Genomic DNA, 275,252 nt, shown 5'->3' on the forward strand with positions numbered 1-275,252 from the left:
TACTGCATTGTTGCAATTCCACCAGAAATTCTATTCAAGTAAAATCATTTGTAATGTGTGACTGGATTTGCACTTCACACTCAGCCATAATTCTTTATGGCTTTTTGAACGAACTACAATTGATTGGCTTTCCCCAATATGCTAAGCCATAAACCATGGTTTTCACAGTGACTGGGTTTACACCATGCACGAAGCCAAACTCAACAGCATTTGGTACATTCCCCCCCAAGGAAAAATTACGTTAATAAATAGTCTAATTTTATTTATTACATCAATTTATATAGCTGCCCATCCTGCAAACACAACTCTGCAAATATAGGATTAGAAACCAACAGAACAAATATAATAACATTAACAATAACAGAATAATAGCACAATGGCAGCCAAGGGCAATCTAACTCACAACACATAACCATAGTCATGTCAGAAATGACAGGCTTACCCAGCCTACAGGCTTCACGCTCAGAAGAACATCCAGGTCTTCAAGGATTTACAAAATGCCAGCATGGTTGGGGCCAAACAAACTTTGGGGGAATGGTATTCCAAAGGCAGATATTGCTATAGAGATGGCCCACTTCCTGGGTCCTACCAGATGGCACTGCTTGATAGATGGGACACAGAGCATGCCCACCATGCTGGCTCTAGTGGGCGATGCAAAACCAATGGGAGAAAAGTGGACCTTCAAATAACCTTGCCCCATGCCATGAGGGGCTTTGTATGTGGTAACCAGGACCTTGAATTACACCTAGCAGCCTACTGGGAGCCAGTGCAGCTCACGGAGCAGTGGTACAACATAGGAGTTGGTTGTAATCTTTGGAACTCCTTTGCAGCTTTATTCCCATTTGTGCTTCTATATGGAACTAGTCAATTTATAGAAACAATTCGAATAAAGTAGTATCTTCTGAATCCTAAATATAAGGGAATCTTCTAAATCACTACTCATGATTCCTGTGCTGGGTATGGGCTGCTTTCAAGTGAACATATTGGAAAGATGTTGCTAAGTAGAGGATGGATGGATGGATGGATGGAGTGAGCCACTGTTGGGCCACAAAATACAGCATCTGTACTTGGTGGATAGGTATGCCTGATAAGATGTTGCTAGCTATATTGCTTTGAATTTGAGTTTTAGCATCCTGAATAATAAAACAAGTCACAATGAGGGAATAACAAGATTGTTGTTTATTCGTTCAGTCACTTCCAACTCTTCGTGACTTCATGGATCAGCCCATGCCTAACAAGATAGCTTATGAAAAATAAGCTAAGACTACTTCAGAAATCATCCAACAATATAAACATGGTTCTACCGGGGGGATTAGCTTTTTTAGAATATTTCCACTTTCCCATTTGGGGTAAAATCTCAACATATTAGACAAACAATTCCAACAAAGCAGCCCAAGAATGTAAAAATAAAGGGCAATGTGGGGGGATAATAAAGGACATAAAAACCTGTGTTACAAATGGGTGTATAGTGCAAATGAAAGCATGCAGCTTATTTATAGCCAAGTAAAATAGCACAAGTGATCCATCAAGTTATGTTTCAGCTTGATTTATATTTTTTCTTTGACATATTCCTTCCTTTCTAATTTCCCTAATGGGTGTTATAAAAATGTCTTCTCTTTTTGGATTGCATTTGGCTGAGTTTCAGCAACTTGATTGTATCAGTTATGGTCTTCCGAGAAGCTATGCACATTCTGCCTTTCTATGAGTGAATGCAGAAGGATGCTCTGTATGCTGGGATCCAGTTTTTGTAAGGTAGTTAATCTTTACTGCTTGGTAGATTTGGGGAGTACTGTTATATTTCAGACTGAAGGAGTCACTTTTGACTTCTTTTTCCATTTCCTTTAGATTGTTGTGACATTTTGTCTGTATATACTATAGTGATTCCTTGGCATTTGGAACTCCTTTGGGTGTGTTTTAAATGGATTTAAAGCTGCTCTCTCTCTCTCTCATATATTATATTGACCTGAATATAAAGAGACCCTGGCTTCTGAATTCACTTTAAAAGAATGGAATGGAAATCTTTCAAGAATTGATACATTGTTGTTAAAGTGCTATGGGATAGGCAATCTGTTAAAATGTGTTTGAAAATAATGGGGACTTTATGCTATATGCTTTGGCTAAAAGTTTGATGCAGTTTATTTCGGCTGCACAATTGTTTTGATGTCCTGTGTTTGGAAAAAAAAAAGTTACAGTATTGCTGTCCTTTGTAACCTACCTGTTCTACAATGCATATAGTGTTTATTTTGCTTAGGGTGTGCACAAGTCATATAATGATTTCTAGATGTGTACAGTACAGGTAGTCCTCGCTTACCGACCACAATGGGGACCAGAATTTTGGTTGCTAAGCAAAGCAGTCATTAAGTGAATCTGACCCAATTTTATGACCTTTTTTGTGGCAGTCGTTAAGCAAATCACTGTGGCTGTTAAGCAAACCACATGGTTGTTAAGTGAGCCACACAGTTCCCCATTGATTTTGCTTGCCAGAAGCCAGCCAGGAAGGTTGCAAATGGCAATCATGTGACCATGTGATGCTGCAATGGTCATAAATGCAAACCAGTTGCCAAGCACCCAAATCATGATCATGTGACTGTGGGGATGCTGCAACAGTTGTAAGCGTGAAGACATGAATCAGTTTTTTCAGCACCGTTGTAAGTCTGAACCATCACAAAACAAATGGTTGTTAAGTGAGGACTACCTGTATTTGGAACTAGGGTGGATATCCTCAATATACAATGATATTTATAGATGAGGACAACTATTCAATTTATGACTTGGTAAGATTCTTACCATTTCCTAGATTTTCCTGATGCTAAATAAATAGATAAAAGGAGGAAATCGCCACATTTAACATTATAACATTATTTTGCTATTTATATAGTGCAGTATAACTTTGCATTGTCACATATCATTCACCCTCACTGTTTTATCATTGCAGTGCCTCATGTAACATCAATGTTACCAGGTTGTTGGGGGAGGGGGGAATCAGAATTACATGGTATCAGGCATGGCATCACACCTCCCATCTCGTAGATTTTGACACATGTCCCTGCAGACATCCATGTCAAGCATCACCTAGTAGAGGAAGGAAATGGTATCCCTATTGATTATGGTTATGACTGATTATGTGCCATCAAGTTGATATCAACTCTTAGTGACTACATAGATAGACTTTCTCCACGATAATCTCTCCCTAAGGTCTTCCAACAATGCACCCATTGCCACTGTAACTGACTCCATCCATCTTGCGGCTGGTTGTCCTCTTCTTCTCTTTCATTTCACCTTTCCCAGCAGTACAGCCTCCTCCTCCATTTGCATAATGTGACTGAAGTAGGGTCATTTCAGCCAGATCCCCATCATTGCCACTGAATTGACAACATCCTGCTGACTCACACGTCTTTACAGACAACTGGCTCACCAAGGGTCTGCTGTGATGCAGTTAGCACCTTTAAATAGTAAAATTTACATGGGCTCCAACATTCCAAGCTTCAAGATGTCTAATTAAGATGAACTAAGATAGCAAGGCTATCCAAGATCCATAATGACTGTAGCTACCAGAGTTGGACTGCAAAAATCCCAGTGACCATGAGATGGCAGCCAAGAGTTTTCTGTACATCTTTGCTGCCGCCTAGTGGTTGGATTTTTGCAGACCAAACCTGCTACTCCTAACCATGACATAGGTGCATAATTTATGACCAAAGGCCATAGGAGCCTTTCTGGAGCTACTCTTGGTCGACGCCAGTTTGCAGTAAATTAAAATTAAACATCCTTATTTCAAGCATAGCCACTTACCTCAAATGCAGCTCCTGATACATTCCAGAGATGCAGATGCAACCTGTGGCCAAAAAGGTTTGTGTGGTCATGGATCTCGTAATGCTCAACTGATGTTAGGTATTCCATGACACCTCCCAGATCAACTTTGCATATAGAAAACCAGCATGCCAGAGCAAAGGTTTTGGCCACAACCTCCCTGCCCCATCCACCCCACAAGGTTTTTCTAAATGAGCATTGAGGCATGTTACCTGCATTTTATCCCAACTCAATAAAGCACGACACTACACTACGCTGCACTACGGCCACCGAATTCCCAAATGACTCTAGGCAGCATACAACTAAACACCAACTTAATAAAAGAAAACTACAACAGGCCAGAAAAGCAAAGTACAAAAGAAAACAAAGCAAAATGAAACGAAAAGGGGGCTTCACAATCAGCCTATTTCCAAGGCCTGGGAGATAATTTTATTAGGCTGACTGACCATACTTGATAGAAGTAAAAGTTTCTGCCACTGATAATGTTCCAGTGTGAACATGAATGTGTCATGCAGCATGCATGAAGCTGGCAAGAAGATACTTGAGATGCTTAGTGCTAGGTCTGTTACAAGGAAATTTTCTCAATTTTTTTTATAGTTGGCTTTGCTTCGGTTGGCTGTCTCCAGTGAGGTGGGAGCTGACCTGTTGACTCAGAAGAAAGCTGATGGGAAGCAGTTCCCTGAAGCTAAACTGGAGAGTTTTGAAACTGGAGCTTGTTTCTCACAACGAAGCATGTTTTTGGCTTAGGTGGAGATGGTGAAATAGGGAATGTTGTTATCTAAGCCAGTTGGTAGCAATATAGCCTTTCGGAAGGAGGAGAACTGATGAGTCAGAGCCTAAGTAGAAGGAATATCGAAGAAAAGAGTTTGTTCTGGTCATTGATGATAGAAGCCAAGACAAAAATTAAGGGAGAAGGTGAGTGATAGGGAAGGATTGAACATAACTCCCTACCTTTTCCAAAGTGCAGGCCAACCTACCTAAGGGGAAAGTGCTGGGCTTAACTTCCAGTTTGAGCATCTCATAAACACCAAGACAAGCTCTCAGTGATGCAAGAAATGTATATTTATTTAAACTGCATGGACTTTTCAGTAAAGAGACTAAGTGAAGCCCTCTATAAGCAATGGATCAGCAGTGATAAAATTGTTTGTTTTCTTTTGCTCAGGTTTCTTTGAAAGGATTGGAAGGGGGGATTTTATTGATTTTCCATTGTCAAACAGCTGGGCTAAAGTGCAGCGTTGTTACAGTGGAGACAGGATCATCTATTTCCCCCACCCTGACCTTGATTTGACCACCCAGACTCAAGGAATCAACCTCTAGCTTCTTTTTGTACTCCTCCCTCTGTCCTATGATAGGAAGCGCTTGTTATTTTGTAAATGGGCAATGGAAGAACACAAACCAGGGTCCAGCTATGCCATGATTTGAACACTGCCGCAAGCCCAACTCCCTTCCTCTCCCAGAAGCATGAAATATATTGTGCGCAGCAAAGTTTCTGACAATGCAGGGAAGAGAGTAGCATTAAGTAGCAGGAGTGTATGGAACAATTTATCTCCATTGGAAAAAGATGATGATGGACTGGGGTTAGAAGTCTTGGATAGCTCAATAAACATTTTATATTGATGCCTGAAACTCAGAGTAAAACTATGTATAATGTTTTAAAATGTTCTCTCTCACACACGCTCATCTTGTTGTTTACAATGCATGTTAAAAGGGGTGGGGCTTCAATCACATGGTCACAGCCACCATCTTGACTTTTTTGACACCCCCCCTGCTGCTGGTCGAGATTGCCAAGAGCTCTAGCTTCCTGCAGTCCAGAAAAGTCACAGATTTGGAGTGCTAAGGTTGCCATTTTTTTCATGGGTAGAAAAGTTGTCTTTGCTTAAGCAATTTTTAAAAAGCCCCCATATATTTCCTACCTACTGGAGTGAAATGTGATCAGATTATGAATATTTGAGAATTTATTTAAGAGATGTTGAATTTGGTTATTCATTCATCAAGAAAAGATCAAAATCTGACAGGTCTTGATTCATTTTAGATATAGAACTGTACAACGGATATGCTTTTCTTCCACGTTCACATTCATTTTGGAAGGTCAGTTAAATTCCCATTGTTCAAGAATAGAAGCAAAAAGGTTTAAAAATCTTTTGAAGATCTAACCTTGTGTGCAGCTGCAAAGAAACAGCTGGTTTTTGTGTGGTACTGTTTTTTATTCTTAAACGTTTTTAACAATTGTAAACTGCCCAGAGTTGCTGGGAGTTGGGCAGCATATAAATGTTATTATTATTAATATTATTATTATTATATGCACAACAACATGAAATCACAGCTCCCAGTTCTTTAGCCAGTGTTGGCCTTCATTCACATTAAGTTCTTCCCAAGAACCCAGGATGTCATAATGTTTGTTGTTTATTCGTTTAGTCGCTTCCGACTCTTCGTGACCTCATGGACCAGCCCACGCCAGAGCTTCCTGTCAGTCGTCAACACCCCCAGCTCCCCCAGGGACGAGTCCGTCACCTCTAGAATATCATCCATCCACCTTGCCCTTGGTCGACCCCTCTTCCTTTTGCCCTCCACTCTCCCCAGCATCAGCATCTTCTCCAGGGTGTCCTGTCTTCTCATGATGTGGCCAAAGTATTTCAGTTTGGTCTTTAATATCGTTCCCTCAAGTGAGCAGTCTGGCTTTATTTCCTGGAGGATGGACTGGTTTGATCTTCTTGCAGTCCAAGGCAGTCTCAGAATTTTCCTCCAACACCACAGTTCAAAAGCATCGATCTTCCTTCTCTCAGCCTTCCTTATAGTCCAGCTCTCGCAGCCATATGTTCTTACTTCCACTTCCGCGCATTGCTTGTTTAAAAACAATTCCTTATCTCTTCTGGCTAACCTCTGGAATTTTGCATTTAATTGGGCATATCTCCCCCTATCACTGTTGCCTTTTGCTTTCCTTCTTTCTTAAGCTACTTCTAGTGTCTCAGCAGACAGCCATTTTGCCTTCTTGGTTTTCTCTTTCTTTGGGATGAATTTTGTTGCTGCCTCCTGAAAAATGTTGCAAACTTCAGTCCATAGTTCTTCTGGGACCCTATCTACTAAATCCAGTCCCTTAAATCTATTCTTCACCTCCACTGCATATTCCTTAGGAATATTAGTGAGCTCATATCTAGCTGATCTGTGGGTCTTCCCTAATCTCTTTAGTCTGATTCTAAATTGTGCAAGAAGAAGTTCGTGATCTGAACTACAGTCAGCTCCAGGTCTTGTTTTTACCGACTGCAGTCCGCCACCTTTGGCTGCAAAGGATGTAGTCAGTCTGATTTCAGTGTTGTCCATCTGGTGAAGCCCATGTATAAAGCCGTCTCTTTGGTTGTTGGAAGAGAGTGCTTGTTATGCAGAGTGAGTTGTCTTGGCAAAATTCTATCAGCCTATGTCCTGCTTCGTTTTGTTCTCCCAGGCCATGCTTACCTGTAATTCCAGGTGTCATTTGACTGCCCATCTTAGCATTCCAGTCTCCTGTGATGAAAAGAACATCTCTTTTAGGCATGTTGTCCAGTAGGTGCTGCAGATCCTCATAGAACAGCTCTACTTCAGCTTCTTCAGCATCTGTGGTTGGGGCGTCTATTTGGATCACTGTGATGTTAGATGGCTTGCCCTGAATTCGAATTGAGATCATTCTATTGTTTTTCGGATTGTATCCAAGCACTGCTTTAGCCACTTGACTATTAATTATGAAGGCTACTCCATTTCTTCTGTGGTCCTCTTGTCCACAGTAGTAGATCTGGTGGTCATTTGATGTGAAGTGGCCCATTCCAGTCCATTTCAGTTCACTGACGCCCAGAATGTCTATCTTTAATCTTGACATCTCACCAATAACCACATCCAATTTGCCCTGGCTCATAGATCTTACATTCCAGGTCCCAATGGTGTGTTGATCCTTAGAACATCGGATTTGCCGTTCACCACCAGCGCCTTCGGCCGCTAGCCGTCCTTTCGGCTTTGAGCTAGCTGTGTCATCACGTCTGGGGCTAGTTGAACTCATCCTCTGTTCCTCCCCAGTAGCATTTTGACCATCTTCCGACCTGGGGGTCTCATCTTCTGATGGTATACCGACATATCTCTGGTTGTACTGATCCATTTAGTTTTCACGGCAAGAATACTGGGGTGGGTTGCCATTACCTTCCCCAGGGATCGCATTTAGTCTGACCTCTCTGTCATAACCTTCCCGTCTTGGGTGGCCCTTCACGGTTTAGCTCATGGCGTCATTGAGGTGCTCAAGCTCCAGCACCACGACAAGGTAACGATCCTTTGCTGAAGATGTCATAATGTACCAGTGAAATATTTACATGTGGATCCAAGCTGTGTGGCTTTTGTGATTGACAGGTGGAAATTTTGTCAATGTGCAGATTTTCTAGGTGCCATCCAAGGTTTTTTGGTATGGCATCCAATGTGCCAATAACCACTGGGACCACTATGGCCAGTTTATGCCATAATCTTTCAAGTTCAAATATAATTATTATTACTATACGTTGTAATGGTCCCTATCCTTGCAAGAAGACAGATCACATCTTGCAATCCATATGGGAAAAATAATTTTGCTGTGCGCTGCCAAAGGAGTGAGGATCTGCAGTTGATCGAGGACTCTGAGATGAAACAGCTTTTCCATATAATTTTGTCTTTGTCCAATGACAGATAGAATTCCCTCTAGATCCATTTGGGCCTGTACAATTTCGTTCATATGTCCACAAAGAAGCTAAACTGCTATAATGGAAGTTGCATCTTTCATGCCAAGCACAAGACTATTCACGGCCTCCCTTTTGCCTGTTCAAGGAAACAGATTTGGAATCTGTTAAATGCAGAGGCAAGTAATTTTTGGTGGAGTTGATCAGTAGGTGAGGTTCTCTGGATGAGTGCAGATGCAATGCCAGTGAGGCAGGAATTCCCACAAGAATCAGATCAAGATGGACTGGGTCATTTGCAGTAAATGAAGACTAATTGCTTTTGCGTTGGAAGCCAAGGGAAGAAAGATCTTTCCCTCCCCCTCATAATTATACTGTGAAAAGAAAACCTAGGATAGCTACGAATAACTTTTGGGAGTGAAAGAATGCTGACTGATGTGGTAGTCAAATAAATTCCTGGCTGCTGAATTATTTGATTCTATGTGTTTTGTGCCAGGCTCTGCTTTAGTTGATTGCAGGATTCTTCTTATAATAATAATTTTGCAAGCCTCATCCCTGCCCATCTCTGTCTTAGCTTTGTGATGTCAATGACTTTTTCAATTGTTAAAAAAAAGCCCCCACCCCCCAAAAAACACCACCTAAACCACCTCTACACCTTTTGCTCTTTACTTCTATTCTCTGCCTAATAAGGAAGTTGTGTGCTCCCCTGACATCTGGAGATGGATATGGTAACAGCTGGATTTCCTATCATCAGAAAGCGTGGACTTAGAAATGGTGTTTTTCCTCCCAATGATCCAAAAGTTAGTTTTAAAGCCTAAGTAGCACCTTGTAGACTGAAGTTTAATCCTATTCATTAGTCACTCTCCTCCAGCTTCTATGATAGGATGGGCAGAATGGTTGGTCCATATATATTCGTTTTTCAGATCTCAAACTGCCAGCCCTTCAAGGTAGATCAGACTAGGAAACCAATGCCATGTAGGTCAGTAATACTTTTGTTGTAAAGCTGTAGTAACAGAACCTTGCAAATCTGAATGTGCTTCCTCCCTCCCTCCCTCTATCTTCATGTGAACTAGGGAGGGACTTGTCTGAGACATTTACTTGCATTACTTTCTTGGCCTGAGCTCAGGCCCCTTTTAATTGACTGGCTGTCTTTCAAGGCCATTCCCTCTGACCTCTACACAAACCCAAACCGCTGTGCCCGGGGACTATAGGATTTGTAGTCCAAAACATCTGGATGGCACAAGGTTACTTACTGCTTGATATTAAGGCAGTAACTGAAAGCAGACATTAGGGTTAAATTAACTGATTTTCTTTCTTGCTGTCTCTGCTCCCCTCTGCTTGGTTTGGCAGCCCTCCTAATGAAAAGTGCCAGAGAAGTTAAAAACTCTCCCACTGTTTTGTGACATTTCAACCAATCCTAACAAAACAAGGGACAGCAACACAACTTTATTTGCTTTTAACTCAGAGATGTTTGGGAAAAACTGGCCTGAAAGACTTGGCTCGTATTTACTCACATTTACTCAGCCTTACACAATACACAGCCACCAGTTCAGATAGTATTAAGGGGGCTTCAACAGATTCATGGAAAAGAGGGCTGCCAATGGCTACGAATCATCATGGCTGTTTTCTACCACCTGATTTACAGCCTTAACTATTGGGAAACAATTGGGAAAGAAGATCACCTTTCTGTGAGTTTCCTGAGGGCTGCCATTACAGTATGCAACACAAAATGTGGGATTTCAGCCCATATAATATCATTGGCTGTGCTAGCTAGAGATTCTGGATTTCGAAGTCTCACACATCTGGAGAGCACCAGAATGCTGTTACTGAGGCCAGGAACTTACCGTATTTCATATAACTTTTTAAAAAAATTCTCCACTGTCTTGGAGTTCTATAACTGAACTAGCTGGTGCAGGAATATAGCCAAACCAGTGTGTGCCATGTAGGAGAATATTCACAAAGAATAAAAATCTGGGGGGTGGGGTTGGGGTGTCCCTTTGAGTCAGTGTTGACTCCTGGCAACTGCCTGGACAAGTCCCTGCAGTTTTCTTGGCAAGATTTTTGGGAGTGTTTGCCATTGCCTGCTTCTTAGGGCTGAGAGCAAATGGCCCAAGGTCACCCAGCTGACTTTGTGCCCAAGGTGGGACTAGAATTCACGGTCTCCTGGTTTCTAGCTCAGTGCCTTAACCACTGCACCAAACTGGCTCAACCAATAATGGATGAGAAATCAACATAAAGATGTCTTGTGGTTCCAGAACAGGAGTCAACTTCTCAATGCAACATGCGTGCAATCAAAATCTCAGGAAAAAAAAATACTCTCAAAACTTTGGTCAGCATGGCAAATCATTTCAGAGGCGTGATCTGCTTACAATCTACAACAACCCTACAGGGATAGGAGACACCGTGTAATTGTCCCCATTTTTGCAAGTTATGGAGATCTATTGAGAACAAATAGCTTGTTAAAATTTGTTTCTACACAGTGAAACTCAGATTGCTAGTATGCATTCCAGTTTGTAGCACAGACTTTCAGGGCTTGCAGTGGGTCTTCAGAGTTGTCTGTGCCTAAGGAATGCATTTCTAAAGGCACTGGCACAGCAAATCTTTTCGCTATCATAATTTCTGGTCCTCCAGGATGCTGGGATGACTTGGAATTGCAGAACCTTGCTGGGAGGTCTTGGACGTAAGCTGTGATTTATTTATTAAACTCTTGTCTTTAGTGAGAACTCTGAGCACAAACTATCAGAATGGAAAAAAAAAGAAATCACTGTAATTGACTCTGTCTTGCCAAAGAAAAGCAGTAAGGGGGAGTAGACAGGATCTTAACACTATCTCTGACTCAGATAAACAGTGACTAATGAAGACCAATGCCATCGAAAAAAGATCCAGATGGATGAATTCGAGATAGTAACCCTTTGTTCTGTATCTGTTATCTCTCTGTCATAATTTGTTTGTCATTATGTATTGAAAAATACTTTTTTAAATTTAAAAAATGAAAACTTTGATCACTCTTTAAATAAGCTCTTATGAGCTTAGCAGCTCGTAAGGGCTGTAGGCTAGACGAGGAAATCCAAGAACATTCAGAAGAAGGCAGTAATGAACTGTATCTGCCTTGCTCTAAAGAACAGTTGAAATTAACTTTATGGAGAATTTACCTTTACTGTAGCTTGCAAAGCAGAATTAACTTCCCAGGAAAGGACTTTGCTTAGCAAGACTTAGACAGAAATCTTTGCCAGAGACTGCAGAAAGCCAGTGCTGATCCATAGAAGATTAGAGGGTTCATCCATGTTACTTGGAATGAGACAACTCAATTGACATTTGTTCCAATCTAGGTTAGTTCCTGCACAATGAAACAAAAGCTCTCTATGTGGTTTGAATGATTGATATTGCCATAGAGAAAATCTATATGTAGCCTTGCTTTGTGCTTCTCTAATCCAAAGAAAACTATTGGTCTAGCAGAATCCCTCTACGTTTCTAGTACTTTGGAATAATTGGGAGGGCAGATTTTAGCAAAGTGTTCTTTGAGAAAGAAACTTTTGTTATTTAATTTCTTTTTCTGGCAGATCAGGAGTTTGTTTTATGCAAGCATGTGTGTGAAAGAGAGAGAAGTCCGTCATCTGCCATGTCCTCGGATGTTCTTCCTTCCTGACCTGAAAAACCCCCAGAGGATGGTTTAACTGACATACAGGAAGCCAGGGAGGCGGCAAGGCACAAAGACGATAGTACAAAAAGAAAAGATACTAAAAAACATCTCTCAGCTGTCTTCAACGGAAGGTGAATGGCAGCAGCTCTGTCCCCTTACACAGTGAGGGTTTCACCAGAATGTTCTTCTCTGTTGGTAAAACATACAGCCATTTCATTCTCATCAAAGTGAAACGGGCTTTTGTCACCTTGTGCCATATGACTCCCTAGGTGGTGACTGTTTTTACAGTGCTGGTCCATCCACTCATATCTACTGACCTACTTGGGAGTGAAGTCTAAGGCATTCTCTCTTGTTTTCATGCTCGGTACAACACACAAAGTCAGCTTTCACTCTGTGCCCTGAAGCAAAAGGCTTGTGATCAGTTGTACAACCAGAGATAATCTCATTGTTCCTCATTCTTTTATGGAGTGTTCTGACTAAGAAGAAGAAGAGAAGGAGGAGAAGGAATACTTTCTACAATAAAGCCCCCAATTTTGTGTTCTTGAAACAACTCGCGCTATGCCATCTTTAAACCAGGATGACTGGAGATGGTAAGGCTAATAGGCAAGCACACCAGGACAGCTCAATGTTGGAAAAGCCACTCTTGGCTTCTGATGACACAGTCATAAAAAGGAGGTTTGATTTCTAATTCTTAGGTCATGCAACAGGCAAATATGTGGGTTACTTACTTGGAGACCGTCTGTTCTTATTTAAATCTGATCAACTGTGATTTAACAAATCATGCTTAAGCAAGCCAAAGTGGAGCACAATGGGAGAGCCAGGTCAGTTTATCCAAAATGCTGTTCTTTTATTTTTGTAGTTTGGGGAACAAATAAATGAATAAATGTGGTCCTGTTACAAATATGCACACACCTGGATGGACCAGACAAGCTCCACGAATACAACCAGTGACTTCTATTCTCTTAGCTCTTCTATAATTGGCTGGGAGAGGGGTGTGTGTCGCTATCCTTGACCAGCCACCTGAGCACCAATCAATGCTTCCTTTAGAAATCATCTTCAATCATCCATTTGCTTTCTTTAAAAAAGTCCCCTTTATGAGACAACTTTGACACTAGCAATTTACAGCAACTCTTAGCCATCTTTGTGGAATATAAAACCTGTCCTTATTAGTGAACTGTTGCCACAATAATGTGTGGATGATGTTATAAATTGCTAATGGGGAAAGAACCTATGTTAAAAATAACTCACCCCAAGGAAAGCTAGAATTGGCTGAGTTCCCTTATAAGCTAGGTTTTTACTTAGGGAGCATTGTTTTTTTAATCAGTTCAATTGTCCCTGATTCTTGGAGACTGCCTGGACAAGTCCCTGCAGTTTTCTTGGCAAGGTTTTTCAGAAGTGGTTTGCCATTGCCTCTTCCTAGGGCTGAGAGAGAGTGACTGGCCCAAGGTCACCCAGCTGGCTTTGTGCATAATGTGGGACTAGAACTCCTGGTCTCCTGGTTTCTAGCCTCATGCCTTAACCACTACCCCAACCTGGCTATGGAGCATTGGGGCTGCGCTTACTTTTTGAAAGATGAAATATCCAAAAAGGTGGTATGTGGGCCACAATTTTCCAATTCAAGCAACTTCCTTGGTATTCTAACATCATAATGTGTAGAAAGATCAAATGTGAATCAGTGGATTTAAAGAGAAGATAGAGTTTTACAAAGCGTTCATCTGTAGTTCAGGTTTTTTTTCAGAAAATCCCCTTCATCTGTATAGCACATATTTCCCTCATATGTAATATCAGGATGGATTCCTTTGGTTTTCATTGCTTATTTGTGATATTTTTATGAGCTTAAATCAGATGTATTAACAGAGAGACGTGATGACCAATCTCTCCTGGAATTAAGTTTTTTGGGGGAAAAATAACAGTCCCTTATATAGACATTAACCTGAACTGACCAATTGTAATTTAGTTAGTCATTTAACCAACACAACAAGGAAAATAACACACTTCTTGGAAGGGGGTTGGGAGAAGCAAATCTGGCCTGATTTTGCCAATTGTTTTGCAGTAATAAAAGGCTCAAAGGCTCCATTCTCTGCTTCTTGAATGCCAAGATTACAGTTCTGATATTCAATTTGTTTGGTTAACCAGCAGCGAGATTAATGTGGTTTCTTAACTCCACTAAGAAAACAAAAGTGTTTTCCTGGTTTCACAGTGGCATGAAATGTTTAGTGGCCTAAAGAGAGGGGTTGTCAGCGTCAGAGAGATATTTAATTCCTCATCCAGACTGGCCTTGAACTAAGGAAATCAGATTTTTCAGCAGCCAGATGGGCATGTTCAGTGGATTGCTAGTGACAGAGGAGAGCATGAAGCAAAGAGATAATCAACTTATTCCTAGTAAAGGTCTTAGTGAGCTCTGGTTTCTGCAAAATTCCTTGGCCTTTTTTTTTTTTTTTTTACTTTCAAAAAGAAATGCATCTGGGTATGACATACTCCTTAATTTTTCGGGCCATAGGAGAACCATTTCATTGATTGGTTATTTGTTGTGTTGTTTATTCGTTCAGTCGCTTCTGACTCTTCGTGACTTCATGGACCAGCCCACGCCAGAGCTTTCTGTCGGTCGTTGCCACCCCCAGCTCCCCCAGGGACGAGTCCGTCACCTCTAGAATATCATCCATCCATCTTGCCCTTGGTCGGCCCCTCTTCCTTTTGCCTTCCACTCTCCCTAGCATCAGCATCTTCTCCAGGGTGTCCTGTCTTCTCATTATGTGGCCAAAGTATTTCAGTTTTGCCTTTAATATCATTCCCTCAAGTGAGCAGTCTGGCTTTATTTCCTGGAGGATGGACTGGTTTGATCTTCTTGCAGTCCAAGGCACTCTCAGAATTTTCCTCCAACACCACAGTTCCAAAGCATCGATCTTCCTTCTCTCAGCCTTCCTTATGGTCCAGCTCTCGCAGCCATATGTTACTACGGGGAACACCATTGCTTTAACTATGGGGACCTTTGTTGTCAGTGTGATGTCTCTGCTCTTAACTATTTTATCGAGATTTGTCATTGCTCTTCTTCCAAGGATTAAGCGTCTTCTGATTTCCTGACTGCAGTCAGCATCTGCAGTAATCTTCGCACCTAGAAATACAAAGTCTTTCACTGCTTCTACGTCTTCTCCCTCTATTTGCCAGTTATCAATCAAGCTGGTTGACATAATCTTGGTTTTTCTGAGGTTTAGCTGCAAGCCAGCTTTTGCACTTTCTTCTTTCACCTTCATCGTAAGGCTCCTCAGTTCCTCTTCGCTTTCAGCCATCAAAGTGGTATCATCTGCATATCTGAGATTGTTAATGTTTCTTCCAGCGATTTTAACTCCAGCCTTGGATTCCTCAAGCCCAGCACGTCGCATGATGTGTTCTGCATACAAGTTGAATAGGTAGGGTGAGAGTATACAGCCCTGCTGTACTCCTTTCCCAATCTTAAACCAGTCTGTTGTTCCGTGGTCTGTTCTTACTGTTGCTACTTGGTCGTTATACAGATTCTTCAGGAGGCATACAAGTTGACTTGGTATCCCCATACCACTAAGAACTTGCCACAATTTGTTATGGTCCACACAGTCAAAAGCTTTAGAATAGTCAATAAAACAGAAATGGATGTTTTTCTGAAACTCCCTGGCTTTCTCCATCGGATATTAGCCATTTGGTCCCTAGTTCCTCTCCCTTTTCTAAACCCAGCTTGTACATCTGGCAATTCTCGCTCCATGAATTGCTGAAGTCTACCTTGCAGGATCTTGAGCATTACCTTACTGGCATGTGAAATGAGTGCCACTGTTCGATAGTTTGAACATTCTTTAGTGTTTCCCTTTTTTGGTATGTGGATATAAGTTGATTTTTTCCAATCTGATGGCCATTCTTGTGTTTTCCAAATTTGCTGGCATATAGCATGCATTACCTTGATAGCATCATCTTGCAAGATTTTGAACAGTTCAGCTGGGATGCCATCGTCTCCTGCTGCCTTGTTTTTAGCAATGCTTCTTAAGGCCCATTCAACCTCAATCTTCAGGATGTCTGGCTCTAGCTCACTGACCACACCGTCAAAGCTATCCCCAATATTGTTATCCTTCCTATACAGGTCTTCTCTATATTCTTGCCACCTTTTCTTGATCTCTTCTTCTTCTGTTAGATCCTTGCCATCTTTGTTTTTGATCATGCCCATTTTTGCCTGGAATTTACCTCCAATGTTTCTAATTTTCTGGAAGAGGTCTCTTGTCCTTCCTATTCTATTGTCTTCTTCCACTTCCGCGCATTGCTTGTTTAAAAATAATTCCTTATCTCTTCTGGCTAACCTCTGGAATTTTGCATTTAATTGGGCATATCTCCCCCTATCACTGTTGCCTTTTGCTTTCCTTCTTTCTTAAGCTACTTCTAGTGTCTCAGCAGACAGCCATTTTGCCTTCTTGGTTTTCTCTTTCTTTGGGATGTATTTTGTTGCCGCCTCCTGAACAATGTTGCGAACTTCTGTCCATAGTTCTTCTGGGACCCTATCTACTAAGTCCAGTCCCTTAAATCTATTCTTCACCTCCACTGCATATTCCTTAGGAATATTAGTGAGCTCATATTTAGCTGATCTGTGGGTCTTCCCTAATCTCTTTAGTCTGATCCTAAATTGTGCAAGAAGAAGTTCGTGATCTGAACTACAGTCAGCTCCAGGTCTTGTTTTTACCGACTGTATAGATGTCCGCCACCTTTGGCTGCAAAGGATGTAGTCAATCTGATTTTGGTGTTGTCCATCTGGTGAAGTCCATGTATAAAGCCGTCTCTTAGGTTGTTGGAAGAGAGTGTTTGTTATGCAGAGTGAGTTGTCTTGGCAAAATTCTATCAGCCGATGTCCTGCTTCGTTTTGTTCTCCCAGGCCATGCTTACCTGTAATTCCAGGTGTCATTTGACTGCCCATCTTAGCATTCCAGTCTCCTGTGATGAAAAGAACATCTCTTTTAGGCGTGTCATCCAGTAGGTGCTGCAGATCCTCATAGAACTGCTCTACTTCAGCTTCTTCAGCATCTGTGGTTGGGGTGTCTATTTGGATCACTGTGATGTTAGATGGCTTGCCCTGAATTCGAATTGAGATCATTCTATTGTTTTTTGGATTGTATCCAAGCACTACCTTAGCCACTTGACTATTAATTATGAAGCCTACTCCATTTCTTCTGTGGTCCTCTTGTCCACAGTAGTAGATCTGGTGGTCATTTGATGTGAAGTGGCCCATTCCAGTCCATTTCAGTTCACTGACGCCCAAAATGTCTATCTTTAATCTTGACATCTCACCAATAACCACATCCAGTTTGCCCTGGCTCATAGATCTTACATTCCAGGTTCCAGTGGTGTGTTGATCCTTACCACATCGGATTTGCCGTTCAGCACCAGCACCTTCGGCCGCTAGCCGTCCTTTCGGCTTTGAGCTAGCTGCGTCATCACGTCTGGGGCTAGTTGAACTCATCCTCTGTTCCTCCCCAGTAGCATTTTGACCATCTTCTGACCTGGGGATCTCATTTTCCGATGGTATACCGACATATCTCTGGTTGTACTGATCCATTTAGTTTTCATGGCAAGAATACTGGGGTGGGTTGCCATTACCTTCCCCAGGGATTGCATTTAGTCTGACCTCTCTGTCATGACCTTCCCGTCTTGGGTGGCCCTTCACGGTTTAGCTCATGGCGTCATTGAGGTGCTCAAGCTCCAGCACCATGACAAGGTAATGATCCTTTGCTGAAGGATTGGTTATTAATAATGGGTTATTAATAGTGTGCTTTTTAAACTGAAGTAAAGTACATGCTGTCTCTAAAAATGGCACTAAAGGATGCCAAGAGATACTCAAATAGAAAACTAAATGGAGAATGATTTTTAGGAAGAAGTGGAACACCCACCCCCCTCACAGACACAGATACATCTAAGCATGGCTGAAATTAAAGCAAGTAACCAAATTAATCTTAGCTAGACATCTAGTAAAATTAACAATTTTCTTTCTAATTTTACCAAACAATAAGGCTGCTTGATTACTAATACAAAGAAATACATCTTGTGGTAGAAGGTTATTTCTGTCTGTTTAAGAGGCTGCAAATTTGCTAATAATATGGCCTAACATTTTGGTTCTGACTATTCCTTAAAAGGGGAAATAGAGAACATAATGTTTAATACTCTCCCTTGTGGCCCCTGACAAAGACATTGTTCCACAGGGGTTTTGGAGAATCTTCCCTCTAGATGTGCCAAGGGCCAGGTTTGGAAGCATAGAAGTGACCTTTTCCTCAGTGATGGAGTAGCAAGATCAGATAAGTATCAAGAATTTTTTCTAACAGGGACACCAAAGTTTTCTTCCGGTGAGGATAACATAAGGAAAACTTGGAACTATGAATTAAATCAATATCTTGATTTTGAAAGAGCCAAATCATGGAACTTTTCTCGGTCTGAGCTGTATTCACACAAGATCCTGTACCAGGTCAGGTCAGCACTTAATGGTTACATTTGTATAACAGGCAAATTTGTCTAACGTTAACTGTAGAGGGTGCATGTGTGCAACTTAGCTTTGTTCAGCTAAACCTAAGCCATTTGCTTAGTGTACTCTTTAACATATACTCTAAGCCCAAAGTGTCAGCTCAGGAATTAAGCCAAGTGTATTATGTGAATGCATCTATTGCATATCTGTTACAATGGTAAGATTGAATATTTAAAATAAGGAAATCAAACGTAATGCTGGGATTAAGTGATACCTGCTTTAATCAAATAAGGCAAGCCTGTTCTGACCAAGTCCACGGGTCACTTCCTTCAAAAGAATGAAAAACTCTTCCCCGTTTGCATTCTGTTGCCCAGAACACAAACGGAAATTAAGCTGATTAGAACTGATCTGGATGAGGACAGGAAATTTGGATGTCAGAAAGCCAGCACATCCTTAGTTCACTTTGTCCCAGAGGCAGGGTATAATATGCAGCTGTTCTACCAACAATTCAAAAACTCTGCTTCTAAAAAATGCCAGAGGTTCTCCAGTACTTCACAGATGATTCCAGACATCCAAGAAGGCTTCTTCTCATCTGAATTTCCAAACTGACCTTCCCATGCAGAAACCTGGGCTCAGTTCTTACAAATAAGGCTGGGCAAGCTTTTGAAGGATGAGAGCCACATTTAATATTTATAGATGTGATTATCTACTGACTCAGCCGCAGTAGACTTATTTGGGTGGAAAAGTTGAGACCCAAGTCAACATAGCAATAAAGCAAAGGGTGAAGGTCTTCTCGTTTCCCAGGATTGTGGGAAAGGAAGTTTGGATTTCTTTTCCTTACTTAATTGTTTAAAAATTAAGTCTGTTTTTGACTTCAAAATTGTGGTAAACATTATGCTAAGTTTGGGTATTTGGTAGGCTTCAGAAACCCTAAAGCCTACCCCCCCACCCACCCCCAATTTTTTCCAGAGACTACATGGAAGATGTAAGGCTGCAGCTGGCCCACCCAGTTATTCAAGATTAATCTTCATCCTCAACTATGCGTCTCATAATGGTATACCTGTATTTGGAGAAACTCCAAAATTTGTAGGAATAGGTTATTTTTTAGGAATAGGTCTAACTTAATGGATCTTTAAAAAGTTGTTAGAGTCAGAAACTGCCAGAGAACCCCACTACTAGAGTGATTTCCCAGAAGGAGGCACTTCCATATGGTAACATGGGTGTGTCTATGTTGAAGATAACATGGGCATGTCTATGAAGACGTCAGTAATTGAGAGAGCCTTTACTTTTGTAACTGGTTGTGATAGAGAAGGTAGTGTATTGACATCAAGCATCCCTGGTATGCTCCTTCAGAATGTGACCCAACCCTTTAAAAAATCTTGGTGACTATCACCACATCTGAAGGCAGCCAACTAGTTTAAGAATAGTTTCTGTTAAGCCCTGCTCTTCGTCTCCCTGGGTTTACTTTTGATGGATGAGCCCAACTTCTAAAATTTCAAAAACCAGTGGTTTTTGAACTGTCTACTTTCTCTTATTGATCTTTCTAAGACTGGGTCACAGGGTGTGGTTCTGTGGCCTGTATTGCAAACATTTGAATAATCAGCAACATGGACATCATCTTTTTTTCCAAAACCAAAATAGGATCCTATTCTCTTGGCTCTCTTACCTTGTTTTAGTCAAGTGTCTTGGCACCCGTCATTTGACCAGAGTTTGTGCCTGTATTTTCCTGAAACAATGGAATTGCATAACTTCCTTCTGTGGATGTTTGTCAGACATTACTCTTCTTCTGACTGATTCCTCCTAAGCTTCCAAACTACCCAGAAAACAATTTGAATCTCAGCCTGGCTAAGGTGTTGGCATACTGCTATAGAAATCGAATAAACCGTAAGTGGCTATAGAAATTGAATAAATAAATAAATAAATAAATGCTACTGGTTGAAAGCATGCATGGTATTTTTCCAGTGGCTATTTCCTGTGATGGATGACCCAACCATTCATCAGTTGCTCAAAAGAGTTGCCACCTGTTGCAAAGAAAATAATCTACATCTCTTTAGGTCTAACTGATAGCAAAGGAGGAATCATGGGGGAACACTGAGGCTGCATGGAAATAGAGTTAGGAACCAGGGGGATGAATCAGGTGGCCAATCTTTGGCTGGTGCTCTGCTGTTCCTGGTTGGCCATGCAGAAGGGTGGGGGGACAGGACTGGAACAAAGAGGTGATCATTACAGAACTGTCTATGATTTCTCTATGAAACTTTATTCTGTGTTTGTAGCAGGGCAGTTGGTTGGGCATATGCATTGCCTCAGCGAGAGTGAGTACTATCGAAAACCTTGGTCCTTTAACAATTTTTGAGAGATGGCTATGGGGGCAAAATGGTTACCTTAAACCTTACAGAATCAGAGGCAGCTTCAAAATAATGAAAGCATCATTGCACTGATATATATGCATGTGACATTGTGTTGCCCATAGAAAAGGGGTGGAGCATGCTTGCATTGCTTCAGTAGATGCTGCTGTTTTATTCTTTGTCCCATTTCTCTCTCTCTCTCTCTCTCTCTCTCTCTCTCACACACACACACACACACACACACCCTTTGGACACTTCTGTATTAAGACATCTATTTTGCTTCTAAGAGATCCCTGAAATCCATCCAAAAATAAGACTTAGCCCTGTCTATTTTAAGAATGTGGCCCTTCCCCTGCCAAGTCATCCAACTCCGGCTCTGAAGCTGATGGAAGTTGAACATTCTTAGGACAGACTCCCAACAGCAGCACAAATTCTTAATCCAGGGGTGGATGGGTGGGAAGAGAAAGATCTGCATTTTCAACCTTTTATTTTATTGGGAATGATCATTTGTTTGTTTGTTTGTTTGTTTGTTTTTCAAAGGGGAATTTTGGTAATCTTCTCATGAGTGGCATATTCTTGCCTGTAATTTGTGATGAAGTAGCCAAAGTGTGTGCCTGATGGTCTTCCTTCCAGCAGTCTGTGGACTCCCTGCCTTTCCATAATATTTCCATTAAATACCAGAGGAAGATATCCAGAAGGAACTCCTCCCATGAGGCCTTTTCATATCAGGAAAACCTTGGGCTTTTTCAGGCCAGAAGATAGCTGAACAATGGAATCTTATGCAACAGCAAGCAACTTTGGTGCCTTCAACCTCCTTGCAACAATCAAGTAAGTTCAAAGTAGCATCTAAACAAAAGAGTAATGCCTTGGAATCCATCATATGGATACTGCTACAATTGGCAGTAAAATGGCAATTCTGGCTGTGCCTTTTCCTCCCTCCCTCCTCCCTTCCTCCCTCCCTCCCTCCCTCCTTCCTTCCTTCCTTCCTTCCTTCCTTCCTTCCTTCCTTCCTTCCTTCCTTCCTTCCTTCCTTCCTTCCTTCCTTCCTTCCTTCTAATGTTTATCACAAATGCTTTCTTCCAGCTCTATACATGGATATCACTGGATAGACACAACTGAAATCAAATTGGCTATATATGCTGCAAGTGATGTTCTCTGTTTAGTTCACAAAAACAAGACCTGGTCTTATGGCTTAGATCTTGAACTCCTTCTTGCAAAATTAATGAGCTGAAGAAAACAAATAAAAACATAAGACCAATTTTATCAATATTCCATATGGTTCCATATGGTGAAGGTAAAGGATAGATATAATGGATTAGGTCTGATAAAGGGCCTAGAGAATTTGGGCCTGAAATTCATGACTCTTTTAAAAGATGGAGCAAACAGACCAAACTCTCCCAAAATATTAAAAAAAGAAAAGAAAAAGAAGACAAATTTGTTATCTGTTAACACACTGAAAAAAGCTAAAGAGAGATGGAAAGCAAAAAAAATAAAAAACAAAAAATGATAGAGGCAGAGGAAAATTTGCCCAAGTAAATGCTGAGTTCCAAAGAACAGGAAGAGGCAAGGAATAACATCAAAATAAGCAATGCAAAGAAACTGAAGAAAACAATCAAATGGGAAGGACAAGAGATTTATTTATTTAGGAATCATGGAAACTTTTTATGGAAAGATGGGCATTTTAGCAAATGATGGGCATGATCAAAAGCAAAGATCTACCAGAGAAACAAGTGCTAGACAAAATATGGTGTGAATATAGAGGAAGTCTATTTTAAAAATCCTCCAATTGATTATATGCATTTTATGTATTCTTACACAGCTTAAATGTTTTGGATGAATAATGTGTCATTATTCCCTGGAGAAGACCCAGATGCTTGGAAAAAACAAAGGCTTAAAAGGCTAACAGAAGATAAAGTAGGTAGATACTGTCATTGCTGGCACAAGCAAAAGCTTACAAGAACTCAAGGAAGCAGTCACCAGAAGACAATCATGAATGAAATTATCACAAAGAGTTGAAAGCAACAAAATAATCAGCAATGAAAATAGAGAGCAGGATATGTATCGCCTGAATTGATCTGTAAATATCTCTTGATGTGCTCAAACTTACAAGTCAGTTGTGCTTTATACATCACAGGATCTATTCTTCTTGGCTAAAGCATCTTAATCAAGTATTGTTTGAGAAGGAAGTTTCAGTAAGTTTGAGGATTATCTAAATCCAGTTTAAACCCCTTTGCTCCATTGATCTTAATCTATTTCCTCCTATGGAAGAGAGGACAGTTTTTCCTTTGTAGCAGGCAAGAAAAGCTAAAACCATTGTCCTAGCTAAGTGAGTTAAGTATTAAAACACATGGAGGAAAAATATTTAATGCAGATTATGTAACCTTCGATAAATATCAAAGGTTTTGTAATGACATAGCTTTATTTCAATGATCAATTGAAAGCATTGTTCAGGAATTGGAAGGTCAATAGCAAATCTGCAACTGGGTGACCTATAGATATCTTTGACTTCTATACTCCTGTAATCTCAAGCTGGGCATTATGGTAACTGTAGTTCAGGCACGTCTAGAGGACACGAGGCTAGCCTATTTGGTAGGGTGGAATCAGCTGTCATTTTCTTTCTGTGAATTCCCTCTCAGAGTCCATTCCATAATGGTCATTGTGTAATAGGAAACTTTAGGGCACCTAAAGTTAGGGCTGGACTCTTTTCCTTTTCCCTCCCAATACCTTTTGGGTTGTGTCTTTTAACTATGAATCTTGAACCTGAATAGCAAGGCACATGTCATCTTTAAATATTGGTTCACTACCTAGTGAGAAAGGGATGCGGTGGCGCTGTGGGTTGAACCGCTGAGCTGCTGAGCTTGCCAATTGGAAGGTCGGTGGTTCGAATCCGCATGATGGGGTGAGCTCCCGTTGCTAGTCCCAGCTCCTACCAACCTAGCAGTTCGAAAACATGCAAATGTGAGTAGATTAATAGGTACCGCTTCAGCGGGCAGGTAACGGCGTTCCGTGTAGTCATGCCGGCCACATGACCCGGAAGTGTCTACAGACAAACGCCGGCTCTTCAGCTTTGAAACAGAGATGACTACCGCCCCCTAGAGTCAGACATGACTGGACTTAATGTCAAGGGAAACCTTTACCTTTACCTTACCTAGTGAGAACCAGTTTGGTCTAGTGGTTAAGGCATCAGGCTAGAAACTGGGAGACTGTGCATTCTAGTCCTGCCTTAGGCATAAAGCCAGCTGGGTGGCCTTAGGCCAGTCACTCTGTCTCAGCCCTAGGAAGGAGGCAATGGCAAACCACTTCTGAAAAACCTTGCCAAGAAAACTGCAGGGACTAGTCCAGGCAGTCTCCGAGAATTGGACATGACTGAACAGATTAAAAAAACCCCCACACTACCTAGAAAATATTAGATGCTTTCTAAACTGTAAAAATGTAGAACACCCCCACCTCTGAACAGGTAAAGGTCTCTTCAGAGTTCCAAGGCACCCCTGCCCACTTCAAACTAATATAATCTGAATGAGGATAAAAGAGATGGTTTCATTTTCCACTTCCTTACCTTCCCATTATTTGTTCAGTACTCGATATTCCTTGACTATTCAGCATGCTCAGTTTTCATGGATTACTTCGTTGTTGTTGTTGCTGCTGCTGTTGCTTTCTGGAGACATTGACCTTAATTTTTTTTCCTAATTAATCTTTTGGATTTCTACAAACCTAATATTTTTTTTTCCTGAGCATGTTGATCTCTTCCTTTTGATTCTCAAGGGACATGTTTGTTTCCAATCCTGTTGTCAGAGACCACCTAAGTTTCTTTTTAGAGGGATGAATAGCAGCAAGCTAGACAAAACAGAAGAGATCCACCTATAATTTGATCTGCCATTTCTTTAAATGTTGGCAAATGGTAGTGAAAAGATGGGACTTGGGACTGGGGCAGGGAGGAGAGAAATTAACTTACTACCAAATGGCTATAAGGTCTTCTTCCCTTAACTACTTTTAATGCAGCCAAATGCAACTATATCAGCCAGACAAAGGACATATTCAGATCACTACTTCACCTTTCTCGTTATGTTGCAAGGGTTCTTCTTCAGCATCTCAGTCCTTCCTTATGCTCAGCCTAAGGACAAACTGTTACTTTCTAAATGTATTGTTTTAAAGCATGTTTTTATAAGCCCACAAAAGCCTGCCTGTCCAAACATCCTAATGTGAGTCACTGTTGACCTACAAACCAATGTTTGTAAAGCTCAGCAGCTTAATCTCCTGAAAGCAAAACTTACCTCCAGCTGAATGGCTGTTGGTCAGCTTGCTTTGCAAACAGATCAGCCTGGATTTGCTGAAATCATTGAGATTTGCATTTGTTTCAGAGATGATTCTCTACCTTGGACTTGGTTTCGATAAGTTTGGGCCTCTCTGAGCATATAGGCCAGGCTTCCCCAAACTGATACCCTTATCTGATGGATTGGGATTCCAGCTCCCATAATTCTCAACCCTCATAGGCAAACTGGGAAAGTTTCCCTGATATCAGGGTGGGGGTAGTCTTCTGCCTGTTAAGTCCCACCAAGCACTCAGGCAAAGAAGTGGAGTTCAAGGATGATAGAAATGAAGTGCATACTTTTCCTGTAAAGGGCATATACAGGTAGTCCTTGTTTAGTGACTGCCTCATTCAGCGACTACCCACAGATACAGCAGTGAGGAAGAAGTAACTTTATGACCAATCCTCACACTTGCGACTTTCACAGGTCTGTAAAGCAAAGGAAAGCTGAAGTCAGATCATAAGTACAGTTGTGGTTTCACTTAGCAACTGCTTCACTTAATGACCAAGTTGCTGATCCCAATTGTGATCACTAAATGAGGACTACCTGTATAACTGTACAATTCTCCTGCTGTTTTGCTTATCATTCATGGTAAATTTTAAAAATTGAATTAAAAATTTCAGTGGCTTACACGTCTACCTGAGACTTAGGTAGAAAAACAGAATCCTCTTTCAGAGAGGAAGAAAAATTGGGAGATGTAGAAGAATAGATTTTTGGCCCATTGATAATTCTGTCCTCCTATGGATATCCTCTTATTTGTACTGCTAGCAATCAAAGAACATTTTCTTTCTTTCTGGACTTTTTATGATTAGAAATAAGGATGGAAGAAGCCCCCAGGAAAACACAGGAGGGCAACAAAGGATCAAGGGTGATGTCTGAATACTCCATAATATTTTTGTGAATGTTGTAGGGTGATTGCACTGTAAAAGCTAGTCTGGAAGCATCCACAATTGGCATGTCCATTACAAAGGGCCTTCTGCATGGCTTCACACCTTCTAAATATATTCTGGGACTATCCCTTAGATAGGGAATCTCTTCCGGGCCTGGATCCAACCCTTTACATGTGGCATTATTGAAGGGAGAAGACAGACAATTAGAACAGTTTGTGAAAGTGCAGAACAGCTGGGGAAATGCAATAGCTTTATTTTAAGAGAGGTCCTTTAAATGGCTCCTTTGCTGAGTCAATCTGGATTGGATTGGCAAGTTCTGAGTCACTTCGGTTACTTCTTGAGGGAGTAACTTTATGGCATAACCTTTTTTCCTCCAAAGCCGTTCTTTGTTGCTAAAGAGTAATGCAGTCTGTCGTTTTCCTCTGCTTTTCTTTTTTTTAATACTTTGCTAAGAATCTTTGAACACATAGTAAACCTCTTTTCACACACACAAAACCCTTCTTGAAAAATGTCAGTAAGAAAGAAATAGAGGATCCTGTTGCATTACCCCCAAATAAATTGTAATCAGAAGCCTAAAATCTAGCATTTATGGAAAAAAGGAAATGATCTTTCTTAAATGGATTCCAGCTTGGCTGCAATGATATCATTAATTTTCCTAGTTCAGCTAGATAATAAATTTTAATTCAGTCCCTTTCTCATAGATGAAATGTTATGATTTCCAATTCTGAAGCTAGAAAAATGTTGTGCTTTCAATATTATATTCCAGCTGAACCGTAGTTTTTGGAATTGTTAGACAGTGTCTTCTGTATTGTAGCAAAAAAATCACAGCTGCAGTGATGATTCATCTCCAGCAAATATACTTTGTATACCAAATTATATATATTTTTGAAGTTCTAGATATGTACATTTCCCAGCAAATGGCAGCACTTAACTTACCTCAACTGATCTTGGAAAAGCTAAGCAAGGTCAGATGTAGTTATTACTTGGATGGGAGACTACAAGGAAACTACGGGCCCATGGTTAGACTAGGAAGTTGAAACATGCCAGAAGAAGACAATGGCAAGCCACTTCTGTGTTGCTGCCAAGAAAACTACAGGGAGGTGTTCATGAAGTCTCCAGGAATCTGATTTGAGAAAGACTTTACTTGAAATCTAATGACAACAGGTAGAACAACTAGCCTTAGAACTGACAATGAAGATATCAAAGTGATGGAGAGCTTCTGCCTTTTAAGATCAACCATCAACAGTAAAGGAACAAGCAGTCAAGAAATACACCACAGATTAGCACTCGGTAGAGCAGCCATGAAGGCCTTGGAAAAGATATTCAAATGTTGTGACGTGTCTATTCCTACAAAGATCAGAACTGTGCACGCCATGGCATTTTATTATTTATTTTTATTTATTAATCAAATTTATCACCACCCATCTCCCAAAAAGGACTCTGGGCAGTTTACAATAAAAGATAGATAAAAATATAAAACTATAAAACCCTATAATACAGATACAATAAATATAATAAAAACCTCGATGGTTAAAAGTTCTTTATGATTTGCAGGCAGAACTGGGTCCTTCTAAGAAACTAACCATCCCCAGAAATGGCTACTCTCCCTCCCGCCCGCCCCAGGCATAATTACAGAACCAGGTCTTTAGCTGTTTCCTAAAGTCCAGGAGGGAGGGAGCTAATCTCGCTTCCGGGGGAAGGATATTCCAAAGGGCAGGTGCTATTGCAGAGAAGGCCTGCCTCCTGGACCCCGCCAGATGGAATTCTCTTGCAGACGGGGTCCGTAGCATGCCCTCTCTACACGACCGGGTGGGACGGGCTGATGTAATGGGGAGGAGATGGTCCCTTAGGTAACCTGGACCCGTGCCATGCAGGGCTTTAAAGGTGATAACCAACACCTTGAATTGGACCCAGAAGCATAATGGCAACCAATGCAGCTCGCGGAGCAAAGGGGTGACATGTGCCGATCTTGGGAAACCCAGGATCGTCCGTGCAGCTGCATTTTGCACCAGCTGTAGCTTCCAGATACTCTTCAAGGATAGCCCCATGTAGAGCGCATTGCAGTAGTCTATATGGGAGATAACCAGGACATGAGTGACCGTTTGAAGGGACTCTCACTCCAGGAAGGGGCGTATCTGGCGCACAACATGAAGTTGCACAAAGGCCCTCCTAGCCACGGCTGCCACCTGCTCTTCGAGCAGGAGCCGTGAGTCCAGGAGGACCCCCAAGTTACGCACCGGGTCTGTCTGGGGCAGTGCAACCCAATTCAGAACTAAAGATGACAATTTCCCAGAAATCGAGGAGCCATTAATCCACAGCCACTCCGTCTTCCCCTGGGTTCAGCCGCAACCTGTTGTCCACCATCCAAGCCCCCACAGCCCCCAGGCACTCGGAAAGGGTGGCCACAGCATCACTTACTTCACCTGGGATGGAGATGTATAATTGGGTATCATCTGCATGTTGATGACTATGGAAGTGAAAGTTGGACTTCAAAGAAGCAGAATAGGAAGGGTATTGAACTTTGCTGTTGGAGAAGACTTTTGAGAATGCAGTGGACAGCCAAGAAAACAAACTGGTAGATGATCAAACAAATCAATCCAGAGTTCTCACTTGAAGTACAAATGACCAGCATAAATGATCCTACTTGGACACATTATGTGAAGACCCAGCTCTCTGGAAAAGGCTCTAATGCTGGAAAGATGGAAGGAAAGAGAAGAAGATGGACTCAATTACAGTGGTGATGAGTGCACCATTGGGACACTAGAAAGAACAGTTAAGGATACATCTTCATGGAGAAAATCTATCTATGTGGTTGCTAGGAGTTGAAAACGACTGGATGGCACATAATCAATCAGTTAGTTGAAATACATACAAATACTGACACACACTCAGTGTATTAAACCTTGTTGAGCCTAATGTTCAAATGGTATTATATTCCAAATTTCTTAGCAACCAGAACATGCAAAGCCTTAAAATGGAGACTGTATTCCAAATATATTCCTTTGGTACTCCAAACATATAGAAATAGTCCTAATGGAAAAACTCACAACTATAATAGACAGTAATACATAGGTCTAATAGCCATTTCAAATTAATTTGGAAAATTTGCTAAAAAATCAGAATTAAACAACAGCTATCTTCAGTGATTATGTGGATTCTATGGGGTGATGATGAATCAATATTTCAAGAAGGAGGATTTTAAGAGGGAGCATGTCCAGTATTTTGGATATGTTATATTGTATATAAAATATATTATTATTACTATTATTATTATTATTATTATTATAGTAAATCCATTCTAAGCTGTCATTTATTATATTGATAGAAATGTGAATAATAAATAAATAAATATTATCGTAGCATTTACTATTTTAGTTCAATAGCACAGCATTCTGTATTTTAGTTCCTTAGATATTTAGCAGATCAGATAATTAAATATCTTTAACATCTTAGCCCTTCTTTAGTATTTTAATAATTGCATGTATGTGTTATTCCGGCTAGACCTATTCTAACTGGTTAGAATTTAGCAACTAAGAATGCTGCTTTTTTGTAGTTTAGATCCTTTTGAACATCTTGCCATTTGCAATTATATTCAATTCCAGGCAGACCATCTTAATAGCTGTAATATTATTGTCATCTTAATATTTGTAATTGGTTTAGAATTGTTATTCTATCTCTATCTCTATATATCTCTACCTCTATCTCTATCATCTGTCTATCCATCCATCTGTCTCTATTTATCTATACTATCCATCCATCCATCCATCCATCCATCTCTATTTCTATCTCTCTCTATCATCATCTATCTGTGTGTGTGTGTGTGTGTTTTCTACCCTTAACAGTAATTTAAATACTTGGAGATTTACATGTATTACATAAAGCTTACCCAGGGAACGTCACATTCAATTCTCTATATTTTCAGTACGTTTTCATTAGTTGTTTGCTATCAATTTGTTTTTAAAATATTAGCGTAAGGCAATTTAACAAACACTGGAAATCTGTCTTTAGGGGCCAATGTTCTAAGTCAACTGCCCTCAGCCTGATGTGCAGATGTATTGGGATTGCGACTCTATGATTTGGGGGAATTCTGAGTTCATAATCTTGGAAGGTTTAATGTTGGAGAAAGTTGTTCAGAATGGCTTCCATGGCCTACACATTCCAGCCAGCACCACTGGTCCATGAAGTTCGCACATCTGGAAGTTGCCAAGGTTGAGAAATCTGGAATAAGCCATTAATCAAGGAAACCTTATTATGGTTTAATGTGATGTACGAAGGCAGCCTAAGCTTGAAGAGAGAGCAGGGTTGTTTGCAGAAGAAGATTTAAAAAATCAAGACGGTGGCTATGCCTGCATGATGGAAGTCCTACACCTTTTATACCGCCCCCCACCAATGCCCTGAAGAAGAATATAAGCTTGAATATCGGGGACAGGGACATGACGAGTGGAGGAATTTTAGCTTTTCCCACAAGACATAAATATGCTCTGTTTCCAGGACCTTGGTAGAAATAATTTCTTGGAAGCAGTTTGCTGTGATGCTTAACCGAAGATGAAATTCTACATTGGTTTGAAAAACAATATTCTGTTTTCTTTACTGTTTCAACAATTAAGCCAAGCCTTTGTGGCTGAAGAGTGAATTGGAAAAAGTTTAGCTGAGGAGGGTGTGAGAGCGTGCTTAATACATCTGTGTAAACTGGGGAACACCCAATTCCAACTGTTGGCTTAATTTGGCAAATGGAGAAGAGTGGCTCGAACTATTAAACGGGATGGATTTGATTCAGATTTGATTAAAAAAGGAAAACCTGTTTTCAGGCAGAGATGCCCAAATCACGTTGAAGGCAACCCAGCTGAAGGCATCCACCAATGATTTGAAATGACTTTCCCATTCCATTCAGAAAGCTGACTCAATCCAAAAATTTGATTCAAATGCCATTGAATTAAACCTCTGCACTGAATATTCACACTGCCCTGGCCCTTAAGTCATCCCTCAAGCAGTTTTGCTACTCAAAATTCCATTTTCATACTTAAAGCTTTTCCCCATGCAGAAAAAAAGACAGGGGTTCCTTTGTTTGTCCCCTTTCTGCAAAAATAGTTTGCAGAAAAAATGTAATAATACAAAACAACAGATAACAGAGGAAGGATTGAGCACTGCTTTACATTCCTCTCTTCTTCCATCCTGATTCCAGGAACTGTTTTTCTTTTCTTTTTTAAGGACTAAGTTACATGAAGTTCCATGAAATGTGCAGTTTGGAATTCTGACCATACTGTCTAATAGTTGGGCTTTGTTCAAAAAAATAATAAGGAAAGTCATAGAATATTATATAAAAATCAGTGCCAAGTTCAAGTGGATGGCTGAATGCCTATTGATTGGGGAGTTTAAATGGTCCGCCCACAAATAAGACTCCTTGGCTATATTGACACAACACCCTTAACCAAGTGAGGTCAAGATTTAACAACTGCATTCCCACAACATGCTAAGTTTGATTAGTCTTAATTCTAATAATATTTTGTGGCTTAGCCTCTTGTGTGAACCCAATTCAGTTGGCTAGTTTTTGGTTCCATGTATTGTGTGGAGAGAGCTGTTCCATCGCCATGATTGAATGGATAGCATCATCATCGTTGTGTGGATAAACTGAGCTTGTTCAATAACGTTAGTTGTGTGTTGTGTGAATTCCACAACCAAAGAGAATCTAGGGAGTCTACACCTACCAAAGACTTTTGAGATTCCAAGATTTACAGAATATTGACGGGTTAGAGAAGGACTTCTTTCCTGCCCAAGAGACTCAGAAGAGAAAGACTTCTCTTAAGAAGCACTGATTCTCTGCAATAGCTTTTAAGGGGACTTTCAAGAGAGTTTCTGCAGGTGGCAGTACCTGCCCAACCTTTTCTGGGCTTGGAAGTAAGCAGAATCAGGTGTGGTTAGTACAGTAAACCCTCAATGTAATGGGTCATTCAGAGGGAAAGGGTGTCTGTAGAAGCAGAATGTCTGTTATATCCCAAGGTACTTTTTGGACTTGCATGGCTCTCACGCATGATGATGTTCAGGAAGCTACTAAAATCAAGCTTTTCACCCAGGCTTTGAGCTCCTGTTGGGTGGTTATTCTGTTCCGTTCCGTTCCGTTCCATTCCATTCCATTCCATTCCATTCCATTCTATTCTATTCTATTCTATTCTATTCTATTCTATTCATGATTATTCTTGGGCTGCTCATTATTTTTTTCTTTCTCTGTTTTTTTTTTAATTCTTAGTTTTTAAACTGTAAACTGCCCAGAGTTGCTGGGAGTTGGGTGGCTTTCAAACTGTAAAAATAAAATAAAAGAAAAGAAAAGGCCCATTCACGCTTTGGTGAATATATTAAATTCTGTATTAAATTCTGCTGGCCTACACATTCAAATCCTCCCAGCACCCCCTACCAGACTGTATGCTCCCTGGTCCTTCCAGCACCTTCCCACTAGCCTGTGTACCTCCCCTGATCTTCCCCAACTTCCCCTAAAACAACAAATGTTTGATTTAATGAACTTGCCCCTTATTTTGGGGGGGGCTGAAGTCTGGACCAGTACACCTGAATGCTGTTAAATCAAGATCCACTAAGTCAAGGGCTTCCTGTGCTTGAATGGGACTCGGCCATAGAATTCCAGTTTTGTAGACTAGACTAGGAAGATCTTTCCCCAAATCAAGATGCTTCCCACAAGTACTTTGCCTGTTCTTTGCAGTAAAAATGCAGTAATAAATACCTAACAATGTGTTGCTTTCCCTATTGCTCAAATCTGTTTGAGGTGACTGTCTTGCTCCCCTAAAAGTAGGGCCAGCCCTTGGCCAGAGTGGGCCATTCCAGCTTCACACCAGTCTCCCTGTTCTCCTCAGGGTAAGGTTAGAGAGTGGAGAGTGTTCCTCTTTGGGCTATGGATGCAGTTTGTCTGCCTTCCCTCCTTTGCAAGCAGACAAGCTGTTTCTATCCTTTTTTAGCTCACTAAGAATAAGGCAGTGTTAGGCCTCCTCGTGACATCAGCCTTCGTGAGCTAAGTCATGGGTGAGTGTGTATAAATACATAAACGGAAAGGAAGCCAGCTGGCTTTGTGAGACTTAAGCTGCGGTGAGAGTTACAAGAAGGCCGGGCTGCTTGCCTGGAGATGCTCTCCTCTCCAATCTTACTACAGCAGACAATCAAGCCTGCAAATGGCTAATACTGGCTTGCCAATGGAAGCCAAGAAGGTCTGTATCTACCTGGAACACCCTGTTGACCTTCTAATCCAAATGGAGGGCAGTGAAAGGTTAATCCACTCTCTCTCCTGCTTCAACCAAGGTCCTGATCCAAATCAGCAGGGGACGACACCACATCTATTTACTTTTTAAAAGCCATTTATCCAAACAGAATTGAGTCTTTCTGCACTTTGAAATATAGGAGATTGGAAGTTTTCATGGTCATAGTCTGTCCCACAGCAGAGAAATGCCTTAGGGTAATTATTTATAAAAATATGCCTGTAATTACACACTGGCACTGTGCTGGATCACAGCCCCCATGTTCCCAGTCATCACTTTTGGAAGTTATCAGACTGGAGAAGGCTAGCCTTTTTCATAACAGGCTGTATTTCAGCTTTCATGATCCTCTACATATGCCTGTAAAATTTTACCATTCCTTGTCCCACCTTGTTTAATCAGATTGGAGACTCATGTCTGTTACAGTTTATTAACCCTGGCTTCTCTGTTTCACTGACAGCACAGGAGTGGAAACACCACTGGGCTGAGTCATTCGTGTGAAATGTCATGCTAGCTATCTCCTTTAAAGGGCTTGTTGCGAATTCTTTTAGGACCGCAACCAATCAGATTGCCACAGACTCAATATTAACATGAAAGCACTGAAAACTAGGTGGGTTATTTACCCACCTAGTTTAATCATTTTCTTTAGCCACTGTATTGTTTTTAATTCATGTGTTAAACATATACAGTATGTGTATATGAGTGCATGCATGCAAATATTATCGCTGAGATCATGTGTTTTAGCCTGTACAATGAACTTTTAATAATAATGAATTTTTGGAGGTTGCAATTTTTATAGTTGCTTTTGTGTGGCTGGTGTTTGTAATCATTGATTAGTACTTTCTAGGTCTGTGCAATGTTTTGGGTTCCATTCCAAAAAGCTGCTTCAAAGTGTGCAGGGGTGCCAATGTATCCATCAGCTGCAACTGTTGAAAGCAGCTGCATCTTCTTCCAACCGCTCAGGAAGCATCTTTCCTTGTGCTGTCAAGTGTTTTGAAGACCTTTGGTGACTAAAAAAATTGAAAAACTGCACAGTCAATACTTTGTATTCTCTCACAGTCCAGTTTGAATCTGTAGCTAGATTCATACATTTTACTAAGCCATTCTTTGTCTTCTGATTAGTGGCTATGTGACCTAATCATCATGGTTTGCAATCCATGGTTTAATATGTTGTGTAACCCTAGCCATTTTGGTTACTTAAGCAGACTTCATGTGACGTATGAACTCTGTGATATCCACTAACCAATACTGTGATAAACAATCCTGGCTTTGTTTATGGTGTGAACTCATCTGTTGTCTGAGTTTGTACCATCTAAAATATAGCTGAGGACTTTTGTGGCTTAGTATGTTTTATAAACTCAGCCAAATGATTTGTTTAAGATTCAGAGGCTTTGTCTGTGCAACGTACATAATCTAGTTACTGAATTAACCCATTTTCTTGGTTTGTACAGTTCTAAACCATAAACACACTAAGCCCCAACAAAATCTAACCAAGGTTTAAACAAACAAAGCTAATCCATTCTGTGCAAATACATGTGGTAGGCCTTAACTTGATCTGGTGATGCATTTATAGCCAGGGTGATATGAGGCAACTGGGTTAACTCAGAAAACCCTGATTCAATGTAACAAGAAGTAGTTGTACAAACACACCATTATAATTGGGAACCATAGATTGTATCATAGCAAATTCTGCCAACCTAGTTATAAATTATTCAACCCAATTATAGATTGCAGGACTTGATTATCAGCCAAGATTTTTCCCATCTCTCCTCTGACTTTATTTAACATTGATATTGATGAAGAAAATCCAGACAGATATTTTGTACCCTTGACATGGCCTAATAATTAGGCTGACCATATTTCCTTGAGACAAAAATGGGACATTGGGATAGCAAAATGGGGCAGGGCTGGTGATGGGCTGGATCGGCAGGCAGGAACTTCTCCGGTTTTCTCGGGCTGGGAATCTTCGGATTCCTTTGTTTGCGAGAGACAAGGCTGGGCTGGAGAATCTAGCGAACGGTTGTCCCCAACAAGCCGTTCCTCCTCTGGCTGTGCTTTTACGTTCTTTTCTTCCCACCATTTCAAGGCAGGAGCCAATCGGCTTGCCCTTTAATCTCCGCCTATCAGCTGATCCTGCTTTTTCCTTTTTAGGTTTCCCACTGGGTTGAGCTCTGTGGCTTTTTTCCTGCCGTTTCTGCTGAGCTCCCCCTCCTTCCACTCAAAGTCAGACTGCATTCTGACAGGTACATGGGAACTTTCAAATTTTTAAGTAAGGTTTTTAAGAAAACGGAACAAATTGGATATTTACATTAAAACAACAGGACGGTCTGGAAATGTTAAAAGAATGGGACTGTCCCATTCAAAACGGGACGTATGGTCAGCCTACTAATAATGGATTTTGTTTTCTTACTGGCAACCTTTGTTTTAGCACTTGTCAGCTCTGTTTCTGGTTGCCATATGTATTATGGCTGTTGCATTAATATACAGCTGCCTTGAAACAGGATTTGTTCTGAAGTGACATAGGTTTAACCAACTGTTCTCTGTAGTTGAGGACTTCTGTGGCTTAGTATGTTTTATAAACTCAGTATTTAGACATCTCTGACCTTTTGCTTCCAATGGCTGATCTATTCTATTTGGTATTTCTCCTTTACTGAAACAGAATTCCCTGATGTCTTTCCCAGTGGAGAATGGGAATGGCCCATCATCTTCCTCTGTTCCAGGGGTATCCATGGAAGGGGTTAAAAAAGTCAAGGTGACACTGCAACCATGTGAGAGAAGCCCTGTCCCTTTTTTACATCTATTGTGCATGAAACACACATTAAAAAGGGATCGGACATTGATTGCTTGGTCATGGTGGCAATCTTGGCTTTTTTGACCCTCCCTTGCAGACATTCTTACCTGTTCCAAAATGTTTTACTTCTCGAGCTGTTAAAGCCAGAAATGGTTTTGCTTTATTTGTTCTGTTTATAACATTCTGCTGGAAATTACGACACCTCTTTGCTCAAGCAGACCAGGTAGGGCCTGGAGTTCTGCTGGTGAAATTGTGAGATTCTCTCTGTTCTTTGTTTTTGGGTCCTCAGTTCTCCTCTCCTCTGCTGATTTATGCTGGTGATTGGATACCTTAAATTCTACTGAGCAAATGAAGTTTGCAAGAGATTTGAGCTGCTCAGTAGAAGGGATATACAATGAGTCTGGATTGTCCTCTTCCAAGGATGTAACAGCAGCAGCTACCCAAATCTGGTGGGACATGGAGAACTTGAAATGAAAGAGCTTCTTTTCAGCTGTGGCCATGTTCTGGACTTTGCACACTTTTATGAGGAAGGGAAGGACTGACTGCTTAATGTTCAGGCATTGTGCAGCTTGTGCAAATCCTTTCACCACTGCAGACCATTGATAAGCAACTTCCATGACAGTTGATATGTCAATGAAGATTCTCAGTCATCCAGGTGGAATTGTCTGTAGGTTGAGTCATGGCAACTGGATTTCTTTCTTTTTGGTAGAAACGTTTCACTGCTTGTCCAAGCAGCTTCTTCAGTCTGGGCAAAGGTTGGTGAGGGGACCCCATATATGTCTTCCAGGATGGCTGCATTGTCCCTACACCTGAATGGCTGTTGATTGTGCCATGGAGGTGTGGTTTGAGAGAGGGGTTAAGGAATCCATTCATGCCAAAATGGAAAATCCTTCCCTCAATAGAGGTGGAGGCCTCAGACACAACTTGTCCCCCATTTTTCATGCTGCTCTTTCATCAGTCCCCAGGAAGATGAAGACCACCAGGAAGGCCACTCTTAACGATCCACTTGGGCATGAACAAAGGATCTAGGAGTAAGTCATCCCAAGGACAATCCACACCTCCATGGCACAATTAACAGCCATTCAGGGGTGGGGACAATGCAGCCACCCTGGAAGACATATATGGGGTCCCCTCACCAACCTTCACCTGGACTGAAGAAGCTGCTTGGACAAGCAGCAAAATGTTTCTATCAAAAAGGAAAGAAATCCAGTTGCCATGACTCAACCTACAGACATGACAGTTGATGTTACTCCAAACACTGAAGCATTTATATAAGGACCAGAAGCAAAGGATTATTGTGCCTTCCCCAACCTAGTGTCCTCCAGATATATTAGGACTCCCAGAATTCTCAGCCAGCAGGACTAAATTCTGGGAATTTGTAGTCCCAACACATCTTGAGAGTACCAGGTTGGGGAATGCTGACACATACTTCCACACACAGACTTCCTGGAAATTGTCAGGAAATTTTCAGCAGATCTTTAAAACTGCAAATGCAGTTCTGTCTGGAGTAGACCCTGGCTGCCTTCACACTTACCTAACGAAATATATGAATTAACACTCTTTCTGAGTTCTTCCAATATCTTGGACCACAAGCTAATCATATCATGGTGTTTGCAATAACATGCTAAGCCATAGAGAACTCAACATAAGACTACAATTAACCAAACTTGGCTTATTGTGTGGATGAGAATGGTAGGTTGTAACTGATCTCATTAAGTGTGTTGTGTGGACACAGCCACTGTCTCTGAGCCTAGCTTGTCTCACAGGATTGACACTGTGAGCAAAATATTAGAAAAGGCCACCTTAAGCTTCTGGAAGAAAAGGCAGGATATTGAATGAATGAATGAATGACAGAAAGGACTGTTTTTAAATTGAGAGATGAGCAAAATATAAATGGTAGTACAGCCTTCTGGTTAATACATAACAAGAATCTAAACAAAATAACAGTAATTGAGCTATTCCTGGGTTATAGATCCACAGCTCACAGATATTTCTGAAGTTAGTACCCAAATTGTTATTTTTAATGCAACAGAAGGGGGAAATTATTAAACACCAAGCTTGTGGAATTCATTAAGTCCCCTTAATTCCTTAGCTTCAAGCACTGGGACAAGTTCTTTTTTGTGCTGAGGTGTCAAAGCTCAGAGCTAAAATAATAAAGGAGACCAGATATTTCAGACAACTAGCTCGGTTAGAGAAAGTCTTTGATTTGATCTGAAAAGGCAGCCCAGACTTTCCCCCATCAGTAGCCAGGAGGAGTTTAGCATTCAGTCTGAAAAACCTTCCTCCCCAGTTCTAAAGAATTGAGACAAATGTAACCAAATTCTCTGGGAGAAGTCACAACCAAAGGGAAGCCCAAGTGATCTTCCTTGTTTTCCAAAGGCAGCACGTTTCTGCCATGCTTTATGGGCAAAACTTCTGGGAAAGTCAAGGAAAGAAAGGGCTCAGTTTAAAACATTAAAGGAAGAAATTGGCTGGCCCTGCAGAGGAGAAACCATCTGAGTGCTAATGGCAGTGGCTGTGAGGAAATTATTTCTTTACATCCAGAAGTTAGAATTAAGTGGGAAGAATATCAATAGCATGATGTATTACCCACTGCGGTGAGAACAGCCAAACCAGAGAAGATTGATGTTATTTGCATTTTTTCCCTACTAGGAGGGCAACAATTGTGGCAGTGACATATGGGGAAAAGGACTTTATTTGGCCCCCAAGCTCAGTACGAGTTCTTTGCATTTAGACTGTAGATTGCAATTCAACTGGTGCAAGAAATGTGCTCATGTTTAATGAGGGACATATTAAAATTGTTGAAAGTTTCCCTCCCGCACCACCACGGAGGAGATTGCCTGTTAAGTCTCTGTGTGTATGACCACCCTACATTTGTCTCCATTGGGGGCTGATGATTCTGCCCTCTATCTGTTTTAAGTGAGACTGCTAATTCAGTGGCTCCCAATGGAACCCAGTCACTCCTCTTAGAAGATGATGAGTTGTGGCTTTGCATGAGTGCCTGCTCTGGATTTACCATTTCAGATCAGTGACTCACACAGAAGCAGAAGGACAAGCTCCTTTGATGACATGCGAACCTTATTCTAACACAGTGTTTCTCAACCTTGGCCACTTTAAGGTGTGTGGACTTCAACTTCCAGAATTCCCCAGCCAGCATCAACTCTGGGAGTTGAAGTCCACACATCTTCAAGTTGCCAAGGTTGAGAAACACTGCTCTAACAAATAGAACAAGTAGGTAGGTTGAAGGTCCTGGAGATCAGAGTCCCTTTCACCGAGCACAATTCCAGCTGAATCTCTGTGTGATCAGTACCCTAAGTTTTCATTTTTCCATTAGCCTCTGTGTGATGTTTGCATGTGTGTCTATGTACATGAGAAAGAAGTCTGATCTATCTTGGCACAGGAAGCCCTTGGATCCCTGAATCACCCAGAGAATTAGTGCTCCTGCAAGGCTGTCTAAGCAAACCATGGTTTGGCACTGACTTCCTTTCAGTTATCCTCTGCTGGGAGGTAAAGGGGTGGGGTGGGGTGGGCACACATCATTTGAAAATGTGTATGATTGGGTCATCATATTATCCACAAATCACTCATCTTTGAATTGTTGGTTTGTAATTGCATGTCTTGGGTTTTCGTTTTTGTTTCCTTTTTTGTGGAATTCTTGTTCTTCCACTTACCAAGACTCTGGCTGCATATTTATATGGTTATTATTTTATCATAAAGTTTTTTTATTATATTTGAAACAAAGATAAAAACTACAGAAAAACAAAAAACTACAAACAGGAAAAAGGAAAAAGTACTTAGAAGTGTGAAACACAAGAAAAAAGGATTTTGAGAGATTACATACAAAGGTGACTTCCAACTTTCAACAGCAAGAATATAGAACATTTTCCATAATCAAACCCTTTCTCTATATCAAACCAAGATCACATTATTTCTATAAAACCTTTCACTGACACATATACAAATCACTAATACAATTGCTCCTTCCCCTTATATAAAAAGAATTTGTGTGTATGTGTGTATATTTCCAATTCAACTTCCCTGCCACATAAAACACCATCCATTTAATTATTTCCTTCCTACCACTATTCTGTATGTTTCTATCTACAGTAATAAACATCAAATTATAAAAACAAATAAATTGTCTAACTTTATAATTAATAAAACTACAATCCTAACCCTATTAAACCTGAAAAACAATAGAAAATATTATTATATCTTATCGATACCTTTTAAATGTTACAGATAAAAAATCCTGTAAATCTTAGTCCAAATCATTAAAAAAAAATGAAATCATAATATCCTCATTATCAGTCCAATTATATATTCTTAATTTTTTGTTGTTTATTCATTTAGTCGCTTCCGACTCTTCATGACTTCATGGACCAGCCCACACCAGAGCTTCCTGTCGGCCGTCAACACCCCCAGCTCCCCCAGGGACGAGTCCGTCACCTCTAGAATATCATCCATCCACCTTGCCCTTGGTCGGCCCCTCTTCCTTTTGCCTTCCACTCTCCCTAGCATCAGCATCTTCTGCAGGGTGTCCTGTCTTCTCATTATGTGGCCAAAGTATTTCAGTTTTGCCTTGAATATCATTCCCTCAAGTGAGCAGTCTGGCTTGATTTCCTGGAGGATGGACTGGTTTGATCTTCTTGCAGTCCAAGGCACTCTCAGAATTTTCCTCCAACACCACAGTTCAAAAGCATCGATCTTCCTTCTCTCAGCCTTCCTTATGGTCCAGCTCTCGCAGCCATATGTTACTACGGGGAACACCATTGCTTTAACTATGCAGACCTTTGTTGTCAGTGTGATGTCTCTGCTCTTAACTATTTTATTGAGATTTGTCATTGCTCTTCTCCCAAGGATTAAGTGTCTTCTGATTTCCTGACTGCAGTCAGCATCTGCAGTAATCTTTGCACCTAGAAATACAAAGTCTTTCACTGCTTCTACGTCTTCTCCCTCTATTTGCCAGTTATCAATCAAGCTGGTTGACATAATCTTGGTTTTTCTGAGGTTTAGCTGCAAGCCAGCTTTTGCACTTTCTTCTTTCACCTTCATCGTAAGGCTCCTCAGTTCCTCTTCGCTTTCAGCCATCAAAGTGGTATCATCTGCATATCTGAGATTGTTAATGTTTCTTCCAGCGATTTTAACTCCAGCCTTGGATTCCTCAAGCCCAGCACGTCGCATGATGTGTTCTGCATACAAGTTGAATAGGTAGGGTGAGAGTATACAGCCCTGCTGTACTCCTTTCCCAATCTTAAACCATTCTGTTGTTCCGTGGTCTGTTCTTACTGTTGCTACTTGGTCGTTATACAGATTCTTCAGGAGGCATACAAGTTGACTTGGTATCCCCATACCACTAAGAACTTGCCACAATTTGTTATGGTCCACACAGTCAAAGGCTTTAGAATAGTCAATAAAACAGAAATGGATGTTTTTCTGAAACTCCCTGGCTTTCTCCATTATCCATCGGATATTGGCAATTTGGTCCCTAGTTCCTCTCCCTTTTCTAAACCCAGCTTGTGCATCTGGCAATTCTCGCTCCATGAATTGCTGAAGTCTACCTTGCAGGATCTTGAGCATTACCTTACTGGCATGTGAAATGAGTGCCACTGTTCGATAGTTTGAACATTCTTTAGTGTTTCCCTTTTTTGGTATGGGGATATAAGTTGATTTTTTCCAGTCTGATGGCCATTCTTGTGTTTTTGAAATTTGCTGGCATATAGCATGCATTACTTGACAGCATCTTCTTGCAAGATTTTGAACAGTTCAGCTGGGATGCCGTCGTCTCCTGCTGCCTTGTTTTTAGCAATGCTTCTTAAGGCCCATTCAACCTCACTCTTCAGGATGTCTGGCTCTAGCTCACTGACCACACCGTCAAAACTATCCCCAAATTGTTATCCTTCCTATACAGGTCTTCTGTATATTCTTGCCACCTTTTCTTGATCTCTTCTTCTTCCGTTAGGTCCTTGCCATCTTTGTTTTTGATCATACCCATTTTTGCCTGGAATTTACCTCCAATGTTTCTAATTTTCTGGAAGAGGTCTCTTGTCCTTCCTATTCTATTGTCTTCTTCCACTTCCACACATTGTTTGTTTAAAAATAATTCCTTATCTCTTCTGGCTAACCTCTGGAATTTTGCACTTAATTGGGCATATCTCCCCCTATCACTGTTGCCTTTTGCTTTCCTTCTTTCTTAAGCTACTTCTAGTGTCTCAGCAGACAGCCATTTTGCCTTCTTGGTTTTCTCTTTCTTTGGGATGTATTTTGTTGCTGCCTCCTGAACAATGTTGCGAACTTCTGTCCATAGTTCTTCCGGGACCCTATCTACTAAGTCCAGTCCCTTAAATCTATTCTTCACCTCCACTGCATATTCCTTAGGAATATTAGTGAGCTCATATCTAGCTGATCTGTGGGTCTTCCCTAATCTCTTTAGTCTGATCCTAAATTGTGCAAGAAGAAGTTCGTGATCTGAACTACAGTCAGCTCCAGGTCTTGTTTTTACCGACTGTATAGATGTCCGCCACCTTTGGCTGCAAAGGATGTAGTCAATCTGGTTTCGGTGTTGTCCATCTGGGGAAGTCCATGTATAAAGCCATCTCTTAGGTTGTTGGAAGAGAGTGTTTGTTATGCAGAGTGAGTTGTCTTGGCAAAATTCTATCAGCCTATGTCCTGCTTCGTTTTGTTCTCCCAGGCCATGCTTACCTGTAATTCCAGGTGTCATTTGACTGCCCACCTTAGCATTCCAGTCTCCCGTGATGAAAAGAACATCTCTTTTAGGCGTGTTGTCCAGTAGGTGCTGCAGATCCTCATAGAACTGCTCTACTTCAGCTTCTTCAGCATCTGTGATTGGGGCGTCTATTTGGATCACTGTGATGTTAGATGGCTTGCCCTGAATTCGAGTTGAGATCATTCTATTGTTTTTTGGATTGTATCCAAGCACTGCTTTAGCCACTTTACTATTAATTATGAAGGCTACTCCATTTCTTCTGTGGTCCTCTTGTCCACAGTAGTAGATCTGGTGGTCATTTGATGTGAAGTTGCCCATTCCAGTCCATTTCAGTTCACTGATGCCCAAAATGTCTATCTTTAATCTTGACATCTCACCGATAACCACATCCAATTTGTCCTGGCTCATAGATCTTACATTCCAGGTCCCAATGGTGTGTTGATCCTTAGAACATTCATCACCACCAGCACTGTCGGCCGCTAGTCGTCCTTTCGGCTTTGAGCTAGCTGCGTCATCACGTCTGGGGCTAGTTGAACTCATGCTCTGTTCCTCCCCAGGAGCATTTTGACCATCTTCCGACCTGGGGGTCTCATCTTCCGATGGTATACCGACATATCTCTGGTTGTACTGATCCATTTAGTTTTCACGGCAAGAATACTGGGGTGGGTTGCCATTACCTTCCCCAGGGATCGCATTTAGACTGACCTCTCTGTCATGACCTTCCCGTCTTGGGTGGCCCTTCACGGTTTAGCTCATGGCATCATTGAGGTGCTCAAGCTCCAGCACCACGGCAAGGTAACGATCCTTTGCTGAAGAAAAATCCTTAATTTTTTACCCCTTAAAAACTCCTTAATTTTTTACCCCTCCTCAAAATATGCCAGGGCATTTACATACTTCCTCAGTACACATAAGGCATTTTTGTTTATAAAAGTCCAACAGCCCAACTGCCCCAGAAACATATTTATATGTTAATTATGCTTTTAAACAGCATTTGTTTTTATGCCTTGTTAAGCTACTTTCTTAAGCAAAATGCAGGCCCTTTCCCTTTTCCTGAACTGAACTGCATTGCAAAGAGAAAGATGTAGATAAGGCGTGACTTCTGCACATCTTCAATTCCGGTGATTGAACTTATTAAACAACTGGATAAATGATATGTAATTTAACTCATTGGTCATCAGAAGGATGTGAAATTTTATTTCTGACCTGGAGCTATCCTTTATTTGGGGGGAGTATGGACTCTGACAAAGCCCAGATGCAACCCTCACTCTTTGAAAGGATGTGAATCCCTGCTTTATAACGTGTCTTGTTGTCTGGTTAAAAGACCTGAAACTGTAAAAATCTGGGCAAATAGTAGATGTTCTGCAATCATCAGCAACACCTTCTATCTGGAGGAATCTACCTCTCTTTGGGGAGATCTATTGTGTTCCTTTTCAGTTAGAGCAGTGTTTCTCAACCTTGGCAACTCTAAGATGTGTGCACGTCAACTCCCAGAATTCCCCAGCCAGCAAAGGGAAAGGTGCCAAGGTCTTAAAATTGCCAAGGTTGAGAAACTCTGATTTAGAGCATGGATTTCTGCATCTAACTCTAGACTTTTTTGCTTTGCTCCCTGTCCAGCCCATAGGGGGTGCATCTCCAGCTAAGTGAGGGAAAGGCTAATGTCATGTTGTAGGACTGGCTATTAAAACCATAATTAAAATAACCCACTGTTTATTTCAGAAAAGGAAAAAACTTTCAGAGGTGTAAAAGTGGAGGAAAGCAGTACAAGCTGGTGTTTCCCTTAGAATTTAGTAGGGCTGAGTCCCCTGTAGAGTCATGGGAGGGGCCATAGAAGTCAGCTACTCCTGCTCGGGGCAGGATTTGTGAGGGCATCTCTGACAATGGTCCATCCGGCCTCGGTTTGAAGCCCTTGAGCAAAAGAGGATTCACCACATCCTGTGGCAGCCTGTACTCCACCCAAACTGTACCTTAGATATGAAAAGGCTGTCTTCAAAGAGTATCCCCATATGAAAGGGTCAGGTCTAGCCCTCTTTATGTTGTTCTGTGCATTGCAGCTGTTTCCAGTTTCCAGTTGGGATAGGGGGAAATTATGAAATGCACTGGGGCTCCTGTTGCTGCTTCATTGATGGATTGGTCCTGCAGATACACAATTTGGAGACCGTTTAAAGGATTATCTGTTTTCTTTTAAAGTAGCCCTCTTTGAAGCAAACACTTTGCAATTAACAGCAGAAAACATAAAACTTTCTAACCACAGGCTGTCACAGTTATACATTTTATACATTCATTCCTGTTGGAATGGCCACATTGTGGTTTTTGAGATCCTGCCCTTCTTCTTCCAAACCTTTTTTCTCCTTTAATTGCAAAATGCTCTGGAATCAGCATTTTTGATGCAGGGCATTTATTAAAAGGGCTCAGTTTGACAGGTTAAAGTGACATCCACTCACACACTAAGGAAGTGGTAACTCTGGAACCCCAACATTCTGGGTTCCATTCAAACCCAGATACTAGATTTTTTGGCACAAGGAAAACTCTTTAAAGTAAAGCCACGTGTGGAGTTTGGAGCTTGCCCCTTCCATCAAGGATTAGCAGCTGCCCAGAGTCACAGTAGTGAGATGGGCAGCCATATAAATTGTTTAAGCACACATATACACACACGCATACACAAATAAAAAAATATTACACCATGGAGGTTGTTTTTAATTTGGGTCTTGGAGGAACTACACCACTGGAATGGGTTTCTAATATGAAGACATAGCCCAGAAATGTATAAATAAAGAAGAAAGTGCTTTTGAGTATTTACAGAGGGCTCTCTTTGCAACAGAATGACTAATCTTTTCTAACTGGAAAAGCACCCATTTCCTGGTACATTAAAAAGATTTTAGAAGGGACGTCTTTAAAAAAATAATTACCTGGTGCCTATGGGTTTGCTAGGTCCTATGCCCTTGCTGTCCCAATCTCCTAGTTATGCTTTTCAAAATTAAAAAATATTGAAATATTTCAATTCCAGCTGTTTGTTCTTAACTAGGACCAGTTGTAATGGAGGATTAAGCATGGCATTATTTTTTGTCTTTTTTTTTTTAAAGAAAACTTTTAGCTCAGTTCAATTACATGCCTGCTTCAGAAGGTCCTGAAAGTATTGCAGGGTAAACAATCCACCAAAGAACAACCATTGTCTCCAGCAACATGCACCATGGCTGACCTAAGCATGACGTGCTATTCACAGTCCAGACCTAGAACAGATGCCAGCAATTCTTGTTGTGGTCACTGGTTTCTCCCACTAAAAGAGCAGCAAGTAGTGAACGTGAAAGCCTTTGTCACAGACCTCTGGACAGCTCCCAAAGCAGCTGGCTCCCACCTGCCTTCCCTCTGGAAGTGTGGACTTCAACTCCCAGAATTCTCAGCAATGGCCAGGTTGGTTGGGAGTAGAACTTGACATACTTGGCAGTATCCAGGTTAAGAAAGACTGGACTGTAGAACAGAGATGATGGCATTAATAAACATACACAGTCTGCCTGGTTGAAGGCAGGTTTTTATATTTCTGCATGGAAATGTGTTTATTAATGGAAGCTCGCTGACTTCTTTGGATGAAGGGGAAAAGGTGGACGTAAGGGCTATCACCCTTGCATTATAATCCACCTGGAAAATAAGCGTTAGTAGTAACTATCAAGCCACTATACCATGGCAGGAAGCCCTGCTGCAGTATGCAGACCCAGAGGGATTCAAGGAGAGGAAGTTTGAGATCTCCACGTGTTCACCCTACAGGCTTAGCTGTGCCATTCTATTCTCTTTTAGGCCAATTATGAAAGACTGTCTTACTTTAGATCTGTGTTCTACTGTCTACTCAGCTATGCCACTTACTGGTTAGCCTTGAATCAATCTGAGGTTAACTTAAAGGAATGGGCAAAAGAATATTTTCCTGACTGAAAACCATAATGACATCAGTGAATGTATTATTAAACCACCTGCAGACATTTTTTGGCAATCCTGTATGGTCTATTTCCATCAGCTTTGCTGATTTATACAAGTTGCCTTTATAAAGCTTAGGAGCAGATATGGGCAGTCATACTCTATCTGACTTTACCCTTGCTTTTCTCTTTGTCTGGTTTTTTTAAGATTATCCTTGGAAATCAGGGTAAGTTAAGGCAATTTTGCAGATTCGTTTTCAGAGTCAACTGTTGTATACAATAGTGGGGCAGGGGGAGAGAATATGGCTGAAACTATTTCAGGGAAGGTAGGGTAGGGCGGTGGAATGTTTCTGAAGGGGCCTGATTCTACCCACAGAATTAATGGGTTGTTTATTGATGGGTCATGTAGCCAGGTGGAAAGCAACATGAATTGTTTTGCTGGTAGGTATGGTCTAATGCAGGGTTTCTCAACCAGGGTCCGTGGCACCCTAGGGTTCCATGAGAGGTCACTAGGGGTACCCTGGGAGAGCACACTTTATCTAAAAAATTATTTCAAATTCAAGCCACTTCACATTAAAGAAGTAAGTTTCATTCTTTATTTTTAATTTAAGAATACTGTTAATGCACCTATACAGGCCTACACGTGAAATGAATATAATACTTCTGCAACTTCTGGCCTATTTTTGAGCCTGAATGTGTGGGGGTTCCCCGAGGCCTGAACAATATTTCAAGAGTTCCTCCAGGGTCAAAAGGTTGAGAAAGGCTGGCATAGGCTGTGTAAAAGGGTTTTTTTTTTTTAAATCATATGGCATAGCAGTTTGGTGTTCATGCTGCTTTTTTTCTTGCTGGGAAAGCCTTGTGAGGTCCAGCAGCCAGATGTGTAGACTATTTAGCCGTGACAAGTCACGTTGCCCAGGGTGCACCACCAGGAGGCTAGTCTACATTGCATCGAGTTAGGCTGAGAGAAAGTGACTGGCCCAAGGGCACCCAGCTGGCTTTCGTGCCTAAGGCGGGACTAGAACGCTCATATCATGCCTGATTGGCTCTTGGCTGAGAGAGAGGGACTGGCCCAAGGGCACCCAGCTGGCTTTCGTGCCTAAGGCGGGACTAGAACGCTCATATCATGCCTGATTGGCTCTTGGCTGAGAGAGAGGGACTGGCCCACCCAGCTGGCTTTTGTGCCTAAGGCGGGACTAGAACTCTCATACCACACTTGATTGGCTCTTGGGCTGAGAGAGAGGGACTGGCCCAAGGTCACCCAGCCGGCTTTGTGCCTAAGGCGGGACTAGAACTCTCATACCACACTTGATTGGCTCTTGGGCTGAGAGAGAGGGACTGGCCCAAGGTCACCCAGCCGGCTTTCGTGCCTAAGGCGGGACTAGAACTCTCCTACCACGCCTGATTGGCTCTTGGGCTGAGAGAGAGGGACTGGCCCAAGGGCACCCAGCTGGCTTTCGTGCCTAAGGCGGGACTAGATGTGATGGTTGCCTTATTCCAAAAAGAACACAGACTCACTAGCCAGGGCTAAGGATTTCTGGTTTATTAGGAATAGAATGCATACATGAAGAAAGACGGGAATGAGCACATGGCATGCGAGGTAGCCGGTAAATACCCGCGGTGCGGACCTGATGCTTCCCCACTCCCCATTGTCCCAAAGTCCTGATCCGGAGTCTTGATGGGCGATCAGGGGGCGATTCCGGAGTCTCGATGGGCGATCAGGGGGATTAGCGCTGATTACCTCTGTCCTCTTCCTGTGTCTGGAGCAGGTGTGTCCCCCGTGGTAATGCAGAGATGTCAGGGAGATAGCTTCCCGGGTCAGGGCAAAGGTATGGCTCCTTTGTCCTTTATCTGTATTTGTCTTTCAGTGCTTATAGGATTAGCACTGATCCTTTCCTCCTTCCTCCCCTTCCCCGGAAAGGCATGTTCCCCCTTGTATGTATACATCGCAACGGGGGACCTGACACTAGAACTCTCATACCATGCCTGATTGGCTCTTGGCTGAGAGAGAGGGACTGGCCCAAGGGTACCCAGCTGGCTTTCACGCCTAAGGCAGGACTAGAACTCACAGACTCCTGGTTTCTAGCCCAGAACCTTAACCACTGGACCAAACTGGCTCTCATATATGTAAAATCTCACATGTAAAAGGTAACACACATAGACTTGCTCACTAAAGAAGCAAATAAAGAAAAGTGTGTGTGTTTGTGTTTGTGTGTGTTGGGGGGAACTTCCCAAAGCTACAGCGCTGTACTGCCTTTATTACAATGAACACATTCTAATTTTGCTCCAGTTCTCCACAAAAGCATTACTGTGGTGAGAAGCTGACATGTCATTCAAGATCGCAGAGATAAGAGTTTCACATTCAGCCATGTCACTCATGGGCAAAGGTTGAGGAAGGAACCATATTTGAAACACTGTTAATGCATATATACAGACCTCAAACATATCCTCAGTCACCGTTTTTCTAAGCTAAGGAGTCCCAGATGTCTTAGCCATTTCTCATAAGGAAGAGGTTGAGCTCCCTGATCATTTTGGTTGTCTTTTTCTGCAACTTGTCCACCTCTGCTGTATCCTTTTTTGACTGTTGTACCAATGCTCTGCAAAATATTCCAGATATGGATATACCATAGATTTGCACTAAGGTTCTTTCAGTCTTGGCAGTATTACTTTCATCTCTTTCCTAATGAGCCCTAGTGTGTAATTCGTTTCTTTCAGTGATCACCCACTGAATCAACATCTTCATTTTGTTATCCATCAGGACCTTTTCCTGGTTAGTTACAGTCAGCTCAGACTCCAACAGTCTATATGCAAAATTAGGAAGATTGTTCCAATATACTTTAATTTACATTTATTTAAATTGATTACATTTGCTATTTGGTTGACTGCTCGGCCAGTTAATGGAGATTCTTTTGGAAGTCCTCACAATGCTAGATGGACCAACATGAAGACCAGAGAAAATAACTTTCTTATTTTTTAGGGGATTTTTCTATGGCTTTCTTCCCAAATTTGGTACCTTCCAGATGTTTTGGTACTACAACTAGCAGAATTTGAGGCCCATGGGAGTCCCAGTTGCCAGCCAACATATTCTAACACATCCAGAAGGCACCCTGTTGGGGAAAGCTGAGACAAGCTTAATTTACAGTCATGCATTGCAGAGTTTTTATGTGTTTTATTTCATTTTGGCTTAATATACCATGCAAATCCAGCCGTTGTAGTCTGTAAAAAACAATGGACCTCTTGATTTTAATGGGAAGGAGCAAAATGGGAGCCTTAAATATGCAGAGGCATGGTAATTCCCCCCTCTGCCTTTAAACCCCCCAAATGGGAAAAAAAAAAATTAGCTGAGTTTGGTGGCTTTAGGGTTTTAAAAAGGGTCTCTGGGTAGTGTCCATTGTCCCCATCCCCCATCATTCAGGCTTCAAAACTCTAGGGCTCAGATCCAACTTCTTAGCATAACAGTGAATTTGGCCCTGTGTAGAAATCTTCCAAACAGCCTCCCGACCACATTCCAGCCTCCACCCTGGAGCACAAAGGCCTGTTGTTGTCTTGGGTGATGCAAGTTAACCATTTTACAGCTCTCGTAGCCAATCAATATGCCAGGCTCACAAAGGCTCTTCTCTGAAACATCTGCCGGCAGCGGGGGAGATGAGTGGGAGAGGGAGGAAGTGGCTGGGGTGTAAAAAAGATGGGGGGGGGAGTGCCATTCTCAGGAGCGAAGGAATGGGACCCCGGGCAGTTCCTAGCCACCACCCATCGTCGTTTCTCATCATTCATGGGAAGCAGCCGTTGTTGTGGTCCAGCTGCCAGGAAATCTCTGGCTTGAAATGAAAGCCACTTGGGAAGGGCTTTTCAGCTGGCCCAACCTGTGATAAAGGACAAGGAGCAGGAAATGAAAATAGAGAGAGTGAGCTTTGGAGCCTCGGGTTGTGTCCTGTGAAGCAAGGCATGCATGGAGACGCAGGATAATTTTCCATTTGGAGGAGCTGAAGGGGTTGATGCCAAGGGGGTTGTGTGTGAGAGATAATCACCTGTCTGGATCCAGCCATTCGGGTAGCTCTCACAGTCACCTGGTGGTCAGTTCTGCAGGGCCAGGTTGTACAATCTTTCCTGCTTCCTAGCACAGCTGCTATATTGTTACTGGCTGCATGTAAAGCAGGAATTCAACTGACACAGGATTATTTTTTTTAGTGTCAATTGAAATAATTTATACTATACTGAGTTCAGCCCTCCAATTTTTGTCTTCTACTTTCTTTTTCTTGTCTGGCTAAAGAAGGTTCTGTTCTTCTACCTCATTCTGGGTTGTTTTAGAATTTCTTCTGAGAATGTTTACAGGTTTGTTTTTCTTGTAAGGCAGTAGATAGAACTGTTGTTTTTAGTTTCCTTTCTTTTTTTAATAAGCACTTTATTCAATTTCAATATACATAGTTGAAATACAATATAACAAATATATAGAAACAAGAAAAGATAACTAACAAACAAAGAAGAGAGTATAAAAGTGAAGAAATGAAAGATTATTTCCGATTTCTCCAATACAGATATAAATACAATTTGAGATGAAATCTCTTACCCATAATTAAACCATATTAATATTGTTTCTTTCAAAACAAACCATTTAGTCACTAAATGCCATAATTAAAGCTTCATTTTCTTCCATCACACACAAATAGCCTGACGTGGCTCTCTATCACTCTGCATCCTCCCTGATGGCCCACATTTTCTCATCTGATAAGGCTTCATGGAAGATGTTCCCTTATGATTGAATGGGAGTGTGGGAAGCCAGGAAAACTGCAAAATATTGTTGTTGTTTATTCGTTCAGTCACTTCCGACTCTTCGTGACTTCATGGACCAGCCCACGCCAGAGCTTCCTGTCAGTCGTCAACACCCCCAGCTCCCCCAGGGACGAGTCCGTCACCTCTAGAATATCATCCATCCACCCTGCCCTTGGTCGGCCCCTCTTCCTTTTGCCCTCCACTCTCCCTAGCATCAGCATCTTCTCCAGGGTGTCCTGTCTTCTCATAATGTGGCCAAAGTATTTCAGTTTTGCCTTTAATATCATTCCCTCAAGTGAGCAGTCTGGCTTGATTTCCTGGAGCATGGACTGGTTTGATCTTCTTGCAGTCCAAGGCACTCTCAGAATTTTCCTCCAACAAAAAGCAAAATATTAGATGTAATATAATGGCCAAAAGCCCCAAATAGAAGATTAGATGGAAATCTGGGAAGCCAGGGGGACTGCAGAGAAAAGGATTGGATAATGAATGAGAAGATATTTGCACACACCCACTTGGCCACTCAACAAATGCAAGAACCCTCTACAACATCTAGAATAAGTTCACCCAAATTCTTTTTTCCTTTGAAAGAAAGCTTAAAAGCTGTTGCTCTTCCCCCTGATTTTTTAAAAAAAGTTGACAGAGTAGAAACTATGGCAAAAAATACTTGAAAAAGTCAACAAGGTTTGCCTGTTGAATTTAAAGCGCAGCTTTTTTTTTATAGAAGCCCTAGACGATTTGGGAATGATAGGAGTTGCAATATCTGGATGACATCATGCCACAAACACTGTTTTCAGGTCTTAAGTGGAGACTCTGTTCAATGTCCTGCTGGTTATATTCATTAGCTGGTCAGCCATAACCAACAGGACCTTCTCAGTGGTGGCCACATTTTGTCAACCTCTCTTCCTACTGTTGGATTTCAAAGTACACCAAAGACTAACTTGCTCTAGATTGCTTCTTTTCTTAAGGCTTTTATGTACAATTTTGGTAACTGGTTTAGTCAGCTCTGAATTGTTTATTGTCTATTGTTTATTTTTATTTATAGTTTTATTTTTATGCAGTGTTTACATATTAATGTCCAACTGTTCTTTTAAACTTTGTTTATATTTTATTGGAATTGGTTTTCAACCTTCTGGTTTATAATGTTGCTTTTATTAGATGTTTTATGCTAAGATGCCTCGTAAGGTCTATGCCCCCCAAATCCCTTGGATAATCTTTTTCTTTTTAAATAAATGTACTGCCCAGCAATCAGATGTATTGAAAACAATATCTATAAAACCCCTGTGGTAGCCAAGCAAAAGCTGGGCTCCAAGCACAGGCACCACAGTGAAGGTTGTTCAGCCACCCTCTCCTGTTCCCTATGCCCCCTCCCTCTTTTCCCATTTTCCAATACCCTTTTTCTTCCCCTGAACTGGTGAGATACTCCCAAAGAAACCCCTAAACTGTTCTTCCTGTTCTTTTAAGAATGCCTATAGGCTTTTCTGGGGCCATGAGGCATTCTTGAAAATAGAGGTAAGTTTAGCAGTTCTTCACTTTGCAAGCATGCCACCTTCCCATGTACGTATTTTGTTTCAGGTGAAAAGGACTGAACCAAAGTAAATCAAGCAAAGCAGGAAGGTCAACAAGTACTAAGGGAATTGTTGGTGGGCACGTTGGTGGCCATCAGTTGCCTTCTGTAATGGAATGCAAGAATGACCTTGGAACATGGTGGGGGGAGAGATGTTGCCTACGGAACGATTTGATAAAAGAGGGAGGAGTCCACCGCTGAGTAATGGGCAGAGAAATGTAGAAAGGACCCACTCTAACTGGTTAGGTGGTAAATAGGGAGGATGGGAGATTTATACTTTCAGACTTGCAAGGTTCTGTTAATGTAGCCTAACAATAGAATAGAAGTACCTCATCTGGTCGTGTTTCCTGTCTGGTTTACCTGGGATGGCTGACACCTTTCCTGGCATCAGGGGTCTTATCTAGCCTTTCCTCTTGCTCCAAAGAAGGGGACTCAGTTGAATAGAGAGCTCCCGACCTCCAGCAGTAGGCTTGAACTGGTTGCTTTTGCACCCTCTACCTGAGCCCTTGACGATTGCTTCCTCTACAGCCATGGTTCCTGTTGGTGCTGTGGCTTGGAAACGAAGCTATGTTGATTCCCTGCATGATGAATATCCAGAACAAGAGTTCATGTTACAGGAGCAACTTGTCTAATTTAGATAACACCTTGTAGGTATTTCACCAACCTCACCCACTGTTTCTCTAGAAATTTTTTGGGTGGAAGGCTGGGAGTGGATTAAATCCTGCTTTTATAGTGCCTTTGTCTTGCAAACCAGCACTTCAGCTTCATTTTAGCTTCATGTTCTGCTTCATTTCCCACAAAAACCATTAATGCGATTATGTTTTCAGTATCTCTTGCATTATGTTTCATCATCTCAATTTGAAATAGTAAGAAATGATGGTGATGATAATGATGATGATGACGACGACGACGATAACAACAGCAATAACAACAACAACATTAATGGAAAGGCCCATTTAATTCTTACTAATTGTTTTGCCAAGACTGGGAGAGCTAATCTGCAGAAACAGAACAGTTTGGTCTCCTACATGCCAGTGAGACCAGAGAGATAAGACAGAAGAACTTCCGGTTCTTTAAACAGAAAATGCCAAAGTCTGGAAAAACTGTATAATGAAAGATTATAAACATGAATTATACAAAGTGAACGGGCGGACTGAAGTTGTTATTTAGTTAATCAGCTGTTCCCTGTTCCAAGGAGCTTGCATCACTGAGCACTTGTGAAAAGATTGGATATAAATGCTTTTAATTAACTTTGGGTTCTTTAATCATCTGCAGAACAGGAGTGCTTTCATTAACCAAAGGCAACAACAAAAGGGTAAAAAGCAAATAAATCCCCAACAGTGAGGAGGAAGTAGACAGGAACCCTGTGTTACAAAAGAGCAGGAAGAGCAGGAAGCTTCAGTAATGCCAACGGAGTCTTTACAAATCACCTTACAGCCGAATGTGATCTGTGAACCCTTCTCTTGCCTTCATTTTAATAGATTCTCTATATGATCACTCTGCTAAGACAACAATGTCCAAAGTATATATTCCCATGAATGGGAACAGATGTTTAATGTCACATTTTTTGAACGAAAGGTATTAATAACTATCACTCACAAAGGTTGTCTTTTACCTTGATTTGAGCTAAACAGAAATTTAGAGATTGACCTGTTGATTGCTATCAAGTTGGTGTTAACTCTTAGCAACCACAGATAGATTTTCACCAGGACGATCTGTCCCCAACCTGGCCCTTCAGGTCTTCCAGTGATGCACCCAGCAGTACTGTGATCAAGTCCATCCACTTTGCCACTGGTTCTCCCCGCTTCTCCCCCTGGTAGGTAAAGGTAAAGGTTTCCCTTGACGTAAAGTCCAGTCGTGTCCGACTCTAGGGGGCGGTGCTCATCTCCGTTTCTAAGCCTTGGAGCCGGCGTTGTCATAGACACTTCCGGGTCATGTGGCCAGCATGACGACACGGAACGCCGTTACCTTCCCGCCGAAGCGGTACCTATTGATCTACTCACATTTGCATGTTTTCGAACTGCTAGGTGAGCAGGAGCTGGGACGAGCAACGGGAGCTCACCCCGCCGCGCGGTTTTGAACCGCCGACCTTCCGATCAGCTCAGCAGTTTAACCCGCAGCGCCACCGTGTCCCTGGTATCTGAGAGTAAATCTCACTGAATTTAGCAAAACATGCTTCTGAAAAGTCACACTTGAGATGGTGCTGTAAGTGAAACATTTGATGCATGGAAGCAGCTTTCTTTCTGGTGTGCTTGGAATACTGGAAAAGTCAGAAAAGCAGAAGGATAAAGAGAGTGTCACCAAGAGCTTTCTATTGGGACATGCTTTTTGAAATACCAGAGGAGCCAAAAGTAACAGTGCTATCGCATCATAATCTTGAACATAAAATCCTCCCTTCCACCAGGAACACATGATGGTCTATTTTGGCAGCCTTCTACAATCTCCAAAAGATGTCTTTTCCAAACTAGCTACAGCAGGTAGCTGCAGGGATAGCAGAAAAATATATATTTGGGAGTGGGGGAGAGCTTGTACACATTTCAAGTTCTTAAAGAATGTTGGGCTCTCATAAGATGACCGCCCTGGGAAATCTTGAATATTCTGCCTAGTTCTGAGGGTTCACAGGGTGGCAGATGGGTAATGTCAGGGCCAGCCTCGCTTCGCAATAAGACACAGACTCACTTAATGGGTATTAAGGATTTCTGGTTTATTGGAATGATGGCTGACAGAACGAAAAACGGGAACGGGGGTGATGGTGTGGAGGTGCCCCTTTTATACCCTCTTGTATTGCCCCGGGCTCCTCCACCCTGCATTGTCCCGATCCCTCTTGATCCCCAGCCTTGATGGCTGCCTGGGCGTTTTCCCGGTGTCTTCCTTTGTCTCCCAGCGTCGGTTGTGTCCTCCGGGGCACCAGGAGCGGCTTATCTCCGTTCCTCTGACGTCCTTCTTTTCAGCTGCCTATGGGTCCATGGGTGTGGGTGCTTTTGGGTGCTTGTTTGATTATCTCCTTCCTCTATTTCTTAATGATCATGATCCACGTTGTGAGGCTCTTTGTGCCTTGCAACGAGGTCATGACAGGTAAGCTGTCTGAAGCCTGTGTACCTCATTTTGCCAGTTCCCCTGCTAAAACTTCTCAACAGGTCTAAAATGAAGCTTAGTTTCTCTGCCTCCAGCTCTGGATTTAGAGACATGAAAGCATTAGGAATCTGGGTACAGAAGTATTCTTCCAAAAGAGCTAACCCAAACATGATGGATTCACAGTTAATTTAAGGGCAAGATTCCTAGGTTTCAGCTTTTGACTCATTCAACGTTTGACTCATTCAACATGCTAATTTTCCAATCAAGGTTCTGATAGAATTTACAAAAAAAGTTTGGTTATGAAACTTTGTGTGTGTTTGTATGTGCACCTTTGAGTCAGTTTTTGACTCATGGTGACTGCCCGGACAAGTCCCTGCAGTTTTCTTGGCAAGATTTTGGAAGTGGTTTGCCATTGCTTCCTTCCTAGGGCTGAGAAAGAGTGACTGGCCCAAGGTCACTCAGTTGGCTTTGTGCCAAAGGCAGGACTCGAACTCATGCTCTCCTGGTTTCTAGCCTGATACCTGCATTTATTACAGTTTGGGGAAATTGGGTTCATGGAATGAAGTATTTGCTGGGGTAGATGCCTAATCCATTGCTAAATTTTAGCCCTCTTGATATTTGTCAGCAGGTTGGGGAGTGCAAATGTTCAATGTCTGTTGCTCTCTACAGAAGTTGCTAATATTCTTAAAATCAGATTACTGGGGGCAGAGTTTCTATGTTGGTTTGTGCATCCAGAAATACCTGGCACAGTTATCCAACAGGACTATACAACATTTTGGATTTGAAGGCAAAGATGTTCTTCAGAGCTTGCGGTAGCATTCTCGTACCACCTGTCGGCAACATAAAACAGAATTCCAAAATAATACCAATAAAGCTACTTCAATTTAGTCAACTGTTGATGCTGCACAATAGCAACTGCAGTTTGCCCAAAATTGGGCCCCTTTTTTTTGGAAGCAGCTGAATCCCAATCATTTAAAAGAATGCTGTAGTAACAATGCAGAAGACATTGGTCCTGGCAAGGAGACTCAATGGGTGTGCAGCAATTTGCTTTCTATATTAAACCTTTTTATTGAGGCCTAAGATGGTCTTTTAAAAAGTAGCAGCATCTTCTCCACTCTCTCACTGACTGGCATCTGGTGACTTTCCATTTCCCAGCATCACTTTAAACTAGACATGCCCATGTCAGATTTCAAGGTCAGCTACCTGGAAAAGAAGCAGGATGTGAACTGGCCCTGCCTATAGAGAAATGTTTCTGACTGTTGACAAGTAAATGTAAGCAACAGCAATGCCTGATCAGATTCATGGAATGATATACAATGATAAGTCTGGGAACTTTCTCAGAGGCAGAACTTCAGCATAGACTGGATCCTCGCATGTGCTGCACACCGGCTAACCTGGTGAAAAATGGTCTGCTGTCATTCTCTGAGCAGGAGAAGATGGGGTTCTACAGCTGCAGGGGTATACGACTCCACCTTTTGCTCTCTGTTATTTTTAACACTGCCCTTTAAAATATTTATGTTATTTGCCTGGGCTTATTCAACAAATCGCCTTTGTTTTCATCTCAATGGTGTGGTCATTGGCCTTGAATTCCAGGACACAACTTACTGCTCACAATTTATTTCTAAGTACTTCATTTTCACAGGGGCAAATGTGTTTCAGTGGACTGATATCACTATCTCTTCCCTCTAACAAGGATAGAAGCTGAACATGACAATGTCCCAATGTGAAAACACGTCTCTTCTTCATACCTAGGAACTCCTATAGATACTGGGGAGGGGGGTAAAATGTGTTCATAAGCTACCCATCCATAAGTAAATAGGCATCACATTCAGATCCTCCAGAAATTCATTATCTATAAAAAGTTTAAAAACAATTTAGCACCACTCAAACCCATCCTCATTAAAAAAAAAAAAAGAAGGTAAATTGAACAACTCCATTTCTTCCTGCCAGAGATGTCCTTGAAGCAGATTACTGAAGTGTATCTAGTAATGCTGGAGGTGCTACACAACCTACACAAATAAAATAAAGCCAGTAGTTTAATAAGTGAACAGTAATTAAGTAAGAGAAACCTTGTTCCCATCTCAGTTGTGACCAGATCTGGCATCCAAATCTAAGGCAGCATTTGATAGACATTTGAGGAACTGTGAAGATAGCCCTTCAGAATTTTGATGGCACCACTTCTAATGGCCTACAGACTTTGTAGGCATGCAGTGGATCCTGTACGTCATCATGCCGCTTTACTTCAAGTGTTTGAATTGAAGATGATATTTGGTGTTCACTGCTAGTCTGGAAAAAATGAAGGACAGCTTTGCTTTTCTGGATACTTCTCTGCATTAAGAAAGAGAAATGCTTTGTCCTTCTTAAAAAAATCATCATCATCATCATCATGCCTTTTCTTCAGCAGCAAAGACAGCAGATACAGCTCTCTTTTCTCCACTGTCTTCCCATAACCACCACCCAGTAAAATGGAACAGTGTGATAGTGACTGGCCCAAAGGTACCCACTTTTCAGGCTGATGGGGAACTTGAGATTGGATGTTCCTAGTCCTGAATACCACACCTTAAGCAGCATTACTACACAATGGTAACCTGTTAAGAAAGCCTAACCAACATTAAGGCTAGCCAGGTTTAGCATGTTGGAGGAATTTATGTGCTAGGCCTTCACTTAATCAGGTTTAATGTGTTGTGTGTAGCCATATTCTTACTGGTACTTTTGTTTTTAGAGGATGGGTATCTTAAAAAAAGCATTTCCTCTAATGCTTCATGCAGGAGGGAAATCCCTCTTCTGCAAAGGTGCTTATCCCCTGAGATTTTAGGAGATCTACTAAAAACAATGCTATGACACATCTTCCTTCTCCCTGTGAAGTGAAGCCCAGACTTGGAAGAGATACTGTTTGCTTGTAAGCAACTCATTCTGTTAATATTTAGACTCTTCTTTTTTGTTTTAAATCATTCCAGAATGTTAAACCTCCTTGTTACCTTGGCAGAAAGATGGTAAATCAATGCAGGCAAGTGATGGGTGAAGAAATAAAACAAGAAGCCAGTTCATGTATTTTGAACACATCTGGCTGGGATACATATATGAATGATACTTACAGTTAACAATCTGATACATTTTTTTAAACAGCAAGATTTGTGCTACATTAAAATACTTGCATTTTTATTTATTCTATTATCACAAAATTGCATACATCTGCAATACTAGCAGAAGGGAACATCTTCAGGTGGAGGTCAAACTTCTGGTGTCTTTGTATCAGTACCCACTATATAATTCTTGAAACAGTTCGGTCTTGGCTTGAGTGGATGGGGAAACAGTGATGTCTCCATGCAGAAATACTTTACGGCAGTTTGAGAGGTACTGAATTCATATGCTATGCTATGCTATGCCAGTGTGTGTTGAGTAAGTCACTGAAGATGGGTTCACACTTCACTAAAACAAAACCAAGCAGTAATTGTGGCTTAGAAATGTAATCAGTCAAGTTCTGGTGCTACAGTTAAAGGCAAAACGTTTGCACTGTTTCATCTGGCGGTTTTCTTTCAGTTGTTTTGTTTAGGTATCCAGCTGCTGATGGAACTGGAGATGTTTCATTACTCTGTAGATCAGACTCCCCCTAGTGTCTTGATTTAGGGGTGTTTCAAACTTAAGCAATTGTCTCCAAGCTGGTGCCTCAGAGAGGCCTAGGAAATCTGGATTTTGCAATCCCTACACATCTGGATGGCACTAGCTTGGGGAAGACTGGTCTAAGCAGTTCATCTTTCTGCTCCAGAAGTAATCGTTTTTTAAAAAAGATTTTTTAAGATTGGTGCTTTAGCTTATCATGATTCCTAAAATCCAATGTCTTAATTTAGCTCAATACAGGTTCTCATAATAGACTGAATTGTAAGCTAACAAGACAGGCCAGACTTGCAGAACACTGCCTAAGCAACAAAAACCCCATAAAGTTTAAAATTTAAACAAATTAATAAAAAGAAAGGGAAGCTAGAGACAAGGCCTTTTCAGTGGTGGCCCCCACACTGAGGAACGTGCTGTCCCTGGAGACATGCAGGGTCCCCACCCTTCTGATGTCTCCGAAGACTATTCTTTTTAATGGATTGTTGACTAGATGAAAATTCTCAGCAGCCATTTGACTTTCTAATGTAATGTTTTTATTGTTCTTTACTTCCTAGACTCTGTACAATTTAGGCAGTCTATAAATAATGTAAAGAAAGTAAGAATCAGTTAAAAAATGAATCCAACTAGGAAAGGTGTGCAGCTGCAGCAGCCGGGTTAAGTGTGTGGTGGGATATACCTAGCTGTGTATATCTTGGAGATTTATCTTCTGCCTTGTGTAGGGAATGTCACCTTGCCCTGCATTCTGTTTCTCTGGTGTGGAAAACATCTGTTCCAACTGGAGTCCTGACTGCATAATATGTATTCTTCATGACTAACACAGGCTCACTCATCAAGAAAAACACACAGCAGCCTGCCAGTATAACTACTTCTGTTTCTACAGTCCCAGGAGAAAGGAAATTCTGCTTGAAACAAGCCACTGTTAGCCTGCAATGGGTTTGTTGTGTTATTTTAGCTCCTCTACAATTTGCCTTGATTGATTTAATTGTGTACCATCAAGTTGGGGTCAACTCTTAGTGACCACAGAGATGGATTTTCTTCAGGAGGATCTGTCACCAGTCTGGTTCTTCAGGTCTTCCAACAATGCACCCATCACTATAATTGAGTCCATCCACTTCACTGCTGGTCATATTCTCTTTCCCCGCATTATTCACTTTTCTAGAGAGCTAGATCTTCACGTGTCCAAAGTATGATCATTTGAGCCTGGTCATTTGTGCCTCGGGTGAGAACTCTAGATTGATTTACAGTATTCAGTGATCCATTTGTTTGTCTTCTTGGCTATCCATGGTATTCTCAGATTGATTAATTAAAATACATTCTGAGGAAGCCACAAAAAGCATGGATCACACATAGCCATAGACCATAGGTTGCAAACCTCAATTGTTAGGGTCATGTAATGTATTAAGCCAAGAAGCAGAATGCATTTTGGCTGAGTACATCCCGTTGAACCCTGCTGCTTCCTCACACACTTTTCTAAATCCCCAACACTTCTTCATAGAGCCTTGTTCCTTCATAAGCTCAATATGAGTGAAACTAACATGGAGGTCCCAGTATCAGCTTGAATTTTGTCTTTCTTTTACTGGGCAATTGGTACAAAGTGGTGTTTTCCTTAGACGTTACCCCCACTCTGTTCTGCAGCTTACCAGCTTCCATGCAGGACTGTTGTTTTAATTAAAAGAATTTACAAAGATTATAAACACATTGGAGAGAAACCTGGGGAGCAACCCACTGCCTTTTCACCTTGTTTGAGGAACAGCAGTCTACTTCCCCTGAAAACCATAAGCTAGATTGACATTTGGTCCAATGAGGCACATAATTAACAAGTTCTGTTCATTTCAGTCAATCAACTAATGGGTCCATGTTGTTTTATTGGTGACAGCAGAGGTGCTTTACTATTACCGTCTAACAGCATGTTTTGCTAACTTTCCAGTCTAGCCTACAATGTTAGGATGTCTTGGTTCCATCCAATAATCAGATCCAAGCCTGTGTTCCACTTTCAAGGTCACCTGCTGTATTTGGTTACCAACAGAAGGATAATATATGTGTAATGCTAACGTTTAAAACTGACGATTTGTTGAAGTATAGAGAGAACAGTGAAATAATTTCACATGCTACTGACAAAAGTTTCTTCTCATTCTTAGAAACATCCAGAAAGGTTTTTTTAAAAAGATTTGTCATGCTATTTGTTTTATTACTCCAGAATCACACCATCCATTAAAGCTGCTGGAATTTTAGTACCTTATTTATCAATTTTCTTGCTTCAACACGGGCATGTACTTGTTCCCATTTTTAAATAAATGTGCAAATGTCAAAGAAATGGCAAGGCTGCTTTGCTTCCAAGCCAACAGCTTGCTGATAAAGCTCATTTCAGCTTGCTGCGACAAATCTCAAGCTGATGTGGAAGGTGCCATGACACCTTCAGCAGATGCAACCATCACCTGCCAACTAAGTGTCTGAGTTGTGTCCTGTAATTCTTGGGTGAAGTACTCTATTCTGAGAAACATGTTGTTTTGGAATAAGGTCAGCAGCCAGCACCTAAAGTCTAACAATAAGTTCCCAACTAATACACACACCACACAGGACTCCAAATTTTCAGTAAGGTCTCAAAACACTGACACTGCAGTAAACATTTTTTTTTAATTAGGATGGTTTTTTTAAAAAAAATCATCTATCCATGCATTCACAAAAAGGTTCATTTTATATTTGCCCAAACACAGCACTGGTAGCTTTTTATATAAACATATTTCAGAGGGTTACATAAAATATGGCAATATGTATAAAGCCAGCAACTATCTCTATTTGTGGGTTGAAGGGTTAGTGCAAATACATAGTGTGAAAAATGCTCAGGGCTACCTCAAAAAATGGCAGTCCTGCATCATGCTCTCTGCCTCTGTAACATTTTGTTGCCAGGGACAGGTGGTCTTCCAGATGTTTCTGAACTGGGAATGGTAGTTCAATAATCTGGAGGGCCATTGTTTGCCCCAACTCTGGACTACAGGAATGGTAAGAAGGGTGTTCATGATGAGGCCTGTGTAGCTTGCTTCCTACACTTTAGCAAGAGAGACAGTCCATGGTGCTCAGTTTTTAATTAATACTTTTAAGAGACACAGTTTAGGAGAAGGAAAATATTGTCTGATGGAAAATTGATCTGTCTGCCCCATCTTTCTTCCTAAGCTTCTGCAGCCATATAAGGAGTTGGCTGAAGCCAGATGAAGGTATGAATGAAACCAGGCTTATACTAAGGTTGCAACAGAGCAGTGAAATATGAAAATTATTTTTTCCTCCTGATCAAAATAGGAGTTGGAGTTAACTAAGCATGGTGAGTTAGGCACTGTTGAGAGCTTAACAGTAAAACTGCAGTAGCAATTGGAAGAGCTAACGTGTAACAACCCACAATTAGATAAGAATGCATTTTCTAACTTAAAAATAAATCCTTCTGTTGGAAAAATGATCTCAGAAAGCCTCTTTCCAATTGTCAATATGCTCATAAAAATATAAATGTGAGATTTATTTATTTATTTGTCAAATTTTATCACCCCCCCCATCTCCCCCACCTAAGGATATGCTTCTTTTGTGTGCTGATTGGTTCTGGTAATACTGAGATGATGATGATAAAGTAATAACAACACAAAACACTGCTTGGGTTCTCAAGATTACATGCTCTTGAGCTGTAATCTAAAAAAAAGAGCACTATGCTTAAGGACCTCTGAAATCAATGGAACACATTAGTTACAATTAAATCACTGATCCCTAAATGATTTATAATTAGTTTGTATACATTTGGGACCAACCTGAAAACTTTATGGAGACTTCTGTGGAATTGAGAGCTTGCATGTTTTGTAAGTGTATTCTCAAATACATTGGGTTTAACATAGAAGAGTAAGAAACATGAAGCCTCTTTCCACCAGAATAAGACATTCTTCATACAACCTCATTTAACCTAGTATAGTTCTACTCATACTGTAAGCTGGAGAATTTCATACAGAAATCACCTGCAACCATAATCAGACTCCAGAATCAGACTCCAGTCCTCCCTGTCCTCCCCTGCAGTCGATCACTAGAATGGAAACTGAGATGCAATTGTTGGTCATATTCTGTCCTAGAAGACAACACTTCTAAAGTGCTGTGTTAGCAACAGGCTACAAAACAAAACAGCATTACAGTGACCCTGCAGAGATGGAGCTGGTTGGCTTTACACATGCACCTGATGGGAAGAAGGGTGTGGACATTTGTTATCTGGCTGGGAATTCAAATGCGTGAAGAGGAACAAGCCCACCTAGGTTTCCTTTAGCAGCAGAACCAAGGAGCAACCACTCCCTTTTTATAAACATTCTAGTTGGGATATTTTAAAGAAAACAAATGTTGTCAGTTTTCTGGTTGTTGCCTCTGATCTACAGGCACTACCTTCTCTTGCGCAGGCAAATTTCAAGCCTCCCTAGTTCTTCATGTGATTGGTAGAAAAGGTCAAAGTCTTTGGCTCCCCAACTCCTCCAGAAAGCCAAGCACCATTCCATCAACTCATTTCTGAAGCAACATACGACCCTGTCTTTGGCCAGAACAGCAGCATCAACCAGCGTCCTGAAAAATAAAACATTGATTAATTGATTGATTTATAAATGAAAATTTCTTTCTAATAGTAGCTATTGCATAGAGATAGGCCAACCTTAATGTTTAAATGGCATACCTTTGCCTCTCATTATGATTAACTAATATACAGTATATTCTAGGAATAAGCAACCTAATATCCTCTTAAAGGTTTAGATAATTCCCGTAAATTACAGCTCCATAGGAATTGATGGTCTTATGGTCCAAACGTCCCATGTTGCTTACTCCTAAATTATACTCTGCCAATGTAAAAATCCAGAATAAATTATGCAGAATGATAACAGTAAACAACTTGCATTCTGCACCAAGCTCTCAGAAGGACAGATTACTTTCCTTGGGATAGAAATGAATCAACTGTGTCTAGAAATGTAATGTTTTTAGTATGGATATGCAAAATTTCTCAATCTAGGAATGGACCATGGACCATTCCCTGGAATGTTCTGTTTTCTTCTGGACCATGTCAAGCCTCCTCCAAATCTTGCATCATGCTGTATGAGGGGGGTGAGGAGAAGTGGCAGTTTCTGGAAGTAAATCCTTGAAACCAGAAGGACTTGTATTTAGCATGATATATACATTTTCTATAATAATTTGCTATGAAGTTTAGCTTAAGTTTTGTCTTGGGTGCAGAACATGATCCTTGTTGAACAGCCTTTCCCTTTGTCTGCCTAAAATTAAAATTAAAAATTAAATTAAAATAATATATTTTTTAAAAAAAATTACTGTGGACCAGTCACTCCCAAGATCATTTTTCTTTCCAATTCCCCCTTACCCATAGGAGGCCAGCTCAACAGCCTTCAGCACAGCGATGACTCTCCCCCGCTGAGAAATGGATTCTTTCTCCAAGCCAATCACAATGATATCACCACCTTGCCTAGAATGGAGAAACAAGCTGGCTATGGACTTTGGGACACATCAGAAGGAAACTAGGTGGGAAGAGTCAAGGCCAGTGAGTTTGTGAAGATCTTAACTGGGGATTTCCAGATTCACAGCTTAGTTTTTTCTCTTCCCCAATGGTTAACTCAGCCATTAATAATGGAAGGATCAGATCAAGACTCCATTTACTCTACCATCTTGTTCCCCAAAGTTGGCAACTAGATGCTTACACAGAACCCAAAAGTGGGGCATGAAAGCATAGCTTTTTCCCATGGATGTTCTCCAACAATCAGGGTTCAGTTGTCATTGAGAGAAAGAACCATAGATTTATATAATCTTTCCAAAGAATTTGCCTATGTGGACCACTGGCCATAGCCATATTTTATGGCACAAAATCTTGAACATTAGTATTGCTCTGCTCCTTGGTCTATGAGAATGTCAGGATGGGAATCTGAAAAAAATATCACCATATTAAAGTTGTTACATAGTGAGGGAAAGGGATAGGCAGTTTTTCAATTAAATTTCATATACTCCCTGTTGTTCCCAACACAATTTATATGAGATTATGAGGACTTTCAAGTAACGGCTATGGCTCTAAATGCAATTTAGCTGTTGAAACTTTCACGTGATTGGCGTGGTTTCCCAATGCAATTTATCTCGAAGCATAAGAACATCCAAACAACTAGCATAGCTCCCAATTCAAGGGAGCTCTAAAACAATTGTGTGGCTCCCAAAACATTTTACCTGGGAATCCATAGGAGATCTTTCACAGGCAGGATCCGCACAGCTTGGAGACACATTTCAGACTTCTCAGAGGAATGGTCTGACTCCTGAACCTTGTTGGGCTCCTCATAATCAGTCAAGAAAGGAATGCTGGAGGAACTTGTGGGTGAGCTTGGGAGGCTTGAGGAAGATCTCAGCATCCTGTTGGGAGATGATGGTGAGTAAGAGGACATAGAGCAGTAGTCTGTCAGGGAGTCCTGATGGTTTAGTATTTGAGTGCCAAGCTCCTGGCTCTGCAGGATGCTCACATTGGCCAAAGAAGTGCTTTCAGGAGCCACATCCCTGTTTGCAGTTAGTGTTGTAGGAATCAAGGCTGAGGGTTGTTGAATCGTGAACATGTCCCTCAGGGGGCTATGATCTCCACAGAAGTACCGGGCACAGAGCTGGTAGGTAGAGGTGTAGTACATCACTAGGAAGTTGGTGGTATCATCTAAACACCAAGCCACTTCTTCCTCATTGCAATCTGAGCTGCAGACAAGGGACACCACTGTGGATGGTGGACTGTAGGGCTCCAGTCGCCTGGTGATTTCCATGGCTGCACAGTCTATGATGAGGACGCCAGGGCCATTGCTGTACCAGACTTCTGCCCCACTGTTAGCCATTTCCATTGCTTTCACGGGGTAAGGGTTCTGGCGGGCATCCTCATCAATGATATTGAACAAGGAACGGTTTGCTGTGTGGGAGCAAAGATAGCAGCAGTTGTCCTCAAGGGCACCACTCGTGACTTGGAAAACTGCAATCAACCCATCTGATAAGCCAGCCAGGACCAGGTAGGAGTTCTAAAGGTAGACAAAGATGAACCCTAGATAAACGTTTTGATGGTCAGAACCCTACATACCCAAACCTAATGTTCTGAGCAGGGCAAATGAGATAAGTGGACACCTTGTGTTATCTTCCTAAAGTAGGTGCTAATTCCTAGTTTCTTCTTAATTATTATTTAACATAGGCAATGTAATATTACATAAATAAACAAAATAACCTTCCTCCATCTGCTACCATCCCAATGTGCTGGGAAGAAAATTCAGGGAGCTGTAATCCAATCTGGAGGGCATCAGTGTGAAAAATCTGATGTCGGTCTTGTCTTTTTGTCAACCCAGAATCCTGAATATGGTGGCTCTTGATGCAAGGGATAATATTTCCCTTGCATATGTGTAATTTGTATAATGTGCAGTTACACAAATGATGCAAAATGATAGCATTTGCATAATGACGTCTTGGCAAATGATATACTCGCCGATTAAACAATAATAATAATAGGCACTTTCTGGATCTGTTAAAGCTAAATTTCACTGTATGAACCTTTGGCAAGGCAAAAAAATCTGGAGTACTGCACACAAAAACAGATGGAAATCAAGGAATAACAGCTGTCAGTTTTCAGAATGAAAGCTAAAAGGGAGAGAAAGCTTGAATTTGAGTAATCTTTACTTTCATGTTGTTTTTATATAATCAGGATATAACTTAAGTATTATATAGCAAGTAATTAATCTTACTATGTAGCATTATAGTGCTATCATTTCAATATGCCCTCCTGACGTTTCCCTAACTAATGTAAACTGCTTTGAGAGGACAGTCTATTTGCTGAAAAGGAATTTAAACATCCACCACGTAGATAAAATGAATAAAAAATGTGAAAAGATGGTAAAAGTAGGCACTGATCACAAAAATAATCCACGAACCTCCATGTAATGACTCTGTGACAAATTCCCAGTGAAGAAAGGAGAGAGAAAATATACAGTTGTAAGATCTGGAGTGGAAAAATAATTACCTTTGAAGCAGAATTTCCACATTTTCCACCCACCTCTGCATGATCCATACAGGAAAACAAATACAAGCCTTGAATAAACTGTGACTGTTGGGTGTTTAAACAGCTTTAACATTCCTAGTAAAGTCCAGCTGATCAAACTTTTTTAGTTCCAAAGACATTTTTAAGTAAGATACTGTTCCGAAGATGCCTTGAAGAATTGTTTTGGAGAAAAAGGAGAAATGAAACTGGGACTGTTAAGATCTCTCTTTTTCTTTTCCTAGTTCTGCTCATGGTTGCTGAACAAAGGAAAGATGGGGGCAGACTGTTTGCTTAGTAAGCCCCAAGGGAGATAAACTAACTGCAAATTTGTAAGACCAGGTTGTTAGTTGAGATAGAAGATATGGGAATTAGTGGGAAAACTGATCCTTACTTACTTAATTTGTATGGCTGTCCATCTTAAAACACAACTCTGGGCAGCTCACAACAACAATAAAACCCAGAACTATAAAAACCATAAACCATAAAACCAAGTAGCTACTACTAATAGTAGCTAATAATAACAATAATAATAATAGTAATAATGATAATTAATAATAATAAACTGATTCTGCTGATACTTTGGCAAGCTGAGGTCAGCCATGCCATGCGTTATAGAGCTGAAGGGATGCCTCTTCTGACCCATAGCAATTTGAGTTATCATCAAGAATTACATTTTTCATTAATCAAGATTTAACTGTAAGATCCTGAGTTGGCAAAATGGTAAGGACACTCTTTATTAGATATTTATTTATTACATAGTTCAGTCTTCGAGTAAACTACCGATGTAACCAATCCAAAGAGAAATTGCTTATTGTGCAATAATGTAAACCAAGTTTTGAGTATTGTAAAGTAATATGGTCAGATGGTCAGGAGATCCATTATAGTGCATATGTCTCTTCTTGTGTAGCAGAAAACTAGGCTAGGGTCCCTAGAGGCTTTGTCAAAGTAATGATTTCTGGCCAAAGTAGGGCATCCTGCTTCTAATACACAGAAATACATTTAAAGGAATCTTTTTTTTTTAACCTGTTCAGTTGTGTCCAATTCTCTGAAACTGCCTGGACAATCTTAGCAAGATTTTTCAGAAGTGGTTTGCCATTGCCTCCTTCCTAGGGCTGAGAGAAAGTGACTGGCCCAAGGTCACCCAGGTGGCTTTGTACCTAAGGCGGGACTAGAACTCATGGTCTTCTGGTTTTTAGCCTGATGCCTTAACCAAACTGGCTCTCTGTTAAAGGAATCTTACCATATGGCTTATATTCATTTCAACATTACAATATCTTACTAGTCTATAGCCTCATTATGTCATACCCACATCTACCCCAAACATGTTAGCACCACACTCAGATCTTGCCCTGACTTAATTCCAAAATGTATGTTGGAGATAAATGAACCCACTAAATGCTCACTGAAATGCAAGGGTTAATTATTCCTCAACCTATCAGCAGGTGGAGGTATTGCTTTAAGTCTGCCATTAATTGACAGCCATTCTGACATGTTCACTACTCTAAGACAAAAATAAATAACAAAAATAAGGTTTTATTTTTGGTATACTTGGAAGTTATGAATGCCTCATATTTGAAATCTCTTTTGCTTTACCTTTTTCACAACAGGCACTGCAAGAAAACATGTGACAACAGCTGGAGTGTCTATGCCTTTCTGCGGAACCTTCAGAGGACACATTCCTTGTAAACTGTATATATAAATCTTCTGGTCCTGTATCAGATCAAAAGAAAGTAGACTTCAATAGTAATGGTATTTATGCTGTCACTTTTCTCATTATCAAAATATGGAGCAACAGTTTGCAAGAAGAAGGAAGAATTCTGTATCTAATATTGACAAAATCAAAATTTTAACGGCGAAGCCTCTTGTGTACCCATTTCTTAAATTGCACTGAAGATATTTTAGGAAAATAACTCTTCCGGCATTTAGAATCTCTTAATAAGTCAGTATTAAATAGAAAATATCAGCACTGATTCATCGTAAAGAGGTGATTTTAAACCGTGGAAATAATCACGTAGCATTCCACCTTGCCCCCTTTAAAAATGATTTTCCGTAATTAAAATCAACAAATAGAATTGTGATGGGGAAACACAGCAAATGGGATGGTGTCAGGATGGGCTTTAGCATGTTATTTATTCCATGGAGGAAGCAAGCATTTATACAATAAAAAGTTGTGGTTTTTTTCTTTATCATCTCTTGTTAAGAAGGGAATGCAGGGGAAAAAGTGACATGGAACGCTGAGTTACTCAATTGCCCTACAGTACATTCAATTGCATAGTACATTCAATCGTGCTGAGAATCTGTTTAGCAGGTTTCATGGCCGAAACAATCCAACCTGGTAATGGAGAAGAAAAGAGTTCAAATCCAGAATCCCTGGGGGAAGATATACCTCTGTTGCAGTCCATAGAGAATTCTGAAGTTTCAACTGGCAGCATAGCTTCATTCCTGGACAACTCATTTTGGCAACCTCTATGAATCCTTTCTCTGTATTTACTACGGTGTAGTTCCTGAAACCAGGAAGGGCAATTCAGTCAAAAGGCAGCATCAACAGCAGGCCAGCACCAGTGAGAGACAAAGAAAAACCTCAGCTGTGTGTGGGTCTGGAGCTTTTTCCTAATAAATATGTCTCGTCAAAGTTTATTTATTTATTAGATTTCTACCCTGGTTTTTCTCCCAGGAGATTACATAGCATTCTCTCCTCTCATTTTTCCATACATCAATTCTATGAGGCAGGTTGTGCTGAAATAAGAGTAAATGGCCCAGTGAACTTTCATGGCTGAGGGTGGTCTTAAATTTGGTTCTCCCCATCCTTAGTTCAACACCTTAACCACCATACCACACCAGTTCCTATGGTTGCCATTAATTTCCTAGTATTCCCCCTCCTGATACAAGAACACAATCCCCTCACTTTGGAGAGAAGAGGGAGGAAATGTAACTGAACAAGCTTCTTGTGGATAATACGGTGCAGCAGTGAAATTTTTAGAGTAGAAGCAGAATGATCCCCCATGAGGCAGAGATGGGCGGTGAATAAATTTATAAATAAATAAATATAAATAAATGATCCATGTTCAAACCTGTCATTTAAGCAACTTAAATTAAACTGCGGGTCAGGCACCCACTCAGCCTAATTTACTTTGCAGGATGGTTCTGAGGAGAAAATAGAATCCAAGTTAGGGCAGGGTGTGAGTTCCTCATGTGATTTTACAGATGATTAAGGTAAAGGTAAAGGTAAAGGTTTCCCTTGACGTAAAGTCCAGTCGTGTCCAACTCTAGGGGGCGGTGCTCATCTCCGTTTCAAAGCCTTGGAGCCGGCGTTGTCCATAGGACACTTCCGGGTCATGTGGCCAGCATGACTCACGGAACGCCGTTACCTTCCCGCCGAAGCGGTACCAATTAACTCACATTTGCATGTTTTCGAACTGCTTGGTGTGCAGAAGCTGGGACAAGCAACGGGAGCTCACCCCGCCGCGCGGTTTCGAACCGCTGACCTTCCGATCGACAGCTCAGCGGTTTAACCCGCAGCGCCACCGCGTCCCTTTTACAGATGATTAGTATAGGTTTATTCCAATGATATGACCATCTTTCTGTTTATGTTTGCTGCTCTATACTTTTATTTGTAATTCTGCACACTGCCCAGTGTTGTCCATGAGTTGGACAGCCTTAAAAATGTGAATTATAACAAAGAGCAAACAAAGGAGGAGAAGAACCATATATACTGTTCTGGAAAAAAAAAATGCATTTTATTGGCAAACAAAAATATTGTCTTGGCTGGCTAGTGCACTGAATGATGTTGAGTTGTTGGATGAGATAGGTGAAATTACTATGGCTCTTTTGTGTTTCCTTCAAAAAGCAGCACAGGGGGGCTTCTGGGGGAGGTATGGCAAACTGAAGACAGCTCTGCAAAAGTGGAGCTGAAGACAGTGGCAAAGACCAAAGAACCAGTGAATGAAAGAACCTTGGAACCTCTCCAGATAAGGAGAGGATGACAGATCACCCACATGTGCTCCAGACAGCTGCTCCTTGTGAGGAGACTACAGGATAGTGGTTTTCCATGGGTTTGAGAGCCAGGAGCCAGGAGGGAGTAGCCATCTTGTTCACAACTGCAGCAGAGGTTCGCAAACCTCACTTTCTAATCACTTTCAGAAATTGTTCATTAACTACAGTACTTCTAAGCTATTAGAGACCTTCGGACCGACAAGTTTGAAAACGCTGGATGAGTCTGCTTTCAATCCTGAATGAAAGAAAATTTTAATCATAAGCTTAAGAATTTAAAGAATCTGAAATAAAAAGGAAAAAGCTAAATAAGATTTTGATCTTAGAAAGTTATAAATGGACTAAGGGTCCAGATAAAATTGGAATATTGAAACTTTTACAGTACGATTTCAGAATTAATTATAAAGAACAAACAGCTTCACATGGGAAATAGATTCTGTTTTGGTTTCTACAAGACAAAACTCAGATAAGCAATTTCATGATTTCAAAAACTGGACCGTAGAGGAAAGATTTACAAGCCTTTAAAATGTTGCAAAGTGTTGTAACAGTGAAAATACTGAAGGAGACTTTTAAAGAATGGAATCAGAAAATAGTAGCCACAGTATCAACAATGTCAGTAATGATGTCTGCTTCTATGGATAGACTATGTCCAAAAGATGTTACAGAAGAAATGTTAGATATAGAACAAATTTTATCTGACAAGATAGAGTGGTACTGAAAGTGGATTTACAACTGACAGGCCAAGAGAATGACTTGGAAAAGGATGTTTCAATGGATCTACAAAAGAAACTGGCTGAGGTTTTAAAATTTAAAAGGGAAATACAAATGACAAACCAGGAGAGTGACCTGGATAATTTTTTCCTACTGAATTTACAAAAGAGGCTTGTTAGAGCCTTGAAGAATTCTGTGCAATGGGACAAAGAAGAAATGAAGAAAAATCAAATCCTACGACAATAATTGAATGAATTAAAGATTAAGACTGTTAGAAGTAAAAGGAAGGAATAAAAAGTTAGTTTATTTGATCAAGATTAAAACAAGATATGTTGTTACTTTTGGTAACCCTTTATGGACATTCTGCTGAATGGACTGAAAAGATGATGTTTTATGGATTTGTTTATAGATAAGAGATGGGATATGGGATGAAGAGATTGTAACTTTAGAGAGGTTGAAGAGTTACTAAATTTGTTTATACATGTGATAAAGATTGGAAGTCACTTCTTATATTTATTTTCTTTTTATTATATTCTTACTTTTCTCTTTCTTTCTTCTTCCTTTCTCTTTTTTCTTGCACTTTTTACTCCCTTCTATTCTCTTTTCTTTCTTTAAGTTTAGTATGTATTAGGTTTTATTATTAAAATCAGAATTCATATATAGGAATTAGCAGCACAGGGCTAAGACAATTTTAGCCCTTTCAAGTAATGACTTCTTAGCTCCTTCACATTATGCTTTGCATCGTTTGCCCCAACAAATGTGAACACCAAATCTTTGTTCTGTTGACTCACGGGACTTGCCCCAGCAAATCTAAGGTCATGCACGGAAGTTCTGCATGACCCCAACTTTGACTCTTGTCCTCCTGCACATCTTCCATGCCCACAATTTATGTTCGTAATGTAACATGAAGTTAAGTTAGATTACCCATAATTGGGTCTGAATGTTGCTAGACCCATCTTCCAACAATGTACCAGGAGAGCTTTTCCAAAGAGGAACAAAGAGTTTGTTTTTCCATTATCCACAAGATGATACTGTTTGTTTTTGCAGGGAAAAACCACAGAGCACTCATAAATTTAATCACTGAATACTGGACATCTTTAAAAGACTGGAAACAAAAAAGACATTATGCAGCTAAAGATTTGAATCAGATGTGCTCTTTGGGTTTATTGCCCTGCCTGAAAACACACAAATGCAAACACCACAAAACAGCCAAGAATGGGGATTGTTGAAACCAGTTGAAAATGAGTGATCCAGTATCCTCAATCTGGTCAACTTACCTTAGTACATAATGGTCATTTTGTTAGCACAGTTACATATCTCACACACAGAGCACTGATCTCAGAGCATTTATAATGAACTTACACAAGGCTAAGAAACCCTTTTCAGGAATGCATGGATACTACAAATTGCAAAATATGGAAGGTTCAAACTCTGAACTATTTAGTCTTAATTCAAGAGCATCTGGCTACCTAGATGGTTCTTTTTTCTAATGGCTCAATAGGCCATGTTCTTCTATTTTTTTTTCCTAATCAGTTCAATCGTGTCTGAATCTTGGAAACTACCTGGATAAGTCCCTGCAGTTTTCTGGGCAAGATTTTGGAGGTGGTTTGCTATGGCCTCCTTCCTAGGGCTGAGAGAAAATGACTGGCCCAGCTGGCTTTGTGCCTAAGGTGAGACTAGAACTCACAGTCTCCCGGTTTCTAGCCTTAACCTTAATCACCATACCAAACTGGTTCATTCTTCTTTTAATGGAGACCAAATGGGCAATTGACTTCTTTCCTATTTGGGCATTTCCCAATGGATCTCAGATATTGCATCGGCGACCCCCAGTCTGATGCCCTCCAAATGGGTTGGGCAAGAATACCCATAATTTCCAGCCAGTAAGCTAAAGGTCATGTTCTCTAGGACTTACAGGGAGAATTGTCCAATCAATTACTATTTCCAGTCTGTGAAAATGAGAGCAAAACAAATCACAGGGTTTGTGAAAAGAAGGTGTAAAGGAAACCTTCATACAGTATTTGAGGACAGCATCATTTTCAACAGCTTAAGAAACACTGTGATCTATTTACACAGCAGGGAACACAGATGGCCCTTCAAACGGTCACTCACGCCCTGGTCATCTCCCATATAGACTACTGAAATGCGCTCTACGTGGGGCTGCCCTTGAAGAGTATCTGGAAGCTTCAACTGGTACAGAATGTGGCCGCGTGGGCGATTTTAGGTGCTTCAAGATCAGCACATGTAGCAACTTTGCTCCGCAAGCTGCATTGGGCGCCAGTTTGCTTCCGGGTCCAGTTCAAGATGTTGGTTATCACTGTTAAAGCCCTACATGGCATGGGCCCAGGCTACCTGAGGGACCGCCTCTTCCCTGTGACATCAACCCGTCCTACCCGATCAGGCAGAGGGGGCATGTTGCGGACCCCATCAGTAAGAGAATTCCATCTGGCAGGGTCCAGGAGGCGGGCCTTCTCTGCAGCAGCTCCCGCCCTTTGGAACATTCTTCCCCCAGAAGTGAGGTTAGCCCCCTCCCTCCTGGACTTCAGGGAAAAACTGAAAACCTCGTTTTGCCACCAGGCTTGGAGTGGGGGGAGGAATAGCGATTCTTGGGGTTGGCTGGTTCCCTAGTCCAGCCTTCGACTGGCCTTACCGGCTTATGAGCTGAACTAGATCTGCCGTTACTTGGATTTGATTATATTTTTTATATATTTATTGATTAATAGTATTATTTATGATTTTTATTGAATTTTTAAACTGTTTTTATTGTGAACTGCCCAGGGTCCCTCCTTGTAGAGGAGATGGGCGGTGATAAAAGTGTGACAAATAAATAAATAAAATAAAAAACACAATGGAAGGGGTTTTTTTTAATACAAACCTGGAATCTTCCTTCCCATCCCAGAATACTACTGTGTACTCCTGTCCTTGAGAAGAGAAGAAGGACTGTTTCCCACATGGCAGCCAGTACATGCATGTGACAAAGGAGGGACTTTTCATTTGTCCCACGACTGAAGTGGCCAGTGGCCGCTGTATAAAAGAAAGGACAGACTAGAAGAATGATGTTTATATAAAAATCTCCTGATCCCTATACAGAGCACTGTGTGTATCTACAGGATGGATTTACAGAAAATGGTAAGCCATAAATCATGGTTTATACTCTACAATGACTGTGGTTTGCCCAATAAACCTCAGTTTAAAGAAACCATTATTTAGCATGACATGTGCACCCAGCTTATGAAACAACTTTAAAAAGACTGAAGCATCCATGCATTTTTACAATATGAGTGCTGTAGCAACGACCAAGGAAAAATAGATTTAAATGAGCTTTCTGTAACTCAATGCCTTGCAGATGTACTGAGGGTACATCTGCAAGGCAAATAGTTGGCTGAGAAGATGAGATTTGTTATCTGACATGTTTGGATAGCTTCAGCTTGGGCAAGACTACTTTTGAGGGTTCCCGCTTGTTATGCTATGTTTCTTGGTCTCAAAGACTGGAGCCCAACATTCAAGTTCAGAGCAGATATGATTCTACCCTACCTATACCATTTCTTTATGGCTTCCTCTGAGCATTCAGTTGGTCATTGTTAGAAATAGGATGCTGGCCAAGATGGACTAGCTGGGCTCTTTTAGTTTCTTTAGCTCAGAAATATATCAAACAGAACTCTGCCTAAACACCGCATTCTCTCGTACCTTTTCCGGCTTGGTGTCCCAACACTCCATCATGAGTGCCTGCAGTCGGTGGAACTGCACTTCTTCTGGCTGTCCCAGGACAGGACGAATGCCCTTGGAGAGCTTCTTTGAAATTTGAAGCTGATGCTGTCCCAGGATGGGGCGTTGCCCTGATAGCAACTCATACAACACCATTCCATAGGAAAACATGTCCACCTAGGCCAAAGCAGAATGATAGAGAAATTGTGATTCAGAGACACTGTGGTAGGGCAGACAAGGAAGTGACCATCAAGTCTGCAGAGCCTTCAAATCCCATCAGCCTCAACCAGCATGCGATTATGGGAGTTGTATTTCACCATGTTGCTTGCCCTTTCCTTTACACATCATTTCTTGGCTTCCCTTTTATTTCCAAAGTCTGGAATAACAATCAATGCAAAAACTGATAGGGGAAAAACAGCATTAAGATACAAAATTAAGAGACCCTGGGGGAAAATAGCATGTCACATTTCAACATGAAATGTATGTCAATCCCCTTTAAGGTGGAATGGAATCTAAGTCAGACCCAAGTGCACTTTTGTATGTCTATGTGTCCTAACTTTTAATTCAGGGACAAGAAATACTGTATTTTTGTAATAAGTAGTTTGCAAAGGGATTGAATAGTCAAGAACATATTGTTATGTTTGTTGTTGTGTTGTCAAGATGATGAAATGGACAGCCATAAAAGCTGAAATAAATAAATTAATGAATAAAGTCAATGGAGCCCTAATCAACTTGCAATAGAAGAGAATATATATAGCCCAGGGTTGAACTGTGGAGTCCTTGATGCTCTTTGAGCTTGGTTGTTTGCTTGCAGCCGTTTCATTACCTGACTAGGTAACATCAATGCACTGATGATGTTACGTAGTTGGGTACTAAAACATCTGCAAGCAAACAACCAAGCTCAGAGAACACCAAGGACTCCACTAACCAGCTTGTTCAGCTGGAAGGAAGGCAGGAAGGCAGGAAGGCAGGAAGGCAGGCAGGCAGGCAGGCAGGCAGGCAGGCAGGCAGGCAGGCAGGCAGGCAGGCAGGCAGGCAGGCAGGAAGGAAGGAAGGAAGGAAGGAAGGAAGGAAGGAAGGAAGGAAGGAAGGAAGGAAGGAAGGAAGGAAGGAAGGAAGGACAGACTAGGAAATTTGAGTGTCCAGTTTGGCCAGTTTGCCACTACAGTTTAGCATCATGGCATAGTAGAGAAATAGATCTTTAAGAATAGCAGCTGTGGGGAATGGAATTATGATTCTGGCTAATATATGTCCCACGAATTGCACTTTGAATGCCAGTGCCTGCCACAGCACCTTTTCTACATGTACCTTTTCATCATAGACAATGCGAGGTCGTATCTCTGGAGCCTGATAGCCAGGAGTGCCTTCCACCCCCAAAGCTCCTTCATGGAAGGATTGCCGAGAAATCCCATAGTCAGACAGTTTGATATTGATGCTTTCCTTCACGTCTAAAGACCACACGAGAATATTGTCGGATTTCAGGTCACAGAAAATGATGTTCTTCTTGTGGAGGTAGGCGAGGCCTGCTGCAATCTGATACGCAATCTTGAAGGTCAGCATGTGTCCCAATGGTACATAGGAAGCTCCTAGAGTAAGAGACAGGAGAAAAGACCATCAGACTGTCAGCTACACTGGTATCCTGCTCTTCCTTGGGTGGCATCAATAGCACTCCTCCTCTGACTGATTCTTCGCAACAACCCTCTGAAGTATGTTTTGAGTGTGAAAATGTGACTGTCTCAGAGTCACCTAAAGATCTTCACAGCTGAGCAAAGGTTAAAATGGTCTCCTCTGATCCTAGTTTGATAGTGACTACCACTCACCACTTGGGTCTCTAACTAAGTGCCATAAGAACTGATGCCTATGTTTGCTTCAGTTCCCCCTTTTCCTTCCCCATCTCATTTCCTTGCAGGATAGGAGTTTTAAATGATAAACCTGAGATCAGGGACTGTCTTAACTCAATATGAACCCTTTTTGGCTAAAGACCCCAGGGTGGGCATGTTTGGGTAGAAGATCTTCCTTTTACCTTTAGAGTTTTCTGACAGTACAGTGGTGAGGCTGCCCAAAGGAGCCAATTCTAAGGCCAAGCCGAGTGGGTGGATGCTGATCCCAATCAAGGAGACCACACATGGGTACTGAAGGGAGTGGAGCATGCTGGCCTCCTGGCGGAACTCTGAGAAGCTCTTCATGGCATCCATCGCCTGCAGGTGCCTCAGCATCGTGTCTAAGAAAAGAAAAACAGGCATGTATATAAGGACAACCCTGTTGGATCATATCCAATGCCCATGAAACCCTGTATTCTCACAGGGGACATCCAGATGCTTCTTGCAAGCTGGTGGGCCTAAGAGTTACTTTTTGCAGCATAATTTTACAAATAGCGGTCATTTCATGACTGTTGCCACCTTTTCACTGCACCACTTTGAGATGTAACAGACTGAATTCAGATGTGTAGTTGGGAATTGCACAGCTGCCTGTTACTAGTGAGCAAGTCATCATATGGGGACTAGATTGATGAAGCAGTTGTACATCTCTTGATAGGAGATAGGAGAAAGGCAATGGAGCTGGGTTCTCTGCAGAACGGATGGCGGCCTGCCTCCCATCCCATCACATATGCATGCCTAAACAACAGGAAAGCAAAGCACCTGTGCATGTAGATGCCTACAGATGGTGACTAGGAAAGCTGTCCAGAAGATGCAGTTGCCTCCAGCCTTCAAGGAGAGACATTTGACTTCTGCCAATGTGCTTTGCAAAGTGCCCATTCAAATGCTTGGCTTAGCAGCACCAACAGTACTATGCATCACCTCCCACTTTTTGTATTATTAAATAAGCTGACTTAGATGATTTATACATTAATTGTGTAATTATGTTAATTACTTGTGTGATTGTGTTAATTAATTGTGTAATTGTGTACATTGATCCAGATGTACAACTAGTTTGGTTTAGTAGATAGGTAAAGGATCTTTTTCTTCTTTTTTCTAATATTTTTCTTTCTTTCCCCTAAACTAAAAAAAAAAATTCTATTCTTTGCATGCTGCCTTTTGACCATCACTATTCTCAATGCACTTATCAACTCCAGTCATGGTTTCCTTGGGTTTGCAACACTGTGCCAAGGTTTCAAATAAAAGGACTTTCCCAGTCCTTGTATCTAGGAGCTTCCAGATAGACACAACCTGGGAATGCAAGGGACTCAGTCTAACGTTTTATACAGGCAAAGCAGAAGTTTTTGTTTCTCAATCTCATTCTTTGAGTGCTTTCAGATTTCTTTTTTGTGATGTATCTGAGCTTATCTTATTGTTGGTAGGAGGTAGAGATTGCTGGCATTGACTTTTCTTCCCTGTTGAACAACCCTCTATCACTCTGCAGCCTTCTCAACTACCACAGTTCCCATCTGGAAAAAATCCTTTGGGAAGTGTTCTCCTAAATCATCTTCCTTTAGGATTAATCATGGAAGCCAGCAAGGCTGCAGGCCACTGGAAGGATTATTCAGTGACAAATAGGACATTCACACATACTCCTTCAGTAACTTCTTCTCTGTAGTGGCCCCCACCCTCTGGAATATCTTGCCCCCGGAGGTGAGGCAGGCCCCCTCACTCCTGACCTTCCGGAAGGCCCTGAAGACGTGGTTCTGCCGTCTCGCCTGGGGCGGGAAAGTGAATAACCATTCTTGGGGGTGGCTCGCACCCTAGAGTCCCTCCCACCAGCCTGGATTTTATACCTTTCTTGGATTCTATTTATTTACTGTATTTTATTATAACTGTTTTATGAGATGTTAATGTTTATATTTTGCGCTTGATTTTACTGTAAACCACTCAGAGTCCCTCTTTTGGGGGAGATGGGCGGTGGCTAAATTTGATCAATCAATCAATCAATAAAACATGTAACTAAATACGCATGAGAACACTCTACTCCATCCACAAGAATTTTACCAATGTTTCCCTTTTCTTTCCCCCAGTGCATTATCTTTCAGTATTGCCAAACATTTAAGTGTTACTTTTTGTATCAATTACCAGTCTTGCATTCTGTATTTTAATTATACTCAGAAGCCTTCAATACGCAACTGAGGAGAAAGGCAAGATGTAACTCAAATTACTTAATAAGTTGTTTCTGTTAAGCTGAGTAAGAACAAATGAGAAACATCTGCAGAAGAAAGCTTCAGCCCAGCGGAAGCACACATTCTGTCACAAATTCTCTGCACTCAAAACCATTTTTTCCAATCCACACCTCCACACCGCATTTTTCTTCTTATTTCTCATTCTGCAGCAAGCAAGTTTGAGGTATCTGCTTTTAATTCCTATTCACATGCTTCCATAAAGTGGGTTAAAGCAGCCAAAACTCTAATCCCTCTTTCCCATAATGCAGATAGGTAAGCTGTAAATGCTGTATTTAAACAGGTGCTGCTGATACTGGACAGGGGTAACATTTGCCTGCATGTGGATGGAGAACAGCATTGCTCTTCCACACCACTCAAATCTGGGCACATTACCTGCTGCTGAGTTGGCAGAGCTTTTGTATTTTTTAATCTGAAAACGTTTGACTGCTACCGGTTTTCCTTGGTATTGTGCCCGATAAATAACCGTTCCACTTCCTCCTCGGCCGAGAATACTGTTTTCATTTTCTATGTATTCCAGTTTGCCGTTTTCCAGGAATAACCTGCCAAGCATACAGAATGGAGCAGAGAGAGAAATGGAATTATTGAGCAATTCCGGTAAATGCAAGCCAAGAGTTAAGATCACCCATCTCTCCTCCTCCTCCTAATCTCCCAGAACAGACAGTGCCCACTTCCCCTGGCCAGGATGAGTCTTCTTCTCAGGCCATCTGCTGACTAGAAGATTATCAAGCAGAGAACATATTTGTAATTATCATCATTTATAGTCAGGCTGCTTAACTGGCAGCAGCTAATGTATTTTTTGATGGATAGCATCTCTTCAAAGTGCAGGTAGGCTCCTCCATTAGAAAACCAAAGTAACATTCCTGGCATGTACAATTTATGGGTGACAGCTTTTCCCCCAGCTTTTCCTGGGACAGCATGTTTGTTTACAGCAGAGATGCACAACTGCCTCCAGGCTGAGCTTCACACACAGCCTTTACAAAGTGTGCAGAAGATGCTTTCCAAAAAATAGTGTGTGGGGCTAGGGTAGAAAATTCATTCATTCATTCATTATTTAATTTTTTGCCCCGCCTTTATTATTACAGGAGATTTCATTTCATTTCTATTTAGATGTAATTAAAGGCATTGTTAACCTTGTATAGTTAATAGTTTCCTCCAGCAGGTGGCAGCCAACCTGGGCTGATGCCCCAAAAAACTAAGCAGGGTGAGATATGGCTTGTACTTGGATAGGAGACCACTAGGAACTCCCAGGTTGTAAGCTAGGCTGTGAAATTTAAAAAAAAAAAATCCCAGAAAGAAATGACAAGCCAATTCTGAACTGCCGACAAGAAAACTGCATGGGTGTATCCATGGTCAAGGCCGCAACTACGGGGGGGGGGGGGGGCAAGCCGGGCATGTGCCCTGGGTGCCGTGATGGGGGGGGGGGCAAAATGACAAAATAGTATTTGTATACTGAATGTCTGCCCCAGAGGGGGGGTGAAGAATCCAAGTTTGCCTGGGTGACGCAGACCCTAGTTGCCACGCTGTCCATGGTGTCACCAGTAGTCAAGCTTTTTTACTTATCTTCCATCACACCAAAAATTCCAATTTGGTACCAATTTCAGGTGGTCCAGTTGTGACCAAGCTACCCATTATTACCCATCATTAAGTATAGCATAGAACTAGGTCACTCTTTCCAAACTTGACACCACCAGATGGACTGAAAATGCAATTTCCCAAACTCTTTGGTGGAGATTCTGGAAGCTGAAGTTCTAACCTACCTGAAGGGCACCAGGCTGGAAAAGTCTCCCAGGGTAAACTAAGGTAGGCAGAAATTTAAGGAATTTGCTGGAAGCATCTCCCAAATGTATATTCTTGTCCACGGTATGTGATTGAAAAATGGTTATTGTAGGAAACCCCAGGGAATAAAACTCAGGTGCCATAATTTTGGGAGGAAGAATGGGAGATCCTTATTACCTGGCTGGAAAATCCGTCATGAAGAGTTCAGGGACCAACTCCTGTAAAGGGACAGGTAGATCTGGATGCTGGGTGCAGGTGATGCTGTCCTGCTCAATGGCTGTGAGAAAACAGTCTTCCATGTTGAAGTACTGGACATCTTCCTTTGGGCTGCTTTTTCCATCATGGGGCTTTGCGGTTGAACAGACAGGGCAAGGTACATACTGCTCCATCAGTAGAGTCCCATCACTCTCTGTGGCGGTAAGGGCTGGAAAAACAAAATGCAAATGGTCCACACTGGAGATGCCTCTTTCCAAAAAGGGTTGCCCAAAACAGGACAAGGAGGAGAGGAGTTGGCACCAGCTGTTCTTTCTGTCCCATGAAGGAACAGGAACATGTTCAACCCACTGAAAAATACACATGGAATATCAAGGCCATAGGAAGCCCAGGGACTGCACAAAGCATCACTTGATGGGTATCAGAAGAATGTGAAATGGGGGTTGCAGAGACAGGACAGCTACAAATCTGCACTTCAATCCAAATAAGATCATGTGCTAGAACTGGTATTGTAGGAGGAGAGCTGTGCTATTCAATCATCAGAAGCAACACTTTTTCAGACTAACAAATGTATTAAAAGGTGTAACAAAAAACACTGCTGGACTTCTTCTAGTTTTTGCACCAGAACTGGGTTTCTGAGTCCTGCTGCCAGAAAATTCAGACCCTCGCTGAAGAAGTACTAGCTTCCATGCCAAATTCTTTTCAAGGTCTGGAAAGGCCAATGAAAAGAAAACTCTCCTCCTGCATGCTTTGAAAAGCTTGCTAGAAACACTACTTACTTAAAAATAAATCCCCTTGTAGGCCATTCTAAATCCCAGGAAGTTAAACTGGTAGGGAAGAGTTAGAGAGGGCAGCTTAGAGGACCTATTTATCAAAAACATCAATTTCAGGCCCTTTTTAAAATTCAAGCTGGGTTGTGCAACTTTTTTCAGGCGAAGAGCCATAATTTGCCTTTGACGTACCATGCCAGGAACTACATTCCCCAAAGTCTTCAGACTCAAGACAAAAGCTAAACTTGATTTAATTTAATTGATGTCACAATTACATTATATTAAATTAGTTAATGCAGTTAATACCATTATTTTCCCCTTCCGGCCCACAAAAGCCAAAGACAACTTGGTTGTAACTTTTGACAGGGCTCTAGGGAGCTTCCCCAAAACTTCAAGGAATGACAGATAGCTCTGGGCTTCTGGTTGTGCTCCTTCACAGAAGAACTTCAGAAGAGCTCTGCTGAACCAAGCCAAAGCTCATCCTGGTCCTCCAGTTTGTGTATCACAGTAGCTAACCAGATATTTCTGGGATGCTTTGCAAGCAGACAAACATATACTCCTCTCCTGCTGTTGTTCCCTTGCAACTGGTATCTGGGGCATGTTGGCCTACCTAGGAGGTAACACTGATTCTTCAAGACTAACAGTGCTTAACAGACTGTCCTCCAAGAATTTATCTGATCCCCTTTTAAAGCCATCCAAGGAAATGCTGATCACCACATTTTATGGTGATTGAATTCAAAGTACTTCCTTTTATCTGCTCTGATTCTCCTTCCAATCATTTTCACTGGATGACCCTGGACTTAAGTGTTTCAAAAGAGGGAGGAAAAATGTTTCCTTGGCCACTTTCTCCATGCCATGCATGATTTTATCCACCTCGATCATGCTTTCTGCGAGTCTCCTTGGTTGCCCTCTTTTCCACTGCCTTCCAGCTGTATTATATCCTTTTCCAAATATGGCAACCAGAACCTATTTATTCTGATGTAAGTAGACCACACTAAGGCAACATGGGAATGTACCAGAACCCAAAGGAGCACACGAAGATGTTTGCTTGTAAAAGAGAAAGTGAATGGATATAACTTCCCCTAAAATCAAGTGGGCAACAGCAGCTCTTTTACAGTATTAGAAAACCCCACAAAAAAATGTTGGGGATGATTTTAAAAATGCCAAGTTGGATACCTCCTCTACCTAGTCAAGATTAGCCTTCTCCAATCTGTTGCCTACTAGATATCTTGGACTAACAGAAGAGAATCTATGTAGCTCAGGGTTGAACTGTGGCTTCCTTGGTGCTCTCTGAGCTTGGGTGTTGGCTTGCAGACATTTCATTACCTGACTCGGTAACATCATCAGTGTGAATGAGCGTGGGGTTTGCTCCTTGCTTATATACAGTGGCTTGCCCTGCCAGTGTTGGTGGGGGTGTAGTTTTTTTCTTGGTAGTTCCTTGATTTGGGTGTGGTTTCCTGCTTGATTGTCTGGTCATACCCTAATCAAGGAACTACCAAGGAGAAAACTACACCCCCACCAACACTGGCAGGGCAAGCTACTACATATAAACAGGGAGCAAACCCCACACTCACTCGCACGGATGATGTTACCTAGTCAGGTAATGAAATGTCTGCAAGCCAACAACCAAGCTCAGAGGGCACCAAGGACTCCATATCTTAGACCATCAGGCCTACCATTCCCAGTACCATAGCTTGGGACTTGTAGTAGCCCATATCTGGAAGGCATTAGATCAAGGAAAATTTCCCCAGATGATGCAGTGTGCCACTGATAGGTCTGGAAGAAATATGCATGCATTTTGCAAAATATTATGCTGCTTTTTAAATTAAGGAACTGCAAGCAAAAATTTGCAGAACCACCTTTTCTTCATAACCCCACCTTCCCAGTTTTCTGAGAGCTCAACCTCAGGGAGAGCACTACGTTACATGTTTTGACATTTAAGGCCTGTGCAATAAAGAAAATTACATTTTTTTTCTTTTTTCAGCAGGATGTTGCCGGAGTCACATAATCATGAAAGAAATGACTTAACTCTTAGTTCTGTATTTTTAGTACATAGCTTCTTTATCAGTTCAAATATCCCAAACCTATTCTGATCAGAATTTGAATTTGGTTTTAAAAATGCCTTTCTTCTTTTTCATGCATTACTAACATTCAGAAACGATCAGTGTTAACCCAATTAATGGAATAATATTACTCTTGATGATTAGTTGATGAATCAATCACCGTGGTTGTTAAAATGATCTGAATCTGCATCCAAACAAAAATAACATTCTGAAACTAAAAGCACAGTATTCTTTGACTTTAAATGATGCATGCATATTTCATAACTGACATTTTAGAAAAGGGAGGAAATGCCTCTTTAAGATGCATTCTCGGGGTTTTTTTTAGGCCACTAGCTCTTTTGGAGTGCATGAGCAGAGGCACACGCACACAAACACACTTGTATTAGATTATCATCCTCAAGTTTATGAAATTTGAGTGATCACATTAATATAATATGACATAGGATGAAAAAATTATGCATTTTTCACAAACCATCCTGAAGCACTCAATGCAATCTTTACAAATTATAGTTGAAGTAGACCAGCTGATAGTGGGGTTGAACACATAACCATGTTGGATAATGGTTTCTTAAATAAGTCATAATGGACTAACTGGGTTCACACCATACTGTAACACATAAATTATGGCTTATATCCATAACATAGCATCCATAACCTCTGTTGAACACCTGGCTCTTCCCACAGGTATTGGACCAGAAATTTAAGTGAGCCCATTTAAATAGTTTATGTGATTACTTTGCTATAGGGTTTATTAGTTATGAACTACCTCTGAGGTGATGTGTTTTCATTGTTTTGTTATATTTTATATTTTTAGCTGACCATTAGCCACCAAGAGTGGCATGATGGATAGGTGGCCATATAATTTGAATGAATGGATAAATGCATGAATGAATGAATGAATGAATGAGATGGATTCATACAGCACAAAAGCCAAAACAGAACCAATCACATCATGGCTTCTTGTAATGTGTGAATCCAATCAAAAAATCCCCAACATCAGCCAGGATGCTATATCCTTAAGGATAACATGAAATAATATTTCAAGCTTGGGCCACTTCATCCCCACTATAGCAGAAATGACACATAAATCATTCTTACCAGGAAACCACTGGTCTATCAAAGAATTCACATGATCAGTGATAAAAGCCATGGCTGAAAAATCCCTCACATCAGACTGGCAGATGATTTTAATGCCACCACTTTTCTTCTTCTTCCAATTCACATCAGAGGACTCCACACTGCCAGAACCAAAGCCAGGAGAAGGAACATTGAGAAACTGTTCAAAAGTGAGGAGAATGGAGTATATTTCCAACAGCTTTTCCACTGAGTCTCAGCTGCTAAGAAATCTGCTCACCTCTATTGTTTATAAATACTAATATTTATTTGTATTTATTTCTTACATCTATACCTTTCATTCAGGTGCAAAAGGCGATGTACCAAATGCTCCCTCCTCCCATGTGATACAGCATGTAGCCCAGGTTTGTCACACACTGTTAGACTTGCTGTCTCCCACCCTTTCACTTCTTGCAATACAGTTTACTTGGAATTATTCCTAGGAATTAAACACTCCAGTTTAATTTCCAGTTCAGAAAGACAACAGGGTTCTTTTTATAAACAGAAAGGAGAAAAGGTTGGTAGTTGGAAATAAAACAGTGGGAGGTTATATATACAACTCTCTGTCTGAATCCACAGCATGAATTCTGAAATTGCTCTTCATTGTTTTAGGGTCAACGAAGTTGAACATTTGCATTGGTGCAGTGAAAGACCATGTCTGGAAGGCAATGCAGATGAGCTCCAAGGACCACACTATAGTCCTTCAAATCTGCAGGATCTACTTCGTTTTCACTAGACCCATGTATTTCTTCTAAGCAGAACCAGACTCAAAACAGTGCCTATGGAGGGCAATTCACATTCAATTCAATTGATTTTATTATGGCCACTGACCAGTACAAGATACAATTCTATAAAAATATGCACATTAGCCATTAGCCATAAAATATGACCCATCTAAATTAAAATAATTTTAAATTTGAGTTTACAAGTTCCAATTAAGTGTTAAAATACGTTTGGATCACAATGTAAGTGAGCCCCTTTGGCAATTCACATTGAGGATTAAGATGTTTGGAGAAAGCTGCTAAGTCTGGGACTGTGTTTTCAGCATCAGAATAGAACTCATAGCTCAAAAATCTGTTGATCTTAAAGAAGATCAACAAAGGAAAAAAATATTCAGTGCCACTAGTTGCAGCAAGATAGAAGTTGTGAACAGGAGAACACAAATATCTATGTTGGCCTCCAAGCTTTCTAGCCTTAAAAATGTTCTGCCTTCATCATGTCCAAATCTGAGAATTTTTTTTAGGAAACACATAACCCAAAATGTGGGGTTTTAGAATAGTGAGTTTCGAAGTACAAAGCTGGCCTTTAGAAAAATGTAAAGGAGGAGGAGATACGGAAGCTGGCCTTGAGAAAAATATGCATCATCATCATCATCATCTGTGGTGATTTCTTTCTTTTCCAGTGGGTCTTCAGAGAAGATGCTAGCTTCCTGCTTTTTCCAGTTAATGCAGTGGCAAGAAATAAAATGTTTTCATTTAAGAATCACACACACACACCTGATCTTAGCCAAAAGGCCAAGAAGCAATAGTCCTAAGAATCAATGGATCAACATTTCTTTTGGTCTTTTAGGCTGCAATTGTATTCACAGTTATTGAAGAGAAATCTCCACTGAACTCCATAGATTTAAAACTAACAGCCCAGAATCACCTTGTCAAACTAAGTCAACTTAGTCAAATCTAAGTAACTGGTGACCAGGACCCGAGCCATTTTATATGGTTCTGTAATGGCTCTAACAATAATTGTGAAAAATTAAGCTCATATCTCTGCTTATCAAGAACTATAAATGATGGGAGGCATTTTTAAAGCTCCATCTCACTTTGGGGTTTGGTATGCAATACCTCAGGGTCCACCTTCCTTAATATTTACCTTAAGTAGCCTCCATCAAAAGAGACAAACAGTCCTTCTTGCCAATAAATTGTGTGATTTCTTTTAACCCGGAATGTGCTGCATCTGTTTCTCTGTGTGCCTGTGAAGCTGTAGATTGCAGATCTTCTAGTTCTGTCCTTGGCTGTCTTCTTGTTTTCAAAGAACTAGAAGAGAAAAATTGGGCATATTATAAAAAGAACTGTATCAGATCAGTATAGTCAAGAATTCTTTCTTCTTCATAGCCAACTAGATGCCTCCTATTCGAATATGAAAATAATAGCACCCTTTTTGCTAAGCTATTGAACAACTGGTTTTCAGAAGAAAATATGTAGCCATCAAGAGTACAGAATCCTAGAGTTGGAAGAGACCCCCAATGCCCTACTTAATGTAGGAGTCCAATTAAAGCATCTCCAATAGTCTCTTCTTGAAAACATTCAGTAAGAGAAAGCCTATCATGTTTCTCTGGGTAACTCGTTCTTCTACTGAGCTGCTCTTATCATTAGAGACTTTCCTCTAACTTTAAATTGGAAACTGCCTTCCTGTATCCTAAGGCATTTTCCATGTCCTACTCTCTGGGATGATAGACAGATGCCATGAGCTGCTCTCTACATGATTTGCTTTCAAGTACTTGAACAGTATTCTCATGTCCTCTCTCAATCCTCGTTTCTGTAAGCTAAACATAGCTAAGGTACCTTCCCAGTGCAGTGCAAATTGCATATCTTCTCATTACAAAATACCAGCAAACCTCATCATGCAATCCTGGCCAGCATAGGGCAACCTTCCTTCTTGGTATTAACAGTGTTTGGCAAAGATAAGCATCAAAGACACTCAACCTTATGGCTACCTGCTGCTGTCTCCCCTGAATGCTGAAATATTGGTCTAACAGAGTGCAGCTGGATTGCCCATCCTAGGAACACACCCTGCAATGTTACCAGGAAATACTGTACTTTTTTTTTTCCCAAAAAATTGTATGCTCCTAAGGAACCTACTATGCCCCTGAGGTCCTGCAGAATTATTCCCAGCATCAGTGCTGATACAAATCAACTGAACAGTTTGAAGCGATGACAGGATAATAACAAGGTAACAAGATTGGGTGGGTAATTACACAGATTGCCCGTGAAGTTAATGCCAATGTAATCAAGTGCTTAGAATTAACTAGTGCCAAATGTATTTCTATTATGTCTTCAGCAAAACACACTCTGATTACAGGCATGCTTGAATCACTTTTGCTTTGAAGAGAAACAAAGCTCTACTCTATAATTGTGAAGGACAATTTTGGTGGTTCTTGATGCCATAAGAGAATACCCTCTTTGGAATCTGACCAAAGTAAAAAAATGTGGCAGGGAAAGAGCCTGTATATTGCAAGGAACTGAATCCAGTGGGATCTTTATCAGCAAACCCAAATACGGCTTTCCCTCCAACACTATTCCTGAAAACCCTGATTTCTGTCCTCCAGACCACACCCATTTGGCAAATGGGAAAATACTGAAGGAGACTATAAAGATGTGATCCAACAACTCCAAATTGCAGAGATTTCTTCTCCACAAATACTGCTGATTGCAGACAACTTAACAGAGCCATTGAGAACTAAGCCTATAGCTAATTCTATGATAGGTTTGGTTCACGGACATGCTAGAAAGTGATCAGTGTCTGAAAACTATTATGTTGTTGTTACTAGATTTAGAGCTATCAGACATCACAAGCAAAAACCATCCCATTAGAATACTTGATTCTGAATCTCAAAATTCCCAAAGGTTCTTGGCATTTTGTTCCCAGGTTTAGGCTGCCCTGTCCTTCTGTAGAATCAGAGATGATCAATATTCAACATGCCCAGTCTGTGGCCAGCAAATGTGCTAATATTTTAATTTCTTTTTCCAAAAAACTGTATGTTCCTAAGGAGCCCCTGAGGTCCTGCAGAATTATTCCCAGCATCAGTGCTGACACAAATCAACTGAACAGTTTGAAGTGATGAGTATGTTCTCATTATAAGGCACTCCTTGCACACAATTGAAGTTGAAAGAAGGTATGTTTTCCAAGGATTCTGAGTGAGGCTGTGAGGGGATTGGAACTTAGGCCTCACTAATGAATATACCTTTTGACTTTCTTTGGCCCACAACAAAGGAACAGATCATAAAATATTCAGGATAATGCTGATGCTTCATTTACATTCCATCCTAGACAAAGAAATGGCATTTGCAAAGAACTTTTGCTGTTCAACCTTTCATCGCATGCTGAAGTTCTTTCCCAAGTCTTTCAACCACATACCTGAAGATCCATCTGTGCAAGACTGATCAGCATCCGGGCTATAAACCGTTGCCAAAAGCCAACAGGGACAAAGCTCATCTTGAATACTCTTTGGATGGTGTTTGATGTCTGGTAGCGTAAGCCATGAACATCAAAGGCTGGCTTGGCAGGAAGCAGGTGGGGCAGAAGATAACTGAAACCCAGTTAAGCAATCAGATTACACAAGATGAAGTTTTTGAAAGCAGTTTATTTCCCTCTGCTGGATGAAACATCTACATATACAGGGGGTTATATCCCATTACTGTGTTAAATACTTCACTTTCAGAAACATATGTTCCAGCTTATCCTCCTTGCTATTTTTTTTTTCAAAAATCTAGATTCTTTCCCAACCATTTTTATGGATTTTTTTTTTAAAAGGCAGTTGTGGCTTTTCTCCATTGCTGTATTTATTGTGTTTCAAAAAGGGTGATACTGTTAGGTTCAACTTGTCTGACTCTGCACATGGAAAGTAAGTGCTACTTACAGAAGCAGAGAAGATCAAGCTGGGCAGCTACCTCTGAGCATTTAGAAATTGACTAGAATGGACTGAGACTGACTATACTGGGATCATTAATAGGATCTTTTCTTGGAAATGAGTAGAGCTGTGGCAAGAACAGTCGACATACTCTTAACTCTGCATTCCCTAAAGTATCAGTGGACAGGAAAGGGTTCATTAAAAAAAACCCTCTGATTGCAGATAGAAAACTGCACTCATAAATTACTCTACAGCAACTGAACCACTGGTCTCCCCAAATATGTGCCCTTTCCAGGATTTCGTATTGATCCCATAGTTATGAAGTGTCTTGTGCTCCAATCTGAAGCACAGTAGATATTGTGTAGCCATTTTGTTATTACATTCCTACAGCACTTGTGATGATTGGCCACTGCAGTGTCTTATACATAAAAAGGGCTTCCAGTGAAGATCCTGTCTTGGTTTACTACGATAGTCTAGTTGCAAAAATATGGAATGCTATGTGTCTTTAAATTATCATTATCATTAAAAAGTATTATAATTGAATGCTAGAAGATCTTGATGTCTTTTAAGTCCAGGAACTCCTTCCAGAAAAAGATATACTGATGAAAACTGCTACTGTTAAAATCTCTATGAATTGTGGTCAATGGTCCTGTATAATGCATTTTCAGCTACAGCCAAATTCCACTCCATGTGAGACTGACAAAAGGGAACAGCCAGCTACAGTCTCAGAATACCCCTTAAACTTTAGACTAACAGAGTGCATGATCTCTGTTAGAAACATTCCAAAATACATTTCTTGGCTGATAAAACAGATACTTGTTTTTCTACCCAACCACTGGGTCACAAACCTCTTGTCCAACAATCCAGACACTAATTGCTGATGATCCACCCGAAAGAGCTAATCGTAGTAACAGTGTCAATAAACAGCAGCATAGTTTGAACAAAAAGGCACTCAAAAGGGCTGAGAAAGGAGGACATAATGATGTGGTTCCTTGCTGTGATTGGTTTGGCAAGAAAAGAAAGGAAGGAGGAAAGAACAAACGTGAGAAAAAAATCTGGTTTCTTAAGCCCCCAAACTAAGCAGCTTCTGGTGTTTAGAGCAGCTTCTGACTCATAATTCAGAGAAGCACATGATGGCAACATTGAAGAATCCATTTCCTTAAGACAAGTCCAACACAAATCTCTCCAAATTCCTTCTGGGGAATGCAAAGACCTGACACTCTATCTCCTTGGCAGAAAGATCTGCTAACGTGTCAGCTTCATGTGCAAAGTTTATTGTGATTATTTTTAGGCACTCCCTGACAGCCAGATGTAATGAATTGCATTGAAGGAAAGGGAAACAGGCCTTTGCAATAATGACACATTCTATCAGTATTCTCCAGAAAGTGTTGGACTACAGTTCCTATCAGCCCCAGCCGGAATAGCCAGTGCCAAGGGATTGTTGTGTCAAAAATCTGGAAGCAACTAGGTCCCACATGCTTCCTGCCTGTTTCTTTTATGGTGTGATGCAAACAGGAGCTACAAAGAATGGAGGAGTATTTAGAGTCAATCCTGAGTGCCCACCACCACCATGAAGGCCTTCCCAATGCAAATGACAACAAGGCAGGGCCACATGGTGCCAAATGCATAGCTTTCCTGCTCTGCTTCTGGGGAATTTTAATACTTTGCACCATTTTGCCTCCTTTATCCATCCCAATTGGCATGTCTGCGCTCCAAAAGGAGGAACATCCCTTGGTTTCCAACTGCCTGGAAAACTGTTTTGTAAACAACTGCTTGAAGGGATTTGGAGGAAAAGCAGGAAGAAAGAGCTATCATTCCCCCCTGCCCACTTCATAATCCCAATTATTGCTCCTTCTACCTTACGCACAGCTATCTCTGTAGATACATCTTCAGTTGTAGCTTTGTCCTTAAAATAAGTGATCTTTAGGGAGGTAAGGATGGAGGTTGAATAGGAAAATGTAAATATGTGTAAAAAAATAAAGTGCAAATGACTTTGAAAAGTGCAAGTATAATGGGGTAATGGCCCATTACTCTGGTTTGCACACACACAAGTCTACGTCAGGGTTTTTAAAACCACAGTCTGTTGAATAAGCCATAGTGGCTTTGTTTACACATAAGGCTAAGCCATAATGGATGGGTGATGCATGTAGCATCATGCTGCATGTAAACCAACCCACATGATGTCTTAGCCATAAGCACCTTGTCAAAGAGTGCTTTTTGTGTGTCTAAGCCGGTTCCCTTCAGATGAAACTATTTTATGGTGCCTTGTTCTTTTCAAAAGTAACATTTTACTTTTAAAGTTGAGTGCAACTTCTGATGACTACGTGGGCATGTCCAGTTTTCTTGGCAGCAATATGGAAGCAACTTTGCCACCAATTTCTTCTAAGATGATGTTTTAAGTTCTAGCTACATCCCTATAATTTTCCAGAGGTCTCCCACCTAAGTCCTGATCAAGTCTAACCCAGCTTTTCAGTTCAAACAAGGTTAGCTAAGTGACAACCATCTTGAGATCTTACCCCTCTTGGCTCTAGTTGTTTGCAAAAAGTTTTGGGAAACAGATGACCGGGAACATTGACCCCATCACAGTCAATAAACCACAAATATGACTCTGGTTTTAACCACTGCTTGTTATCTTTGAGCTTGGAACATAGGGTGGTTTTTGTTTTTTAGCCCCACATGGATATAGGAAAGTGAAATGGAAGGAATATAATCCAGGAACTGGATGAATGAGCCATGAATACATGATTTATCAGACTGCCTCTGGGTTGGTCAACAAAGCATAGCTGAAATAAATTTTGGCTATGCAAATGTCTTGATGAAAAATTCCCTTGCATTTTTCTTCTAGTTTTCATTCCATTTTGATGAAAGAGACCTTGCTTTAGACATTCTTCTGAAGGAGATTTTTTGTGGGAAATTTTAATGGATGGAATTTATTTAGAGATAAGATGGCCAAGGAGAGCATGAATGTTCTACATTTCATATACAGTCATCCCTGCATCTCTCTGGCTTCCTTCCTACCCTACCATTGAATTGCAAAGGAAAAATAACAGGGGTGGATTTCTCCCATGGAGCCTTTTCAGTTGCAGGGCTACTAACACCCCTAAGGGAGAATCCTTCTTTTGGGAAATTGTTGGAGCATTTCTCCTTCCCTGGAAAGAGTTTGGAGAAACTGTCCACCTAATCTGTCTCCACCTAATTTGCTGGAGAGTTTCAAAAGGCTGTTTGTGCCCTTTGAGTCTGGTAGGTAAAGGTAAAGGTTTCCCTTGACATTAAGTCCAGTCGTGTCTGACTCTAGGGAGAGGTGCTTATCTCCATTTCAAAGCCGAAGAGCCAGCGTTTGTCCGTAGACACTTCCTCCGTGGTCATGTGCCTGGCATGACTACACAGAACGCCGTTACTTGCCCGCCAGAGCAGTACCTATTCATCTACTCACATCTGCATGTTTTTGAACTGCTAGGTTGGCAGGAGCTGGGACTAGCAACGGGACCTCACCCTGTTACGAGTCTGGTATCTTTCTGCAAATAACCCAATCAGAGAGAGAGAGAGAAAGAGGGGAGTCTGCAGTGACTTCTTTTCATGCCCTTTTGGTTCCCTGAATCTCAGCCACTCCACTCTGACGACAATTACCAGTGTACCTGTGGTTAGCTATCGGTAATGCAATTTCAAACTTGGCAAGGAATTGGAAATACTGCTCTTCTGTCTCTTGGGTGAACCCTGTCCCCACCATCAGCATCCGGAGGTCCTCGGCTTTGATCACTCCGTTCTTGGCAATTGACTTTGAGCTTTTGATGTTGAAGATTCTCTGTAGGCACTCAGACAACCACACTGGGTCAAGGAAATAGAGATTCCTCAGCCCATGGCTTGTGTCCGGGAAATGCATCAGTGTTCCTGTTTCGATCAGGAAATTGATGGCTGTGGGGAAAGGAAGATATCGCAGTTAAGCTAGGGATGCAATCACCTTTTAATTACTCTTATCCCTTCTTTCTAGATTGCCATTCAGAGATTGGGACTATGTCTTTAAATTCCTCTGCACCAGGGGCTCTTCTGCTCCATTAATTCTCTTCAGTTTTCCATGCACAATCTGCTGTAGCAGAAAGAGTGCCAGGCCCACAGATGGGATCGGAGGGAAGGAATGTATATATTCTCATTACTGAAAATATACAAAAGTAGGACAAGATACAAAGCTCCCCAATGCAATCTGGACTGGAGCCAAATACAGATAGTCCTCGACTTACGACCATTAGTTTGGTGACTGTTCAAAGTTATGACAGTGCTAGAAAAAGTGACTTATGACTGGTCCTTGCACTTATGGCTGTTGCAGCATCCCTGCGGCCACGTGATCAAATTTCAGGCACTTGGCAACCGGCTCACACTTAGAATGGTTGCAATGTTTTATGGTAGCATGATCGCCATTTGCAACCTTCCCAGCAGGCTTCCAACAAACAAAGTCAAAGGGGGAAACCGGATTAGCTTAAAGACCTCAGTGATTCACTTAAAGACCACAGCAAAAAAGGTTGTAAAATCAGGCATGACTCACTTAACAACAATTTCACTTAGCAATGGAAGTTCCAGTCTCAATTGTGGTTGTAAGTCAAGGAGTACCTGTAGACTGTTTCCAAATATATTCCTAAAGTATGAAATACATTTCTCAGAATGTTGCAAATAGTCCATTTCCACTTTCAGATTATTTATCTGAAATATATCTTTCTACTTTTAAAAGCTCATTATCAGGCTTTTAAAAGTCTTGAATTGTTCACATCAGTCCCTTATTCAAAGTCTAAAACTCTAATAAGGCTGGAACTAGGCTGTGTTTCCCTTGTGGTTGGATTAAGACTTTGTCATCTCACATTTCAGTTCAAACAACCGGATTGGGGTCCATCTAATCTTTCTCGACAGGTTCCCTTCTACCCTAAGAAGACAAATTAATGATGATTTGGCACACTGCAGTCTTTCTTTGCCAGCATTATCTGCTTTGAATCTTGATAAAATTGTGGTTGATCTGAAGTAGATTTGGGATTTAAATATCCACAATGATAGAGCCAATATTTCCCACCCTTTTTATAGCACAATTGCCTCTTTTCTTGGACCGTCCCTAGATATTTCTTCAATATTCTATATGCCCCTCACAGGAGACTATTTGCATTTGCCCAAATTGGGGCATTAACTATTAGGCCAACATCTGGCAGATACTGTATATAAGTCTTGATGTCATGAGTAATGATGGCGAGCAGGAAGGGGCTCCCATCCAGGGTGGAAAACGCATGTGTAGTACTGAGGAATTAAGCAGTCATTCAAAGAGACACAGATCAGGCCCGCCTTAGCTTTTGGGGTTTATATGTCTGGGTTTTTCCCACGCTTCTTCAGTTTGTTAGGATTCTGTTTATGTAGCAGTAATAAACACTAGAGAACTACTCCTCATCTCAGTGTGTGTCTCACTGTTAGGACACTCTCATATGAAAACCATACTTGTTTTTGTTCAGACAAAGAAGTAGAATGTGTTTCACATGGGCTATTAAAATATCCACCATACATCCAGTGGCAACCAATATTTCCAGTTGTTAACAACTTTAATTGCCATTGTGACCAAGAGGCCAGTGCCATTCAGAAACCTCTAAGGTGGCTGAAAATTTTATATCAATAGCTATAGTTCTTAGAAGCTATCTGGTCCCTCCGTCACGCCATTAACTATTAGCAGTTAATTGTTTCAGGATTTTCTTGCCTTTTAAAAAATTCTTTTAACATATTGTATTGTTGGTCTTTTTCTTGTGTTGGGTCTTATGAGTGTACATAAACTTTAATTGTTCATACTTTGTTTCAGATGGTTAGCCCTCCTGAGTTTCCTTTGGGTAGAAAAGTGGGTATAAATGGACATCACCACAGTTATTCTCTCCATCATTTATAATATTCATTGTTCCCTGCAATACTCAGAACGCCCCATGCAAATCACCCTAGGAATTCCTTAGGATACTATGGCCAAACTTGCTGCTCCCACTGAGGGAGTCTGCAAATATGATGCAATTGCAGCTCACTCTTTTGGGTTTCATGAACACCAGAAAAACCTTGCCACTGCAGCTTTGCACACACAGGCAAAGTTTGAGTGCAGAATATACTTGTACACTGCCAAGCACATGGTACGCCTAGCCGTTGATAAATTATTCCATGCATATATACCAGACTGCATGTCTTCATAGTCCTTGATGTCATTGGCTGGAGTTTTCTCAATGATTTCTTGTATCTCCTTGTCAGTGAGATATTGCACACTGTCGTTTTGGCTTCTCCTCTGTTGCTCAATTATGACAGATACTTGAAGGCTCAGATAGCTCCTTGGGACCTGTTACATGATATTGCGAATCAATCACTTGATCAAAGCAATGTATCTGCTCAATTTTATATAGCACATTCTGGTTGTTGAGACTAAGAAGGAATGAAGTTGAGATTGTGGTTGTTATGAAAGGGGTGTTTTTTTCCTTCTCATATATTAACTGGAATTCAGGATCAGCCAATAAAAGAGCCTTGGTTCTGGATGCAAAAAGTAAGATATACTGTGTCAAAGGCTGATAAAGTATGCTAATTAATTCTTCAAAAGATGTGGTGATGGTCAGTGAGATGGGTGTAAACTAGTCTCACACAAACTGGTCCTCTCCATGCAGCTCCAAGAATTCTAGAAGCTGCCATCCCAATACACATGGAGGTCATCGGGCTGGATTAGATGAACTCATGGAAGATGGTTCTACTGCTGATTTTGAGAGCTAAGTGAAACCAGCATGTCTAGAGGCAATATCTCTTTGAAAACCAGATGATGGGTATTTGAATGAAAGGGAAAGGCCATCAGTCTCATGCTCTGCTTTCAAACAATTCAAGCACATCTTACAAATCTATAATCCTGTTTCAGGATTGTCTAAATAAGCAACTGTTGCTATGAGATCATAGGAGGGCACTGACCCACTCAAATTGGAGGGAGGGGTCTGGAAAAACAGAATGTAGAACTAGAGAAGAGCAACTTGAGTGTTCTCCTCCCATCCCAGATGTTGCTGAAATACAACTCCCAGCTTTCATCATCAACTGGCTGCCGTTCTTAGAAGCTGTGGTTCACCAACATCTAGACAGCTAAAGGTTCTCCCCACTTGATATAGAAGGCTAAGGAAATAAGGCTAGAGAAGCTATTCCCTGCTGCTGTAATTCAGTTAAAATTATTCCCACATGAAGTTAAATGAAATGAATTGGAACTACAGCCATATTCAGAAGTCACACCCAGTCATAAAGTAAATGTACACTGTGCAGACTAGTTTGTCCCACTGTCCAACTTGCACATGTTCTGGGCACACAACCGCAGCTAAGGAGTCTTAATGTGTACAGAACAGTGTCATGTTTACATTACTTCTCAGCAGGGCTTCTGTGTCTCTTAAAAATTACAAAACTGAGAAACCCCTAACCACCCAAAGTGACACAGCTGTCCACTACAGGAAATTACAGACCAATCTCCCAACAAGCCTCTGCGAGCCGATGGAACTTCCAATGTCCTTCATGTTTGCACTGATGTGAAAGATCAGCTGTCGCAATCCATCCAGGCCTTCCAATGTTTTGCAGGAGAGTTCACTGCAAAGAGAAATGGCAAAAGAAAACCGTATGTAAATGCTTTGCCACTGCTGTTCTCTGAAATGTTCTTCTGATTTCATAATCTAGCCTACAGTCCTAAACAACAACAACAACAACAACAACAATAATAATAATGTTAGAGTTAGCCTACAGTCCTAGATTTCCTACTGATCTCCCACCCATGGACTAATCAGGCCTGATCATGCTTAGCTTTTTGAGATAAGCCAAGATCAACTCAGTGTTTCTTGTTATATTTGCTCCTTAACTGATGGCATTACTTGCTGAAAATAGAAGGGAAAAGATTGTGTTCATATTACACACACAACACACACGTGCACACACACACACACACACACATACATTTTGCTAAGTACCCAGTCCTGTCCCTTATTAGCAAAATAGGTTTGCTACATTTACAGCCAGATCTGTACTTTAAGCCATAAGGCTGTTTTTTCCAATGATGCACCACTGCCTTAGGCACAAGGAAATACAATCAATAAACAGAGAAGGGACTCTGAAGTCATGTGTCCTGAAGAAGCCAGACAATAAGCTATTCTTGACCTCTAATTCCTTCTCCACTGAGAAAGCTAAAATCTCATATTCAAATGTCATGCTAAGCTTGGCTAACCAAGCCATAGATGGTTCATTACCCACACATTTTGTGGGCAGCAACTGTATCAGCCTGAAAGCTTAAGCATGGCATGGAAATGCTATTTTGTGCTTTGCTTGTGGTACAGATTAAAATGTTAGGGCTAGGTCCTGCTTTGTGGAAAAGAGTATGACCGGCTCTCTGGAGTGCAATTTTGTGAGGCAACAGCAGAGCTTAGGCCCTAATCTCAGACATTAAAAAAAATCTCTTGCTGTTTAACAACTGCTTTCTCTGTGTCACATTCCCCTTGGTCTTCACATAATGAGGAGTGGCTTTTTCTGTGCCTCATCACCAAGTCTTGTTCTTACTCATTCTCCACATATTGTCTAGGCTGGAAGGGAAGGAAACTAAAGGGTATTTCTTCAGAAACAGTATCTTCTATTGCTAACATCCAACCACCATTGACCAGGGTGGGGGGAAGGAAGGAGACTACTGCAGAGTGACAGGAGATAAGGGAGCTTCTGTCTCTAGCATACCAAAGTTTTCCTGCAATGCACAGCATCACCAAATAGCACACTGTTCTCTTGGCCTGACCATTCAGAGCAGCAGTGTTGCTGGTAGCAATAGGTGGAGGAATCTGAGTAAGAAGAATTGTCTGAGGAGACACAGGTTGACTGGAAAAGCTGAAAGGAAAATAATGAGAAGATGGAGCTGGAAAAAGAGCAAGGATTGCTGGGAGATGAACCCGTGTTTTAGGGAAAGGCTGCGAAAGAAGCATCAGCAGGGTTTGCAGACCACCACAGCGGCCCACAGAGAGATGGGAGCGCCCATGCCTTGCCTTATGGGGGTAATGGGGAAGGATGGTGAGCAGCTTCTGAAAAAGAGTTTTCCAAAACAGAAAGAAAAGAACCACCACCCCTAGCATTCTATGGAAACAAGACATTTTCTTCTTTTAAAAAAGGAACAACAAAAGAAATGAAATGATACAGACAGGCATAACTCCATCAACGAATCTACCAGCATGGAATCAAACCATTCTGTGTTAAGGCTGTTGTCTTTCAGGTCTGTGGACTAGGATAGTCCATTCTGATCAGCTGTCCATTCTCAGAGAGAGATTTCCAATCTGGTTAATCAATCAATCAATACAGAAAGTTTGCCAGATGCACGCAGGGTACATTTACTTTACAAATCTTTCGAGGTGAATAAATGGTCCTGTCTACTTTTTAAAAGCCTAGAGCACTTATGCCACGTTTGGCTGTTAGAAGAATAGTGGCCGCTTCCTCAGTGCTTCCTGGAAAGCCATGTGAATGTACAACATTCCAGGAAGGATGTTTCACAGCAGGACATCTGCTGCAGCAAAACTCCCCAATTTGCTCAAGCTAGATCCATGACACATCTATTTATTCCTTAGTCATACTTGAGTAGCTGAAAGGCAAGCAGCTGGAAGTACAGTAAGTGCTAGAATGCAGCTGTTAGTATGAGTTGTTGTTGCACCCAATATTCAACTTACTGTAAATGCTTCAAAGTGATATCTGGAAAACCCGTGGCTCTTGAACCTGAGGGAGATCGACAGATGGCTAGGACGTAGGCCCTTAGAGTGGCGATCCTCTCAACACGGAATTTTGTTTCAATCAAGTCCAGATGAGTCCCTACCACCAGCACAACTGAATTTGGAGCCTTGGCCTGGAAAGAGAGATTGGCACTAAGCCATGCTTTATTTAAACCACAGTTGGTTGGCAGAGCCAGAACAAACTAGATTCGGTCTTGAAGGTAAATGAAGTGACTATATCCTAGTTGGCTAATGACTGCTTTTTTTTAAAGCTGCTCTTTCCTGGTACTCTGTGGAAGTCTTAGGTAGGACAGACAAATAAACCAGGATAAGCTAGAAAATACAAGTGTCTACAACTGCCACCATTTTCTTATCACACAATGGCATATCACTCAGCATGCTGAGCATGGCATTAACTACAGTTTTTCAAATAACAAAGCCTGCATTCAGACATGCTCTGAGGTGAAGTAGATACTGGTATCCCATTAAGAGGATTGAAAAAAGGTTCTACTTCATGTCCTATCAGCTTTTGTGCCTGAATAAGAAAGGAAATCATTTTATTCTTCAACTTGGGCAATGAAACAGCCTGGACCTTTACTTTGAGGAATTGTGGGAAGTGAAATCTAACCCATCTGGAGAATGGCAGGGCAGGGAAACCTAGGTTAGATGTTCATCAATGTGTTTTTGGAATAAACATTAGGAACGGACAAGACACAGAGCCATGGGGCGTGGGGGGGCATGACAGTTGGATGATCGTTAGTATAAGGGAGATGTCAACCCTGAAGAATTTCAAGGTGAAGCTGTTAGAAATGAACAATACTTTTTGCCGAACTTGTCTAAACCGGTCTGTACTTCCACTGGGGCATAGAAATTCTGCAAGCCAGCCCATGGCTTTGCCCCTACCTCAATACTGAGTAACCAGAACTGAAGATTTGCCACAGCTTCTTCCCCCAGCGCCAAGTTCCAGATGACAATGTACAATGCCTTATCTGTGAAGAAGCATTGGTTGACTGTTGACATGCTGGCGGGGCCTCCAATATCCCAGACGTTAAACTCAACGGCATCGACCTAATTGGACAAAGAGCTACATTGAAGGGCCTGAACACCCCCCGATAGCAAATGAGAGAGAGAGAATGGTGAATGCATAATGAGCTTGCAACCTCCAATATCTTCGTAATGTACAGCACCTAGGCATCAATGGGTATCAATGTTCAAACTGAAGAAAGAGCACTTGTCAAGGGGGGCGATCCCTTCCCCACAGGAAATGTAAGTTAATTGCTTGCTTTTAAGGCAGCCACACATTCTCAGGGCTAAGATTTAGAGTGGAAGCCAGCCCTGACAGAGAAGAGGCATCCCGGTCATATTCCACATCAATCCAACCAGTTAATCTGCTGCTGAATTTGCAAAACAGTCAATGAAACAGAACAAAGGCTTCTTATTAGAATCCCAGTGAAAACATATGAGGCCCAGGTGTGAAAGGCCCCATTTGGAAAAGGAATGGGTGGACACAAACAAATCTATCGGGCAATACACTAGGATCTATGCTACAGTCACTAAACTGACCCCCAAAGTCCTCTACATCCTTGACAATTTTATTTAGATTCTGAATGGAGTACAGACCAGATAATTAACTCTGGAATTCTGTGCCATGTTCCCCATTGAGCAAGGGTGTGGCCTCAAAAGGCCCAATCTGGAAGGATTTCCAGATAGATTCAAATAATGTGGGTTTTTTTGCTCTTTTGAGGTGCTGTCTGAAATTGCTGACGGCAACTCACTTTCACTTTCAGAAACATTTTCCTTTTCCAAATATCCCATGTTCATTATACTTTTGTTATGGATTCCTGACAGAGACTTTTTTAAAAGTATGCAAACGAGATAATGTCTAAGTGTACAGAACTTTCCCCTTTTTTCATATCATAACACCAAAATTATTTACTGTTTGGTGAGAGATAAAACCAATGGGTGTGATTCAGGAGTGGCAAAAAGAAACCTGCAGCAACATCCTTCAACCTCATTTTCTCTGTGTGCATTAGCTTTGAATTGCCATAATTCCTTGCCTGGGTAGCCCATTGTCAGAGAATCTGAGGATCTGACTGTAATGTTGGAATACGAAGCAGCCAGTAACTTGGGAAAAGTCCTTAGAATAAGCAAGAAGGGCTTAACGTTGTTTCATTAGTAGACTGACCGTATTTCCTGGAAACAAAAATGGGACATTGGGATGGCAAAATGGGGCAGGGCTGGGCATGGGCTGGGTCAGCAGGCAGGAACTTCTCTGGTTTTCTCAAGCTGGGAATCTTTGGATTCCTTCGTTTGTGAGAGGCAAGGCTGGGTTGGAGAGTCTAGTGAACGGTTGTCCCTGACAAGCTGTTCCTCCTCTGGCTGTGCTTTTACGTTCTTTTCTTCCTGCTGTTTCAAGGCAGAAGCCAATCAACTCGCCCTTTGATCACTGCCTATCAGCTGATCCTGTTTTTTTCTTTTTAGGTTTCCTGCCGAGTCGAGCTCTGTGGCTTTTTTCCTGCCGTTTCTGCTGAGCTCCCCCTCCTTCCACTCAAAGTCAGACTGCATTCTGACAGGTTCGTGGGAACTTTCAAATTTTTAAGTAAGATTTTTAAGAAAACGGGACAAAATGGACATTTATATTAAAACAAATGGAATGTTTAAAAAAATGGGACTGTTCCATTCAAAACAGGACGTATGGTCAGCCTATGGTCAGTCAATGAAACAGGTGGGCAAAATGAATTGTTAACCAGAAATCCAACTGGGATCGATGCAGAGCTATCAAATTTTGCGTGACCCATCCTGCTCTTCAAAGCTAGGTATGGAAAGTTGAAAGTTTCTCTCATTCTATTTACCTTTGATTTGAATCCAGCAGGTCTCTGGAGCTCCCATTTTGTGGTCCGGATGGTGGCATTGTCAGGCATTGATAGGGAAGGCTTCCCTGTCTGGAGGATCTCAACCAAGGTGGATTTCCCCTGCCGTGGAGGACCCACCACCACCATCTTCATCAGATTACATCTCTCTGCTTTGCGCAGCTGGGCACGTAAGTAAGCTAAAATGGTCTTGGGTCCTGCAGATAGAAAGGATGGAGAAATCATTACACAGATGGTAGCTAGCCATAAGTTTGAGAAAGGTAATTTTGTGTAGGGTGAGCAACCTGCAGTCATCTTGGTCCTTGGACTGATTTTCAAAGACCTCTACAGGTAATCAACTTGGGCCCTAAACAAGAGAGATCTTTCCCCCCCCCCCTCTCTCTTTCTCCCCACACCTGTTCCTTGGAAGTGCAGGAAGATAGGATGACAAAGGAAAAAAATTCTGAGAGAATGGGTATTTTTAAAATATATATATATTGGGGTCTCCTAATTTAACCTTTGGGCTGAATACGTAGATTATAAATCGCAAAAATCAACCAACCAATGTGCATGATCAATTGTTCAAGGTAGCAATAATATGCCTATTCAAGATTAGTAAACGCTAGAAGCTTGATTTTATGTAAGCCAAGGATCCTTAATTTCCAGTTATGAATGCTCTTGAATGCTGCAGAACTGCCAATAAATTCAGTAACAGCAGAAAAATCTCTCTGGAAAATACAGCCTTGGGCCAGAAAGTCACAAAACTGACATCTCTTGGTTGTGGGTATCAAAAAGTGTGATGTTCTACAAAATATAAATATTGTCCATCATTTCTACAGCACTTACACAGAAATGGCCAAAAACATCAGGGGAAAAAAATGGCAACCATTAAATGGCTGTACTATGAGCAGCCATTTGAGGGAGGAGGTCACCTGCAAATGAACTGATCAAGCTGAATTTGAATCGTATGGAAAGTTTTAGGTCTGCAATTTTATTTCATAACAACGGCCTGGACAGATGCCACGCCATATTGCCTACCATTCAATAATAAATAAAACCAGGCTTGGTTTGGATTCCTTTGCTGTTCAAACAGCTGAGATTAATAAGTTTCAGAACGGAAAGAACCTCACCCTCTTTTCTGATCTCCACTGGAAGATTGCCAATATTTAGATCCTCGATATCCAGCTGCCAAAGATTAACCAGTTGTCCAAGCTCAGGAGGAAGTTCTTGGATGCCTGGGTTACTATGCAAAAAAGGAAACACACTCATTGACCAATCGACAGCCCTTCCAAGGAAGACATTTAAATGGAAGTTGGCAACAAATCTAATCTTCAAATGAACATTTGGAGATAAAATACGAAACTGTTAGCTTGGACAAAACTGTCATGGAATTTCAATGGAAGCAAAAAAAAAAAAAGTTAATTAACCACGTCTCTTGAACAAATGAAGATTCTCTATTTTCTGGGTAGCTAAGAAGAAACACAACCCATTCAGTTAAAATCTGTTATAATATCTGCTTCTCACCAGAGCTGTTGAAAATCTGGGTGGGCAAACAAGTTCTCAGTGAAATGGATAAACCTGAGAAAATTTAAATTATTACAGCCCAACAGGAGTTTATTTCTTTTTAATCTTACCCTTCTTCCCAGGAAAACAGTGGGCATATATTGTTTTTCTTCAATCATTCCCCGCCCCCCAAGAAACTTAAAGATAAAATTGGTTGAGAGATGGACATTGGAGTTTTCTGGCTGAGTAGGGAATCTGATCCTTTATCTCCCCATTCTTGGGTCTTTGGGTCTTCTAGCTGTGTTGAGCTAAAATTCCTTTATCATCTGTACCTTGGCAGTGCTGTCTTGGAAGTAGAGGAACCCATTCAAAAATATGTGGAGGGCATCAGGATTTTTACCCATACAGCACCCAGTCTTTGCACAGAAAACAGCCAAGTTCATCAAAGGAAGCCTCCAGAGTTTCAGTGGCTGGTGAACTAAAGGTTCACCTGATGCAATATTTCCAACTGCTTGGAAGAACTGAACTCACATTCCTAAGTAAAGTTCTGAGAGCCCTTTGAGGAGGCAAACTGACTGTGGGATGGAATCTAGTTGGTTGTCATTCAGGCAGAGGACCTCCAGCGTATCAGCCAGGAATTCAGGAAACTGTAGGGTAGATCCTGAAGAAAGGAAAAAGACAAATATAGAGCACATGCAGTCTGTAAAACAGCAATCAGCTTTGACAGGACAAAGCCACTTACTCCACAACCTCTTGGCCTGCTGTCAATCACAGGTAGCAGGAAAGGGATTTCAAAAAATAATACAAAAACCAAAAAATCCTTTCCAATCCCCCAACCCTATGGAAGAAAATAGGAAATAAACCAGAAGAAAGCAGAAGGAAAGTAGCCTGAAAGCAGTCATTTGTTACTGATTTGGGGAAGTGGTCAACTGGGCTCAGAAGATTGCAGAATAACAATATAGTGAGTCCATGTGGCCCACGAGCTGCCTACATAGCAGCTACCCACAAACTACGTAGGTAAAAAAAGATTGTGACATAATCAAAAGTCTTGTTCACGTATCAGTTGGTGTTATGGGTCTCTTTAAAGACAAGGGGCTCACTCTCAGCTAGAAATGGCAGTAGAAGCAGCAGCCTTCAAGGAAATTGAAGACTTTACTTGAACATTCACACTCCTGCCCATTCAGTTCTTCATTCACTCCGTGCATCTGTCTGTCTCTCTAATACGCCCACTTGCTTACCTATCTCAGTACCGGCACAAGTTCTGTTCCTTGTAGTGAAAAATGGAATCCATTTAGTTTTGCTCCCTTCCTCAGTCCTGCAGGCAAATGTAAACAAAGACCAATGAAATGGGAAGATTTCTTCTGTGGCATTGCTTAAGAGAAACCAAAAGAACTCACTTTCCAAGCTGATTCTTGGAGAGATCCAAAGATTTCAGCAAGCTGCAAGACCACTTCTCTGGAGAAGGCAACATGACTATCTGGTTTCCTGAGAGTTTCAAGGAGGTCAGAGCCTGAAAGTGAAAGTCAACAATGACGGGTTCTGCATAGATGTCCCAGGGAGGGGGCTGTCCCAAATCTGCAAGACGGTGGATATGGCATCACGATCTTGCAGATTTTCATATATACACCCTTGCAGATGCCTCTGATAGTCACACACAGAGGAGATGCAAAACTCAAAGGGAAGAAAAAAGATGTGGAATAATTGGGGAAAAACTGTAAAAGGTAGAAAAAATAGTTTTGGGGTTTTTTTCCCCACATGGGCCTTTTTATTTGTTATCAGCACAGGATAAATAAATATTCCAGTGAAACTATTTTGCCTTCATATATGAGAATAGTAATCATAACAATAACGATTTTTAAGTTGCTATCATTCATGTACTAATTCATCTCAGGTGGGAAACCCTTTTCTGTTGTTGTTGTCAAGGGGTGTTCTGGCCTTTGTTAAAAAGCAAAAAAAAAAAACAACCTCCCCCCAAAACTGGACACAATCTCCTGCAGTAATGAAACCTTGAAAGGTCTCTATTCTCATGCACAGAGATGCTTGCTGCCTGAAAATGTTGCTAATTGAAATAGAGAGTTAGATCCAGAAGGCCCTTTCTCTCTTTTTTTCTGCCCAGATTCTTAGCAGGATGCTGTAAGAAGGACAAGTCACAACTGCTGAAGGCCTAAACTGATTCAGCGTAGAGGTTTTATGAAGTTTCTCTGCAGGCATATGCAGCCCCTAGATCGCACATTATCCATTTAGTTTATACAGTGACCATAAAGGAGACAGAGCATTACAGCATCATCTAAGGAAAAAGTAAACCAGACTAAGCTCCAGCAAAGAGAACAGAAGGAAGCAAAAGAGTAAGAGGAGATGAATGGAATCAGTTCTGTTCTACGTGAGGTGGAACGGTGGCATAATTATAGGCCCCCTAAATTCTAGGTTCAATATTTTCCATTTCCAGTTAAGGCTAGAAATTTCTCCTGTGTGAAATCCTGGACAGTTGACACCTTCTCCAGAAGCACTGGATGAAAATTTCCATAGTTTTCAAAGCAGCTGGCTGAAGTTGTAGGTTTTGGAGCCTAACGTTTCTGCAGGAAGTCATGCTGAGTAAAGATGCATAGACAATCCAGACCAAAGATCTGACTTGGCATAAAACAATTATGCAATGCTACGAATTAGTTTTTGTTTTTTCTTTTAATTATTATGGATGTCTTTACGCTGCACTAATACAACCATAATGAGGAATGGTCCAGAGAAAAGATAAGTAACAGAGGAGCACCCCCTAGTGTTCAAATGACTCAGATTACATGTTTTCAGCTCCATCAAGGAAAGCCAACTTTCATAAGCTGAAGCCACAAATAGGTAAGGTAATGAATATATATACCTTTGAAACCCATATGAACACTCAGGAATCCAAGACCAGTTTATCCAGGCAATAAGTGGCAGCCTCTTTAAATTCCTAAGTATCCTGAATAATGTTTGTGTGTTTGTGTAATGGCATATGGGAAAGATCTTGGGAGACAGGGTGAAGAGATACGGCTTAGGGAACAGTCAGATAAGAGAGGGCATACCCCACAGTTGGATAGTGGGCAGGGCAAGAGGCTTCGAAGGGACCCTCCCTAGTTTCTCAGGCAGTAAAGGAGATGGGGGGGATGACTCTGAAGGAGAGGGTGAGGTAATGTTATGTGGGAAAGACCTTGGGAGATGGAGCAAAGAGACAATGCCAAGGGAATGGTCAGATAAGAGACAAAATAGCCTCCAGCTGCATAGTGGGCAGGCAAGAGGCTCAGAAGGGACCCTCCCTAGTTTCTCTGATAAGAAGACAGCTGGAGAATTGTACTTTCAGACTTGCAAGATCCTGTTAATGTAGCTTTACAATAAAGTAGAATTAGCTTATCTGGTGGTGTTTCCTGTCCGGTCTACCTGGTAAGGCAGACAGTTTGTATGTAGTGTGGTGTATGGTATCATTCAGGATGTATCTTCACAGTCATGGGATTAATTTCACATGCTACCATCAAAGTTCAAGAAGCAGCATGACTAGGGATGATTCTGCCACTTCCTATTCCACGTAAAATTAATTGTTAATTCTACATTTAATTAATGGCAGAGCAGCTAATGAAATAGCGAAGTCTGAAGAAGGGCCAGGTACATCAAGAAGCTGCTAGTTATATTCAAATTCCATCCTCCCTTCCACATGGATCTTCTTCCCCCATTTTATCTCACAATGATCCTGTTAGGAAGGTCAAGCTGAGAGAAAATGACTGACCCAAAATCACCATGGAAATAAGGGAAGTTTTGTTTCTGGGCATTCCCAGCATCACTGTCATGAGTAAGGATGGCGAGCCGCATTTCTTGGTTTTCTGAAGACATTTCCCAATGTCTCTCCTTAATTTCTTGTTCCTCCCTCTTTCGATGGGAGTAGGAGTTTGTTAGGATTGATGCCCTAACAGCCAGGAACCACGCTGAGACAAGGAACTGGTCTCTAATGTTTTATTGCTTGTACATAACAGGAATCCTAACAAACTGAACAAGCGTGGGAAAAACCCAGCCATATAAACCCCGCAGGTTAAGGCGGTCCCGATCTGTGTCTCTTTGAATGGCTGCCCAATTCCTCAGTGCTACACATGTGCTTAACAGTCTGGATGGGAGCCCCCTGCTCGCCATCCTTACTCATGACAATCACTCCTACTTTATAGTGGCTGTCTTCCACCACTACACTGTAGTTCAAGCAAGCTAGATTCCTAATATAGCTAACCCAAAGTTCTCAAGGCACAAATGACCAGAATTAATCTGTATTTTGGAAACATTGTGTGAAGACCCAGCTCTCTTGAGAAGGGTATAATGCTGGGAAATGTAGAAGGAAAGAGAAGAAGAGGACGACCAGCAGCAAGTGGATGGACTCAGGTACAGTGGCGATGGGTGCACCATTGGATGACCTGAAGGGCCAGGCTGGGGGCTGGAGAAAGTCTATGTGGTTGCTAAGAAATGACTTGATGGTACATAATCTATCAATCAACCAATGTGGTTGGCTGGAATATCTCTTCAAGGCAGTGTAGCCCCTTCAGATATTCATCAGAGTCCCCTGCTGTTCTGAGAGCGCAAACAACATAAAGAAAGCTATCCAAATCCATTTTGCAGAATAAAGGAAGTGGCCCAAAATGGTAAGAACAGGTTTCTTCCCTACTTACTTCAAGCTGGAAGAGACACTGTGGAACTTCCTTCAGGGAATTGTCAGAAAAGTCCACTTCCTTGAGATGGTTTTTCCAAAACACAGCCAAAGTATCAGGTAGAGATTCTAACATATTTCTAGCTATTTTGCAACACTTCTGAAAATGTAAGGAAGAGAAAAGTTCGTATTTGTCCATCATCAAAATCTCAGCTTTTATACATTTATGGATCTAACAAATGTGTGAAAATATATATGAGCTCAAATGATGGGGCTACGTATTTCAATTACATCAAAGAATGCCAAGTTTCTTCATTGTACACATGCGCACATATGCACACACCACACTTCTAGTTCTTAGGAAAGTGAGCACAGGTCTGAAAGAAAGAAACCGTTTCTGATGAAATCTCATGCAGAAGGTTTCTAGTGGTGACCCTTGTAAGTATCACTTAAACATGTATCACAATGATTCCAGCGTGATTCTCAGACATTCTAAAAACAGCACATTGTAAAACACAGAGTGGTCATGTAACTACCATGAAGATTACCCTGACTCACCAAGGGACAGGCCCAGGGTTGGGGAAACACTTTTAAGTTATTGCCAGATCCATTGAGGCTATGCAATGATTTCAGACAGTGCAGAAAGGAAACAGGCAACTCCGATAACTTGTTGTCTGAGACATCTAATTCCTGCAGCTTTCTTAATCCAATCCAGTTAGTTGCTAGAAAAAAAAATGCAAAGAAAAATAGCACATCAACAAATGTGAGAATCTTCGCTAGTTAGGTTTACTCTTGAATTTTTTTTTCTGAATCACTTCTCTTCTTGGGCAATTTAGTTTTCACAGAAAGTGACAACGGCTGAATTCATATGTGATACTAAGCCATCATGCAATTTATTTGGTTTGGAATTTGTACATTAGATGAATCCAATCACTGTGATGTGTCAACATGATCTGTAGCTTAACAATATTAGGTATTATATTTTCCCAATCACTCAGGGCTTTCAAAAACAAATGAAGAATGGGGGGGGGGTTGTGTGTGATGAAGTGGGGACAGATAACTGCACACTGAACGTGGCTTCAGGATATAAAAAGAAGGAAGAATCAGTAGCTTCCAGTGTCTTGAGAAGATGTGGAATCTGAACATAAAGAAGGGCACCATAGGTCAAAAGATAGGGAGGTCCACAAGCAGAAAATGTGTTTCAAACCCAAAACAAACCATTGCATTTTGAAGGTATGTACTTACCATTCTCCTCGTCAAATAATCTTTCCAAGTAATTTTTGGCAGCAACAAGTCTTTGAAGTCTGCAAAGGTGCAAGAAACCAGAAGGAAAGCTGAGGAATCTGTTGTTGGATATGTCAATCTCGAGTAACCTGTGGATTTAAAAAAAAAGAAAGCAAGTTGGAATATAAATATAGAGAGAGGTTTTAGAGCCAGGATGGAAAAACTTTTTTTTTATTGTTCTTGACTGGTAGATGGAACTTAGTTCCTGCCAATGTGGCAATTCTCCAAACGAATGAACTTCAACTCCCAGAAGGCACAGCCAGCATGGCTACTGCTGAGAATTCAGGAGATGAAGGATCAGACATCTGGAGAGTGCCCAAATTGGGAAAGACAATCTGGTAATCTGATATGAGCAAGCTCTGCCACAAATAATGTATCCACCAGAAACTAACTTTAAAGGGCTTTCTTGCACTCTTTTTCATCCCTCGCTTTTTCAAAACTTCTTGGCTGATTAAGAGCTCTGAAACTCTTAATTACAAACTCAAAAGCTTGCCTGCATGTATGCCATTTAGGTTGTTCCTAATAAAAATATAGATTTAGAATAAATAAATAAATGTTAGAACTCAGAATACATCCTGGTTTATGTAAGCTGCTACTATTATGCTGTACTGAAGGGAACCATCTATAAAATATCCAGTTTCACCTTTAAAGTTTCTAAGCCTAAAGATTCTTCTATTTAACTACTTATTACTGTAAGAATACAAAAGGACTATAAGAAAGACCTTATTGGAGTTGTACTCCAACACTAAAAACAGGATGGATTTAGGCAGTTGCATCTTAACTTAACAGGCAGAAGATGAGCAAGAATTCTGCCCATATATGTAGACCCTTTATTCTTTTGGCACAAATGAAAGAACAAAGCAGGATGCCTTCCATTTAAAAGAAATTCCTAATTCTGTCCAAACCAAGTAACATTTTTTAATTATCTGGAGTAAAGAATAATAAAGCCATGATTTAGATTTGGCTTAAAATCCTTGTTTGTTTGTTTTCTATAATTTGTTTTTATTGTTTTATTGTCAAACATAAGTAGTACAATATATTATTTGAGTACAGCGGTATTTAGACAATGTTGACTAGAGATTATTTACACCGTAGTGTTTAGATAACTTAAATCCTTGTTTGTTTTGAAGTTGTTAACCATAAGTTTGGTTTGGGCCATCTTTGGACACAAGTCTTCTTAGCATTGCCACTCCCACCATAAAAAGGCAGGAAAAGGAAGTATGGGTCACCCCAAACATTGCCTTAGGGAACAAAGTAATTCAAAACAGCTCTGGAACTGAGATTGCGTAGAGCTGAGTCAATGGGCGATGCCAGCATTGTAGCCTTACAGCCCTTGCTTAACTCAACGTACACCCCATTCCAAATTACTCCCAGGTACATTTCTCTAAGAATAAGGGCCACGTGCTTGGTGCATATGATTCCATCTGACGACTGTACATCGAGCAGCTGATTTAATCGGTTGTCAGCGAGGTTCAGTTTCTGAAGGTTGATCAGTCCCCAAGGGATAATGGATGGAAGGCAAGTCAGATGATTAGCAGAGAGGTCGAGCTCCGTTATTTGGTGGGAAAGATCTATCAGCCAGTCAAAATCCACCCAAGGAAGCCTGAGCTTTGACCAGTTCACAGAAAGACCCTGAAGATAAAGAGACGAGGGACATTTAATGGGGACCATCAACAATTCTGACTGAAAAGCAGATGAGAGTGACTTTCAGAGAGAAAATGAAACAAGAAAACCACAGAATGGCTGAACCTGAATGCTCACTTCTCACAACATATTCAGACTACAGCTGGATCTTCTGTAGCAGACGTTGATGCTTAAGGATGCATCTCAAGTTGCAAAACTTCAACTAGCTGCCTTTTCTTTTCCACCCACTACATTGCAATACACTGATTTTTTAAAAGCTCTCTGGGTTTACAAATGCTAACCCAGTAACATACAGCCTATTTTTCTTCTCAGTTTACTCATAGTACTAAACCATAATGTGAATTCTTAAAAATTCAGCTTAGTGTGTTAGGTGAAATCAGTTTCCAAACCTTGGTTTACAGCTTAGCATATCTCCTGTCCATAGTATGTATGTATGCATGTACTGATTTGATATTTGATAATCTTTGATTTTAGCCTGCCATCATCAATAGATTCTTGAAGGGTAATAATCAGGAATTAATGATTAATGATCCACACTATAATAATCACAAATAAGCAACTATATGAAAATAACCTCATAGTAAATAAAATATCATAAAATTATAAAAATAATTATATATTATATATTTATTTATCTCAGTAAATATAAAATCAAAAGGCAGAAAACACAGGGAGAAAACAATAAAGAAGTAATAAGGTGCATTCAAGATTCAGCGAAGCACAGTGTCATGTCCCCCGTTGCAAGGCCTATGGGCATCACAACAGGAAACATGCACACTAGATAAAAGGAAAGGATAAACATAATCCTTAGATCACCCAGGCGTACACTAAACACCCATCGAAAGACAGGAAGACCAACGCACCATTTCCCCGGGGACACATTCACACATCCCACACAATAATAGCGCCCATAAAACAGAATTTAACATCTAAACAAAGATCGAGGAAATACCTTCCCATTTTCCCAGGGGAAGCATCTGGCCTTGGCTAAAGGGGGGAGAAGCACAACGTCCGCCAGCAAAGTATAAACAGGGCAACCTGTCACCCCATAAGCATTCCCGTCTTTCGCTCTGTATGCATTCCGTTTCAATAAAGCCAGAAATCCTTAGACCCTCTAAGTGAGTCTGTGTTTTATTTGAAGCGTGGCTGCCCTGACACACAGTGGCTGTTCGCATCTGTGTATTTAAACTTTTGAACTTTACAAATAATTAGTATGTATTAATACAATTTTAATAGATAACAGTTACAATAGTTAAACAATTTCTCCCCCCAGCATGACTTACTGGTTTTGCCTGGACATTCCTGGTTAAAGGGACTGGTTCAATGAAATGTTTGCAAAGAAGACGTTTGCTTGCATTGGGACAATCCATTAGGGTGTAGGAACAAAAGAACGAACCATTCTCCAGCAAGAAGGCAGCGACATCATCATGCTCTGGCAAAAGGGCAGAAGCTATGTCAGCATTCCCAATTAAAATACCCGTTTTCCAAGACTTTTTTTAAAAATGAAAAACTGAGGACTTGCATTTTGAAGTTACTCAGTTCTGAAAGGCATTCCTTAAAACAAGGATACAAGTAGTCCTCGTTTAGTGACCACGATTGGGACTGGCCACTTGGTCGTTAAGCGAAGCAGCAGTAGCTAAGTGAAACTGCGACTGTGCTTATTATCGCACTTCATCTTTTCTTTGCTTTAAACACTGAGAAGGTCATAAATGTGAGGATTGGTCATGAAGTTGCTTTTTCATCATCGTCATAACTGCAAATGGTCACAAGAAGGCAGTCTACCTGTATATCTAGTACAGCCTCATTCTCCAAGTTGAGACCCAGCCCAGACCCTCGAGAGCGGCCACCAAACTGTAACTGTTGATATTGACTAACAACCAAATGAGCAAAATAATACAGTGAATAACCCTATCAATTGTTTTAATATAAATGCAGTTGATTCAATTTTCTCACTACATATCTATCCTGCTTTTTTGGTGAAGCACACAGAGGTCAGTCTCCCCTCATTTTACTCTAAGAGCAAGCCCATAAAGCAGGCTGGGCTGAGGGATTGTGACTAAGGTTTTGAGACGAGCTCTCTTTGGCTTTAAGCTTATAACTTAAACACCATACCATGTGGGCTCTCATGCCCCAATTATTCCTTTTTCTACCATACTCTCTTTTGGGAAAGCAGCCCCTGACCACCCAATGAAGGGAAAAAATGGCTCAGGAAGAACAACCAGCACACACCTGCTTGCATGGCAGCATAAAGTGGCAGTCGAAGGAGGACTGGAAACTCATTCTTTCTGACGGCGTAGCTATCAGGATCGGCTCTGTATGCCAGGACTAAGAGCTTAACCACCTCCAGGTGGCCTTGCTGACAAGCCACCGCCAGCATCCAGTTCAGGAGTTGCGAGACATTCGTTGCACCTTTTAAAACAAGCATTCATGGACTTGTATTATAACCACACCCAGCAAAGACAACATGGGTAGGGTTGCAAGAAAATTAAGAGCAGGCCACAAATGGCTTTTGGAAATCCCCCATCCAATTTCTGCTGTTGCATTTTAAATTGCGTCCTTTCTTTTATGCACGTTGTACTTCATCGTTGGGTTTTATGAGGTTTTCTTTTTACATTCCTAGTCCTGGGCCCAAACAGAAGATCTATCCATGCAATTTTGCAGGCACAGAAATAGGGTAGACCATTTCTCCAAAATGTTCTGGGATTCTCCAATAATTTCTCAAGGATGGAACTCCTTCTTAGCAGTGATAGGAGCACCATTCCTGAAAATGCCCCCGGGAAGAGTTCCTCATCACGACATCTTCCCTTGGGAATCCAATGGAAGTCCAAGAAGCTACTGGTTGTCAGAGAGAAAGTTCTCCAGTGAAAGACAGGACATTCACATGTACACTCTTTGACCAAGTCAAATCTATATGTGTGCATACATGCTACACACCATATACAAAAATCTCTTTCAAATTTTCTCCTTTGAAAGACATTTCAAAGGCAAAATTCTCTTTCATCAGGTAGAATGAAAACCAATAGAAAAAGATGTAGGAAAAAATGCTTTGCCCAGCATTAAAAAATATGTGACAAAAGCCAAGTGGGCTGAAAAACAAGGTCTACAAATAACAAGTCAGCTAATGGTGCTATCACATTACATCACAAGATCACATGATTACATGACTGTGAGATCAATTTTCCCAGTCTGTTGCCTTCTAATACTGGCTGGAGGTGATTTGGATTGAAAGTCTAGCACCTCCTGAAAGGCATGGGATTGTGAAAGTAAGCTTAATATGTGATTTATTTTGCCTGTCTTTGCAGGACTGCCAGTTGACAATATCACAGTTTGATTTCCTGATTCCCTACCAAGAATTGCTGTTTCAACCTTCAAAACCAAATGTGAAACCAAATATGATTTTCCTGTACAAATTATTTTGAGGTGGCTGGGAATTCTGAAAGGCGTTAGGTAGACATTTTTATTTTAAAAATAAGTACTTTTCAGTGAGAAACAAGCCTCTCTTGAAAATCTTGAGGATTTTCCTTTTTTCCTGCTCATCAACCATGGAGTTTGGAATCCAGAAAATCTAATTTTCAAAAATGAAAAAGTGTCTAGCTTTTGACCTTACTAAAACATATGTCAGGTACAAATTTTTCCAAGGAGCCCAGGGATTTATTTATTTATTTAATTTTCTATCCTGCCTTTATTGTTTTTATAAATAACTCAAGGCAGGGAACATATCTAATACTCCTTCCTCCTATTTTGGCCACAACAACAACCCTGTGAGGTGAGTTGGGCTGAGAGAGAGGGACTGGCCCAAGGTCACCCAGCCGGCTTTCAGGCCTAAGGCGGGACTAGAACTCTCCTGCTATGCCTGATTGGCTCTTGGGCTGAGAGGGAGGGACTGGCCCAAGGTCACCCAGCCGGCTTTCATGCCTAAGGCGGGACTAGAACTCTCCTACCACGCCTGATTGGCTCTTGGGCTGAGAGGGAGGGACTGGCCCAAGGTCACCCAGCCGGCTTTCATGCCTAAGGCAAGACTAGAACTCAGTCTCCTGGTTTCTAGACCAGCACCTTAACCACTAGACCAAACTGGCTCTCCAGTTTGCAGATGAGTTATCATTTGCAATACAGATCTTCCCTATTTGTCACTAACTTATTCATAAACAACCTGCCTTTTAGAGCAAATTCACAAAAGGGAGATTATTTTAAAAGTGTTAAAGAGGAAACTATAGAACATACTAGAACTCCTTCAAACATACAGTTTGAAGGAGTTCATTAAAATGTCTACTTAAAGATTATGGAAGAACATGACAAAAACGATTTCAGAGAGTAGATGTCACCATTAAAAAGATGCTGGGAGCCTTAAAGTTTGGCTAGACAGCAGTGTCTGTGGATAATCGTACAATCTAAGCAAGCTTCTATGAATATAACAGTTCATCCCTTAATGTAGCCTTTCTCAGCTTTTTGACCTTGGAGGATCCCTCAATATTTTTCAGGCCTCAGGCAACCTCTGCACTTTCAGGCTCAAATATAGGCCAGAGCTTCCAAAATTATTGTATTTGTTTCATGTATAGGCCTGTATATACGCATTAACAGTGTTCTTAAACTAAAAATAAAGAATGAAACCTACCTCTTTAATGTGAAGTTGCCCAAATTTGACATAAGTTTTTAAATAAATCATGATCTCCCAGGGACCCCCTAGTGACCTCTTGTGGAACCCGAGGGTGCCAAGGAACCCTGGTTGAGAAGCCCTGCCTTAATGGGACCACCCTTTCCAGGGCTTCAATTTCAGCAAATCAATGAAATCAAGAACAGAATACTGTAAGACAATGTATTGGACGAAGCAAGAGATGTATGGAAGAAGCAGAAGGGATGGAAACTCAACTTACCAAGAAAAGAATCTAGCAATTCTTGTGCTACATCCTTATGTCCAAAATATGCAGCTGCCACCGCTGGGTTATCATCGCTGGGTTCAAGGGACACGGTCACGCCTGCTTCTTTTAGCAAGTATCTCACTGCCTGCAGGTCCCCATAGGTGGCTGAAAGGCTCAAGAGTGGTCCCTGATTTGAGAAAGGGAAGCATAAAGAAAATGTTCAGTGTTTAGGCCAGGGGTCCTCAAACTCTTCAGCTCCTCGACCCCTTCATGAAGCTTCAGTTCGTTCACCAACCCCCTAATATTTATTATATGAAAATAATTTAATAAATACTACTTTAACTAATAGTATGTTAATAATAATATTAACTGTGGTAATAATAGTACTACTAATAATAATAGCAACGATGACCTCATGGATAATCCCATTGACCCTTGGGGGTTGATATTGACCACTTTGGGGAACCCTGGTTTAGATAATCATGTGCCCCAAGTATCCAATTTTTAATCCCAGATTCTCCTAGGAGTGGGTAGAACTGACTTTTTTTTAATTTTGGGGACTTGGGAGAGAGTTTAAGGGGAGATATAAATGTCTTAAGCCTTACGGAGGATTAGGACACTCATGTTGCCTCTAAAAATGCAAAAAAGGTCCAAAAATGTTGGCTTCATCCACTCTGGGGATGTCACATCATCACCAGCACTAGCAGAGATACCTCCAATTTTACCTCCAGGTGCAAAGAACAGCTTCCAAGGTCAAAATAAACTGGTCATTACTGATCTAAAGACACTGGTATACCTATTTTATTTTCACTTGATACATGTAAATACTATTTGCCTAAGGTGGTAAACAAATATATTTCATTGCCTTTCATCCTCTGCCCAAGAATTGTACAATATGTTTATCTTATTCTTAGCAGATATATGGCTGAGAAAGCCCTGTCCAATATACCCACTTGGTTTTACAAAACTCATTTTAGGGGGGAAAAAATGAAGAAACACCATGAGCAACCACGTCTCCCAGCCACTGATTCTGTCTCCCCCTCCCCACAAGTGCTTTGTGTACTTGTCAAAATCCAAGAGTCTACAAAATGGTATGGAATAAGGAAAAAGTCCTAATGTACAGGTTCATTTGACCTCATCATCCTGAGACTCTCGGGGGCAAGACGTAGTTTCCTTCATTCTCTTTAGTAAAGATGCCACAACTCCTCTGCCCTCACCTTCTCTTCTTGGGAGAGGCCCCTCTGGCTTGCTGCTTTGACCAGTTGTAGAGCGGCCTCAAAGTCTCTGCTTTGATACAGACTCTGAATGGTCTCGGTCACAGAGGACTGGCCAATGGAGAAAGACTCTGTTGTGGACTGTTGGCCACCCATGTCCAGCATATCTGCACGCAAAGGGTAAAAGGGAGACTGGTGTTCTACCTTTTAACAGGAATGACAATAAAACAGACGATAGGTAAGAACAGATAAGTAGAGTAACAAGTAAAACAATCTAAACCTGCTGAATGTGAGTTAGCAATTGTGTTAAATAAATCAATAGGGTGATGCTTCCTTTGTCCAGCTTGACTACATCCAGTAGTTTTCACAGCAACAATAGGGAAATAGTTTGCCATTTCCTTTTTCTGGGATATACTATGACTTCCTAATTTAGTTTATAGCCCTGGGATTTCCTAGTTGACTCCCATCTAAGTACTAACTGGATCTGACCCCACTTAGCTTCCAAGCCCAAACAAGGATGTCCAGGTGCTGCTGTATGCTGTAAAAGAAAAAAAAAAGTAGGTGATCCTTTGGTATAACCAAATGACAATGGCCCCGGGCAAAGAGTATGTTGCTTCACTTTGCAGGCATCATTCCTTTAGTTTGCATTTGCTAATTTTGCATTTTTAACTATTACAGGAATTAAAATTTCATTATTGCTGAAAATGTGGACACTTGCTTGCCCTTAAAACAAAAAATATAGTAGAGATAATCCTGCATAAAATGCATCTTTTCATGAAAATACATTTTATATTAGCAGAAGGCAAAGACTGCATATTAGGTAAGCTGCGTATAAAATGCATGTGACTTGAAAAAAAAGGTGCACAATAATATGTGCACATTTTTAGTTTGATGAAATGAACTTGACATAGTCACCAAAATGAGACACTAAGAGAATCAGAATTTAACAGGATTACCCATCTGGCTGGGCATTCTCTGAGTTGGATGTCACTACAGAATAGCTTTTCCAGTAGCCACTAAGTGGCTGATTCTTAAGCGTGAGCCCCTAAGGAATATTTCTATTGTTAACTGGCAGACTCAAGCCAATTTACTGTCAGTCCTTCCAGTTTTCAGCAGTTTCTAACAACTTTCCCCAAAAGAAATGATGTCACCACTGTTTTTTTAAAGAACAAGTAGTCAAGAAATATGCCTCCAACTAGCACGCGGTAGAGCAGCCATGAAGACCTTGGAAAAGATATTAAAATGCCATGATGTGTCTATACCTACAAAATCAGAATCGTGCAAACCATGGTATTCCCTGTGAAGTGAAAGTTGGACTTTGAATAAGCAGGATTGGAAGAGTATTGATGCTTTTGAACTTTGATGTTGAAGAAGACTTCTGAGAATACCATGGACAGCCAAGAAAACAAACCCATGGGTCATCGAACAAATCAACCCAGAGTTCTCACTCGAGGCACAAGTGACCAGGCTCAAATTATCCTACTTCAGACACATCATGAAAATATCCAGCTCTCTGGAGAAGGCTCTAATGCTGGGAAAGGTGGAAGGAAACAGAAGAAGAGGTCAATCAGCAGCAAGGTGGATGGACTCAGTTACAGTGGCGATGGTGCACCATTGGGAGTCTTGAAATAACAGGTTAGGGGTAGAATGTCATGGAGAAAACCTATCTATGTGGTCACTAGGAGTTGAAAACAACTTGATGGCACATAATCAATCAATCAATCAATTGCATACCCAGCTTTTTAAAAAGAAACTTTCAAACTGAATACTTTTGAGCACTTAACCTACATTTTACTATGAGAGTTAATACAATTTGCATGTCTGCCAACTTTCATTCTTCCTTCAATCAAACCAATCGGTATTAATCTGGCACATGAAAGGAAAGAGTGGAAAGTCCTTTCAACGCACTGCCTATGTATCTACATTTGAAATGAAAGGAACAAAACAACTTCCTTATATTTCTGCTAATGGTATTTTCCATGGGGTGATTCCTAGCAAAACAAAGGCACTGTGTCAGCCCTTCAGTGTAGGCAAGTTTGGGAAACAAGAGTCTCTAAGAGTCTTAGAAAGTACTTTAATGCAGTTAGGATATTTTAACAGAATCCCGAAAGCCTGTCAAAGCCCCTCCCTACTTCAACTTATATCTAACCCAATCAAGGTGGAGCTGTCTTGAGTTTTTCTCTCACACCTTCTAATCTCTCAGGACTGAGATTTGTTCCACATTCTCCTGAGGTTCCATCATACCCTGTGCTGTTTTCAAAATCAGGTAGCATCATGTTTGGTGGTTGAAGGCGACCATTGTTTCCTACCTCAAAATATATCCCTGTGATTGTTCTTAACATGCTGTATTTATATTTAGAGTTTACATTTACAGTATATTGTAAGTATTCATTACAACCAAAGTGATAATCCTATAGAAAGGACTTGGGAAAGATGAATTTAGCAAATCTATATCATCACTCACTAACCTTAGAGATTTCTCTGAGAGTGCTAATACCATCCAAATACAAATGATTCATTCAGTAATTATTATTTATTGCTGAGCAAACTCACTGATAATGGAATAAGAGTGAAAGTTCTCTCAACTGATTGATTGATTGAAGAACAGAAAGAAGACTGCAGGAATAAATGGGCAGTGCTTCTTAACAGGATATATCAAGAACAGGACCTCCCAAGGACCATTGTAACTTCACTACTTTTTTTTTTTAATTTGCTCACAAATGATCAGGAAACAAGGGGGCTAAATTTGTGGATGACAAAAAGGCATTGTAGAGCCAAAACAGTACGGAATATTGGAAAGTTTCAAAATGTCTGCAAATTGGGGGAAATGAGCAGGAAAATGGTAGCTGCAGTTTAATACAAGCAAATACAAAAGGATTCACATCTGGATCCTAAACATCTGATTCTGCACATACAATGGTGCAGCCTGAGCTGGAAATGTATAACCAATAATAGGACCTGAAAAGGTGATGCTTCACAAAAGGTTAGCTGAAAACTGTGATGTTGTTTAAATGGTTCACTCCACATTGGGAGCCAAACATGGGCAACTTCATATGAAAGAGGTAAGTTTTATTCTTCATTTTTAGTTTAAGAACACTGTTAATGCATATATACAGGCCTACCTATGAAACAAATAGAATAATTTTATAACTTCTGGCCTATATTTGAGCCTGAATGTGCAGGGGTTCCCCAAGGCCTGAAAAATATTTCCAGGGTTCCTCCAGGGTCAAAACGTTGAGAAAGGCTGGTATATACACATATTTGGAAGTCATCAGCCAAGAGTATACAACTTTTAGAGGTTGAATGCTACATGTTATCTCTGAACAGTATGAAGGGAAACAGCAGAGACTGGAAGAAAAAAGTGGATGAGTCTTGATCAAGCATTAAATTCAATTTAATTAAAATGCCATTAAATTAATTATACTTAATAGGATTATTCTCTTTATATTGATTAATTTCAAAGCTGCAGTTTGGTGGCAATTTTTGGAAGGACTCCCGGGGGCAGACCTAAGTCTTTTGGAAGCCACATGCAGTCCTAGGATTTCCAGTTGTGCATCCTTGCTGTGAGGTGATGCAATGTCCCACTCATTGACAAAAGGACAACTGCCATATAGGCATATCTCAAGAAGCTCCAAAGTAAAGCAGATCTACAGAAGTCAACAAATACCCTTGAAATCAGATAGCTCCAGCTATACATCAAGTCTTCTTCGTCAATTATTCAAAAGAGAGCTCAAGTCACTGAGACATTTGAGATGGCTTTGGGGATTTGCAAAGGCATCGATAATTTTTGCAGAGTAATTCTTAGGCTGTGGAGGGTGTTTGAAGTATGCACAGATAAAGGCAGGAGCTCTGAAATCCAGGCAGGCAAAAGCTGAAGGCTTGAGCTGAAGCCTGGCTTCAGCAACCAGCATGCTTCTATACCCAACACCTAGACAAAGTCACACCTGCTCTTCTTTGGCCCAAGAGAGGATTCCAAACAGCATCACTCTGCCTGTAATGCCCTTGACCTCATGTTAATGCAACTGAAGGTGCTGTTTCAGCTTTCTGCTGCCACCATTTGAGAACCATGGCCAAGAAAGAGTCCCACCAGAGGATGCTTGGCTGAGATCTCACACTTTGATAGTTTGGTTCTCTGCCAAAAAATTAATAGGAAATAATCCCTTCTCCTTCTCCTTCTCCTCCTCCCCTCCCCTCCCCTCCCCTCTTCTCCTGGTTCTTCGTGTGATCTCCCACTGAATACTGAACATGGCACTATCAAAGGGTTCATGAGAAACACATTGCCATGTGTTGCCCATCTGCAGTATTTTTAATTTATAATGAAACTCAACATTTGGAACAAATCATTGCTCTTTACTGTAGCTATACACTTCTATATACTTCCACCATTGAGGGCTTTTAGTACAACTAATAAAAAATGGAGAACCAAAACACAGTAAACCATGCATCTCGTCTCCTCTTCCCTCTGTTCAACTTTTTTTTAAAAAGTAAAAGTAAGAGGGTCCCCCGAGTGGGGGGGATGGGCGGTAATAAAAATATGATAATAAATAAATAAATAAATAAGTAAGTAAGTAAGTAAGTAAGAGGACCAGTCCAAAAAGTTAAAAATAAAAGTTGATGTCATCTGGACACCTGTCTCCACCCAGAAATTTCACACACAAGGCACAGTAACTGTACAGTGCAAGCCCCGCCTGGAAGCATCCAGCAAGAAGCACCCAACAGTGTTCAGATGCAACTTTTGAAACAATTTTGTCCCCTACGACATTATCCCATTTTGAAATCAAAGGCAAGTTTGTCCTGATTTCCATCTAATTTCTGCAGTATAAAACAACTGAGCAGCTACTGCATGAATCTAATCACATAAACAAAACCAAATCTGAAAATATTTGATGGTATTATGCAAACTTAAAGCACGTAGGAGTGAAATAAGTTTATTGCACATGTTAGTAAGCAGAGTAAGTAAGTAGATACTTTAAGTATGGTTTCAACAGACCACTGAATCTGTGTCTACTGGCCTCAGGAACGAATTACTATGTTTGTTGGCATCTTCTGCAAACTATTCTAATGCCAGTGTCACAAAACTTTTATGTTATTAGCACCAAAACAACAACTTTAGTATTGGGGGAAGGAAGCAAACAGCTTGATCTCTATAAAAGAGTTTAGACTTCCATAGCTTTTATCCCCGTACAAGGAATTTTAGCTCTGAAGATCCCTGACATACCTACTTTCACAATTTACAGCTTGATCTGACAACTTTACTACAGGGACAATTGATATTCTGGCATTTCCTGCAACTTGTAAATGAGGACTGAGTGCAGAAATTTGAGGGTAGGGAGCTCTTGACATAATTTGCATAAAATTATCACTGCATGCATAGGACTCACCTTCATGCCATTACTTGCAAGGATATCTCCAAACCTCTCACAGAAAACACAGCATTAGGTCCCTTTGGAACCCCTACAATCTGCCATTTCTAATATGAGCTCAGAAACTCTCAGGATTATTAACTTGACAAAGCCTGTCCGTGTCTCTACTGAGCTGTCTTAGCATCCTGCCACAAAAAGGGAACCTCCTTTGTCTGAAAGAATGAGAGAGTTTTCACTCTGATGGTAACAGACCTCCTCAACGTCCCTTAGGAGTGAAATGCGAGCTTCAGGATCATCAGATGGAAGCAGGATAACCAGTTTCAGACTGATTTCGTTTATCAAACCCCAGCATGATATCGGATTGAGTTTAAATACCATTTAGAAAGCTAATCTCCCCCCCCCCCGCTTTTATTTTTTAGACAATAAAAGAAAAAAATGGGAACCAAATAGGAAACACAGGCTATGTACAACAGAAAAGAACCCAAACAACTCTATACCTAACTCTGTTAATTTTACTGTACAGCTTTAAATGGAATGGATTGATCCACCCAGTGGTTTCAAAGAATGTACCATGCTTTGGATGAGATTGTTCCTATCCTTATGTGGGTCCTGGGACCATTGGCCTCTTTGCCCTGAGCATCTAGTCTCATGGCGTTTTATAAAATTTTTCAATGCGATGAGAAATCCAATAATAGGTCTCCATCTTCTGGTCTCCTTTGATACCTAGAACACCAATTCATGGAAGACAATTTTAATTCTCAGCTTTGTTTGGCTTCAACATCAGGGCAAAGCAAATCTGGGACATGCTTTGCTCTGCCTGACCATTCCTAAACTCTGAATCAGCCACCTCTATTTGCTGGGAACACACCTCATCCTCTTGGCCTCAGATTGAGATGCACCACTCATGCCAGATGACGGTTGATGAAAATAAATGATTCAGCTTCTGTATTTAATTTCGTGGCTCAAGTACAGGCCCAGAGGTTGGAAATACTCTACAGAGCGCAGTGAAGCATGTTCTGTTACCATCTGATTTCAGCTGCCTTTCCCTCTCCTTAACTCAGGTGCATTTATGAAGCACGCATAACGGTAAACAACCCTTTGCCTCTCAACATTTGTTTTCGTGTTAACTTTCCAAGGCAGGGGAGCTGAACAAAAGGAAGAGAGGATTCAAGTTCTGGAAATGGAGCCATGCTGAAAATGATGGATGGGGTAGAAGCAAAGGATTATTGTGTCTGCCCCACTAGGTAAACCAGACCAGTAAATCAACTCCACATGAAAGCTAGAATTATTTCTATTGAGGTTGGCTATAATAATAGAATCATGCAAGTGTGATTGTGCTATCCTTCCCCTCCTTCTTATACCCCGGTAAATTAGGGAGGCATCTGCCTGAGCCCCTTCCGAATGTTATCTCATTTTTTGGGACTTAAAAAAAAGTTTCAGCCCATTTTGCCTAGGTAACAGTTCCTGCATGCCTCCTTCAAGATCATCTTCCTTATTCTCTACAGGTTGTCAGACAAAACTGTAGCTGGACAATTATAAGAGATTGTAGGAAGGCTGGGAGAGCAATGGAAGGAATTGTAACGGTACAGTATGTGGGAATGACCTTGAGAGACGAGGGGAAGAGCTGCTGCCTAGGGAAGGTCAGGTAAGAGATGGCATAGCCCTCAGGTGCTTAATGGGCAGAGAAAGAGGCTCAGAAGGGACCCACCCTAGCTTCTCAGACTATAAAGGAAATGGTGGGAGATTTGTACTTTCAGGCTTGTAAGATTCTGTTAATGTAGCCTTACAATAAAGTAGAATTAGCTCATCTGGTCATGTTTCCTGTCTGGTCTGCCTGGGAGGCTGGCAGGAATGTTAGATATAAACAAGAAATGAGAGGTCTATTGGTAGCTTATTTCATAAACAATAACTATGCCCAGTTTGCAAAACACCTGGGAAGAAACAGCTCAAACGTTCCAAGAATTCCCACCTTAATGAATTAACAAATAAATGGAATTTCCTTTTGTAGTTTCAAAGATTTTGTATTTACTCCCATAGAGAATCTTACAGAAGACTATGTTAATTCTTTCTTCCTTGATCTTGCCTAAATATACGGGGCTTGACAATGATATCTGAGAATCTCATCAGTTCTCCAATCAACTGAGGACTGGATTAGTCTACTCAAATTTCCTCATGTTCTGAAATGCATTAACCATTCTATGTCCAGAAAGACATGTATGCAAATGTCTTTCTGGGTAGAAATGAGCAGGCTTAAAATGTCCATTTTCTTCTTAAGATGACATCTATATTCTGTACACTCATGTTAGGGGGGAGGTATTTTATTTTGTGAGCTTTTGCTTTTTCCACTTGTTATTGTTTGTTATTTTCTTTCTTGATATTTGACTGATGTTCTGATTGTTTCAATTTTAAAAAAAAACGTGGGGGGAGACACCCCAGCAGGAATCAACTGGCATCACTGGAAATTGGAATTTTGCTGCAGCAGACTTTTTGGTTGCTCGAACCATGCAATCTCTCTCCACAGATCACAGGACAAGACATTCTCTATCAGATCATCTGTTGTTGTACCATCTCTGCTGTTTGTCAGCTTGGTTTCAAAACATGCTGGATCTGATCTTTGAATTATTTCATCCTCTGGGTCTATAAAGTCCAAGATTCATTTGTCTGGCAAAAAAGTGGCCTGAATGTAGGGTATTATATTTAGGGTGGAAGATTATAGGGGACCTATACAAAACTGGGTATTTTGGGGTTGGAAATATCTTATCGGAGAAGGACTTGGGTGTGGTCATTGACAACCAACTGAACATGAGCCAGCAGTTTGAGCCAGCTGCTGGAAGAACTAACTCAGTTCTGAGCTGCATCAGAAGATGCATTGTATCATAGATGTGTGAAGCCCTTATTCCTCTCTACTCTGCACCGGAGAGACCATACCTGGAATACTGTGTATGATTCTGGGCACCCCCATTTCTAGAAGGGTACTGACAAGTTAGAACAGATTTAGAGAACAAGAACAAAGATGATATGGGGACCTGAGGGCATTAGGACCTGAGGAGAGGCTGAAGGAATCTGGGATGTTCCATTTGGATTTCGTTAAACAGCTTTCTGGAATGTCTTTCAATTCTTCGGTAAGATGCAAAATAGAAACGTTCATCAGGTTTTTGTCTGGAGCAATTACCAGCGCCCCCTTTGCATCTGAACTGGAGTTGTACTCTCAACTAAGAACTGATATAACAATGCCTGCTAAACATACTTGAAAGCGTGCAGGGTGAGAAAAAAGACCAGCTTTCAGACTTTTCAGTTAATGGATAATGAACCAGCAGATATTGACTTTCGGCTAATGTTAAAACTTCAAAACATTCCCACACAATGAAACTTGCATTTCACAGCAAGTGGAATGGATTCCTGCAAGGAAAGTTCAAATGAAACTGACTAACTTCACAAGGTTGTTGTAGAAAAGATTTAATTTGATTGCGAAATTCAGTGAAGGACCAAAACCTCTTTACAGTATTATATAATATAACTCAATGAACTATATTAAGTTTGCCAAGGTTGCACAATTTATCAGATGTCTTCATTTTCATGGGAGCTTTGCATGGAGCTTCCCATCTCCTGGCATTGGAAAGTCTACTTATATTCAGGAACTGATGACATCAGATACTGTCTCAAAAATTATCACACCTGTTTTTATTATTTTTTGCTATTTTTAGGGACTAATAACCTGATCCTTTATTGAATAAACATCCTCCAAGCCTGTATCTTATATGTAGCTGAAGAAATGAGCTCTGGCTCACAAAAGCTTATGCCTCTTAATGAAGTGCGTTATTCAGAAAAAGGGCTACCAAACGCCTTCTGACTTATTTACTTATTTGATGTATATAGCTGCCCACTTTTACATGACTCTGCAGCTTACAATAAAACAGATAAAAACCACAAAATGCACTGTATAAAATCAATGAAAATAAAAACACACAGCAGCTGGGCATAATCCAACCTATAGTCCATACAACCAGGATACGTGCTCTAATGCATGCCCAGGGCCCCACGCTTGGGCACAAAGCCACATTTTCAAGGCCATACAAAAGGCCAACAGGGACAGGGCTAATCTAATCTCAGGGGGAAGGGTGTTCCAAAGGGCCGATGCCATGGCAGAAAAGGCTCTCCTTCTGGGCCCCACCAACCGACACTCCCTAGCTGATGATACCCGGAGCATGCCCTTCTCCCAGATTGGGTAGGACAGGTAGAAACAATTGGGGAGAGACAGTCACATAAGTAACCTGGTCCTAAGCCATGAAGGGCTTTAAAGGTGACAACCAGCACTTTGAATTGCACCCAGGAGCACACCAGAAGGCAATGCAGCTCACAGAGGGGTGTCACATGTGCCAAGTGACTGGCACCAGTAACTGCCAGTGCCACCACATTCTGCACCAGTTGAAGCTTTTGAATACTCTTCAAGGGCAGCCCCACATAAAACACATTGCAGTAGTCCAATCTGGAGGTCACAAGAGCATGAGTGATTGTGAGAAGGCCCCCCCAGCCCAGAAACGGGTGCAACTGATGCACAGCCCTAAGGTGTGCAAAGGCCCTCCTGGCCACGGCTGCCACTTGCTCTTCGAGCAGGAGTCCTAAGTCTAAGAGGATCCCCAGACTGCACACCAGAACTAGAGACTTAAATTTTAAGCAAACAACAAGAGAAGTTTAGAAATTCAAGAAGCAGATCTGTACATTCAGGGCAATTCTATTGCTCTTATACAGAGAATAAGAAATAATGAATGGACTTAGTTATTATTTAACAATTTATCCAAGTTTGTTATGGTAAAGGAGCTGGGAAGGGAAGAAACAACTCAAATTAAAAAAACAAACACTGAAATGAACCCAGGAATGTCATTGATATTATATGAAAATTAAACTATATCTTGTTCCGGCCCAGTCAATTCTGGGAGTTTTCTGAAGCAGCATTCTAATCTTTTAATCTTGAAATAGTGCAATCTTCACAGAAAATCTTAACACACAATCCAGAATATTTGAGCTAAATTTTATCCAGGTATTTTTGCACCAAGGTGTTTGCTAATCTACTAATTGTTTGGCATGAATATGTAAAGTAACACCACATTTGGGGCCACTGAGACAATGTCTCCATGCTACTTTAGTGTAGGCTTAAACAAATGTCAACACCCCCAGCTATTGCAAAATAACTTCCTAACAGTAATGTAATGCCCTATTTCCCTTGCTGAAAAGCAATGGTGGGTGACACTGAACCACTGTGGTCTGAGGCTTACAATTTTTCTGTAATAACCTGTTCCAGTTCAGATGTCACTGCATATTCTCCAAATGTTAAATAACTTGGGGGTCGCAAATAGGCAACAAATCTATCTCATTCCTTCTTTTCTCTCTCATTAGTTTCCTTACTCCTTGCACAGTAAGCTGGAACCATAGCGGGGTGCTGTCCTTCCAGCAAAGCCAATATCTTGGAAGAAATATCTTGGAAGCTTCCAATATCTTGGAAGCCAATTTTCTTCGGAAGAAATCAACCACTGAAACATCAGCTATACGGCCATTAAATCTTTGCATAAAGAACTTTCACAGAATAGAATCCACTACCTCATGAAACAATGTGTACCATGAAAACAGTCCTCCTAAGACAGGCAGATCTTGAGGACTTTGCTTATCTCTTTAAATGAGTCATGCCAGCTACAGGATCTGCTCTTTGATCATGCTCCCATCTACTTGGTGAAGTCAAGCAAACCAATGGAGGAATAAGACTGAAAGGGCAGTGCTTGACATTCTTCAATTAAAAGGGCAGGCCAAGGTTTCTGAAGCATGATCTGGCTACAAAAAACACACACACACACACTACATAAATCATGCTAGACAAACAAGGCATCGAAGGAAGAACTCATGCTTTGTGGTGCTAAATTTGTAGGGATCCCTTGCAGCACATTGATTCTCACAGCGACTCCATGTGGCAAAGAAGTGGTATGAATGTATATTCTTGCTAAGAGTGAACACTGATTTTATGGCACGTAATCAACCACCTAGTATGCCAAGCACTGCATACACACAAACAAAGATTTATAATAAAGTAGAAAGAGAAATAAAATACGTACATTTCACCCATGCATGGACTGATACTGAAGCTGCCCAAATGCCTGTGAAAAGTTTCTCTAATACAGGGCAGAATAAAACATCAGTGTTTCTTTGTGGTTCCACAAAAATCCAGACTTGAGCAGCTGCCTCAAACACTCATCCTTGTCGATAAATATCCCTTCCTAATGAATTGTTGGCTACAAAGGGAAGGGGACTGGGAGAGAGGAAGCAGACCAAATTGTAACACTAGAAGCTGATGGACCATTTGCTCATGACTCCCTTGTGGGATCATCACTCCTGCAGATGCAAGAAAATCTGCCACAATTGCATGACACCCTGCTTCCATTAAACTCTCAGACGAGATGCAAAGTTTCATGTCTTTTACAATGAACACAGAGAGAATGAATGTGAAAGACAACTGCAAAGCTGGGTGTGGGTGGTATATTGAAGGCATGGGACCATGACCTGTGGCCTGAGAATCACAAATAGGCCACCTTCTAAAGTCCTTTTGTGCTGACCACAGCCCCATCCACAGTGCCGCTGATTTTCTACACGTTAAAATTACACTGAATGGATTTAACATTGATTAAAATAGAAAGGAGAAAATCGGGTTATAAGAAAAAAGTTTTTACTCCACACATGTCCACCTTCTGCTTTAACTACTCCTACTTCCACCTTGTTCCCTTGTTCCTTGCCTCCGTTCCCACCCACCCACCCCCCAAAAACAACCCACAGCCTGACAGATCTAGCTTCAGCTTTGGGAAGCTCTACAGTCTTTCCAGACTGTTCACCAGGCAAGATGGCTCTCCCAGCTCTCCATCAATAGATCCCTACAAGCATTCCTAAGACAATCCAATGATGACTGAATTCATATTTTGCTGAGCAGGGCCGACTCAAGACATTTTACAGCCTAAGGGGATCCAACAACTGGTGGTTTGCCTTCCTACCTAAAACATGACACACAAAACTCACAACCAGCCAAGTTACTTAGCACATGGCACAGAAAACCCCAGAGATGCTTCTCTGCATCTGCAGCAATCATAACGAATTAAGTAAATGACAGTTTGCTAACCTGACATCCAAATCTGCTACCCAAGGAAACTGTTCTACTTTCCTTAACAACAAGACTGCCTTGCTCTCAAAAAGCCCTGAATGTTTTTTGAGGAAACCACTAACATCTTTGCCAGTATGGGATGGAAGGATTTAGGCCACTTCTGGATGTTCCTACAATGTATTTATGAAGAGTTTGAGCTGAATTTCTGCAGTCCACCACACCACAAACAACCAAAAGAGTTGGGTTGGCACAGTATGCTAAATCACCTCCCCCCCAAAAAAACCTAAACATAATTAACAGCAATCAAGCTTTGTATCATTTGTGAATGCAGCTGCTAGGTCTTAAACTCACTTGGTTGCGTGTGCTGTACAAACAGTCTACAAGTATCTCCCTTGAGTTGGAGAAAGAAGACTGGCATGGTGGGGAAAAACACAGGTAGGGAAATCCACGTCCATCTACCCCATCCTTGTTCACACTGGTCCATGAAAGGATTCAACCCACTTGACCAAACCTTCCATAAACCAATAGATAAACAGAAAAAAACAGGCATGTTGGTATCACAGTTACCTTCTTGCTCCTCTGTGGTATTCTCGCCATTTTCTGCAGATTCCTGTCTCCCGACACACCAATACATTCTGGGCTCTTGACAGAAAGTTTTAAGCCATCAACAGTCCAACACATCTAATATCTGAAACATTGTCTGCAAAGCCAGGTTAGCATATCCACCTTCAAAGCACCACGCTATTCATCACAGCTCAGAAGAGAATGGCTCTGTTTTAAAAAAAGAAACAAAGACAATAATCTAAATTAAATTTCCTTTATTAAACAAATCAACAGAAAATAGTAACAGTGATAGTTAAAGAAATATTTTTAAAAAATGCAAACCTAGTTTAATTTTTCCAGTTGCATGGGATTTAATACTACACTTTCTCTAAGTTATTTTATCCCCATGGATTCTGTTCCTGGAAATCATTTTTACTGTACAGTATTAATATTAATACATTGTAATTATTTGGTTTTCCTGTATTCCTGTATGGGTTTTATACTCTATAGCTGCTGAAATAATTTAAATATTTACTTCCAGTGTATGTGAACTCACATGGAACCTGTAGGACCTTGGGTTAAAAATCAGAATAAATATGCTAAGAATTATGATGTAGAAAGGAAACAACAGGATAAATTAGGCTGGATATTCTTATTTATTGCATATGAAATTTCAAAAAGTAGAGTTTTAATAGAAGAGAATATATGTAGCTCAGGGTTGAACTGTGGAGTTCTTGGAGATTGGTTGTTGGCTTGCAGATGTTTCATTACCCCACTAGGTAATATCATGCAGATGGTAGAAACATCTGCAAGTCAACAACCAAGCTCAAGCAAACTCAGAGAGCACCAAGAACTCCAGAGTAGAGTTTTGCAGATAAGGGTTTGGAAATTAATTATCAAAAATCAATTCTCAAATGTTGTATTTTTCATTCATGAGAAGCCAGGATTTGCCAATCAATTCAAAATCCAAGACTATTTCATTTGGAGCTTCTATATCATCTTCCTTCCAAAACTGGAATTTAATTTTAATTAAAAATTATTTTTTAAAAAAAGCAATGAATAATCTCTTTTACATTTTAAGATGCCACTGAACTTTCACAACTGGGAGCATTCATCAGTCTTCCTGGGACCCAGCAGAGTAAGCTAATCTCAAAAACAGCTAGGCAGTTTTAAATCTGAAAAAAAGTGTTTCAAATTCGCTAAACTTGTTTTGCTTTGTTCCCTTATTTTTCCATACTCATACATATATGTATACAAAAATATATACATACCAAGTAATAACACGATGGCGACTTTACTAAATTTAGCTTAAGACCGAAACCCTTATTATAAAACAAATATCTTGATGTATGCACTTCCTTTATTTTTTCATTTCATTTACCATGTTAATTTTGAAGAAAAAGTCAAATTATCAAAATGCTTGTAACATTAACATCCGAAACTGTATTTAATACTGATAGAACATCCACTTTTTTCTCTTAACTATACTCATTACTCTAACTCACCTAAAGGCTCTGAAAATGTGGTTCTTCCAGCAACCTTGGGGATCCCATGGGGAGCCTGCGTGATGGTTATATTGTGTTTAGATGGGTGTTCTCCCACAATCTTGCTTTCAATATCTTATTTATCTTGTTTTTATTTATTTTTTAAAATGTTTTAATAGTTGTGATATTATTATTATTTATTAAATTTATATCACCGCCCATCTCCCCCAATGGGGGACTCTGGGTGGTTTACAATAAAATCGATATTGTTTTAACTATTGGTTGTACACTGCCCAGAGTCACGTTTAATGAGATGGGAGGCTATATAAAAGTGTTAATTAATTAAATGAATACATACATGCATAACACAGTTCTGTATTAATACTTTATGGATAGATCTTTAGCTTCTTCAAATGCCACTCATTTAATTACTATTTTGTACATTCTTTGTTTGATTACCTTAGCAACGTTATATTTTTCGGTTGTACTTCATCCTACTGTATCTTCTGGCTCTTATACTTTGCCAATAAAATATTTGAAAGCCAACAAATAAATAAAAAATTTGGAAATCCATACAGCCTAGCGTTCACTGAAACAAGAAGTATTTCAAAATAAGTCAAAGGCAAATCACTTCTGCCACACCACTGAGAAAACTACATGGATGATTCCTGTTCAAGCCCAAGGGTCACGAAAGACTGGATCTTTTCTAAAGCTGCCCTTCAATCTTAAAAGCAAACCTCTAAGAATCGATTGAATAGGTGGCCTGCAATTATTTTTGCAGAGAACCAATAAAAATATGAAGTGTTTGCCATCCACTTAGGGAGTGCTGCTTCTGCATTTCCCACTGCCACTGAGCTCCTACACTTCCCCTTTCCATTATGCAAATGCCAGCACACTTCATCAGACAGCAGAGCAACTGCTCAGAGGCTCAAAGGGTATGCAGCTCTTGGTTCTTCAGGCAGCCTTGCCAGGCCATGAACATTTGCAGGGCAAGATGCTTCAAATGTCAAGCTTAAAAGAACTCAAAGTTATTCCCCGTAGGTGAAAGGTGAAGGGTCCCCTGTGCAAGCACTAAGTCATGTCTGACCCTTTGAGAGGATGCTGCTTTTGCAACATTTTCTTGGCAGACTATAGTGGGGTGGATGCCATTTCACTAAGTTCTTTCTCTTGGTTTTGGCCAGGGAGAGCAATCTGCAGCCCTCAAACTATTTTTCAGTAACTCCCAAACAACTTCTAACCACAGTAGCTTAAAACTGATGGCAGTTTCCTGCCATTTGGAGATGCACAACAGTCACAAACTGGTCATGCAAGCCTTAAATAGGATTACTATAGTTCAGAAAACAAAGAAGCCCCTTTAAACTCTCCCCCAGTTCAAAGGGAAAAAAACAGAAAGTCCTGAACTTATCCATTTTGCACCAGAATCCCCCCTCCCCAATGTGATATGTGGCCCTTGGCCATCACCCCTGGATTTGGGGAAGGAGCAAGGCTTCCCCAACCTGGTGCCCTCCAGACCTTTGGCATGAACTTCCCAAACCCTTCAGCTAACAAAATGGCCAATGAGAGTTAGCAATAAGAGGACAGTCCTTTCTGGTTCTGGCATGCTTTTTGTCGAACGCTGTCCCCAGAAAGCCTTGGTTGGCGCCCACATTATGATCTTCCTAGATAAAAAGCTTTTTATTTTTCCAGGTACTTAGCAATCCATTGCAGATCCTGAATACTGCTTTACTGAAAATGTTATCAAGTGTCATCAAATATTAATGAATATTTTTGCCAGTGTTTATCTGTGTAAATAACATGGCTGTTTCAATCCATCCAGAGAACTGTAGCTGTCTGGCAATTTAAAAATGTAATAAAATACATGCACACACACTCACATGTGCAAATCTGGAGGGTGCCAGATGAGAGACGCTGTTCAATAGGATGCCCAACAAGGTTTACACATTCACAGCTTTGAAAAACTCCATCTTGGAATTACTTTTACTGTAAATCAGGCCAAAATGTGTAGGAAATAAATGTAGCTGGGCATCTTCTCCAGAGTGACCTAATTTGTGCAGCAAAATGGAAGATATTGCCTTGAAAATGACATGCAGGTCATGTTGTAAGTTGCTCAGATGCATTTTTGGTCGTCCTATGTACAAGTAATTTGATAGGAATGCCCTACTGAACATCTTGATGCTCATCAAGGAATAAGTGACAGCCAGCTTTGACTTCTATTGGGCTAAAATCTGTAAACAGTCTGTACAAATAAGCACCACTTCCAAGAGGATTCGACCAGTGTGTGTTTGTATTTGCAGCTGCTGGTGATTCAGAACAACACAAGCATGACATCTGCCCTAGGTCAACTCCATTTTTCCAAAGTGCCAGTGTGTGCTGTGGTGCTTTGCATTAGAGAGAGGAGAAAATGAAGAAACCAGGCAGAGGCTACACAGAAATGAAGCAAGCTGCAGCTGTCTGGACACTCTTCCCAAACCACCACAGAACCCTCTGAAAGTGTGGCAGGAAGTGGGAAGGCCCAGTTGGCCCAGGGAGGAAGTGTAGGAGCCTAGACTGTGTACATGCAAAGGTCAGCCACAATAAATTTCCATTCCTTAGCACTGGAGTAGAGCATGGAGACCAATGCCTGATGTGGAAGAACATGGTCACCACCACCTTTAGCACGATGGGTATCTCCATCTTTAGCATCTGCCCACGTTGATAGAAATTCACATGCATTTTGCTGCCTTTACAGGTCCTGCAAACTGCCAAAATACAAGAAAAAGATGGAGACCTCTAAAGATCCACAGATATTGGTGAGGCTTAGTAGCCAGCCATAAATTCTTGTAGCCTCTGATACTCTTTTCTACTGTGACCAGCATGAAGAGAGTGGGAGACAAATTCAAGCCAAGAGTGGAAAACATATGTAGTTCAGGGTTGAACTATTGGATACTTGGTGTTCTCTGACATGCTACCTAGTCTAGTAATGAAACATCTGCAAGAAAACAATCAAGGTCAGAGAACACTAAGAACCCAGAAGACTAAACCTTTTACCTATGCAAGTTATGGGCAATTTAAGTAACAATGGTCTCCCTGCTCAAAAACGAATTCTGCTGTTTCCTGTGTCTTTGAAAAGTTGCAGAAGAGAAGAGCCCCCTCCAAGCCCCAGCACAGCAAAGGGGATTCCTGCTTCCCCAGGGGCTGGAAAGTATATTTGGGGCTGCCAAGCTGCTCAGACAAGAGAGTTGCAAATGATTTGGGCATATTTTTGTCCTAAAACAAAGATGGGAAAGCTTTGAAGTTGTCAACGGCATTGAGCCCAATGGGGATTCTCATTTTTTTCCCCTTTTTTGGGCACGGATTAAGCCAATTTTAAGTTTCATGCTGCAGTTCCATTGCACTGCACCAACAAGGTAGGGAAAGCATGCAAAGTGTGGCTTCCCATATTCTTTAACCCCTCTTGTGATAGTGGCCAATAAAAGAGTCTGAATAAACTGCATACACATAACATTCTAGGTAATGAAGTAACACGATGGATTTGAGTGGCTGTTTCTGTTCTCTCCTTGTGTTCCATCTCTGCTTGCTGGGAAAGTGTATATTGGGGAATAGGGGGCAGGCTGTCCCCTACTTCACATGACCAGAGGGAGGACAGGAGAAGGCTTAGAATGGAGCAGTCAACAACTTTCTGAGCTACTGCTCAACGCCTCTGCCCTAGGGAAGCAATGGAGAAATTGGGGAGAAATGCTTTTCTCCACTTTCTCTGGCTAGATGCGACCCAGTTCAAACCCAATCTTTCTTTTGCCAGCTTCTCTCCCCTCCCCAAATTTGGTCCAGTTCTTCTTGATCTTCAGAGTTTTTCTGCTAACGGACAGAGTCCCAAGCCCCTTTACGTAGTTTCTTTCCAACATTATTTGGGCTGGAAACAATACAATCCATGCCGACAATTGGGAAGGAAGTCTGAAGCCTGCCAGTGGGACAGGGCTTTGATCACCCACCCCAAATGAGAGTCAAACTGGAATTCTTTCAGCTCCACCTCCCTGTTAACAATTTAAAATTCTGTTTCATTGTTTAGCAGACCATTTACGGGTCTGGTTGCCATCTCCTTTTATTGCTGTTCCAGTACTTTATCAGATAAAATATTAGCACACAGAACTGAAGTAACGGAAGCTTTTCCTGGAAAAGTAATAAAATGCAGAAAACCCCAGTGCTTCATTTAAGTCTATCAAACTGCTACTAAAGGAGTGGACCCAAACTCCATCACAAGGTAACTTAAGGGTTTTCAAAAAGGAGGCATCAGCACCCACCCATCCCTTGTTAACCTACTTTTTCTGGTTTGAGGTGAAAAGGTTTGTCACATCAAGGTTAGTAGGAATGTGAATTTATGGTGACCAAAAATCAGGAGTCTGGTAGCACCTTTTCAGACTAAAATGTTTTGCTATAGCTCACAAAAGCCTTTTTAATAAAATTTGTTGCAGGTAGTCCTCGACTTACGATCACAATTGGGACCAGAACCTCCAACACTAAGTGGGGTGGTCATTAAGTGAGTCATGCCTGATTTTATGGCTGTTTTTGCCATGGCTGTGAAGCAAATCATCGCCATTGTTAAGTGATATGGTCATTAAGCAAATCTGGCTTCCCCCACTGACTTTGCTTGTTGAAAGCTGGCTGGGAAGGTCACAAATGGCAATTACGTGATGCCAGGATACTGCAACCATCATAAATACATGCCAGTTGCCAAATGCCTGAATTTTGATCATGTGACCACAGGGATGCTGCGACAATCATAAGTGCAAGGACTGGTCATAAGTCACTTTTTCCAGCATCATTGCATCTTCAGTCGCTAAACCAACAGTCATAAGTTGAGGACTACCTGTAGCCTGAAAAGGAGTCTGAAAATCAAGACTCCTCCTGATTTTTCAGGACTATAATATTGAACTTTACATAATATTTCTGAATATAAGTTGCTTCATATTAAAGTAGCATAGTACTTAACATTCTGGGCTGGGAGTGGAAAGAGCCAGGTTGAAGTTCCCACTTGACTACTGGGTGACTTTAGGCCTCTCATGCCTGCACAGCCCAACCTACCTCACTGATAAAATCAAGAGTCAGCCCCATAAAAGTCTTAAGCTGTCACAGAAAAGACAGGATATAAATGTAATAAATCATCATCACTGGACTGAGAGCTCCTGAGATGGAAAAGCTATGCTACTTCTCAATTGCTAGGGCAGAAGATCTAGATATATCTACATACCTAGAAATACGCAAAGCTTCCAGGCCACCACATTCCCTGTTAGCCTGTTCCTGAATTCCACCAGGATTCTCCACCCAGGTCAATACATGATTAAAGCATAACAAACTGAATCAATCCATAGAAAAACAATTCAACTTTGGACGCTACGTTTATTAAGAGCAACCAGTAACACAAACCTGTATCTTTATTAAGCAAAAGAGGATTTGAGAAAATGCAGCTGCAATATTAAAGCCACAAAGTCTGCTGCTGTTAAACTCCAAGACTGGAGTGACTAAAGACGTTTGGTGAATTAGTGGTCACGTGCTTATGGGTTCAGGTTACAATATTACAATACTGAAAAATAACTTCAACAGATTCCTCTATTTATATATAATCTAGTTGTTACTCTTACTCAGTGCAATAAATGTATACAGTAGGCCTCTTTCATTAGCACCTTTTTGAAAATAAAGGCCAAAGATTGAGAGAGAAAACCACATCGTGCCTGGGCTCGCATCTCTGTGATTTGTTTGGTTCTGGGTTGGGCAAAGCCAGACATTCTGGTTTATTGAATAATTTACTAAATTATCCATTTGTTTAACAAATTTGCATTTAACAAATTTGCATTTAACAAATTTGAATCAATTTGTTAAATGCAAGTTACAGGTGTAGTTTCATCCAGGCTTTTTCCCATATAATTCCTAGCTTAGAGGAGTTTTTACCAACCCCAAGATCTGTTTGGCAGGGTTACAGAAGGCTAAATTACTATCTTAGCAATCAAGTGATGCCAAGTTTGAGAAAGCAGTGAGCAAACCAACATACACCCCTTGATAAGAAATCCACCCGTTTTTTATCTCATATACATTAAATCACGAGTAACTTTAACGTCTCTGACTCAGGAGACACAGCCTGGAAGTAGAAGGCAGAATTTCCAGGCAAATGTTCAATCTTTCTCACAGTCCAGTTGCAGCCCTGATAAAGGATGCAACTTAACATGATCAGAAGGCAAGGCAGAGTTAGAAGGGGACAAAAGTAAATAAACCAGTCATAGTTGGTATTATGAAAGAGATCATTGTCTCAACTATCTGGAAGAAAAAAACACTTTTATTCTTCGACAGCAGCTAAAGACCTAATTTGCTTCCAACTTGACCAGTCAAGATCAAAGTTTAGAGGACCAAAAGCGCGTAGCATTTCCTTCTCTAACTAACTGGATTGCTCCTGTTGCAAATTCCAGCTTGCTTTCCAGCCATGTTGCTCTAGCCTTTTCTCAGTGCCTTTGTTTCTCAGCCGACACTTACTGTTTTTGAGTTAAATTGCTTTGTTTTTACTTTGTGCTCACTTTGCATTTTTTTAAAAATTGTACTTCTACAAAACTCAGTTCCTCCAAAATGTCCATGCCGGTGTCTCCCTCTTTCTCACTGGTCTGACTTTTCTTAATACTCACAACCTAAATTTTCTCTTAAAAGGAATAGCGCAGAAATGGGTTTACCAATTTATGGGAAGATGAACTCTTTCACTGTGCACAAAATATCCTTTCCTCATGAGAGTCATAAAGCAAAAGCACTGAATCTGTTTATCCTGCAGGAAAGATTTTTTTTTTTCCCTAGCAAACTTCTACAGAATTCAACCTGGATTTCTTGGGAGGTTTATTTTCCTAAAATGATCTGCCTCGGAGAAAGTCTACCCACCACCACCAATATTTTCCTGCAGTCCAATTTGCAAGAATTGCTTCATTTGTTCTGAGCCAGTTCTACAATATACAAGAGTATGCTGGCTAATAAGACACTTAAAAATGCAGACATTATTTTACACCAAGATGTTGCATAGAGGAGGGATAACAATTATTTGCCTTGCCAACTAGTTGAAATGGAAATGTGTAAAGGTAACTAGAGAAAACATCAATATTTCAAATTATTTTTGAACATGCAAAAATATGACTTCCTGAACTGTACTATTTTAGAATCAGATGTGTGCTTAATACACACTCACCCATCCCTGAAATAGCCCCTTAAACGAAGAAATGGAGCATATCAAGAAGCAGCTTGCAATATATTTTACAGTTTCACATCTGTTGGGAAATCCTGAACCCCTGGATATTTAAGCAATGAAACAAGATTTCTGGAGAACAGGTATTTTTTTCCAGCTTTGAGAGGCAGCAAACAAACATGCAGTTTGCAAAGAACATTTGGAAGCTATTGTTGGTCTTAATCATACTTGGAGTAGGCCTAAGGAAATCTATGAGGTTTAGAAACATAATGACTTACTAAATCCCACTCAAACCACTAGTTTACTCAACAGAGCTACTTGGACATCTCAATAAACCATGATGTTCTGACTCTGATTTAATGAAACTACACTGCCAGGTTGATTCAATATACTAAGGTAGAACCCATATTTGGGCTGCAAAAATCAGGTTAACAACAAGATGGCAGCAAAGAGGTCCAGAAGACTAACTCTTTGCTGCTGTTTAGTGGATCATTTGGATTTTTGCAGCCCAGACATGGGTGCCATAGCTAAGCAAAAAGCAGACACAACACATTATGGGGTTAACCAGAACTTTTAACCATTAACCAGAAGCCTCCACTGAACCTAGGATTTCTTACTTTGTTCACCAAAGGCTCAAAAAGATTTCCTGAAGTTCTGCCCCATTTTTGAAAAATTCCCAAAGCCATTCTGAAAAGATTGTAACTTCTTCCTGCCCTGTCTCTTTAAAAAAAGCAATTCAGCATGCAACTCTGCAAATCCAAAAGTTTTCTTGACTGGAAAATCAAAAAGATGAAAAGAAGCGCTTTGTCTGCATGATTTACAAGTGTCACCACCAGTATGCCTGATATCCTAGAAAAAAACAGAATTACTGTAGCTTTCCCACAAGCTGGGCACTTCCAAACAGGTCCAATTCCGCCTTATGCAACTTTCCAATTACAAGACTGGCTGTCAATCAGCACGTTGCTTTTGGGCGAATGGTTAAGAAGTGTTACACCCAGACGTTACCTGCCAGTTACAGCTGGTAAAACGGAGAGTCGTGGAAGCGAAGGAACAAGGTGGAAAGGAAGAGAAAGTGGAAGTTCCAACCTCCGGGTAAGGCGGAAGAACAGGACCGACTTCACTTCACCTGCCTCAGGGCACGCGAGGCCGACTTAGGAAGATCCGGACGAGCACGCGACGGCAGCAGATACAGAAATCTGGCTCTTCGCTGCATCGGGTGGTCGTCTGGATGTTCGCAGCGCCCAGCCTCTCTTGCCAGAAGCCAGTGTGGCTGGACGGCAGCGGAGAGGTCAAGCCTCGCTGCAGCTTCTGGCAACGGGCAAACCAGCCGCCGGTCCCGCCAGCCTCGCCCAGATGCGCGGGACTCCAGTGAGGGTCAAGGCACGCTGGAGTCCGGCGAATCTGGAGGGTTCGCGCTTCTTCCTTCCTCCCAGTCTGGAGAACCGCGCTCAGCTCCTCCTCCGATCCAAACCACAGACGGCTCCAGCGATCACAATCGTCAATAATCGTGACCGACCGCGCTGACCGCACAGCTTGGCTTCCGCCCTGCGCGCACTTACCGGGGCCTCGCTCCCCGCGCCCTCCATCCGTGCCGGCTTGCGCGGAGCCTCGTCGCCGCCCCGTCCTCGGCGCCTTGGGGCTTTGAAGGGAGCGAAGCGGGGGGCGCGGAAGGGCGATCGCGCGGGGCGCCCACCAGCAGGACGCCCGTCCCTGCCTGCGCGCTGGGGAAACCCGGAGGAGGCGGCGCCGCTCGGCTTCCCCGCCGAAGCAGCCCCGCCACTTCCTCGATTGCCTGGCCGGGGGAGGGGTCTTCCGGCTCGCCGAGGCGGGGCTGAGCTGCCGCCTCCTCCGGCTTCGAGGGCGGCGCGTCGCGGGGATGGGCGCTGCAGCTCCTGGAAGTTCAGCGGAAGGCGAGCCCGGGCGGCGAACCCGGCTGGGTCGGAAGAGGAGCCTGAGCGCGCCCGCCGGCCAGGCTTTCCCGCAAGCGCGCTCCGTCCCTTCCTTTTCGCCATCCCATCCACTCTCTTGAACCGAGGCATCATTTCCGAATTTCTTGGCATCCACGCTCTGTCTCCTTCCTTCCTTCCTTCCCTCCCTCCCTCCCGATGATGATGGAGGACTCCTTCGTTCTGCTTTTATTTCTCCAAACTTGAGTGCCCCCTTTTGCTCCTCAAAGAGCCTACCCGGCGGGAGAACTTCCAGAGTCGGGTAGCCCCGGGGGTATCCACAGGGCAGGGTCAGCCCCCCCCCCCACCGCACTCCTTTAAAATGTAAGGATCGGTGTGGAGAATGTGGAATGTGTGGTTTCCCCACCCAGGGAAGAATTCATTTCCCCGTGGGAACTGCTATTTCACTAGGTCACCCACATTTGACCAAAAATACGTGATGACACATGGAATGCATAGGGCGTGGTCAATTTGCTAGATTTATTTAACATAGTCAAGATCAGTGGAAAAATGATAACGTTACCAGTATGGTCCAGAAGTGGGACTATAAGGTTTTTCATCAAATCTCCTGCTCAAGGCTGAAGCCCACATCAATTAGCCTAAGTAATACTTCAGTATGAGAGCCAGTTTGGTGTAGTGGTTAGGGCATCAGGCTAGAAACTGGGAGACCATGAGTTCTAGTCCCATCTTGGGCACAAAGCCAGCTGGGTGACCCTGGACCAGTCAGTCTCTTTCAGCCCTAAGAAGAAGGCAATGGCAAACCACTTCTGAAAACTGCAGGGACTTGTCCAGGCAGTCTTCAAGAATCAGACATGATTGAACAGATTGAAAAAATACTTCAGTAATACCATTTTTCTTTATGTGACTTCTGAGTTGGGCTACAAAAGTTTCTTGGTGCACGGCCCACATGGCCTACTTATTCATTAATTATGTCTATAAACCATCAGGCTGAAAAAAGGACTCCCGGTTGTTTACATCATAAAAAAACTAAGAACCCTAACCCAGAAACCATTAACAGCACAAACTGACCATAATGCAATGGTGCAGTGGTGACCATCCATTTTCCAAAAGACCTCCAGAACAATTCTGACTTCAGTAACTTCCAGATGGCCAGCAATGAAGGTGCTAATCTAATTTCCAGAAGGAAGCTCTTTTATAATATGGGGGATGCAATGCAAAAAAAGTTGGGCTCTTGCCTCTTCCCTTCCCAATCTGGGACCCCATGAAGACATGGCAATGGCAGGGGTGCAATAGACAAGTTAGTTGTTGCTTCTACATAGAGAAAATGGTCCTGTAAGTCACTCAGCACCAAACCATATAGGAAACCATGGAAGATCACTGAAGATCAAGGTGGCAGAGAACAATTAGACATTTCTGATTTAGAGATGCTGAACAGTAAATCAATGAAGCTCTTTAATTATCCCATGAATTTCTGTGATATAGACAATCCAAAGCCTACACATAGTTTCAAAAAGATCAATGTATTTGGAGGTTAAACAAGTTAAACAAGCACTAATGTTGTAAAATGAAAGGATGAAGGTGGTAAGCAACTTTTCAAAACTGGGATGGTGTTACTACTGTGGAAGTAAAGCAATTTGTAAATATAAGTTAAAGAAAATATTGGATGTCAGAGACTTTGCAGACCTTATGTGAGGACACTCTAGAAAAAAATAAGTTTATTCACTGGCAGGGAAATTTTTAATATGTTGTGCCAATGTAAATCAGTTAAAAACCTTTCAGTCAACATGAATCAATCTTTTTCTTATTTGTAATGCATTGTGTGCAATCAAAGCAAGAGAAGTGGGAAGAGTGGAGATCATTACAACTAAGTGCAGGATTTATTGTGAGGCAAATCAAATGTGCCATTGCAGTTCATTTCTTCCAGCATTAAGTCATTTACCACATTGCTGCTCTTGACAGCTAACAGATGTTCTGCTGTGGATGGTTGCCCGAGGAAAATGTAGGCTGGGGCTTTGGAAATATCCTTGAGTGATCATCAACTTGGCAACTGCATAACAACTGAAATGTCAAGTTCTCTTTGTGGATTCTTAAAACATACAAGGGATCAAGCTGGGCTGCCCCCCTGCCTCACCAACTAAGTTCATGCTGAAGCCCCTAGTATCCACATCACTGACCTCATGCTGAGAGGTTTGAAAAGGTCTTGGATTCATCTTAGGAGCATAGAAGCAGAACCTGCATCATTAAGTGTGTGACCAGAACAGCCAGAATGGTGTTGCACTTCTCAAACTTTGCAAATGCTGCAACCCACTAACATGTCAAAAGAATTCATGGGACTTTCCCGATACCAGGCCAACCAAGCATGAGTTTTGACAGCTGTCCTACTTTGCCTACACGAGGTGGATCAGCTTTTACAACAAAAAAAGACACCTCCCTTCTTCCCCAGGGAATTGTGATCCACAGTTGAAGAACCCAGTATTAAGCAAGGGCCAAGACGACAGAGAAGTTTGCTGGATGATGGTGGGTGAGTCACATTTACCCAGCATGTCTCAGAGGATTTCTGAATAGATGAAATGATGGGATGCTTGGATGTTAGCTACCTTGAGTTCCTGGAGGTAAGCTGAGATAGAAATCTAATAAACCAAATTGTTATTACCAGTAGTTGTTGGAACTTTCCTTCCATGTCTCTATTTGTGTAACACCCTTCACTTCATTACCGAATGTCTTTTTCTTTTTTTCTATTAATTTATATGACCACTCACTCAACACAGGCACATTGAGACTTGCAAGATTGATATCAGCCCTTAGAGGAAGACCAGACTAGGACACCATAGTTATGAAAGCTAATATTACTTTTATTATAGGGTTGCAGTAACAGAATCTTGCAAGTCTGAATGTGTCTCCCCACTCCCTGCCTTTATCTTAAAGAGAACTAGGGAGGGTCAAGTCTTAGACGTTTTCTCAAATTACATTTCTGCTTTGGACTCAAGTTTTTCTTATCTGACCATTGGCTTGGTTGTAACTCTTTCTCATGTTCCTCAAGGTTATTCTCACAGCCTGTTACATCATCCCTCTGGAACTTGAAATGGTCTATTGAGCACCTGAGTAGATTGATCAAATAAGTCCTATCTTCCTGTAGTAGGGAATGGCTACGAATAACAGAGAGTGACCATGACAAGGGATTGATTTTTAATGTCCCCCATATGCAGATCATGTCACCAATCCCCCAAGACAAACAAACAAATAGATCTAATGTGTGACTACCACTATGAACCAGGCCCTCAATGACTATAGACAAGCCACAGTTGCCATGAGCTCCTGGGCCACTTCCATGCCCACATTCAGAGACTATTTTGGTTCTTCGGATTCAAAATTTGCTGTCACAATACTTAAAAACCAGAAATGGTAGCGTATAGCTTGGGAGGGAAGGAGAATCTTTTAATAATAATTTGGGAGGAGTCTTACTTTTTTAAACACTTTATCCAGCAACATGGTGATATTTAAAACACATTTTCATACATGAGTCAAGAGTGGGATCCAAAATGCATGTTTTGGAATTACAACAGTAATCTTCCTGTTAGTCCCAGGAGATGTAAATCAGTCCATTCATATTAGCATTGCTGAAGATTTCATTTCCAAGGTTTCTTTAGCTAAAACCAGAATTAAATTCTACTCATGTTTTGCAGTGGATTTCTGGGTGAGGAATGGCAAACTAGCATGTCTCTGAATGAGAGGAGACAATGTTGTGGCCGTGACCAAAGGACCAGTGAGTAGACCGGTCCCACAGAACCTCTCCAGATAAGGAGAGGATGGGAGATTGCCCATTTGTGCTCCAGACAGCTGCTTCTTGCAAGGAGACTGCAGGATAGCAGTTTCCCACAGGTTTGAGCATTGGGAGTTGAAGGAAACTCCCTCCCATGCTCACAACCATGGCAGTGCCTTTTAAAGGACACTGGATTTGCTAACCTCACTTTCTAATAACTTTTGGAAATTACTTATTTCACTCTCTTAAGGTTATCAGAGACTTTCAAAACAACAAGTTTGAAAAGCCACCTGGTGAGTTACCTTCATTCCAGAATAAAGAAAAATTAGCTATAAGTTAAAGAATGTAAAGAATTTGAAACAAATGGCAAAAAGCTAAACAAGACTTTAATCCAAGAAAGTTATATAAACAAATTAAGGCACCAGGCACATTTGCAATATTAGGATTTTCTGCTATAAGATTTTGGAAATAATTATATAAATAAACGGCATCTTAATGGGATCTAAATTGTTTAGTCTACCTCAAGTTTACAAAAGAGGTTTGCTAAAGACTCAAAGAAGATGGGAAAAAGAAAAACTGAAGAAACCAAATACTACAACAACATCTGAATGAATTAAACATTAAGATTGCTAAAAGCAAAAGGAAAGTATATAAAGTTGGTTTGTTTGACCAAGGTTAAACTAAGACATACTTCTATAAAATTCTGGGAACACTTACGGACTTTTTGCTAATACCAGGACTGAAATGTTAATGATTTATGGATTTGTGTATGGATAAGGGATGGGTTATAAGAAAAGAGAAAAGAACTCTGGAGGAGATGCTGATGCTAGGGAGAGTGGAAGGCAAAAGGAAGAGGGGCCGACCAAGGGCAAGGTGGATGGATGATATTCTAGAGGCGACGGACTCGTCCCTGTGGGAGCTGGGGGTGGCGACGACCGACAGGAAGCTCTGGCGTGGGCTGGTCCATGAAGTCACAAAGAGTCGGAAGCGACTAAACAAATAAACAACAACGAGAAAAGAAATACTTACACGTAACCTTATAGGAGGTAAAGAATTACTAAGTTTGTTTGTACTTGTTGGGATGAAGATCAGAAGTCACTTCTTTAAATATTTCTTCTTTCTTATTTTTTCCTCTTTCTCCTTTTCTTTTCTCTTGCACTATTTTTCTTTTCCTTTCTGAGTTTAGTTTGTATTGTCTTTTATTATTGTTTTAAAAAAATTCAATAGATTTCTTTTTAAAAAAAGTTCTGTTTTGCAATATATGGAATCTCCCCATGGGCACGAGCAAGCCAGATCATAAAAATTATAATATTTTATTAACTGTCGTGCTACTATTACAAGAGATAACTTTTAAAATAGGCAAATTATTTCCATGTACAATCAGCAATAAAAATACATTAGATTAATTGCATTCTAATTTATAAATATATTATATATATTTATATATTTATATTTAAACATTTAATGATAATACTTCATACCAAAAAAACAGCACTAACATGCAATGAAATAATATAAAGACTCTACAGGGTTGTACTTTACAATTAGTGCCTAAGATTTTAATTTCCAAAGTAAAAAAAATTCAGTGTGTACAAAACCATAATAAAATCTGGTTACCGTCAGTAATTACAAGACATTGAAAAAGCTTGAAATCACAACAGGGAATATATTCATTTTAAAAAGTGAGTCTATAAAAAATAAACCAAATATTCCAGATTGCACTGTGGACAGTGGTCATTAAATGCACAAGAAAGAGGCAATTATTGTAGCTGTCTTATTTCCCCTCTTGTTCACCATCCGGAGGGGAAAATGTCTGTGCAAGTGCTTGGGAGAAATTAATGGACAAGAAACTCACAAGGGCATCTGGGCTCCTTCCTTTTTCATGTTTGTGGAATGTGTCAAAATCACTTTAACATTTGCCAATGGTAAAATATTTGCCTGAAAACCCCAAAATGGAGCCTGTTTGCTGAGTTGCAAAAATGCTTACTCTAAGTAGTGTGGGCAAGGACTAAGGGAGAGGAAAAAAATGTTGCGAGTAGAAGCTGCCTGCCATCTAGCCTTCAGCACCTGATTAAAATATTTTCTGAAGGCCCCCATTTTTAGGGATTTGGAAAATAGTCTTAAGTGAACAAGTACGAAGATATTGAATGACATCAGGGCTCCACCTGGAAATCTCTTCCCAAACCTGGGTATCTCTTTGGGTTGGCTGGAGTCTGGCTACTTGAAAATACTTCCATGCTTTTCTTTCATTCTTCATCTTTCCCCAACTGTTCCTTCCAGATGTTTTAGACTTCAGCTCCCAGAGTTCCTAGCACCATGGCAAAAGACTAGGATTTATGGGAAATCACATCCTAACCCATCTGGAAGACACCAGATTGGAGAAAAGATCCTTCCAGCTGATAGGACCAAGTCTGTTTTACAAAACCAGTTAATTATTTTTGAGTTGGAAGGAGCAGCTCAAGAAAACCCTCTAAAAAGAGATCGCTTGGTTTCCTTTTTAGAGAAAGGAAAGTCAGCAATTTCCCCTTCCAATTTTAGCACATGCCCCTCAATCTGCATTACACGTCAACATTCAGAGTGTCAGAGTTTTTAGCCTCCTTGTGTTCATTGCTCAATGCGTCTTCTGGGACAGTTTAATGGTGACTGTCTTCACTTCTGTGTATTCTGAGAGAGCGTATTCCCCCCTGCAGAAGAACAAAAGGTTTGAGTTTAAGATTCAGGTACTTCTGTGTGCCAGGGAGCCACTCTATATTTACTTCCCTCCCTCCCCATGCCCATTTAATGCACTAAGATTAAATGTCACTCATGATTACAAGATTGTAAGCTTTCCAGACGTGACATAAAAAGGCAGATGGACCTTGGATGGCCATCCTTCAGAGCCAAAGATGAAAATAAACTATCTTGGTGTCATATTTCAGTCATATTTCAGTCTTCCTTTGTCTTTAGAAAACCTGAGTGTCAAATAATGGTTGCGTTCTTAAAAATCAATCTACGTGTCAGGCTTTTGGTCCCAGAACATTATAATTAGAGCTCAGGACTGAATCACAAAGGTGAATTCTGTGACTTTGAAATGCATGTCCATATGATACATGAAGGCTTATGCACTAATGTACATCTTCAGCAGCATTCTCTAGAAGGCTCCTTTTGGCTAACAACAATTACAGGTAGTTCTCGACTTACGGCTATTCGTTTAGCAACCGTTCAAAGTTATAACAGTGCTGGAAAAGTTACTTATGAACAGTCTTTGCACTTACGACCATTGCAGCGTCCCCATGGTCATGTGATCAAAATTCGGGCACTTGGCAACTGGATTTACGATGGTTGCAGCGTTCACGTGTTCACCATTTGCAACCTTCCCAGCTGGCTTCTGACAAGCAAAATCAATGAGGAACCACATGATTCACTTAACAACTGCCACAAAAAATGTCATAAAATCGGGTGTGATCACGTGATGCCTTGGCTTAACGACCGCACTGCTTAATGATGAATTTTCCAGTCCCTATTGTGGTCATAAGTCGAGGACTATCTGTATTGAATATTCTAATTATATTTAGATTTGTAGGGAGTAGGAAGTAATTATAAAAATCTTGGCTTGTGCATCCAGCTCAAAGGATAATATTTACCTTTAAAAATCCTACATGCCTTGGAGCCCAACTATGCGAAGATGTGCCTCACTAAATCAACTTGCTTCACCTTGCTTTTCCCACCCCTGATGTTCCCCAGATGTGTGGATGTCAGCTCCCAGAATTCTCAGCAATGGTTATGCTCACTGGGGAATTCCAACAACCCAAGTCCAGACATCTGGAGAGGTCCAGATTGGGGCAGTTGCTTTAACAACTTCTTCTCCAAGTTCTGCTGGTACATTATATGGCGACAAGGAAGAGAGTTTTCTGTTTGCTAGTGCCCATTTGGAGAACAGCAGATTAAAACCTTATTTCTTCGTCTGGATATTTTAAACCAATTTATTTTGTTGGATAATATGAGCTGTTTATTTCCTGCCTTTATTGCTGTAAACTATCATGAGAGCGAGCCTTCAAGTCAGTCTTGACTCCTGGCAACTGCCTGGACAAGTCCCTGCAGTTTTCTTGGCAAGGTTTTGGAAGTGGTTTGCCATTGCCTCCTTCCTAGGGCTGAGAGAGAGGGACTGGCCCAAGGTCATCCAGCTGGCTTTGTGCCTAAGGTGAGATTAGAACTCAGGGTCTCCCAGTTTCTAGCCTGATGACTTCACCACTACACCAAACTGGCTCTCAAACTATATTATGAGTTATTTTTGTGTATATCATCTTGGTAAAATGAAGGGTGGAATAAAGATAAAAATGCCTCCCCAAGAATCATAGGGTTATGGCCTAAGTGCAGGTTTAATGAGAAATAGTTTGTATTCTATGGGAAGATCTGCATATAAAAGTCTCATCCAAATTTCAAGGTCACTGGGCACATGAGAATAAGGAACATCTGAAGTCCAGGAGGAAGGAAGCTAGGAAGCAATAAACTCTAAGCCAACACAAAGGAAAATTAGATTCTTGTTCCTGCCACTCCCCAGCTTTTTTTTCTTTTTCAAAAAAGAAACAGAACTTACAGTTCTCTGCCATTTCCTGACATTTTAAAACCACCGAAGGGAGCTTGTGCAAAGAAGGAGTTGTAGCAATTGATCCTGTGAAGGTAGGAAAGCAGACAGATTAATAATACTGCTATACTGTATGCGTAGAACGTGGACTTTATGCTACACCTTGGTGTGCTTAACTATGTTTTGTTGAAGGAACCCTAACTGACAACATACTAAGACACAGCCAAACAAGCTACATTATGACTTAGCATGATGCGTTAACCCGACGTGCAATTCCCTTCCCCTTTCCAAGTAGCTCCATGCATTAACTAGGCAAGGAAAAATACCTTAATGCACTCTAATTTCAGAAGATATGGAGGAGAGGACACATTCCTATATTTTGTGTATGATACCTGCAAGCTGAAGATTAAAGTGTAATTACTTAATGAAGCTACTTTCTGCAGTAAAGAAAAAAAAAATCTCACCAGACAGTGCCAGATTGTAGTGCTGATGCTAATGTCAAGGCTCTGTCTAAGTTCTTTGTAAACACTGCTGCTGTGAGTCCATATTCTGTATTATTGGCTCTCTGTATGACTTCTTCTAGGCTTTTAAACTTTGTTATGGGCTGCACAGGTCCAAAAATCTGTTGACATTAAAATCAGGGCCATCAGACAATCAATAAATTGAGTTACATAAGCAACTGCCTTTTACACTGGATATTCAGCAATCACATTAGTATAGCTTTCCCATCTGGTGACCTTCAGTTGTGTTGTAGCAAGCCATTATTCTGTCAACTGAAGTCCCAATACATTTTGGACAGCACCAGGTGAGGGACACTTGACGTATTACTTTAATCCACGTGCCTCTTTGTTTTTTAAAGTGTGAATTTACATGATTATGAAGAAAAATCAGTTCTTTGTTAACCACCCCAAATATATGTCTATCATACCTCCTCTTTGGCAATTCGCATATTGTCTGTAACCTCTGAAAAAATGGTTGGTTTGATGAACAGGCCACAATCCCCCATCGCTAAGCCACCACACTCTAGCTTGGCACCTTCTTTCTTCCCGCTTTCGATCAGGTCCAAGATCTTGTCAAACTGCTGCTGATCAATCTATCAAAATAAAAATGGAAGTTGCACTGTTCTTACAGGTACTAGAAATGGATGGATACTAGTAATATGACAAGCAGATCTACCTGGGCCTTGTTTCTCATCCATGCATTAATAGCCTCCCTCACGGAACACATAACACATCTAATTTTTTTGCCTCGTCTACCCAATACAATTACTGCTCCAGAATCTATTTCTTCCTTGGATTGTCTGAAAACCTTAATAAAAGCAATGGAGGCTTCCACACCCTGCTGGTAATACTGTATTATAACTTTGTGGAACTAGGTTTCCTTGAAAGATGCTTGCCAATGGAAAGGAAAGGATTTTTTTTTAACATAAGCAGGAAAAATCAAGCAGGGGGGCTTTGAATCAAGAGGCTGAAAGTGTCTAAGGTTACAGTACAGGCTAGATTTTATTACAGAATGCAGTCAGGTAGGGAAATTCACCAAAGGACAGAGAAGACACCAGGAGAACAGTGGGGGAGAGGTAGTGGCCTTGATTTCTCCTTGTTTTTTGTTGTTTTTTTTTAAATCAAACTACATCAGATGAAGTGGAATGGAGAACTGGTGAGATGGCTACATTGTATGTAACATCAAAGATGCTTTCTCCTAATCTTTTTAAATAATCTTAATGTTTTTATTATGGAATGATTGTTAATGTTTGTTTCTTTTTATGGTCTGTTTTTATTGCAGGCCCTCAGTCATGTTTTGTGAGATGGGCGGCTACATAAATGCGAGGAACGCACGTGATGAATAAATAAATAAATCAGACAAACAAGAATTCTCAAGCCACACACTTTCACAGGCAGAATTTGGGTTAAAAACAAGCAAACAAATGTACTAGTCGCTGCAGCTTGAACCTGCAAGGCTATACCTCAGCGGAAGATATTTCCCCTCATGAAGAAGTGCTGCTTTATGACCACGTTATAAGCACAGTTGATATTTAACAAGCTACACCAAAACCCTGGGATAAACAGACAATTCTTCAAAGGTAATATTATACCTGTGGCCCCTGTTCAGTTTGGAAATCAAATGGGTCCCCCACGAGTCGTTTCTTCGCATATTCCACACTGCGTTTGACAAATTCCGGATATATCTGTTCCTCCACAAAGACCCGGGAAGCAGCTGTGCAGCACTGACCTTGGTTGAAGAAGACACCCTGGTGGGCACAATCTACAGCTAGGTCCACTGGAAAATGGTCAGAGAGAACGAGGTCAAAATATTAGCACAGGAAGCTGTGATATACTGAGACCATCTGATATTGATAGCTCTTCTCCCAGGATTTTAGTTGGTGTCTTTCCAAGCCCAGTTTGGACTTGCCAGTTTGGTGTTGTGGTGAAGGCATCAGGCTAGAAACTAGGAGGCTGTGAGTTCTAGTCCCACCTTGGGCATGAAGCCAGATGGGTGACCTTGGGCCAATCCCTCTCTCTCAGCCCAAGAGCCAATCAGGTGTAGTAGGAGAGTTCTAGTCCCGCCTTGGGCATGAAGCCAGCTGGGTGACCTTGGGCCAATCCCTCTCTCTCAGCCCAAGAGCCAATCAGGTGTAGTAGGAGAGTTCTAGTCCTGCCTTAGGCATGAAAGCCATCTGGGTGACTTTGGGCCAGTCACTCTCTCTCAGTCCTAGGGAGGAGGCAATGGCAAACCACTTCTGAAAAACCTTGCCAAGAAAACTGCAGGGACATGGCCAGGTTTAGAAAGCGGTTAAGGCACCAGACTTGAAACCAGAAGACCATGGGTTATAGTCCTGTCTTGGGCACAAAACCAGCTGGGTGACCTTGGACCAGTCCCTCTCTCTCAGTCCTAGGAAGCAGGCAAGGGCAAACCACTTCTGAAACCTTGCCAAGAAAACTGCAGGCACTAATCAAGAGTCAGCACTGACTCAAAGGGACACACACACATGCAAAAAATCCCATGGAGACACACCTCCTCCTTGCAGAGTGAGTAGGATGCCTTTGACTGGACAGCTACATTGCAAAATTCAGAGAAATGTGGATTTCAAACCATACTTTCACTTTCTGACAATGAACACACGCCAAATTCAAGAACTGCCCATTTAAATGTGAACAGAACCAATGTCTTCTGCATCTTTAGATTGAACTTCTGTGGTAGCATAGTCCCACTCTATACTCACTACAAAACAATAGCCATGGTGCACCCTGAAGTCTGAATAATCATTTGGGGTTTTTTTCTCATTTTTTTACCTACCCACACAATTAACTCTCCTCCCCACCCCAACAGTATAGCTTATGTTTGCTATCTTGAAAGGCTGGGACAAACATATTGCAGTGGTAACAGAAGTTTCCAAATTGGACCCCACTCACAGTCAGCATCTGCACAGACAATGCAAGGATTCTTCCCACCGAGCTCAAGAGTTACCCTCTTGAGATTGCTTTTTGAAGCGGCTTCTTTGATCAGCTTTCCAACCTGTGCCAAAAAAGGAAAAAAAAGTCAATTTTATTCCCCATCCTCCCCCCACAAAAAGGAGAAACCTTTGTTCCCAAATATTTTGCTCAGCCAGGAGGCAGAGAAAAAACTAACTAGGAATTTGCTGTGATTGATTTCCAGGTAAAACTGAAATCCCCCATACTGGTACTTATATCTGATGAGCGGCCATGTTAATTTTCTAATTTTAGATAGAATCGACTTGAAAACTATTGAGAGTTGACTGAAGCGGCTTCTCCTGAACTAGGAAACAGGGATATCAGTATTTTGAAATTTCTCATAGTTGGTCTAATCCAAGCATGACCAGTTCGAATTCATTATCTCCTTTAAAAGAATAATTCTTGGCATGCTTACTTAAAAGGCAACACCCAAGAATTCCAAGAATTCTCTAGAAAAAGGTCCTCTAGAATTCCTTTGAGGACACAAGTTCCATTGGACTTCTAGAGTGTCCTTCCAAGTAGACATGTACAGGGACAAGTTTAAGTTACTTGACTGAAGGGATGAGTCAGAGGGCAAAATGCACTTTTCTTGTGGTACCAATGGATAGACAATTAGAAAAGAGTTATGGGAGATTGCTTTTATATATGATAACTGCTGTGAGATTATTACCGTATATGCACAAAAATGGAAAGACTCTGAAATACCCGCAGTGGAGGATGGCTGGTAAAGATGACAAAATTAGCAGAGATGGCAAAATTGTCTAATTAGAGAAAGGACAATGCTGCTGCTTCTTTATGACTTTTTCTTTTCTATTCCTTTCTTTGCAGTTTTTCACTTATTATTTTTCTGAAAAAAGAAAAAAAACCTGAATTTGTGATTTATGGGTTTGATGATTAGAAAGGGTGGTGTCAGAGTCTCCGATCAAAGATTCCCAGAACCCCTTATTGGAGCATCTTCCATCTCATCGGTGGGAACAGACTTCGTGTCGCCAGATGGGATGGGGTGCCAGATCGGAGTGCAAACTGAATTGTTATGGCTAGGGGCATATTGCATCGGCTACCCCAAGGCCATGCAAGCAGGAAATGTCAGAGGGGTGGCATGCTTTAGTGGGAAGAGGAGTAGAGGGCAATTTAGAGAACGTAGTTTTAAATGTAGGTTTGAGTGGGAATTGGGCATTTGCAGCTTTCTTCTTGTACTGGTCATTTTGCTTCATTAAAACAGTAGAAAGAGCCTGGTCTCCTGACTGTCATTGAACGAATGCTTGAATGTGTCAATGCTTGCAGGTGGATTATGTAAAGGAGGAAATAATGTTGTAACCTTAGAGAGAAAGGATAAATGTACTTGTAACTGCTGTTAAGAAGACCAGAAGCTGCTTCTTTATGACTTTTTTTCTTTTCTACTTCTTTCTTTGCACTTTTTCACTTATTATTTTTCTTTACTTTCCTTCCTTTCCTCTTTCAAAATTTGTAGTTTTTATTCTTTTAAAAATTTCTTTAATAAAAATTATATTTTTTTAAAAAAAGAAATAGGATGGCAAAATGCAAACCAATCCAAAGAAATGGGGAGAAAAGATTCAAAAGATGCCCAGGGCACTTCAGACTCAAGTGCTGCTTAAGCCATTAAAGATTTAATTTCACCTTCTGCCTTTTAATCAAATTTGTTAGTTGGAAAAGGCACTTCCAGTCTTCTAATTTTTTGCCACCATAGCCTAACATGGCTCTCTCCAACAATGTCTTAACCCATTAAAACCTCATTATAATTCAGTCATTAATCTTATACATTCTATTAAGACGTATGTAAAAGAAATGAAAAAGATTTCCAAAGAAAAAACACACTGCCTTCCATACATGCTGATATCTATATTCACAGTTTCAATGTTTTTTAATTAAGTCCAATCGGAATGCATGCACCCTTTTTGAATATTTAATTGTACGTTCCATGGTGGATGAACCCAGCTAGGTGGCTGCCAAAAATCTCAAAAATGCTAAGCAGGCTCAGATCTGGTTAGTTGTCACATGGGAGAAAACTAGGAAACCCCAGGGTTGAAGGAAGGAAGGTTTGCAAACATCATCAGCCACTATGAGTCCAAACGGGGCCATGTCAACTCAGGTATTTATACTTGGCTACTAACCCCCATCATGGGCCTCTCAGCTACCAGACCTTGGAAATTTGCCTGAGGTCTAGTAATTGCCTTGAGAAGCCTTCACAATGCAATAGCCCAGAAACAGAACAAACCACTTTTCCAAGAATCAGGGATTCAGGGCGCAACCAGTAGGTGGTACTATTGCATGCCAAGATTCCCAACCGTAAGGCATTTGAGAGACCTTTGGTGTTGACAGCAATTTCTCATAATTACACGAGGGCACTTCAAGCATGCAGGGAAGACCATAATGGAGCTGACAATGTGCCAGCAAGGATATTAAGTCCTCAACTGCAAACGCTGTAAGTGGGGGGTGGATGAGGTTTCTGGAAGGGGCATTTGAGAGCTCACACTTTTCAGAGCCCAGGCTAATTTGAATAAAACCAAGAGCCACACATGTCAGCTTATCTCCAGATGGATTCAGTTAAGAAAAGACTTGATGGGCAAATGACCTCTTCCTAGATCAAATGCAAGACATTTTGGGGAGATAGTCTCCATAAATGGTAAAAGAGCAGGCCAAATGGGCTCTCACTGATGCAAAACAAATATAAGGCAGAGCTTCTGGTGATGTACAAGAGATCAATGTGGGTTTCTGATCTCCTATTCTTTAACAGCAACAGATTTGACTTATTTCACCTTCATAATTACTCTATAATGCTTAAACACAAAAAGGGGAGGTTTTTCTATTACAACCATCCATACAGACTATCTGACAAGACTTGTAAATATGCCTGGGAATCTTTTGTGGCTTTCCTGGAAAAGGAAGCATTTTATAGATTAACTTTTATTTTTTAAAGAAATTGCCAAGTAATGGATTATGGAGAAACAAGAGAGACATGAAACCATAAATGTTTTAATTACCTACCTCTGTTGAGCCTGTGAAAGCTATTTTGTCAACCTTGGGATGCATAGAAAGAGCAGCCCCTGCAGTTGGTCCATATCCTGGTACAATGTTAACTACCCCAGGAGGGAACCCTGCCTGAAAAGTAATAAAATGTTTTACTCTAGAGTTGTAATGAGAAAAAACAGCCCTTATTTAAAATGGACCATTAAGAAAGGGGCAGAAGTGGATGTGGCAACAGTCTTATTTACTAAAGCCACTATAACATTTTGAATGAAATTCTGTATTTAGTTACCTGGAACTCAAGACTGAACTCAGTAGGATTTACTTTCCACTAGGCATATGTAGGTTTGCACTGTCAGAAAAATAGATGCCTCTGAATCTGTAATGGTATGTGGGAATGACCTTGGGAGACAGGAGGAAGAGCCCCAGCCTAGACAACCATCATGCAAAAAGTATCTCAGCCCCCAGAAGGAGAGGGTGTGTGTGGGAAGCTTCTCAGAAGGGACCCTCCTAGTTTTCTGGAATGTAAAAGTAAAGAAGGGGAGAAATGCTTTGAGACTAGCGAGACTGAGATCAGCTCTTTGAGGTAGTCTACACAAGAAGCACAAACCATGAGTGCTAACACTACCTTTATTGTAAGGTTAGGTAAAGTTAAAGGTTTCCCTTGACATTAAGTCCAGTCGTGTCCAACTCTAGGGAGCGGTGCTCATCTCCGTTTCAAAGCTGAAGAGCCAGCATTTGTCCGTAGACACTTCCGTGGTCACGTGGCCAGCATGACTACACAGAACACCGTTACCTGCCCACCAAAGCGGTACCTATTAATCTACTCACATTTGCATGATTTCGAACTGCTAGGTTGGCAGGAGCTGGGACTAGCAACGGGAGCTCACCCTGTCACGCGGATTCGAACCGCCGACCTTCTGATCGGCAAGCTCAGCAGCTCAGCAGTTTAACCTGCAGCGCCACCGCGTCCCTTTATTGTAAGGTTACAGTAACAGAATCTTGCAAGTCTGAAAGCCCTTCTCCCCTCCTTTACTTTTACTTTCCAAAGAACTAGGGAGGGTCCCTTCTGAGATGCTTCCCACACCCCTTTTCCTTCTGTGGGCTGAGATACCTTTTTCATGTCAGTTGTCCAGTCTGCAGCTCTTCCTTCTGCCTCCCAAGGTCATTCCCACATACTATTACAGAATCATGGAGAAAATTGTGAAGAATGTCTTGGAGAACAAGTACAAATAATTCAACACTAGATGAAGTAAATCCAGACCACTCACTGGAAGCACTGGTAGTGAAGCTGACATTTAAATATTTTTGACACATAATTCAAGGAACAAGAATCATTAGAAAATATCCTGATGCTTGGAAAAATGGAAAATAATCAAAACAGAGGCCAACAGAAGACAAGGTGGTCAGCTACTATCACAATGACACAAGCAGGACCTTGCAAGTATTTAAAGAATAAGTTATGATAGATAATCCTGGCAAAATGATGTCCATTGGGTTACAAAGAGTTGGAACTGACTGAGCAACCACCACAACCATCAACTGATGTTTTAAAAGATATTTTTTAAAAAAAAAATTAAACTTCACATAAAATCTTGCAAAATATTCTGCTTCCCCACCACCCCTGCATATGACTTTCTAACAATAATCTGAACGTACTTCATTCACGAATCCATTCTCCCTCATTTTTAAAAAAGCTCTATATACAACTATGTCAACAAGTTTGTAGAGATTAAGTATATGCTTTGAAATATCTCCCATAAATATTTGTGCATCCCAAAATTTAGAGTAGTACAATATTTCGAGAAGCCTACCATCACATACTACCCAATTAGTTTTGGAGAGGATCAGTGCCATACTGTTCAGAATTCACAAAATAGAATTTCTTGAACATCCCAATATCTGAAATGCAGCCTTTGTTTAAAAACAAAGCAGCCTTTTAATCAAAAATCTATTTTTAATCCAGTGAAAATTCCAGTAGAACCCATGATTCATCCATTAGAACTTAATTAGCTTGCATCCCTACCATCTATTCATTAGAAGCAGTCATTGCTTATTCTAGCCTTCTTCTAAGAAGCTCAAGCAATCAGGTAGACTGGGCTGAGGAAGAGAAGGTTGCCAAAAGCTACTTGGCAAGGACGCCCTACTGATTTGAACTGCGAGTTCCCCAACTTTGAAGTGTTTCAAATTCAAAATGCCCCATTTGAGTCTGAAGTCATTGTTTTCAACCCAAAACAGCTGTTCCACATTTGAAGTGGATCATTCCAATCATTTTGGAGGTGATGTAAGGCTGTTTCAAGCCCATGCGAAATTTGATTTTGCCCACCCTTCATGACATTTATCCCCATTCTAATGGCAAATGGATACACGAAGTGTTTCCAGTTTTGCCTTTGCAAAGATGGTGATGTTCCAACTTCCCCACTCATTTTGATGGGACTTCCAGATAAAACTTTTTCTAGGCACCCACTGGAATGTGAGATCTGGACCCCAACAGCATTTTGCTCCCCTCCTCGCACAGGCAAATGGAGGCAACATCCCCCAATAAGATAGCATCCCAGGCAGGGCCTTAAGAGTCCCACCCCTCCATTAAATCAGGTAGTCAAGCTACATCAACCCAATGGCCTGGGAATGGCCAGCTCAAAAAACAAACTCCGTAGGATTCCAGGAATGCTACTTTGTTGTAAGGCATAGTAACAGAAATCTTGAAAGTCTGTCCAAGTTTCTCTTATACTAAACAAATCATGGAGTTATTTTGAGCTTCTTTCTCATATGCCCTTCAGTCTCTGGATTGTATAATCTCCAAGTCCTCTTTCATGGCTGTTTCATACCTTCTCTAAAGGCCAGCTCTAAATCTTTGATTTATTTGTGGTGCTTACCTCCTTGACTAAAGAGCCGAGGTGGAGTGAGGTGAGGGGTGTCTGCTCAGCAGGTTTCACAACTAAGGTGTTGCCGCAACACAAAGCTGGGGCCATCTTCCATACCAGCATAAGCAAAGGAAAATTCCACTGAAAGAGACACAACCGAGTCTCGCAATTAAACAACCACCATAATGAGCAGCATTCACTACTTCAGTTACATATTCTACAGTTTAATATCTGTGCTTATTGTAACATGTTTGACTGTGGGTGTAGAATTTACACCTTCTCCTCTGAAGAACAGGAACTAGTGTTCTAACAGGACCATATTCCTTTTATCATGGTTGTTATACTTTATCCCATCTCTAGGTGTTGCTGTGGGGCTGTGTGCACAGATTTTTAGCTATAACCAGAGGAGAAGCCACCACTGACCGCTGAACACTGGCTCATAGACCCCTTTTAAAAAGTTACGTCCAGGGAAGATCTACTGTTGAAAGCTTTGCCTAGCATAAACAGACATAAACGTGACTTCCTGGACAGATCCATATGCTTTTCTTGACAGCAATACAAAACTCTCGGTGATTACCATTATTTACTTCCCTGTCCAGCCAATGGTGGTCTCCCATCCAAGCACTAACCAGATCCAATCCAGCTTTCTTTTTAAAAATCAGCTAAAGTCAGCTATGTGCTGGCACAAAGCACATGTACCCAGGAAGAAAACTATGGGAAGCCAAAGGGTCTAAAAAAAGAGCAGTCCTGCATGTGTTGGCCAAGTAATTTTCAAACATCAATGATTCAAGCTGAGCTGTGCTTAAATACAGACACTTCAGAGACATTCATGTGGATCTGTGCAAGTTACCTGCAGGACTGCATCTCCGCAACAGCGTTGCCCTGACCACTCTGTTCATGCCCAGAGAAACAGCTGACTGCCCCCATTTCTGGGAGCTAGAGGGGCATAGCATTGTTTTCTGGTGATGGGACCAGTCCATTGGGATGGCCTCCCATTGGAGATACGTCTATCTCCAACATTTGCCTTCTGGAAAACACTGAAGATAGAGCTTTTGGCCATGTGTTGTGTCTGGGTTTTAACTGTCTTATGTTTCCCTACTGTTATTGTATATGCTTATTTGGTGACCACCAAGAATCTCATGATTGTGGGATTGTATACACTTAATTAATGCATTAATATAATAAATATGTTGACAATAGAAGAGATCTGAAGATAAAGTGAAAGTTGATGATTTAAAAACACTCAGAGGATTCACATTTTCCATTTGGTGGTGGAGGAGAGGAAGAGTAGTCACTATTTGATAAAAGGTCACATTATTTGCTTGCCGACAAGAGTCGCTTGTATGTGAGATGGGTGGCTATATAAATATGATAAATAAAATAGATAAGACCCACCAGAATTAATTCCTGGTATTTCTATTTAGAACAAGGACTAGAGACATGTAGCCCTCCTAGTGAAATATGGACAACGTGAATTATGCTGGAAGCTGTGTGTGTGTGTGTGTGTGTCCCTCTGAGTCAGTGCTGACTCCTGACAACTGCCTAGACAAGTCCCTGCAGTTTTCTTGGTAAGATTCAGAAGTGGTTTGCCCTTGCCTGCTTCCTAGGGCTGAGAGAGACCCTGGCCCAGGGTCACCCAGCTGGCTTCATGCCCAAGGCAGAACTAGAACTCAGTCTCCTGGTTTCTAGCCTTAACCACCTACACCAAACTGGCTGTCTGGAAACTATACAGTAACTCTAATCCCACACCTAATTAGGAAGATCTCAGATAGAAACAGGAGGGATCTCAGGCTTCCTGTTAGAATATACTGTAGTAAATTGTTCTGAACTAACTGTTTTGTCCATAGCATGTTCTACACTTCTCATATCGGTAGAATCTCTTTTGCACAGATAAAATGGGACATTTTTATTTTCCTAGAGACATCAGATGTCATATCTAGTTAAGTTTAATGTGATGCTGGCTAAATCCCAGCAGTGGTAAGGAAATATCCCAGAGTGGTATTTTATTCCGACAGCTGTGTAAACATTCTCAGCCTAGTTACAATCATCTTCTGCCAATGAAAATACCTGCTGTAGATTAAGGAGAGGTAATTGCTAGCGGCAATCTTCCCCTGCAGCGTAATCAACAGAATGGGCCATGATATGCTGGGATTAACCATTATGTAAAATAAACTACAGAGTAGCACTGCAACCACCCCAACATTCCTGCTGTGGCATAATTAACTGGGAGTTTTCATAATGCAGAAGGGATAACTAAGGCCCTCTGAGCACTGGACATTTCATAATTTTCATCAGATCTGGATATAGGAACTTCCCCCCACAGAGAAAGAGGAGAATGCCAGCTACGATGAGTCTACTGTAGACAAAAAGTATTGGTAGTTTGTGCTGGGGGTCTGTTTAAATTACTATAATTACAGGCTGGGTGAACTGCGATGTAGCTTGTTTTTCTCTTAGCACGGTGTGTGAACCTATATACTGTGATTTGTAAACTAGGGTGGATAGCACACATAGGCAATCCACAGCCAATATGTGGTCCCCAAACCTCTTTGTTGCACCCCCAGGATCAGATCTGCTAAAGCTGGCTGCAGCGAAGCGAAGCGAAGCGAAGCGAAGCGAAGCAAAGCAAAGCAAAGCAAAGCAAAGCAAAGCAAAGCAAAGCAAAGCAAAGCAAAGCAAAGCAAAGCAAAGCAAAGCAAAGCAAAGCAAAGCAAAGCAAAGCAAAGCAAAGCAAAGCAAAGATGCCCTCAATGTTTAGAAAGCTAAAATGGTTGCCAGTGCTGGTTTATGGCTTGAACCCAGCCACTATGGCTTATTCATTAAATCATGAATAAAACAAATTATGACTTAGTGCAAAGTACGGTATGAGCAAACGTGGAATTGCAATCTTAATCCCATCCCCACCCCCTACAATTAGGAACAGAATTCTTTAAAAGAAAGTCCACTTCAGTGAAAGCAATTCATTTCCAAGTAACTACTTTTGGGATTTAGGAAGGGGAACAAACTTCCATCCAATCCAAATGTGAACTGTTCTTATGTCCAATGGCTATTTGGAAACCTTCAGTTCAGCGGGAATGTTGTCAGCCTTTGGTATCAATGGCCATCTACTGGTCCTTCACCTGACTTACTTTTGCTTTTACATCTTCTTGCTGGCTTTAAACTATTGTTTATTCTCCTTAACAACAGCAAAGCAATTGAGTCAACTTCCAAGTTATGTTGGGGAGACAGGGAGAAGTATGAAAACGATGCCCTATTAATATTTGGACAGCCACTGGGTAATATTTAGCAGAGGAACAGCTCAACCTTAGAGATGGCAGATTCCAGGATTCTTGGGGTAAACTAGGATCCTAGAAGTGGTTAAAAAAGAGTCAAGTTTCCCTGAAATCATGCTCAACTCTTGGTGAGTATATGGACACCTCTGAATTCTAACTCCTCTAGAACCTTTCCCTTGACCTATCTAATTTTCTACAGAAAGTGACAGTGGGGGACGTTAGAGACCATCAAGATAATAATTCTTCTCTCCACCCTCAGGACCCACACAGAAATCAGAATACAAAACATCCTACTCACTGGTGTTATAGCTCCACAAACTCCCACAGGCTCATGCCTGGTGAAACAGATGTAGTTTTCATCTGCAAAAGAACATGATATATTATCAACCAAGGATGATTTTGATATGAATCATGTTATGGGATGGAGACAAATGGGATGGCTGGAAAACTTTTTCTGAGGCTCAGCAGAAACAAACATTAGTGTTTGGCAACTATAACTGAATTGCTTATTTAGTGAATGTTCTCACATGGCAACAAGAGATAGCAAAGCCTTTAAGAAATAAAGGAAACTCCAAACAGAAGTTTATTTATTATTTATTTGTCGTATTTTTATTACTGCCCATCTCCCCCACTTGGGGGCCCTGGGTGGTTCACAATAGAAGTTGAATATCAAGACTTTAAGAATCATGCAGCTTGAATATTTTGCCTCGGACTCTCCACTAATACTTTTCCTGGGAAACTCTTTAGTTATATAGAAGCAGTGGAAAATAAAACAATTTGTTTTAACCTGTTAAAATGGCTGTGTTGGTCAATAATATGTGGTTTAAGTGACTGATTATTTCTCTCTTATTTAAAGAACAATGATGAAAGAAGTGAATTGTTACATATGCCTAGCAAGTAACTGTTACATGTATTTCTTTTCCTCATCAAAAAATGAATAAAATAAATTGCTTCAATAAAAAAAATCATGTTAGATACTCATGAATGTGTATGCATGATGTACAGTATGTCTAATGCCACTGGAATTATATAGCAAAAAGTATCAACTATATTCTTAAGACAGTGTCCATGGAAACAGATGGAATTTTTAATCTTTTCTTTGCTTAAATATTACAGTTTGAATGGCTTACAAGGAGAAAGCTTGTCTCATCATGCTTAATTCGGTTTCCAACATCTTGACATCAAGGAAACATGGGTAGAACTAACCAACCACCTCATCACTTTCGAACTTCAGCCCAACAATATGGAATGTAAATCACCCATTTAAACTGAAATGTACTCAACCTGGTTGCTCTGATTTTGGGAAAAAGCTAAATAAAACTCATCTCAAGTTGCACTGTTAGCAATGGCCGCCAAGCTGGGTGGCTTTAAAAAGGGATCAAATTCAGGGAGAATAAGGCTATTAATAGCTATTTGTTGTAATGCTGGTGTATTATGGTTGCACTGTGGTTCTGGTTGGAAGGCAAAATGGGTATGTGGCCCCTGCCTCCAGCTCCTCAAATCAAACACCTCTTTTTTCTGCATAGTGCTGCAGCTGCAGATGGCAGCTGTGCAATTGTGGGAAAAGACACAGCTGCTTTAAGGAGTTGTTGGCAGGCAATGGGGAGGCAGCTTGCACGCTTGGAAGCACCACGCCGAATACTTGGCTATGTGGTCCTGAGTCTGATCCAGCTTCGTTTATTATATTCTGAAAAGGCAGTTGTCCTCACTTAGAAGGTACTCTAGAGAGGTTCTGTGCTGGCTTCCCTTTGAAAATAACTCCCTCTTGGCTGCTTTCTATTTTCCCAAATGCTGCTTCCTTTTAATGTACTTGTTGTTTAGATTTATACCTTGTATCAGGTATATTACCCAGGAATGTTCCTGCCTCCTATTTTCCCCACAAAAATAACCCTATGACGTGGGTTGGGCTGAGAGTGCAGGACTGGCCCAACATCACCCACCCAACTGGCTTCATGCTTAAGAGAGAATTTGTCATCAAGGCCTCCCTGCTTCTAGTCCAGCACTTTAATCATCACACTAAATTGGCTCTCAGCTATCAACTTACATCCTTACTTCAGGGCAAATGGCAGCTACTGTAAATATGGGATAGTTCTCAGCAGAAAATCACTACTAGCCATGGGAAAGAGGGTAATCTCCATCAGGAATATGTTTGGACTGGGGTTCTTTTAGTTCTCCAAGAGGAAAGGAGCCAGGTTAAGCATGAATATTACTGTACCTTGACTCTATGCCAAGAAAATTTGCAGAGAGCCATTATCTGGCTTTCAACAAAAAATGTTTAACTCCTCATATGGCAGAGTGTCTAAGAACTAGGCTGTGAGGCAAGAACTGGAGGAGGAGAGGGTGTATATAAGCCCAGATTTATTCCTGACAGCCAAATCATAATTAGCCATGGCATCTGAATTAGGCCTTTATGATTTCTCTCCAGTCTGTAGATTCAGGTTAATTTTACCCGGCAGATATACGGTAAGAAACTTAGCAAAGGAGATATCAGTTCCAGCTTACCCACAGGAATATTCTTCCCCTGGATTTTATCTGCCCATCCAGCATAGTATCTCAAGGTTTTTATGCAACCTTCAAGGTCAACAAAGAAAGCTTGGAGAAATGGCTTCCCGGTGTCCAAAGTTTCCAATGTCTGAAAACAAAAACAAACAAGAACGTTGCATTTGAATCTTATACACAGAGTCAATCCCTGATGGGAACATATTTTCCCAACCACATCTTTGGTGGAAACAATGGATGGCAAGAATCAATTGGTCAACAAGTAGATCGGAGAACCCTATCTGCAAAGGTTTCCTGTACTCCCAACATCTTCCTCAAGTGACAGTCAATCCCAGCTGAATTGGTTTTGCTCTGCAGGCCTGAATGGGAGGCCTTCAAGACTACAGTGCACGTTTTCTGTTACCAATAGAAGAGAATATATGTAGCTCAGAGTTGAATTGTAGAGTCTTTGATGCTGAGTTTGGTTGTTTGCAGACATTTCATTACCTGACTAGGTAACAGCATCAGTGTGAGTGAGTGTGGGGTTTGCTCCCTGCTTATATACAGTAGCTTGCCCTGCCAGTGTTGGTGGGAGTGTGATGTGGTTTATCTCTGTGTGTCTATTGATGGCTGATCAATAAATATTTGCCTGGATTTTATCTGCCCATCCAACAAAGTATCTCAGGGTTTTTATGCAAACTTCAGGGTCAAAAAAGAAAGCTTGGAGAAATGGTTTCCCTGTATCCAAAGTTCCAGTGACTGAAGTTTCCAGCGTCTGTCTGTTGATAAAACTTTCCAGTGTCTGTCTATTGGTCAACCATCAACAGACACATAGAAATAAACCATATTTACCCACCATTCAAAAGAGACAACAAAAAGCTAAGAAGGAAACAAAGAAATAAGACAACCAGAACATATCCCCTCCAGCATCCAACACCCAGATAAGCCGGGATTAACATCAGACAAACAATCAAACAGAAAACAATACCCTAATCAAGAAACTACCAAGGAGACAAACAATCAAACAGAGAACAATACCCTAATCAAGGAACTACCAAGGAGAAAACCACACCCCCACCAACACTGGCAGGGCAAGCTACTATATATAAACAGGGAGCAAACCCCATACTCACTGATAATGTTACCTAGTCAGGTAATGAAACGTCTGCAAACAACCAAGCTCAGAGAGCACCAAGGACTCCACATGTTTTCTGTTAATTGGTTTCCTGCATATTGTTCTTCAGCACTGAAGGTGAAATGTATTGTAATAACAAGGACCTTCTGTTGATTTTACTTGGCCTCTTTTCTTTATGGCAAGAAGGGCAAAGCCAGATTCTGCACCTACCTTTGTCAATTCAACATCCCTCTTAAATACTAAATTTTATTCTCTGGTCTACATGAAAGAAGCAAAGAAGTTTAATATTCCAGCCTTCTTTTAATTTCCTTCTCCTTTTCAACAGCACCACATATTGTTAAGTCAACAATGGAGCAAGCAGCTCAGGGTTTCTAGCTAAACAGGATACCCCAACACTTTTTGGTTGATTCTTCATGCCTGCTTATGCACCAGCTTCACTTACTGCCAACACCTCCCTGTCTCGCTCAATCAGATCTGCCAGTTTATTCAGCAGCTGTCCACGGCTTGCAGCATCCATTTGCCTCCACAGAGATCCACTTTGGAAAGCTGCTTTTGCTGCCTCCACTGCTTTGTCAATATCGGGCTATGTGCAAAGATAAGAAAGGAGAAAAATCAAGTGATTAATATCACTGAGAACTGAAATATAAAGCGGCAACATTTTCCCTTGAGTGAGAAGCCCTGAACATGTAGATGAAAGGCCAAGTACGGTCAATGGTAAATGATCACAAGAATTATCGTATTTCTATTCCTTCTTTTGGAACAGAGTACTGTTTCTGGACTCAATGGGCTTGCAATAGAATAACATTAAAAAGCTGCAAATAAATACTTTTTTAAAAGGAAGTCCGGATACATTATCCCAGGCAATTAGAAGAATTTCCAGAACTGTTAAAAGAATGGAAGAATAGGGTTGAGCTGAGTGGATGCCTAGCAAGTGTGTTTGTAACACCAAGCAAACCCATTATATCGACTACAAGAGACTTAAGCAAATTAAGTCTTCCAAAAACCACCATCATATTTGTGAACGATGCAATTAGGAAGTGTGTTTGGTTAAATACTATGGGGAAGGGAGCCCACCAAGAGCGCGGCAAAAACAAAAGTCAAGAAATGCTCTAATTTCATCGAAGCAAGGGAAATTTCATTTATCACTATTTACATCTGTTGGGCTGCACTGCATCAAAAACTCTCCTCAGTTCATCCACAGAAACACTCGCTGAAGAATACATTTTTCATGAAATTCTGAAATTCAGAGATGTTTCTGCACACCTCTAGTCCCAAAGTTGACAAAAAGTTCAGGTAGATCTGATCTTTTCTATATTTCACATGGGAGGGCTAACCTGTCAGCAGTTACACTTCCTGACCAGGTTTTCTTGGCTTCAACCTAATTCCCAGGAAAGCAGCAGACAAGAATACAGTATATCCCTTCTCTATTCATTTTTAATGTATACGTAGGTCTGGTTCAAACATCACACTAAAGCCGTAATGCTATTTTTGGCTTAGAGCTTTCGGCAAACCAACCTTTTAGGGCTCAGTGTTACATCCCACCTCGGCTGCTACAACTTGTTCAGCAATGATTTTAAAATCCTTAGAATCTGGCAGCTATGCACATTTTGCACTAGACATCATCGTTAGACTGAACTCCATCACTCTCAATTCAACCCATAAGCCCAATGTACACTATGATGGGACACTATTGTGCCACTAGACTTTCTCAATCCGATGGCCTCCAGATAAAATGGAGTACCCTTTGAGTCTTGCCATGCTATGGTATATGACTACATTAGGGTAGGCAGATGAATTCAGCTTATGCAACTCTCTGAAAATACCTCCTCCATGTGATCTGAGATATACACAATCATTATTTATGCAAGTGGAAATACTTGGCTGAAGTTTTTCCAATGGAAAGGTCAGTCCAGGCCCACATAAACTCTTTCAGTTACAAGAATATTGAGAACAAGGAAATTCTATGGGCAAGGCTGAAATTCCAATCTGAATCCACCCAATGCTGATTAGTGTTACATTACAGAGATTTTGTAATACAAAGGCATAAAGTGCAGCTAAAATTTAAGATCAAGAAGAAAGAAGAATTAAATCCATTACAACTGTTACCTATCACAAGTCAAAGGTTCATGTATACTTTTAAGATAGGGAGACTTTTTTTAAAAAAAAAGCCTTTTAGAAAATATTTTCAGATAAATCCATGATCCCGTCTGGACAGTCCAGGATATCCATCCCATTTGTAAAGCCAGTGCATCAGCCCCAGTTTAACTCCCCATCTGTGCAGAAGGAACCTTTCTGAACATGATATAGTCATATAAAATCCCAGCAGAGTTACTCCAGATTTTGATCCAGGAATAGTGTGATTTTAGCCAGAGCATATGGGGTCTTTTGGTATCTGGATTGCATCCTGATATACTCTCTTTGCATGATAAATACTAAGTGTCCCATATGAGTGTGGGCTGGATTGGACCATTGAAGCATCATCAGAACTATCTGCAAACCATTAAAACTAGCTAATTAATAGACTTGGACCAAGGCCAAATATTCAGTCAGGCAGGAGGTCCACTTGGAGTAGCCGACCCTACTATATCATGGGGACGAGATGAGACCCTGCTCCATGTTTCACACTTGAATTTCCCTCTCTATACTGTATAAAGTGAAAGTTATTACAAAACCTGGAGCCCTCAATTGCTTTGTTCTGTTTTGGGCTTTGCACATTATGTGAACCTGGGTATTATGGCTTAAAATGTTGAGTGAACCCAGCCAACTGTGTCTTATTCAATAAAGCATGGGTTAGCACAACGTGTGTAATCTTATTAAGAAAATACATACAAAAACCTCAAGCTGGAACCAGTCAAGAGATGGGAGTGCTAAGTTGGCAGTCCTGTTTTAGCTTTCTTTGTTATGCTCTCTCAAGCCAATCATCACTCCCAGCAACATTTCAGAAGTGGTTGACCATTACCATCTTCCAGGATGGTTTCTGACTTCCCAGTCCAGGGCTAAGAGAGAGTAGCTGCTCTAAAATTACTCTGTTGGCTTCTGTGTCTAATATAGAACTAGAACTCAGGGTTCCCTGCTCCAGCAGCTCTTAACCACTACACCAAACTGGCTCTAACTGTAGCTTCCTCAATTCTCCCCCATTATACAATAAAAGAATATGTGACATCACATGATTCTTACTCTTCTGTACCAGGGTATGGCTGAATCATATACCACTCCAATGAAATTTGGCTAAAGATTTGCTTATGAATCAAGATCAACAAACACCAGGATCTTTTTCTCACTTCTATGATGACTGATGCTACAAATGATGCATACACCAACCCTCCCTTCTGATGTTATTTTTGCCACGGTGGTGTGTTCCACGCTAACGGTACTGCACCTCATACGGGTAGGAACACTTTAAAGTTATAGAACCAGTTTTGTAACATTTTTCCCCACTGCTGAGACAAGGGGAGAGATCTCTGAGCAGGAAACTTACCTTTCTCCTCTTTCCTTTCCTCTGATAAAAGTTGGTCAACTTTTGAACCTATTTTAAATCTTGTATAACATTTTTATTTAAAGGCCTGGACAGCCCCACATACAGTTAACATCTTTTACCAAAGGAAGCTGAAATAATATATACTGGTGTTTTACTTTTTGCAGTACCAGCCCTGAACGTGTCTGCTATGAACAGAAACATGTGATCTTTGTAATCCACTTATTCTTCCCTTAATTATAACATTCTGCTTTGGTGCATGATAACTCTGGATCGTGCTGGTAAACGTTACAGATCCTGTGCTGCATTTATTCGAGGAGGACCACAGAACTGCTTTCTCCAACCCAATGCAGTTCTAGACTAGAATTTGCACAATCCATGTTCAGTTATGGCTGGTGGGCTTGATGGCAGATGTAATCCAAGAGAAAGGTTGCGTATGAGCAAGACGACTGTGCATGCATCTGTGTGTGTGAAAATTATTGACACAATGGATTGGCAAAAACAAAAGAACTCTGTTGGAGGTTCTACTTTGCAAATCCAAGAATCATCCTCTAAGAGTTCTAATGGGGACACACCTGGCAGGAAGGAGTAAACAGTCTCCAAGAATTCATCTTACTGGTCACCATATTTTAAAACCCAGTTAGCTGGAGAGGGAGAAAAGCAATTAGGCTTGGGTATTACAGCTGGAGACACACAGCTCTCACACACACAACGCCCCCTCCATCCCATGATTTGCAGCCAAAGACAAAGAGAGATCATCTGGTTATACTCTGATGACTGCTTGAGAAGCAATGGAGCCAGCTTGCATAATTAACCATGAAGAGAAAGCCACCCCAGAGTTCCACAGCCTTACAATGAGCTTATGTCTCTTCAATTACAGGATTATGGCTCTTCGTAACTCCATGGCAAGCCCTGGAGTTAAGGTGACTGAAGATGAAGGAGAGAGGACTGAACAGCTTCAGACTAGGGTGGGGGAAGAGAAATGATAGATAGATAAGAGCAGCCTGGTTTTTAAAACACACACACACACTGGACAGTGTGTTGCATTAAGCCATAATGTGATTGGTTTGATTTGGGTCAGCAAATGGCTTAACTCAGCTATTGGGCTTTATATCAAATATACTGAAGATATTGTGTAAGCCAAGCTATTTTAGTTTATTCAAACCACAGATTAAAATAGATAATGAGTTAATGTGATGTGTGAACTGACTCTTTAAATAAGAATACCTTTTAGGACAAAGAACTTTATGTCAGGTTCTTTCGTGCTGTGCTAGCTTATTTACTTTTTTTTTTTCTTTTAAAAACATGTTCTGATACTGAAACTCCTCTGGGGAGGACTTGGCCATTTCATTTGAGCTTGGAAGTGAAGCAGGGTCAGGCTTTGGTAAAATGTGGTTGGGAGACTGCCAGGAAATCCCTGGGTTGTTACTTAGACTAGGACATTCAATAAATACCATGGAAGAAGGCAACAACACATTGAAATTGCTAATTGCTTCAAGAAGAGGATGGGAAGAATCTGAATTTACACATTTCAAGTGAGGAAGAACAGAAACTGAGGGTGGCTCTCTGGCTAAAGATTACTGATTAAAGGTTGCATAGGAGTTTTTCCTCAGAATGTACAACTGAGATCACTCCCAGATGAGACATCTTCAGTGCTCAATTTTTTACTCAATCCATGTTCTTTGATTGCAAACCACAATGCAATTGCAATGCCAGTCATGTTATCCAAATGGCTGAAAGGGAGTTAAATAGCTCATCTATTTTCCATAACAATGTCCAGGAGATGTTCTGCAAAAGTGTGACCTCATGTGGCATCCTGTCGCCATGGCCCTATCAATTTTCTCTGTTGCAGCCACATGGGTTAGGGGATGGAAAAGGGCTCCTCCACACCATTTTTTCCACAGACGTTGTGTGCACTTGTCCAGCCATTATGCAAACAATCTGCACTTTTATGAGAGAGCTGCCTGTTTGTCAAGATATCATTCTTTCTGCATATCCATTGCTATTGAAAAAATTGGCATGGCACCACAAGGCTAGCAAATTGCCACCATAGTATCTTTTACAGAACCCCCATGTACCCAAAGGTGCCTCAGGACAAACTGATATTATAATGCCTATGTACAAATCTATAGTGCACCTAGATATAGAATTACTGTGTACAATTCTGGTTGTTCCATCTCAAGGAGGATATTGTGGACCTGAAGAATATGCTGGGAAGGAGAACCAAGGAGATCAGTGGGTTCAAACACCTTCCTTATGAGGACAGGCTGCACTCATTGGGTTGTTTAGAAAAGACCTTACTCAGATTTATAAAATTATGCATGGTAAAGCAAGAGTGAAGAGGAAGATGTTTGTAGAGCTAGAAGCCACCCTGAAACTGACTAGAAGATTTAATAGGAGGGAATATTGCTTCACACAGTGTATTATCAATCTGTGGAATATGCTGCCACAAGATGTGCTACTGGCCGCTAGTTCAGATGACTTCAAAAGGGGACTAGACCAATTCCTCAAGGACAGGTCTATAAATAGCTATTAACCTGCATGAGTGGCTCCTACCTCTAGGCATGGGGACAATCTGCCTCTACTTACCTGGTGCACAGGAGCAAAAAGGCAGGCTGCTTTGATCTCCTGTTTATGGGTTTCTTAGATGCATCTGGTGGATCACCATGTGAGGTAGTGGGTGGCTAGATGGGCCTCTACCTGACCCAGCAGGTTATTCTCATGTTCTCATGCCATGTAGGTGTCATCCTTGTTTCTCCTGCTAACCTCTTCCTTGCTCTTTGACTTGATTTGATGTTCTGGTCATTGGGGAAGCATACCTGAAAGCATTTGCTCTCCATCCTGAGAAAGGGGATTTCACCCCTTCAACTGAACAGCAGCAGAGCAGCTATAAAGCAATGTGTCCTTTCCAACAGGTTAGAGCAACTACATGAAAGTCCTTTTGCTGCTTTTTTTTCACCCAATCGTCCCCAGCTATTAGAGCTTTTGCTCTTTGATTAAGACCAACAAACGATTATACAACAAAAGAACTTAGACAGACCTTGTCACCTTCTTCAACTTCGCAGATCTTCTCAGCTGTTGAGGGGTTAAACGTAGGGAATTTCTTTCCACTTTTTGACTCATGCCACTCATTGTTAATAAATATCTAAGGGGAGAGGAAACAATGGATCAGAAGCAGCATGAACAAGGCTACTTTATCCCTGATTTGGCTTGTCTCCTTTGTTGCATGAATAGCACTAATATTTCTCATATTCAGGAGCACTGTATCATATCCACCCCGCCAGAATATGGAACAGGCTTGCTGTAATAGTGAGATGCAGGCAATTATTTCTCAGTGGGCATTCTATAACATGGAGGAGCTTAGAAGCTGGGTGGATTAAAATAGTTAAACCTCCAGCCATCAGCTGCACATCACAGCAGAAAGCAGTACAGATATGGCAAACACTCAGAAATATTTATTGATGCAGTTTCAACAGAAAAGGTAAATCACAGTGAGGTCCAGGAGACTAATTCACAAATACAATTCCAGATCCGTGGGAGAAGGCTATCAAATTCTGGGGTATTAATCTATTACTTCTTTGCTGCAGATGAATCCCACTGCCAAGTTAATGTCATATGGACTTGCCCCCTTCCATTAGTGATTGCTCTTTACAACAAAAAGGACAAATACAAAAATCACAGAAAGTAAACAAGGTAAGGACATTACAATAGAGCAAGGAAGGGGTCTAAAAAGGAAGAAGTAGCATTCATTAGTAAAAGCTTAGTTAAAATAATACATCACCAAGGATCTAACTGACTTTTCCTAGAGACAAGGCTCACAAACAGAGCGGCCGCATTAAATGGCCCATCCTGAATTCTACCCCAGTCCTTTCTCTTCAAGTGGAACACACAAAAGGATCTCACATGCATGTAAGCTCCAAGCAGATTTACATGGCAGGTTGCAGCCTTTCAGATTTTAATTTGGGGCTTACTGCAGTAAGTATGAAGCAAACAAGTTGGAAGTCAGCAGAATTGTCTTCATTCTGGCATCTTGCAGTCTATATAACACACTCCAGGTAATTTGGCTACCATATTTTGCACTAATTGTAGCTTCTGAATATCCTTCAAGGAAAGCAGTGCAAATGAAATGTTATGGTAAACTGGAGGACATTATTTATAGAAGGCATCATGGACAGCATTGCAGGAGGATAGGGTAGATCTCAATTCACTGAGACCATGCAAGAGAAGCATGGATTCTCTCTCTTCCTGTCCCGGTGGCACCTCTTGCATTTATTAGCATACAGAAAAAGCTCTGATAAGCATTACCAGAGTTTCTACTTCCCCAGTACTAATTGCCATGTTGAGGTTGGGGCAACTTTCACCAAGATTCTCTTGGAGTTGGAAGGATAAGTCTACTGTACCATATCTACATCTGGCAATCTTGATTAAAATTAGATATGTTACTGCTTAATATCATATTAAAAAGCAGGTATCTGTGCCAACTTGACAGTTAAACCAGTATCTTGTTTAGCATTTATATGAGCTGAGCATGTATGTATCACCAGTAATACATGCTCAGAAACCACCCAGAGTCCCCTTTTTGGGGGAGATGGGCAGTGACAGAAATTTGAAGAATAAATAAATAAGAGAAATTGACCATACATGGGGTTGTTTTGTTTCTGCTACAAGTTCTACAATTGCAACCAACAAGAAATCAGTCAATTACCAAAATTTTGGAATTTTATTATCAGGAATTATGGTTGCACTGAGCACAGGGGGTAGCTAAAATTGGAAATGTGATATTATTCCAGATGTCAAGGAATGGTTGTTGGAAATGTATTTTGGAAAAGGCAGTATTTTCTGCTAATCAAAGGATGCAGCAATATGTGTTATGGCAAAGATTTTGTGATATTTTACAATAATATTTTGCACTGATCATATTACAGTAGTGTATTCCTTAGTAAAAAAGAACAAAATAGAAGAGATTTTTTTTCTCCCTTTTTTCTTCCTTCTTATTTTAGTTTGCTTGGGGTTGTCTCTTCTATTTTTTAAAGGTTTTTTTCAGTTTATTTTTTAAATTATATATGCATAAAACAAATTAATTTTAAAAAATGGGAAAAAAGTATCAGTTGACTGCATTAAAAATGTTGCTGAATTGTGTATTTTTTTTTAGTACTTCTTTATTATGGCTACTGACCAATACAACAGATTAAATAAAACAGATGCCAAATACTACAGTTTCCACAGCCAAAAAAGAGAAACAAAGTCATTAAAACATGATATAAGCCAATTAGCATTTTAACTTAGAGCATGCTACAATAGTTATATTTCCCCACTAAGATGATCAGAGAAATTAATCAACTCTTAATTGCAAATGAATCCTACAATTTCAGAAAATTTAACTACATTAATGGACAGAACATTCATCAAGTGCCCAGGAAAAAAAAGTAATAAGGGGAATTATCAATCTCTTCCAGGAATCTTAATATAATGGTATATATAATGGAATATATATTGGTAACATTATATATTCAACTATTCCAACTCCAGGAGTCATTTTATTTGCCTAAGGAATCTTCCTCAGTCTGCCCTCTAGTGCTCATTACTACCCAATTCCAAGGAAGCAATTATGACCCCTGAACCTTGTCTAAGTTCAATAATGGGCTGGATGAAAGAGAACAAACTGAGTTTAACTCCAGACAAGACAGAGGTCCTTGTTGGTGAATAGGAAACCGGATTTGTAGATTGAGATTCAATGTGTTTTGGATGGGACTACATTTCCCCCCAAAGACCAAGTTCATAGTCCAAGGGAGCTCCTTGAGTTTCAACAGTCCTGGATTTGCAGTTTGGCAACTACGGGAAGGAAGGTGTTTGCACAATTATGTCCCAGGCAGGATCTACGCCCATTTCTGATCTGGTTGGGTTTGACTATGGTTAATCACACCTTGGTTATAACCCATCCTGACCATTCCAAGATGCTCTCTGGGTAGCTCCCCTCAAAACACTTCTAGAAACTGCCACTGGTGCAAAACACAGAGATCATAAGCTGCCTGAAAGATCTGCCCTGTTTGCCAATTGCTTACCAGGCATAGTTTAAGGGGTTGATATTGCCTTCTCGGGCTTGGCTATTAAAGAAGCTGCCCCTCCTGTTATGAATCTGTGCCCATAAGGTCAACAGAAGTCTTCTGAAGATGTCCCTGTCACCAGAGGCTCATCCATCTGGCACACTCGAGAGAGTTTCTCCTGTGTTGAGCCCAGGCCATAGAACATTCAGTTGTACTTGGCCTCCATTCTCTCCCCTTTCAGGAAATCTGTTAAAATGCTTGTACTGAGCCTTTATTAGATCATTTTAATATCCGTTTTATCCCCAATTCTAATTTGTATTTTTAACTTCTTATATTCTATTTTCTCATATGCCTTGACGGTTTGCTAGAACACAAAGATAGGCATACTTCCAATAAATAAAAGTTAAGACAACAGGAAGTAGAGGAAAACAATTGGACTTCCAAAGAACAAAATATAATTCAAAGGGCACCAAATACTAACACCTTTAAGGTCACAAAAGAATCTAATTTCCCCTTCATAGGGCCTGATTTCAGCCTTTGGAGAGAATTGTTTCGCACCAAGAATTTTTGTGACTATCTCCTTAATCTTCCACCTCCAAGGGCATTTGTAGCAGCAGAGAAATCTGTTCCAATCACTTCAGATATGTCACAACATTATGCTTTTGGAATGTGTTCTAAGCCAGCCTACAGTAAAGCTGAAGATGCCACTCTCAATATGGTGGAATGGATACTCTGGGAAGACCAGGGAGAAAAGCAGGAGAAATCACCAATCCAATAGTTTCACATGGAGAGCCAGTTTGGTGGAGTGGGTAAGGCATCAGGCTAGAAACCAGGAGACTGGGAGTTCCAGTCCCGCCTTGGGCACAAAGCCAAGCTGGGTGACCTTGGGCCAGTCACTCTCAGCCCTAGGAAGGAGGCAATGGCAACCCACTTCTGAAAAACCTCGCCAAGACGACTGCAGGGACTTGTCCAGGCACTCTCCGAGAATCAGACATGACCAAACAGATTTTAAAAAAAAGTTTCATGTGAGCCAGATGGGTCTCTTTAGGGTCCTCAGTGCAGCACTGCCTAGATGTGCTGGGGGTATATTCCTCAGCATGGGTGGCTAGCTCTAAATTCTTTCTCCTGCTAGGTTATGACAAATGTTCCCCAGGAAAAGGCTTTCTCACTCATGGTCCCTAACTTCAGCTGCTGAACTTGCATCTGCTCAATAATCTTTTGTTGCAAGTAAGAACAACTGATGCTCCCAGGACTTTGAATATTATTTATCTTAGCTGCAATTAAGCCTGCTAATTAGCCTTATTTTTGTGGCCTAGTAGTGGATTTAATTATTATTATTGCATTTGATTTGTAAGTTCTGTAGTTTAAATGGCTGTTTTCATTGGAATTTTAAAGGGTCTGTAAATCACCATGGGGAAAGTGTTTGTTTTAAAGGGTGGTCCTATAATTTAAACAAAACCTACACAAACATGTCTGGAGAGCTACAGGTTGCAGAATACTGCTTTGCCCATCACAGATATCAATTGGATTTTCCAATGGCATCATGCATCATTCTAAACCAGGGATTAACATGTTAGTTCAGTGGAATGTAATAACCTCAGTCACATGTAACACTAGGCTAGGATTGTTGGGAGTTAGAGGCCAGAGGTTTTTGAAAGGGCACTAATCCTTCACGCTCCATTATAAACCATGGTTTACATTGTGCTATATTTTCACTCAGCCCTATGTGTGAACCAACTAATGAGATAAACTGCTTCATATTAACAAATTATATAAAATAAATCTGCCAATATGAAGGAATTCATCTCAATTGCTTTCAGCTCATTTATAAAGATTAAACCATACAAGTTTGTCTGCTTGGTTTTTTAAAGATGCCTGTCCAACAACTAGGAAAAATGAGGAAATCCTTGGTTGTTCAGCTGTGATTATCGTGAAAGAGTAGAACATTATTTACTATCACCTGCAATGAAATGGGGAGATGCTTGTAGGATTTTCTCCATCAGTTGTTGAAATTGCTTAGCTGGATGAAAATATTAGTATCTGCACCATGACTTTGAGAAAGAGGATATCATTCATATTTCTTCATTCAGAGGCCAACCCTGCTCACAAAAACTTGAGCATTCTTCTTCAATTACTAGAGAAAGGGAAACTCCTCTCAAGATCAACAGTTTTAATGAGGGCTTTCAGTGGAAATTAAACAAATACACATGAAATCAGGATTCCGGAAAGGTCATCCCTATAAAAAAAAAACCCTGTACTTTCTACAGTTCACAAAAGACTGCCTTCTAAAAAGTGATAGGCTATACAACATTTCATTGATCAAATTGCAGTTCTCAGCACCATTTGGCATTTTCTGTTCTCCCATTTCTCCTACATAATTGGTGCTGATCATAACTTTTCCCTTCTTTGTGAAGAAGTCCAACCCTAAACCTTTTAAGAGAACCCTAGTTGAGCTTGCACAATTCTTTCAGACTCATTTGATTGAGCAGACCAGAGTTTATTGAAGGAACATGTCTTCTCTCGCTCTTTCATTCTTAGGCACTTTCAGAAACTGGTCACTAGCAAAGATGGGCACAAATCCAATCTCAGAGCCAAAATAACAGTTGAGCACCAAATGGAAGTCTACCCAACACTACAGACTAAAAGATGACTCATAATTAAGGGGTGGGGATGTTTTTTCTGAAAGATTTTCAGAATGCTATGCATTAGGGGTCCAATTGTTCTGCACTGCTCACTGTTTTAAAATCCCCACTCCCCAAAAATCCATAGCCGTGTTATTACTTATCAGAAGGCTACCTTCTGCACCAAAGAAAGGAATGGGGATTAGAGACCTCTCTGAAATGGAGAATATAAAAAGCAATGAATATAAAAATTAGGCAGAAGTCAGAAAACTGTAAAGATTAGCTACCAATATTAAATTCTGAGTCCTCCAAACAGACTGTAGGAATGTACAATTGATTTTTGGAGGTTGCTTTTAAAACTGCAGGCTGGAGTACACTTCCCTTTCAGTTTTAATTCAGTCAGAGATATTTCAAATTAAGCAATAATCAAAATATTTATAAAAAAGGTATTTTAAAAATCAAAGTGTTAGTTTTAACGAGAAGGCCTGTTTTGGCTTGTCTCCTGGTTACTTGAAGGACCTCATTTCTCTATAGGAGTTGGCCTGACTGATTTGAACACGCAAGGAGAAGAGCTGGCTGCTCCCCATTTTCTGTAAGCGAAGAGAGCCGCAATCCAGAAATCTTGTTATACACCTTATAGAAGAAGTTGAAGACAGAACTCTTCCAGAGGGTATTTGGGGTATGATGACTCTTCTCTGTTGTCAATGGGGTATTTTAGGTATTTTGTTGTATTATGTACTTTGTGTTTTCTTCTTTGTTGTAAACCACCCAGGGTCATTTAGATTGTGGCAAGATATAAATCTGACAAGCAAACAAACTTTCCAAGTTATTAAAGCAGGTACCTTAAGCTTACATTCTGAAAGATAAAAACACAGTTATATCCGATATTTCCATTTAAGTATATTCAGATCACAGTGGAAAACCCTATTTGTTAAACGTTAGACTAAAATGCAACAAAAGGAACAAAAATCCTATTTAATGCGCCATATTTAGGTTGTTTTAAGCAGACTGTCATCCCAACAAGAAGTAGTTAGACTATTTCAAAATTCAGCAACGTAACTGCAGAATTGCAAATGGTGAAAGAAAAAAACTATTAGTTAATCTAATCAGTTTGTGAGTAAAACAGTGAGATGGCGATGCCAATCAGGAATTTTTATGAATTAGTTTATATAATAGTTTGTATGAGCCTTTGGCGGCATCAACTTCTTCACATTCTTTGATCTTAGTAAGGCATGTATGGCCTTTGGAAAGCATGATACCTCATTACATTCAAAAATGGGGACAGAAAAATGTGTCTAAATGGAAGGTGGATATATATATATAGGTTGTTTCTTACAAAAAGCAGCCCAGTTTCCTACAAAAACTTGCTCCTAGACAACAGTCAATAATGATTAGAACAGTTTAACCAAACCAAAAGTATTGCCCATTATAGGAAAGGAAAAAAAATAGAAAGCTTATATTGCATATTAAAGAGAACATCACGAATTAGCCATTTTTTTTTTCCTTTAAAGAAAGTCTGGAAAACTTTTACAGAGATTTAAAGGAGAGAATGTGCTTAGCATTGCCAGAATTTTCTTAGATTTTTACAGACACATTGCCAATGCCATCCTTTCTTGTTTAAATGCAAACACAATTACATTCATTTGGACTTGTGATGACGTCCACAATGAATGATGTTCATATCTTACAGAGACTTGTGATTAAAGAAAATTCAAAAGATCTACATAAGTATTTTGAAATAAATAGCATTTTAAAGATTCTAGTGAAGAAGTAATGCATGGATTTTTCCAGATTCAAAAGTGAGAATCACAAACTCTAATGAAATGTTAACATTATCACTCTAAGCATACTTAATCAAGCCATCTTCGCTGATGACATGCTGACAATCAGGAAAAACAATTCAGGGACCATAAGGCCCTAAAAACCACATAAATACAGCAGCTGAGCTAGCCAAATCTGATAAAACGTAATCTTAAAATGACTTTTTCCTTCCATTTTGGAATGCGGCAGGGCACTTTCAGTCTGAGAAAAATCAGTTTTTCTCTCTCATGGTAAGAATCTCTGCCACTGCAACTAACAATGCTGAACTACAACCCAATTGAATATATTTGTATTAAGATCAACATCATTTTTTTCAAAGTCTGCAAAGCAGTACACATCTACAAGATGTTAAGTTTAAAATTACTTCACTGGTGGAGATTGAAGAATTATAAATGTTTTTGTTGCAAAACTCCATATTTAATTTTTTAAAATTCTACATTTCTATATAATTATAAATGTACATCCCTGGGGGCCAAGGAGGGAAGTGACAAAATGTGAACCACAACATCGCAAGGCAAATACAAAAGGACATAGCATTATGACATCACAATACCTGTTTTTTCATTTTGGCGTCTTTTGATGTATTTTTATCATTTTCAAATAGACAGGAACATGCATGCACGTCTGATGGTTGAGGTTTTGGTTTATATATACTACATTAGCCTTTTCTAATTTGTAAGCTGCCCAGAGTCATTGGGGGTCAGATGGCCTAAAAATTGTATAATAAATTGTATAATAAACCAATAAATTTATTTCATAGCCAAACCTAGAGATGCTTGAAGCATATTTTAAATAGAAAGGAAGAGTATAAGACTCTGCCACATTAAATAGAAAGAAAATGCATTTATACAAACGTGATTTATATTGTATTATATTCCAATTGGGCCAATAATTGAACTCTTTCTTTCTTACATACTTTTAGTTTATATACATATATATATATATATATATATATATATATATAATTTAAAAAATTTAAAAAGGAGATAAAAACAACTAATATAAAGAAAAGAAAAAAGAACAGCCAAAAGTACAAAAAGAAATAATGAAAAGAAATAGAAGTAGCTTCAGATTTTCTTTACAGCAATTATAAGTACAAATACAAAATTACCTCTTACTCTATGGTTACCAAAAAAACCCCCCTCTTTTTTCTATAATCTATTTGTTCTAATCATCAAAACCTAAAATCCTAAGTTCATTTTTTTCTGTTTCACACAAAAAGTCTATAAGGGGTTTCCAGTCAGCAATAGACATAGATATCATCTTTTTGCTAATCAAAGAAGTCAATTTAGCCATCTCTGCAAGTTCCATCATCTTCACCAACCAGTCCCCCATTGTAGGTAGTGCTGAATATTTCCACCTTTGCACATATAATAATTATTTATTCATTACATCTATTTATATAACTACCATCTTGCCAGTCACAACTCTGGGCAGCAAACATAAACATAACATAATTAGGCTAGCTTTATTTTCAAGTTTCTGTTTTCTTACTTCAGATCATTTCTCAAAAGGAGGAAGAATAGATTGAACATTAATGTTAGATTTCAAACACATCCCTGACTTCCTACCTTCCCCCCCACAAAAAGACATGAAATTAGAAAGACTGAAACCTGCCAAATGAAGTGGAGCAATTCCAACTAATACGCTTTAAAAAGTTGTCCAAGTTTAGAAGAGATGTAGGAGAAAGCTCGTCAGTGAAGCTAGTCTTTGACCAATGTGTTGTTTGTCAAAACGGCCAAGATGGCGGAATATCTCAGAAGGCACAAACCCCCATCGCAGGCTGGTTGGCAGCAGTTTTAAGACACTGTTCTTTTTTTAAGAAGCACAGGACAGCTCTGTACATATTACATAAAACTGCAAACTCTAAGTACTAAGATAGGAATAAACCATTTCCCCCTCACACCATGGGCTTCAGGCTGCAGTCTCCAAGAAAGTGTTCAGAAAAAGTGCAATCAGCATGCTCACCAATGATTTCTCCTCATTTCTAGCTAACAACATGATGTGTTTTATGAACCCTTTTCACTCCTTTTCTCATACATCTGTACAGGAGATTGACAAGTATTTGTGAGATGGATAGCTATACAAATATGATCAATCAACAAATAAAATTATTTCTATTGTCATGCAAAAGTAAAAAAAAAAGGTTGCATCTGGGGCTGTCCAAGTCAGGTAATGACTCAAAAAAGGTCATGTCCCTGTAAATCCTGGGACCCCCTGCCCTCCAGTTGAAATGTCCCCTGAGTTGTTCAGTTCTGTTAAACAAGTCACTTTATTCTCAGCCCTAGCATCACTACACCATCGATAATTGAAGGGCTAATGAAAATGCTCGGCTCCTTCACATGTAAGAGCTACATGGATCACACAAATGCTGCCCTTTGTGTTCTGGAAGTGTGCAAAAGCCTTTGATGTTCAGTATAAGTATCTATAAAAAAAGCAGCAAAACCTTGATGCTATTCATCTCTTTAGAGCAGCCTTTCTCAACTTTTTGACTCCGAAGGAACCCTTGAAATATTTTTCAGGCCTCGGGGAACCCCTGCACATTCAGGCTCAATATAGGCCAGAAGTTACAAAATTACTATATTTGTTTCACGGATAGGCATTAACAGTGTTCTTAAAGTAAAAATAAAGAATGAAACTTACCCCTTTAATGTGAAGTTACCCAAATTTGAAATATTTTTTTAAATAAATCATGATCTCCCACGGAACCCCTAGTGATCTGCTGCAGAACATTAGGGTTCCACAGAACCCTGGTTGAGAAACCCTGCTCTAGAACATACGAAAGGAGAATCTGCAGAGCTCAGCAGACAGGTGCTTCGAACACCAAGGACTACATTCTGGGGAATCCGCACTCCAAGGCTGAGGGCTCCCAATGAGACCATGTTTCGGATTTCAAATTTCCATAGTGGCTTCAGGGTTACAAACCTCTGCCATGAGAAATCTGTGAAGCCTCTTCCTGAGGCACTTCCAAAAACCAACCAAGTTGGTCCTTAAGAATTAATTCTTCTTTAAAATCAAATCTCCTAGCTAGGATACCGCAGCACTTTTTAATTTTCTGCAGGCAGGTTTTTAACTTGGTTCAGCTAATCTTATTTGGCAAGTATTACTCTCTCTTAACATTGTTTTTAGAATGTTTAAATGCTCAAATCATCTAGTCTCCCAACCTCAATTTGTCCTGATATAAAACAAATACAATTGTAAAGGAGGTACTATTATCTACAGCGAACTAGGGAAAGGTAAGACTTATAGTGTGGGGTTTTAAAGATGTAATCTCATACCCACAGAAATAAGACACTTCCAGACATGAAACATGATGCAAGCTAAACATTTTACTATTAAATTACTTTTTTATATGATATGTTTTGGAACCTCCATTTCCCCCCCTCCACTGCATCCCCAGTGCTATAAATGAGAGGAAATCCCAACTTTTTCTGAGATGACTTCTGACATTCCCTTTTAGCCAATTAGTTTCTTTGCCTTGAATGAGAAATAGGTAGGGCTTGGCTATTTGTGGTGTCTTGGGAATAATTACCGTCAAGTTCTCCTCCTCCCAAAAAAAGGCAGCTGGAGCAGTTGAATAAATTCCCTCTCCTACTTTCCCTTCAAAAACACTTGGAAAGTGTTTAGAGAAAAGGATACACACGCACAATAAAACAAAAACTTTCTTGGAAGTTCGAAACGCTATTGTTTTTCTTTTTAAAAAAGAACACCCTCTTTTATTTAAAAGATAGCTAAGCAACACAAAACCCACACACGTGAACCTAGTTTGCAGTCACACAACACGCTTCCCCCGGTTACTGAATTAACCTGTTTTCTGCATTCGCGCCGGGATGGGTTCACTCAGCCCACGAGCCCCAGGAAGGTATCTAAGCAAGGCTTCCACCATCCAAGCCGGGTGCGCAAACGCTGATCAGGTGGAGCGGGTCGTGTGAACCTAAGCACCCACACCTCCCTACCTCGGTGTATTGGATCTCCAAGTTCCTAATCGGATGAGGTAGAGGCACGGACGCCTTCGTCTCCGTCTGCCCGTTCTCCAGGGCCCCGTTAAGCGCTGCCATCTCGCACCACAACCTCCGAGCCGGTCCGGACGCGCTCGCCCTCCTGCGCCCCGCCAGCCAAGAGAACATAAGCGCCCTGCCGCGCTCTGCCTTTATTAAATAAGAAGATACGGGGGGCGGGCTGGAGGCTGGCCCGCTGGTAGCCACGCCCACTCGGGTCGGGGCCACGCTGGACCGGCTGCAGGTAAGCGAGCGAGAGCGGAGGATGGCGAGCCGGCATGGATGGGCGCCCCCCGATTCCTCTTCCTCCAAGCGGAGCAGCTGTCCCGTTTATCCCAGCTGTGATTCCCTGGACGCCCCCTCCACTTCCTTCCTTTCCCCAAACAATGATGGTGATTGTGCGAAAAGCTGGCTTGGGGGTGGCCAAGAAGGGATAGGAAAGAGTTAAGGTTCCCCCCTTCTTCGTTGCAAAGGGAGGGTGGGGGAAGCCTGAGACGCGCGGACGTCCAACGGGAAGGAAAGAGAAACCTCGGAGGAGATCATCTGTATTGCAACGCAGCATTTCCTATCCGTGTGGAGGAGGGGGGGGTACGCGGACTCCTCGCGAGAAGGTATGAGCTCACATCAGATTAACTCCTAATCAAAAACGGCCCTATAAGGTCCAGCTCTCTCCTCCTCCCTCCTGGGATATAAACGTGGGTGCCTACAGAGACATCGCACACAAATATTCTCTGCCATGGGCTGATGGACAGGGGAAAGAGCCGGATATTCTACATCCTTTCCATGTCCACATGTGTTCTCTCTCTCCTCCTCCTGGCTTGTTCTGCTTGCCTTGGCTCCAGGGGAACCAGCTGGAGTGTCTTCTGGCTCCAGTGGAGGTGAGGAGGACCAGTTTGACTCCTCTTTTGCTCCCAGTTTGTCCACTCCAGGGGTGTCCACAGGGTAAGGTTGAAAAAAGTCACCATGGTAGCTACGATGGCATGATCGAACAGCATGGATCCCACCATTGTGACCACCCTCTTGACTTCTTTAACCACACAACCCCTGAGCCACACCATCTGCAGCAATGGAAGAATGAAGATGGGAGTTCCTGAGGAAAGGCAGCTGTTCCTTTCAGTCTTGGGCTGAGTGGGCAGCCATAGAAATTGAGTTAATCAATAAAAACCCTTATGTGTGTGAATGCTCTAGAAGGGGGGGGGGGGAGAATTCCTATCTAATCAAGGGTTGTGTTTTAAATGTGGATTAGAGGGCTGATTTTGCCCAGTTCACTAAGCCATGCCTTGCCTTGGATTGAGGAAGGGGGTCACAAGAAGTCTCTACTTATTTCTGGAAGTCCCTCAAGACCTGGCTATGGGGGTCCCAGGGGACTGGTGAGATCTTGAGGTGACTCCATTATGTTAACATCTAATCTCCACTATGCTGTATGATTTTTTAAAAAACTTTTAATAATGACTTTTTTGGATATAGTATTTATTGTTTTAAGCCTCATGTGGCGCAGAGTGGTAGGTGGCAGTATTGCAACCAAAATTCTCCCTGCAACCTGAGTTCGATCCCAGCGGAAGCTGGATCCTCAGGTAGCCGATTCAGCCTTCCATCTTTCTGAGGTTGGTAAAATGAGCACCCAGCTTGCTGGGGAAGGTGACGACTGGGGAAGGCAATGGAAACCATCCCACTATAGTCTGCCAAGAAAGCATTGTGAAAGCGGCATCCCCCCAAAGGGTCAGACATGACTCAGTGCTTGCACAGGGGACCTTTCACCATTTATTGTTTTATATCTTGTTGTAAGCCACCCAGAGTCACTTTTTTTGTGAGATGGGTGGCCATATAAAGATAGATAGATAGATAGATAGATAGATAGATAGATAGATAGATAGATAGATAGATAGATGTCAGTTCAGGCAGTGTTGCTTATTAACCATGGTTTACATAGCCCAGTGTATCTCTCCTTGTCTTGAGGACACTGTGCAAGTGCCTGTGTGAGCCAGAGTATAGCATTGGCTCAGTTTTGGGCTGTCCTCCTTTCCATTCCTGGCCTCTGGAAGGTGCTCCCTGTTAAACTCAGGGAATTTGCTGCTTTGCTGGCATTGTCAAGCATCTTACATCACATTTCTGAGCAGGTTTTCCATTGCTAATGTTTGGTTTTGATTGATTGATTCAGGGGCATCCGCAGGGCATGGCTAAGAAAAGTCAAGATGGTGGCCACGATGGTACAATTGAATCTGTGCCCATTTTTTCTGTGTGGCACATAAAAAAAAAAACCAGGCAGAGCTTTGATTACATCTCATAGGTGCCATCTTGACTTTTTTTAATCATGCCCTTGCAGATACCCCTGGATTGATTGCTAAGGTTATAATTTTGGGTTTTAGGATTATGAGATTTGGTAGTTAGTGGTATAAAAAAAATCACCAGATCAGATGAACAAAGTAAGAAAAAATGCAGCATGTAACACACACACACACACTTTTTCTTTGTCCCTTATGCCAATTCTTTTTCCTCCCTCTCTGATATACCCTTTCTTTAAAAGGGTGATCTTGTCATCTGCAGAGACCTTTTGAAATTTGAGGGTTCATGAAATTTACCTCCAGATGCTTTGCAGCCTTAGGAAGTCAGATTGCCACACCTCCTGTCATGTTTTTGGCACAATTGGTAGATTTGCTTGGGATCAAAAGCTTCCTTCTCTAAATCAAAATAGGCTGATTTTTAAAGGAATCTCTTACTTACTTAACAGCAAACCTGGTTAGGTTTCTTCCAGAGGCATACATGGATGGATGTCAAATTCTGTAGCACTGCAATTGAAGCCCCATTCCTTTTGTATCCCTGTACTCCCTTCCTGCCCCATGGATGTCTCTGGTTACTTCTGAGTAGATGTCTCTGGGATGGCACAGATACAGGACAGACATGTCTAGATAAATATGGCCTTGTTCTCATAGCGCACTAAGCCATAATGTGTGTGTTTGGTTTTGCCTTCATCCATTGTGCAAATGAACTATGGGTAATGGCTTACTTCATCATGTGAACCAAGCCAATTTTGATCTATTCAATAAACCATAGCTATAGGTGGCAATACCTCTCCTTGTCTGGGTTTGGATGCTAAGTAGTGTCATGCCTGATTAGTATTTGGATGGGAAATCAAAGTCCATGGGCTAGACCTCAAAGTAAAAAAAAAAAACCCAGGAGAATATAATGACAAACCATACCCATGGGGGGCTGCAGAGGGGGGTGGAGTGGAATGATAAAACATGCATCATGGCATCATGATACAATACATAAGGGGGTCTGTGCATCATGATGTCATTACACAAAGGTCATTTTGGCACCATCACAGTTTGCTGCAGACACTGTTCTGTTGCCAAGTGAGCGGCCTATGTCCATGTAGTCACCAGGAATCAAGCATGATTCAAAAGTCAATCTCCTTTGAAACAAATGATGGCTTAGTGAGAATTGTGACTCTGTAAAAACAGTCTGCTTGGATTGATGGGAAGGAAGGAAGGAAGGAAGGTCTTTTGCCATCAAATTAAAATTGACTTACATTTATATATAAGTGATGTTTAATAATGTATTCTCTCTCCACTCCAAATTAAATCCATTCACTTTGGCATATGTTAGAGTAAAATCTACCTTTGTCCTTAAAGAATCTGTCAAGAATCAGCTTTCTGGATAGGTGACTCAGGCAGTGCCTGGGGGCTGGATGTCAGCAACACATTTTACTGAGGCAGAACTAACTTTCACCAGAGTGATCAGAAGAAAATAACGCAAGAAGAACAGGGAACTGTGCAGAAACTCACAGCAATAGCCTGCTTTATGGGTCTGGACAGAAGGCTCACCAGTGCTGAAAGTATCTCTCTCTAAGATTTGTATTAATTAAAGGAGGAGACCTCCCCCCCACCCCCAGGTTCTGTGTAAATTAAGCGGAGTTCAGAGCAGTGACTCATAAAAAGACCTCAGACAACTTGCCATCCGAAACAGGCATATGACAAAATCTTTTGGCTTGGATGGAAGCAAATCCAGAGCAGTAAATCATGCAGAGACCCAAAGGGCAGCTTATAGTTTGACAAAGAGAAGGATTCTCACAGCCCGTGATTTCGGCTCTTGGAGACGCAGATCTTTAGCTTCTCAGCATGGATGCAAGGGACACTCTGCATCTGCTCAGAAGCATAAGTTACAGCTCTTTCCATATTCAGCAGTTACAGCGGAAAACTGATGTCAGAGGTGAGCTCTAATAAACTCTATCACAAATCAAGCCCATGATGACTTCCACCCATGTTTGGAATTAAATTTAGATAGAAATTTTGTGCACTAAAGATGTTCTCCTGATGGCCTTTAAGCAATAGGGATGATGAATTCCAGCAATTCTGACTATCGTGGCAGCTTTTCCCTACAAACCACACCATTCTCATATACCAGGGTTCCCCAAAGTGATCAGCATCACCCCCAAGGGTTGATGGGACTATCCAAGGGATCAGTGCTGTTGTCAAAGTAGTATTTATTATATTATTTTCACATAATAAATGTGTGGGGGTCAATGAACAACCTGAAACTTCCAGGAAGGATTCGGTGAGCTGAAGGGTTTGGGGACCCCTGCTATATACAGAGCAAGGTGATAACCTTTATCTTGCTGTCTTTGAAAAGCATAACATGGCCAGAAGATTAAAGCATAAAGCCCCTCAAATCCAAAAGACAGAACTTCGGGTTAGCAAATGTTGGCAGGGTTTCACTGGAGATTCCATAGTAATAGGTTCTGTTTCAATGCATCTCCATGAGCTTTCGGTATTAAGAATGTGGCTATTGTCCTTACTTCTTTAAAAAGTCCAATTAGGGGCACATGATTCATGATTAACAGTGTAAGTCTCTGCAATTTTAAAAAGGCTTTTTAAGGTTGAGTGTGCCTCCTGGTGACTTCACGGACACATCCACGTGCTTTTCCCAGCAACCATGCAGAAGCAGTTTGTGCTTCCTTTTCCAGGATGTTTTTGTAACCACTTATGCTAGACTTTCACTTTCCTGGGAGTTTCCCATCCAAGTAAAACTAAAGCCAATCCTGCCTTTTTGTTGTTGTTGAGATCAGACAAGATCTGCTGGTACAAATGTACAGATTCTTGAGTTGCATTCTGTTCCTGGTGTCAGTCTGGACATCTCTGTGTAGTTTACTTGACAGCCATCCAGATTTAGTACAGGTAGTCCTCATTTAGTGACTACAATTGGGGCCAGCCATTTGGTCATTAAGCGAAGTGGTCACTAAGTGAAACCACAACTGTGCTTACGATCTTACTTCCGCTTTCCCTTGCGTTACAGACCTGTGAAGGTCGTGTGAAGATTGGTTGCACAGTTACTTTTTCATTGACATCATAATTGCTGTTGGCTGCTATACGAAGCAGTTGCTAAACAAGGACTACCTGTACTGTCACCTTCTGGAATATTTTTTTCAACTTTTCAGTCTAGCCTGTAACCCTGGCATTCTCTGGAGGACTCCACCCAAGATTTAATCTGGGTTGACCCTGGTTAGCTTCTGAGCCCTGAAAGTGTAATCCTCAACCAGTTATTGGGATTTACTTAGAAGTTGGTAAGGACAACTAAGAGCACAAATGTGGTCATGCAAAGAAAATATTATTCCTTCCCTTTCATGTTGTATTATTTATGTCATCTGAGCTGTTTTCTTACCTTGCACAGGGCGATTTATCCCTACATTTTCTTTCCAAGTAGTCAGGAAGCAGAAAGAGGAGGTGCACTTTATTCATTATTATTTATTTACTATAATTACCACTCTTATAATTACTACTAGCCGTAGCTATGATCACAATAACGTTTCCTTTACCATCATAAACTACCTGGTCAGCAAACAATCAGAAACACCGTTTTTCACTGGGTTAGATTGTTTGCATTCCCACATAGCACTGCTAGCAACTCCAGTTGTTCTGCTACCATTCCTTTCCCCGATCCTCATTCTGTATTTTGGGGCAACTGTAAATAGCATCAGGTATTCCAGAGCAGGCCAGATTTGGCCCCACAGCCTATAGTTGCAGACTTAAGGAAATACAAATTTGGTTAGCAAACTCACTTCCTTTGATTCTTTTCCACCATTAATAATAGTGATACTAATACTACTGATGATCATAATTCTCATCCCAGCTAATCAGGAATAAAAGCTTCTTCCAGTTGGAATTTAACTTGAAAGACATGACACTGAAATACATTATTATCCTGCATTTAAACATATCCTGAAAAGTACCCTGAAGAAGCAGGAGCTAACTCTTCTCAGCCTTGCAATCATAAAGGGTGCTTTCAGGACTCTGCTAAGACATTGGACTTCCATTTATTACATCATCTCTTCCCCTTCTTAAAGGGGTGGGAGGGGGGTTTCCCAGCTGTTTTACTTTGCCATGGCTCTAATATTTTGGAGCACTGTCCCTTGTAAAATTCATGTAGCCCTGACCTTGTTAAGTTTTAGGAAATTATTGAAAAGGACTGTTCAAGCTTTTGATATCTGCAAGTGACCATCTAATCATTAATTTCTTGTAATTTCTTTTCTTAGAACTTACATTTTGGACATCATGATTTTAACTTTGGACCATTTTATTTGGTTAATACTGTGGATTCTGTAAATGCTTTATTACAAATTGTTGTTTGTAACCCACCAAGAGTCTACCAATTGCAGTGGACTAAAATTAAATCAATGAATGAACAAACTCTGTTATCCTGAATCCCCTGTGGTCTTCCACATCTGTTTTGTGTGATTTTATTAACCATGTTAATGAAGGTTTTCCTACCCTCTCTCCTCATTAACCAAGTCCATTGGCAGTTTCTGTTGATGCCTTCACCCAACACTCCACACACTGGGCCGATAGAAACAGCAACAACAATTCATTTTAGATCAAAATATTTACTTTGTAAGACAGCCCCTTCGATATTAGCCCCTGAAAGAGCTGGATTCCTCTGCCTCTTCCCACCCAGCCTGTTCCCAAGTCCAGCTTCAGGAATCTTTGACGCTTGGCAGAGGGAGTGGGTAGACTTGGAGAAGACCGTGGATGGGTGGGTGAAGAAGGACAGAGGGAGGAGAAGGAGACTGCACCTGGACCCAATGAAGTTTAATGGACGTTAATACATGCAAACAAGTGCTTTTGTTTGGGGGACAAAGACCTTCCCAGCTTAAGGCTGATTCCCAAACACTGTGTACATTGTTTCCTCTCTGATGCTTCTTGTCACTCTCCTTGACAAAGTTTAATTAGGACAACGAGCTTTTACAGGCTCATTTCTCACTTCAGCAACTTCCTAACACTTCCCCTAACGAGGGACAGCTCAGGGCCTTTGGAGAAAGGGGAGGGGGGAGTGTGCAACCAGAGTAGCCTAGACTATGGTGCCGTGAGGAGGGAGGGGGAGGAAGGGGATGACAGAAAACAAAAGTCCTATAAAAGTTCAGCACAATGGAAAATAGGTAGTAGGCGCTTGCTCATTATGTGATAAGAGGTTTTGGCAAGTAAGATGCTGTTTTTGGGTGCGTGCTTTGCAAAGAGTATTCCAAACCCTTCTCTTCCCCCCCCCCTTTTAAATAAGGGGTACATTTGGCAATTCTCATGATTCCTTTGCTGATTTTGAAGGTGTCTGAGTTTTTGTCTTTTGCAGTGTGTGTTTTAGAATTGTGGAATGTTTTATAAACCACCTTATGATTCTTTGGTGAATGATGGCATGCAACTATGATCATTGTCACTGTTGCCTTTTTGTATTTGCCTGAGAAAACATTTCTATGTCTGATACGTTGAATTTCTGCAATAGAGAAAATACTTTCACTTCTGAGGAAATGTTAAAAAATTTAGGAGTTTCCCGTTTGGAAAGGAAGATGACCAAAAGTTAAATCCTACACGTGGCTTACTGGAAGGAAATTCTCCCCCTGTTCACACAGCATATATGTAAACTTCAGAAATTCCTTCTTTTAGGGATGGGGGAGGGGAGATTTTGTTCTGCCCTAATCAGAATTGGCAAATGTTTCCATAAATGGAATGAAAAGCACTTTAAAAACTGAATAGTGTGGGGGGAAAAGTGACTCTGAAAGTTTGTTCATTATTAGTTTTCATAGGATGTACCAATGGCCACCAATTCTGACTGTATAAAAAGGGAATTAGACAAAGTCATGGAGAAAAATGTCTATTCAGGTGATTGTTTGCACATAAGTTTAAAATTCTGTAAGGGCACAGAATTCAATCAACCTCGTCCTGAACATTCTCAGATATGGAGGTTCTTCTAAAGACCCTATGTTGCAGGAGAAAGGTTTACAAAATACTTTTACTCATACAGTATTCAGCTGAACTCCAAAGGGGCAGTGTACAAGGTAATGCTGGGACATATAATTGTCCAGCCTTTTACATTTTGAGAAAGCAATTGATTAGCATTTCTCGTCTCGTCCCCATAACATCGACCCGTCCCACCCGGTCAGGCAGGGAGGGCGGTCACCCAGTCAGGCAGGTGCTACGGACCCCATCAGTAAAGGAATTTCATCTAGCAGGGTCCAGGAGGTGAGCCTTCTCTGCAGTGGCGCCCACCCTTTGGAACTTCTTGCCCCTGGAGTTGAGACGGGTTTCCTCGTTCTCGGACTTCCAGAAGAAACTGAAGACCTGGTTCTGCCGCCTTGCTTGGGAGGGAGAGAGTGATAGCTCCACTTGGGGATGGCTGGTGCCATAGCACCTCTTAATGATTGTGTTCCATCTCCACTTGGATTTTGCATTTGTTTTTATGTATATTTTAATGGTAATTTTTACATGGTTATGTTTTTAGTGCTATTTTATTGTAAACCACCCAGAGTCCCCCATTGGGGGAGATGGGCGGTGATATAAATTTAATAAATAATAATAATAATAATAATAATAATAATAATAATAATAATTTCCCGACCTTGGCTGACCTTGAAAACCAGAGTCAGACATGGCTAGTACCTTGGATGGGAGATCACCAGAAAATATCATGGCTGTAGACTAGACCTGACGGTTCAAAAATGTTTCTGTTAGATGGCATTGGCAAATCACTTCTATACTGCTGCCAAGAGAAATGCATGGTTGTGTCCATGAAATCACCAGAAGCTGAGCTCGATAAATATCTTACCTTTTATTTATACAGAAGGGGGCTTGTTGAACTGCCTCCCATTAATCTATTCCTTACAGAACATTTTCCCTCTTTTTACACACTGGAAAAGAAATTCAACCGATTTTTAAAAGATTCCTGGGATATTTTTTAAAAGAAAGATGGAATAAAACAACAGTGGAGTGAAATGCTAAAGATTATTATTATTATTTTTTTAAAAGGCAAAATCCATTATATTGATCGAAGAAAAAAAATAAAAAATGTAACTTAAGGGGGTTGTATTTCACAGGTCAGTTGATTCTTTACAAGATAACGTACTAACTTTCCAATTTTTAGAAGTTCATTAGCAGGCAAGATGGTTAAAATCTATGAGAAACAATATGGTGAGTGGCCCGGAAGAGGGAATAATTCACAGGGTGGAATTGGACAGACAGGCTCATAGCTATTAGTCATTATAACCTAGAATGGGTAAAGATGTTACTATGCAGTTTTTTTCCTTGCTATTCTCTAGTTCTTTTATAAAGCTTTAACTTTTCACTGTGTGTCTTGTGATCTTTCATACATTGATCAGATCAAAGCCCAGTCCCAATAAGGATTAAATTATATTTCACGTATTGGTTCCTGCAGATCAGATAGCAGCAATTACTTACTCACAACTGCCTGACTGTCTCTCAATTAAATTCCAACTAACTAATCATCAGCTGAGTATATGAAAGAAATCAAATCCAGCATCAAAACAGCACAGGGATAGGATGGGTGGGAAGGAAGGAAAGGTTTTGTATAGATTTCTTATTCTTGCAAACGTTTGATATTGTAATGGGGTATTTTGTTGTTGTTTTAGCACCATTAATAACCTTGTGAACTTTTTAGGAAAGACAGGGAGAAAAGGAAATCCTTAGTACAGAAATAAGGACAATAAACAGAGACTTGGAATGTTCTAAAGACCTAAAAGTGGGGAAGGAAATTTCAAAAAATAGCAAGATTAGACAGTTCGTAGGGATATATTACACATTTTACACATCATTTTACACATGATGGCTAAATGGAAACTCTCCATTTCAAAGCTATTTATTGCAAGATCCAGGTTCTGAAGACAGGTATCATGGGAGGACAACTGTTCTTTGGCTCCATGAATTAGAGCAGAGAGGTTTTGCCTTAGACACATGGGTGAACAGGGGGGGTGGGGATGATGAAATGAGCATCATGCTCTCCCCCTTTTATACACACATCATGACACTGAACATACATATGTAAGAGTGTCTTGAAAACTCATTTCAGCATTCCAACAAAACCACTTATTTTGTAACTGGGTGTGTATTTATGTAGACGTTTCCTTTAGAACCAAAGGGGTGATCAGATTATAACTCTTGTACAAAACATCCCCTTGCAGATCAAGAAGCAACTGGATGGAAGATCAACTCTTTCCAACTTAGCCAGGCAGCTATGCCTTTACTAGACCTATCTTCCCGTACATAGTCAAAAACCACATTATGTATTACTAATTAAATAACCAAACGGCAAGACATTTGTTGGGTTCATACATTGGGCTAAACCCAACAAATGTCTTTCAGCCTGCTGTGACCATCATGCAAAATCAAAAGAAGTCCAACCACATGATGACTTAGTGTCTGGATCTCCAACATGGTATCCAAGGTCATGACTCTGCCTAGCAACAACTCTTTAGCATCCTCTACCAGTTTTCTTGCTCACTTGTGTTTATTATTATTATTATTTGAAGGGAATGGCTAGCCAAATCAAAGCAGAAACCTCCAGCATAATCTTTACTTCCAAGGTTGCCACCTGGGGCAATGAACCATCTTAGAAAAGAAAATGGCAAGTGGCTGCGGTCCACTATATGGTTTGTAAGTCTTCCTACCTGCCTGGAAAAAAGATAGTGCTAAGCTGAGATGCAGAGAGCCTCTTGGAAGACTAGAGGAGGTGCTGGAGAACAACTTTAGAAGATCAGCCTTCTGGTCAATAGATCTTTTGTGATTGACCGTGTCCACCAAGGTAGTCACTTTGGGAGAGCCAGTAGCAGACTTTTAAAATTCCAGGCATGCCCCCTAGCTCAAAAAGTTTGGGAATTCCTGACTTAGTGTGATGTATGAAGTCAGACACGGCTTGCCTTTTTCTTTTGCCTTAAAGAAATTGCTTGCTATCTCATTATTGATATCATAATAGCAAATCTAGTTTTTCAGTGATGCTGTGGATGAGACTTTTCCTTAGAGCTGATTTGAGAAGCAGTATCAAGCAGCATTTCCCCACTTTGAAAGGCCTAAATGAAGCAGCCATGCTGCTCCGGTTGTTTCCTCTGGCACATCCAGCAGTGCGTGGATGCAAAGCTGTTTTCTTTCTCAAGCTACTTCATGCGCTCTAACAGAAGCAGAAAAGCTTTTTAGAAAAGCGTAGTAGCACTTTGTGGAAACAAGATGTAGCTACTTTGCACAAACTTAGACGTCACGAGAACCTTTGGGAGAAAAAATGTTAATGGCTGATCCCTGGAAGCATTCTCACTTCAGTAGAAAAAACAAGAGTCTTCCCATACAATATGGCCCCAAAGAAACAGCAGAGGGAGAAATGAATGGATCAGCAATCCATCATCATTGCAGAGGTGGCAAATGAAGGTGGAGAGGAGAAGTGTTCTTAGATTTCTTTTGGGTGTGGGAGGTTTGTATAAATTATCTCAGCAGCATGGGATGGTGTTGGTTTTTTCCTTTCCCTAGTAGAACCACAACATTTTCAGGTTCACAGTCTAGCCTTTCTGAAGTTGGCTCAGTCTGGGAAGTTGGGCAGGGAAGAAACATTCATTTACAGTCACAAAAAGTTCACGAGTTCCAGATTTGCAGAGGTTGGAAAGCAAGTGTTCTTTAAAAAGGGTTCCCTGGCAAACCAATGTTTCCTTAATAGATTTTAATTTGTTACTGGTTTTAATTTTGATTGAAAGTTTTAGCATGAATAAGAACTAATACAAACTGAAATAGAATGAAAAAAAGAGCCCGGAGTTGCTCTTTGAGTGAGATGGGCAGTGACTAAATTTGCAATATAAAGAAAGAAAGAAAAAGGAAGGGGAAAAAAGAGAAAAAAAAGCTAAATGTGCAAAAAGAAAAAAGTAGGGAAAAAAAGGAAGAAAGATATAAAGAAGTGGCTTCTAATCTGCTTCACAGCAGTTATAAGTACAATCACTTTATTTATTTATTTTACTTATTTATCAAGTTTGTCACCGCCCATCTCCTCCTATCAGAGGGACTCTGGGCGGTTTACAATGATAATCAATAAAACAATAACTATATAATAAATTTACAATATATAAAAATACCATATTTAAAACAATTGCCAACAGTACAATTTTGAGTTTTAAGAAATAAAATAGAAATAAACCCCGATTAAAATGGCAACACCAGTTTGAAATGGTAACATTCCAAGCATTGTTATGAGCCCACCTAAGCAATTTATTTGCATACATAGTTTGGTGTAGACATGCATGTACAACTCTGGCCATGCGCCAATGAGTTCCCTAACATGCATGGGAAAGCTTTACATGCAGAAGTTTCCAGCTTTTTTTTTCCAGTGAAAAGAATTTCCCACACCTCTAACAACTACCAGTGACTGTATTCTTAAGTGTAAAAAGAGGTTTGTGGTCTGGCATGAAAGTGAAATGCTGCAAAAGAGAGGCAGACCATCATTTGGCCAATAGTTGCAATGTTCCTGTATAGAACCTCCACTGATATAAATCCAAGGTCATTAAGGCAGCATCACTCTGCAGCTGTTGAGGCTTCAGCTCTCCAGCAGGATTTACAGCAGCCACCTTCCTAAACTGGTGTTTCTAGCTTTTTCCTCCCAAGGTCAAACCATTCTCTCTCAAGGGCCATAAGATGGCAGCCTTGGAATGAAAGAATTCTGAACTCAGCAATTTCTTTTGTGCACATGGAGCTCATAGCCCTGCCACATTAAAACCATCTCCCAGTTACCCAAAATGTTGTTTTTGCAAATGTCATGTTGTTGTTTGTCTTGGGGAGGGGGCAATCATTTTGTTGCTAACATTTTTAAATAATTGGGAGTTGATGATCTTTGCCAGCCTCAACCATAAATCTAACAGTAGATCCAGATGGATCTTCTTCCTTCTTCGTTATTTGTTGTCTGGACTGCCAAGTTTCTTGATACTAGACATTACATAAAAAGACAAACCAAACATTAATATTAAGTCCTGGAAGATAAAGAAATAAACAATATATTTTGTTTCAAAAGAAAATCTTGCTATTGTCCTGCTGTCCTTGGTACTGTTTTAGCTTGGATCCACTTAAAAGAGTTAAAGTGACCCTCTTTCATATCCAGATCAAACCTTAAGCTGCCAATATGATGCCATCTTCTTGGCTTTGTCATTGGCCCAAAACAAGTCATTTTCAGTGCACACAATTGGTAACAATCGGCAGGTCAGCAGGTGGGCCGAATTCTGTATCTCTCCACGTTCACACAGCGTGTTACTATCCGTCAGCAATCCCACTTGAGCATATTACTCTTACACTTAGGCACTCCAACCCTCAACCTATTCAGAGTCCTCCAAACAACATAAGGGAGGTTGAATCCCTCAGCCATGTTCTCCTCTGGGACCATTCCTTTGTCAGTGATTCCTCTCCTCCATCTTCCAATTCAGTTCTGCTCTTGCCTGCCCTCAAGAGTGTTTGTTCTCACCATGAAACTCTTCCTAGATTTTAGTCAACGAGTTTGAGGCTCGTACCCATCCAGAGGGCGCCGGGGATCATTCCCTTGATTGGTCCCTCAACATCTGCTGCTACTTCTCTCCTGATCTTGGGCAGTGCAATACCAACAAGGGGGTACATTTTCTCAATTGGTGTAGGTTTAAGACACCCTGTCACTATTTGTACTGTTTCATTTATGGCGATGCCAGGTTGTTTCGCATATGTAGACGCACTCCACACTGGAGCGGCGTACTCTGCTGCAGCAACACTCAAGGCCAAAGCTGATGTTCGTAATGTGGATGGTCAGGCTCCCCATGTATAATTTGCCAATTTCCTAATAATGTTATTCCTCACACTAATCTTGGCCTTAATATTCAGGCAGTGCTGTTAAAAGGAGAGTTAGTAATTGAAGCTCAACAAGGTGTCTGCTTCTAATGAAACCAAGTCACCATCTTTGCCATTCAGAATATTATTCATGTAGTATATTGTGTGAGGCAGAAGGGGAGAAAAGGAAAATCCTCAATGTTTTCAAAGAGCTTCTGTTTCAATAAAACTACAACAACACACTGTCAAAAAGAAAAAGATGGGCAAGAGAAACAAGATATTCCTAATCAACTTCTTCATTAAAAAAAAAAGAGGGAGAGAGAAAATTAATGGTGGTGGTGGTAATAGAATCTGATTTTTTGAAAATCATAGTGGCCTTGTTTCAACAACACATTTAATTGGGTCAGTAGGAGATGGGTTAGTCAGCGTGTTGTGGGAACACCAAAAAGGGAGCAATTGACCCAGTCAGTAATGTCATGAGAATGAGTCAACTGAGTCAGTTGGCTCATTTTGCCAACCAGTCTTCTAAGAAAAAAGCTGGAGGGAAAGAGCAGCTGAAAAGCAAACTCCCCATTTACAGAATTGTCTCCCAATGAGGGATGACACACAATGCACCTCCCAAATACTGATTGGCTACAGCATCCAAGCTTATTGTTGCCTGCATAGCCAATGGAGAAGAAGCTAGAGATATTATGAAACCTGGCCAGTCCTCTTCTGGTCTCATGGGATACCAGGCACTTCCCGGGGGAAAGTGAAAGAGACTCTATTCCTAAAAGCTGTTTGCTTTTATCCAGTTAACAGGACTGTGTGCTGCTAAAGGGACTGAATCAGATTTGTGTCTAAGCGCCCCATTCTGGAGAACAGGAAACTTATGAATCTATATGAAGGTGTTTCCAAAATAGTTGGGTTCTGCACTTAAGTTCTTTCTCTCAGTGCAGGACTTTAACAAAAGTCAGAGTATCAAATACCTCAAATCAGGTTTCTGCTACTATTGGGCATGCCAAAGCAGTTGGCTAAAGGTCACATTGCAGAGCTGCATCATTAGGATGTTGGATGCTTTTGGAATGAATAATTGAAATATGATCTAGTTCCTATAAAGAGCCCACTCTACATTGCAATAAATAGATACATTTACCAGACTGTAAAAAGAAAGAGCAGAATTCAGAGATCCACAGACATAGGCAACCTATCTTTATAAAATCTCAGGATTTGTGCCCTGCTCTTCAGGCTGAACAACTCCCAGTGGCACTGCCTGACTTTCCCTGTACTTGTCTCTACTTGCCTCTCTGTTGTTTCTGTGCCAACAGCTCCGCTTTGCACTCCACTTTGCACTACCAGAATCTTCTGTGGCCAGATGTGGATCAAGACACCACCCATGGTTTCCAACCAGCATGAAGTTGTCTAAAACCTCTAGAAGGTCCCAGACTGAGAAAAGTTGCCCTAGCAGACTGATCATCCTTGCCTTTTCATTATTCTTCAAAAAGCCATTAAGCCAGCAGTGTCATCAGCAACTCTTGGATGTGCTGAGACTGTGCAGCCAACGATGAGTGGAAAGTTCTTGATCAATATCCATGTTGCCTCTTTATCCTTTTCCATGATATTTCTGTGTTTTTAAAATATCAACACTGATATTTATTGGAACTGGTACTTAAATGTGCATTTTTCTTCCATATAATATAATATAATATAATATAATATAATATAATATAATATAATATAATATAATATAATATAATATAATATAATATAATATAATATTTTATATAATTTTATACTATACTTGGGATAACATTTAAATGCCCAGAAGCAGCATCAAAATCTAATGGGTAATTATTATTTTTTCTCACATGAGTATGGAATAGGTCATTTCATAAGGTTCAGTGACTGAATTGCCAGCCAGACTAATAGGTGCATCAGGGAAGTAGTGAGGCAGGTGGAAAAGGTGAACAGTAGCTAGTTGCCCTTCATAAGCCACCTAAAGCATGCAGAAGAGTTTGCAAATAGTGGCACATGCGTGGACATTTTGGGTTATGAGACCAGAAGTATCCTGGCATGTTGCGCAAGTTTACAGGTGTGAATTGCCTGCACTTTATTGAGTGGCACATCCAGGAATGAGGTAACCAGGAGCCAGCTGATGATGATGATACCAGAAATACCCTGATACTGAGAGCTTTTCCAGCTAATAGGAAGTATAGCAATTTCTTCTGATCAGCGTCAACAAATCCAGGAGCCACAAGATGCTCCAGACCAACTGAGTCCCTTTGTTGAAAATAACTATTTCCGCCATGCTCTCACAGGAACAAGCATGACACGGGCCTACTACAGCTGCTTAGAGTCATGGACTAAGGGGAGCAACATCCTCTCCAGGTGCTCTTGCTTAGAACAAAGCACCTTTCACCAGCTTCTGGGAACATGTGAATCCATCCCCTTCTTTGCTGGTTGCAACTGGCTTTCCTGAATGGAAATATTTGGTTACAGTAAGAGCTGTTATTTCATATGTAGCCCAACAGAAAAGCCAGGAGGGATGGGGATGTAATCTGACTCAGCCAGCATAAGGGAGTGGAGACATTCTCCCAAGTAGGGTTTCCCACCCAGATAGCCCCATGACTACCGAGATAGAATAGCATGCTCAGCTTTGCAAAAAGTGTGTGCCCAATTGCTAGTGTGAAATGGAAACACACAGTGATTTAGTGAAATGGGAAACAACAGCAGGCATTGAAAACTATTTTGTAGGTTCATGTCCTATAGATATAAGTTCCCAATAAGGAATATTTGCTCTCTTTATTTCCCCCTTACTAGAAGCAGTTTAGGGAAATAAAAGTCTTCATACCAAGCCATAGGAGGCTATGAGAGAAGCCAGTCTGAACTCTACCATCCAAGAACCCCAAATCCTGGTTTAAGCCTCAGTCTGTTATGCAGAAAGAGTCATTCACAGACAGGGGTCAAAACTGAAGAATCTGTTTAAGGGGAAAGGATATCTGACAGGCATAAAGCCACAAGAAAATAGAAGCAGAGGAGAATAAGCCAGGCTGACACTGCACTACTCAGAAGATATATAACTTCTGTGAACAAATACATAGTCCAGCTTTCTCTAAACTAGCAGCTTTTGGGATTGTGGCTTCCCTCCTTTAATTCTAAACCAAGCTGGGAGAAGCTCACCTAGACTGTTGCTTGACCAAACATCCAGGGCTGATTTGAACACATTTATAGCAAGAACTATGGGTTGGCTAGGTCTGGCATCATGTTGGAGCTTGCAAAGGATAGGAAAATGCTTTGTGCCCTGAAAGGGAAGCAGCATGTAGACCTGTTTCATAAATGTAAGACAATAAAATTGTAACTGGTCCAGCAAGAAGTAATTAGTGGAGGTTGCAAAGGTGCTGTTGCACAACACCAGTTGGCTCGCCACCTCCCTGTTTCACTGGCATTTTGGTTGGACATCACCTGTTCTTTCTAATGGGCCATTTTTAGGGTGGTGGAATCTCAAAAGACTGTTCCCAAAGTATCTGGGGTGATACAGCACCATGTTTTAAAACTGTCCAAATTGTTGTACTGCAGCAGCCTTCAACTGAGGTATCCTGAATCGGAATATCAAAGCTTGAGTATCCATTACTGATATCGGCGGTGTGCCAGGCATTGTTGTTTGCCATGCATTGTACATGATGTAACCGGAGCAGCAACCTGTCCATCACTAAAGTCCAGCAGAGTTTCACTGACAGTTTCTGAAGCCAAACCTACAATGCTTTTCCTCACACTTCAGAGGAGGCTGCGCTAATCCCTGTTGCAAAAATTTTAGTGCCAAGGCAGTGATAAAATTTCCCCCTTCCTCTCTCCATTCACGGAATTGGACTCCCACCCCTTCCCACTCCCCTCTCTTTAATTTACCCTTTATCTCTTCCATCCATCTTCAATCTGACAAAACTCTCCCATACCTGCAGCTTAGAAACTGGGGGCTTTGATGTTGTAAAGGGTATTTTATCTCAGGTGACGCTCAGCAATTCACATGTTATCATCAGGAAGGATATTCAGGGGCTCCAGGAGTGAACCTTGGCTTTGTTAGCTGAGATCTGAGCAATTTGCAAGCTTTTCTGAGGAACACGGCCCAATAAAGGGAATCAAGAGTTGTCACCTGTCAACTCCATTGAGATGGCGGCCTTTTGATTATTGATAGTTTAATGTGTTAGTCAGTACAAAAACAGAGATGTGGAAGAAGCAAGAAGGGCTGTCTGTGGCTGATGACATGTTGGTTCCAAAGCTGGGGAAGGAGTGGGGAGAAAGTTTTTAGGACTTGGTCACCTCAGAGCACAGCAGAAGGGAAGAGAAACAGGGCTGTTACATCACCTCAGCTTGGAGACTATTTATTTTTGCTTCTCTTTGAATGTTATCTAGTGATAGCTGTGGCAGTAGGACACTGTTCTCTTCATATCCCAGTTACTTTTTATGAGAAATGTAGTCACTAGGAGTCGAAAACAACTTGATGGCACATAATCAATCAGTCAACCAGTCAATTACAGCAGTAGCTGCCTGAACTTGCTTGCTTGCTTATTTATTTATCCAATGTATATGGCTACCCATCTATCCAGTGAAACTCTGGGCCATGAAGATCTTTTTCTTTTTTCCTTCTAACTATTTAGTCTTCTATGCTGTGTCTCTTATATGATAAGCCTAAGGATAAGGGCTATCTTATTACCATTCTTCATACATTTTTTCAGCTGAAGATTAGGACAAGAAGAGTAACAATAATAATAGCTTGTAATAATAATGCTATCTCTTTTCTTTAGGACCTGGGTGGGAAACCTGTGAGGCTCCAGATATTGCTGCACTACATCTCCCAGGAATCTGGGAGTATAGCCCAATGGTGATGGATGCTGGCAGTGGTAGTTCAACAACATCTAGAAGGTTCCATCAGAACACTATATTCAACAATCTCTTTATTCACTAAGATGTGGAAGGTAAGTGTTCATTCTTGGATCCCTAGGAGATGGAAGAGGCCTTTGGTTGTAGTTCTATCCTTGGAAGCACAGAACCTCATGGAGAAGGGTTCACCATTACAGTTAAGGTGGCAGTTTCAGAAACAGCTTATGCCTCTGCTTATCCAAGGGACAAACCTCTTTCCATTGTTCCTAATTCCAGATATTGCTTAAAAAGATGCCCAACAAGAGAATGACTAGATATACATATTGCATAAAGCTGTAACCTCATTTGTTTGGTTTGCGTTTGTTATATGAACCCAGCCATTGTGGCTTACTCAGTAAATTATCATGGCTTCTAGCAAGACTAAAATCCAGCCAGGAATCTGTATTAATGTAGATCATGCTATCTGGCCATCACCATCCTGTTCAGTGAGCAATGCTACTAACTTCCCTTTTAACAATGCTTGTCATAGACCTCCTGGATCCTGGGATTTTCTCCATCTAGTGCATCCTTCCATTCTTGTTCCACATATGTGCAAACTTACCAATCATCCCACATGTTATTTTTTCAATATTCCATATTATAGTTGATCTTGCCTCTCATACACAGTTGCAAAATAGCCTACATGCAAATTGCAAGGGAATATTGAGATTCAATGTTACATATCTCAGTGTCAGAGTTCTGGTGTCTAGCACAGTTACCTGAAGGACTGTCCAGTTAGGTAAGTAGTATATGGGAACATGGATCTCTTTATTTAAAAGTTTTATCAGATGTTTTGCAGTGTTGCCTACTTTTAAAGCAGGGCACAACAGTGCAATTTTAAACAATGAAAAAGCAGCTAAACTGTTCTTCTCTTCTGTTCACAGTTCATTGAGTTTTTCAATTTTTTTTCCACTTTACAGGGAACATGAGGGGAAAATGATTTAAAACAGTCTGCATTTGTGGGAAGGATGGCTCATGCCTTAAACATCTATCAACAAGGGGTTTTGTGTAAAAAGAAGCAGAATTCAAAATACCTGCAGTTCACAATACCAAATCCAAATTCTAAGCCATGCCAAGTTTCATTTAGTTTCTTGAAATAACTACCCTGATAATGGTTTTGCCTAGAAAAAGTACATTTCTGGAATGCCCCAGAGTCAACTGCACATGGGTAAACAATTTTGGAAATGTCAGGTCAGCACATCCCAAATACTTTCTTGAGATTAATTTTGTATTTCAGATTGTGTGTATGTGTGTGTGACTCTAGATAAACATTTATATACTTCCTTACATGGGGTTTCCCAGATGTGCTTAAGATTTGTGACCAGCTTGCTATACACCTATCCTGTCTGCAAAATATGAATACGAGGAGTGTACAGAGGCCACAATAGCTTTGATCATATACATCATAATGAATTCTGACTTGTTTTTCCAACTTTCCATGCCATGACTCAGTTTGAATGCAGTGATGCAATCCTAAAGGGAATCATTACATCCATCGCTCCATTGCTTTTTGGATGTTCTCCAACATTGGCCCAAGGGATTGATGGTTGTATTGCTGCCATGGATGTACTCGGCCTTACTCGCCTCACATACCACAAGCATACATGTGCAGATTCTGACATCTACATTCTTCCAGGGGATACCTCACCAAATCTGATTAGTACAGCTAAACTCCTTACAGCATAATAAGGCTAGCAAGGAAAGGCTCATCTGTTTCATGTTAGGTGATAGAGGTCTGGCTGCAGTTGAAAGTTTGAGATGGAAGAGATTTGAGATGGAAGAGATTTTGGTGGCCATGATATTGCCATGATTGCAAGAAGGAAAATATACTTTTGAGTAACCTCTTGCAAGTACATGACAAGCATAGCAAGAAATAGGCTAGAATCTTTCTGCCAGAAGTTCATTCTCTCTCTCTCTCTCTCTCTCTCTCTCTCTCTCGTATTAATTTAGTTCATAATATGGTTAGTGATAGTGAAATACTGAACAAGTTTATTCCCAGTGTGTGTAAACACTTACCGTTAAACATATGTCATTAAACATATGTTTGGAATTGAAAAGTTATGATGTAGTTTTTACAGCCTACCTAAAGAACAATCTGAGAATACACAAAGACATTTGAGAAAGGGGCCTATACTTAGTTAAAAGCTGTGGCTGGGAAGAGTTGGAGTTATCTATATAATGTACACAGCAATCAATCCTTTTTATGAAATCAAAGATTTTACAGATGTTAGAGGGATTATATTAAGGGTTTATGCTTATCAATGTAAGTATTGAGGCATCAGGAAAGCTATCATCCAGGGCAGAACACCATGTCTGGTGAATGTGTCAATTTCTAAATGGCTTGGTTAAACTGATGTTGTAAGTATTGCAAAATGGTTTGGCAAACAAACCTGAGCATCTATTGGTAGGAATGTGTGTGGAAAGTTCTCCTCTCCCTCTGTGGTCCAACTATCAACTCTTTTTGCTGAATAAATAGCCAAGACCACAGTATAACATTGGTATGCAATATGAAGTCAGTGGTAGGTGGTGGAGTTGTCCCAAACCCACCACTACTACAGAGTGGCTTGATTCTTGTCTAGGGAGCTGTCCAGCAAGTCAACAAATGGATTTGTGGCAAGGTTGCCAAAATAGCATTGGAGCTGTCCAACCACACCTAACTTGGCAGGGTAAGGCACTGCACCAGGATAGGCAGGACACAACAGAGCAATTTTATAACTGGCCCTCATGGTCCATCCTTCCCTGGAGAAGTAGGAGGTCCCTGACCTGTATGATACATAAGTTCATGGCTCCTCCTCCTAAGTAGGATCTAGTGATCGAAGGCTCCAAGATGGGCACTGCCAGATGGGCACAGAATTTTCATATCTGCATCATCAGACTTAGCTTCATTTCTGGAGATTTCAAAGTGATTACAAGAGATCTGGAACCGGGATGGAGGACACATCTGGCCTGCCAATTACAGTTGCAATCGAAATTATTCAACACCCATTGCAAATCAGGTTGATTGCCAAAATGTACAGACTTTAAGCCATTTGCAGTGAACAAATCAAACAAAAGCAATTGAAATAGCTCAACACACTGAATGCTTCAAGTGGTGTCCCCAAATTCAACTGAAAATGCAACTTATAATGACTTCTCCAGTCTCAAAATTACTCAACCCCCTGAATAGAATCCATCACAACAGCACACATACAGTATGCAAAACAGGTGTTGTCTGAAGCACACCTGATGCAACTAATCAAGGACTTCATTAGTTGCACCAGGTGTGCTTGAGCTGGAACACATGAAATACCTGAACTGGCTAGGGGTCTGTGTTGAGTGTCACGTTTGACTGCATGTTAGAAGTACAGTATGGCTAAGTCAAAAGAATGGTCCAAAAAGGTAAGAGAAGAGATCATCGCCCTTCACAAGCAAGGAACAGGATACAAAAAGATAGCGAAGGCACTGAATGTTCTTAGAGACACCATTGGAAGCATAGTTTGCAAGTTCAAAGTTAAAGGAACAGCGGTTGCACTACTTGAATGGGACAGAAGAAGGAAACTGTCAATGGCTGCAACCAGATTTCTGAGAAGGCAGGTGGAGAGAAACCCTCGAGTGACTGCAAAAGACCTGCAGCAAGACTTGGTGGCAACAGGCACTGAGGTTTCAGTGAGCGCAGTAAGGCGCGTACTAAACACAGATGGTTTCCATGCCAGAACTCCAAGATGTACACCACTACTGACCCAAAAGCACAAGAAAAGTCAGCTCCAATATGCTCAAAATCATATAAATTAGCCACAGAAGTTTTAGGATTCTGTTCTGTGGAGCGATGAAACAAAACTGGAACTTTTTGGCCCGATGGATCAGCGGTATGTCTGAAGGAAGAATTAAGCACATGCTGAAAAGAACACTCTGCCTACAGTTAAGCATGGCGGTGGCTCGGTGATGCTCTGGGGCTGCTTTGCATCCTCTGGCACTGGAAACCTGTGGCGTGTGGACGGCAAGATGGATTCATTGAAGTATCAGGAAATAGTAGGAGAAAAAGTCATGCCATCTGTAAGGAAGCTGAAGCTTGGGCATCATTGGACCTTCCAACGGCACAATGATCCCAAGCATACCTCAGATTCCACTAAGGCTTGGATGCAGAAGAAGTCCTGGAAGATTCTACAGTGGCCATCACAGTCACTTGACTTGAACCTCATAGAAAATCTCTGGTGGGATTTGAAGAAGGCAGTTGCAGCACGCAAACCCAAGAATATTACTGAATTGGAGGCCATTGCTCATGAGGAATGGGCTAAGATTCCTCAGGAACACTGCCAGAAGCTGGTGTCTGGCTATGCATCTCATTTGCAGCAGGTCATAACAGCAAAAGGGTGCTCTGCTAAGTACTGAAGATGCTTACCATGAAGGGGTTGAATAATTTTGAGACTGGAGAAGTCATTATAAGTTACATTTTCAGTTGAATTTGGGGACACCACTTGAAGTATTCATTGTGTTGAGCTATTTCAATTGCTTTTGTTTGATTTGTTCATTGCAAACAGCAATTGACAATCAACCTGATTTGCAATGGGGGTTGAATAATTTCAGTTGCAACTGTATGTAAACTATCCACTTTCCCTCCCCTTTAGTTTCCAAAGGCAGAAGGGAAGAGAATGTTCCTGAAGAAAATCATATTTATTATTTATGTACCATAAAATATATTTATCTGGAGAGCCAGTGTAGCGGTTAAAGCATCAGGCTAGAAACCGGGAGACAGTGAGTTCTAGACCCGCCTTAGGCACAAAGCCAGCTGGGTGACCTTGGGCCAATCGCTCTCTCTCAGCCCTTTTTTTTTTTTAATCATATGGCATAACAGTCTGGTTTTCATGCTGCTTTTTTTCTCCCTGGGAAATCCTAATGAGGTCCAGCAGCCAGATGTGTAGACGATTTAGCTGTGATAAGTCATGTTGCCTGGGGTGCACCACAAGGAGGCTAGTCTACATTGCACCTAGTTGGGCTGAGAGAAAGTGACTGGGCCATGGTCACCCAGCCAGCTTTCATGCCTAGGGTGGGACTAGAACTTACAGACTCCTGGTTTCTAGCCCAGAACCTTAGCCACTAGACAAACTGGCTCTCTCTCTCAGCCCTAGGAAGGAGGCAATGGCAAACCATTTCTGAAAAACCCTGCAAATAAAACTTCAGGGACTTGTCCAGGCAGTCTCCAGGAATTGGACATGATTGAATGGAATCTCTCTATCTCTCTATCTCTTTATCTATCTATCTGACTTTTCTACTTAAAAACATTTAAATTGACAAAATGTTCCACAGGAGAAATTTGATATTGATTTCTCTCTGAAGGTGACACCTGACACCATTTTTCTCATTGTGAAATCCTTCTAATTCTCTTAGACTTTTTTTTTAAGAATAAGGCATCCTCTTCTCTGGAAGGTTATTGTTGATGCTGATCTTACTTGATTAGCAACTTCGCTGTGCAACGGGAGAAGTTCTGAAGTTTTTATGAACTACTCTGCTAATCCCATCTAAAGACTGGATCCCTCCTTGAAGGACAAAGGAGCAATGTTCCCATCTTGTATGTATGCTTATAACGATGTCATTCTCTGACTGTAACACCAAAATGTCATATCTGTGCACAGGATTCAGGAAGCTCTTTGGAGTTCCAACATTTGCAGAAATACAGTGAAAATGTATGGGGTGGGTGAGGAGAGCCTAACAATGGTTTCAAAAAGAGCTTGGAAAGTATGGATTGTTTGCAAAGCACACTGACTGTTGAACATAAAAGGAAAAAAAAAGGGGGGGAAGGAATATTACTTTTACTTATTTATTTATTTCAGTGATTTATATGGCTGCCTATCCTATGACAGTGACTTTGTGAAAGAGAGCAGGGCTGGAATCTTGAATATGAACATCTTGTAATGCAGTTTTAAGCTGCAGCTCTCACACATTCCATTATTGCACAAATTGGCATTGTCCATTGCTATTTTGATTCATACTTACCTAACATAATGAAATCAGTAGGACTTCAGCTGTGAATAACATACTAAGTCTTATTGCTTTAAATGGTCTTACCCAATCCTTTATCCTACTATGAGTGAACATTCTCAGTCCTGGAACATAGGACAATCATCCATCAAGTTTAGAATTGATCTGTTTGGAAGAAAAGTTTGTTTGGAGATCCAGGATAGGAAACTAGAATTATAGGAAACTATAAACCGCTGAGCTGCTGAGCTTGCCGATTGGAAGGTCGGCGGTTCGAATCCACGTGACGGGGTGAGCTCCCATTGCTAGTCCCAGCTCCTGCAACCTAGCAGTTCGAAAACATGCAAATGTGAGTAGATTAATAGGTACCGCTTCAGCGGGCAGGTAACGGCGTTCCGTGTAGTCATGCTGGCCACATGACCACGGAAGTGTCTACGGCTTTGAAACGGAGATGAGCACCACCCCCTAGAGTTGGACACGACTGGACTTAATGTCAAGGGAAACCTTTACCTTTACCTTATAAACCATAAAACATGAACAAAATTAATCCATTGTCTGGGTTTTCACAATACATTAAACCATAAACAAACCAAATTGTGGGTTCATCTACTGTATTATGCTAAGCTAGAAGAAAAAGTGTTAACATGAATCAGACTTAGTGTATCATGTGAATGCAGCCATTAGTTATTTGAGTTACTGAGGGACTGCCACTCCCTGGTTACATATGGAACCATCAGGTCTGGCAAAAGAGGCATGTTACAGGTCCCATCTATTAAGGTCCTGTCTATTAAGAAGTGTCATCTGAATTGACCCAGGAGGAGAGCCTTGGATAGATTGGCCCTGACCCTACTGGCCTTTCAGAAGGCTCTGAACACATTATTTTGCCATGATGCTTGGGGATGCAGTTGCGGTGTGGAGCCTGCAAAAACGGCTGTACTGATTGAGATATATGAATTGCACTTTCCCACTGATTATGTTTTATGGTCTTAATTGGTTTTAATGGTTTTATTTGCTTTTGTTTATCTGTAGTTTTGCTGTTTTTTTTAATGGTGTGAGCCACCCAGAGTCACAAAAGTGAGATGGGCAGCTGTATAGAATGAATGAATGAATGAATGAATGAATGAATGAATGAATGAGATCTTTAATTGACATGGTGAAGTGCATTATAGGAACACAACCAGCAAAGACATATTTCAGCATTGTACACTTGGCTGTAATAAATATATATTTTACTGCTGTGCTACATAATCAGAGGGGTTCCATCCTAAGTTCCCCTTTGAAGATTCAGAGCTAGCATGTTTCCCTTCTTCCCAGCCAAGCTCTTGGAGCTGTGCTCCCAACACATCTGGGACAGTAGTCTCAACACGCCTGGAAGACATCCTTCTTCCCAGCTTCCAGCATTCTGTGCATTAGGAAATAATACAGTAACAAAGCATTGTGTGAATCCCTGCCTGTAGAATAAAGCACTACAGCTGACACACACCAGCCTTATGACTTGCTGTTAGCAAAACCTGTACTCAAGAATTGTGTAATGCAAGAGGAAGTGATGCACACACCAGAGCACATCAGCCGTGTATGTGAACTGGATCCCCAATGGCCTTAATATGCTGATCTCACTCAGTGTGGTTGTTCCTTCTGCCATAAGATAAAGTACTAATTTCAGCAGAACATCTTTCTCTCTCCTTCCTTATTTAGTTCATCCTTAACTGTTCTAGAGAAAACCTCCTAGGGTAAAACTTATCTTCTTTTGAATAACGCCCAGACATTCCCAGCATTTGTCATTCGTCTCCTCCCTTCCTATGCTCTAATCTCATTCCTATTGAATGTATTGTTTTTCCTCCCATTATTTATAAAATGAGGTCATTTATAGTGAGTATTGGAGCTTGATGGATCACTCTCTCCCTTTCTCTCTCTAACCCTCCCCCAAATCCTTGTGGGGTTTAGAAGAAGCAGGAATTCTTTGCTCTGGACAAGTGCCAAATTTAATATCTCAAGTTCCTTCATTTATACCAGATTGCTAATATTATGCAGCAAATCTTCAAACCCATTTCTAATGCCTATTTCCTGTTGGAAGATGAGATGTCAGAGTGACAGTTTGATCAACATAGGACTTAAAATCAGTTCTCAGCTTTTCTCCAAGGGGGTATCAAATTTTAAAAGTTACAACAGTTACTAGTGGTTGTTTTGATTTGTAACTATCATAGTTTCTTCCCAACCCACACACATTTTAATGAACATTAAATCTGAATATTATTTTTGTTTTGTAATTTTTGTGTTGTTTTAAGTATGTGTTTTGCTGCTGTTTTTAATGATGTTGAAGAGCTTTGGCATATGAAGTGGGGTACGTGTGTGTGTGTGTGTGTCTGTCTGTCTATCGATCATCTATCTATCAGGTCTAGATAGATTAAACAAATTGCAAGTCCGGGTAGATCAAATACTGAATCAGGACTGAAATCATAAATGGTGAAGACTATTCAGGAAAAAATGCAGAAAAGTTTTTTTTCCCCTACCCAGGTAAAAAAAAGAAAAATAAATATCTGAGAAATATTTTTTTTTAAAAATGTTGAGAAATTTAAACTTCATTTTATGATGTGGATTCCACATAATCTTGGTCTTGTGCCTATGAAATATTATTTCTTCACATCTCACATGAAGTCTCAAGACACAATGATCTGGAACAGGTAACACAGGGAATTATCTTGGATATGTGCCTCTACCTTCAATTAAAATAAGATGAAAGCCTTTTTTGCTCTACTAGTTTTTAATATGTTCAGTATTATCTTCATCTCAGACTCATTTTGCTGGGTAACTGTCTGTGAGAATGTGTGTGTGTGTGTATGTGCGTGTGCCTAGATGGGTATGCCTTGTCCTCACTCTATGTAATTGGTTGGAGATGCCCTATCTTTTAAGGGGGAGGCTTGTAGAGGGGAGTCACTAAAGAAGAATGGTTACCCTTTCAGAATACCCCTTCCCTTCCCTTCTCAGAAATTTCAGCTGACATTGAAAAGCAAATTGATCTGGAAACAGATGATCTGGTTTGATTGTTGTTGCGTTAATCCAGGGGCTGCAACAGAAATGGGGAGCAATGGCATTGCCCTGAAATTTTTTCAGCTGCCATCTCGAGTCACCCTTCTATTACACTGGGGCTAATGGGGAAATTGGGCAGTCCATTGACTTGGCTGAGACACCACTCCCAGTTGGGTCTTTTTCTCTGTGGAACACTTCCATTCTAGCTGTAAGTCCTAACATAGATGAAACTGTAAGATCTGGTGCCCAAATTGACTTAATTTCCATTCTCAGTGTCTCCCTTTTGTCTTGCATCTTCTCTACTCAGTAAGCCTGCAGGCAGAGATGGTCCATTTCTAAAATCAACCTTTTGAAACCTTCCCTGCAGAGTAAAAATGTCTTAAATAAACGACTGAGATACTACACCATCTTTACTGCTGTTAATTATTACAGCATTATCCTTTTTATCCCTTTACAGTTGAAGGCTTTAAATCACCTTGCAAAGCAGCTGGAAAAAACCTTTTTTAAAAAAATATTTAATTATTTAGTTTGATTTAGACCCCAACACCAGGAAAGCAAAGAGCAATAAAATGAAAGAAAAATGAAGTGCAAAAGAGCTGTCTATGATTTGGATTGATTGACCATGTGTCATGAAGTCGTGTTTGACTCCTAGCAACCACATAGATAGATTTTCACCATGAATGATTTGGATAGGTCATAATAAAATTAGTTAATTAAGAGAAAATAACTAAAAGTGAAATGAAATGAATAAAAGTGAAATTAATTAGTTAAAATAAAAATAGAATATTCACATAAAGATTTGCCCAGACACAAACATATCTAAGGTTGCAGTCAAACTAAATGATAGTATCCACAAACCACGTCCCTCTTGGCCAGTGGCACTATTGGGCTTCTTTTGGCCAAGGCAAGATCTAGAAGCCTTGCGGGCAGCAATTCAAGAACACCCTTCTCTAGTAAACATGTTTATTTCAAAAACTAAGACAACTGTTAAGAAGAGTTGCAGTAACTGTCAGGTGTAACTTGCAAACCCTGCTGACAGTAGACTCAAGGTTCAATTCTTGCACCTCTTTCTCCCCCACATAAAGTGCAAAGGGCTTGGGGGCCTCACACATTGGGGGAGGAGGAACTTTTGGAACTGACCAGTCTGGTCTCCATCTCCAGTCATTTGCTTTTGACTGGCCAGATCTAATCCTCAGAGACTCAGAATAATCCAAGAATTCTCTTAAATCAAGTCAGTGCACTTGCCCATTCAGTGCAGTATTGTCCAAAGTAACTTTTCCCATCTGGCACTCTCCTGGCATGCTGGATATCAAGTCCTATAATTTCCAGCCAGTATAATTCCAAACTGGCATGGTCTTTGCAATAGAGGGCACCAGCTTCAGAGGAGGCTAGTGTAATGGAATGTGGAAAGACCTTGGGAGACTGGGCCCAGAAACACTGCTTAGGGAATGGTCAGATAAGAGACAGCATAGCCTGCAGCTGGATAGTGGGTGGGGCAAGAGGCTCAGAAGAGACCCTACTTAGTTTCTTGGGCTGGGGGGAAGAATTGCACTTCATACTTGCAAGATTCTGTCAATGTAGCATTACAATTAAGTAGAATTAGTTCATCTGGTTATGATTCCTATCTGGTTTACCAGATGAGGCCAACAGCTAGTCTACATGGACTAGCAGTGACTCTCTGGGATTTGAGGTCATTTTCTTTTCCTGAATCTTGAAGAGCATCTTCAGGTTGAATATGTGACCTTCTGCATGAAGAGGATGTGCCCCACAGTTACCTCTCCTGAGAATCAGAAGGCTACTGCTAACAAAGAATGTTCTGTACCATTCCAGGAGGTAACTAGTATACCCATTGTTAAAAAATCTAGCATCATCTGTAAAGTAGGTTGTAGCTGAAGATGGATCTATCAGAGAGGAGCAATAGTCTTGGCCACCGAAGCCTTGTCCCCAACCCTCTCAGGCCATCTTCCAAATCTAATCAGACCCCAAAGTTGCATGAATTATAGAGAACACTGCCTAGACCTTTTCCTAATTCTCTGCCATTTAAAGATTCCTGCTAGTACCCACCCTTTAATCAGGACATTTGGTGAAGCAGAATTACAGAATGCAAAAGTATGCCACCTGTTGGCAATGAAAGGAAAGCATCCCTCCAAGTAGTTAAGACTTAGGAAGGATGAAGCGTGATAGTCAAATGAGACTATTAAATAAGTCTTCCCCAACCTGATGCCCTGTAGTTGTATAGGACCACAAGCCCAATAATTCCTTAGCCAGTCATAATCCAACACCTTTGAAGGGCACCACATCATGTAAGAGTGCATTAAGCAAGGGCAGGTGCCAATCCGCAACAACAGAAAATAAGATAAACTAAATTTTGCAAAGTTAAATGTTCCCCTATACATTCTGCATTTCAAAGGAGGACATGATATTGGGACTTTAACCCAGTCAACCCGGTCAGATGTACTTACTGTTGGTTTTGGCAGCACACAACCACAAGTGGGTCAAAAATAATTATTTGTGTATGCGAAGCCCCTACCCAACTTCTTCATAGTATCCCCTGAGCCCTTGTGCCAGAAGAGTACTGGCAAGGCTTCATGATGGAGCTAGCTTCTTCTGCCAATAATCAGACAAGCACCAATAAGCTTGGCCACTGCAACCCGTCAGTACTTGGGAGGTGCATATGTTCTATGCTGCCTGGTTTTGATAGTGAGTTATATAATGGGCATTCTTGTTTTCTTGGTTGCTCTTTCTCTCCAGTTTCTTTTCTTGGAGGACTAGGTAGGCAAACCTGATCACTTGACTGAGGTGTTCCCATGACCAACTGACCAGGTAGAGTGAGTTTTGTAGCAGGGGTCCAGGCCCTGTCCATTATGACTAGCCAGACCCCATTCCCTAAAATGTAGCAAGCAGAGTACTGCATTCAGAGTCTAAAATCACCTAACAGCTGCTCAAAAGAAGATACACACATTTTCAGCAAGAAAACAAGCCACATTCAAAGTGTCACTTAAAGGATTAATATTAATTTCAGTGGTTTTGCTGGGCAAAGAGTGAAGTTTAAACATTTTAAATTGGACTTCCCCAACAATGACTTACCTCTCAGAATTCCAATTGAGAAAGCCAGACATCTGATTTTCTACCTCCAAATTGGGAGAGGCTGTTCTAATTAGATACATCAATAAATAAAAATTGTACTGAGAAGTCTAGAACTGAAGCAAAAACAGGACAAGTGATACTTCATTGTTTCCAGCATTATGAAAATGTTGATTAGCCAAGTGAAGGATGTCACTCATAACTTACTCTTTTGACCAGTTTTTCCTTTTGGTCACATGGTTTCAATGTTTTGCCATTTTAATGTGGTTATTCACCCATCCTGGGAAGTTTCCATTTTTCCTTCTCCTTCTACAATTATTGCATTTGTGGCATTTGAGCATTAAGCATTTGTGTATGGAATGCAGACTGCCCAACAGACATGATAAATGGCCAGACTACGAACAAAAGCCCTTTCCCAACATTTCAATACATATTAAAACTAATGTTTCTCATATTATTCTTCATTCCCCAATAGTAATTTGTATTAGATAAAACCAAGGTATTGGAGACCAGTAACTTCACACAAATTATGAAGTTGGCAAGTTTTCAGAACACTTACTTAAACTGTGAGGGCCCTCAATTTTTCTATTTTTGCTTGACTTTTCAGAGATAAGACATTAAATGATTTAACACAATGTTAATATCCATGTCAAATTCCATCCCACTACCCACACATTCTAAACTAAGCAAAATTCATTTTTGAATTAAAACAAATCAAAGAAAGGAAAACGTAAACTCTGTTTTCTCCAAGCTAATCCATGCTTGAAGAACTGGATTACAATCCATTACTTCTAATTTAGTTTCAACAGGAACTTATTATTCTGTACTTAGCCAAGCAAAATAAGACATACTACAGCTCAGGTAGACTTTATTCTTCAGGCAGAGTTCCTCTGAAATAGAAAATCCTCCTCTGCCTGGTTCCTCTAAGAAGCCATAATAAGATTTCTCTGGTTTTGATCTTATGTGAACTCAATGAGTTGTGATTCATTTAGCAAAAGGTAAAGGTAAAGGTTTCCCTTGACATGAAGTCCAGTCATGTCCGACTCTAGGAGGCGGTGCTCATCTTCATTTCAAAGCCAAAGAGCCGGCGTTTGTCCATAGACACTTCCTCCATGGTCATGTGGCCGGCATGACTAAACGGAATGCCGTTACCTGCCTGCTGAAGCAGTACCTATTAATCTACTCACATTTGCATGTTTTCGAACTGCTAGGTTGGCAGGAGCTGGGACTAGCAACGGGAGCTCACCCCATCACGCGGATTCGAACCTCCGACCTTCCAATCGGCAGGCTCAGCAGCTCATTGGTTTAACCTGCAGCACCACCGTGTCCATTTAGCAAACTATAGATAAATAAATGGTGGTTTCATGTAATAAGTGAACCCAGTTCTATGACTAATATGGATGGGGATACATGGGTTTCTCACAGAGAAGCTGCAGTAAGAGGTAGAACATATGGGGCAGTGATCAACAGCTCCTGACAGGAAAGTTGAGAGTCCTAACTACCCTCTTGTATTAGCTTATCACCCAGCATTTGAGAAGCTACAAAGAATTAATCAAACAGATTTAAGATGGTAAATGAAAAACAACACCAGTGCCAACTTTTCTGAAGGATTAATTTCAGAAGGAGACATATAGAATGTGCTGTTTCAGCTTGTTGGCCCAGTGTTGAAGATGAATGCAATAGAGAACATTCAGCCAGTAAATATCACTGGTTAGGGTTGGGGTCAACATATCTCTTGGGTCTTTTCCTTCCTTGCAACTTTTGAACATAAATAATCAGAGTAGGCCAACTAACTTTTTTTTTTCATCTGCTTCTCTACTAAAATCTTAGGCTTGCCATGTCATATTAAATCCGGAGTGCCACCATGTTGAGTTTTTAGAAGATTGGAATTTAAAAAGCCTTGAATTCAATTTTCAGTTTCTGTGAACCCTAACTGGAAGCTGCTCTGGCTTTAGATGACAAGGCTAAGACTGGGTGATGAGTTTGATGTGATGGGGGTAGAAATGGCAAAGCATACCTCTTGAAGAACTGGGCTTTTTGCTTACAATATTGTAGGAACATAGTGAAAATCTGGGATTGTTACAACTGGAGCCTTATCAGTCCACAGCCAAAAAAGGACGTACCCTAAAAATGAAGCCAGAGCACCATCCCAATATCCTTATTTTATGGCCAAATTCTAAATGGCCTATTATGCCAACAAAAATTAAGTAAAAAAACAAAAACAGATCTGCTCATACCAAGCAGAATGGACCACTTGGCAGGTCATCACAATAAATAGCAATCTTGATGTTACTCCAGAGTAACAGACATCTATGCTGACCCAAAAAATCCAGTTCAGAGGTGTAGATGGCTTCTTTGAGTAAACATCATTATAGTATGCTCATAGTATACTTACTACTTACAACAGAGATTCAGGATCACAGGAATGGGAAAACTGCTCTCAAAACCATTCTTATCTGCATAATAATAGACACAAATATGTCATTTGGCAAAGAGTTGAGAGGCCCTTTTTTGGAGCTTTGGATGTTATTAAGGACATGTTTCACAAGGATGCAGCTTTCTAAGGTTTTCCTTCTTTTATGCAGGCCAGATGCTAAATGTCCTAAACTAGGTTACAAATATCACAGGAACAAAAATGGCTGTGAACGTCTTAATGCTCATGATGCTCAACATTTTCTATGGCAAATTCCGTGATGCCCACTTTACTCCTCAATTCTTAATAACATCAGAAGCTACCTTTATTGTCAGGAGTTCAGTTACCTTGAGGGTATAATTGTGCATCTTTATATATTTAAATAAAAATGCATTCTGGGAACACCAATTTTTATGTAGCCAAAATGGCACTGTTCACAAACAAAAGGGAGGCATACAGAAATCCAATAAATATTAAAACAAAAGTGAAAGCGAACACCTTCCCCCTCCACCCGAAACATAACTCATGAAGGCTGTTTATGGCCATAAAATACTGGCAGACTAAGAATTGTGGGAAGTGGAATGGAATCCAGTATCCTAAAAAGGAACAGCTGGATGAGCAACTACTGGATAAAGGTGACAAAGAGCCACCTTTCTTGCATAATTAACATCCTATTTATTACAGAGATCCATGTCTATGCCCCAAAGCAATATTTTCAGGTTCTCATATAATCAAAAGGCAAATCTCACGCACAAGACATTAAGCAAAACAAGCATCATGACCTACCAAGTGTTATCTTCCTGATAACCTGCAAGTTATTCTAGATCAGGGCTTCTCAACCTGGGTTCTGTGGATTCCTAGGGTTCCGCGAGAGGTCACTAGGGGTTCCCTGGGAGATCACTATCTATTTAAAAAATTATTTCAAATTTGGGCAACTTCACATTAAAGAGGTAAGTTTCATTCTTTGTTTTTAGTTTAAGAACACTGTTGATGCATATATACAGGCCAGGCCTACACATGAACGGTATATAATAATTTTGTAACTTCTGCCCTGTATTTGAGCTTGAATGTGCAGGGGTTCCCCGAGGCCTGGAAAATATTTCAAGGGTTCCTCCAGGATCAAAAAGTTGAGAAAGGCTGTTCTAGAGACAACCATGGGAGAAGGAAGGTGGGAGGGAAGCAAATTCCATGTTGATTGTAGCAATGATATGTGGACAATACTAGAGATACACCAAGGTGTCCATAAAAAAACAATTGCCAGCAGAGGAGTGCAGACCACAGAGAGAGAGAGGGAGGGAGGGAGAGGGAAAGGGAGAAGGAGAGAAAATGTTTGAGAATGGAAATGGGGTAGATTTAAATGGATTTGATGGGAACACTGATATTTGAATATCAGGAGTCAAGTAGTTGGCATGTATGTTTAATGAAGGAGGATGGGGGCAAGGAGAGAGTGAGAAAGATTAACATAAAACAAATACAAACAGAGAGAAGTTGAAAAGCTCTGTGTTAAGAGAGAGAGAAAACTGATTTTTTTTAAAAAAAATATCTGTTCAATTGTGTCTGATTCTTGGAGACTGCCTGGACAAGTCCCTGCAGTTTTCTTGGCAAGGTTTTCAGAAGTGGTTTGCCATTGCCTCCTTCCCAGGGCTGAGAGAGAGGGACTGGCCCAAGGTCATCCAGCTGGCTTTGTGCCCAAGGCAGGACTAGAACTCACAGTCTCCTGGTTTCTAGCCTGGTGCCTTAAGCACTCCACCAAATAGAACCATCAAAATAGCACCATCAAAAACCAGCTTCTCTTCTCCCTCTCCTCTCTCCTTTACAGTTGAAATCAGTGTTTCACTTCATGTGCATAACTTTTTAATGCACTTAAACAACAATAAAGTAGATAGCTGTTACTGAAGACATTATGCTGCTTTGACTATGTGAAGTGTTTCACGAGTGCTATTGTAAAAAGAACAATAGGCATGGCTGCCTCTGTTCTGAAACATTGAAAAAAGTCAATGCACTCCTGTCTTCTCTCTTCCTCCCCACTTCCAAGCATAGAAGACTGGCTACAGTATTTATTCCCTCCACCCATGTGTCCCACGTTTGCCTTAAGGGAACTGAAAGCTCTTCTTCAACCCAATAAAAGAACTCCTCCCATTGTGTGGTGTTGTTCTTCTACAAGGTAGAGAAGGCACTGGGCAGGACTTGGGCTGCCTGGAGAGGACATGCAGGTTTTGTGCATGACCCATCATGACACTCTCAGGAAAAGCCAAAAACTAAAAACTAAAAAAGAACTGGTTCACACCAACCAGACCCAACCAGCTAGATAACATCCCTGTATGTGAGTGTCAGATCTGTAGAAACTCAAATCTAAAACCATAACAAAAGGACCTTGCTTTTGAAAGAATTTTGGAAAACTTTCCTGCCACTAGGGAAGAGGAAGGGAATGTAAGGAACAGCACAAAGCAAATGTGCCAACATGCTGTATGAATTATGGAAGCTTTCACAGACCTTGGACTAAAGGTCAGTGAGAATCTTTGTTCTTATGGACAGGTAGAATGTCCCAAAAATGCAGTAACATGGAGAAGTTTGAGAAAGACAACTTAAGGGAAGTGTCTGTTGTTGTGGCACTGTTGGATTTACTGTGAGAGCTTAACGGTTTTTGTGAAGACAGATTTACCACTCTTTAAAGCAAGAAAAATGGAAGCAGAGATGCTGCAGCATTGCTCCACTGAGTGAGAAGTTATACTAACTAAATAAATAAGTGATAACAAAAGCAGTCAGATTCTTCAAGGCGTAGTCACCGTTTGTGGAACAGCTACCCCAATGAGACATAAATATGTTTTAAACTCTCAGATGACGCCTAATCATTTCCTTTGATGAAAGATCCAGGGCAGATGGGACCATGTGAAAGTATTCAAAACTTTCTGGGATTTGGCACATGCATTTTCAAGTGGGATGTTTCAAAACCAAAATTCAAATATGCACTTTGAAATTAGAATTGTGAACGCTTTACAATGTGAAATGCAAGCACTTGAGGTTCGTCAGTATCATTTCATTATTTTGACAATATCAAAAAATGATGAAATTGTAGCTACCATTATCTCGAGTGTCAAAACATGGAATCACCATCCTAACCATCATTCTATAAACCTAGTGTGTACTCGAAGGGTGGAAGCTGGCAAGGTGGGAAATAATGAATCTCTGGCCAGACAGAACCACTGGGAAGACAAAGAAGAGATGGATCAAAGTTTCAAGGCTGAGAGAGAATGATCAAATGCATATTCATTTGAAAAGATGGGTGGAAAAGCCTTAGAATTTAAACTTAGGGTGGATAGTTTTCTACAGGCCTTTAAACCTGTGTTCTGTGGTAGGCTGACCTTCTGTGCAAATGTGACTCCTTTTGTGTTTGCAACAAAAGGAACTTTTCTAGCCAAGGTATGTCTTTGAAGTTTCTTCTGATAGTGGCTGAGCATGGGGCCAAGTTCCTCATGAGGAGAAATTCATTGCCATGCCAGGATGAAATCTGACCTACAATAACTACCAAGTATTAGGAAATACTGCTACATGGCAGACAAAATCATATCACTGGTGCTCCTGACTTCTATCGCCAAACGTTAGGTAGCCACAAGCCCTGTACTGCAGGGTATCTATACAGTTAAACCTTAGGCGAATATAGGGAGGTAGAAACTCTTGCCCAGGTCCTCATACGGTGTCCTTTTTATGATGCCCCAAGATGTGCTCTGATCTTCCCAATCATCTCTAAATTTGAGGGTCATCCTGATAGATTTTACGTTTATTTCTTTTTAAGGGATGCTGACCCTACACTCACACACCAGGTGGCCGAGCATTTTTATCAAGTTGTAAATTGTGCAGAACTTTTAATTAGATACTGTATGTTGTTTCACTCTTTTATTGTTTTCCTTTTTTTTCCCGATAATGAATTGTGGGACTAAAATATTTTTCTTCTTGTAATGTAAACACTGCTCAAAGACCGTAACAAAGATATTTGAATTTTACATGTCAGAAGTATTCTTTCCAGGGGGAAATGACAAACAAAGCAGAGAGGATGAGGGCTGGCCAGCCAGCTTAGATCAGGATAAGTCAGGACAGGAACTCATCAGAAATTTTCAGAAATAAAAAGTATAGATGGTATTGAATATACCATCCAGGCCATGGGGACTCAGCCCAGTCCTGGTCTAATTGGTCCAGAATAAGTGACTAGTCTCTAATGAAAAAAAAACAAAACTCCAGGCCTATACTGTTTAATATTTTCCATTATTACCCCACAGGAAACAGGGTAGCCTTGTTGGATTCTTGGAATCACCCAGTGACTGAGTTCTCCCAGCCTGGTAAGGCATGATTTGCTAAAAATAAATAGATAAACAAACAAACAAACAAACAAGCTACAGTTGTCTAGATTCACATATTGTAAAGTCAAAACCAGATTTCGAAAAGCTCAATGGCTAAGTTCACATATCACAATGGTTAGGCTCACACCAAACCCAAATAAACTACATTATGGCTTAGTATACTATACAAACCCAGGCAATGCAAAACCATTCTCCAATTTTTGAAGCCATTTGAATTAGCCAATGCCTATCTCTGTACTTCTTCTCACTAGCCCCCAGCTTGTTCAGCCTGCAGACCTTCAGCACTTCTCATAAATAGCAGGGCTTCATCTGACCACACTACCTTTCCTATACTGTTTGGGCCCAATTCTGCAGAGACCACTCAGGACTCGCATTTAAGACCTGAGTAACTTTCCCAGTACAAACATCTGTAGACAAAGAAGCAAGGGGGAAAAAAGTCATGAAGAAAGACTTCATACTAGAAGAATTTAAATTAAATGCTCCAAGAGGTTATAAGGATTTTTTTTTAAAAAAAGAAGCAAGAAAGAAAAAAGACCCAGCTTGCTAACTTTTAGTTTTACACAGGCATTCCTCTTAATCTGAATAATCAGCATTTCTTTTGCACTGATGTAGAAAAACAATGCTATGTTGGAATGCCCTGGCGAAAGCCCAATTAAAAATAATACGATTGACACTTTCCCCCCCTAATCAACTTGCAACTCTTGACAAAGTTCTTTGACCAGCATTGTTTTACTTATGTCAGCACTGAACCTTAACAAGCTAATAAATGAAGTGCTAAGGAAGAGAAATGGCATGGAACATGGAAGTAGATACCCAGGCTCTGGCATCTGAGAATTATGAGAGCTTTAGCCTAACATATCTGCAGAACATCAGATTGGAAAAAGCTAGGGTAGAAATGAGGATAGAAGCTGAACTCGATGAAGTCACACCAGAAGCGAAGCCAACATCAGACTACAAACTAAGTTACAGAAGATAACACTGGCTACCAGGCCTCCATCCAAGGCCTCTAAACTAGCTTACTGCCCTCAGTTGTACTGGGCAATGTTGCTCTTTTCAAGCATTGGTAAATGCCACCCAAGTCAGCTGTTGTAGACAGAAAGGGAGAAACACCATCCTGTCTTCTGTCTCAAGCAGGGCCATAACCAGGGTCTGTGTCTCCCGAGGCAAACATGGATTCCATGCCCATTTTGGCACCCCCCAGTGCTCATTTTGGCACCCCACCAGCGCGGCGCCTTGGGCACATGCCCTGGTTGCTCCACCCCCAGTTGCGGCCCTGGTATCAAGCAAAAAAATGGCTTGAGTTGGACCTGGAACCTTGACTAGTTGATACCATGATCTCATAGTGCTCCACCAGCTCCTGATTCACCACTGTTACTGCTGTTTACTTCTATTACCTTTTGCTTAGTCTCCTCTCAACTTCAGCAGATGAGCTAGAAAGGGTGAGGAGCAGAAAAGACCATCCTTCACTCAACCAATGTTTAAGCAGCCGTTTTAAATGCTTCACCCTAGGGTTTCTAAAGACAATATCTTCCAGAAATAACTTAATATTTCAATTTTGCCATTTTATCTATTTCTGGCTTCTTTCTACTGGTTCATCAATGATGACAGTAATTTGTATGCCACCTAGTCATCTAGCCTTAGGCAGCTTACACTATTTTAAAGAAAAACAAACCCTAACTGCAGGTTCTTTATTCAACATATAAACACAATGCCTGCCTTAATTCTTCAGATTAATTAAGACTCCTTTCATAGGGAGAAAAGTCCAAAAATAACTCTTCCAAATGCAAAGAGCATGATCCCGATGGGAAAAAGAATCAGGCTGATCTCAACACCCAAACGACAGTATATCCTAATTCCATCCAGATGGAAAGAACTGAAGAGGTGCCTGAAAAGATGGAAAGGAATTCAGAACATGGGTGAGCCACTTTTCTCTCTCTTTGGGAGTCTGCCGATCCCAGAGACTTATGGGAACGGTACTGAAAATGGACTGATTGCTCCCCAGCCTGAGCTGTTGGATTCTCCATTGCTTGCTGCTGCTGACATATACTAAGATCCCAGCAAACAGGAAAAGAGTAGCCATGACATAGCCAATGATGAACTCCAAGTTGGGTTCATTCATGGCCACATCCAGAGCTCCTTCAGGCTGTCATGTTCTGCACGGCACTGATAGCAGCCCCCCTCCTTGGGATCAGTCCTGAAGCTGAGCCAGAAGTGGTGTGTCCCATCCAGTATCAGTGACAGGCCTATGAAAGTCATCCTGCAAACAGACTTTCTGGCATTCCTCCAGGTGGCATCTTCTTACAGCAGAAGCCATCCTTATGATAGACTAGAGTTTCCGGCTATTGACCTCTGTCTTGCTCCCCCCTGTTACTGTAGGGGGCTCTGTCCACAGCACAGTCTTGTTCTGATAGGACAGGTACCTCCACAGTCACTCAAGCATTCCTCTTCCAGGAAGACTAAGCTTCAAGCCTCTGCTTAAATGAAGATGCAACATCCACCTTCCTTGTCAAGTTATGGACCTTTTATTACTTTTGTGTTTTCTTCTGGTTTGATTGTTTGGTTTAGAGCAACATGACTATACAGTGCCCTAGCTGGAAGAAGAAAGTAGCCACTGGATCAGAGTAGTCTAATCTCTGTCCATAGCCGAGTCAGAGCCAGATTCTTCAAGTGACAAGGAAGTGCAAGGTGTGACTAAGCAGCAAAGTTGAGGGATGGTCCAAGTTCAAATATTCATTAGAATGCTGGTGGAATTTAACAAGATGCAGAGCAAGTGTCTCAGTTGCAAGCAAAAGTTATCTTGCTTATATCTTCAGGCACAGCTTGAGACAGTCCTGTTTCTTTCAACTCTTAACTTCAACCATTCACTACCCTTTTATTCCCGCAGACTTCATTGTCTCTAGAAGCAGGATAAGCAGGTAATGGATCCCAAGTCTTCTCTTCATCATCTATCTCTGCTCTATGAAAATGGGTTCATCTCCTGAACCTCCTCAAGGATACAAGTTATTCCCTAGACTCCATGGGTACTGATCAGAAGAGGCATAAATTCCTCATCCGTCTCTTCCTCCTCTGAGGGCTTTTTAGAGGCAATCCTGACCCCAATGCAAATCCAACATTTGAACCACTACACTGCCCTGGATCCCTTTATGGATTAGCTGGTTGTCTGAACCAAGTCATTTATGGTTTATTCAGCCAACAATGGCTTACAGTGATAAGTGAATGGAATATCTGGGTCCACACATAGGTGTCTGGTACAAGCCATGGTGACATCAGGTACATCAAGACATCACTGTGTACATTATGCAAATTACATAGTACAAATCATGATGCCATGAGGCAGATACCCCCTGACCCCTTGCCACGCCTGAACTTCTGCATGTATACACATATGTACATACCAACAAAGCATCCAAGCTTCAAGCCCCAAATCATTGCCCAGACCTGTTCTAACAGGCATGACAACAAGAAAAAAGAACTACAAAAGAGAGGGAGTTGGGCGGGGAGGGAACACATGCAGGAATTAGTTCTTAATTCTGGGGGAAAAAAAATAACCTCTGTGCATCTGTCACCCCTTTGGCTGATAACAAAGTAATCTTGCAGTGATATTTTTTTCCAGAGTAGCAGGAGAAACAGTGTCCCACTGACCCCATAGCCTTGCCATTGGTGATCAAAATCAGAACCAGCCTCCTCTGTAGACCAGGATCCTAGAGGTGTTCCTTTCTGGTTGTGAAGAAGGAAGCCAGCCCCATGCTGGGAGATGCAGGGAGGGGGGCTGCATATTCTCCATGTCTTTGGGCTGTTGTAAGACTATTTAACCCATTGTTTCATAACTATCATTCTTCTGCTTAATTTGGATGGGAAGGGGGACAACCCTGCTTTCCAGCTGCCAAGACCAGATGTTTGTTTCCCACTGAGATTAAATATTTAAGAGGAGCCTGTATGTTAAATGGCATTCATAGCATGCTGGAACCACATTTAAAAAACTGAGAAGGAAAAGGTATGCTTCGGGGCATAGTCAGAATGTGCAAATTGCCGTGTGGGGTGTGGGGTGTGGGTTGGGTGGTAATAAATAGTTTCCCTGCTGTTGTCACTTTTGTATAAAATGTGCAATGTCTCCAGTTTAATGGTGCTGGTGGTTTTCTCCCTATTCCACTTACTCCATCCCCACCCACAATGAATTTAAATTAAATGAATAGAAATTGCTGGGAAAGCTGAGAAGAAAATGGAAGATGTCCTGCCCCTGTGGCCAGAGAGGATGTTAACAGAGAAAACTGTGGGGTGTGTATGTGTATGTGGGAATGTGAGTGTGAGTATGAGTGTTAGTTAAGGGGGGAGGAACACAGCTAAATAGAAATATTTCTTAACTCTTGAGGGAAACAAGTTCCCAGCCTTGAAGATGACAACAATTCTGTTGCTGACTTGAGTTAACAATCTTCACACAACAATCTAACCTTCTAGTCCCAGCTAAATCTGGGCCATGCAAACACAATAACCGAGGATCGGTTCTTGGCATATAGAATTTGTTTTCGCTCTACTGTTTCATTTCTTCCAAATACTATTCCCTAACTTAACTTCCATATCTAAACTCCCTTAAGAGTTCATGATCTTCTCATTAAGTTATTCAGTAAACCTTGCTGAAAGGTGAGTTAGCAAGTGACGTAAACACAGCTATCATTGTCTATATCTTTAGGTTTATTTCCAAATAAAATCCTGCAATTCATGAGTGGCTAGGCCGAGAATGCTTTCTGATTCCCACGAGGTAAAGGTACCTGGCATATTCCTATTCCTGAACTGAGGCTTCCAGTGATGACATTGTTCAGAGGCCCAGCTGAAATCCACAGTAGTTAATTGTTAAGGGCAAAACCAAGACAGACAGATTGTGTGTCTCCGGGAAAGGATATCGGTGTCTAATCTTGGGGAAAACGGAACGCAGGGGGACTTGGAGCCTTGTTGGGCTCAATGCCCTTATGTACAAGACTGAATAGGAGAACAATGTTTACATCCCCCCTCCTGATGCCTTTTAGAGGCTGGAAGCTGTGCAGTTGAAAAGCATGAGTGGTTTTCAAAAGGCCACCACTCCTGGCTCTCAGTTACCAAGGTCTTGACTGGCAGGGACTGTTGGTTGTAAATATACCTCAGTTACAGGCAAGGAGGGAAGAGAAAACTGGAGTTCTTTCTGATGCCAAGTATGGATTTCTCGAATTCCTGAAAAGCAGCTGTGTTTGTCCAGTGAAGCAAATAAATAATATAACATAAAAGCTGTAGGTCACCTTAACCTTGAAGACAAGAGGCCAAAGACATGGCTCTACCCATTCTGGACGGTGTAGAATTGTTGGAAAGGTAGAGGCAGGGAATCACATTAAAGGGTTATTTTCTCCTTACCATCTTAAGAATATAAGAGCAAGACTCACCCTGAGTGCAGACCTAATTAGAGCTCTTCATGGACATTGCCTAGCAACTAGATGGGCAGAGAAAATGCAGGTGGATAGGCAGAAAGATATACTGAATCAAAGAAAGATCATCTGATCCAACTTCCTGTTGCCCCCGTGGCCAGTGAGGTAATTCTTGGATTTCACAAGCAGTATATAAGCCATTTGATATCTTTTCTCCACACAAATTTATGTAATCTCTTTAAAGCTATCTCAACTCATAGACATGGCACTTTTTATCAGCACAGAAGCATAAAAAAGGCCCTGCTGGATCAAAGAAATGGCCTATCTAGCCGTGTATTCTGTTTCCACAGTCACCATCAGGACAACTCCCTCCCAATTCCTCTCACACCTCTCCTCTACATCCTCCACATGTTAACAAGGCTATTTTGGGGTATGAGTTTAGCACTCTTTCAAAAACGCACTAGACACGTGTTGAAAAACAAACTGACTGGCCAATCACAGGCACAGAAGAAAGTTGGTGAGGAGCACTGCAGGAACTCCCTCCTGCTTCACCCTCCACTTCTCTTCTGTTCCTGGGATATGTCAGTCAGCCAAACAGGCATGGAGAAGGGGGTAAAGCAAGGAGGAGCAGTAGATAATGAGAGTGTAATGGTTGCCTATTCTGACAGACTCAGTCTCACAAGCAGGTGCTTAAGGATAACTGATTTATTGAAAGAATAGTGTGCAAATACAAAGAAAGCTGAGAATGAGCAAAAGTGCGCCAAATACAAACTAAAAACCCTCGCTTCAAACCCGGTCCCGCCCTTGCTCCCGCTTAGCAACCACCCCCTCCCAGGTGTTAGCAACCATCACCCACATCGGCCTGAGAAAGTAACCTTGAACACAGTCAATAACCCAAACATACATTCCACAGTTACAGCAAGGAGATTACAGCCTGGCACGGCTGGAAATCTCCACTCAGCAAACACGGATCAGGAAAGTGACATGGGAAACGTTACGATGTATTCAGAACATTGAAACGATGAACGTGACAGAGAGGGCTCTGTCCTCAGCTAGTGCTGCAAGGAAATGGCAATGCTGGTTAGAAGTGGTCATGGCCACAGCACTCAGAAATAGCCTGTGGAATAGACTAAATGGCGTACTATAAGCATTAGTCCTCACGTGGTCAAAAGTAAACTGTCTGACACTAGATCTGTCCATTACCAAAACAAAAGACAGATGGAACCTGAGCCTCTCACTCAAAAGAGAGGGGTGGGTAGCTTGTCATATCACTGAGGTGGGAGAAAGAGAAGCAAGGATTGAAGCCTTGATGTCACTATGAATAGGACTTCCTTTAATACACAGCAGTTGCTGACATTCTTTTGTAATGGCTTCATAACATCGCTAAACAGACATGTCTGAGTGTCTGTGTCCTTGACAATCTATTCATGAAGCTTTTATGCAACGTCAACCAAGAGAAGCCTGACACGTATTAGTAGGCAAAACTGCACCCCCATCCCTAGTCCTATCCAAGTAATGAAAAAAATTAAAAGTGTAACCACATAAATCTCCTTGTTTTAGAAGCAGCAGGAAACCTGTAATGCAAATCACTAGTGATAGAACCGGGAACACACTAGCTGGTAGAACATGGATCTGTCTCTATGCATAACTGATCTATCACTCTCTCTTGAGAGAGCACTGGTCCTGTTCTTTAAACATAGGTCTGGTACTCTTTCAAAAGAGAGATATCTTCATGTCAGTAAGGTGCCCCAGGTATTTTTATCTTGTGGTTAGGCAGTTGGCCCCTCAGGGAAACTGGTGAACTAGATTGTAGTCTGGAACTAAAGGCTTTTAAGCCTGAGAGTTCAGTGTCCTGCATCAGAGAGGACACTCTTGAAGAAATCCTTCTCTCGTCCTTTCTTCATGAGGAGTCCTGGTTTTGTAGTTCTTGTAGGCCTACATGAAGCTTTGTGAAACTGTCTTGGATGAAGATGGTTCCTTGACTCACGAACATCAGACCTCTGGGCATCCAACCAAAATATTGAGGCAGGCCTCTTTGCTTTATCCACTTCCTTTGCTAGAAATGATTTCTGGGCAAAGATGGGCAGATATGCACAGAATGCCCTCAAATCTCCTATTGCAGCATAGCTCAGTTATGCCATGCTTCTCAGTAAATATCACATGCCTCCTTGCTACACTGAGGAGCAGTTAGATACACTGAGGAGCAGTTAGATCAAGGAAGCAAAGCATTCCTATGGGGCTTTGCACATTAGTCCTTAGACAAGTACCTACAGACAGGTACTTGTTGAGCCTGCACCCTCTGAAGTTAGTACACTCTGGACCTGGGTGAACCTTAGCAAACTTTTTGGAAGCAGAAAGAGGACTCTCTGTATCCTAAGGAAGTCAGTCTGAGGATGTCTCTCTCTATGGCAAGGGTTTGCATTGTTTTCTTGCATGGGACTCCAGGGCTGTATTCCAAAAGTAGTGGGTGAGTCTAGGAGAAAAACAAAATTTTGATGACAATTACATTTAGAATTAAAATGAAATTCAGTTAATACGTGCACTCCCCAGGAGCCTATTTAATATTATTTTCTTTTGTAACATTACAAATTAATTTGGTCACAGTGACTGCTGAAGATCACATCCAAAGCTTTTGCAGACTAGAAGTGGTGCACCTTAGTTCTAAGGTTTGGATCCCCTAATCAGCCTCAGAGACCCTAGCAACAGACAGTTCCTTGGGGAGTTCTTCTGAGATCTTCTCCCAAAGAGGATTTTTCCAGGATGGGGTGGAGGAGAACGACGTTCAGGGCTGCTGCTGTTGCCACTGACTTGTCTGCAACTTAAGGGACAGAGGAGAATGTTGCTGTGTAAAGATATAAAATTGGATGAAGGCCAGACTCTCCATCCATGACTTCTGACCTTCTTTGGAGCTGATTCTCCCTCTCTCCTTCTACTGCCAAAAGCACATTAATCTATTTCAAAAATTCTCCATGCACACCAGCAGTATCATGTCCACAATTAACAGCTATCCAGCTGTAAGAGCTGAGGTACACATGGAGAAAATATTTTCTTATTCACTGGAGAACAATAAATGCTATCCAGGAAATGGCATAATAAATGTAACAACTTTACTGAGCACAGATATGGGAGTAAACTATTCAAAGCATTAATCAAAAAGACTAGATTCTATATATATATTTTTTTTCTAAGCATTCAATGAAAAGGTAATCCTCCCATCCTATAAATTTTAGATCACCAAATATCTGTATACATGGAGTTAATCCAATTTGACATCATAATGTTCAAGAAGACTTGATGCATTTATCATGCTAAACTGCAATGCAGTTTCCTTGTTTTGGCATATTGTGTGAACTCAGCCACTGTGATATGTACACCATGGTTTATGGCTTAGTGCAACATGTGAGGATCGGGAAAATGGCTTGCTCAAAGCATGGGTAAAACAATTCATGGCTTAGACCAATGGCTCTGCTTGCATGAGAGGCTAAGCCAAAAAGTGAATTAACAACCTCAAATAAACAAGTAATTTTTATATATTTCAAATTCTAGTCTCTATAAAGCCAAAATGGTAACCATTCTTGGTTTGTGCAACATGGTAAGTTTGCTGCTGTAGTTGAATGCTGCAAGCAATGGGAATACATTGGTGGCATGTGTATGCTCTTTAACTAGGCTTAGCAAAAATGTAAACATCCTGATATAACCATCATAAGATAGCATCTACAGCTTATGGATTTATTTCCATCTTTATTTTCAGACCAAGACCCAAAACACCTAAACATATATGAAGAAATGGAACATACGTTATCAACAAAGTAGCTACAATATTAAACAATGAATAACAATGGCATTTGAGCAAAATTTGGCTATCCTAGAAATTAGAGAAGATCTATCACTAAAAGCAGGAGAATATTCTCCTCTTCCAAACAACCATGGCTTAAAAGGGGTGATACTGGGGCTGCCCACCAGTACAGATAAAAAGAGCAGTGTAGGAGCATGGGTGAAACAGTCTCTATTTCCCCTATTGGGAAAGGCTGTGAACAGAAGTGTTTTAAATCTTCCTTCTGGAGAGCAGTTCATTGAGTCTAGCAAGTGTGGAAGTTTACGTCTAATTTCTATGAATTAGACCTAAAATCTCAGCTAAAGAGTAAGAGTGATGGATGGAGGCTCAGTTCAATGTTATGAGACACTCCATGTCATCTTGAGATTCTTGGGACAATGCTCCCAAAATAGGGAAATCTGGGATGTATGGGTCAGAAGTTCTGAGGATGGACATAGGCTTAGAACAAATCTAATCTCAATAATTTCAGGGAAGTCTGCTGATACCAGGGAGTGGAGTCAGCACTAAATTCAATGGACCAATGATCTCCTTCAATGTTAAGCAGCTTCCTGGAGCTGCATGATTTGTTATGCAATCTGGTTTAAGTTCTGCATGGTTATTTTCACATTAGTCCTAGACAATACAGCCAAAAGAAACAGATGCTTACAACTATAATGAGGATTAGCTTTAAAACACACACACACAGACAGACACAGAACCCAAAAGAAAATTGAACTGTAGTCAAAATGCAGAAACAATATGAATATTTGCCAACTGTATTAAATGAGAAAATAGCAAAGTATGAAGTCTCTGGCATGAGCAGAAAATAGACTGGGGTTTCTTTCTGGTGATACCTAAATATACCAATACTTAGATTTCTCACTTACATTATTATTATTTATCCAAACAATAATGCAATTGTTGTTTTGTGTCAATGATCTGATGGCCTGGTTCTCCATTATACAAGGGAAGTTACACTCCAGAAATTTATCAGCCAAACTTAACATTTACTAGGAACATGCTGGAGGAGAAAAAAAAGGTGGGGGGGGGGGGTGAGGAAAGATGTAATAATTGAATCCAGAACCTGAACTATTTTAAGAGAAAATGTCTGCAGGATGTAATTGATTGTTATAGGGTATAACGTCGACAAATATTAAAAGAGGAAAGAGAAAGATGAATAAGAATCTCTTTTCTTTGGAGAAGAAAACAGGTCAGTCTTGAGACAGTAGCTGCATGTGTATCTCAGTTTCATGTTAAACAAAGCCAGTGTGATCTTATGGTGCTTGTGGTCCTGTTTTCTCTCTCCATGTTCTCCAAAGCAGCTTGAAATTGATCTGTAATTGTCTTCACTGCTATCAGCCTCAAAATTGAGGAAACACATGGAGATGACTATCTGCCAGCCATGGTCCTCTCCAGTTACCAACAGGAGATTATGGAAAATATCATTCATTCAGTGCCCTACACTCCTGAGTTAATGCAGAAAAACACAAATACTTCCAACCCTGCCCAATGCAAAAAGGAAGAAAAATGTAATAATAAATTGCCAGGGGGCCACAATTCTTCTTTTTTGGTCCATCTTGGGTGAGTTCATGTGGTTGTTTGCTGAAACATCAGTGCTGTTGGCACAAAGGAACATTTTCCTGGCTGTGAAACTTGTTCATTTGTGAAGCTGTCATTCCTGCTTCATTTAAATGCTCATTGAAAGCTCTGAAGATGGAATGATGTAACCTTGTTCCTAGAACTTAATGTATGCAGTTCTTTCCTGGCTTCCCCAAACCAACTACTATAGCAGCCAGGAAGGGACAATGAGCAGTGGTGGACCACTATTATTAAAGTGGCAGAGTAGCAGTAGTGTGATGAGGGATGGTTAGTATTGCCCTCCAAATTTATTAAAAACAACAACAACAGATCATCCAATAATTCATGCAGCAACTCCTCCTTTATCCTTTCAGGGAGCCTTCAGTTGGCAACATTGCTGAAGGAGAAGAATGGGTGCCAATGGTGGATAGAGCATGTTTCTCCAGATGATAGGAACCAGGAAGAAGTAAGCTGAATACAGGAGGTTCCCAGAACAACAGTTAAAACCAGTTTCAGTATGGTTTCACTTGAACTGAAGTGCTATCTTATCCTCCTTCAATTAAGCTGATAAAATTCTAACTCAACACCCAGAAGAGCTGATGTTATGAAACTAGAGAGGTCTACAGTTCCAATAGAAGAGAATCTATGTAGCTCAGGGTTGAACTGTGGAGCCCTTGGTGCTCTCTGAGCTTGGTTGTTGGCTTGCAGACGTTTCATTACCCAACTAGGTAACATCATCAGCATACAGATGCACAGTGCAGTGCCCAGATGCACAGGTGCACTGATGATATTACCTAGTCAGGTAATGAAATGTCTGCAAGCCAACAACCAAGGTGCTCAGAGAGCACCAAGGACTCCACAGGTCCACAGCTGATATAGTGACTTCAAGTAGAAGGGCCCTTAGTTTGCTCAAAATTACATTCCTTCTCATGCATAGACAGTAGCTAATCATGGAAGTAACAATCAAAGCACCTTCTATGACCGGTGACAGAGGGGCATTCTCAGATACATGAAGGCATTTCTAGGTGTTGCAGATGTTCTGTGCTCCAGACCCATTGCTGGGAAGGCAGTGCTGGATGGATAGTTCTTTGGTCTGGAGCACAAGATAATTCTTCTTATTGCTCCCTCTAAAGATGGTAGACTGACAATCATTTTGAGAATATAGCATATTTGGGATTATTTGGTTTTTTAATCCTTCTTTCAGAACCTACTTCAGAAGCTCACTTGATATGCTGAAATGCAAAATTTGTACATTAAAAGTCAACAAAGTTAATCCCCCAAAACTATCTGCCTCCAAACTAGGTGAGCTTCCAAAAGGTAGAGAAACCTGATGGTGACTGTACTGACAGAGTGCACAGGAATATCATGGATATGCAGAGGGTGTACCCACACCACCACCCCAGACCTAATTCCAATGCACCTACTACTTCCTCTGTCATCACCCCTTTATCAAATGTTAGACTGTAATTCCTCCAGGCAGAGAGCACTTAACAACAACTGAGGAACAGAGGATGAGTTCAACTAGCCCCAGACGTGATGACACAGCTAGCTCAAAGCCGAAAGGACGGCTAGCGGCCAACGGTGCTGGTGGTGAACGGCGAATCCGATGTTCTAAGGATCAACACACCATTGGAACCTGGAATGTAAGATCTATGAGCCAGGGCAAATTGGATGTGGTTATTGGTGAGATGTCAAGATTAAGGATAGACATTTTGGGCGTCAGTGAACTGAAATGGACTGGAATGGGCCACTTCACATCAAATGACCACCAGATCTACTACTGTGGACAAGAGGACCACAGAAGAAATGGAGTAGCCTTCATAATTAATAGTCAAGTGGCTAAAGCAGTGCTTGGATACAATCCAAAAAACGATAGAATGATCTCAATTCGAATTCAGGGCAAGCCATCTAACATCACAGTGATCCAAACAGACGCCCCAACCACAGATGCTGAAGAAGCTGAAGTAGAGCAGTTCTATGAGGATCTGCAGCACCTACTGGACAACATGCCTAAAAGAGATGTTATTTTCATCACGGGAGACTGGAATGCTAAGGTGGGCAGTCAAATGACACCTGGAATTACAGGTGAGCATGGCCTGGGAGAACAAAACGAAGCAGGACATAGGCTGATAGAATTTTGCCAAGACAACTCACTCTGCATAACAAACACTCTCTTCCAACAACCTAAGAGACGGCTTTATACATGGACTTCCCCAGATGGACAACACCGAAATCAGATTGACTACATCCTTTGCAGCCAAAGGTGGCGGACATCTATACAGTCAGTAAAAACAAGACCTGGAGCTGACTGTAGTTCAGATCACGAACTTCTTCTTGCACAATTTAGGATCAGACTAAAGAGATTAGGGAAGACCCATGGATCAGCTAGATATGAGCTCACTAATATCCCTAAGGAATATGCAGTGGAGGTGAAGAATCGATTTAAGGGACTGGACTTAGTAGATAGGGTCCCAGAAGAACTATGGACAGAAGTTCGCAACATTGTTCAGGAGGCAGCAACAAAATACATCCCAAAGAAAGAGAAAACCAAGAAGGCAAAATGGCTGTCTGCTGAGACACTAGAAGTAGCCCAAGAAAGAGGGAAAGCAAAAAGCAACAGTGACAGGGGGAGATATGCCCAATTAAATGCAAAATTCCAGAGGTTAGCCAGAAGAGATAAGGAATTATTTTTAAACAAGCAATGTGTGGAAGTGGAAGAAGACAATAGAATAGGAAGGACAAGAGACCTCTTCCAGAAAATTAGAAACATTGGAGGTAAATTCCAGGCCAAAATGGGTATGATCAAAAACAAAGATGGCAAGGACCTCACAGAAGAAGAAGAGATCAAGAAAAGGTGGCAAGAATATACAGAAGACCTGTATAGGAAGGATAACAATATTGGGATAGCTTTGACAGTGTGGTCAGTGAGCTAGAGCCAGACATCCTGAAGAGTGAGGTTGAATGGGCCTTAAGAAGCATTGCTAATAACAAGGCAGCAGGAGACGACGGCATCCCAGCTGAACTGTTCAAAATCTTGCAAGATGATGCTGTCAAGGTAATGCATGCTAGGTAAAGGTAAAGGTTTCCCTTGACATAAAGTCCAGTCGTGTCCGACTCTAGGGGGCGGTGCTCATCTCCGTTTCAAAGCCTTGGAGCCGGCGTTGTCCATAGGACACTTCCGGGTCATGTGGCCAGCATGACTCACGGAACGCCGTTACCTTCCCGCCGAAGCGGTACCAATTAATCTACTCACATTTGCATGTTTTCGAACTGCTTGGTGTGCAGAAGCTGGGACGAGCAACGGGAGCTCACCCCGCCGCGCGGTTTTGAACCGCCGACCTTCCGATCGACAGCAAAATTTGGAAAACACAGGAATGGCCATCAGATTGGAAAAAATCAACTTATATCCCCATACCAAAAAAGGGAAACTCTAAAGAATGTTCAAACTATCAAACAGTGGCACTCATTTCACATGCCAGTAAGGTAATGCTCAAGATCCTGCAAGGTAGACTTCAGCAATTCATGGAGCGAGAATTGCCAGATGCACAAGCTGGGTTTAGAAAAGGCAGAGGAACTAGGGACCAAATTGCCAATATCCGATGGATAATGGAGAAAGCCAGGGAGTTTCAGAAAAACATCTATTTCTGTTTTATTGACTATTCTAAAGCCTTTGACTGTGTGGACCATAACAAATTGTGGCAAATTCTTAGTGGTATGGGGATACCAAGTCATCTTGTATGCCTCCTGAAGAATCTGTATAACGACCAAGTAGCAACAGTAAGAACAGACCACGGAACAACGGACTGGTTTAAGATTGGGAAAGGAGTACGGCAGGGCTGTATACTCTCACCCTACCTATTCAACTTGTACGCAGAACACATCATGCGACATGCTGGGCTTGAGGAGTCCAAGGCTGGGGTTAAAATCACTGGAAGAAACATTAACAATCTCAGATATGCAGATGATACCACTTTGATGGCTGAAAGCGAAGAGGAACTGAGAAGCCTTATGATGAAGATGAAAGAAGAAAGTGCAAAAGCTGGCTTGCAGCTAAACCTCAAAAAAACCAAGATTATGGCAACCAGCTTGATTGATAACCGGCAAATAGAGGGAGAAAATGTAGAAGCAGTGAAAGACTTTGTATTTCTAGGTGCAAAGATTACTGCAGATGCTGACTGCAGTCAGGAAATTAGAAGACGTTTAATCCTTGGAAGAAGAGCAATGACAAATCTCGATAAAATAGTTAAGAGCAGAGACATCACACTGACAACAAAGGTCCGCATAGTTAAAGCAATGGTGTTCCCTGTAGTAACATATGGCTGCGAGAGCTGGACCATAAGGAAAGCTGAGCGAAGGAAGATCGATGCTTTTGAACTGTGGTGTTGGAGGAAAATTCTGAGAGTACCTTGGACTGCAAGAAGATCAAACCAGTCCATCCTCCAGGAAATCAAGCCAGACTGCTCACTTGAGGGAATGATATTAAAGGCAAAACTGAAATACTTTGGCCACATAATGAGAAGACAGGACAGCCTGGAGAAGATGCTGATGCTAGGGAGAGTGGAAGGCAAAAGGAAGAGGGGCCGACCAAGGGCAAGATGGATGGATGATGTTCTAGAGGTGATAGACTCATCCCTGGGGAAGCTGGGGGTTGACAACTGACAGGAAGCTCTGGTGTGGGCTGGTCCATGAAGTCACGAAGAGTCAGAAGCAACTGAATGAAGAAACAACAACAATTTTGCTGCCTTCCCTGGATAAAGAGCATGATAAATAAAAGTGATGACGTTATCTGAAAACTCAGGGAGCCAGCAACAATATTTGTTGCTACCATTTGGCTATCCACCTGGAGAAAAAATTATTTTGGCTCCAGCAAGGGGAAAATTAGCATGGCTGGCATACATGCAAATGATTAGATTTCCTGCATGGCATAATTCATTTCTGATATATACGGTATGTTGGCATTGGGAAAGAGATAAAATGTAGAAAATAACAGCCGAGTAGGGAAACGATGTAGCCCATTGCTCTTCCCTCTTGTCAATCTTTTGTATGAATTTACTCAAAGCCTTGAACATATTGGAGCACACGTGGCAGTGCTGTCTGCAATGCCAAAGACAAAAATTCATAGGTAAAAGCCAAGAATGTATAAGTAGGCAAGACCTAAGGAATAACAATGCTGACCTTGCTAGAAATGTGTACAAAAGTACACATGAGCAGAAATAGGCATGCAATTACATTCAAATATTCATTCCCCTCTCCCAAGTTTGCAAATCAACACAAAGACAGAAAAACTGAAGAAAAAGCAAGTATCTGAGCAGAAGGAAAAGTAACAGATTCACATACCCTCATTTCAACCCTTCCCACTTTTTTAGAAAGAGAGAGAGAAAATGAGAGAGATCGGTAGGGAAAACACTGTGGACTGAGAGTGTTGGAGGACCCAGTAAGATAATGGTAATGGCTTCCATTATCCCCACTGTTAGGACTGTGAAAGGTTAAGGAATATTTTTTGCAGGTTAGCCATGCTTAGAAGTTTCCCCAAAGGGTTCCTGAACAGTTTAATGCAGGTATGAAGCAATCCTTTGATGAAAGTCTTGTGCTATCACTTCTCCAAGATTCCTGGCTCTCCAGCCTGGGATATCTCAATTTTTGGATAATGCACTTTCCCATTTGGGAAGAATCTAAGTGGGTGATATTCACCAGACAGCATACAGCTGCCCTCCACCTTTCGTGACTCGGATGACCACTTGCTTTTTGGAATCACAAGCAGAAACAACTAGAGAGGACCTAAAAGAACAGTGAGTTTTCCTACTTCCTTTCTAAGGGGTTACCACAGCAGCCTGGTCCCTACCCAGCGCCTGTTTCAGCTTGGCCCATGTACCCTTTGTAAATTAAACCCTCTTTCATCTCCTCAATTACCATAACAGCCTGGTGATAACAACAAATGACATCATAGCCAGGAGAACATGCTTGCCCAATTTATTTTGCTTGACTTTATTCATTGTACAAGAAAGAGAACAGAACTTATAGATCTTCCTGAGGCAATTTTTTTTAAGGACAATAATTTTTAATAGGGAAAAAGAAACAGCAGATAAATTGAGAACAGCAGGATCTTTGGGGACACTTTATTCCTCATAAATGAGCAAATAAAAAATATTTAAGACATGAGATCAAGATGAACGCCACCACGAGAAGGATATCAGAAGATCAGCACAGAGAGCGGGTGATCCTCAGGTGAGTCTGAAAGCACAGGGGCCTTTTATCAATTATGCCAGCAGAAACCACATTCGTCCCTTGATTGAGTTTATGTTCCCTCTCTCTGTGTGTCTGTGCTCTCTGTGGGCTCAGTTCAATTTGTGGCTACAGATGATTCATCCCTATGTGCAGACTTGGGGAGAATAAATGTTTGCATATGCCTTAGGCAGATGTAGAGCAATAAAGATCATATTGTTTATGCCACAATGCTTTCATCCATGTCCTGTTCATTTAATTGTGGCTTATATGATGGTTAGATATAGGTGTAATTTCTGGGAAGCAGTGTGAAAACAGGAGGGGGCATGATGTCATACTGGCAGGGGGCTGAGCCACTAGCAGGGATGTGTCTGAAACAGTGGCCTAGAGATGGTTGCATTCCTGCATACCCGTGTTGGGTTACATTTTAGAGATGTCTCTCCGTCTTTAATCCTGCATCATCATTGGCTCAGTTCACATGCCATGTGCAGACAAGGTTTGTTTAATAAAATACAAGACACACAACGTTCCACTTTCATTGGTTTCATATGAAACCATTTTCATATGGTTTATTCTACAGCAACCAGTGATTACGTCTTCTATGTTACCGCCCTATGTCATAGGAAAAAGCACTTTTCTATCAGTGATGCAAAGTTCTTACAGATTTAACATTTCATGCAAGCTGGACATTCTTCTCCTTGACTTGATATCATGACAAGGAGAAAAACATCCAGTCACCAAGAAATGTCAAGTCTTTAAAAACTTTGCCAGTCTGATAGAACCTTAAGTGGTCCATCCAAATGCCTCTATGATTTCCACCATGACTAACTTGAGGGTGCTTTTTCTGTTGGCTATCTGTACCATCAGGCTCAGCTAACTCACCCACTGCTGAATTGGTTCCCGGGAGTTATTTTTCTGTATTGTTTCCCCAAGCACGGTTGTCTAGATGTTTCATTTTTGGCAAAAATGGTTCCCTCCCATCCCACCCTTTGTGAGCCACTTTTGTTTCCTTCCAAAAATTGTCAGAAAAAATGTTTTTGGAGTGCCATTTTTCCATTGGCAAGATATTAAGCCCTCAAACTTCTATGCCAGAGGACAATGTTTCTGTTCTCCATATGGAAGTGAGAGTGCTCTTCCAAGCACCAGGGAAGAAGAGATCCATGCAAAAAATTATCTAACACTATTCACACTTCAAACACTGGACCTAGCCTAACGATGCCAAGAAGTGAATACCAGACATGGGTTATAAGCAGTGAATTACAAAAAGGCTGATATTACAATGTCTCTTGGTGGTTTTAGGCAAGCCACTGTTCTATCAGCCATGTCCCCAGTAGGAAAAGAAATTGGGGAAAAATGCTGAGTGACTTTACATGGTTGCAAGGATCAAGGTATGCAATGTGCTTTGTGGTGTTTTTGTTTGTTTTTTTAAAATCTGTATATGTATTCAAGGGGACGCGGTGGCGCTGCGGGTTAAACCGCTGAGCTGCTGAGCTTGCCGATCGGAAGGTTGGCAGTTCGAATCTGTGTGATGGGGTGAGCTCCCGTTGCTAGTCCCAGCTCCTGCCAACCTAGCAGTTCGAAAACATGCAAATGTGAGTCGATTAATAGGTACCGCTTCAGCGGGCAGGTAACGGCGTTCTGTGTAGTCATGCCGGCCACATGACCACGGACGGGTCCTTACGGACAAATGCCGGCTCTTCGGCTTTGAAACGGAGATGACCCCCTAGAGTCGGACACGATTGGACTTAATGTCAAGGGAAACCTTTACCTTTACTATATGTATTCAAGCAGACCTGCAACAACATGTTAGTTATGCAGTAAATGACTGAATAAGTCTTTACAGGCCCATGACTTCCTCAAAGAAGGGCCAATGTCTTTGTTCACATTCATTCAGTCCTCAGGTTCTATGTATTGGGGAGGAACATCTGCAAGTTGCTGCTGAATTAATTGGTTTGGCCACGAATTATCTGTGTGTCTGGGCTAGAGCAGGATGATCATGGCTTAATGCAATATATGGACATTTTGGCAGAGGGAATGGGGTGGGGAGGGTCTTTTTTAAGACTCCAAAAGTAAAATGTTCATGAGACCCCCACCAGCTTTTCTCCCTGCAACTTATATCAGTGTTTTTTTTTTCCTCCACTGAAGTCAATACTGAAATAATTATTGGGATTTGAGGTTGACCCATGGATTGACCTGCCTTTGAAGGGACAGCATCAATATATTGGATGATTCACATACTGTAGTTTGGATGGGGCCCTGCTGTATGTGAAGGCAAGGCGCTACTTCCCAACTCAGTCTCTTGGGTCCTCCTTTCCTACTAATCCTTTCCTAAATGAGCTGTTTTCACGTCTTCTGCAGCCACACAGAACTTAATCCACTCCGCAAGCCCAGCACAGTTCCCCCCCCCCCCAGAACATTGGGAAAGACCTTAATCCTCTTAACTTGACAATGTTTTTTCTTTTAACCTCACATCTCTCACTTCCTATCACCCAAGCTCCGTTTTCCCTTTCTTTTGTCTTCTCTTTACAACTAAACCATTGGAGGTAAAAAAATAAAAGAGTCCAAATGGAAAAGCTCCCAAGGTTGGGTTGCACATCTGAAGGGTGGAACTCAAACACACTGGCTGTGTTCATACCACACACTAAACCATTAGTTGCTCAACCATGGTTTGCTGAATAGATCCCATTTGGCTGGGTTCACACAACAGATCTACATGTTATGGCTTAGCAAAGAGCAGGTGGCCCAAATTTTCTCAGGGATCTTCATAACTCATTGGGCTTCTTACAGTCCAGTCCAATACTCTCTACTGTACAATCTTACAAATCTCCTTTTCAGAGGAATGTAATCGTTGTCATTGCTGTTACCATTCTGTTGCACGGATGAGAAATCTTGAGCCTTTCTTCCTCTTTTCACAGAGTTGGACACAAAACTACATTTATTTATTTGTTTGTTTGTTTATTATCCCGCCTTTATTATTTTTATAAATAACTCAAGATGGCGAACATACCTAATACTCCTTCTTCCTCCTATTTTCCCAACAACAACAACCCTGTGAGGTGGGTTGGGCTGAGAAAGAGTGACTGGCCCAAGGTCACCCAGCTGGCTTTTGTGCCTAAGGTGGGACTAGAACCCATGGTCTCCTGGTTTCTAGCCCAGCAACGTAACCCTAGACCAAACTGGCATGATGCAACTGGCAATTCGAATGCTTACTAGGAATACCAAAATTAAGTGAAATTGGATTTATGTCTATTAAAATGAATCATACTCTATGTATATACCATGTATGTTTCAGGAAAAGTCTTGCTCTTTGAAAAATTCTGAGGCTGGCATATTTGTGATACGAATGGAGGAGAGGAATGAGCTATCAACACCACCTTTGATTGTTTAGTACCAGTTTACATCGGTCGACACAGATGCCTGTTACAAGCCATGATGTCATCCTGTGCAGCATGAAATCACATGAACGATACTGATTATATAAAGAACATTATGTGCGTCACTTGTGAGACAATATCATGATGCATATGCTATCACTTGTCCACCATTCTGCTTGCCCCTGCAAAGGCCTGAATTAGCAGAAACCAAGTGGTCATGCTCCTTTTCTGGAACGTCCTATTCCAGGTGGTGGGATATGGAAGTCACACGTTTGAGTATTAGTGCACCTACGAAAAACAAAACTTAGCAGATGCAAAATGGTCATGCCAGAGAAAATTCTAATTGACACATGAGCTGGCTGTGCATAATACACTAAGCTAAAGTGCAGCTTTAAAGTGAACCAGTTTAAAGTGTCGTGGTTAAGGCATCAGGCTAGAAACTGGGGGAATATGAGTTCTAATCCTGCCTTAGGCATAAAGCCAGCTGGGTGACCTTGGGCCAGCCACTCTCTCTCAACCCTAGGAAGCAGGCAATGGCAAACCACTTCTGAAATCTTGCCAAGAAAACTGCAGGGACTTGTCCAGGCAGTTGCCAGGAGTCAAGACTGACTTGAAGGGACCCCCTCCAAAAAATGCAGTTCACTAGCTGTTAGCTAAGTGCATAGTGTGAACTTGGGCGATTGGGTTAAATTCAGCAAATTACTGTTCAATTAACTGTGATAGCATGTCTGTGGGTTTATGCAACATGCTAGGCCATAATATGGTTGTTTAGTTTTGGCTTCCTGTGTATTGTAAACCTAACTTTTGCTGTTAAACAACGTTACAGAAAGTGAGATATGAAGATGCAGTTTTAAAGTGACTTCAACATCAGTCTCTTCTATTTGGGTATCTTGGGAGTTCTGTAACACCAATGTCCACCATCCCATCATTTCCCAGAATCTATCACTCACACACACACACACACACACACACATAAAACACATGTTAAATAAAATGGACATTGGGAACTAAAAATGCAGTTTTTTTCAGCTGCCTTCTGGTATAACACAGACCCCCCTAAGCTGTATCATATGGTATTCCAGAGCAGACAGATTAGCTCTAATTCTCCACAGTCTCACACACTAACACATGCAGTAACAACAGATGTTTAACAGTAAACCACTGGCAGAAAACAGCATTTGTGCCGTTTCTTTGGCAAGAGGAAAATCTCATGTTTAAATGTGCAAGTAAAACTATTTCAATCAGTTCCTTTCTCAAAGAACCATGTTTCATTTCATGGCTGCTGTTCAACTGAGAGCAGCCATCGAGCTGGGCTGGTTTGTATCACCTGATGGTTCTCTTTCCCATAGGGATCCATTTTCTTTGTCACTGCTGGAGCCAGCTGAGAATTTGAGACTACAAAGGTAACTCATTTGTTGAGGATTCGAAGATATATAAGCCAAAGCAATTCCTGGCATCAATATCATAAATTCATTCATTCACACTGGAGTGAATACTTGTGGTTTTCACATACTCAGACTTTGGGGAGGTAAAAAATTCAGTTTCATGGGTGTAGGCCCAGAATTGCAAACCATTCTACCAGCCTGTATGCAAGCTATGCTCATATTAGTGCATCATTTTGTATTTAACTGGGCATGGTTTCCTTTACTAACCCAGTTGCCTAGATTTGTACAGTACACTGAACTATAAACTAATGAAAATGATTGGATTCACACAACACACTTAACGAGTTATCCAAATCCAACTACCTAGATCCATATGCCCAAGCTATCCATATTTAGTCTTACAGAAAAACAATAAAGAAACTGTATATTTAAATATTTTCTGCCTGGTCAGCTAAATTCTGTATGAATTGAATGCCCAGGGCTTGGCCAAATTTAACCAGCTTGATTCAGGAGTATCTGGACTGCAGCGTTAGGACCACTTTTTCTCACACAGATCATATTCAGTAATCAAGGATATGTGGTCTATTTGTAATGCACCAACCGCCTCCTTCTAATGACAATTTGTGGTTTCAATTTTGTAATCTATCTATTATAATAACTTGGTTTATCACTGAGCAGGTTCGATTTTGTTATAAGAATCCAGTCACTGTGGTTTGTAAACCTTGCTTAATACTTGTCATGTATATGAGGATAGTCAAGCATGGTTAGACAAGCCATAAGCATTGCAATGACTGAATCAAGTTGTTATTATTCCACAAATGAGGTATTTTCAAATCCAAAATAACTATAGTATTATCAAAGCAGCATGGGGTAGAAAATCAATTATACTACATGAAGGCGTATCATTGTTAAGTAAATGCATCTTTTTAGACAGGAGATATACTTAGCCTTTATTGTTCACCTAACTCCAGTTCTGAGAGCCAGTTTGGTGTAGTGGCGAAGGCGCCAGGCTAGAAACCAGGAGACCGTGAGTTCCAGTCTTGCTTTAGGCACAAAACCAGCTGGGTGACCTTGGGCCAGTCACTCTCTCTCAGCCCTAGGAAGAAGAAGGCAAGGGCAAACCACTTCTGAAAGTCTTGCCAAGAAAACTGCAGGGACTTGTCCAGGCTGTCACCAGGAGTCAATACGAACTTGAAGACACACACATACACACACATAGGCAGCCCTACAAATTACATACATACACAAAACTGCACTGAGCAGTATGTATGTATGTAATTTGTAAGGCTATCTCACAACAGCAAGATAGGGCCATGTACAAGGATTAAAACTATGGTTATAAGCAATGACCCATGGCACCCAAGGTCAATAACACGTCCCAGTCAGAAAAACGACATCAACAGTAGAGCTTGCCTAATCTCCTGGCCCAAACCCCAGGGGAAACAGTCAGGTCTTCAGAGCCCTATGAAAGGCTAACTGGGTCAGGGCCACCTGGATATCAAGGAGGAGGCCGTTCCATGGGGCAGGTACTGCCACAGAGAAGGCACAGAGAAAGCAGTTAAGTTAAGATGCACTGTTGAAAACATTCCAGTAATGTTTGGGTACTACTGCTTACCTTAATTTCAAGAGAACGATGGAGCCCTTTGCTGCCTCATCTCAGGCAGTCAGATATTTTGGACCAGCCCAGTCTATGTCCAATATCACTTAGGTCCATTTCTCCATCTCCCTTACAGTTTTCTGGATTATATCACTTTTTGTGGTTGTGGTTGTTTACACTATTACTTTGTAACAGGCAGAGGTGGAAATGCTACAGACTCATCAAACTTGTTTAATTTTAACAAGGAAGATTATAAAACATGCTAATGGCTTTACAAGGCACACAGATCCTTTCCAAAATATTTAGGAACACGGCTGTCTGCTGCCAAAATTCATCCAAAGCATGCAAGAAGCAGAAGGGCGTTGATGGGTGGGGTTGACAAGCGGGTGATGTCCAAAGAGTCGATGCCAGTTAGAAGAAGGTCTGTTTGATGATCAAACAGGAGGTTAAAGTCTTCTCTGGATTTTTATTACTGAACATTTGTGTGAAACAGCCTCATTTTCAGAGTGATAGAAAGACAGATACTCTATGCATTGTGGTGGTCGGGGTGGGGGGGGCAAGCTTCTTTTCTTCTGACAGGGAAGCCAATGGGATCAAATTGGCCATTGGAACAAGAAAAAGAAGGCGACTTTTCTCAAATTGTGCAAAAATTATTTCCTTTTAATTCTCCCAAGAAATTATCATAACCTTTAAAATTGTGGGTATTTTGAGATGCAAGTTTAGGGTTTTATTTCTTCTGGATGCAGGACCAACAATTTAATAAGAACAATCTGAAGGTGGCAGCAGATGTCATTTCCAGATTGATGGGTCCCCCCCCCCGCCCCCCGCTTCAGACAATGATCTGGTGAAAGGAGAGAACCGAGTTCCATTTCCCTTCTAACCAGAGATCTCCAGCTAAATTTTATGGAAATGTTTGATATTCATGTGACCTTAGCCAGAAGTAATTTTAAAAAACAAAGAAACCAGATCAGAAGGGAGATTGACATTGCACGGGCTCAGAGCCTTGATATTTTAGTGTAGGGCCTTGAAACTGGTATAGCGAAATAGGAATTTTATAGACAGAAGATATCTCTTTAAATAGGACTGTAGACACTAATTCTGACATGCTGTCTCTGTCTCTCCCAGCAGGCTTAATCTGTTTTGAGTAGGAAGAGAAACTGCTCAGTCAAGGACATCTTTCAAAAGTGAAGGGTGATATCGTCAACCAGTCTTGAACTGGAAAGCAGGGTGAGGTGGAATGGAAATGGAGGAAAACAAGAAGAATGTTACCACTTTTCTGCTTGCCTCTTTAAATTCCTCTTGACAGGATATAACTGATATGGAAGTTATTGGCTTTACTTAATGATCCTCCTAGCATGTAGTTCTGTTCCAGATATAGACAACCTTTAGTGGTCGGTCTCCACATTTATTGATGTGCCCTAATAGAGAATCCTAAAAGGAGAAATGGATGAAACTGGGAATGTTTAACATTTAGAAAAGATGACCAAGAGAGCTGTCACACAGAAGAAAGCCATATCTTGTTCTTGAGCATCTCAGAGTCCAGGATATGGAATAATGGTCTTGCTTTACTTGGCTAAACTGTAGCTAAAAGTTAGAAACGAATAATCTAGCAGTAAAAGTAGTTTGAGAAAAACCCATTTCTGAGGGAGTTGGTGGGCTCCTTGAAGTAGAGGCTGGACAGCCATCTTTCTGGGATATGTCCACTTAATTAATTAATTTATTAAATTTATATCCCACCCAACTCCCAGCTACTCTGGGTGGATTTGGATTCCTCAGCTGACACTGACAGCTGCATTGGACTTAATAGCTAAAGAGGGTGCCTTCCATCTCTTTGATTCTGTGTGGGTTGCAGTAATTGTGGTGATAATGCAAAGTGGGCATGGCTGAATTTCACACACAGGAAAGGGAAGAATGGGAGAAAAGTAGTTGTGGCATTTGGAAAGTGTCCTCTAAAAAGTCTGTTTAAGACTGTGTTCATATTATCTGAGTGTCTGCTCAGGCTATTCTGTAGTTGCTAACCAATGTGGGGCAGCTTCATGATCTTTGAATGGTTCTTTAAATTGGCTTGGATTAGACAGCCATTCAAATGGAGTGGCCCTTCCAATGTAGGACTGTGCTGAGCTATAAAGCAGTTGTCTGGCATGTTGTAAGAACCCAGCCATTGATGGTTTATGAATCATGGCTTATGGCTCCTTACTATGTTGTGTGGCATAGTTAACAAACCATCATTGAAACTGTGATATTTATCCTAATTGCTTTGTAGGAAATATAATCATACTCTTTCAGGTATCCAGTACTACGGTCAGAAAATCAAGGAACTACAGATTTTGACATGCTTCATTGGGGACCCACCAGATTCCATTCATATTTCCTAATCCACCAGGATCTCCAAACTCCATCTCTAACCTACTACATCCTTCCTAGCCTCACCCTTGTCCTGCTACCTTCCTTTAGATTCTCTTCTGATTCCACCATATCTGACCAAGTTCTGTCTTTCAAGCTGCAACGCAATCCACTTGTTCTGCTCCAGTTCTGTTCAAGGAACAATGATTGTGGCATGATTGCCAGGGGGGTAGCTGTATGTTAGTTTTTCTTCAGCAAACCAACAAGGAACTTCTGATCTCTTAAAAAAACCAATTTATTTACTTTTGCATAGGTCTTCATGGATTGCAGTGTATTTCATCAAATGTTGTTTTGAATCAAAATGAGGAAGTAAACAGTCAGTAAACAAGCCTTCCTCAGCCTGGCACATTTCGGATATATTGGGATTAAAACTGCCAGAATTCTAAACCAGTATTACCAATTGTTATGCTGGCTGGCAATTGGGAAACTTGGTTCATTGCTGTACTATGCAGTGATTTGTTGAATGAGCCGCAGCTGACTGTTTCACACAATATGCTGAATCAATACTAAATAAACCACGTTTACAACTTAATGTGATATCTAAAATTAGTCTTGGAGTTGTACTGCATCTCAAGGGTGCAGAGTAGGAGAACAGTTGACCATCCTTCTACAAAAGAGGAAACACACCCTTATCTCAGTTTTTCATAAAAGAGAAGCGCTCTTAATAGATTTGCAGTAAAAATGGAACAGATCTCTCCCTTTATGATAATGTAAACCATCTGACTCCTTCAACTGCCCTCTTTAAATGTATGCAGCAACACTGCATGGATTTGGTGCAACAAATGCTTTCTGAGCAAGCACTGGGATCAGTTGGGCATAATTAGAGTTGATGAGCTGGAGCAGTATGGGGGTTATGAGGTTCCTCAGCAGCTTTGTGCCAGAACAGTCAATGGTGCAAATAGATAGAAATGGCATTTTGTTTTGTTTTTTCAGTTGACGCAACATTCCAAGATGCACATCTGTATGGCCTGCAGTGTTAACCCTAGCAATGTAGAAGAAGGTTTGTTTTTGCTGTACACGATTCCATGGGACATGTGCTTCCACAAACTCAGCATTACTGTACTTTCTGTTCTTCAGGCCTTTGTCATCTTTGAAATGGTGAGAGAGAGGAGAGGAGAGGACATACATTCTGAATCACTTATGGACAGATAAGATATAAGTGGTGGCTCAGAATGACTTTTTTCCTGAGGAGAAAATCCAGTTACTCTTCCATACAAAGAATTCACCTCAAGGGGAGAAGGATCTTCAGAGCAACTGTAAAATCTTCTATGAATTCCAATCAGGGCAAATTACATGAGATATAAGAAATTTGTGTAGAAAAAACTATCTGAGTTTTCCACATTTTACCAAGAAATCTCAGACCATTTTCAAAACAATCTGAAGGAAGCTCACCTTGCTCATCCTCTGATGGGCAGCCCTGGAGAGAAACTCAAGGCTGGCCAGGGTGTGCTCAGTTCTACTCCAGAGATGTTTCTGGAGACTCTGCTATGACTTCATCCCAGCCCTTTGACAAAACCCAGCTTATGTTTCCTCAACATTGCTTTCCCAGATAGCTTTAAAAGAAAAACAAAAAACTTAGCATGCAAAATGAGTGTTGCAGGCTAGATTTTGCATAACATTCATTATTAGAAACAGCTCTTCATGTCAGCCACAGCCTTGCAGGATGTTTCTCAGCCAGATGTAGAAGAACGTCTCTCTGGTATGTGAAAAACCTAAGGCCATTGTGGAACAATGCTACAATGAGAAAACCCTGGGGCAGCAATACAGAAGGAACCACTGAACCAGTAATCCATGTGGAAGTGAGCCAGTTCTTTCTGCCCAGGTTCTGAAGAGAACTGACGCCAATGCCTAGGTGGTAAACACCATTTCTAAGTGTCAATTTACACTCTTCAGCAGATGTTTCTGTTTTTTGGAGTAATGGAAATTTTATGGACCATTTTCTCCTCCTTCTACCTCTTCAGGCCCAAGCATCAGATGCTCAGTAAAACACAGTAGTAATCTAAGGCAAAGCTTGCCAAAATGGAGGGTCGGCCCATGGCAAAACTGAAAGCCCGGAGAAAACCTGTTGAAAATAGGGATGATATGAAGGCTAACCAGGAAATCGTCCAAGTCCAGATGGATGAAGGTAGCTTTCTTTTTTCTCCAATTAAAGTTGTTTATTATAAATGCTTTTCTGCCGCTTCAGGCAAGCAAATCTAAGAAGCTATAATCTATGCAGTTATCTCATCACTGAAATGAAGGGAATGAAAATCACTGCAATGAGCCTACCATATGTCTTTCATAAAGTGTTACTGGAAACTTATGGGCCATGGCTGAGAAGTGACCATCTGCTTGGCATGCAGAATGTCCAGAATTACCTGGAGATGCCAGGAGATGAATATGGAATCTTCTGTGTGCAATATCTATCTGTAAGAGTGCTGCAATTTCTCTGGCACTTAGGGGCCACATTCACATAACATACTTAACTGGGTCATGGGGAGTCAGTATACGGTGAGAACAGAAAAAGTGGGCCAACTGATCTAGCCAATTAATACCATATATATTTAAACTAGCACCCCAGATCAGTCATATCATCCAAACAGCTCATTGGAAGGTTAACTAATTATTTCCCTATCTGTGAAATAGACAACTTTCTAGATATGCTTTCTGAAAATGGGACTCTTCTAGGCATTCCTCTTCTTTAGTCATTTCCATTATTATTCCTTGCAACCACACCAGGGTTGTGTGTATATTTTTCTTATTTTTAATGTTTGATTTTTTAAAAAAGAAGAAGTCTATTCCTCACAGTATTCGTTATAATCCAGTATGAATCTATATGATGTGGAAACAATTGTTTGAGAAGTGAATTATGATTACTTAGGTTTTGTATTAATATGTCACATTTCAGGGGTAATATAATTTTTATCCTGGCTGGTATAATATTTGATCATTCTAATTACAATATCTTTCATAATATTTTTTGAACATTTAATGTTTGGTCTATTACATGAAAGCTTGCTCCATCTGTTAATATATTTGTTGAATAATTGTTGGAGTCTTTATTTAATAACTGATTACTTCTCTATTAAATAATTAGATTCTCCTACCTCTTCCAACAGTTATACAAACACCAGAATTTCCCCAGAGTGATCAAATAAGAGGCATACACTGGAATCTTTCTTATCCTTAAAGTTCCTTTGATACTTAATGAAAATTAGGGAATCCCAGTGATGCACACATGGGTTAATTATTTTTAGCAAGCCATTGTTTAGTGAATGAGAATATTATCTTGTGGGGATTCTGCATAGAATAAAAACAAGAAACTTCTTAAAAGAACATTTCTATGCCATTCTTTCTATTTCATTGCTTCAGGTCAGAGAATCTGCTTAATAGAAGCCAAAAAGGTTTTGTGTTACTCTTCTTGTAGAAAGGAAACTTGTAAGTCTCAATTATCAAGGGGAAGTTTGATTGTGGCTGTTGTTGTTTTTGGATGCTTGTTTTTTTCTAATCCATGCTGAATAAACTGAAGAGGAGGAGGAGGGAATCTGTGCTGATGAAAGTGACCACCAAAATTCTCCATGGAGCCTGAAATCAAATTCAGATGTTTAGAAACCAGGAGACCCGAGGACACAACATTGATTACCTTTGCAGATAAGCAGTTATTTGCAATTAAGATATCCTTCCTTGCGTGATCATTTTTGTTATGGCTGACTACGGATGGACACATTGCTCTCCCTGAGGATCTTTTTTCATCTTCAATCTGGACTTGGATTGGACAGCCCTTCAGGCATTGGACTGGTTCTTTGGCTCCTCTATGGTTTATAACACAGCGATCAGATTGTTTAGTAAGAATATATTTTATCAGGGTTTGATTTTCATGAAAATGTGGTCACCAGCCTGTTTTTGGACTGAATTTGAAATCATTAATTTGGGAGAAGCTGTCATAAGTAATTTAATCAATGAACTTAGTTTCCCTGTTAATAGCTCCTGATCAAGGTGGTTACACACATACCATCATCCACTTTGCATTGTGTGAACCTGGACGTTGCAGCTGGAAAACTCTAGTTCATGGCTAAGCCATTCACTGAGTGAACCCAGTCACTGTGAGATCTGGGTCAATGGAGGTTCCTGATTAGGGCAAAGAAACTCACTCCATAATTATGTGGTGGTTTCTCCTACATTAAGGATCTAGGAAGTGAGGCAGAAAACTTTTGAACACGGAGCAGTTTATCAGTAGGGGGTATACCATTACATTACAAACCACCCCTTTACATTAAAAAGAAAACTTGAAGGAACTGGGTAGGTTAAAGTCTGGAGCAGAAGTTAATAAAAACTTCAGTTAACTTTTCTTGCCCCTTTATCGGTGATCTGGAAAAAAAAAGGCTATACAAATGCCATTACAAATGGCTTTACTCCCTTAGTTACACCAGCAATACTGTGCCAGTCCTCCCTGAAAAGTCTTCAAACTCTGTCAAGCAACGCTGAAGGATCCAAAATAAAGAAGAAGAAAAAAAAGTGAAAAGTAAGACGGGCACATTCTCCAAGTGAAGTCATGTGTGAGAGGATCTGGGAGGTGGGGGTTAATTATTTCAAGAATTGTGTGGCCCCTTAGCCTTGTGTCGCCAGGATTCAGTTTGTCAGGTTAACTTCAGGAGTAGCAGTTGTGAAGACAAATGCTTCCATCCTTCAGGTATGTAAAGCTCTGCCTGTTAGATCATGTTTCATATTCTTCAAACTCACTAAAAAAAAAAAAAACAGAAATAAAGTCTCTACTGTTTGTCCTGAACCTTGAGCAACTCTTTCTCTGCCACTCAGAAGATTGCTCAAGGTTGAGCTACCTTGCGTTCATGCCCGTTCCATTCTGTTCAGAGGAAGGCCCCTTGATGGTTCAAGAATTACCATTTCCAGTATTTTGTACAAATAGAAAACACATATCTACCGTGCACACCAGTGATAACTGAACTTGTAGGAAATCTCACAAATTAGAAAAGGTTGTACCCCTTCAGGTTACCTGTGTGGCAAGGAATGCAGCATGAAGAAATGCCACTTCTTGTACTTGAATTATGCCTCAGTACAGCTGGTTAATAAGGCTGGTGTCTGCAGATCAGAACTTGCGGCCCCAAAAGAAAATGGTCATAACTGGGAAACAAAACTCCAGTTCCATAGATATCAACAAAGAGTTAGTCTTCTCTGTAGCTCTTTATCTCCATCCACTGATCTACTGATTGCCCAATTTTTGCAGGCAAAAATATGATCTCCCCCTCTGAAAGTATGTTCTATTTAACTCAGTAGATTTATGATTTGCTGGATCATTTATACCCTGTTTAATTCAATTGACTTCAGGAAGCTTACATTAAAAATTGCAAAAGGTCTGCCTTTTTAGGAAATATATATCAGTTTTGACTATATGTTTTCCTGGATTGTTCTTTTGTATATACACATAGAGCCACTATATAGTACACTGCTGTTTTAAGTTTGCCAGACATTTTAATTCACTGTATCATTTTCATCTCGCATTTTTATTTTACTCACTGTAAGATTCCTTGGAATCTTGGTTTAAGGGCAGAACAGAAAAATCTAGTGGTGCAACAGTCCATGATGAAGGCAATGCATCAGCTCCACAGATCTTAAACAGATTGGATCATGCATTGCTTTTAAACTGCTTTATTTTTTAAAATATTAGACAAAAGAGGCTACCTTTTTTTTCTTTAATGACAGGATTACAAAGTACCAATATCATCAGTGAAAACAGCTAAAGTACATAACATTATGGTATACTGGCATGTAATGAGAAAATCATGAAGCATTATGAGAATAAGCTGCTGCAGTGGTTAGATTTGAGTGCTTCTTTTCTGTTGCAGCTACAAGGTTGACTTTTAGAGCCTCCATTTATATTTTAGATTAATTAGCCAAATTAATTTATATCTCAATTCTCACATCAGGGATTTATTGGGACATTCAGTCTGTGACAAACTATAGTTAAAATGGTTATATTGTTAGAGTGCGCTCTGCTCTGTCTTTTTATGATTGTATTTTAAATGTTTGGCTATAACAGTAAACTGTAATCAAAATCAGACATAGAAACTTCTACTTTCCTCTTTGCCCCATCCTGGAAAAAGAGGGGAGGAGTGTAGATAAATCGGAGGCTTACTACAACTTGCCTTGTAACTACACCAGCTTCTACCAACCTGATACTGTCCAGATGTGCTGGGACTGCATCTCCCAGAATGCCTAGCCTTGCTTCATAATTAAGGAAGGTTGAATTAAACTTCATGTGCAGATACGGTCTCACCATCTTTATGTTCAAACATAATTGAGAGCTTTGGCAATGGCAGGAGATCAATAGGGTATGTTTTCAGGAGGATGGGAGATACCACATCTTTATCCCTGAATGCTTGATGTAAACATATACCAATAATATCTAGCAATACATACTTCATTCCATCCACAGTCTCCATCTTGAGACTAACTTTGAACTGCAGATTGTGAAACAGCCTATTTTTAGGCTGTAGAATCCTTGGTGCTCTCTGAGCTTGGTTATTTGGTTGCAGATGTTTCATTACCCAACTAGGTAACATCTAGATGATGATGATGATGATGATGATGAAGAATGTCTAGGCACTGATGATGTTACCTAGTTGGGTAATGAAACATCTGCAAGCAAACAACCAAGCTCAGGGAGCCCCAAGGACTCCACAGTTCAGCCTGGAGCTACATATATTCTCTTCTAATTTTACACTTCCTGACTGGTAATCTCTTATTTGATGAAAAAATTGGGGGAAGTCAAAGGCTGCCAGAGTCTTCTTTGATATTTTGACTAATTAGTTTCAATAAAGACAACAATTAAATTTGGATTGAATTCGTGTTGTTTTTTACAAGTCCCTCTACCCATGTTCAACTTACATGGAAATTAGAGACTAGCAGTACACATTCTCCTTGAGTATATCCCATCTTGTGAAAAGATGCCAGCTTTCTGTTTGTGTTTATGATGTTGCAATGGGAAGGAAATATGGACACAATCAACCCACATGTGGCCTAATGCTGTAGACCAGCTTGTCCCAGCCTGGCACCTTCCCAGTGTGCTGAGATTTACAACTCAGAGAATTCCAAGTTACATGGTTTTTATCAGGACCTTGCTGGCTGGGAACTCTGGAAGTTGCAATCCCAACACATCTGTGGGGTACCAACTTGAGGAAGACTGTGGTAAACAGATAAAATAAATACCAGGCTTATTGTTTGGAATGGATTTAAGCCTTCATCAAACAAAAAGCAGAACTATACCCAGAACTGAGCTTCAAAGGAGAGCTGGTTTGGGAAACGTTATTCAGGCCCTTCAAGGAAGAAGAACGACAAAGACCAAATCCACAGCACAGATGGCCAAGAAGATCATTCTCCACATTATGCTACATAAAACATCTCTCAGGAAAAAAATAAAAAAGAAATCTTGGAGGGAAAATCTCTCAGCTAGCTCCTTAATAACTCTTCTATTTGCCATATATTACAACTTTTTGCAAGACAAAAGCCTAATCCCTCTTCATTAATGCTCAGCAAAATACTTCTAGTTCTTTTTTTAAATAATGACTGCTGAAATAATTTAGCTCCTAAACAGCAGTCCATAGCATTTTGTGTACTTTATCAAGAGACAAACACAGCTGGCTTTGGGGGGAAAGCTGCAACTTGCTTTAAACTTTCAAAATCAATGTTTTAGAGAATTTGTATTAATACTGTGCTGAAATAAATCCTCCAGTGTCTGGAAAAGTTTCTTCCACGTCATAAGAAGCTTCTGTTTCACTCTCTTGTTCTCCATACCGGCCTTTCTCAACCTTTTGACCCTGAAGGAACCCTTGAAAGATTTTTAAGGCCTCAGGGAACCCCCACACATTCAGGCTCAAATATAGGCCAGAAGTTACAAAATTATTCTATTCGTTTCCTGTGTAGGCCTGTATATATGCATTAACAGTGTTCCTAAACTAAAAATGAATGAAATTTACCTCTTTAAGGTGAAGTTGCCTGAATTTGAAATAACTTTTAAAATAAATTGTGATCTCCTAGGGAACCCCTTGTGACCTCTCGCGGAACCCGAGGGTGCCATGGAACCCTGGCTGAGGAACCCTGCTCCAGATGCTTTCACATCTGTTTTGGTGGTATTCTGAGCTTGCCTAATTTTTGCAAGATAATGGGAGCTGTGACTACCCATACTTCTTATTTGGGGGGAACAACCATAGAGAAGTTCCCTTGCAGTGCCTCCCTTGGAGTCTTTATAGGGAGACTGGAAATGAGATTGCACAATGAAAAGCACTTACAGAAACCCTTCTTTTGGATCATCCTGTAACTAAAAGAAAGGCCAAAACTGAATGCTATACATGAGAATTTCACCAAAATGTTTTCATGGGCATTTGCAGGGTAACAACTTCTCAAGAACAGACTGACTTTTAGATGGCTTTTAAAATTAACATTGCTGTAATTGCTTGGTTCTCTTGTTTGTATGGTTTTGTTTCATGATGGACTGTTTTACCTAATTAATTTAATTCTTTATTTTAGTAAATAATGTTGCATTGTTTTGGACACTACTTGGACTCCTTCAGAAGTAAGAGCCATGCAAAAATAATAGAATTCAGGAATCATAGAAGTGGATGGGGCTGGGTCGGACAACAAATCCAACTTCTTGCTCCAAACAGGAATCCAAATTAAAGCATCCATCACCAATGACTGACAGCTAGTTTGGTGTAGGTGTGAAGGCACCAGGCTAGAAACCAAGCGACCATGAGTTGTAATCCTACCTTAGTTATGAAGCCAGCTAGGTGACTTTGAGCCAGTCACTCTATCTCAGCCCTAAGAAGAAGCAATGGCAAACCACTTCCAAAAATGTTGCTAAGGAAAATACAGGGACTTGCATTTCATAAAGGGAAATCTCATAAACTCTCCTGGTGTTTGGTTCCAGTATCTATTTGCTATTACTGTTAAGAATTTTTTCGTAGGAGTGAACCAGTATCTACTTTCCTGTAACTTAACTTAAATACTATATTCTAAGTCTCAAATTCTTGGGTGATAGAGAATAGGATCTTGGCTTTCTTCTCTATACATTCTTGTATGTACTTGAAGAATATGATCACAACATCCCTCAGTTTTTTGTTCTCAGGGGTGAATATTCCCAATTTCTCTCTTCATAGGATGTTTCCTAGTTTCCTGACCATTCTTACTGTACTCCTCTGCATCTTTTTCATTTTGTCTGAAACCTTCTTGAAGTGTGGTGCCCAGTACTGAACTAAACAAGGGTGTGTGTGTGTGTGTGTGTGTGTGTGTGTAATAATGCAGAATAAAGTAGAACAATTACTTCGTGATTTGGAAATGATAGTTCTGTTGATGCAGCCTAAAATCACATTTGCCTTCTCTTTTTTGAAGCCATGTCACACTGCTAACTTTTATTTAGTTTCTAGATAGTATATTAATAAATAATAAACTATTATTACAGGTCCTTTTTACAAGTATGATTGCAAGACAGCATTTTCCTATTTTATATCTGGATATTTTACTGCTATGTATTATGTGAATAACATTTTATTTGTCTCTGTTAAATTTCATTCTGTTATAAAGAGTCAATTCCTTTAAACTATTAGGTCCATTTTGAATTTATTTCTGCTTTTGTATTCTTCAACTGTTATATTTCAATCATGAGAGTCATCCAAGCAGGATGTACCTATTTAATTAAATTTGCCTTGCTATAATTAAATTTAATTTGTCTTGCTGTACTAAATGTTTGAGTATATTTCCCATACTCTGAGCATTAGGCTCGGTACTCTCTTCGCTTCTTTTTAACATCTACATGAAACCAGGGGCGAGATCATCCATCACCATGGGATGAGGTATCATCAATATGCTGATGATACCAAATTATACATCTCCATCCCAGGTGAAGTAAGTGATGCCGTGATCACCCTCTCCAAGTGCTTGGGGGCTGTGGGGTCCTGGATGGGGAACAACAGGCTTTGGCTGAACTTTGGTAAGACAGAGTGGCTGTGGTGGCTCCTCAGTTTCTGGGAAATTGTCATCTTAATTCTGGATGGGGTTGCACTGCCCCAGACAGACCCAGTGCAGTGGGGGTCCTCCTGGACTCACGACTCTTGCTCAAAGAGCAGGTGGCAGTCGTGGCCAGGAGGGCCTTTGCTCAACTTCATATTGTGTGCCAGTTATGCCCTTTCCTGGACCGAGAGGCCCTTCAAACGGTCACTCACGCCCTGGTCATCTCCCATATAGACTACTGTAATGCGCTCTACATGGGGCTACCCTTGAAGAATATCTGGAAGCTACAACTGGTCCAGAATGCAGCTGTGCAGGCACTTCTAGGTATCCCAAGGTTGGCACATATAACACCTTTGCTATGCGAGCTGCACTGGGTCCCTGTTTGCTTCTGGGTCCAATTCAAGGTGTTGGTTATTACCTCTAAAGCCCTACATGGCATGGGCCCAGGTTACCTGAGGGACTGTCTCGTCCCCATCACATTGACCCGTCCTACCCGGTCATGCAGAGAGGGCATGTTATGGACCCCATCTGTAAAAGAATTCCATCTGGCGAGGTCCAGGAAACAAGCCTTCTCTGCAGTAGCCCCCACCCTCTGGAACATTCTTTTCCTGGAGGTGAGACAAGCCCCCTCACTCCTGGACTTCATAAAAAACTAAAAACCTGGATTTGCCAGCATGCCTGGAGTGGGAAGGGAAATAGTCATTCCTGGGGATGGCTAGTACCTTAGAACGGCCCTTATACTCATGGACTGATACAGAATCTTCAGCCATCTGGATTTTACCACATTTTATATATTTATTGTACTGAATTTTAAACTTTGTCTTATTGTAAACTGCCCAGCGTCCCTCCTTGGAAAGAGATGGGCAGTGATAAAGTTTGATAAATAAATAAATAAATAAATGTATAGACCAACAAAGGGCATGAGCTTTATGAGCTAATATAGTAAGTTTTAAATGACTATTGTAAGGGGCCCCATTACAGCAACAATCTTACTTCTTTCTCCAATGCACAGTTCTCCTATATTCTACTTGCCACTCTAGTACTGTAGGCATCCCTCTTTGATTGATTCGCTATCTCGGGGTTTCTCAATCAGTGTTGCGTGGTACCCTAGGGTTCCACAAGAGGTCCCTAGGGGTTCCCTGGGAGATCACAATTTATTTTAAAAATTATTTCAAATTCAGACAACTTCACATTAAAGAGGTAAGTTTCATTCTTTATTTTTAGTTTAGGAACATTGTTAATGCATATAGACAGGCCTACACAGGAAACGAATAGAATAATTTTGTAACTGCTGGCCTATATTTGTGCCTGAATGTGCAGGGCTTCCCCAAGACCTGAAAAATCTTTCAAGGGTTCCTCCAGGGTCAAAAGGTTGAGAAAGGCTGCTGTTTCTTATGGAGAGCTGCTTTCTCAGTTAGCTTTCGTATTAACTTCCCCCTCCTTTCTCATGAACTAAAGCGTGACCATTCGCTAGTCCAAGCTTCATACTTTGAGCACCACTTTATTTATCTCCTGCAAACACATGTCAGGTTGTTTTCAGACAGAAACACAAATATGCCACAAGCTTTGCAGGTCATGACTGACAAGTCATCCCTTCATTTTCACTTGTTTCTTAAGATGCTGCCAGGACAAAAAAACTTTTTGTTGTTGTTCCCTTCTCAGGCTCTCTGAATACAGAATTTTCTCTTAAGCTTTCCCTTGAACTTTGCTGCCAAACTCCTGTTATCTCTCCCTGTTTCCTCATCCAGTGAGTTTGCTTCCTTGATCTGGCTGCCTTATATTCATCTAACATTCTTTGTAGCAGCCTCTGATTGCTCAGTAGGAAGCAGTTACCCAATTACCCACAACTGATAATCAGCAGATCATTGAACATACCTTGCAATCAGAAATTATTTAGATGACCTTCTCACCTTATACAGTGGGCAGAGTATCTCACAATGCAAAGCCATTCCCCCTTATTTTTTGCTGCACTGCCAAACTCCTGTTACCTTTCTCTGCTCTCTCAGTAATTTCAATTGTATTCACTGAGTTCAGTCTTGTTTAGAAAAACTAAAAACAAATTGTTTTCCATCAAATGTTTTTTTTAAAAGGCAAAAATCAGAAGAAATTTTCAGCATAGCACTACTTTGTACAGTCTACCAGCTATGTTAATGAGGCATGAACAAATCCACTTCAACTGGGGTGGGGAACCTGCCATTTTTATATCCTTTCATCATCAGAAGGAAAGCCAGATTTGTACTAAATATGTACTGTATATGTAAATTGAGAAATTGTTTTGAGAAATATAGTTCATCTCATGAGAATGGAGGAATCTGTAAACAGATGACCTGCCTGCAGGGTGCTCAGTTTGCTATTCAGGTGCTGAGAAAGTGATAATATGTAACGTGAAAGTCTCCCGTTTCCCCTTGTTTGCACTGAAGAGGTTGCCTAGTCTGGCAATGAAACGTCTGCAAGAAAATAACAAGGCTCAGAGAGCACCAAGGACTCCACATAAAACTTTGTCCTCATAGAACAATATCATTGTAAACTAGTGCACAAGGCTGTTCTATATTTTTCCCCATTTCAAATATTCCCTGCAAGCAAAAGGCTAGGTTCTATATCAGTTAACCCCTGTGGAGCTAGTTGTCTAATGCTTGAGAATTGCTGCTTCTATTTATGGTTCTATCTTCAGAAAGAGTTCAGAAATAGTATTGCTTGAAATAACACCAACCCTACAATCAGCTAGGGTCTCTACTGCCTCATTTCTATACAAGTCTATGTCCATCAACCTTAATTTTGTGCAGCATATAGTTTCACAGTCTAGAGCTTACTTTGTTAGATGCAAAATGTTCCAACACAGCTGGCCTTCTGGAATTTGTCAGACTAAATGAAATCAAGGCACTAAAGAAACTTCAGAATGAGTTCCTTTTGCACAGATTCATTTGTTTAAACAAGGACTTATAAACAAAAAACTTGGAAGAGAGGTCTACAAAACATATGGTCCAACCAGGCAAAACCCAGTCCATAAAATATTTATCAGCAGCTACCCATCAAGGACTAAGATTTTGCTTACTGTCAAAGATTACAAAAATGTGTGAATGTGTACCCAAATACCTACTAGGCCATAGTGCATGTCTAGTATGCCATATAACTCTTGAAATTAAAACAAAACAAAACAGGATAAAATATTTTCCAACACCAAAAGTGGACTTATCCTAAACCAGACTACTGTCTCATCAGTCCTAGCTTTGTCATTTCTGACTAGCAGTGGCTTTTCCAGAATTTCCACCAAAGGCCTTTCCTAGCTATTTGAGCCTTTTAATTTTAAGATGCAAGGGATCAAATCTGGGATTGTTTGTATACAAGGCACATGTTCTACCACTCAAGCATGACTCCTTGCATTTAGAGATGGAACCCAGAGCTTATCGCGGTAACCCTATCCCCATACCATGTTTAGCTGGGTCACTGAGAAGTAAGTGGTTGTGAAGAGATAATTTATTATGGTTATTGGCCTGCCAAAAAAGCAAGCGTCTCCATCGCAAAATTCATTCCGTAGCATGGTAGCACAAAATACATCTCCGAAGCAAACTACCCAAGCTAAACATAGAGGTATCTTTCTGACCAGCAGAGAAGAACCTAGTGATATCATAAAAGTCTTGCTAATACTATTCAGGTTCAAAGACTCGTGCTGTTAGAAGTCCGGTAAGGAGAATTGACTGCCTTGGTGGCTGATGGGAGGTGTGTCCAAGATATTCTCATTGCCAGTTTAGAAACAGATAATACCAGCTGCTCCCAGCCTGCACTCCCTTGAGATGTGCAGAGTTCAACTTCTTGAATTCTCATGAGTGGATATGCTGGCTATAGCATTCTGGGAGTTAAGTCCACACATCTGGGTTGGGTGCTTAGGCAACAGGCAGATTTAGAAACAGAATAGATTATTGATCAGTTTCTACTGTGGCTTGGCATTTCCTCATCTGATCATTGTTATCTATGAAAAATCTCTCTATCCTGTTTTTTGTTCCCAAAAGGAACTCATTTTTCCATTGCTGAAGTTTTCCAGCAGTGGCTGAAGATTTCCCATCAAAGTGGGGCCGGGTGAAGTTGGAGCAAATCTTATCACAGATAAGTTGTTCACTCCTCCAGCTGCTGTCCTGGAACAGTTTTGGTCCCAAGACAGCTCTTGAGGCTTGTGGAACGAGCTAGCAGATGTTGCAGTGTCATTGTGAAATTCACAAGATACTTGCATCATTTTGGAAGAGCATTGTGTTATTAAGAGTGCTTTCTTTAAATATTGCACATGCCCTCAAAGATACCTTAAGCTTGCCATAGGTTCTGTATTTCAAGAAACAGGACCTTATTTAGGATTAATTTTTTCAAGTTACAATAAAACCTCAATTTAATGGGCCATTTGGGGAAAAGGGGTGATTGTTCAAGCTGAAAGTCCATTCAAACTGATTTTACATAACTGATGTTAATTACAGAAATGGCATCAATTGCCCAGACCACTTTGGAAACAATGGGAGTGAAGTCTGAAGGATAATGTCCATTGCATTTGATGTCTACTGTATGGAGATCCAGAGAAGCAACGTTTTACTGGAACAAGGAACACAACTTGTTTCCTCCTACCATGTTTTAGCTTTGTGGGAAGAAACACAACATCCTTTCTCTGGACAACTGTGTCATTTGAAAAGGATTGGCCAAGTTAACTCCCTGTGTGCAAATCCTACAGCTGCCTGAAAACATGGAGCTTCTCTAGGAACTTTGTTTTATTACTTTTTATTTTTCATCTGCCTTCAGTCATGAGGGTGGGTGTGGAAAGGGGGCAGAAAGGTGTAGGAAACTGGTAAGCCCCATCCCAATTCTGTCTGTGTGATGCAGTTCGGGCTGAGCTCCCACTTCCCTTTAAAGTGGGGTGGATGGAAACAGGATGCCCACCTTCAGAATGGCCAATAAGGTTGTTTGGGATTAAATGCTGCCAGCAAAAAAGGGGTACACTAATTATCCCAGACAGCAGATGGCCCAGTTAGTCATGTTGCCCAAACAGAGCTACAAGCACTTCATTTGGTTTTGTTCACTATGATTTTGTGGTTTAAGCCTGTTGTGTGAACGTAGCCACAATTCAGTTAAAAACAAAAACAAAAAAAAAACTCCATGGTTGGATCTCTCCCATTTTTACATTTTTGGCATTTTCTCCCCATTTGGCCAGGAACAGCCGAAACCAATGTAATTCAGAGAGAGATGCTGGGTTGGTGTGTGTCTGTGTGTGGGGGCGTTAAATCCCTTTTCAAACCCCTCCCCAATCCAAGCCCCCCTCCATTCCATATATAAAGAAGATGCTCATGAGTGGAAGCCAGGGAAGGGATGTGAGGAGGGGGAGAAGAGTCATAATGACAAGAGGGTTGAAAAATGTTAGCACCGACACTTGGGCTAGAGAATGAAAAGAGAGATCGGTTGCACCAGTTGAAATGGGAGAGGGCCACAGCAAGGACCAGAAATTCAGCGGAAGGGGCCCCTGGATCAGTTTTGAAATTCTGCTTTTGGCATTGTCGTGGATGCAGCTGTAAACTGGGGGCTAGCTCCGCTCACTTGCTGCTACTCTGGGAATGATCTTTCCTCTTTTTCTTCAGAAACCTTTTTGCTCTAGATCAGGCTTGTGGCCATATGACAATATTGTTTTTCTTAAGAACCTATTTCCCTGCCAATTTTGGGTTTCCCAACCTGGATCGGATGACCAGGTAATAATGAGACTGTAGCACACGACACATACTTAACCAATACACACGTAACATCCTAAATTGTGTTAGTGTTCCCTTTAGTTGGGCTTTTGTGGCTTAGCCTGTTATGCAGACTCAGCCAGTTTGGTTAGTGTATGGTTCAGTATATTGTGTGAACCCAGAGATTGATTTAATTTAGTAACCAGATGAAATAGGTTGCATGAATGTAGCCATCAAATGTCTTATTCACACAGCATGATGAACTGGGTCAGTGGAGTAGGGAAGTGTGTTGGAGGGTGGGGAGTTAGGCTTGCCCAAGAAAAAATAAGTGTTGTATACATTGTATACAAGTCTTGTATAGGGTTAAACTAACACCATCCAATCAGCTAAGTAACAGGAACACCAAAATCCAGTTAATTGTCCCATTTTGCTTATTTTTGTGTGTGGGTGTATACACATTCCAGTTAGTCCTGATGACTTTCTGGACAAGTCCTGTAGTTCTTTTGGCAAGCTTTTCGGAAGTGGTTTTGCCCTTGCCTGCTTCCTACGGCTGAGAGAGAATGACTGGCCCAAAGTCACCCAGCCGGCTTTGTGCCTAAGGCAGGACTAGAACTCACGGTCTCCTGGTTTCTTGCCTGGTGCCTTCACCACCACCCCAAACTGTAAGAGTGACCCCACTTGCATGGCATAGCCAACTCCATGATCTCTTTCAGCTTCTGCTGTAGGATTATCTTTGTGTGCTGGCAGCACAGAACTGGAATGCTCTTGCTCCCTGGCAGTTATATCCCATCCCCTCCACCCCCACCCCCAGCTGTGATCAAAGAGGCTGGGAGATGATGATTTAGGTCTCCACTTCCTGTCTTTTTTAAACTCCAGAGCTGAGAAAAATATCCATGGTGAGATGATCTAGGTTTGGCACCACGTAAACAGGTTTTGGGGAAAGGGATTATCTATGCCTTTTGCCTCATCTGTACAGCCATGGGAGGGATGGAACCTGGAAATCTTACAGAAATTAAGTGCGTAGAGAGGCTATTTTCACTGGTCTTTCTAGAACTTGATATTTCGATCTCCAGTGTTGGAAGGGATAAATTTAACCTCCAAGTTCACATGATATTGGGAGTTATTTTACTTTTCCTCCACATCCCAAAAACCAATTAACTCCTCTGAGTTAATTGGTTGGGTCAATTAACCCTAACCCTAAGTTTTGTACTTCATGCGACACCCCCTCCATACCAACCCATGACTTGGTTTAAACATGTCATGTGAACAGTTTGTTGTGTGTTTGCACCCCCACATCATACCCGCACACCATACTTTATACCCATACCCATCAATTAGTCATACCCATACCCATCAATTAGTCATACCCATTCCCATCAATTGGTCATACCCATACACATCAATTGGTTGAGTTTTGTGCTTCATGCCCTCTCCATACCAACCCATGACTCAGTTTAAACATGCTGTATGGTTGTGTGTTTGCACCCACACACACTACCACACCCTACTCCAACTATCTATCCATCCCTCACTCCATCTCCACAACCCCTCCCTAGGAACTGCTAATATAAAATTAACAAACATGTAACTTGTGGAGATATTTTCTAGTGCAAAAAAGAAATTGGTGAGTTAAGTGAGCTATATTCCTGAATGGGTAAACTAACCTCAAACTCTCATCCCAGGATGCATTCATGGTTGACCTTAACACTTTCATTTTCCTCAGAACCCTATACTTTCTCCATGTGTTTATTTCTTCCCACACACCCTGGTGTCTGCAAATCTCTCCATGTCTTTCTACAAGGGAAACCCCAAGTCCCAATTTCACACTCATTCTTCTTGACTCAGAATTTCTGCTGAGCACTCAGCCTGCATTCAGAGTGGTGCAACTTCCTTTTCCTGAACACAAAACTTCCATAGAACTCATTCCCGTTTGCTAACAAAATAGCAGGAGATTGCAAAGCATTGGCTGAATCATTTAATTGTTCCAGGTAGTACTATAGATGACATCACTGTTTCCTCTGTCTTCGGGGCTTACCCTCTATTATTGTCTGCTTTTCTGTCTGCTTTTGCCAAGTTTTTCACACAGTGATGAAGACACAGGAAACAGACTCAGTTTCTGGAGTTTTGATTAGTCTTTGGAGAAGAACGTGGATGCAAAAGTACCTTGCCATACAGGTGCTCACTTATTCATACCATTCTTCTCATGCTGTACTTCCTGGTTTTGCTTTGGGGAAGTTCCATAGAAGCTGCTTCCCCAACAGCTTGCTGGAGAGTGAATGAATTTATATTATTAACATAACGTAATTATCAAGTTCTAAATGATGCAGCACCCAATGAGTTCTTTCTTCCAGTGTTACCAGGAGTTCTTCTCATAGGCCAAGAAGAAACAACTGTTCAGGAGGAGCAGAAACAGATGATCATTATCTTTTAACTTACTATTTATTCCAAATGATGTAGTCGGTAAGTTCTTGTGATGGTTGAGTGGTGGAACTGCCAAACAGTGGCAACATTGGGCATCTCTTCCCAGGTTATATTCCAGCAGCAGGAGAGAACAGGCCAAGAGGGATTTGGGAAGTGCAGGTGGAAAGACATGTCTGAGAAGGCACAGAGAAATAAATGCCTCTCCCTGTCAGGGAGACAGATTAGAAATATTTTTAGTCCTGGGATATACTGCTATTGATGGGATAAAGGTAATTTGAGAATTGAACTTGTTTAACTTTTTAAGAAGTTATTTATTTATTTATTTATTTATTTAGGGAATATATACAGCATTTATATTTACAGGTACATGTGTAGTTCTTTAGTAAAAGTCTGCTTGTTCCTTTTTTCTGTGTTAGCTAAGTGTCTGTCTTCTGCTGTATCTTCCCCATGTTTCACCCAGTTAGTCTATATCTAGGAAAGGCTAGCCAGCAATCGAAATAAAGTACTCTGAACTTGGAACATTCATGGTGGTTGCAGAATGAAAAGGTTCAAGTAACAAGGAGAGTACATGACAGTTCTAGATGGGAAAAACTAAAAAGGTGTTACAGGATGGATCTTAACACTCATGGGGGCTCAACGTTGTCACCCACAGGAGGTGGTTACTTGCCACAAAACCAACTATTATATTCTTATGAGTTACCACTCTTCTAGGCCAGTTTTGCGACTCGGTGTTGCATGCATTGGGAATCACTGGATCATGCCTAATTCAGAGATGCAGATTCATAATCACAGAACATTCTGCAAAACATACAATATCTATCACCTCTGCAGCTACGCCTGACCTAGTTATCTTCTGTCCCAGTCAATTCAAGCCAGGTAACGGAGTAAGGTGTCTATTTCTCCCCCACCCCCCAGGTGATGAAAAGCAGCATGTGAGAATTCCACTTCTATTCCCAAATTTTTAGCTGGACAGAGTGAACTGCTACCTCCCCACAACAGCATGACTGGTGGAATCAACACCATAATCAACAGAGTTGGGAGTTGGGAGAAGCATATCCACTCTCCCATTTTGACCCCTTTTTCACTCTATATAGACCATCTAGAGAGGCCTGTTTTGGGTGGCTTTTCTAGAAAGTTGTCTTTGCTGCAGATGTGGAAAAAGTTAGTTACAGTACCTCCCACCTCTGGTCATCTATTTGAATGAAACAGCTGACTGGGGAGAGTTTGTGTACACCTTAATCTAAACCACATCCCTTCGTGGTTAATTAGCTGACAGTATTTCTGTTTCCACAATATGCTGCACCCCTTCTGTTATGACCCCATTATTCATCTCATGTAAACAGGGCCAATAGGTAGACTCCTTCAAGAGGAGCACATTTTTTTACAGCGATGCCTAAGATGTCCATATAATAAATACGTACATACATTGCTTTCCCTAAATGCTTTCCTGACTCTTTGACATTCTCCTTGGATAATAAGTGTACCTCTGGCATGCAATATTGTATGGTCTCATCTAGTAAAATATCAATTGTACTAGAATTCTTTTGCTGGAATTTCATCTTTCATTTCATCTTCAACTGTTTTGCTGCCCACAGCCAAGAGCAACACTCTGGATCAGATACAACAATGCTGTCCTCTCCAACTTTTCAGTAGATTGCTCTGCTTTAAAGGAAGAAGTTTTTCAGAGAAAACTAAGGTAGCTGTGAAAGGTGATAATGTAATTTCATATGGTAGTTACACAGGTCAATTGCTTAATCTTTAAACACATTATTCCCTGCAAAACTAACACCACCAGACTGAATATTTGGTATTTTCATGTTTTGGTAATCAAAACTGATTTGCCAGAGAGGGTAGAAAGTTTTTGTCTAGTAGGTAGTGGTAGATAGAGGATTGTTTTCATTTGTTTGGCAACACTTTGGAGTCAACTTTCTTCCCATACACATACTAAAATGCTTCACACAGTAATCCCCAGGTTAAGAATGACTTCTGTCTGTAAGTCTGTCTTTAATTCAAATTTACGTATATGTAAGTCAGAACTCATACTTACAAACAGACTGCCAATTACTCAAAATAGTGGACGGTGTTCTCCTTGATGAACCACCAAAGTCATGCGAAGTTTTCATGAACTGCTGAAATTCACTGAAAACAGACTGTATGTTAAAAATATGGCTTCAGCGGTTCATGAGAACATTGCGCACTTTGGTGGTTTGTCGGCTTGAGGAAGGAGAACATCCGCCATTTTTAGTCATAGGCAGCCCATTTGTAAGTATGAGTTGTCCGCAAGTTGGATGTTCTTAACCCGGGGACTGCCTTACACTGCAACAATTTGCACTCAAGAGCTATAGATGATCCTACGGAGGTAGGCAGCACTAACAAGGATCCCAGAGCTAAAAACAATCCAATCACTGTTTACAGAAGTGATGCCTAACTTTCCCCCACTCCCAGCCCGAAGTAATGTAACCTACAATCCTGGATTGTGATATCTGAAGTGCAAATTGCATATTCCCAACTGTGGATACATCTCCTAAACATAGCAAACAGTTTCAGGTCATTTTTCTCAAGACAACAGAATAAGAAAAAAAAATAATTTACCTAAAGAAATTGATAGAACACCAGAACTCTATTTATTGGCCATCACTGATAAGGATTTGGAACATGAACATGGAAAACTTTTATGATATTTGATCACCGCAGCTAGAATTACATATGCATCAAAGTGGAAGGAAGAACTAACCCCCTCAATGGAAGAATGGACATTTAAATCCCTGGATCTGGTGCAGATGGCAAAACTTACAGACCAGTTAAATGATAAAAATGTGGAGGATTTTCAAAATGACTGGACCCCTTTTCTCAACTATGTAGAATCGACCCAAAAAATTAATATGAATGTGTAAAATATATATAATACAAGATGTAAATATTATGTATTTGACTCATATAATCTTAATAGAACTGTAGAATTATTGAAACCAAATTAGCGAATTGTGAAAAGAAATTTAGTTAAGGTATAAAATTGTACTACTTAGGGAGTTGGAAATCCATTTCTTTTCTTTTAAACTTTTTCTTCTTCTTCTTCCTTCTCTTTCCCTTTTTTTCTTTTCTCTTGTTTTTGTATTTTATGTTTATCGTTGATATGTCATTGTATGTCTGTATTATTTCTGTAAATAATTTAATCAAGGCTACTTTAAAAAAGGAAAAAGAAAAAGACAGTAATTTATTCTGCAACTAAACCAAATGGGAAAATGCAATAACAAAGTATTCAGCAATTAGCAAAGAGCGTCATTGTTAGCCCTACTGATTGGGAATTCTGTGAACCATCAGCCCAACACATCTGGAAGGAACCAGATTGGGGAAGACCAATATTTGGGCACAATAAGGAATAGCGATTTAATTGGCAGTTTGATGGGGAATGAGAACTGTGCAAGCTTTTTAAAAGTTTAGATTAGCTTTTAGTCATTCTTTTTAAAGAAATGTTCATTTTCTAGTGTTTTTGAAATATATATATATATATATATTTATATTTATATTTATATTTATATTTACTATTACTTTGTTTTGTTACTATTGTCCTTAAAACTGTTTCTTATTTTAACAGAAAAATATAAATAAATGCTAAGTGAATTATACTAAACTGACACATGAGGCAACTGTCTTGTTAAATTCTTAACTCTCCTGAAAATTGACCATCCTCTCTGACAGGTAAGACCTATTCCCACCACACCATCTTCTTTTCTTTTTAAAATTGGGATGGATTCAAAGTAACAACTGCAATGCATGTATCTTCAGTGATTGACCTGCCAGCCACTAAACAAGGGAATCTAACACATATGGATGGACACAAGTTGGGGGAAGACTCTTCTGGCTGGGAGGGATGAGAGCTGCATTTCAAAACCCTCAACAGACTGATTACACATTTCGCTACAGAAATGAAAAGGGGGAAAAAAAAGTGGTAAGAGAAAAAATTAAGCTGGTAGTCGTTTCAGCAAAATGGCTTGCTTGCTTTTAACTTACCAACATTGTTCTGGAATTGCTGGAGTTTCTAAAACGCATCTTTTCGGTCTTTTGATATGGTGCCCAGAAATCCCTATGACTCCCCTCATTGCCTTTTCTTCCTGTGGTCACAAGCCCTGCAGAATGTCCAGCATCACATCATCCGGGAAGACGATAAAACCCAAATGCCATTTAGGCCAATCACAAACCCTTCTTTATCATTCCTCCCCCACAAAGGTTGCCCCCAGAATTTTGCAGACTAAACAGAAAGGATGTGCAATACCCAATATCAAAAGGGCAAGAACAGACAAGGCATTGAGACCAGACATCACTTAAAATGAGCAGGCTGTCAGTGTGGTGGGGAGGGGTGGGCTGGGTGGGAGGACGATTAAGTCTATTGGCGCAAGGGATACACTGCTTCTTAAGAAAGCACCCTATATTCAAGAGCAATCTTTGGGATTTTATAATTGGGCACAAGTTAGTCAGGTCTAAATGATAGCTCTCAACTTACGGTCACTGTCTAGAGGGACGAAAACACGTTGTCAGGAAGGAACCAGAGTAACCAGGGGCTCTCTTTACAAAAGAGAGGCAGCCTGAAAGGCAGTCCTGTCTTGCCCAAGTCTAGCTTAAAAAATAAAGGACAGAGTTGCCTATCAATAGTGAACATCTGGACCACAAATAAAGCTACAAGTCACATGGTCATGGCCTTCCTTACTCGAAGATTCATCCCAGTTCTACTTATCTTGCAGACTGGGTTCATGCATTTCCATGAAGTCAGTTTGACTTCTTTGACTTCTTTCAATGTGCTTAGCACATTGTGTGAGCAAGAGTTCAGTGTTTATATTATATGCAACCTTGGGTGAATGTTGCTTTCTTTTGGGGCAAGTATAACATAGGGTTGAAAGAGAGCAAGGTCTACCTCTCCATCCAGATGCATGAAGCAGCCTCACACAATTAATGCAACTTTTATCAGCTTGAGGACCATACCAGGATCAGTGTGGCATGTCATTCTCCAGAAAGCCATTTGGAGCAAAATGGGTGCCTTAAGTCTCTGCAAGCCTTGTTTGTGCCTTCATACCTCCTGCTAAAAAAGGTAGTTAAAAAAAAAGGACCTTTTCTGCCCCACCCAGTTTCAGGGGGGAGATGAGGACCCCAAGAGGATGCTGGTGGGCTGTATTTTTTTTTTCAACCTGATAGTGAGATGGGACATATCCACTTTAAATAAATTAACTACTTCTACCCAATGTTCTTACTTTCTCCAATAATTACGATCCACTTGAGCAGAGAGATGCATTAAAGAATATGGAGGTGTTGTGATAATGAAGGGAAATTATCTATGCTCAACCTCCCTGTCATGTTCTCATTTCAATGTGCTGTTAACATTGTAACGTTTCACATGTCTTTTTCTGTTCCGTGTTCCTTCACCCGGGGTTTTTCCATTCCTTTCCCCTCCGTTGTTTTGAGGGCTTGGAATGTATGTTTGGGTTTGCGCTCCTGCTCAAGGTTACTTTCCCAGGCGCGTCTAACGGCTTCTAGCACCTGGGAGGGGGAGCGTCCTGATGAGGGATGGGGCGGAACTTGCTCACAGGCAAGGCTTTTAAGTTTGTATTTGGCGCGCTTTTGCTCATTCTCAGCTTTCTCTGTATTTGCATACTATTCCTTTAATAAATCAGTTATCTTTAAGCCCGAGCTTGTGAGACTGAGTATTTGGGATTAGGCAACCGTTACATAAAGCTGAGAATCATTTCATCCATTTTCCGCTAGCCCCATCCAATCGTTGGATAAGAGGGAACGCTAGCGATGACAGAACCTCAGCTTCGCGCAAGTGAGGGAAGCGAGGAGGAACGGGAGGCGGCCAGAATCCGGCCAGCGCTAACCTCGAGAGCGCAAAGAGCAGCACGTCGGGAGTTGCGAGATATCCAACTAGACGAGCTGCTGATATCCATGCAGGAGAGTCTCAGGAGTGAACATAGAACTGTCATGGAAAGAGCACCGGGGAGGGGGTCTCCACAATTGTCCTGGGAGCCCGAAGTCCCCTTGTCACCGAGGGTGGTGGTAACCAACCAACCCCCGGAGGAGCCGGTCACTCCAGCCCGTATGAGGGCATTAGAGGATAAAATGGATTTAATAGTGACCATCCTTAAGGATCTACCCAGAGAGGCAGAGCCCACCCCGGAGGATTGGGAGGAAGAGCCGTCACAGTACCCCAGGCACAGTACCATATCAACCCGGGGGAGAAGCAAGACTCGATCAGCCCGTCAAGGGGGGGAGCGAGAGGCAAGACCTCCTAGGGATCGACCACCCATGGGGGCTCGGCGCACGCTGACATTCGCGGCACCGCCACAGCCAGCTGAGCCGGCAAGAACCTTCCCACCCTTTGGAGTGAAATTCGATGGGGATCCCACAACGCTCTCCTTCTTTATCACTAATGCCAAGCATTATATAGAAGATTGGGGTCGGAACTTTCGGTCAGAACATGGCAAGATCAATTTCATTGCCAACAAGCTGAGGGGAAGGGCAGCGGATTGGTATGTGCAACTATGCCAGGCTGAGGCAACTGAGTTAGAGGACTTCGATGACTTTTTGTGGGCACTTAAACAGCATTTCGAAGACCCTTTAGCTCAAGAAACAGCTAAAAATGACCTGCGGAAACTCTACCAAGGGTCCCTCTCAGTTGCCAAATATGCGTTGGAATTTAAAGCCTTGGCAGGAAAAGTGGAAGACTGGTCTGAGCCAACAATAATTGAAATGTTCAAACAGGGGTTAGAACCCGAAATCCTTCGATGGGCACTAGGAAGAGATGATCCTAAGACGCTATATGGGTGGATTCAGTTGGCGGGCAGCGCAGAAAATGCCCTACAAACCTATGCCCATACCAAAGAGCTTAGACAATCACGTCTTGCTAGAGGAGCGCGCACATCTGGACTTGCCAGCCGCCCCAAACCGAAACCCTGGGAAGAGGAGAGGGAGCGACGATTCTCCAAGGGTCAGTGCCTCAGATGTGGGAAAGAAGGGCATCGAGCCACGTCGTGCCCGAGACGCCGCCCAGAGGAACGACAGACGAAACCTACGGTAAAGTCGCCTGCTCCTGCTCCACCGCGAAAACTGAAAGCAGCCGTCGCGGAACTGGACCTGGACCCCCCCGAACTACCTTTCGGAGAAGAGGAAGAAGAGTTGCAATTCGACCAGCCGGCGGGAAAAGCCTACCACCTGCCCTGAAGGGCGCCCTAGGGCAGGTGGAAGAAACCGGGCGTAACCACGATTCGGTGAGTGGAAATTTCCCCACACTGACTGTTAAAGTTAAACTGAGTTCAAAAACCAAAACTGTGGAAGTTTGGGCCATGCTAGATTCAGGTTGCTCCCGTTCCCTGATGCACCCTGATGTCGTAGCGGCTCTGGAACTGCCCACGTTCCCTTTGCCAAGACCGATGATTTTCACCCAATTGGATGGAACTATGGCGGGAGGGAAAGCAGTCAATCATTCCACGGGACTGGTCGCCTTGCAGATGGGCTCCCATCAGGAAAAGCTGCCATTTGTGGTAGCTCCAGTGGGGGGTCCCCTGGTAATCTTGGGGATGCCTTGGTTTGTGCAACAAAACCCTTTTATCAACTGGCTGCATAGAACTGTGACGTTTGCAGATGGATTTTACCAAGTACCCGAAAAGGACCTACTGGAGGACATGGAGGGTGGAGGGGTAGCGTATACCACTGTGCAAACGCTTCAACCTCTTGAGGGACTACCCAATCAGTATCAGGATTTTGCTGAGGTATTTGGGGAAAAAGAAGCGGATCGCTTGCCACCCCACCGAAAAACGGACTGTGCCATTGAGTTTTTACCAAACGTAAAATTGCCTCACCCAAAAATATACCCCATGTCTCCCAAAGAGCTTACCACGCTAAGGGAGTTCATTGACAAAAACCTGGCTAGGGGTTTCATTGAGCCGGCAAATTCCCCGGTAGGAGCTCCTGTCCTATTCAGGCCAAAAAAGGATGGGTCATTAAGGCTTTGTACCGATTTCCGCGGGCTCAATGCGGTCTCAATATTAAATAAATATCCTTTGCCCCTGATCAAAGATATGTTATCACATCTGGCCAAAGGCAAAATTTTCTCAAAACTCGATTTGAGAGAAGCGTATTTTCGTATTCGCATAAGGGAAGGGGATGAGTGGAAAACAGCGTTTAACTGTCCTCTTGGGGCTTTCCAATATAAAGTCTTACCATTCGGTTTATCCGGGGCACCTGGGGTTTTTATGCAACTAATCAATGAGGTCTTGCATGACCACCTATTTAAGGGGGTACTGGTATATTTGGATGATGTATTGATTTATACTGAAACCATGTCAGAACATATCCACTTGGTGCGTCAGGTACTGGCTAAATTGAGAAAAGCAGAGTTGTATGCAAAACTGTCAAAATGTGCATTTCATCAGTCACAAATTGATTACCTAGGCTATCGAATTTCAGCTCAGGGCATTGAAATGGACCCTGCAAAAGTAGAAGCTATTGTGGCATGGGAGCCTCCCCGTACCAGGAGACAATTACAAAGTTTCCTTGGATTCTCTAATTTCTATCGGGCATTCGCCCAAAATTTTGCAGAAATTGCCCTCCCCCTTACTGAACTGTTAAAAACTAAAGGACAGGGGGATACGCGACGTTCAAAGAACCCAGGCGCGCTCCTTAAATGGACTCCAGCCTGTCAACAAGCGTTCGAAGCGCTCAAACAAATCTTTACCACAGAACCAATTTTACAGCATCCAAACCCCTCTAAACCCTTCGTTGTACAAGTCGATGCTTCTGATTTCTCCATAGGAGCAATTTTGTTACAA

The 275,252-nt window shown here is 41.0% G+C and overlaps 2 protein-coding genes across 2 annotated transcripts; both read right to left on the reverse strand.

Moving 5' to 3' along the window:
- Positions 1-63,696: 63,696 nt before the first annotated feature.
- On the reverse strand, positions 63,697-131,873 carry LRRK1 (leucine rich repeat kinase 1). The gene is made up of 33 exons (XM_063314289.1): positions 131,713-131,873; positions 118,651-118,814; positions 117,449-117,620; positions 114,805-114,986; positions 113,861-114,007; positions 112,339-112,565; positions 110,895-111,022; positions 110,208-110,371; positions 109,672-109,809; positions 106,396-106,508; positions 106,237-106,313; positions 105,530-105,659; positions 104,626-104,738; positions 103,499-103,713; positions 101,550-101,714; positions 100,608-100,780; positions 98,388-98,508; positions 97,084-97,243; positions 94,548-94,824; positions 90,420-90,591; positions 88,155-88,318; positions 86,274-86,413; positions 82,307-82,553; positions 80,726-80,892; positions 78,269-78,466; positions 77,554-77,831; positions 76,228-76,422; positions 75,416-75,564; positions 70,229-70,346; positions 69,436-69,552; positions 66,021-66,838; positions 65,173-65,274; positions 63,697-64,376 (listed from the first exon to the last, which is right to left on the reverse strand). Exons 1-33 carry the CDS (start codon positions 131,777-131,779, stop codon positions 64,199-64,201), a joined length of 5,976 nt encoding a protein of 1,991 aa, XP_063170359.1. The 5' UTR covers positions 131,780-131,873; the 3' UTR covers positions 63,697-64,198.
- A 15,444-nt stretch (positions 131,874-147,317) lies between these two features.
- ALDH1A3 (aldehyde dehydrogenase 1 family member A3) lies at positions 147,318-184,863 on the reverse strand. Its single transcript, XM_063314485.1, has 13 exons — positions 184,708-184,863; positions 173,306-173,410; positions 167,233-167,373; positions 165,680-165,809; positions 163,476-163,537; positions 159,921-160,049; positions 157,066-157,179; positions 154,000-154,102; positions 152,682-152,866; positions 151,518-151,682; positions 151,054-151,211; positions 150,602-150,676; positions 147,318-148,709 (listed from the first exon to the last, which is right to left on the reverse strand). The coding sequence occupies exons 1-13, from the start codon at positions 184,807-184,809 to the stop codon at positions 148,637-148,639; spliced, it is 1,542 nt and encodes a 513-aa protein (XP_063170555.1). The 5' UTR covers positions 184,810-184,863; the 3' UTR covers positions 147,318-148,636.
- Between the last annotated feature and the right edge of the window lie 90,389 nt (positions 184,864-275,252).

The sequence above is a fragment of the Candoia aspera genome, chromosome 13, assembly GCF_035149785.1.
Source record: "Candoia aspera isolate rCanAsp1 chromosome 13, rCanAsp1.hap2, whole genome shotgun sequence".
Lineage (NCBI taxonomy): Eukaryota > Metazoa > Chordata > Lepidosauria > Squamata > Boidae > Candoia > Candoia aspera.

Coding starts and splice junctions, on each gene's coding strand:
- LRRK1 (XM_063314289.1), bottom strand. CDS start 131,779: ATGTATTGGTGTGTCGGGAGACAGGAATCTGCAGAAAATGGCGAGAAT. Junction 109,810..110,207: donor AACCCTGGGCCTGTCCCTTG/GTGAGTCAGGGT, acceptor TTACATTTTCAG/AAGTGTTGCAAAATAGCTAG. Junction 69,553..70,228: donor CTCTATGGACTGCAACAGAG/GTATATCTTCCC, acceptor GATCTGATACAG/GACCAGAAGATTTATATATA.
- ALDH1A3 (XM_063314485.1), bottom strand. CDS start 184,809: ATGGCAGCGCTTAACGGGGCCCTGGAGAACGGGCAGACGGAGACGAAG. Junction 167,374..173,305: donor AAGTTGAAGAAGGTGACAAG/GTCTGTCTAAGT, acceptor CTTTGCACATAG/CCCGATATTGACAAAGCAGT. Junction 157,180..159,920: donor TCGGCTCTTTAGTCAAGGAG/GTAAGCACCACA, acceptor ATTACTTTTCAG/GCAGGGTTCCCTCCTGGGGT.